Source organism: Vigna unguiculata, chromosome 2 (assembly GCF_037176805.1).
Source record: "Vigna unguiculata cultivar grain cowpea cultivar isolate G323 ecotype 2 chromosome 2, ASM3717680v1, whole genome shotgun sequence".
In the NCBI taxonomy this organism is placed as follows: Eukaryota; Viridiplantae; Streptophyta; class Magnoliopsida; order Fabales; family Fabaceae; genus Vigna; species Vigna unguiculata.
Window position 1 is genome coordinate 35,979,989 of NC_140793.1, and position 255,429 is coordinate 36,235,417.

General features: G+C 32.5%; 39 protein-coding genes, 1 long non-coding RNA gene, 1 other non-coding gene and 4 pseudogenes across 68 annotated transcripts in view; 20 read left to right on the forward strand and 25 right to left on the reverse strand.

The window, feature by feature from the left end:
• LOC114173757 (uncharacterized) overlaps positions 1-3,328 on the forward strand; it is a 5,712-nt gene extending 2,384 nt beyond the window's left edge. For both annotated transcript variants that reach the window (XM_028058341.2, XM_028058342.2), the window contains exons 6-10: positions 74-266; positions 703-1,514; positions 1,738-2,319; positions 2,424-2,489; positions 2,770-3,328. In XM_028058341.2, the coding sequence (XP_027914142.2) occupies positions 74-266; positions 703-1,514; positions 1,738-2,319; positions 2,424-2,489; positions 2,770-2,886 (1,770 nt within the window). In that variant the 3' untranslated portion in view covers positions 2,887-3,328. The remainder of the gene's footprint in view (positions 1-73; positions 267-702; positions 1,515-1,737; positions 2,320-2,423; positions 2,490-2,769) is intronic.
• Positions 3,329-4,852: 1,524 nt separating this feature from the next.
• LOC114166703 (exosome complex component RRP45A-like) lies at positions 4,853-7,735 on the reverse strand. Its single transcript, XM_028051477.2, has 5 exons — positions 7,010-7,735; positions 6,739-6,927; positions 6,372-6,628; positions 5,641-5,699; positions 4,853-5,409 (listed from the first exon to the last, which is right to left on the reverse strand). Exons 1-5 carry the CDS (start codon positions 7,646-7,648, stop codon positions 5,204-5,206), a joined length of 1,350 nt encoding a protein of 449 aa, XP_027907278.1. The 5' UTR covers positions 7,649-7,735; the 3' UTR covers positions 4,853-5,203.
• A 724-nt stretch (positions 7,736-8,459) lies between these two features.
• LOC114174202 (putative serine/threonine-protein kinase At1g54610) lies at positions 8,460-12,729 on the reverse strand. Its single transcript, XM_028058993.2, has 8 exons — positions 11,573-12,729; positions 11,199-11,483; positions 10,746-11,063; positions 10,230-10,457; positions 9,916-10,016; positions 9,585-9,699; positions 9,212-9,487; positions 8,460-8,914 (listed from the first exon to the last, which is right to left on the reverse strand). The coding sequence occupies exons 1-8, from the start codon at positions 12,023-12,025 to the stop codon at positions 8,777-8,779; spliced, it is 1,914 nt and encodes a 637-aa protein (XP_027914794.1). The 5' UTR covers positions 12,026-12,729; the 3' UTR covers positions 8,460-8,776.
• On the forward strand, positions 8,806-9,730 carry LOC146888533 (uncharacterized). The gene is made up of 2 exons (XR_014986034.1): positions 8,806-8,934; positions 9,128-9,730. It is a non-coding gene; the product is annotated as an uncharacterized LOC146888533 (long non-coding RNA).
• Positions 12,730-17,648: 4,919 nt separating the features above from the next.
• Positions 17,649-22,722, forward strand: AAE1 (acyl activating enzyme 1). 3 transcript variants are annotated; one of them, XR_014986065.1, is made up of 5 exons: positions 17,649-17,916; positions 18,081-19,560; positions 19,649-19,734; positions 20,333-20,582; positions 22,482-22,722. XR_014986065.1 is itself a non-coding variant. In XM_028059149.2 (3 exons), the coding sequence occupies exons 1-2, from the start codon at positions 17,674-17,676 to the stop codon at positions 19,533-19,535; spliced, it is 1,698 nt and encodes a 565-aa protein (XP_027914950.1). In that variant the 5' UTR covers positions 17,649-17,673; the 3' UTR covers positions 19,536-19,560; positions 19,649-19,789. The 3 variants fall into 3 exon arrangements, 2 of the variants coding, with proteins under 2 accessions (XP_027914950.1, XP_085524526.1); XM_028059149.2 differs by lacking the exons at positions 20,333-20,582; positions 22,482-22,722 and having other exon boundaries at positions 19,649-19,789; XM_085668400.1 differs by lacking the exons at positions 20,333-20,582; positions 22,482-22,722 and having other exon boundaries at positions 18,081-19,687.
• LOC114174319 (ethylene-responsive transcription factor ERF020-like) lies at positions 20,880-21,917 on the reverse strand. Its single transcript, XM_028059151.2, has one exon. It carries the CDS (start codon positions 21,721-21,723, stop codon positions 21,193-21,195), a length of 531 nt encoding a protein of 176 aa, XP_027914952.1. The 5' UTR covers positions 21,724-21,917; the 3' UTR covers positions 20,880-21,192.
• Positions 22,723-24,595: 1,873 nt separating the features above from the next.
• LOC114174318 (Rieske (2Fe-2S) domain-containing protein) lies at positions 24,596-27,822 on the reverse strand. Its single transcript, XM_028059150.2, has 3 exons — positions 27,367-27,822; positions 25,109-25,366; positions 24,596-25,008 (listed from the first exon to the last, which is right to left on the reverse strand). The coding sequence occupies exons 1-3, from the start codon at positions 27,754-27,756 to the stop codon at positions 24,820-24,822; spliced, it is 837 nt and encodes a 278-aa protein (XP_027914951.2). The 5' UTR covers positions 27,757-27,822; the 3' UTR covers positions 24,596-24,819.
• Positions 27,823-29,648: 1,826 nt separating this feature from the next.
• Positions 29,649-30,987, forward strand: LOC114173460 (uncharacterized). Its single transcript, XM_028057889.2, has 2 exons — positions 29,649-29,977; positions 30,139-30,987. Exons 1-2 carry the CDS (start codon positions 29,747-29,749, stop codon positions 30,751-30,753), a joined length of 846 nt encoding a protein of 281 aa, XP_027913690.1. The 5' UTR covers positions 29,649-29,746; the 3' UTR covers positions 30,754-30,987.
• Positions 30,988-31,476: 489 nt separating this feature from the next.
• Positions 31,477-38,237, reverse strand: DET1 (light-mediated development protein 1 / deetiolated1 (DET1)). Of its 5 annotated transcripts, none has more exons than XM_028057888.2 (13): positions 38,080-38,237; positions 37,068-37,171; positions 36,096-36,523; positions 35,949-35,979; positions 35,751-35,840; positions 34,878-35,021; positions 34,093-34,161; positions 33,954-34,010; positions 33,249-33,335; positions 32,995-33,159; positions 32,798-32,893; positions 31,958-32,057; positions 31,477-31,758 (listed from the first exon to the last, which is right to left on the reverse strand). In XM_028057888.2, the coding sequence occupies exons 2-13, from the start codon at positions 37,137-37,139 to the stop codon at positions 31,619-31,621; spliced, it is 1,479 nt and encodes a 492-aa protein (XP_027913689.1). In that variant the 5' UTR covers positions 37,140-37,171; positions 38,080-38,237; the 3' UTR covers positions 31,477-31,618. The 5 variants fall into 5 exon arrangements, with proteins under 5 accessions (XP_027913689.1, XP_027913688.1, XP_027913687.1 ...); XM_028057887.2 differs by having other exon boundaries at positions 34,878-35,051; XM_028057886.2 differs by having other exon boundaries at positions 35,751-35,979.
• A 2,038-nt stretch (positions 38,238-40,275) lies between these two features.
• LOC114170714 (uncharacterized) lies at positions 40,276-48,379 on the reverse strand. Its single transcript, XM_028056261.2, has 13 exons — positions 48,056-48,379; positions 47,613-47,747; positions 47,297-47,323; positions 46,310-46,400; positions 45,084-45,127; positions 44,619-44,717; positions 44,037-44,094; positions 43,909-43,961; positions 42,665-42,766; positions 42,042-42,107; positions 41,147-41,268; positions 40,734-40,905; positions 40,276-40,556 (listed from the first exon to the last, which is right to left on the reverse strand). Exons 1-13 carry the CDS (start codon positions 48,194-48,196, stop codon positions 40,488-40,490), a joined length of 1,179 nt encoding a protein of 392 aa, XP_027912062.1. The 5' UTR covers positions 48,197-48,379; the 3' UTR covers positions 40,276-40,487.
• Positions 48,380-49,408: 1,029 nt separating this feature from the next.
• On the forward strand, positions 49,409-52,071 carry LOC114170701 (Tetratricopeptide repeat (TPR)-like superfamily protein). Its single transcript, XM_028056237.2, has one exon. The coding sequence runs from the start codon at positions 49,714-49,716 to the stop codon at positions 51,889-51,891; it is 2,178 nt and encodes a 725-aa protein (XP_027912038.1). The 5' UTR covers positions 49,409-49,713; the 3' UTR covers positions 51,892-52,071.
• Positions 52,072-53,094: 1,023 nt separating this feature from the next.
• LOC114170728 (succinate dehydrogenase [ubiquinone] iron-sulfur subunit 2, mitochondrial-like) lies at positions 53,095-56,141 on the forward strand. The gene is made up of 2 exons (XM_028056279.2): positions 53,095-53,879; positions 55,706-56,141. The coding sequence occupies exons 1-2, from the start codon at positions 53,212-53,214 to the stop codon at positions 55,875-55,877; spliced, it is 840 nt and encodes a 279-aa protein (XP_027912080.1). The 5' UTR covers positions 53,095-53,211; the 3' UTR covers positions 55,878-56,141.
• A 1,709-nt stretch (positions 56,142-57,850) lies between these two features.
• FKBP53 (FK506 BINDING PROTEIN 53) lies at positions 57,851-62,099 on the reverse strand. Its single transcript, XM_028056249.2, has 11 exons — positions 61,969-62,099; positions 61,694-61,767; positions 61,068-61,303; positions 60,781-60,920; positions 59,827-60,184; positions 59,485-59,676; positions 58,828-59,074; positions 58,617-58,704; positions 58,495-58,536; positions 58,369-58,417; positions 57,851-58,149 (listed from the first exon to the last, which is right to left on the reverse strand). Exons 1-11 carry the CDS (start codon positions 61,979-61,981, stop codon positions 58,068-58,070), a joined length of 1,521 nt encoding a protein of 506 aa, XP_027912050.1. The 5' UTR covers positions 61,982-62,099; the 3' UTR covers positions 57,851-58,067.
• A 715-nt stretch (positions 62,100-62,814) lies between these two features.
• LOC114170738 (Nuclear transport factor 2 (NTF2) family protein) lies at positions 62,815-64,338 on the reverse strand. 2 transcript variants are annotated; one of them, XM_028056297.2, is made up of 5 exons: positions 63,809-64,338; positions 63,604-63,718; positions 63,444-63,525; positions 63,255-63,306; positions 62,815-63,074 (listed from the first exon to the last, which is right to left on the reverse strand). In XM_028056297.2, exons 1-5 carry the CDS (start codon positions 64,217-64,219, stop codon positions 63,045-63,047), a joined length of 690 nt encoding a protein of 229 aa, XP_027912098.1. In that variant the 5' UTR covers positions 64,220-64,338; the 3' UTR covers positions 62,815-63,044. The 2 variants fall into 2 exon arrangements, with proteins under 2 accessions (XP_027912098.1, XP_027912091.1); XM_028056290.2 differs by having other exon boundaries at positions 62,815-63,107.
• Positions 64,185-65,809, reverse strand: LOC114170752 (ethylene-responsive transcription factor ERF021-like). Its single transcript, XM_028056307.2, has one exon. The coding sequence runs from the start codon at positions 65,659-65,661 to the stop codon at positions 65,110-65,112; it is 552 nt and encodes a 183-aa protein (XP_027912108.1). The 5' UTR covers positions 65,662-65,809; the 3' UTR covers positions 64,185-65,109.
• A 17,969-nt stretch (positions 65,810-83,778) lies between these two features.
• On the forward strand, positions 83,779-84,767 carry LOC114173164 (ethylene-responsive transcription factor ERF021 pseudogene; annotated as a pseudogene).
• Positions 84,768-86,823: 2,056 nt separating this feature from the next.
• LOC114173682 (cytochrome c) lies at positions 86,824-89,443 on the reverse strand. Its single transcript, XM_028058205.2, has 3 exons — positions 89,220-89,443; positions 87,911-88,044; positions 86,824-87,148 (listed from the first exon to the last, which is right to left on the reverse strand). The coding sequence occupies exons 1-3, from the start codon at positions 89,329-89,331 to the stop codon at positions 87,053-87,055; spliced, it is 342 nt and encodes a 113-aa protein (XP_027914006.1). The 5' UTR covers positions 89,332-89,443; the 3' UTR covers positions 86,824-87,052.
• Positions 89,444-92,629: 3,186 nt separating this feature from the next.
• On the reverse strand, positions 92,630-98,708 carry LOC114173680 (uncharacterized). Of its 5 annotated transcripts, none has more exons than XM_028058201.2 (7): positions 98,626-98,708; positions 97,388-97,482; positions 97,180-97,230; positions 96,697-96,775; positions 95,583-95,655; positions 95,411-95,488; positions 92,630-92,953 (listed from the first exon to the last, which is right to left on the reverse strand). In XM_028058201.2, the coding sequence occupies exons 2-7, from the start codon at positions 97,404-97,406 to the stop codon at positions 92,639-92,641; spliced, it is 615 nt and encodes a 204-aa protein (XP_027914002.1). In that variant the 5' UTR covers positions 97,407-97,482; positions 98,626-98,708; the 3' UTR covers positions 92,630-92,638. The 5 variants fall into 5 exon arrangements, with proteins under 5 accessions (XP_027914002.1, XP_085524547.1, XP_085524550.1 ...); XM_085668424.1 differs by having other exon boundaries at positions 92,729-93,118; positions 95,399-95,488; XM_028058203.2 differs by having other exon boundaries at positions 92,729-93,118; positions 98,626-98,698.
• Positions 98,709-105,100: 6,392 nt separating this feature from the next.
• LOC114173803 (uncharacterized) lies at positions 105,101-114,060 on the forward strand. Of its 2 annotated transcripts, none has more exons than XM_028058415.2 (8): positions 105,101-105,456; positions 105,847-106,157; positions 106,321-106,401; positions 108,767-108,952; positions 109,046-109,147; positions 109,247-109,321; positions 110,139-110,255; positions 112,610-114,060. In XM_028058415.2, exons 1-8 carry the CDS (start codon positions 105,255-105,257, stop codon positions 113,882-113,884), a joined length of 2,349 nt encoding a protein of 782 aa, XP_027914216.1. In that variant the 5' UTR covers positions 105,101-105,254; the 3' UTR covers positions 113,885-114,060. The 2 variants fall into 2 exon arrangements, with proteins under 2 accessions (XP_027914216.1, XP_027914217.1); XM_028058416.2 differs by having other exon boundaries at positions 109,247-109,318.
• An 868-nt stretch (positions 114,061-114,928) lies between these two features.
• Positions 114,929-115,858, reverse strand: LOC114173992 (LYR family of Fe/S cluster biogenesis protein). The gene is made up of 2 exons (XM_028058710.1): positions 115,679-115,858; positions 114,929-115,472 (listed from the first exon to the last, which is right to left on the reverse strand). The coding sequence occupies exon 2, from the start codon at positions 115,423-115,425 to the stop codon at positions 115,114-115,116; it is 312 nt and encodes a 103-aa protein (XP_027914511.1). The 5' UTR covers positions 115,426-115,472; positions 115,679-115,858; the 3' UTR covers positions 114,929-115,113.
• Positions 115,859-116,441: 583 nt separating this feature from the next.
• Positions 116,442-121,779, reverse strand: EMB1270 (Pentatricopeptide repeat (PPR) superfamily protein). The gene is made up of 4 exons (XM_028058388.2): positions 117,998-121,779; positions 117,727-117,927; positions 117,530-117,620; positions 116,442-117,299 (listed from the first exon to the last, which is right to left on the reverse strand). Exons 1-4 carry the CDS (start codon positions 121,570-121,572, stop codon positions 116,712-116,714), a joined length of 4,455 nt encoding a protein of 1,484 aa, XP_027914189.1. The 5' UTR covers positions 121,573-121,779; the 3' UTR covers positions 116,442-116,711.
• A 187-nt stretch (positions 121,780-121,966) lies between these two features.
• LOC114173219 (Tetratricopeptide repeat (TPR)-like superfamily protein) lies at positions 121,967-124,837 on the forward strand. Its single transcript, XM_028057484.2, has one exon. The coding sequence runs from the start codon at positions 122,111-122,113 to the stop codon at positions 124,412-124,414; it is 2,304 nt and encodes a 767-aa protein (XP_027913285.1). The 5' UTR covers positions 121,967-122,110; the 3' UTR covers positions 124,415-124,837.
• Positions 124,838-125,692: 855 nt separating this feature from the next.
• Positions 125,693-128,773, reverse strand: LOC114169620 (PLAC8 family protein). Its single transcript, XM_028054858.2, has 4 exons — positions 128,629-128,773; positions 128,027-128,214; positions 126,461-126,687; positions 125,693-126,127 (listed from the first exon to the last, which is right to left on the reverse strand). Exons 2-4 carry the CDS (start codon positions 128,205-128,207, stop codon positions 125,957-125,959), a joined length of 579 nt encoding a protein of 192 aa, XP_027910659.1. The 5' UTR covers positions 128,208-128,214; positions 128,629-128,773; the 3' UTR covers positions 125,693-125,956.
• Positions 128,774-130,538: 1,765 nt separating this feature from the next.
• LOC114171074 (zinc finger matrin-type protein) lies at positions 130,539-132,477 on the forward strand. Its single transcript, XM_028056330.2, has 5 exons — positions 130,539-130,947; positions 131,033-131,112; positions 131,552-131,627; positions 131,858-131,983; positions 132,072-132,477. The coding sequence occupies exons 1-5, from the start codon at positions 130,630-130,632 to the stop codon at positions 132,219-132,221; spliced, it is 750 nt and encodes a 249-aa protein (XP_027912131.1). The 5' UTR covers positions 130,539-130,629; the 3' UTR covers positions 132,222-132,477.
• A 2,467-nt stretch (positions 132,478-134,944) lies between these two features.
• LOC114173384 (uncharacterized) lies at positions 134,945-138,435 on the reverse strand. 2 transcript variants are annotated; one of them, XM_028057742.2, is made up of 2 exons: positions 138,179-138,435; positions 134,945-135,510 (listed from the first exon to the last, which is right to left on the reverse strand). In XM_028057742.2, exons 1-2 carry the CDS (start codon positions 138,373-138,375, stop codon positions 135,213-135,215), a joined length of 495 nt encoding a protein of 164 aa, XP_027913543.1. In that variant the 5' UTR covers positions 138,376-138,435; the 3' UTR covers positions 134,945-135,212. The 2 variants fall into 2 exon arrangements, with proteins under 2 accessions (XP_027913543.1, XP_027913542.1); XM_028057741.2 differs by having other exon boundaries at positions 134,945-135,513; positions 138,179-138,401.
• A 7,113-nt stretch (positions 138,436-145,548) lies between these two features.
• Positions 145,549-146,995, forward strand: LOC114173188 (aspartic proteinase CDR1 pseudogene; annotated as a pseudogene).
• A 2,267-nt stretch (positions 146,996-149,262) lies between these two features.
• LOC114173291 (aspartic proteinase CDR1 pseudogene) lies at positions 149,263-150,738 on the forward strand (annotated as a pseudogene).
• A 2,552-nt stretch (positions 150,739-153,290) lies between these two features.
• On the forward strand, positions 153,291-154,843 carry LOC114174122 (aspartic proteinase CDR1 pseudogene; annotated as a pseudogene).
• Positions 154,844-155,258: 415 nt separating this feature from the next.
• On the reverse strand, positions 155,259-158,758 carry LOC114170100 (beta-1,3-n-acetylglucosaminyltransferase radical fringe protein, putative (DUF604)). Of its 3 annotated transcripts, none has more exons than XM_028055588.2 (4): positions 158,455-158,758; positions 156,360-157,446; positions 155,637-156,188; positions 155,259-155,543 (listed from the first exon to the last, which is right to left on the reverse strand). In XM_028055588.2, exons 2-4 carry the CDS (start codon positions 157,341-157,343, stop codon positions 155,442-155,444), a joined length of 1,638 nt encoding a protein of 545 aa, XP_027911389.2. In that variant the 5' UTR covers positions 157,344-157,446; positions 158,455-158,758; the 3' UTR covers positions 155,259-155,441. The 3 variants fall into 3 exon arrangements, with proteins under 3 accessions (XP_027911389.2, XP_085525392.1, XP_085525387.1); XM_085669266.1 differs by having other exon boundaries at positions 158,451-158,758; XM_085669261.1 differs by lacking the exon at positions 158,455-158,758 and adding an exon at positions 158,184-158,305.
• Positions 158,759-160,898: 2,140 nt separating this feature from the next.
• ENH1 (rubredoxin family protein) lies at positions 160,899-163,173 on the reverse strand. Its single transcript, XM_028057145.2, has 6 exons — positions 162,882-163,173; positions 162,408-162,620; positions 162,150-162,316; positions 161,929-162,013; positions 161,659-161,727; positions 160,899-161,207 (listed from the first exon to the last, which is right to left on the reverse strand). The coding sequence occupies exons 1-6, from the start codon at positions 163,002-163,004 to the stop codon at positions 161,037-161,039; spliced, it is 828 nt and encodes a 275-aa protein (XP_027912946.1). The 5' UTR covers positions 163,005-163,173; the 3' UTR covers positions 160,899-161,036.
• Positions 163,174-163,479: 306 nt separating this feature from the next.
• LOC114172970 (protein RDM16-like) lies at positions 163,480-168,609 on the forward strand. 3 transcript variants are annotated; one of them, XM_028057141.2, is made up of 8 exons: positions 163,489-163,646; positions 163,976-164,130; positions 164,600-165,299; positions 165,762-166,043; positions 166,188-166,616; positions 166,711-166,905; positions 167,003-167,163; positions 167,583-168,609. In XM_028057141.2, exons 3-8 carry the CDS (start codon positions 164,664-164,666, stop codon positions 168,466-168,468), a joined length of 2,589 nt encoding a protein of 862 aa, XP_027912942.1. In that variant the 5' UTR covers positions 163,489-163,646; positions 163,976-164,130; positions 164,600-164,663; the 3' UTR covers positions 168,469-168,609. The 3 variants fall into 3 exon arrangements, with proteins under 3 accessions (XP_027912940.1, XP_027912942.1, XP_027912943.1); XM_028057142.2 differs by having other exon boundaries at positions 163,976-164,120; XM_028057139.2 differs by lacking the exon at positions 163,976-164,130 and having other exon boundaries at positions 163,480-163,646.
• Positions 168,610-169,188: 579 nt separating this feature from the next.
• Positions 169,189-170,440, forward strand: LOC114174073 (HVA22-like protein e). The gene is made up of 5 exons (XM_028058821.2): positions 169,189-169,415; positions 169,506-169,532; positions 169,629-169,751; positions 169,869-170,064; positions 170,155-170,440. The coding sequence occupies exons 1-5, from the start codon at positions 169,369-169,371 to the stop codon at positions 170,173-170,175; spliced, it is 414 nt and encodes a 137-aa protein (XP_027914622.1). The 5' UTR covers positions 169,189-169,368; the 3' UTR covers positions 170,176-170,440.
• Positions 170,441-172,830: 2,390 nt separating this feature from the next.
• Positions 172,831-175,282, reverse strand: LOC114173510 (cell division cycle 20.1, cofactor of APC complex-like). Its single transcript, XM_028057964.2, has 5 exons — positions 174,976-175,282; positions 174,456-174,731; positions 173,985-174,254; positions 173,323-173,904; positions 172,831-173,226 (listed from the first exon to the last, which is right to left on the reverse strand). Exons 1-5 carry the CDS (start codon positions 175,072-175,074, stop codon positions 173,083-173,085), a joined length of 1,371 nt encoding a protein of 456 aa, XP_027913765.1. The 5' UTR covers positions 175,075-175,282; the 3' UTR covers positions 172,831-173,082.
• Positions 175,283-178,928: 3,646 nt separating this feature from the next.
• On the forward strand, positions 178,929-182,477 carry LOC114173509 (uncharacterized). The gene is made up of 4 exons (XM_028057963.2): positions 178,929-179,343; positions 179,691-179,884; positions 180,251-180,538; positions 180,946-182,477. Exons 1-4 carry the CDS (start codon positions 179,162-179,164, stop codon positions 182,163-182,165), a joined length of 1,884 nt encoding a protein of 627 aa, XP_027913764.1. The 5' UTR covers positions 178,929-179,161; the 3' UTR covers positions 182,166-182,477.
• A 2,419-nt stretch (positions 182,478-184,896) lies between these two features.
• LOC114167710 (P-loop containing nucleoside triphosphate hydrolases superfamily protein) lies at positions 184,897-190,151 on the forward strand. Of its 5 annotated transcripts, none has more exons than XR_014986171.1 (5): positions 184,897-185,103; positions 185,511-188,919; positions 189,296-189,404; positions 189,602-189,723; positions 189,828-190,151. XR_014986171.1 is itself a non-coding variant. In XM_028052809.2 (3 exons), the coding sequence occupies exon 2, from the start codon at positions 185,520-185,522 to the stop codon at positions 188,913-188,915; it is 3,396 nt and encodes a 1,131-aa protein (XP_027908610.2). In that variant the 5' UTR covers positions 184,897-185,103; positions 185,511-185,519; the 3' UTR covers positions 188,916-188,919; positions 189,602-190,151. The 5 variants fall into 5 exon arrangements, 1 of the variants encoding a protein (XP_027908610.2); XR_003600334.2 differs by having other exon boundaries at positions 189,602-189,684; XR_014986176.1 differs by lacking the exon at positions 189,296-189,404.
• Positions 190,152-191,317: 1,166 nt separating this feature from the next.
• Positions 191,318-193,439, forward strand: LOC114166536 (diphthamide synthesis DPH2 family protein). The gene has a single exon (XM_028051288.2). It carries the CDS (start codon positions 191,392-191,394, stop codon positions 192,772-192,774), a length of 1,383 nt encoding a protein of 460 aa, XP_027907089.1. The 5' UTR covers positions 191,318-191,391; the 3' UTR covers positions 192,775-193,439.
• Positions 193,440-194,690: 1,251 nt separating this feature from the next.
• Positions 194,691-199,063, forward strand: POP4 (ribonuclease P family protein). The gene is made up of 10 exons (XM_085668474.1): positions 194,691-194,942; positions 195,525-195,729; positions 195,996-196,031; positions 196,184-196,254; positions 196,579-196,844; positions 197,071-197,139; positions 197,287-197,345; positions 198,226-198,327; positions 198,480-198,597; positions 198,731-199,063. Exons 2-9 carry the CDS (start codon positions 195,531-195,533, stop codon positions 198,575-198,577), a joined length of 900 nt encoding a protein of 299 aa, XP_085524600.1. The 5' UTR covers positions 194,691-194,942; positions 195,525-195,530; the 3' UTR covers positions 198,578-198,597; positions 198,731-199,063.
• Positions 199,064-199,234: 171 nt separating this feature from the next.
• On the reverse strand, positions 199,235-209,627 carry LOC114173072 (uncharacterized). 5 transcript variants are annotated; one of them, XM_028057289.2, is made up of 18 exons: positions 209,145-209,627; positions 208,016-208,074; positions 207,803-207,934; positions 206,864-207,004; positions 206,312-206,368; positions 205,782-205,876; positions 205,343-205,475; positions 204,486-204,659; positions 203,735-203,925; positions 203,497-203,563; positions 202,349-202,482; positions 201,810-201,876; positions 201,645-201,707; positions 201,322-201,563; positions 201,112-201,238; positions 200,764-200,856; positions 199,848-200,033; positions 199,235-199,708 (listed from the first exon to the last, which is right to left on the reverse strand). In XM_028057289.2, the coding sequence occupies exons 1-18, from the start codon at positions 209,464-209,466 to the stop codon at positions 199,421-199,423; spliced, it is 2,571 nt and encodes an 856-aa protein (XP_027913090.1). In that variant the 5' UTR covers positions 209,467-209,627; the 3' UTR covers positions 199,235-199,420. The 5 variants fall into 5 exon arrangements, with proteins under 5 accessions (XP_027913090.1, XP_027913091.1, XP_085524590.1 ...); XM_028057290.2 differs by having other exon boundaries at positions 207,803-207,938; positions 209,145-209,376; XM_085668464.1 differs by having other exon boundaries at positions 207,756-207,938; positions 209,145-209,376.
• A 3,442-nt stretch (positions 209,628-213,069) lies between these two features.
• LOC114173959 (hypothetical protein At1g04090-like) lies at positions 213,070-216,010 on the forward strand. Of its 2 annotated transcripts, none has more exons than XM_028058668.2 (2): positions 213,070-213,550; positions 214,081-216,010. In XM_028058668.2, exons 1-2 carry the CDS (start codon positions 213,334-213,336, stop codon positions 215,661-215,663), a joined length of 1,800 nt encoding a protein of 599 aa, XP_027914469.2. In that variant the 5' UTR covers positions 213,070-213,333; the 3' UTR covers positions 215,664-216,010. The 2 variants fall into 2 exon arrangements, with proteins under 2 accessions (XP_027914469.2, XP_027914468.2); XM_028058667.2 differs by having other exon boundaries at positions 213,075-213,550; positions 214,075-216,010.
• A 333-nt stretch (positions 216,011-216,343) lies between these two features.
• On the reverse strand, positions 216,344-216,417 carry TRNAT-AGU (transfer RNA threonine (anticodon AGU)). Its single transcript has one exon. It is a non-coding gene; the product is annotated as a tRNA-Thr (tRNA).
• Positions 216,418-217,550: 1,133 nt separating this feature from the next.
• LOC114167683 (uncharacterized) lies at positions 217,551-222,099 on the reverse strand. The gene is made up of 7 exons (XM_028052807.2): positions 221,800-222,099; positions 221,612-221,702; positions 219,753-219,868; positions 219,513-219,572; positions 219,363-219,428; positions 217,893-218,089; positions 217,551-217,807 (listed from the first exon to the last, which is right to left on the reverse strand). The coding sequence occupies exons 1-6, from the start codon at positions 221,854-221,856 to the stop codon at positions 217,898-217,900; spliced, it is 582 nt and encodes a 193-aa protein (XP_027908608.1). The 5' UTR covers positions 221,857-222,099; the 3' UTR covers positions 217,551-217,807; positions 217,893-217,897.
• A 2,282-nt stretch (positions 222,100-224,381) lies between these two features.
• On the reverse strand, positions 224,382-238,667 carry LOC114173388 (protein EXPORTIN 1A-like). Its single transcript, XM_028057750.2, has 32 exons — positions 238,379-238,667; positions 237,818-237,934; positions 236,019-236,111; positions 235,827-235,898; positions 235,476-235,583; positions 235,325-235,407; positions 234,649-234,787; positions 234,505-234,573; positions 234,353-234,427; positions 234,159-234,221; positions 234,035-234,079; positions 233,653-233,760; positions 233,372-233,473; positions 232,619-232,813; positions 232,431-232,490; positions 231,868-231,978; positions 230,541-230,638; positions 230,345-230,453; positions 229,582-229,647; positions 229,399-229,497; positions 229,227-229,307; positions 229,045-229,134; positions 227,773-227,858; positions 227,563-227,643; positions 227,303-227,485; positions 227,083-227,149; positions 226,668-226,778; positions 226,287-226,394; positions 225,690-225,827; positions 225,467-225,604; positions 225,289-225,393; positions 224,382-224,956 (listed from the first exon to the last, which is right to left on the reverse strand). The coding sequence occupies exons 1-32, from the start codon at positions 238,475-238,477 to the stop codon at positions 224,834-224,836; spliced, it is 3,222 nt and encodes a 1,073-aa protein (XP_027913551.2). The 5' UTR covers positions 238,478-238,667; the 3' UTR covers positions 224,382-224,833.
• A 3,265-nt stretch (positions 238,668-241,932) lies between these two features.
• On the reverse strand, positions 241,933-243,396 carry LOC114173397 (chalcone synthase 17). The gene is made up of 2 exons (XM_028057764.2): positions 243,125-243,396; positions 241,933-243,043 (listed from the first exon to the last, which is right to left on the reverse strand). The coding sequence occupies exons 1-2, from the start codon at positions 243,300-243,302 to the stop codon at positions 242,052-242,054; spliced, it is 1,170 nt and encodes a 389-aa protein (XP_027913565.2). The 5' UTR covers positions 243,303-243,396; the 3' UTR covers positions 241,933-242,051.
• Positions 243,397-247,202: 3,806 nt separating this feature from the next.
• Positions 247,203-248,762, reverse strand: LOC114173399 (chalcone synthase 17-like). The gene is made up of 2 exons (XM_028057767.2): positions 248,460-248,762; positions 247,203-248,357 (listed from the first exon to the last, which is right to left on the reverse strand). Exons 1-2 carry the CDS (start codon positions 248,635-248,637, stop codon positions 247,366-247,368), a joined length of 1,170 nt encoding a protein of 389 aa, XP_027913568.2. The 5' UTR covers positions 248,638-248,762; the 3' UTR covers positions 247,203-247,365.
• Positions 248,763-254,565: 5,803 nt separating this feature from the next.
• CHS (chalcone synthase) overlaps positions 254,566-255,429 on the reverse strand; it is a 1,536-nt gene continuing 672 nt past the window's right edge. The window contains exon 2 of the mRNA XM_028057763.2: positions 254,566-255,429. This exon is cut by the window's right edge and continues 270 nt beyond it. Within this exon, the coding sequence (XP_027913564.2) occupies positions 254,708-255,429 (722 nt within the window). The 3' untranslated portion in view covers positions 254,566-254,707.

Sequence of the window (255,429 nt, forward strand, 5' to 3'; positions counted from 1 at the left end):
GCACATCACTTGAACACGGATAACATTGCTTTTTGATGAATTTATTCTGATCAGTCTTTGGTTGATCATGCAGGAAGGCTCTTTGGTAGAGAGAAGGTTCCATCAAAGGAAGTGGAAATGGGTAGTTCATGGAAGACCCCAAGATCAAAATTTAACATCTATTACACCAGCTCTTCAAGATGAATCAGCTGAAACATCCTCCACTTCTTTGTTCTTCACTACATCATATGGATTTGTCTTTGAATATCGAATTCCAAAACAATCAGGTTTGTCATCCCATAATGCAAAAACTGTTTTAGTTTCCATGTCTGGTTTTTTTCTCTGCTATATCAGTAGTCTCTACCTTGCTTTTACCACACATGAAGAATTTCTATTAATAATGTTTCCTTAAAAAACATAAAACAGAATCATAACGTGTAAGGAAGTGAGTGATGAAGAGAAACACAGCTTTTTTTTATTTCATACTCTGAATCATATTGAAGGTCAAATACATGAGAAAAGATAGCTCCTCACAGTCATACATGTTAAATAAAGATCATGTACAATCTACAACATTCAAAATACAAATCTGTCCAAAATCGGAGTAAATCCATAACTGAACATCATCACTGATACAACCAAACTGACTAAACATGATTAAAGTAGCAAGAACAAGAGTTTTACAGTAAATTAATTTAACATTTCCAAATCATGAATTTCCAGAAGTATGGAAAAGTCACCAGCATCCTCTCCATGCAAAAGCAGCAAGAGGTATAGCAGGTTTGCAATTGTACGTTGGCAGAATACTGTTTCCACTAGATGATGGAAGACTTGGCGAATTACATCCTTTAGGATTAGGTGGTGAAAGTTCAGGACCATCTCAGCCACAAAACATTCGAAGGAAATCACCAACCAAATATGTTTGGTCAATAGTAGATGTGCCAGAGAGTGAGGGATGGAATGCAGAATATTGCACAGAAGAACGTGGTCTCAGAAACTGTGTCACTGGCATAAAAGATGAGACAGAGGAATCAGTAGTAAGTTCAGTAACAGGTAGGAGAAAGCAAAGCCAAGCACAGAATCAGTATTTATCTGTGAGTACTTCAGGTGTTGGACTGATTCAATCTTCAGAAGAACACAATCATGTGCCAGATAACTGGATTAGTAGTAACTTTCGCTTGAGATTGGTGGATGCAGGGAAGTCATTTTTCTTAGTAACAGATGATGGTTTGATTTATGAATACATTTGCATTGAGAGTGCATGGATATGGCTGAGGCATGAGAGTTTTACACCTATGAAAGGTATATTGAGTAGCTATAATGGAAGCTTATTCATGGTTGATACACATGGGAGTCTGCTACTCAGAGAAAGAAGAGGCAAGGAGTTAGAATGGAGGAATTGCACTGCTCTGAGGAGAGGAAAAAATGTTATTGGAGGTCGACCTTGGGATGGATTAACAGGCCAAGAAAGGAAGTTTACAAATGAAGACACACTCTTCTTTGTGAGCAAAACTGGAAGATTAATGAAGTTAGTGGTAAGTAAACTCAGGATCAGAATATTGATCCTGCAGCAGTATTACATAAGTGCATAGATTTTTTCTTAAAAAGTTGTTTATGTTTAATTGAAAATTCTTGCCAATCATATTCATATGGATAGAATTACTTGGGAGTAAATTCCCGAGGCATCAGAATCAATCACAGCACCAAAACCAGATATGCAATAATTGGTGAAGGTAATACTATGCATACTTTTCCCAGGTTTCTTTGAAGAAGTTGAAATGGAAAGATTGCAGAAACCCTCCAGATGCTAAGGTTGCATGTATACTAGACCAGGAATTGTTCAGAAAAAATATAGTATTTGTGATTGGAAGAAATGGGAGACTATATCAGTATAACAAAGTGACTGATTTGTGGCATGAGCATTACCATTCTCAGCATTTGGTTCTATCACAGTCTCCTGGAACTGTTATAAGATCATCATTGAAATCACTCTCAGGTTCCCTCTTCATGGTTTCAAGAGAAGGTGGCCTTGTTGAGTATCAATGGAGCTCAATGTATGGTTGGAACTGGGTGGAACATGGAACACCCAACAGAGATGTAACACTAGTAGGTTCACCAGGTCCAAGTTTTGAAGGCAATCAATTATTTTTCATTGGTTCTGATGGAAAAGTGTATCTCAGATACATGGAAAAAAAGTCATGGAAGTGGAAGGACTGTGGTTTCCCCCATGTGGGAAAGAAACTGGTAGAAGCACATTCAGAAGGAGGATTCCAAGAAGAGAAAGTAGATTGCATTGATGAAGATTCTGCATCATACCTGAACATTAGATGTGACTCAAAGGTAAATATTGCAGTCTAAAATAATTTGTAGAATAATTGACATCGAATTGAATGCTGAAAACAACACATCATAACATGGTATTGATTGAGTCTGATACTACACAGGTGGCAGCTACAAGACCAATTCAATTTTCCAAAGGTTCTGTCATATTTCAGCTCAGAGATGGCAGGGTAAGAACTCGAATTCAGTGATGACAAATTACATTACTTAAGTCAAACTTTAATATAACTTTTTTTGGATCAATCAAATTGCTGCCAATGCTTCTAGCATTTGGTTGTATGATTTGAAGTTAACATGTATCAGTGTTCACTAAAATTGCTGAAGCTTTTCAACATAGAGCAGCAATATCAGATATAATGAACTTCTTCTGCAGATTCTATTAAAAGGCAAAGTTATTAGCCATCATCATCATCATCATCATAATATTTTTGACAATATCTATTATGACAGTTGGCAGAAATTGAATTGGTAGAGAAGAGAGAATGGGTGTGGTCCCAGATCATTGGAACTCCAGCTACTCTTTGCTCAGAGAATTATTGGACTACTGAACCGTACAAGCTTTCATGAATTTAATTCGAATGCATTATTGCTGTGAAAAAGATCTACACTGTCATTCAATTATGCATTCTTACATTATTTTAATAAAGAAGAGATTATTTTTCCAAACACAGCTTCAGTGATTCAAAGCACGAGGAAGTATCAGATATGTAATGTTATTAATGTGTCTCTCTTTCCATTGCTGCAATCAGGATTGTGATAAACAATAGCCTCAAAAGTCACTAAGGATCTGTTTGGATTATAGAGTGAATTTGAGAGTGAAAAAAAAGTAAGAAAATAAGGGAAAAAGAATGAAAAGTGAAGTCATTTAGATTGGAGGAAAATAAGTGGAATGGCAGAGAAAAAATTGTAATGGATTTGATGATGTAAGAAATTGTGCAGTATGTAACTTCACCTTTGTATCCTAGTCGAGGGAAAATGAAGGAATTACCAACCCTAATGTTTACATGCATGACTTAATTGGGTGTGTAAACTTAATTTTAGCTGTTCTTAATGAATTTTCGTAAAAATTGAGGTTAAAGTGAAGTAATTTATATAAAAAAAAAAATTCTCAAATATAAATTTAGAGCAGAAGGTAATCCTCAAGTTAATGAGAGTAAATTTAATACATTGGTAATATTTAAAAAGTGAATAAAATTAATTATTTTTATTATTGGTGTATGTGATTTTATCTAAAGTGTCTTATTTTAAAGACAGATAATATTATTTATGCCCTTTTGATTATTAGGTTTAATTGATATGATATTCATCTGCGTCATTTATCTTCTATTTAATGACTTTCATATTATTTTTTAGTAATATAAAATATATTAAAAAACAGTATATGAAAGTGTACTGTTTATACTTCCTTTTAAAAAACATCATTTTATGTTTTCTGATAATCTATTCCTCTAACTCAAGCAAGAGAAAATACACGGAATTACAGAAGTCTAAAGTTAGTTAGTTTTAATTTCATGATATTGTTAATCTAATCTTGAAAATTTTAAAGCCCAAATTGTAATTGACGTGCTAAATTAATACTGACGACATTTTGAATTTTCTTGTAATTATTATTAGGTAACTTTTTAAAGAAAACAAAAGTAATTAAGAAATTAAATCACTTAATGTAATTTAAAAAGATTTGACTCTCAAGTAAAACCAGGAAAAATTGAATGTAATTTTGAAAATAATTTTTAAAGCTCAAATTAAATTTAAACCCGTGCTATAAACTCAATGCTAAATTAATACTTAAGACATTTTTAAACTTCTTGCAATTATTATCAAATATTTTTTTTAAAAGAAAATACAAATAACTAAGAAGTTAAACCACTTTAACGTTTATGTAATTTAAAAATTATTTGATTGCTTTGAAGTGAGACAAGAACAATACTAAAAAGTTAACAATTTAAAACTATGACAAGACTAAATAATCATAGTTGTTTTGTAATTAACTATATAATTTATCTTGTAAAATGCAATGCATTCTCCTCAATTTAAAGAATCAAATTCAAGATAACGATGACATTTGAGTAAGGGTGGGCAAAATTTATTCTAAATTGAATTAGACTATAATCAACTAAACTGAATACAAAAATACCATGTTTTTTAAAAAGTTTGATCTTCAACCACTGCAGAATTTGTTCTAAATTTTGAATTAGTCCATAATCAAATTAATCTGGATAGAAAAATACTATATGCATTAAAAAAATGTTCTAATTTATTTCCATTCAGTTTACTCGTACACCCCTACATGTAGCCCAATTTTATTCAGCAAAGCTGGGCCGAATATTTTGTAAACCATTTTGCCCATCTTCTATCTCAAAGTCACGTAAACATAATTGCATTTTGCACTATAAAAATCTCATAATTCAACATGGAAATGGAATGAAAACTCATAATTCTCATAATTAAACAATCTAACACTTAAACATGATTTCAGAAACTAGAAGGAAATAACAAACTATCATGCATGCACAAAAGAGAGCAAAGAATGGAATTTCAAGTGCCAAAATGTTACAAAACCCATATATTATTATCTCAGTATTAGGAATTTCTATCACGGAAAAATAATTGAGATTCCATTGTCCATCTAATGTTTACAACGTCCTAGATCTATCACCTACAAGAAGTAACAAAAATGAAGTACAGGCTGTAAAGTTCAGGCAACTTCATGTGCATGCATATGCATGTGCATGTTCCTATTTGTAATACTAAACAGACATTTTCCCCAGAACATGAAACCCTTGCTTCTACCAAAATTGGGAACATTGGAACTCAATTCTCAATTTCAACTGGTATACAAACACATGCTTAGAAGAAGAACGGCGATAAGTCAAAAACTCATTAACTAATTTAATTCGTTATTGGATGATACTTTTTTTTTCCTCTTATGTTTGGGCTTGACGGCATCCTTCAGAGTCTTACCTTCGTTACTCTGTCCACCAGTTAGAGACTTGTCAATTGGAGAAAAATCTGTCTTAATTTCCTGTGGTGGTTCCTGGGGCTTAGTCTCACGGCTTGAATCCTTTGGTTTACTAGGAGCTACTGATGGTCCTGCATATTATAAAGCTATTCTAATAAGTGGAGACACCATTAGAACACATATACGTTGATAAATTGATAGATACCAACTTATAATATGAAATTATAATGAATCCTAATAAAAAAATGAATAGAAGAAACAGAAAAAAGAGAATGATGAATACAACAGAAAAAAGCCACCGATTCCATCATAAGCCACATAACAGCTAATTTCATAATTGAAGATGAAAGAGCAGTTATTACCCCGTGAAGCTAGAGAAGCTTTTAGAAGATCTGGATCTACAGACTCTGAGTAGGGATCCCTGAGGAAAATGAAGGAACAGTGGTGGAAAGATATAAAATGCATTTTAATTAAATTTCAAAGAACAAATATACTTATTATCTCCTTAACATAGACAAAATTCAAAATGGAAGAATATAAAATTAATAAGTTTATTATTCTAAGGAGAGAAGTCTTTAAAATTCGTGCAACTCTGAATCAGTAAGTTTGAAATAAAATATAACTATTGCCTCATTGACCCCAAATGATATTGTACCAAGACTTAAATATTTCAAAGAAATTAATTCTTTTTTATGTTTTAATAAATTTATTTATGAACCATTTATGTACTTTGATCTTATGAGCAGTGAATATCAAACTTCATCCTCGTGGTTTGCTACTTTGCTTTATCATAGGGTTGAATTATTTTTGCCAAAAGAGTAATATATATATATATATATATATATATATATATATCATTGAAACAACGTTTTAACATTGGTTTCTGTATATGATAGACTCTTACTAGTTTAGTCTAGTGGAATCCATGAAACATAAACTCTTGAATTTGACACCTTACTTTGTAAGTTGTAATAGTGATCACAAGTTTCATTTTCTTTTGTATTGATCAGTACCAAGTAGACTATACAAAAATTTCAAATCTAAAAATCAATAAAAGGAAAACTATTAGTTCTTGGACTAGCTGATATCATACCAACTTGAAGGTCCACCACTGAAATTCTTGGAGCCTCCATCCTTACTATGTTCTTGTCCTGATGGCGTGGCTTCACATTCCATAGAATTTTCCTCTTCTTTCAGCTTCAATTTGTCCAAACCGGTACCATCCTCATCACCAAGTAATTGATTTTGTTTTTCACCTATTCCAGATGGAGCATCACCTACATCCATAGCAACAGACGCAGGGTGCCGCTTAATCTTCCGCAACGCCCTTTCATTGTTGTGTACTTCAACCTAATCAGAACACGCAACAACAAGCAATTTACCAAACAGCATAAACTACACAATTGATATGACACTTAAACAAGTGTAGCAATGTTGCACGCAAGAAAAAGAGAACTCACAGCATCCTTAATCTTAGTTGTAATATCAATAGCTTTAGCATGAGCAAGTTTCAAGCAATGCATGATAAATCTCTGAGAGACACCCTCTCCACCAGCCTTCTGAATAGCACAAACGTCGCCGTTTGAATTAAGCGTCGCAGTCATGCGTCCTGTCATCACACACTCTTCTTCATTCGTCGGATCTATCACCTACACACATAAACCCTAAACCCTAACTAAAACCTCCAAAACCAAAATCAGACAAAAAAAAAAGAGAAAAAGGAATCCGTACAAGGAGATTTTCAGTGCTGAAAAATCCAAACGTAACGGCAATCGGGAGGTGATGTATACTCAACGGTATCGGATCGCGCTCTTCGGGAGGATGCACCACCACTTCCTGGCCGTCTTCCCCGGCCAGCGAGCATTCCGGCCGTCGGAACGTCAGCAGTGCAGCCAGCGCCGCGATATTGGCAGCGTCAACGAGATTTCCGGCATTGTCGAGAATGTGGATATCGACGCGAATGGCCCATACGAGTTTTCCGGAGAGTACGCAGAGCGATTCAGTGTCGATGGCACGGCTTTCGCGCAGGCCGCGGTCGACGACGCGGCCCAGCTCGACGGCTGACTCGGCCGGGCGGCCCGGTTCGAAGGAGGGGTCGGCCATGGGAGAGAACTCGGTGAAGATGGAGAGGGAGCCCTCGTTGGGCCTGTCTTTGTAGGGCCTAACGAGTTGGGCCGTGACGAAGGTGACGACGTGGGTGTGGCCCAAATGGACCTCCGCCGAGCCGTCTTGCTTGGCCAACTTGATGGTGAGCTTGCGGTGGTCGGAGGGGCGGCGGCCGTCGACACGGAGGTCCGACAGGAGCGCCGCTTCGATGAATTTGTTGTCGTTGAGAGGCATTCGCCAGCTGTTTGCTAGCCTCTGCTCCATCTCCGCTACCTCTGCTTCTGCTTCCCAATATTTGGGTTTTAGGGCAAACCTATTCTTATTACTTCACACTAACAACACTATCACTCACTCTGAGTGGAAATTAAAATCAAACTATTTTATAGTGTAAAACTATTTCAAAGTAGGCTAAATTATATGAACTTCTTTTACTTATATTTTCCACTTATTTATTTGAATTAGTCGTTTCAAATTCTAAATATTATTTAATTTACCCAAGTTTAAAAAGAAAATATACAATGCATAGGAATTATGCTACCATACACAAGTTTATATATATATATATATATATATATATATAATTTAAATATAAAGTTGTGTTATAATTTAGTTTTCATCAATACAAAGGAGTGTTTTTTTTTTTAATTATTTTATCGGAATGTAATGTCAACATAATTAATACTTTCAAAATAAAATAAAGTGAGTAAAGTTTATGAAAGATTATACATTCCTATTTTTTTTTTCTATATTTTGACTTTTATAATTTATTTTTTGACGTGCTCATTAATTTTTTTAAATAAAAAATAATAGTTTATTAATTAATAATTTACACTAAGTTATTATAGAAAATAAAATATGTGAATAAAAAAGAGTCGTATTATCGTTGTACAAAATTTATAATAAATTATTTTAAAACCTCACCTTGTAAAAGCTTAAAATTGGTAGAAAGCTATTTTAATTCAGTCGCCGATCTGTGACACTTAAAACTAAAAAGAAAAAAAAATGTCCAAGAAACTATTGCACAGTTTTCACCAAAATCAGGAATTCATTTATATTAAAAATAGAAAAAGTATAATAAGTTTCGAGTTGTGCAAAGAAGTGACACTGTGTAACGTGCTTATTAATAGAGTTTAAGTTTGTTTATGTTGTTATAGATTATTTTTGTGTGTTCTTTCTATGTAAGCCATTTCATTGGTTAAATCATTGGTTGCGCTGAAGACGCGATGGACCTGCGTGTGTAAATTATATACCTTTGCATCATCAATAATGCATCGTTAAGAATGCATGGTTAAGAATGCATGGTACATGTTTGGCTTATTGTCCTAGAAACAACCCAGTCTCTTTTCCTTAAAGATTTTACATTGCAGTCCCTTTTGAGTAGAATGGATGGTTTTACGGATTGGCCTTTTTGACGCTACGGAAAACATCTTGCATTAATTTCTCATGCTCTCGAAGCATGTCATCGAGGTTCCCACCCGGAGGCACCAATGGTCCAGAGCAGTGTATCCTATTTTTCTTTGGCATATGACCCTGAAATCACACCACAACAGGTATATAAAAAACTCTTGTGTTATGTGCCTATGTCAATTTTACTTTCTTTTAATAGCTGTGTTATGGGGTATGAAATATTCACAACCTTTATCAATGATCAGTCTCTATAGAAAAGTTCACTACTTTTTGTGTGATCTTCTTTCCTAACTTGGTTTTTAACATTCACAGTACTCTCTAACCTTAAATCTTAAGGTTGTTGTATGGTAGGTTCTGTGACTACTGACAAGGTTGCAAACCAGAAATGAGGTAATAAAGAGAAGCAAGATTGTTGTTTACCATGGTGGATTCAAGAGCAGACGAGTCTGGTTCCTTTTTGACGACAGAGGTACATAAATCTGCTGTTGCAGGATTCAAATGAGACCTCTGATTCTTCAAAGATGGTTCTACTCTCTTACAGAATATGGATGATCCTGCTACACTGCCGCGTGTCATTGTAGCAGCATGCGTGAAGCCACCGTGTACACTTACTCTGCCTCCTTCACCGTTCTCCTTGCCCTCCCTATTCTCCTGGCACGGATATTTTTGACGGCACATTATGCTATTTGGTTTCCTCTGCCAATGTTGAAGTGTTCATGGCCGTCAGAATCGAATAAAGTTGTCGATAATAATCAATCACCATGGAAATATATGTTTAGAAGCATAAACATACCAGCACTGATATATTTCCCTGAGCGTTATAATGTGGTGAACCCAGTGCCTTGGTATCTCTTGCTCCTCTTAAAACAGATGCTGGTGCACGTCCTTTAACAGCTTCCTGGTTTTTCCTGATTGAAAATAAAGGTGAAGTTCTATGAATTTGGATATGGCACTTTTAATCACACCATTAAACGGTACCAACAAAACGTTCAATGTAATCTTTAATGGGATGCAAATGTTTTAACACAGTCTTGGCTCCACTATAACATGTATCTCCATCACAGAGTTTGGCCACTGTTATCATATGTCTATGTTACTTTGTAGGGAAATAAAACTTATTATACCTTGTAGCTTCCTTTTGTCGACGCCTGGAATCAAACTCCTTGCTTGGTGAAAACTTTGGTAAACTTGAGGGATCACAAGGTAAGGGGTTTGTTGTGAAGAACTAGCAAAGGTGCAACATGAATATAATATGGTAAGTAGGATATCCAAAACAGTGGTCGTAAATAGAACATAAGTAAAATTCAAAACTTTTAATAGCTGTCACATGTTTTCATTTAATAAAGCACTAAAAGTACTTATATAACAGCATAAAAACAGAATTAATTTCCATGTAAAGTATATTTGAAAAAAAGAATAAAGGGGTTCACAGCATTACCTCACTCTCGAGTGCGGAAGTTGCTGATCCTCGACCCTCTGGTTCTATTGTCAGGAGCTTATCAACAAGAGCCAATGCCGGGGAAGAAAAATTTTTAAATGTTTCTGAAATTTGGCGGTTGTAAGGTTGTTGTGGCTTAAAACTTGTTGCATGAGGAAACTTTGTTCTCTGCCAATAGTCTTCAGATGGCGAACCACAAAGTTTAAAAATTTTGTGCATTTGTTCCACCTGCATAAATTAAATCACTCTCAAAGTTAAATTGCAACTCTTTGTCTGTGCTTAGTAGTAATAGAAATTCCATGCTTATTATGCTCTTCTGTTTACTTGGTTTGGGATATTTCTAGAGTGTAATCAGTACAGTTTTTACACTCAGATTTGACTTGAACATATAAACTAAAACACAGTAGAAATAAGCAGACAATGTTAAATCAAATGACAGAAGTAGACAGAATTTAGAAAAACTACACCATTTTTCAGTACAAGAGCTAATTATGAAGATTGGTTCATGAAACTGACCTCTGTTCTTCCAGGCATGATTGGCTTCCCCGCTAGCAATTCGGCTAGAATGCAACCAACACTCCACATGTCAATTGCTTCTCCATACTCTGTAGCACCCAGCAAAAGCTCAGGTGCCCTATACCACAGAGTCACAACACGGCTAGTCAATGGCTGCTTTTTTTTAGGATCATATATTGTTGCAAGACCAAAATCTCCTATTTTAAGATTTCCATTGTTGTCAACAAGAAGATTCGAACCCTTGATGTCACGGTGCAGCACACCACGACTGTGGCAATGTTCAAGCCCACGTAGCAGTTGCTGCATAAAACATTTTATCTGCAAAGCCAACAAGAAGATAATTGAATAACATACAGGTAAAAACCCACCACTCATTTTTCTATAGAGGTAATCATCATTAACTCCTTAGAAATTTGTTAAGTACTTTTAAGTCTCAACATGCAGGGCATGTACCTGTGGTTCAGTCAACTTCGAGCCATGTGCAGTTGCTAGCCCAGCGAGGTCATGTTCCATGTACTCAAAAACAAGGTACAAACTGGTAGACGTTCTTGAAGTGACAAGACCCTCGAGCTTCATGACATTAGGATGGTCAAGTTGACGCATAATATAGATTTCTCTTGCCATGAACCTTACACTTTCCACCTCTGCACTTGAAAACCGAACCTTCTTCAAAGCCACAACTTTACCAGTCTCAAGATCACGAGCTTTATGCACACTGCTATAAGCCCCTTGTCCAACCTGCACACACAGCATTCACTAGCATGTAAACTGGTTGAAACATTTTCAAAGAAAAGGGGTGCCATGAAGAAGTGATATTTGAAACTAACTTGGCCTAATTTTTCAAAAGAGTCTGCCCGTCGAGGCACCCACCCTTTGATGGCTTCTGCTGCCACAGAAGATAACCAAATTGGCCACCCGAAATCAACTTGTTCTCCTGCAATATGCTGCACGCTAAGTATTCTGCTCATCATCGGCATTTTGTCATCTACACCACACGTCACTGTCACGCGCCGCTGGAGCTGGCTTTTTGTGGCATCTGAGTGGTTGCTTTTATCCTCTGTCGCCACTATGACAGACCCTTTAATTGCTTGTGATGATGAGTCAACAATTCGGGGAACCGAACCATCCTTGCCTCTTGCACTGTCTGACTCTGCAGTTGAGACAGAAGGAGCAACAAGTTGCACCGAAGACTTGTTCGATTCTTTTTCTTTTTCTTTTTCTTTCTCGTACTCATCAACTCTGTCTTTGTTTGAGGAGTCTTTTGAGCAGATGCACCCCATATTCTTACAAAAGGGGTGTTGCTTTGTTTCTCCGATCAATCAATAGATCACTACCTTTTCGTGAAACTTGTTGAGCAACTGGGTATTTTCTTGGGAACCCAGAAGCTCCCACCCCACTACAAAGACGATCATGCCAGTGGAAAATCCACCAACAAAATCAATGTTGCAATGTGTCTATCAACTTACATCACACGTAACAAGAATTCATACAGAATGGATGTTAGAAATTTTGCAGTGCATTTCAAAATTCAATGCTTTACACCTCTCCCAGATTGTGCAATCTTAACAAGGACTCAAATGGCTTGATATTTTGAAAATCAAGCGCTGGAAATGAATAAAGGAATGTATAAACACGGAAGAACAACGAAAGAAGGGATTCCCCAGTCAGAGGGTTGATAATTGAATCAAAAAGGAGGTGGATGAATAGGAATGAAGGAAACGAGCTCAAATTCCTTGACCTTTGAGGGGTGAAAAGGCTAAAACCATGTGGAGAATTTGCTGCAACGGAAACAGGGCACAACAACAATAACAACAACAACAATGCAGGACAATTTTCTTGGCTTTTTCTTGAAATGGAAAGAAAAAGAAAATGTTTTTAATTGTTGTTATGTTGTGTACAGAGGAAAAGCTGGGGGTTGAAGGGAGTGAAGGACATTAAGGGAAAATTGAAAAAAGAAAAAAGAGTTTATTTGATAATGGGAAAAATGGTTGGAGGGATGAAAACAGAGACGAGAGAGTTTCGGGTTGTGTGCGAGAAATGCGAATCACCCAGCCTTCCACGTTCAACCTTGCTGGAATCTCTCCATTCTTTTCACATACACTCTTAAACCAACTTAAACATCCAATTAACGTTAATAACATATCATCTAAGTATCATCTAAGGTTTAAATATATTTATGTTTCTGTTTCTGTTTCTGTTTTTGATTGTTAGGTCATTTCAAGATAACATGTCTGTACTACTTGTTAATATTCCACAAGAAAGAGAATTTTATATTTTGTTTTTAATTTTATTCTTTAAATGTTTTTTAAATTAATTTTTTTATTAATTTTCTTTTTTTAAGTAACTTTTTTAAAAAATTTAACTATTTTCTAATTTAACTTTTTTTCTTAAATATATTTATTTTTAAATTAAAATATTTATTATTATAAACAAATTATCTAAAAATGTAAACATTACAGACATTAAAATTGTAGAAATTATTTAAATTTACTTTAATAATCAAAATAATAATAATTTCATTGTTTTTTATTATTATAATTATTTTCAAGTTTAAACAAATTTAACCATAGTTTGATTTGTGTTTTTTTATCTGAATTGATATGCAATCAAGAACTTAGACACGATATAGGGTAGTCATGATTCCCAATTATTTGGGTATCTATAAATGTTTTTATTTAATTTTTAAATAATAAAAGTATAAATAAAATGATTTGAGGATGATTTTTTTAACTTAAATATAAAAATGATATATAACTATTATATACCACTGAGCTACTGAGGAACAACGGGAAATTCGATCTCATAGAGTTCAATTCCCGTTCTCAACCCATGACCAATAGGAACTCGAAGTTTCCTTCGTAACTCGTCAAATTTCTTCACAGCGGCTCCCTTCCATGCCTCATTTCATAGGGAACCTCAAACTGGCTCTATTTCATTATATTACATCCATAAACTAATTCCATTCATTTAATATCCCTATCTTTGGTGTTATTGAGATAAGAGATGTCGTTTCTATTTCTAGTCTATCTATTTCTATAAATGGAAAATTATGCAAAATTGAAAATTGAAAAATCGTTATATAATAATCCAAAAATTGCAATAGAAAAGAAAAAGAGAGGTTTGAGATGATTTTTCAATCTTATATATAATAGTTATATATCATTTTTATATTTAAGTTAAAAAAATCATCCTCAAATCATTTTATTTATACTTTTATTATTTAAAAATTAAATAAAAACATTTATAGATATTTATTAATAAAAGTAATCAGGATTTTGTCTTTGGTTATAAAGTTCTTTCACGTTAACTTATCAAGAAAGTTTTAAAATATACAAAAGGATAAAAAAAATAGACTGTGAAACAAAGATCAAAAAACAAATAAGTTGAAGAATGATGTCTCCTGAATCAAGATCAATATCGTATTATGATTTATGGTATTTGTTACATTTATAATTCTCCTATTACGATGTTTCTATAAATTTAAGTTTTTCTTTTCAAATTAGTATAAATTATAATTATGATTTTAAAAATTTTTGTATGAAATTAGTATGGACCTTGATCATATTTTTTCCCAAATTAATATAATGGTTTAATTATGTCTTTGGTCTCCATTTTGGAGTCAATCTCAAAATGATACCCAAATTTTTAAAAGTCTCTAATTGATTCTTTTTTGTTAAAATGTCTCACGTTTGCCCTTTCTGTTAAGTCAAGGTCGACGCCGTTAGAGAGAGTGTCACTGTCAGTTCTTCGACTTTTTGAATTTTTGTTATATATATATATATATAAAATAGTTATATATCATTTTTATATTTAAGTTAAAAAAATCATCCTCAAATCATTTTATTTATACTTTTATTATTTAAAAATTAAATAAAAACATTTATAGATATTTATTAATAAAAGTAATCAGGATTTTGTCTTTGGTTATAAAGTTCTTTCACGTTAACTTATCAAGAAAGTTTTAAAATATACAAAAGGATAAAAAAAATAGACTGTGAAACAAAGATCAAAAAACAAATAAGTTGAAGAATGATGTCTCCTGAATCAAGATCAATATCGTATTATGATTTATGGTGTTTGTTACATTTATAATTCTCCTATTACGATGTTTCTATAAATTTAAGTTTTTCTTTTCAAATTAGTATAAATTATAATTATGATTTTAAAAATTTTTGTATGAAATTAGTATGGACCTTGATCATATTTTTTCCCAAATTAATATAATGGTTTAATTATGTCTTTGGTCTCCATTTTGGAGTCAATCTCAAAATGATACCCAAATTTTTAAAAGTCTCTAATTGATTCTTTTTTGTTAAAATGTCTCACGTTTGCCCTTTCTGTTAAGTCAAGGTCGACGCCGTTAGAGAGAGTGTCACTGTCAGTTCTTCGACTTTTTGAATTTTTGTTATAATTTTTTTTTAATTTTAAATTTTTTTTAATTTTAAAAAAAATCAAAAAAATTGACACGTGTCAAGCTGTCATCGTGCCACGTGGTTGTGACAAAGTGATGTGGTAGTGACAATGACACATGTAAGTATTATGCCAGGTGTCATTCTTTTAGTCTCAATTTGATCCCTTTATTTTAATTTGTTTCAATTTAGTCCCAATTTTTGTAAAAATGAACAATTTTGTCCCTCTCCAAATTGAAACAAAAATTAATTTTATATAAATGTTATACAAATATTTTTATGAAATTTGATATTTTTATTCAAATTGATGTTTTTATTATATATTTGTAACATAGCTAAGTTTATTTAAAATTGTGTTTCACATTCAACTTACTTAAAATTGTTTTCAAATTTTAAATTTATATGTGTTTTATTGTTACATGAACTAGTTAATTTATGATTTTTTTTCTATTAACATTATTTTTTATTAACAACTTTAAAACAATTTAAAATAAAGTTCAATGTAAAATATTAATTAAATGAACTTAAGTTGGTTAAAAATATTTACTTGAAATATCAATTTTGATGGAAATATTTGTGTACATTTATATAGAAATTAAATTTGATTTCAATTTGGAGAGGGACAAAATTGTTAATTTTTACAAAAATTGGGACTAAATTGAGACAAATTAAAATAAAGGGACCAAATTGAGACTAAGAAAATGACACCTGGCATAATACTAACACGTGTCACTGTTACTGTCACATCATTATGTCACTGCCACATGGCACGATGACAGCTTGACATGTGGTAATTTTTTTGATTTTTTTAAAAAAATTCAAAAAATCGAGGAACTGACACGTGATACTCCCTCTGTAACGGCGTCAACCTTGACTTAAGAGAAAGGGCAAACGTGAGGCATTTTAACAAAAAAAGATGACCAATTTAAGATTTTAAAAATTTAGATAACATTTTAAGATTTTGACTCCAAAATGACATAATTAAACCTAATATAATTCTAAATTGTGAGATATAAATATTTTGTTGTTTTGTTCCATACAGGAAAATTTGATTGATGTGTCTTGGACTACATTTATTTCGTATAATAATTTTTTTAACTAAAAATAATAATTTATATATAAAAAAATTAATTTGACATTGACAATTTTTTTTCTTTCAAATTCTATCACTGATCATGTGTTAACATAAGTAGATAAGGTTGCATGAGAGTAGTGAACAATATTGATATAGCATTTCATGAATAGTAGTTGTTTGTATTTTTATAGTTGTGTTTTTATATTCCTCTTCATGTTGTAAAAGTTTTTAAAAGACAATATTTAAAAATTAGTAAACTATAAATAAAATGTATATATTTATGTATTTATTTATACTGAGGCTAAATTGGTTGATTAAAATAATCATATGTATATATTTTTAATATTTAAGGATCAAAGTGCAGGAAAATTTAAAAGAATTTAATTTCATAACAAAACTTAAAGAATAAAATATATTTAACTTTTGTTTAATTTGTATGATCCTATTTCTTAATAACTTTTGTCGTATTGCCGCATAGAGGAAAGAACCATGGTGTTGGACGTGCATAAAAATTTGAGAAAAGATAAGAAAAACAAAAGCAACTACCTTATCCTATTCCAATTTATTTGATTACTTGATCCCACACATGACTCTTTCTATAGGCGGTGATGTTGCTCACCGAATAAAATACATTTATTTAATTATATTTATTTTACTTTCTAACTTAAAATTCTAACACACAATATTATATTATTATAATAGATCGTAAAATATAAATGAAAGAAAAAGGTAAGTATAATAAAACAAATATAATTAAATTGAGTTATTAAATGAATGTACTTTTTATCTTGTGAGTATCAAAATAAATTCATTCCACCTCCTACCTCTCCTTTTTATAACCCTTTCACATTTTAATCATAACTTCAATCCCTCCAAATGAGTGTTAATTACATGAGAAACGAATAATATTTTAAAAATAAATCATATGATATAATTATTTTAAAATAAATGGTAATATAGTTATTTAGAATTAAATAATAATTAAATGAGTTAAATATGATTTTGGTCCCTTAATTTTCAGTAGATTTTATAATTAGTTTATTTCAAAATTTTGAATCAATCTAGTCTTTCATTTTTCGAAATATGTAAATTTAATCATTTTAATCAAATTTTGTTAAGTTTATTTGATAAGTGACGCGTATTTGACTTAACATTAAAACAAAATATGTCAAATATAATAAACAACTCACATACAATCCTAAAATACATATCAAACATAAAATAAATTTAATAAAATTTGATTAAAATAACGATGATCGAATTAGTTCAAAAATTTAAAATATACTAATTTTAAAATTCATAGAAAATTAAGAAACGAAAGATATATTTAAATTATATAATTACTGGAAAAACAATAGTACTTTAGAGTGAACTGTAACTAAAAAATGAGTTATGGTGATATTACTCTTCGAATCACGTCACGACTCATAAATAAGTCTGGTAGATGGATCTTTCAATCAGCGAATCCAAAAGAAAGAGAGAGATGGAAGGAAGTATCCGCTGTTCTGCCAACTATGTTCCGCTCACTCCGATCACCTTCTTGGAACGCGCCGCCGTCGTTTACCGGCACAGACTTTCCGTCGTCTTCGGTGACGTTACCTACACGTGGCAACAGACGCACCAGCGTTGCGTCAAACTCGCTTCTTCCATTTCTCAGCTCGGTGTTGGTCTTGCTCCCCGCGATGTGGTTTGTTTCTTTCGCTCCCAACCATTTTCCTCAATTTCACCGTTTACATCGATTGGATAAAAAGTCAAACTTTTTTATTTTTTGTTATGTTTGGTTTGATTCGTTTGTTTTTAGTGGATCGTGTTGCATATCGAACTAATTTTGATTGTTTTGAGCTTGATCAGGTTGCTGTATTGGCCCCTAATGTTCCAGCTATGTATGAACTACATTTTGCTGTTCCCATGTCAGGGGCTGTTCTCTGCACCCTAAATACACGTCACGATTCTGCAATGGTTTCACTGTTGCTCAAACATTCTGAGGCTAAACTCATTTTCGTTGATTATCAATTACTCGATATTGCTCGAGGGGCACTTCAAATTCTTTCAAAAACCACCACTAACCTTCCCCAATTGGTCTTGATTTTGGAGTGTGGTGACCGATCACCTCCCCATGCTAGCAACAATTTGATATACGAGGATCTTGTAGAAAGAGGGGACCTTGGATTCGAGGTGAGGAGGCCAAAAGATGAATGGGATCCAATCTCACTCAATTACACTTCTGGGACTACATCCAAACCTAAGGGTGTGATCTATAGTCACAGAGGTGCCTATCTTAATTCTCTGGCTACTGTTCTGCTCAACGAGATGAAGTCTATGCCGGTGTATCTGTGGTGTGTTCCCATGTTTCATTGCAATGGTTGGTGCCTCCCTTGGGGAATTGCTGTTCAAGGTGGCACAAATGTCTGCCAAAGAAATGTGACTGCTGAAGGGATATTTGGCAATGTTTTTAGGCACAAGGTTACACACATGGCAGGTGCACCCACAGTTTTAAACATGATAATCAATTCACCACCTGAAGTGCGGAAGCCACTTCCTGGGAAGGTTGAAGTGATGACAGGTGCTGCACCCCCTCCGCCGGATGTGATCTTTCGGATGGAAGAGCTAGGATTTGTTGTGACTCATTCCTATGGTTTGACAGAAACTTATGGTCCATCGACAATTTGTACGTGGAAACCAGAATGGAACAATCTGTCTCGAGTTGCACAAGCAAAACTCAAAGCCCGACAAGGAGTGGCTCATGTTGGATTGGAGGATCTAGATGTTAAAGATCCCCAAACAATGAAGAGTGTGCCAGCTGATGCAAAAACAATCGGTGAGGTAATGTTCAGAGGCAACACTATCATGAATGGTTATCTGAAAGATTTGGAAGCAACACAAGAAGCATTTAAAGGTGGATGGTTTCGGAGTGGTGATTTGGGAGTGAAGCACCCTGATGGATACATTGAACTTAAGGATCGGTCAAAGGATATCATCATCTCTGGGGGAGAAAATATTAGCACAATTGAGTTAGAAGGAGTGATTTTCAGTCATCCAGCAGTTCTTGAAGCAGCTGTTGTTGGGAGACCTGATGAGTATTGGGGAGAGACACCTTGTGCATTTGTGAAACTCAAGGAGGGTTGCACTGCTACAGCAGAGGAGATAATCCAGTTTTGTCGGAATCGTTTGCCTCATTATATGGCTCCTCGAACTGTGGTGTTTGCTGATCTGCCAAAGACATCAACTGGGAAAACACAGAAATTTGTTCTGAGGGAGAAGGCAAGGGCCTTGGGAAGCTTGACTAAGAACACTAGCCGTTTATAAAGCATGATGATTCTGAAACTTGAATGTGATGTCTCTTAATTCTTGTTCTTTCAGGTTGTGATGTTTATTTATACATAAAATAAAATCTGTCTATTTGTGTGATTTATGTACAGTTGTTCAATGCTGCAACAAAGATAAGATACTTATGACAAGTCCAATGAACCACCTATCTTTCCTCAGTCAGAATACAGGTTTTAAGGTACTAAACCATATTAACATATTAAATGTATATTGTGTTTTTATTTATGTTTTTATCTGTAGGTGTGATTAAGAGATTATTGTCTTATTATTGTGTAGTTTGTAATAACTTTTTAAATAAAGATTATTAAAATTCATTTTCTATCAATAATAGAGTAAGTTAGACGATTTTTTTTTTATTGCATGACATCACATCTACCTTTTGCACAAGAACAAAACACTTATTTCTATCTCTGTTCTTAAGGAAAAAAAAAAAAACTTTAGAAGTTATGAATATAGCAATGAGATTGGAGTTCGAAACTGACCCGTCCCTTGTAAGCTCTGCATCGCTAGGTGAGACATGGCCTGGGCTCGAAGTGATTCTCATTTTTAGTTACCAATAATTGACCACTTTAAATTTAGATTTTTTTTTTAAATTATAGAATTAAAGAAAGAAAATTTATACTTGCAATCAATTCACTATTGTAAAAATTAATATTAATGCTGGCAGTTAATAAAACGAACTTGTATTTTGTTTTAAAAAATGTATATAAAACTCAATCAATTTTTAGTCTTTTACGATTGTCCTGTTCCTCACTTGCAAAAGCTTACTCGTGCAGGTGATGCTAACTCGCTTTTTTACAAGGTCAAAACTGAAGTATAAATTTAGAGAATTGTTTTTTCCGCTGATCTGCTGATTTCAAAATTCCAAAATATTATGAGCGTACTCTGACTTTTAGTGGGAGTATTTGATTTCGCTGTGCATACATGACGCGTAGCGATTCTGTCTCCGTGCTCCGTAGTTGTCTACAGTTGGTTGCTACTTTTGTGTGCCCACCAGCTATTCGACAAAAATGCCAACTAATCAAGGTAACTCTTCACTCCTTAAATACTTACATAACCAGTTTTCTCTTTTTCATAATCAGTTTGAACCATTACTTTTAACTTTTACACAAAACGTGATTTCCACCTGTTTAGTTTAATTTATATAATTTATAGGTTGAAAAATTACTGGTAACAGGAGACACTGAATGGTAATTATTCATTCTTATGAAGAAATATTTTCCGCAATGCTGAACTGTGTCTGTGGTTAAAAAACAAAAGGTAAACGCATTCAAGTCTTGATGCGTTTTCCAGGGATTATAGCAATTTGCACAAATGCAAATGTGTGTGAAAGTGTCCAGTTGACCAATTTCATTTTTCTTTGGTTTTTGAGTGGATAACCTTCCTTTTCTGGCCTTTTTAGTTTCTTTTTTCTTTGCTTCAAAAAGAAAGCTAAAATTACATCAGCTGATGTAAACACGAGGAAATGCTAAGAGAAATTACTTTTCTTTTGATTTGTGAGTTTAACTATCTAGACTATTCACATCAAAGTCAAAAACCATCACTGTAGCTCAAACCTTGACCACTTGAACATTTCTTCTTCGTCTTCTCTTTCGTTACTGACGGCTAGGGAAAAGTTTCTGCTTCATTTCTGCACCTAAAGATAGTCTTCAATGGAAATGTTCAAGCCATTCCTATCTGTACAATCTTCACCATTTCCTTTCCATGTCCCAGAATCACCACCCTCCAAACCATCCCACCAAAACTCATCACAATGATCACCACCTGCTCCAATCTCCTCCATTTTCTTCTCACTCTCCTGATTTTGTGCCACCCCACTTGAACTTCCGCCGGCGGCAATGTTTCTGGCGTCAACATCCATGCCAACGTCGGAAGCCACCTTCTGAACAGACCTCGGAGACATGTCCCTCAGCTGACCACTGTAAGAACACAAGGTTTCTGGCAAGTTCAGTTTCTCCAACGAAGAAGGCCTTCTGAGACAGTACACGGCGACGTCGTGAGCAACCGCCGCCGCCTCCGGCGTGATGTAGGTCCCCAGCCAGAGCCGCTCCTGGGTTCCCGGAACTCGAATCTCCGACACCCACTTGCCCCATTTGCGACGGCGAACACCCTTAAACTTGTTGTCCCTACTTGGACTGGTTGCATGCAGCGCTGAACTTTTACTCATTTGGGTATAACTGAGATTATGGTATCTGTATTATTGAGGTTGTTGAATCTGTGAGAGAAGAGATGGAAGATGGTGTGGTTTATATAAGGTTGAAGAATTTAAGAGTCAGAGAGATTGAAAGAGGCAACACAGTAGTAAGAGGACGGTGGAAGCATCGAAAGTCAAAATTTTCCAAGGTCAAAGTAAAACCAAAGAGCAGAAGCAAAGCAAATGCATATACTTAATTAAAGTCAACCAACTTGGAGGGACAAAGGAATACTAACAACACCGTATATATATATATATATATAACAAAATATATGTCTTAATAATTACATTTTGACAATTTATTTTATAAGTTAAAGTGTTATCTTCTAATTAATTTAAAAAATAAAAAAAATAAAAAGTGGAATAATTAAGAAAACATTGTCAAAATTTAAATGTTAATTATTTTTTCATGTAGATACCAATAGAAATTCTTATAACTCATACAATTAAGATTTTTTTTTATTAAATACACTATGATCAATGAAAAAATGATAACTTTACTTTCTTAGTTATCATGAAAAATGATCAAATCCCTGTGGGAAAGTATCGTTTATAAAATTTTTATCACAATTTTCGTAATTTTATTAAGAAAATTAATTTTTGTTGACTTGTTAATAAATTTTATTTGAACTCGTTATCAATGTTTTTGTATTCGAAATGAGTCTTCCACTTGTTGGGAATACGGTGACACGTGAATTTGATTAACTTTGCTCAGTTTTTTTCTTTGGAAGCCCACGCGCATCTCCGAGGGATGAGAATGCACACAACTACTTGGAGCCAGAAGTGTGCGCGTGAATGAGTGGGTGTGATGCTTAGCGCGTGGAGAGTAACAAGCGACGTCACGAGATAGAGTTTGGCGTAATGTCGTGTTGGACCCTTCTTTAGACCTCTTCTTCTTAAGGTATGTAGAATAAGCACGTGCCGACTTCATAATATTTAATAATAGAGATATGTTCAATGTGAACAAAATAATGTCTAACCTTGTCAAGTCACTTTATTATTAGTCACTATTTGACAAAATATAATTTTAAAAATACTTGAAAATTTATTTTTTACCAGAAAAAATTGTTTATATTATCTGTTTTATTCGATGTGTGTAACTTTTAACTAATCTTAAATTCCTAAAATATTTTTAACCGTACACGTTTTTTACATTATTTAAAAAATCATGTTTTAATTCTTTCAAATATGATTTTGATAAAATATGTATCGGTAAGGTTTTTTCTTCAAATGCACTCAATAAAGTGGTGTATCTTAGTAAAACCCTAAGACTTTAAAATTGTGTTAATCATCACAATTTCTTAAGAAAAACCGTGTTGAAAAACACTTTTTTTTTTTTAATTCATACTTAGATAACTGTATATTTATTGTTAAAACTACCCATTTTAATAATTAAAAAAAAAACTGCACGAATTTTGTGCTTTTACAAAAAGAAAAACACGATTTACATAACTGTGATTCAATGGTGGAAAGAAAAAGAAGAATTTTCATGCCAAATGCAAGTTATACATGTCCACATGTGCTATGTCATTTTGTATACAACCTATATTCCAAGAACCGATGCAAAAGTTTGGACAGAAATGTTTCATTTGTTTTACAAGGATAGTAATACCATGTTCGCTTTCTTCATTAAATAAAAGTTGCGAGAGTTAAGAAAATGATGGTGATAGATGGTGTGTGTATGATGAGAACAAGAAGTTGAAGAAAATTAGGTTTGCAAGTAGAGCCACTTGTGTTAACAAAATAGTACAAAAATGATTTGGGGTCCATTCATTCAATAAAGAACAAATATACAACAATGATATTTTGATTACTAAATTTTGAGAATTTTTTTTTATAACATGATGTGTTATCTTTTAAGTAGTTTTTGAATATTAAAAATATAAAATAATAAAAAATTACTTAGAAGATAACATCTAAGGTCGTAAGAAAAAGTTTTCAAATATTAAAAAATCATTTTTCATTTAAAAGCCTAAGTAGGAATTCAAAGTGGACATTGAAAAGTGAAAATTTGTTCTTTTCTGTTTATACCATGACATTAATGATGTTTCATTAACAACCCAGAATCGTATTGGAAACAACAGACAACCAGAGTTCATTGCGTGTTGTCTTAAACTAAATAAAAATTTGTAAAAGAGTATCTTAAAAAGTCAACCTTAATCTATATACTTAATTAATGGTTGAAGAGAATCCCTGGAACTAGAGGCATTTGTGTGAAGAGAATATTGGTTGAAGAGTTCAACCTGGGTTCCAAAATTTAATGAGAACCACATCTAACAACAAATATCTAATGCAGTAGACGCAAAAAAGTGTAAATTTATCCTTTCGTGGGTTGATTCCAATCAGCAACTTGTGTACATTTTGACAACAAAATAATTCTCCTTTCGTGGCTTAAAAAAGATTTCATAAAAATATCACCTTTCCACTTGTTGGATCAAGAAATTTAGCAATTGGTGAAGTACTTTGTTAGACAATTAAATTGTCTAATAAAACTAATTAAATTGCGTAATACATTATGTACTAATTTATTAACGATTTTGTTTTTTCTAAACGATTATTATTCCTTTACCTTAAATTCAATTAAGACTGTTCTATGTTGTGTATAGACAATGCACAGTATTGATAAAACATTGTCACCATATCTTCAATATATTTTCCCATTTGAAAAATTTGTAAAGAAAATACTGAAAGTGAAAAAGGTTGTTGGTGAATAAAAACCATAAGTTCCAAAGCTTACACAGTTGGGTCAAAACACATGAATGGGTTGAGTTATATTTTCTATACCACAAACCAAACAAGAACTTGATGATGATCAACTATCCCCAAATGCAGGGAGAAGACAACATTAAAAATGTCACTGTGAATTATGACCTTTAAAAATGTGTATGGTATACAGAGAGTAACATCAAAAACACGAAACAAAAGGTTGTACATTTACCAAGATCTAAACTCACGATATACAACACTAGATACAGAACTTACAAAATGGAAATGTGAATACTAACAGGACATATTACCCTGCTGAGGATCAGATGAATATTTTGGTAGCTGATATAACACAGATGATGTCTAATTGAAAGCATTAGAGACAGAGTATAAGAAGTCCAAGAAACCTGTTCCCTTTAAAAGACCCTTACCTGTTAAGAGCTCAAAATCCAACAACAGGAGGAAACCAATAACTGCTGCTCTCCCATTTATTATTTCATTCTTCCCAGTAAAACCAAATCCCTCTTGATCCTCATCAACAACCATTCTAACCTAATCATGTCATACAAAACTAGTGAAATAAGTCAAAAGGGCAGCTATGTAATGTAATAGCATAGGTTCAGATTGATTATCAGTTTGTTATAGTTGTTACCTCTTCAACATTGACATCAGTTGCAGTTACACCAGGTTGAGCCTTCCCACTAAAGACAATTTCTGCAGAAGCATCGGTTTTTCCACCTCTCAGGCTGATGTAGATATTTTGTTCATCTGTTTTCACAGGATAGGTAAAGAGTTTCCTCAAAGCGGGTGTGAGAACTCTCAGAACAGGATTTTTTGGATACCATTCTTTGACATCTCCTGTTCGAAGATCAAATGTGCTATCAGTTGAAGGGCAAACTATGCATCCATCCTGCATAATAATTGTAACACATTCATCATAGGATTTTCAAATATGCTAAATCATTAAACTTTTAACTCAATAGCCACTGCTTCAGCATAATGCTAAAAGTGATTTTTTATTTGAAAAATAAGAGAAAGAAAAAAAAAACACAACACACTGGAAACACAAAGAACTGTCTCACAATCTCATGTTTCATTTTACGATCATGCTACCAGGGCAGGGAATTGGTATCCCAATTTACAAGTAGCAAGTAGTGTAGGTTATAAAAGGTTAAACTATTCATTTGGTCCCTATGATTGCCATCATTTTAAGCTTTAGTTCCTGTATGAGGAAACTATAATTTTTACTCTCTGAACAATTATTTTTAGCGGGGAATTTTAGCATGAGTTTTTTCGATGTTACAGGGGAAATCGGGACTTAACTTCTATGAAGCCTGGTTACACAGATACGATAAGATACAAATATGGGGACAAATAAATTTTTTCAAATTTAAGACACAATACATCATGAATATGTGAACCAAAATATATAAAATAGATGCAAAATATTGATAAAGAGATGTTGACCTTTCACGTTAATTCATAACTATGATGATCACAATTTACAAAAAGAAATATGTGATCATAAAAAAATACAGTTTTTGTTTATATTAATCAACTATATCAATATAAATATTCATGGTAAAACTGAAAACAAGTATTGCTCTATATAATGTTAGGTTTACAGAGGAGGTTTTACTGGAAAGATATAACATCAATGAGACCTGAACCCAACCACATAAGACATTGACACTACTCTCAACCTAAAATCTTAAGACGATGGATTTATGGGCCTTGATCCTTAGATGATGCTCAACTTTCTCATTTTTACTCAATGTGGGACTTAGACTCACACTTAGATTCCTAATATATAATACCTTACCATTCAAGAGCATTGCTACATTACCATCTAACGCTAATTTTTCCTTCACGTTAGAGCATCTACAATGCAAGGGTTTTTTTCTAAGAAATTCTCAAGCAATCTTATTTTACTTTAAGTGGATCCGACCATCTCACATCACTTTTAAATAACTTTTACAAGTTTTACTCCAATGGTGAGACCTCATAACATCCACACTTATTAATTTTTTATTCCCACTTCAACTTTATACAACTTAAAAAATTAATTTACTTATTCTAGTTAAATATTAATTTAATGTTGGTTTGAAGTCACGTTCACGTTGGTATTAGTTTTTTTTTTTAACTCTTAAAAAACCCAGGTCTTAATTTTAAGCCCTGTACCATACCACATCAACGTTATACACTAAGAGCTTCTTATAAGATCTAGGTTTTAAATTTACGAGTCTTGCATTATAGATGCCTTGTTATCATCCAGAACTAAAAAAAAAACACAACTTCTAAGTTTAGTTCATCAACCAATTTAAGAAGCTCAAACCTTCATATCTCCACTAATGTTCCAAAACCTTGTCTCTCATTATTTATACAAAAATCGAAGCTTGCAGTGTCCACAAATCTAATATTCAGCCCTTTTTGAATCCATTTTGGATCTCTTCAAAGAATGAATGAAAGAGTATGTACTCCAATTTCTCTCGTGACCTACGTACGAATATGATTGTCTCATATACTATTCAAAAGTATTCAAACCATACCTTAGGAAAAAAAAAATGGAAACCTATTTGGAACTATTTGAGGAGAATCGGTATTAGAAATGGATACTACATTTCAAATTTTGAAGAATTCGGACTTCATATATTGACTTTCATTCACGTGCAAGGACTAAAACTTATAATTTTGTCATATAAAGACTAAAACTTAAATTTTTCTAGAAATATAACTAAAACAACTTAATATGGGGGGTAACTATAATAAGGACCAAGTCAATAGTTTATAACCTTGAATATGTTACATGTAAAATAGAATCTTTATTTTTTAGGGTTAATTGGTGAGTGATGCTGATTATATTTTTCCTCTTTCCCAGGAAATTTGCATAAATTAGGAAGTGAAAGTGACCTGGGTGAGCTTGGCATTGAGCAAGCCTTCAGTGTAGGCGCCTTCAGCAGGGGACCTATTCTCAATGGCAAAAACTTGATCTTTGTACCACAGCAGCAGTATGGTCTCGCCGTCCTGAAGGATCACGCGCCGCTCCCCCCTTGGCAGCGCCGCCAGTGGAACAACCGGAACCCAGTTGTCACCGGACGCCGATGACTCTTCTGCGACAGAAACTTGGGCGGCTTTACATGTGAGTGAGGGAGCGCAAGAAGGGTAACTGTAACTGTAACTGTAACCGTAACGGCGACAGATCAGAGAGTGGCGGTGGCAGAGAAGCGGCGGTTTGGGAGGGGCGGGGAGACGGAGAATGGGGGTTTTGGAGCATGAAAGGGGGAAAGGGTTTACAGCCATGGATTTTGGGTTTGGAGAGAGAAAGTGAAATGTGTTGCAGCGTCATCGTTGCATTTGCATGTGTGGATAAGAGAGGATAATGAGGTGAGTTTATTAGCCACATCTCTTTTCTCTCAACGAACTGCACCATAACTCTCTCTCCTACAACAATGATATAATTAGAATAAATATTTCAAATTTAAAAATAGCAACAAAAGTTTATCTTCTTAAATAGCTTTAATCAATCACATTAGTGTCTTTTTTTTTGGTGTGTGGATTCAATTCAACAAGATCAAAAGAAAATTTAAAAGGAAAAACTCACAAGACATAAGCTAATACAATAAGTGACTAATAACTAATTTGAGAAGAGAAACTTTCATAAATCACAAGATTATTCTCTGGGTAACAATTAATTTTAACTTGCCACCCAAGGACAAAATATATTTTAATGCTTAATCAGTCTCCACCAAAATGTTAAAAGTGCTAGAAATAATTTGTATCGGTTTGTGTAAGTTTATTGTGAGAGTTTATTTAAGAGGATATCGGAAAAATTCGGATCGTAAACAAATGTTCATGTGTAAGATTAGAATAAGATTTTAATTCAAAATTTTAAAATAATTGATTTATGGAAATTTCATTTATATACTAATTATCTTAATTATTTCTAATTAATATAAAACTTTATTAAACAAATTAACTATATTTTTTTAAAATTTATTAAAATAAACTCTATACTTTTATAAAGTCTCATCGAGATACACTAGGTTTGATGATCAACCGTAGCAGAAGAACACAAGAGTATATATATTTATGGACCAATGATAAATTTAAATCCATAAACAACTTTTTAAAAAGATAATGTTATTTTGATATTCAACAAATTTTCACACACACTTTGTATTCACTTTTTTACTCTTTAATCTATTTTTTATAAATACAAAAGTTTAGATTTTTAATAATGTTTTATTTCTAAAAGTGGATTGTAGTAGTATTAAAAAAATTCTCGTAAGGGCAATAGTTAAGATAAGAAGTTGGTAGGTACTTCAGTGATAAACTTGTTTTCTATTTTCAACAAGGCTTAAGACAAGAACGTAGGGTTGAATATTTTAAAGGAAAAAATTTATTTAACACCGATAACTACAATTTGACAACTTACTTGAAGATAAAACAATCATAATAAAAATGAACTTGTGTAAACAAATTTGGATATCAAAATATTATCGTCCTACTTCAAATGACGAATATGGCAAACGTATGTTTATTATGTTAACGTGATTTCAGAGTCCAGAAAAAGCAAAGTGGTCCTGAAATTGAGATTGATATAACAGATATTTTGGTTTATGATCGGTGGTTGATGATGATCACTTCCTACAGCTACACCACACAATTAGATATTGATGCAGAGCCCTCATTTTAATCAAAGAAAAATGTGCAAGATATTTTCTTCCCTAATTAAATACTTTTGGCCATTTGAGAGAGAAACAAACCAAGAAACAATATAGAATCATTTATATCCGAGGAAACAACCACTAAATATTTCTGGCTAATAATAGCAGTAAGGAAAAAAGATTGTCATGTATTTTTTTTTTCCTTTAATACCAAAAAAAATAAAAAGTATGGTAAAGTATACGGACACATCACTAAATGTTTGAATCATGGTGACAAAAATTATTGTGGTTATGAAAAATCTTTTGTTTGAAGAGACATTTTGCTAAATTATTGGTGGATAAGTTTGTGTTCTGAATTAGTCTTTCTCAAAAACAATGATAGGCAATTAAGCATCAATAAGAAATAGAAATTGGATGGTAACACTATAATTAACCTAACGTCATGCATGTCCATTATTTTGATGGTATGAAAGACACACGCCACATGCATTGATGTGTGCCTATAAATACGTGGAGGAGATGTTGATTTTTTTTGTAAGAAGAGCATAACTTTGTTTGTGAATTTATGATCTCTTCTTCCACCAACTTAAAAAAAAATATATTGTTCATGAATTTGTTATTGCATGGTGCACACGAATAATAAGATAGAAAGGAAAGGTGAAGTTGTTCTCTGGTTGAAGAGTGAAAGAATAAAGATGGACAGCCTAGAAGAGAGTGTGTTTATGTTCAATGATGAAGAGTATTATTCCAATGAATCAGAGCTGCATGAAGATCTATGGTGCCAAGACAACACCCATTCCGATGGCTCACCAGATAACACTTTGTATTGGGAATCTCAGGTCTCACTGCTTCAGGTACAAATACTCTTCCTTTTTCGTTTGATTTTCGTGTTCTTAGATAGGATATCTTTAAAATATATAATGGAACAATAAATTCAACATGTAAGATGAGATTTTTAAATTTGCGTGTGAACTTTGAACAGTGAATATTGATAAAATGATTTGTTGTTGTTCAGGAAACATTGGAGCGTTACCATGTAAGTGGGTCAAAATTGAGACGAGAGGTTGGTCGAATCATAGAAGAGGTGAAGGGTTCGGATTTCTGCGGCTGCTTGAAGGCAAACCCTATGGATTGCACGAGCTGTCTGAGAAGACAAGTTGTGACGGAGCTCCGAGACAGAGGATTCAGTACAAAGCTTTGCATTTCAAAATGGGGAACGACGAAAAAGTATCCAGGAGGTTGTCACGAATATATTGAAGTGATTGCAAAGACATCAACAAGGAAGAAGCAGATTCATATACTGATAGAATTGGAATTGAGAGAGCAGTTTCAGATTGCAAAAGCGGGTGAAAATTACCAGCATCTGGTGTCGTGTTTGCCTGAGTTTTATATTGGAAAAGCGGAGAACTTATGTGCGATTGTTCGAGTAATGTGCAATGCTGCAAAGAAATCAATGAAGGAGAAGAAAATGCATGTGGGTCCGTGGAGGAAGAGTAGTTTCATGCAAATGAAGTGGTCTGGGTTCAATCAAACAACATCCTTTGAAACACATACCACATATACCCCTCAACATTCAACTCGATCTTACCTCACCATTGCAGCAGCTCCTACACCTGTGGTAGTCACCTGAGTTAATTAGTAGTAGGAGGAGCAATGTGTCATTAGATCATTCCCATTTCAGTGTCCTTTACTTTAGGTCCGAGATTATGATGTAACATAATCGCCTAGCCGTAGACTATTATAATATCATATATTCTCACTGTCCTCCTGTTCTTTCATAAATACAGTTGAGGAGAAGTGTTTATTCCGCAACTCATTGGAATATATTCATCACTAATCTGAGTTTTAATTTACTTTTTGTAAATTTTATTCAATTTCAATCACATTTTTAAAATCTGTGATAATGTTAACGTGTCTAAAAATCACAATATTATTATTCCAAAATAAACTATAAAGTGTGGTCCATCTAAGAAAACGATCCACCTATAAATAGATACATTTAATATTAAGGCAATATAATCTTTTTTTAAATCATGTGTAACACGATAAGTTTCAGTGACGTATAAAGAAATCTTGTAATGCTTAGGAGTGGAGGCAACCAACCTTCTCTTGTCCATAAGTGTTTTTCAATACTCTTCAAATGATAATAAAATTTCCTGTAATCAGTTTAACATTTCTAAATAAAATCACGAGAATAATATACATTGCTGTCATCAAATAATAAATTATGAATAGTGATATCGTAGACAGGTGAAAAAGCTTTCTTGAAAATCTTAACAGGGATTGAGCGAGTGTAATGCTATTTCTGGCATCAGACAACCATTAATTAAACTTTAAAATAAAAAGACCAAAATTTAAAAGTACTATCACGGCAATCATTAGAATCTGATTGAAATACATTTTCGAAGTACCGACTGAATATACATCCTCTTGATCCAGCAGTGGAAGACAAGTAAATCTACACTCATTTTTCTTCTTAACCTATAATTCTACGCTCATCTTCGAAAGTGGATATTTACAACTGAAGGCTGCAAGAACAAAGTCTGCTGAACGGAGAGGGCAAGGGGCAAAATTGGATGAAAAAGGAACGAAGAGATCTTTTTTGCACGACCGTCCATACTACCAGCTTCAGGACCTAATTAATGAAGATCGTTGAGTTCATGTTCAGAAAGCAGGTGAAAGTTGAGTGTAAAACTTGTTGATTTCACTCTATCACGCATACTCCATATGAGAAAACCCACATCCTATCCCTTAATTTACTTTCGAAAGTGAGGGAACCTTGTCAATTTTAAGTTTAGAAAGCAATAAAATCTTGAACAAGAGAAAAAGCGCACCTGGTTTGATCTTAAATTTGAGAGAACCTGGACGCCTCCTTGAAATGAACTTGATTGGATGGTCAGTTGACTGCCTATGTCGATCAGTTGCAGATATCAGCTGCAATGACGGGCAAGAATTAAAAATACACAAGTGAAAAAACATAAATTGTGTGGACTATAAAGGAGAGATAAAAATTAATTAAACAACGGAATTTTCTCATCTATTATTTAGCAAATCTTGCAGATAGTTGCGTATGTGCGTATGCTTAATGCGTGTATACAAGCAACCTCCTATTTCATGTCAATTTTTCTTCCCCCCAAATCCCCTTTCTCACACATAAATTAACCATAGAAAATCATTCTTGAAAAACAAAAGTAATTCAGAGTAAAATCTTGCACCTTCGGTCACCCCTCCTTTTTCAATAAAATTGCAATCTCTACATCAGTAATCAGCCGCTAAATCCATATTCAAATAACAGTATCACTTTTAAGATACTAGGTGGCAATATCAGTGTTGCAAGGGTTGGCGACATCTCACCAAAACAAACTAAGCTTCAAATTTCTTTCCACACATCTAAAAGCCTTAACATTGAAAAAATGGGCATTCAACATGATACCTTACCAAACAGGATAAAAAGAAAGGCCCTAATCAATAAGTCCAACTGATGTTATAGCCTTTATCCAAAGGAGGACCTCAATGTGATCCCCCATTCCAACAAAATTATTATTTGATAATGGTCATCTAACAGCTGGAAATCCACTTTCACAAGCATATACCCAACTTTGTCCCAAATATATAAAATTTAATTAAAAATAATTTTGGTCACTGGATGGAAAATAGAAACATCTATAGTAAACCTTGTCATCAAACCGGAAAAGAGATTGATCGAAGTATGGAGAAGGACTCTGAGACTGACAGCTGAAAGGCAAAGAGGCAAGCATCTTCTTCACAAACTGCAAAACAACACACACACACATATTCAGAGCTCATTAGCATTCCTTTATCCGGGAAGGGAGAGCAGAGGGGATACATACAACCAACAAAACCTCACTACCTGTGAAGGGTTGCTTGCCTTATCTTTTATGCTCCGTAGCTGTTCCCGTGCATGGATATTGTTTGAATGAGATGATATGAAATTCATATACATTAAATTTCTTGATGTTGCATGAAAGTGGTCACAGAACTGCTCAAACAACAGATAAAGCTCATCTGCAGAATTCTGATAAAATTTAAAACCGAGTCACTAAAAACTCCAACAGACCAACACATAGAACCCAAGAAAAAAATAGAAGAAAAAAACAAACGTACCTGATAAAATGATACGATTTCAGTTGTATCCATGTTATATACAGCAACAAATGCAGGGTGGTGATCAGCATTTCGTGACACCTGAGGCTTGAAAGCATGAAAGATTAACACATTTGTCATATTACTTCGATGGAGCTTAATGATTCAACTTGAATCTCCAGGTTGAAAATTTCTGGAATGTTTAATCAGATACACCTAAACATGAGCCCTGACCCATTTTTTACTATCTGTACCACATTTGTAACATACAAAAATTCATTCTTGGAGACACTTAAACTGTAAAACGTTATAAAGTCAGTCCCTAACATGGTATGATTGCATGAGATCTCCATTACCTAGTGATAAAGAATTCCATCCTTGTTAACCAAGTCTGATAACTAAATTAAACTTTAATAGGCTGGTGAAACTATGTTTTGAGGGGGCAAGTTAAAAGAAAATTACCATTTTTGTTATCAGTGTCAAGATTTAAGCATTAATCCTTGACACATACTTTTTAACAAGATAGGTTGACCTTTACTCTACTTCAAGTAGGACGGCTGCATATGCAAGCTAAAGGAAACAACAAATGCCATATCCTTTTGATTTCATATTTGGGCTTTGGTTACTCCTCAGATTCTTAGAAGTAATTTGCTTTCTACTCAGGGAGTCTGTGAATGGTACAATAAGAATAAGGATTGCAAAGGAAAAGGCACAAAGAGAACTCACCCCTCCATCTACACTACCAAACTTGATTAGCAAATGGTGTCGGTCCAAGAATTGTACCTGCCCACGAGTTAAACAGATGTAAAGTTACATTCCTTAGTCAAATGTTCTCGAGATGATAAAGCTGTGTCAAAGTCCCTACCTTCCAGATAATCAAATCAACATAATCTTGAAAGTGGAAGTAAAACTTCTTCCTAAGCCCTTGAATCCTCTGGTAGATGGGAGGGAAATAAAAAAAATTAATTTCTAAATTATAAACAAAATTGGAAAGATACGAAGATCAAGTCATATATACACAACAGCAGCCACTGCTGCAATATGCATGCCTGGCATTTAACATTTTAGAATATTTTCTTATCCATATGCATACTCATGCTTGAAATTGTCCTAATAGTGATGGGATATGTGGAAATGCAGACAACGAAAAATTAGAGAGAAGGAATAGTGAAAGTGTTTACAGTCCAGGAATCATTAAGCATACAAGTGGTTAATAAAGTCAATAGGTTATCATTCAGTAACCACTCTTGGAACATGATTAACTGGTTGTCTGGTTAATTGTTCTTGAAATGAAAATAATTTTACCAACAATCCTTCATTGTAATTTCTCCTTTTAAAATTAATGCAAAAAGTGTGTGTATGTGTAATAATGACTGTGTCGGACAACAATTAAACAAGTGCCATGCATTCCTATTCCCACACATTTATATTCATGCGAAGACACAGAAATAGGGATGTAGAGCAACAAACAATGTTCAAATGTAAGTGACACTATATAAGATGTGAGATCTTAAAATGATTTGATATGAAGACCAAAAGGAAAGAAATTTCAGTATAAGATGGGGAGGGAGAAAACCTTCCAATATAAGCTATGAAAATTAAAGAAGGAGAATATTGTACAGCAATAAAAAGAAAATTTTGAAGACCAACCGATGTTTCATCTCTTTCTTCATTCCATAGTCCCTGGAATATGAATGAAAGCAACCGCTGTTTTATTCCACTCAGGAAAGAATTCTCTGGATTAGTCTGGCCTTGATGCATGTGATTTTCAATGTGGTTCCCAGGAAACTGGTGCTGTTTAATTTTGTCAGAAAATGCCATGCCCTGTCAGAATGATTGGTGATTGGCCTATATTTTTGTGAGTTTAGCTCTTTACATATGCCACAAAACCATCAGAATTATCAATATTGAGCTTGAATGGCTTCATAATTGATAAAGGATGATTGGGATGCAGTGACAATTAAAGATGACCACAAAATTATTAACTTGAACCACTGAAGCACAATTGAAAAACATTCCCAAGATGTTACCCATCCCAGTGATTTGAAAAAAAATCAACTGTAAAAGTATTAAAGGAAAGCCCAATGTACACGGACAAGAGTTCTCACCCAGAGCTGTGTCTAGGGAGGGTAAAAGTAGACAACCTTAACCCTACAAGCAGATATGTTGCTTCTAGGATTTGACCCCATGACCTCTAAGTAATAAGCCAGCATCCTTGTTGTCACGCCAAGTCATGCCAATGAATTGTATAAGTTTAAGTATCCTTAAAATAACTATTTTAGTTCAAGGGAGGACCCACTATTGAAGCGTAAGGGTGGCTAATGAAAGCCCCAAGAGGGAGAGGGTAAGGGAACAGAAAATGAGGTGGATTGAACTGTGAAGTTTGAACCCATGCACCCTTGTTGGATGTCCCAGTTCCACTAAATGTTACAATTTTTTTTTTCTCAAAATCCATGACGATCTATGTAATGGTCTGCTAAACAAAACGCATTAAAATAAAGTAAATGCCAAAAGCTTACTGACCTGAGCATTGGAATTGAGAAAAAGCTCATCATCTTCACGGCAGAATTCCCCAATAGCCCGTACATCAACAAGGTTACCAGCATCTCTAATCTGAAGAACATGTATAGTTTGATAGCGAAGTGATACAATTGCCAAAAGGTCATCATACAAGAAGACACCGGTATTATGGGTTAAATTAACAAAGTCGTTACAGAAGACCTTCTTGTCCAAGATCTCTCCATCTTCCAGTCTATTTCAACAGGTGAGAAATCAGGGAAACATATAAACCCAGAATGATCAGAGTATGATTGGTCTTGTTATTTTGAAGATAAAAAAAAATGAATATAAAGAATGATGAATAAGCACCTCAAGAGGTGGAAAGTTATCTTTTCAATTGAAGGAACACCATGGACAGCTCCTCCAACAGCAGGTGCATCATGAATTTGGGCCGTTGAAGTAGCAAACAGTCCAAATTGCTGGCTCTCCAAGTAAAGAAAGAAATCTTTACATATAAGCTCATTGCAAGAAGCAAGTGGTACACAATACAGTTGGGTGAAAAAACTGTCAAATCTTTTAGCTCTAGATGGCAAATCATGTTTATCACAATCTTCATCTTTGCATGAAAACGAAAGCCATCTAGGCCTATAAATGATCAGCTCCTGATAATTTCTGCTGAAACTTATAAGGTACTGTCCATCATCAGTGAATTTACGAAACGAGTGGTCTGGGCACTCAACCTCATAAATAGTGTAACTTGGCACCAAATTTTCATAGAAACACCGAGCATGGTGAACCTGCAAGAATTAAATTACACCTGCAAAAATTAAATTCGATTCAGGTTCCTTCAACAGAGGAACAAGACAACAAATTCATAAATTTCGCACTAGCATGTCCATCTGATAAAGTGAAAGCAAATTTTCCAAAATTGGCACATCATATGTATCTTTTACATTTGAAGCTTCCACTTTAAAAACATCAGGTTATACTTGACACTGCTTAACACAACTAGAATCAAATAAATTGTCCAACCTCTATAAATACAAAAAATGTAACAAAGCAAAACCTTGTTTGTGTTCCCTCACTCATGTTTTTGATAGTTCACCGGGGATGTCCACATTTCCTACAATTACAACTTACAACCCAATCATTGTACAATTTCTTCTTAACACTCCCTACCCCAAAAAAAGGAACTACAAGGAAATATCCCTGTTTCTGAAGTACTTAAAAAACTAATGTCGCTCAGCATGATAAACAAAAAAGTGGCTAAAAGAAGACAACACATGTAATAATTATCAGAAAAGACAACAATAAATACTATTGGTAGTGAGAAGAAATTACACTAGTGCCAGGAGGAGGAGTGCAAATTTGACGATTAAAAACCCTAGCCACAATATTGCTGCTTCTGTACATTAAAGCGTGTCCACAAACCGAAAAGGTTCACCCTGGAAACGAAGAAACGAATTCTTCATTGTCAGAAAAGTTATCTCTACAAAATTAATACTTCTAATACTATTTTCATAAAAGTTTTACTAAGAATAAATGGTTATGGCCGTCATATTCAAATCAAAATTAATTAACTTATATATCTGCAAATGCTTGATTAAGAAATGACAAAAATGACGAGTACGCAAGTACATAATATGAGGGGAGAGTAAAAAATATTCAGGAATTAAAAAATGAGGACCGAAATAAGATTGAAAAATAATATACAAACACTTGCAAACTTCTTGGAAAACACGTACAAAAGAAGAAATAGGAAGATAAAATCAGTCAAACTTCTACAATTAGTTGTAATCAAGTCATGCACTTCAACTTTTGAAAAATGAGCTCATTTCAAATTATGACAAGGCTATGATTTATACACGTGTTTGTTGAGAAGCTCGTCTAAAATTGGAACTGAGAAAAGCAGGAATAGAAAAGGCCAATCTAAGTCATATACAGTGTGCGAAACATGTGCTAGGAGTGCTAAAAATTATACAGGCTATAGTTTAGGGTTGAGGAACCTCAAACCGAATCCTAGAGTGTGTTGCAATCACAACTATAATTCTTTCGCTAAAAATAAATTGACGCTATCATCACCTAAATCGTAACATCAGCACACACTATTTAGTTTCAACCTCAGGTAGATCTTAACGAAATGAAACCTAGCTGTAGTTAAGAATTCAGATTCAACAGTCAACCCGTCTTAGTTCAAAAGTCGGTATTATCGTGATACAATTACATTTTCACACATTCAACAAAGAAGTTGAACGGATAAAGCGAGTTAAATCAGCGTTCGGAAAATTGAACCTAAAGCAATAATCGGAAAAAGAGAGAATTAGAGATTGCGCGCTGAGAAGAAAGAGCTTACCGGTGGCCACAGTGAGAAGCGCCGTTGACGGAAGAAAGGAGAGCAGAGTAGAATCGAGAGAGAGAATGAGGGAAATTTGCTTTGTGTTGTGTTGTGTTGTTTTTGAGGGGTTGGGGTTGGGTTTGGGTAAATAAAAAGTGAGTTTGGAGATGCCACGTCACATGCATGCCTTCATCTCTATTTATTTCCCTTCGCAACTTGCAAAAATGGATTAAGCACCACAACTATCCTTTCATTCCTTTCCTTTTTTCCTTTTCTTTCTCTGTTTTTTAGGATAAGGTGCACCACAAAATTATATCATGGGAATAATAATAATAATAGTAATTTTATTTGATAGAAAGGGAATATCATATAATGATAACAATAAAAAAAATTTATTAAATCTGGATCGACATTTTTATTTTTATTTCTGTTTATCACAAAATCATAGTAAGAAGTCAAATGCAATTATGGATCAGCCATAACTAATATTCAGAAAGGATTTTTATGAAAAAAAAAAATGTAGTGTGATAAGGAGTATTTCAAGGTATTTAGCAAGGATCCTTTTAACATGCATGCATCTATTTTATGAATATTTATACATATTATATAGAACCTTTTTCATTTTAGACTATTATTGTATTTAGTAATTGTCATGTTAAAAGAATACAAAATATCATTACACAATTTGTTAAAATTAAATCAAAGGATTGAGATTATTTTTGTCTGACGGTATACAATTATTTTTTTAGTAAATCTATCGTTAAAAAAATATAAAATCATTAGTTTCGATGATAAAAATCCTGTAGTTAGCCTTTTAAAAAAAATGTATTTTTAACAAATTTCAACCAATAATAAAGAATACATTACAAACAAGTGTATTAGATAATATCATGTTATTGGCATTGTCATTATATATAAAAATAATAATTAAAAGTGCTAACATCATTAATTGGCTGAAGGCATGAAAATTATAGTTTTCATATTGGAAAATGATTTGCACCACAGTAGAAATGGTGCTATTATTGATAGTACATAGAATGTGGCCTAGTGTTGACCTCCATGAATCGCATGATCAGTGAAAGTAGCATACAAGACGAAACTGACAATCATGGCACTGGATTTTATAAATGAGTCCTGCTTTGATAATTCAAGTGTCCTTGGATAGAAATATGAAAGTTAACCAACATAGGCAGAAGACTCAAATTTATTATTTTAAGATTTTAAATTAAAAATAGTATTAATTTTTTTATATGAGTTGGACTTAAATTTCATTGGTGTTGTATCTCTTTAATAAAGATATTTCAGAAGATCCAATAAAATTACACAGACTTTGAAAAAGCTAGTGATTTACAAATTTAAATTTTTGACTGAGTCTTTTCTTACTGTTCTTTGGTATAAAATTAGACACTCCCATGAGTGATGGGCATTGAATATTTTTGTTGATTAAGTCTAAGAATAAAAAGTCAAGTGATGTCTAAGTCTAAGGGTAAAGAAACACATTTTTCCTCCAGGCGAAACGAGGCATGGCGTGGAGGGTGACATAAAAATGAAGAAAGTCAAGAAACTATAACTCTGAGATTTTGGTTGGGAAGTTTAGGGCAATTATGATAGGAGATAGCAAAGCGTTGTTTAATTCAAATTATGAGAGGACTTGTTTATCAACGATTTGGAGCACACTCACTGTGGTGATAGGTGGCGTGGCATGGGAAAGCACCACTGACTGCAACCCCAATTGCAGTGCTCATCCTGCTAATAATTAGAGGGCCACAATGCTAATAATTAAATGGGTTGTCATGATAAGAAAAGAATTAAAAGAGACTGGGACTAAAAAAATTGTTATGAATTATGATACAGATATTCAATATCTCACTGATTTAAACAATTTTTCTGTAGTTTAGTTTTAATTTCAAATAAATATGGTTAAAGATTTCATTTACGTTACTAGCGAACGAACAGTCATCATTAGCGTAACGATCTCTTTGAATTTTACACTGTTACTTTTGAAAATCCTACCACATTTTCATTTCAAACCTTTTACTGCATCAAAGGACTACAACATTTTGAATAAAAAAATTTGCATGAAAGGACTACAACATTGTTTTAATTTTAGTGATTAAAAAGATTGTTTTATAAATTCAAAGAAAAATACTTATCTGGAATTTAAAGCCATAAAACATATTTAAGTAGTGGAGAATTACCTGCGGACAAAGCAACTAAAGCAACGACCGTGTACAATTAAACATCAACGCTGCTCTCGCAGATGACATAAAACATGGGGAGGAGATTTAATGAATAGGGTAACCATAAAAATTATTATCGTGAAAAAAATAAATAGCATGTACAAAAGGAATAACTGACAGAAAATGGGAAGAAGGAATGGCGTCAAACTTCGAAAGCAAAATCTCATCTAGTAGACATTTGCAAACTCAGGTCTTGCCTCCCTGGAAAGATGATGACAGTATCCTGAAGAGTCCGTCCGGGTTATCTGCATGCACCTGTTCATAGACAAAGTAAATCAATCCTCTTTTAAATGGTGTCACAAACAATCCAAATGCCATAGGTATTAACGTTGAAAGTATTTTTTGGACGATAGCATAGATCTCGGAAGGTGAAAGAGACACATACGGGAGGAGATCATTATATAAAAAAAAAAATTGAATGACATAACATACCCAGTGGCCAGCGTCTTCAAGGACGTGCATTTCAACTCCACCTCCTTCCTCAGCTGCAACCTCTTCAGCTGCATGGATCCGCCGAAGATCTTCAAGAGCCCATCTATGCAAACTTCTTTCTGCTTTCAAAAAGTTCATATGCACTCCACGAGGTACATCTTCAACAAGTTGCCTACGAACATAAGCACAAAGCATTATTGGTTCCACACAAGAAAGATTAAGTTCATAATTAAATGTGATTCCTTCTTCAGCAAACAGCATATTATAAAATTAACAATCATACTTATATAGGACCTGACACTGCCATTCTAATTCATAATGAAAGGAGGAAGGACCCATCTCAACCAAAGAAGTAGGACAGATAAATCAATATATCACATCTAACATTTGTCACCATAGATAACAGTATGTACCACAAATTTGTTTCTTCATAGGATTGATACATTTCTGCAATCCCCCTTAGGTCAAACACCCATGAGAAGCTAGATGATTGTGAACCACCAGAGCTGGAAGGTCGCAGGTTAGTCACAACCCACTAGACATGATAACAAAAGAAAAAAAAAAATTAATAGAGACAAAAATTGCCAAAAAAATCTATTGTTTTTATCTTTATTTATTTTAAAGTGAATTGTGTTAATTTTGTAGCATCCAACTTATTCATCAAGATAACAATCCTCTTAAAATTTTGTTTAATCAATCGTCTGGTGAACCAATTATAAATGTGTGACAAATCAGATAGGCAAGAAAACTGAACTTTCCAAAAGTAAAACCCAAGTGTTCATCTATGAAAAGTTGATACAGATATGTTCATGATTTACTGATTAGTTTTACATTTGGACTGATTTTCTAACTCAATTTACAGGTACGGGCTATGTGCAGACTTAAATTTTGTTGCAGTATGATAAACATGTCTCATCACTTGATGGCAACATTATAAACTTTTTACTTTAGAATTTATAGTGCCTTCAAGGCACCAAAATTTACCATGAATCATGCATTCTATAACTATTATGACACCATTCTAGCATAAAATGAGTTGAAGCCTGAAGGGTCAAGGAGCAAACAGGGTAGTGACCAAATACTTTACTGGGCATGAGCTTCACCAATAATGGCCTTATTTATATATCATCAGTGAATTCAGAAAAAGCATACAGTATCCAACTAAACACGAAATTTCCGACACATACTCTCAATAAACATGATATTTCTAACACTATACAATTGATACGCCAAAAATTTCTGACACTTTAAAGCAAGAATACACACAAATTGAGCAGCAACCAATATCAAAGTATACCATAGTTGTACCTGTGCCACATCATTGGAAAATCCTTGTTGAATAAGAGCTCGTACAACCTCCTGCTTTGTAGATATCTTCCTTGAGGAAATGATCATAGAAAAATAAAAGGTTAGGTCACAATATAGCACCAAAATTGAAAGCATTCTGTAAATTTATTTATACATATAAAAGAAGCTAAAGTGTAAAGGGAGATAGTTATTATGCTACTGAGATGCCAATCAAGAGGACATAAAATGTAAATAATGAAAGTAAATTTATATAGTAATTACAATAGTGGCAAGCTTTGTTTCCATAATTCCCTCTATTTTTTTCTTTTCCCCCCTCTTTATACTCTATACATTGCAGTTGAATCGCGAACCGTATCTCATATGGGAGAGTTAAATTTTGAATCGTAATGATTTTGATAGTGACGTGCCAAAGCAATTTTGAACACACGGTTGGTTGCTTTGACAATCATGTACTTGACAACAATTTTGTACTTGTGATTTTCATACATCATTATAAAAACATGAATTTTGATTAAACTCAACAACCAAATCTTAAAGTTTAGGAATTAGAACAAAATTGACACATTTAATCAAATTAACTTCTTCTATATTTGTTTCTCTCAGAAAAAAGAATAAGGATCTACCTCCTTTGGCAGTGTTCTTAGAAAGGATATAAGTTCTGGAGGATGATCTTCTCCATCTCCACCAGCTCGAACTTTTCCAGGAGTTGCATCCAGAACCCAAGCCTTCAAATAGCATAGTAACAAGTATTCAGAAGCACTCATACATATATACAGACAAACAAAACAGAAACTACAGTTAAATCCTTGTCAAGTCTGACTTTTTCACCTTGCTGATCTCTTTACGTAGTCTTATTGTTAGGTTGTTCAGCTTTTTAAAGTCCCACCTAATTAATATGTATTCAATTTTCAGGAGTTTCAGAGCGGTCCAATCTGAAAATAGATCTCACATATGAACCAATATTATTTTGAGAACCTCCTTAATGACTATATTTGAGAGACACAGTTAAGTAATGATAAGTAATGACACCTAGCCCGTTTTCTGGCATCTGCAGTCCCTGCTGAGTACCTCTGATCAGAAGAATCCCCCTCCCCCAACACTAAGACTCATCATCTCTGTCATTTGCATGCATCTCTCCTCTGCTCATTTTGCCACACAGAAGGACATGTAATGTAAGCGTGATGCTTTTTCCAACCACCATAATCTTCTAGCATCTTTTCCACTGATCCTTAATCAGATTTCCATTCTCACATACTACAGTAACAAGTTGCCACTTACTCCATCCGTGGTGTTCTCTTTATTTAGACAGAATTTTTCAGTCCACACTCCAGGAGGTTGGTTGCTGTGTATTCAATTGATGTTTAGTTTCTCTGGTAATTGAACCTCTTTAGAGTATAATTACCAACCAGTGTGGGCTGTCCACACTTAAACATCAAATGATCATCTAAATCCAATACTCATAGTAAGCATTTTATCATGCATTTTATCCTACCAGACAATTTATTATAAAAACTTTTCTATCTTAGCATCTTCATGAATAGTATAATACATAGAGACAAGACAACTTTTGGGTACAGATTCAACCACACTTATTGTCATAGCAAAAAAATATTTTATGCACAATAAAATTCTTATCATCATAGGAGTTCTCCATCTGAGCCTCATGCATATATTCTAGTGTCAACACGATTAAGGGAAACTGCTATACATCCTCCATTATCCATATTTTCATCCTTAAAGCATTGTTAAATATTACAGTGGGAATGGGATTTAAAAACCAACATGCTGCATATTTTTAACACATAAAAATAGTTGAAAGCTGATACTTCATCCAGCAAAAGCAAACACAAATGGAATTCGGACTTACTCTAACTGGCCGAGCAAGAGGCTTTGCAGCTTGGTCCACCATGCTCAAAACAACTGAAAAATGGACGAATGTGTACTGAAAAAAAGGCACTTAAAAAAAATTAACTTATCAAACAATCAGCGACTGACCTTTTCCCCCAAAACTATGACCAACTAGCACACGAGGTGTTATTCTTAGATCTCGAACCTATCCACAAGAACAAAGAGGAAGTAATTACAAGAAAGGGAAAATAAATTATATGTATACAGAACAGCAGGAATCTAATCAACAAGCAAGTTTGACCTACATTTTAAACATTCCAAGGTTTTCTATCTATAGTAAAATATTCCCCGAACTCAGAAAAAATGTTTTGATTTTAATTCCCAGAAATTGATATCATTTAGCATTTTAACATTTAAAAAGGACGACATATTGCAATTAAAATTAAGGGAACTAGAGCGGCAAAGCCAATAAACATTTGAGGAATTCATCCAAACTAGAGAGAAGAGAGAGACTGTAAATCATGAAAGACAAAGGAAGGGTCAGGGTGAGGTGCAAGTCCCCAAGGAAATCCAAATGGTTGAAAACTGGGTTTTCCATGCAGTAGAACCAAAGTTTAAATCTCATTAGGAATAGGTGGAGTGAAATTCATAGACCCTCTCCCATATTCTTTAGCAAACCTACCACATATATATGACAATGATTAAAGAAACATAATAAAGAAAGCGCACCAGTTTTAGAACGTCACTAGCAGCAGATGCTACAGTATGGGGACCTCTCTTCTTCATTGATGCTGAATCACCATGACAGCGAAGGTCTACTAAAAGGAACTGTCAATGCAAACAAAAAGAAAAAAACGGGATTCAGATTTTTGTAAATCCAAATTATTGGACCCCTACTGTCAAAACTTAGGATATCCAAAAAATAAAATATTACCTAATCAGAGTCAAATAATTTGATCCAAACTTATCACACAACAATAAACCAGAAAGTGTTGCATCCTCCATTTTAAACAAAATCTTTTTAACAAAGTTTTAAATTAGTGACTATAACTGGTTTGTTGACAGTGCAGGTATTTCCATGCTATCAGAGGACTAAAACTAATTCCATATGAATAATACCTGCTAATAACGATAAATATTAACATGTCAAACAGTACCATACACAACTCAGCATAAAAATTTAAAGTAAAATACCTGCCATGTAGGAAACTCTAGAGCCAATCTCCTAGCAAAACTTCCTGCAATATCACTCTTTCAGCAGCAAATTATGAAACTAACTAAGAATGTATTCTTTCTCGATATATTTGACTGCGAACCAAAAATACTTCTTCGCAAATATAACATATCTAACTTAAATATCAGAAACCACATGAAAACTACAACAAAAAGAAAAAATGCAAGAAAAGAAAAATAAAGATTTAGCTTCATATAATAAGAAAGCAAAGAGTAAGTGACTCGTTTATTGTTCGATTAACACACTACAGATATTTCTCCTTACCACATAAGGATACCAGCATTTAACTACCCAATGTATAAATACATCTAAATTGGCTTAGACTTCCACTCTTCCACCCAACAAGGCTTCTTGTGAAATTAAAGGTTGAATAAGTTAAATTTAGTTTATTTATATATCAAGAAAACTTGAAAAGTCTCAGAGAGAAAATAATCAACCAAGGACCAACTCTCTAATAGGCTGAATGTCCACCAACAAAGAAATCCTACAAATTGCCCTTATAGTCATAACCCACAAGAAATTCCAGAAAAAGCTTAAACTTCTTATGTTTTAGGGAACTTAATTTTTCTCATTTTAGTCTCTATAATTTCATTCAACTCAACATTAGATTTTCATGCAATACTACAATATATTTCTGATGAATGGCTGCACTAGTAACGAAAATAGACATATGTTCGCCTATCAGTTATATTCATCAGCAAGAGAAACAGTACTGAAACCAAGAATATGGAATCATACGTATTGAATTGGAAATATAAGAAACAAAATGGGTTTATGTAGAAAGTACAAATAGATGAACTTAAAAGTGTATCTAAGCCCATTTCTCAAAAAGTTACATGAAACAAAATGATAGGGATTATATCCCTTTTCATTGAAATTATCCAAGTCAAACTTATACACTTGCACATACTAATTCATAATGTCATTTCACCTGAACAAAAAAGGGCTTTGAAATTATCAGTCACGTAGTAACTAATAGCCATAAATATCCAGATCTCCAGCCTAGCTACTCTAAATTTATTGTTCAGTTCTGGGAGCATGTAAAACTGAAAAATGATTTGATCAAGGAAGACCACATTGTTGCCAAATCATAACCATGCACAATACATAAAACAATTCAGGCCATGCATAAAATTTATATTACCAAAGGCTTGCAAAAAAAAAAAATGTACACAGAATCACCCACCCCAGTTTTTCCTGCATCCTAGGATCCCATGCAGAAAAACGGCTGTAGGCGGATCAGGTAAAGATCTGTCCATAACTGAACTCCATCTCACCTGTATAGGAAATTATGCCGGCATATTAGTCTCTTATAGCTTTACACAACTTCATATTAATGAGATTCATTAACTTATGAAAATACACGAGGGTTGCAGCAATCAATCCAATGTTATATTACAAACTTTTGTCTAAATATCCTCATATAGTTTCAAATCAATTTTGTGAGGAAGCCATCAATGGATTTGTATGGTTAACAACTTTTTGTTCCATATCGGTGCTTAATACATTAAGGGTGTGTTTGTCTTATCATAATATTAGGGCTTAAGCCATAAATTTAGCCATGGAATTTATTGGAATAAGTTAAAATGAGCTTATTATGATAGAAACATAAAGAAGTTTATGGGAGTCAAACTAGATGCCCAAAAGCCATAAACTCTTCCAGACATCCCTTAAGCCAACCCCACCTTGTGGGAAAATGCTTAGTAGTGATTGCTGTTATTAGATTTAATATGATTCACTTCTAAATGAGGTAAAATCCAACAAAAAGTAAGAACCGCTTCAAGAACTGGATGACTTGAGTTCATAACTTTGGCTTTTTGAAAATAGACAGTTTAGTTTCGGCAAAATTATGTTTCCTATTGAAAAAAATAATCTTTTGCATAACAAGTAAGCTTATATAATACATGTCTGACACTCTGCCATAAATCAGCCCAACTAAAAACACGAAGTAACTTAAAGGCCAATGTGGGAGTATCTTGCATTGTCAGTAAAGAACAACTAAACAAGATTTGAATTTAAAAATGAACACAATCACTCTTTCAGGCACATAAATATTCTAATGGATTGAATGGAAGACTCTGAATCTAGAAAGTAAAAAGGTTAATTCTTACAAGTTTGAATCTGAAAACTAAATCCCGTTAGATGAAATGGCGAGGCAATAAATAATACTTACAAGTTCCCCCTGAATCAAATCATATGCCTGCAGACAAGGACGCACAAAAATCTCAGTTATAATAAACAGGGATAAATTAGGTAATACTTCTTTATAGAGGAAAGCATTAGATGCATTTTGCAATTAGAATTTAGAACTTGTCTCTATTTTTTATTATCTGTTCACTAAACGCACTAAACAAACTTCATAGTTGACTGACTTTGCAACTAAGAAAATACAACAAACGTCTCTACTCTTTTTAGAGTGCCAAGTGTAAACACACGATGGAAACAAATTAATTAACCAAAAAAACACATGAAATGAACATTCAGATTACCAAGATGCTAGAGGAGGTGGCCACCTCCCCCTTTTCTCCAACAGTGTTGCCCACTAATGCCATTGCTATGGTCTGGCCTTTAACTGCCCGCCTAGAGTGGCAAAGAGCTAACCGAGAAACGTTGAATTTGTCATTCTACACAAAAAAAATAACCCATACAGAACGTGAGAGTACGCCGTCTCAACGACTCAACGCAATGAACGTACCACGGTACAGACAGTTAACAATTGCACAACTAAATACAAAGCTCAAACGGCAACATTAGCATCAACGTATTTGCTTCTAAGTTCATACAAGTTCCAATCAAATTCAGCAGTAAAAGAGCGACTGCGCCGCTCAAGCATTGAAAGATTCGAAGCCTAAGTGCGATTATGACATATGACGTATGCTAAATTTGCAACGCATTGAAATTATCGAAGAAACTATGAAGCCAAGAAATGCACCTCAGAGAGACGAAGAACTGGAGATGTGAACTTGCAATTCCTCAATGCAGGTGAGACGAATTTCGTCTTCCGGTCCGACGACTTAACTGCCGCCACCGCCGCGGCGGTACAGCAGGGCGATGACTGAGAGAAAAGCGGCATCTAAAGAGAATGGCAAATACAGAAATGCAGATCGGAGAAAGAGTGGAAGAAGAAAGAAAGGAGCGGAGGTAGACAGCGCACAATGTTGTGGCGCCTTGGCGGAGAAAGAAAGAAAGAGAGAGGGGCGCCAATATCTCTCTTTCTCTCTCACGGTCGGTTACCAAAAAAAGGAAAAAATAAATGCGCGATTACTTTATTTAAAGAATTATTAAAAAAATATTCAAGATTTCATATTTCCTATCTCTAATTATTATTCTTACATCTTACTTGTTTATATATGATTAATGGAAAATAACAAATGATATGTTTGATGATTATATATCAGTAGTGTTGTTCGCCCGCTTTTGTGTTTAGCCTTTTTATATACTACTTTTAATTTTTAAATTTTTTTATAAATTTATTCCATATTTTATAATACCAATTATACCATTTAATATATAATTATTTATTAAATTTTTTAAAATTAACGATTATTTTTACTTATTTTTTATAAAATTGTTTATTTTTTTTATTCATCAATAAATTTTTTTATTCATTTCACTTTATTTTTAATAAATATAAATTTATTTTATATATTAACTTAATAACATTACATTGTTATCACCTACTAACATACTATCATTCTTATTTAAAAAATACGTATACAAGTTCGATAGCGCCTGTGTCTAAGCTAGTTATGTGTATATATATTTGTTTATATAATATAAAAAACTTAATTATTTTTAATTTTTAAATATAAAAATAAAAAAAAGAAAAGAAAAAACATATTGACGAGTCATGGTGGACTGACTTGTCTTTGGACAGTTTAGTAGATTAGGCAAATCAGACCACAAGAGATTGACGGGTTGAAAATTTCGGTTAATAAAAAAAATTAAATGCGCTCAATTTTCTCCCCTCTTTATTTACTTATATATATATATATATATATATATATATATATATATATATATATATATATATATATATATATATATAACTTCAGATATGATTACAAAAGATTAAAATATTTTTTAACCCTAAATTACACTTCGGATAAATTTTGCAATATAAATTTCAAAATAATTGATCTTTGTGAAAAAAGTAATTCTTATCTTATTGCTAGAAATTTGGTGCTTTCACATTATTCTTAAAATTGTATTTTCTGAAAAAAAAAATTAAAATTTAAAACCTAGCCGAAACAATAATTTGTTGGAAATAATGTGTATTAAAAAAACTCAGGGTGAGCGATTTGAGAGTGTAGTAGAGGTAATTTGGGAGGAGTTCGATTCAATTCAATCGGATTTTCTTATCTTATGTTTATACTGGGATGCTGAAGTAATGTGAATCAAGATATATTCGTTTGGCCGCAGCTTCTCCACCATTCATTTCTTAATTCACTGTCGTAGAAACCCACGTTGTCTGCAATGTCTTGATGTTGGAGAAGTTACCAAATCAAACCCTAGGAATTTTGGCGAAGAAGACATGTGGTTGCTTCTTCTCGTTTGCCATGATCATAACCCACACATCGCTATTAGTTTATGCCATATTCCCCATTCTCTTCTATCCCCACACACCTCTTTTTGTCTCGTATTCAAAAGTGCATCCCAAAACCATGGAAACAAACCCCGCAAAAACCACTGTTCAATCCCATCTTCTGTAGCAATGCATCCATGGTTGGTGTTCTCATTGCTTCCCTCAAGGACTTTGTGACCAATGGCCACCTACCAAATGCTTTCAAAACCTTCCTTCAAATCCAGCACCATGCTTCTTCTTCACACCTTCTTTTGCACCCCATTAGCTCTCTTCTCTTTGCTTGCGCGGAATTTAAGTCATTGTCACAGGGTAAGCAGCTTCATGCTCATATCATCTCACTGGGTCTTCATCAAAATCCTATCTTGGTTGCAAGGCTTATTGGTTTTTACACAAATGTTAATCTCATTGGCGATGCCCAATTTGTCACTGAGAGCTCTTGTACTGTGGATCCTTTGCATTGGAATATGCTTATATCGTCGTACGTTAGAAATGGGCTCTGTGGGGAGGCTCTTTCTGTGTATAAGAAAATGTTGAGTAAGCAGATTGAACCGGATGAATATACTTATCCTTCTGTTCTCAAGGCTTGTGGTGAATCGTTGGATATCAATACTGGGGTGGAGGTTCACAGGTCTATTGAGGCTAGCTCCATGAAGTGGTGTTTGTTTGTGCACAATGCTTTGGTCTCCATGTATGGTAGGTTTGGGAATCTGGAAGTTGCGCGTCACTTGTTTGACAATATGCCAGTTAGAGATGCTGTTTCGTGGAACACTATAATCAGCTGTTATGCCTCTAGGGGTATGTGGGAGGAAGCGTTTCAGCTGTTTGGAACTATGCAGGATGAGGGTGTTGAAAGGAATGTGATTATATGGAACACCATTGCCGGAGGGTGCTTGCATTTGGGCAATTTCGGAGTGGCACTTAAGCTGATTTCCCAGATGAGAACATTCATTCATCTGGACGCAGTTGCATTGGTCATTGGATTAAATGCGTGTTCCCACATTGGAGCCCTTAAATTGGGAAAGGAGATGCACGGTCATGCTGTGCGAACTTGCTTTGACGTGTTTGAGAATGTGAAAAATGCATTGATTACGATGTATTCCAGGTGTAGAGATCTTGGGCATGCATTTATGGTGTTTCATAGAATAGAAGAGAAAGGTTTGATATCATGGAATGCCATTCTTTCTGGATATGCACATGTGGATCGAACCGAGGAAGTATCGTTTCTTTTCAGAGAGATGTTACAGAAGGGTGTTGAACCTAATTATGTGACCATTGCAAGCGTTCTTCCCCTATGTGCTCGCATAGCGAACCTGCAGCATGGCAGAGAGTTTCACTGCTACATTATGAAGCGTGAACAGTTTAAGGACTATTTATTACTGTGGAATGCCCTGGTGGACATGTATGCAAGGTCTGGCAAGGTTTTAGAAGCCAGAAAAGTGTTCGATTCATTGAGCACAAGAGATGAAGTTACATACACTTCCATGATTTTGGGATATGGTATGAAGGGTGATGGAGGAACAGCTCTAAAACTGTTTGAACAGATGTGTGAGTTGGAGATTAAGCCAGATATAGTAACTATGGTTGCAGTTCTCACAGCTTGTAGCCATTCTGGTCTAGTAGCACAGGGGCAGTTTCTGTTTAAAAGGATGATAGATGTTTATGGGATAGTTCCACGCCTTGAGCACTATGCGTGCATGGCTGATCTCTATGGGAGGGCTGGTCTTCTGAACAAAGCGAAGGAGGTTATCACAGGGATGCCATACAAAGCAACATCGTCAATGTGGGCTACTCTGATAGGGGCTTGTCGAATTCATGGAAACACAGTGATGGGGGAATGGGCAGCAGGAAAATTGCTAGAGATGAAACCTGATCATTCAGGTTATTATGTGTTGATTGCCAACATGTACGCTGCTGCTGGTTGTTGGAGCAAACTAGCAGAGGTGAGGACTTATATGAGGAATTTGGGTGTGAGAAAGACTCCTGGTTGTGCTTGGGTTGATGTTGGCACTGAGTTCTCTCCCTTTTTGGTGGGGGACACTTCTAACCCTCATTCATATGAGATTTACCCTTTGATGGGTGGATTGAATCAGCTAATGAAAGATGCTGGTTATGTCCCCAGAGAGGAGTTTGTTTCATCCGAGGAAGAATTTGAGGAAATGAATATAGTAGGGAATGTATACTAAGTAGAAGTTAGAATATGTTTTATTTATACATGGATACTGCAGTTTCAACCTGGAGCAGAAACTTGCTTGATGAAGCAGAAAAAAAATTGAACTCTGCAAAATTTTTGTTCCAAGAGATATTTCACACATCAGTTAGAGTTTGCAAGATAAATAAAATCAGAAAGCTGATCGGTGCTTGAACTCTCACAGTCGGTTACCAAAAAAGACAGAAATGAATGCGTTCTTTATTTAAAGAATTATGAAAAAAATATTCAAGATTTTATATTTCTTACTTTAATTATTATTCAGTGTTATATATGATTAATGGAAAATAACAAATGATATGTTCGAATAAGAAGAAGATTATGTTTTTAGAGGTTTTCGTCGTAATTAATTGATAGTCTCTTATATTAGTTAAGATGGCTTCAATGAATTTATTTATTATTTTATATCAATTTTAAATTTTTTTATATTTATAAAATTTCATATGTATTAATTTAAATACATAGTCTAAAATAAAATTTATATTTTGATATAAATATTTGTGCACGTTTATATAGAAATTAAATTTGATTTCAATTTGGAAAGGGACAAAATTGTACCATTTTTATAAAAATTAAGGCTAAATTAAAATAAAAATTAAAATACTAGGATTAGAGGTAGAAAAAGACAAGATGTCACATTATAGTAACACGTGGCACTATCACATGACAAGATGTCAACTTGACATGTGATAATTTTTTTTAAATAAATAAAAATTCAGGAATCAACACCCTATTTAATGTAGTTATTACACCATTAACGAAAATGATTTGATTGTATCAAATTTTCCAAATTAAAAATCAAATTAAGATAAAAAATATTGAAGGACAAATTAATATTTTGCTAAAAAAATAAAAATCAAAGTATAATTTAACCTAATATTTAATAATATTTAATACAGGGTACTATACTGGATAAATTTAACTGTGTAATATGGTATGGTGTTGAGTAAAACATAACATATAATGCCCGATTTTGAGCAATAAAGTAAACATTAAAAATGACAGTACAACAAGCAAATAAATTACAATTCCCCACCCAATGCACGAATTAGAAAAGAGTAATAAGTGTCTAAATACGTTATCAGATAAAACGTCCCTAATAACTTGATATCAATTAATTAATTTACATATTATAAGTCATAAATTAACAAAATATATATAAGGGCAAGAAATTCATCCCAATGCATTTCCAACAAAACAGCGCATTAGCATAAACAAAAACAACAAAGCAATAACATCGGAAGAACAACAACGCTCCACGCATCACATTCTCCTCACTTCCAACCTTCTCCTTTCGATGGCGGCGACGGGGTTGCTGAAGAGAGCAGCGCAGCGGGCGCCGTCTTCGCCGGCGTTCAAGCTGGCATTCATCCGAGCCCACGCGTCGGAGGCCCAGGCCCAGCAGGCGGAGCCGAAGGCCCGCGACACAACCTCCCTGAAAACCTTCCAAATCTACCGGTGGAACCCTGAGAACCCGTCGAAACCGGAGCTGAAGGACTACCAGATCAACCTGAAGGAGTGCGGGCCCATGGTCTTGGACGCGCTCATCAAGATCAAAAACGAGATCGATCCCACCCTCACCTTCCGCCGCTCCTGCCGCGAGGGGATCTGCGGCTCCTGCGCCATGAACATTGACGGCTGCAACGGTCTTGCTTGCCTCACCGAGATTCCGTCCGCGTCGACGGCCTCCACCATAACGCCGTTGCCGCACATGTTCGTGATCAAGGACCTGGTCGTGGACATGACCAACTTCTACAACCAGTACAAGAGCATCGAGCCCTGGCTCAAGCGGAAGAACCCTCCGCCAGTGCCAGGGAAGGAGATCCTGCAGAGCAAGAAGGACCGCGAAAAGCTCGACGGGATGTACGAGTGCATTCTGTGCGCCTGCTGTAGCACATCCTGCCCTAGCTACTGGTGGAACCCCGAGTCATATCTCGGACCCGCTGCCTTGCTCCACGCCAACAGGTAACTCGGTTTCATAGGCTTACATAAAGAAAAAAATCAATCAATTTAGGTTTTTGAGGTGAATTTATAATCTTGATCAGAGGATAGTAGTCAAGGACTGTGAAGAACTGTAACTGAGTTATATTGTTGTCTTGTTGTCGTGACTGGTACATGCTGTTGGGTTCTGTGCATTTTTGTTAATTGGAATTGAGTTTGGGAATTATTTTTGGAACTGGTTTTGTGGTTTGGGAGTGCTGTGTAATACAATGACCACAGTGGAAGCTTTTTTTTTTTTTTCTACATGTGGTTGGTTACCTAAATCGGAAGATGTCTTGAAAACTTGATGACTGTCTGTTGAGTTCTTGTGAAACTCTGAAAATCAGGTGTTGATATTTTTTTATTGTGAAACTGTAAAAGCCATTTTGTTTGCCTGGGTAGGGCGTCCTTCAGTCACTGTTTTGTTTGACTTTTAACTGAAGAAGGAGAGACTACATCACGAAGGACTCTTGCGATTTGCATTTATAATTCACAATGATTTCAAGTTACAAGAGAAGACTATTTATGGATAGCTTCTCTTGTACTCTATCTTAAAATGAAACTCAAATGCTAATCTAAGCTAAATTGCATACAAATGAAGCTAGAGTATTCTAGACTTCTACCACTAAGAGCTTTTTGTAATATTTGAGGTGCTTTTGTTGAGCCTCTTATATACTTTTCCTCCTCTCTTACATACTTGAAGTGTAGTCTATTCCAGCTGACTCTTAACTACCATATACTAACTTTATGAAATTTCTAGTATTTTCTAACCTTCTCTGGAGCATGAGTCCAACCAAGTATGAATGTGTTTACATTGATTTATTGGTTGAAGTTGAGGGTATTGGTTGAAATTGAGGGTACGAGAGGAGATTGATTAGGAGTATGTGAGCATGCGTGTGTTTTTGTTTTGTTGTTTTTGTCGGTTGGTTTATGGTTATACTTTGGGTGGGTTCTATGATTTTGCTGTATTGATTTTAAGCTTGGGTTGAGAAAGGTTTATAATACGCCTGCCATGAAATATGCATGATGCTTTATGGATTTTCTTAAGTTAATATTAGGATAATATGCTGCCTCATGGTGTACTTATGCTAAATAGAATCTTCAAGAGATGGGGCATAGTTTGCCTGTTTCTGTTTCACTGAATTGATTTATTATTATTTGTTTGGTTCTTTTTAGGTTTTATTTTGAATGCTTGGGGATCTATTACAAGTATAACAATCTGTCCATTGTTGTGTATGTGACTTATTTTGGTTGATTCGAGATTCTTCTACTAAGAATGTGACAAATGAATGATATCTGTATTGTTTTTGAAACTGCAATACCCCGCATTCTTAGGGTGACTCTTTTAACCAACATAGCTGATATTTACCGAACTATAGAAGGAAGGCAATAATTACTTCAAATCTTTTCGTCCATAAATACTACCATTTTTTGGAGTTATTCTTTTGTTATGACTAAGTATTCACTCACTGTTCTTCTTGCCTCATATTAACTTCCTTTTATATTAGACATTAACTTTCAACTTCTTTTCTTGACCGTAAGCTATATTTGTCGGTGGTACAGTTTTAAATAATGAGTTAATTAGAGGAGCCTACGTTGATCTTAGTTCGTCTTGGTCAAGAATAGGAAAGAACGAGTTCATCTCCACGTTAGAAGATACTTTCATTTTTATTAAACTCATTGCTTATGATCTAGTGCACCGTGTCTCTGTTATAGGTGGAGATTTTTTTGATCGGCTGTTATAGATAGAGATTACCTTGGCAGTTGGGTTATTCTCAAAGCTGGGATATTGTTTGTGATGATATTTGCAGGTGGATAAGTGACAGTCGTGATGAGTACACTAAAGAGAGATTGGATGCCATTAATGACGAATTCAAGCTCTATCGTTGTCACACCATATTGAACTGTGCTCGTGCCTGCCCAAAGGGGTTGAACCCAGGAAAGCAAATCTCACATATCAAGTCGCTTCAGCCTAAAGCCTAAAATTCTATTAGAAGCATGATGGTGTTTGCATTTGATCCTTTATGTTGTCATTTTTGTATTTTCTTTAAAGTTGGGGATGATTTAGCTACATTCTTGATAAAAACCTGAGCCCCTTTTTGTGAAACTTGGGCTTTTAGTATCTATTGACTTGTGTTCCTGAAATAAATGTTAATAGCAAACAGAACCCCGTCTCATAAATTGGCTGTAACTATATTGGATTATTCTCCAAGGGATTTTTAACTAAAAGATAGTTTACACTTTTAACTGGTTCTTTTGTCTAAAATAAAAATTCCAAAGGTTTCCTTGTGAGATGACTGTCTCTTGAGGTGACTTTATGCTTGTTAAATGTATAGGGCACTTTAACCTTTTGCTTCTCTCCAATCTTGTTAAATTCTTGGTCAAGGTGATGATCAATATCATGATTTTTATTCTTATGTTAGGAGTATAGTAGTTGAGTGCATATTCAAATGTATTTCCAGAGTAGGAAATGTTTTTTTATATATAAACTAATAATGCAGAGTTAAATAGGCTGACTGAATAATGAAAATCAATACAAAAATTTAATATTTAATTAATCTATATATATTATTCTAAATAATACTTCTTATCTTATTATTCATGTCTAAATATAGCCTTAAGAATTAAAATCAAACGAAATGATGATTACAGAATTTTAAAACGCAATGCTTTGGTCTCCATGTATAGTAGGTTTGGGAATCTGGAAGTTGCGCATCACTTGTTTGACAATATGACAGTTAGAGATGCTGTTTCGTGGAACACTGTAATAATACTGTAATCAGCTGTTATGTGTGTCATGCCTCTACGAGTAGGTGGAAGGAAGCGTCTAGGAGGGTGTTGAAAAGGAATGTGTAATATATTTTACAGCTATCAAATTAAAATCAGCCTTTTGATGATTTAAAATAAGTTTTAAATTATATTTTCACTTTTTTTTAATTTAAAATTTTAATTTTATTAAAATAGATTTCAGTGATTAAATTATTGATTTTAATAATAATTATTTTAAAGCTAACTTTTTATCATCTAAATTACTTTTTAGCCAATAATTATATCCGTACTAATTACAGTAATTAATAACTACCTCTTTAAAAAATAAATATAAATTTAAATAGTTATTTGATGTTTTGGTTTAGTTTTTTCAATTTGGTTTTACTTTTAAATTTTTTTTCAATTTGATCTTAAATATTGAAAATATAATTCAATTAAGTCTTTTTACTTAAAATTGATAACAAAACGGTGTACACATGTCACTCTTTCAATGACATGATGTACTGTACAGTGACGTGACCGTTTCTTTAATGTGACTTGTATCCTGACGTTTAATTGAATGCGATCTAATAATTGAAACTGAATAAAGATTTCCTAGTAGAAGAAAAATTGGATAGGATTTGCTATTATTCATTCCAAAAGATGACCTAAAAATCTTAGAAAAATGATTTGCAAAAGAGTTCCTAAATGACTTATAGTTAAATAAAAGAACTTAATTGAATAATATTTTTGAAATTTAGAACCAAATTGAACAAAAATTATAAAATGAGATCAAATTGAATAAAAATACTAAAATATGATCAAATTGAAAAAAATAATTAAAATTAAGACCAAATGCTAATTTAAGCCTAAATATAATTATTTTTTATTAAAAAAAACAAAACTGCATAAATACTCTGAAATGATTTTGGAAACAATCATTTAAGTGTTTAAAGTTTATTGAATTCGAATTGTCACTTTAACTTAATTTTTTCATTAAATTTTAAAACTCCCGCTACATCTTACGGAAACTTAGAATTTTGAAAAAATTAATATAAGCTGATGGTCTAAATGTTTAGATTCACAAAATTTTAAATCGATTTAATTTACTGAAAAATGGAATGAAAGAGAAGAATTTAATAGCTACGGATAAAATATAATGTTTTAAACAGACAGTTATCTAAAAAAAATTATAAAAAAAAACAACATAACACATAATTTCTTGTTCCGTTATAAAATGTAATAATAAAATTGTACACTCATCTGTGTGATTCCTTCATACAATCCAAAATTTCCTACAAAACTTGGCTTCTATCTTAAGATGACCCAACCAAAGAATGGTAAATGTGTTAACATTTCCCGAGACAAACAATGAGAAAAAAGATGCAAGAACATTTGGACCGGAACAGTTGCAACAGTTGCAAATTAGCGATCAACATCAACCAACTCAACATCAAATACAAGCCACGAATTTGGTGGTATAGTCCCAACGCGCTTGTCTGCATATCTGCACAACAAAACAAACACTTGTGGCATAAACAACAGAGCTCCCACATAACTGTAATAAAAAAGCAAAATATGCAAATGCTTCTACTGAAATTTACGATTTTTTTTTTTAATTTCAAAACAAAGGGAAAATATATTTTACTTCACGACACGAGCTACACACGATCAATGTAGAGAAAACGAATTCAACAAATAAAAGATAAAACTGGGAAATTCATACCCCATAGATGGTGGAATTGTGATTCTTCTTTTGTCCCCGATCCTCATCCCTGTCGAAAACACAAGAAAACTTTAATTGGTATAAAGAATTAACCAGTAGAGAGCTTAAAATCTTATTATATATTACCATTGATCCCAACCTCCCACCCTTTGATGACTTGTCCTACACCTGCAAATACAACATGAAATAGTGAAACATACACAAAAAGGAAAATCACAGCAAATTCAACACATCAGCAGATTACATACCCAGGCGAAATTTAAAGGGTGCTCTTCCCACATTTGAGTCAAATATTTTCCCACCCTTTTGCAGCTTGCCAATATATTTAACACTGACCTGTAATCAAACAATAAGTTCCTGTTAAAATAAAGTAGTATATAAAAACATTGGTTGAAGACAGATATCCTTCAGTGAACTACGCCAATGCAACCATCAGAAAATTTGTGGGTGATGTGTAACCTTTTTTCCAGGAGCAGCTCTTTTGCCATCAGGTTTACCCATAAGGACCTCCTCTATAACCAATCCGTTCGGAAAAGTTCTCACTTGAGATGCCTTCGTCTCAGTTTGTTTCTTCCCCTTTTTTTCTGAGGTGATAAGCAAATTCTGCTTTTCGGCACTTGAAGTAATTTGATCTACAGCAGCTGCCCCTTCCGGCTCTTTGGTCTTTTTCTTCTTCTTTTTCTTGTTTTTTTTCTCAGCACTGACCCTGGGAACAAATATCACAAACAAATAATTAGAAAACCGTACATAACCTTAAAAGTGAAAAAGGGGGCAAAGAAACCCACACCCCCTTAATTTCCAATCTTCAATATCTCAAGGATAGAAAAGGTTATTAGAAATGACTCCACAGGAGCAAAGTTCACCACAAACTCAAGCAAGACCCAACAATTACACATCTTATATAGTTGATATCCAATTGTGGTATTTCCAGTACAATTTTTTAGTTTGGTACCAGATATTCTGAGGATTTAGTCAAAGAAAAAATTTGTGATAGTAAAATCAATTGAAAAGATAGAAAGTTAAATATGTATGTACTATTTAAATAGAAAATCACTGCCAGTAACAACAAAAACCTAGTAGAGTGAAACTGATTCTAGTTAGTTTGACAGTTCTTACTCATTATTGACCAACTTTCCCTCATTTTCATCCTTTGCATGAGAAACATCACTCTGGCTTGTTGTAGTTTTGACAGCCTCAGGATGCTTTTCATCTGGGGCAGTAACATTTGTCTCATTGCTATTGCCAGATGCATCAGCATTTTCCCCTTTAATATGTTCCTTTAACTTATTTCTTTTCTTCTTCTTTTTCCTGAACAATTTATCATTGTCAGAAATGATTTAGCACAAAACATCTAGCTCAATATAGATTAAAAGTATTTCGAAAAGAATCGGATGGGCAAAACAAATATCAGATGGAAATTGCTTCTCGGGAGTAATTAAACTGGAAAATCTTTCTCACCCATCCTGTGGCACATCTTCATCAGTACTATCAACCTTCCGTTTAACTCCAGCAGAATGATCGACATCTTTTCCCTTCTTGTTGGCATTCTCAATTTTCTTAAGTGCGTGTTCTTTCATTTCTGCATCTGCCTTCTGAGATACAGAGACATCTTTCCCAGCAGTGGAAATTGGAAAACCATCTTCATCTTCATCATCACTCTCCACAAGATCAGTCTCACCCTTAGCAACAATTGCAGACTCGAAATTTTTGCTGTCTGTTGGTTTCAACTTAGCTACCTGTTTCTTTTTCTTTAATTGCTTATTTTGATCATCTCCATTTGTAGGTTTTTCATCATCCAATATTTCTTCAATTATAACTGAAACAAAAGGGGAAATGAAAACACAAGTCATTAATTTACTTTTTCAGTTTCTTTCCTACACTCACAATGTTAACAAATTGCAGATTGCGGAAAAGGGCAGAAAGCCAACAATATGCTATAGAAGATAGCATCCCCAACAATCTGCTATAGCAGATAGCATCCCAGGCTTATCACACAACAGTTGAAATATGATGTATATCAATTATATATGGCACAAGAATTGTCAAATGACGAGAATGCAGGACACATGCCAGACAGTTGAAATATGATGTATATCAATTATATATGGCAGAAGAATCGTCAAATGACGAGAATGCAGAACACGTGCCAGAAACAATGTATATGGATGTACACAATAACAATCATACACAAATTTTCTTCGACAGTTTGTTATTTTTCACAAAAAATATAGTGGTAGAATGTGAGTATTTCATGACATTTCATATTCTATTTTACTATAAATTGGACATTTCTATACACATGTGAACATCAATAAGAAAACTACAAAATTAAAAGAAAAATAGACACGAGAGAAAAAAATGAGTATAATTGTTTCATGACCTCAAGAAAATTTTATAATAGAATGAAAATACCTCCACTATTTGGGACTGGTGAAGACTGGTACATGTCAACATCACTATCAACAATAAAGCCATCATCATAGTCATCTTCACTATCATATTCAGATGATTCATCTGTGTCAGTTCCTTCAATATCTTCTCCCCATGAATCACTTTCACAATACCGTAGTAAGAAAATCAAGAAGATAAAGAATTTGCACCAAGAATCATGTCTTAGTGACAACTATACAAAATAAATAAATAAAAACTTAAATTGAAATGCAAATAAGTCAACAAATGAAAGTTTTCCAGAAGGATACTATTCATAGTCATCCTTAAGCTCATCTCCATCATCAGCCGCGAAAAAACCAGAAAGGTGGATGCTTCGTGAACCAATCACTGAGAACGCAACTAAGTCATCAATGTCAAACTTAAGATTCAAAGGGCATGACTCAATTCTATTTGGTATCAGTGAACACAAGAAAACTGGACTTTTATGTCCAGAAGCGCACTGAAGAATGCTTTTATCCTTTGATGAGCCAATGCCTAGAGTAGCCTGAAATTTTAGGGCAACAATGAAATAGTTCATACATAATACCATGACATTTTATATCCAACTGAAAAATTATTAACAGACTTTGGACTCCCTGAGTGTCATTACATTCACACCGCCTATATAATTGCATTTAAATGCATATATAATTACATTTAAATGCAATGCATATGTTATATCGACCCAAAGAACTATACCGATCAAGCATTACAAGGTCAAGCAAATTTATCAAGAGTCCAAGCTTAAAACCCCACAATGAAATTACATTCCAAACTTTAATATCAAAGAAAACAAGAGCAACAGTTATTTGCATAAGACAAACCCAATACAAGAAAAAAAATCTTGGAATCGCAGGGATGTTGGAAAGAAAAAGTTGAGTCATGAATGAAGAACCTGAGTAACGTGCAGCTTCCCTCGCACATTGTCAGAGTGATAAGGACACGGTTTGCCAGGTTTAACTTCAATCCCTGAGTTCACAAAGAAAATGAAAACGCAAAATAGAAAAAACACATAGAAGAGTTCAAAACGAATGAAAAAGAAGAAACAGATTATTAGAAGCTAAAAAGAAAATTTCAGAATAAGAAGTGAAAGAGTTGATTGCTTGTGCATTTAGAACTACGTCGAAGGTCGAAGGAGAAAGAAGAGAAAGGAGAATGAAGATCACTAACCCCAAAACCCCATTGTCAAGTTCTGAATTGAAAATGAAATCCACGTCACCTTTGTATAAATATACAAAAACCCTAAAAGGCGAGTGTCGTTTTGGTTACGGAGCTGCCGTTTACAGACAAACGAACCCTAGAAACCTAGATTGGTGTCTTTTTAATATCTCGGATTTCGCTAACTGGTCCAATTTCATTCTTGGGCATTTTCTTGGTGGACTCCCAAATTTTCTTCCTTCACTCCCATAATCATCAAAAGTAATTGTTAGAATTTAAATAACTTAAATTTTAACATTTCACAACGTTGATTTCTTTTCACACTCTCATAAAAGTACTATTTTGAAATAGTTTTTTAACGTGTTTCGGTAGTTTCACACTTCCAAAAAATATTTTCTACGGTGTTCATTTACTTGACATTTTGGTAGTGAACTTTTTGAAAGTGAATTTTTTTATCAATGTATTTTGCTTAAACTTTTAAAACTCTATTTTATTTTCTTTCATCACTTTTTTTTTCCAAATTATAACTTTTCTTGCGTAACTTTTTTCAATTATATTTAACTGGGCTACAACACGTTTATTTCAATATTTATTCTCATGTGTAATTTACGAAGAAACATAGCATTAATGATATATAAGTTAATTTATACAAGAGGTTAACACTAATTTTATTGTGATACTATATTTAACTTTTTTATTTATATAATACTTAGATCCATATTTGTATTCCAACACAAAATAAAAAATAAACATTTAAAAACCGTTATAATAAAAACACAAACATAGCTTTACATTCACAAGATAAAGCTAAATTTTTCACTCAACTTAAAAATGCAATACAAAAAGGTGAGTGAGTGATTCCAAAAGAAAAAGATAATAAAAATATATCTCTAGAAATTAACTATTCCAAAACCTCAAACTTACAAAAGTACACCATCGAACTTCTTAGTTTGGATCCTAAGATGCTATACATACATACATACATATATATATATATATATATATATATATATATATATATATATATATATATATATCAATTGTGAAAGGAGAACATTTGCAGTTCCAAAACAGTGCAGAAATTTTGACTAAAACCGATTTGCCAACTGAGGAAATTGCTGCAGAAGCCATGTCACAGTCCTTATCAGTGTCTGCATATAAATTGTATTTCAAAAGAATCAAACTAAGTCAATAGATAAAAACACTCATCCACACAAATTCTTTTCTGGTTTTCCATTTTCTCTTTGTTCATACTTTTTTTTTTTATCCATTCCGATGATAGAGTCAAATTCACGTACCAATGTTGCATCCCCAGGTTTGATTGCAGGTTCAACACAGTCTCGCCCATATCTGTTTTCACAAAATGTAAGATTTATCTGTGAATTTTGGTACTGTAGAAAAGAAAATTAAACAACTTTGTAATAAGCATTAGCCAATCAAAGATGAAAATGTTGCAAGCTATTACGAAAGACACTATCATCACTCACGTTATTTGTCTTCTGCCATTGATCACCTCCAGACGATAAAAACTGCAACCTTTGCTAAAGGGAAAAGGTTTTCCCTTCCATTCTGAAAACATTTTCAAATGTTTAATTTAATCTCAAAAGACATCGAAAAATAAAGAACAACAGAATCTGTGTAATGCACCTAAATGCCATATCACCCCAACGGATGAGGGGTCCTTGGTAGACAAATCATCAATAACAAACTGCAGATCTTTGCTGGTAGAATTGGTGAATTTTTTGAAGAACTCAAGAATTTCCTGCATAATATAGTGAACCCTAAAATAAAACTAATGACTTATCTTGTCTTAACTACTACAATTGATTTCTGATGTAAATATGTAAGTTACCTTACGACCCACAAAGGGTTGGGGAAAGACAAGATCCTCGTACACACAATTCTCTGCGATAAGGTACTCAACAGAATCCACGTCATGCGCGTTGATTCCTCCATAGAAATTCCTCACCACAGCTGAAGCTGAATCAACACCGTTATCATCATCATCATCATCATCACTTCCATCAATTGCTACAGTAACGGATTGCTTCTCGCCACTTCCATCAATTGCTCCCCATTTTCTTCTTCTTCTTCTTCTTTTGCTTCCAATTTTTTCTGGAACAGCAAACGGGGCGTCAACTATGTTCAAAAGCTTCAAGCTTTTAACGATTTTGATGGAGGAATATGGAGAAGATAGAGACAAAGGTGAAACTGAGTTAGAAAACAACCAAGTGGGAGTGGAATTTGAAGTGATGATAAACATTTTCCAGAGACACTTCACTCTACAATACAAGCACAATCAATCGCTCTTCTTCACACTTTCTCCATTTTTTTTCTATTAACTGACATAACACGAACACCAACTACCACTGATTATGCAGAGAGGTTATCTGATACAGCAAACCTTTCATGTCTTTTTTTGCTTCGGTTTGGGTCAACCCATGTACATAAAAAAAAAAGCCCAACCCATTGGCCCAAAAGTTAAAAAGCCTGTGAAAAGAAAATAAAAGGTGGTGTCTTTTTTTTGGATGAAAAACAAAGCAAAGAAGTGGATAAATCTCAGAAGAAATCATTATATTAATGGAGTTCCAATACATCATTATTTACTAAAATAGAATAAAAGCACACCACACTCTTCCACAGCCTATAAAACACAGCCAATAAACAGAGTTCGTGGCTTATCTGGTACACAGAACAAATCCCACCCACTATACTAAATCAAAAATCTTTGATTAAACAAATCTCTCCCACAACAAATAGTTACACTAATCTCTACTGGGACCCTCCAAAGTGTGATCTTTTCTTGCTAATTCATCTCCATAAGCTATAGTCTAGGTACTTCCAAATGATCCATGGAGGAAAGAACAAAAAGAAAAAGGAAGCAATGGCATGTTCGCATGTTCCTCCACGCCTCTTATTTTCAAAACCTAGGACTGGTCAAATGCAGAGAGACATGGCGTCAGTGTCACCGTTCTTGTCACCTCACCTTAATTAATTCATTAGTCATAATGTAACGAAACGTAACGTAACCACAATAAACTAATAGCAATACTGGTATATGGTATATGTGGTGTATTCGTATTCTTCTTCACTGTTGGTATACCGTGTGAATGTACGTATGTATAATGTATATGTATGTATGTATATGTGTATCTAAGGATCCCAGAGAGAATCATTCTGCATATGCTCCCACTCGTTGTCTTCAAAGGCATAACCATTTGCGAACATCATGGATTGATCGTGCATCATGAAAGTGTCCGGCATTTGCATCCACGTCTGAGGCGAGTCCATGGGGGAGTCATTGATGGCCTGAATCTGAGTGGGGGAGAGTCTCACCGTCAGCGGCGCCGCCGTGGGGGAAATGCCTCCTCCGGTCTCCGGCGGGGCGGGGTTGGTCCGGAGCCGCAGGGCCGCCTCGTGCGCCGCCATGCGTATGTGGTCGGCATTGTTGCTGACGGGGCGCGGCAGCGTGCTTGCGAGCTCGGGGAAGTTCAGTCTGGCGTCGCGGCCACGGAAATGCAACGCCGCCACGTCGTAGGCGGCGGCGGCCATCTCCGGCGTCTCGAAACTGCCGAGCCAAATCCGGGTCTTGGTTCCGGGCTCGCGGATTTCGGAGACCCACTTGCCCCATTTTCTCTTGCGCACTCCTCTGTACGCAGAAGACGCAGCGCCAACATGGGTTGAACTCGAAGACGGCATGTCCATGCAAAATCAGCGTCCAAGCTTTGAAATTTGAGTAACGTTATACACTTGAATTATAAAATGTTTTTTGCAGTGTTGTGAATTGTAATAGCTAACGTTGTTGTTGTTGATGCTGTTGTTGTTGTAGCGGTAGTGATGTGCGGAACATTGTCGTTGGTATTTATAGATGTGGATGCGAAACGTGGGAGCATCAGCAACATCTTGATTTTGGTGACCTTCCTCGTAGGTGCTTCCTTTGCCCTTTGTTTTCCAACAAGTTTTCCAACAAAATCTATGTCTATGTTTTTTTTTTGTTATTGTTCTTGTTATTTTTATTTTGGTTTTGATTGGGTGATACTTTTTGCTTTATGAACAATAATGTTTTTTGTAAGTGTTGGTGATGTTGTAGTTATTAAATATTGAAGATTTTTTGTGAGTATTTGTTTTTGTTAAGATTGGGAAGTGAAGGGTTATGGAGGTGGTGCCATGTGTTTGTGCAAACTTTTTGAGGTTGAAAATTTGGGGATTAGATTAAGTGAAAAAGAGTGACTGTTTAGGACGCGTTTTGAAAACTTAGGTGGCAATGGTTTTTCCAATCACAATTCCAAATTCGTAGAATCTAATATAAGGTTTTGGATATGTTAGATCAGCATGGGCATGTACATGTTTATTTAAATGTTTTGTTTTGTATTTTTTTTTGTTAATGAGGTTTTAGTTTATTCAGGAGTGTCTACATCTTGTAGCGGATAAAAACTTTATAGTTCACATACATCGAGTTTAATTAGTTGGATGGTAACTACTTTTGTTTAGATGTGTCAGATTGATATCCGATTTTAAAAATGTATCAATATAGTCTTAATTTTTGAAATAATATCTTAATCAAGTCTCTTTCAGACAAAAATTATTAAAGTCATTAACTTAATTCATGATTTTTACCACTAAATTTAATACAAATATTAATACTTAATTTTATAAGTCATTTTAAATATCAATACCGTTAACGGTGTTAATATTTTTTATTGAAAATGACCTAATTGAGACATCTTGTCACTCGATTGACACATTTTTAAAAATGATTGTCAAATTGATACATCTAAATAAAAGTGAATATCATCCTATTAATTAAATTTATTAAACTCATAAATTGTTATTGTTTTACTGTCCTTATTAGTTAAGGTTTTGTTTGGCTATTTTTCTCACATATTTAAATTATATTTCATTTCGTTGACATCGTTTTTCTTTGTCAATAATATGTCATAATTGTTTGTCTTTCTAATATTGATGGAGAGATTTTATGACAAACATTAACTAAGAACATTTTTTTTTGTCAATGTCACATTGTAATTTTTTCCGGTCAACACTAATAAAGAGTTGACAAAAAAAAATATAGTTTAAACATATTAATTTTGTGAATATAGTCTTAATTGATGTCGGCTTAAATAATGAGATATACGTCAATTAAAAATAATCTTCTCTAATATAAATTAAAAAAATCAATTTATTTAAAAAAATCTGAATGAACTTTTATTAAAGATTAACATCAATCAAAATCAACTAAAAGAATCCCCAATATCAATATTCTTGAATTTTTAATTATTGCTTTTATTTTACAACAATTAACATTGTTTATTTAAATTAGAAATAAAAATGTAACAAATCTAAATTGTTTTATATGTACAAAATATTTCAAAAATAATAAGATGAATTAAATTAATATGCTAAATATTTTACAAAATATAAAGTACTCTTTCCAGATCCATTGAAGATATCCTAAAAGTCATTTAAGTGATAAAACATGCAACAAACAAACATAATAAAATAAATAAATTGCCATTTGTTTATAACAATATAAAAGTTCTCAACACAGTCTGTATTTCCCTTGAGATAAGTGATTCCTAAAAGAACCAAACAGAAAATATATATATTTTTTAAAAGAGAAAAAGAATATACCACTCATACAACTTGATTGTTTTAAAGAAAAAAAAAACAGATAGTACTGAATTCAGATTTCACAATAAGAATAATTAAACAATGAATTTATATGAGAAATTTTGGTTGGTATTTAAGAAAAAAAAATCTATTTCCCTCACTTTTTCTTTTTCCAAATACAAAATTTTTAGCTCAAGGTTAAATATGTTTTTGATACTTAAGTTTAGTGAATTTTAGAATTAGTACCTCTTCGAAATTTTATGTCAATTTAGTCATTCATCTTTAGAAATGCGTGAATTTAATCCTTCTTACCAGAATTTCTTAAGTTTATTTGACATTTTAAATATATTTTATGATAAGATTTGAGTTAACATTGAAGCTAAAATGTGTCAAACGATATAAACAATTCAAAAACTATCATGAAATGCATTTGAAACATCAGATAAACTTAACAAAATTTGGATAAAATAACTAAATTCACACATTTTTAAATATGAAAAACTAAATTGGTCAAAAATTTTAAAGAGATACTAATTTTCATTAAATCGATACTTCATATATTATAAAAACAAAAAATCAAATGCAAGTTTTAGTTCATAAATAATGTTACAAATAAATGACCATAGAATCAAAATTGTATAAATGAGAATGATCGTGGATGAAAAGGTGGAAGTTACTATTTTGTACCTTTTTTTTTTTTTTTATTTATATGGCGTGCTTTTATTGCTTGGCAGCTAGACAATAACACGCATTCTCATATTAAACACCACTCTTAATGTCTAAATTGACCTAGTATAATCTACTATTTTAGACAACCTCATTTCATGTTTTTTTTTATTATTAAACTAACTTTTTATCCCTAAACTTCACCTAATCAGGGTTTGCTAAAGATTAGGTCAAGATGAATGGAGTCTTAAAAAAAGGGTTAAATTTTGATGTTATTCGTGGTTAAATTATTTTTGTTTTTAAAATAATAATAATAATAAAGTAAAATATGAATAAATGTTGGTCATCATCATCATAAAAAGGATGGGTTCTACCCAATATGTATCCCACGTGAAACCAGGAAAACTAAAAGAAAACACTCATGGCCATAGAATAGGATGCACGTAGGGACAAGGACTTTAAAAAAAAAAAAAACTATTAATTTTATAATAATGATAATTATTTTTTAATACATATATGAGATTGACTCATTCAAAGTCCAAATGACCATTATAACAACCAAACACTTTCCCTTCTACTGGATAGTGACTTCTTCACTTTTGGATTCGGTTGAGTTTGGATAATAAATGGAATAACAATGATATTTTAACTACTAAATTTTGACAACTTTCTCTTACAATATGATGTGTTATTTTTTGAGTGGTTTTAAAATATTGAAAATGAGAAAATAAAATAAAAAACTACTTAAAAGATGTCACATAAAATTGTAAGAGAAAGTTGTCAAAATTTAATAGTCAAAAAAATATTTTCTTAAATGGAAATGGGTAAGTGAAAAAAAAAATATAAAATAAAGGAAAGAGAAAGAAGTTGAAGGTAGAAGAGTCTTTGAATTAAGGAAAGAAATAAAAAAGATAAAAAGATAAAAAAATGAAGAAAAAGTTAAGAGTGATTTGATTATGTATGATATAATAAAAAATGTAATTGATATATGGCTTAAATACCTTTTTCGTCCATTTTTTTAGTGTTTGTTGCGAATGGTCCTCATTTTGATAGAATGTTTAAAATGATCCTCATTTTTACCGAACGTTTAAAATGGTCATCATTTTCGCAATTCGTGTTTTATTTGGTCCTTTTTTGTGATGCCGTTTAAATCAGTAATGGAACACTGTACAGGTGGCACTGTTTGTATTAAATTGCATTGGGGTGTACTATGTGTACTTACAAATGGCTACTTAACGTTAACTTTTCAATCTGGGAAAAATTTTGCAATTCGGGCTTGAGTTGGATTGCAGTCGCACTCTTCATCGTTGGAGGCGATTTCTTCATCTTTGTCTTTCTTGATCTCGTATTTGTAGAGAAAGCAGCTAATACTTGTCATTTCATTGTTGGATTGGAGTCGCATTCTTCATTTCAAATTTTCAGTTAATCATCATCAACGAGGTAAGTGGATTTAGGGTTTTTTGGGTTGTATTTGCTCGTGGATTAAGGTTTTCGTAATTCTATTTTGAGGTTTGTTTGTGCTTTGATTGTTGTGATATTCTGCATGGTTTCTAAATTACCACATTTGTACAGTACACGTAACACACCCCAATGCAACGTAATACAAACAGTGTCACCTGTACAGTGCTCCTTTACTGATTTAAACAACATCACAAAATAAAACACGAATTACGAAAATGAGAACCATTTTAAACATTCTGTCAAAATGAGGACCATATGCAACAAACATTACGAAAATAAAGACGAAAAAGGTATTTAAGTCTTGATATATTTATAAAACAATTATCTCACTCATATATTAAAATACATTGGGTTGAATATTGGTGAAATTATATTCTATTACACATAATCATATTTTACATTTTTCAATTCTTCGTTCTTCTTTTTTCAAATATAAACAATAGCTAAACACTGCTTACATGTTTTATTCATGCAATGATGGTTAATTTTAAAAATTTATAAATGTCTTGAATATTTTAGAAATTAAAATGCAAACTTAAGTATAGAGTATACTTTGCATGTATGTATATTTTGTTAATATTATTAATCCCAAGACATTTTATGGGTGTAGCGTTTCAAAGTACTAAAGATGTAGGTGTAATTAAGATGGACAAGAAAGAAGTATTCTTGTACGTCTCATATATATATATATATATATATATATATATATATATATATATATATATATATATATATATATATATAATAAAATAAAAAATTATTGAAGATATCATACGACTTGCAAATAAAAATAATTTAGAGTATATAAATAAATAAAAATTTTATCTCATAAATCAATTTTATAGTGTTAAATTTAATTCAAATTTCATCTTTTTATATGGTATAAAAATTCTATTATGTGTAAAACCAATATATATATATATATATATATATATATATATATATATATATATATATATATATATATATATATATATATATATCAAATAACACTATAACTATAACATTAGATATAAGAAAATATATATAAACTCATTAGTAATATCAAAGTCTGAAAAAGTTGATGGTTTAGGATGAGATTGATCGAATATTACACGTGATGGTGATCAAGTAATATAACAATACTTTCATTCATGTAGTGAAATTGAAATTATTTCAAAATATCACATAATCAATCCTTTCATAAATTTTCAATTTTATCAATTCACTATTGTCACCTACTTCAATAAGCAACTGTTTTAATGTGATTTTATCAATTTTTTAAAATATTTGTAATAAGTTTCAATTAATTATTGCAACCAGCTTTTCCTTTTCCAGCAAACTTATCAAGATTTTTTTATATCCAAAGTTATCCATAAACTAAAGAAGAAAATGTGAAAAAATCTTATATGAAATTGATTATGGTATAGCATTGGTGTTATCCATTAAGGATTGTCTGAACACACGTAACTAAAATTCACATACGTTAATGTGAAGCATTGTTGTGAGAAAGAAGCGCGTTAGATTTTGTGGCTCCTTGTCCATACAAAGTGGAGGGAGCATGCACACACTCTCTTCCACGCATTTACATATGTATCAATTTTATTTGAAAAAGAAAAAAAAAAACACAACACCTAACCTCAAAATAACCTAAGAAAGTACTTTCAATAATTAATAATGTGTGCTTCAAATGATGAACACAACTAAAATAGCCTATGCTGTTGGTTTCTAATAGTGTCAACTTTTAAGATTGTGGATACTATGATAGAAGTGAAACCAAAGTGAATAAACCCACTCAATTTAGTGGACTACAACAAATTACCATGTTCCGTTATGCCAGCGCATGCACTTAACTCATCGTATAATTTATAAATATCAAAATTTCAGTCCAAATGTATATTTCATATACAATTATGTTATTGATAAAAAAAAATGTTTGCTTAATTTATCATGAATAATATTCATGTCAGAATTTAATAAATAATAATAGAGACTCTTTTTCCTAATTACGTCTTATCACATAATGCTTATAGATTTTTCTAGAGTTGTCAAGACGGATAATCCGATCTGACCCGACTTGACCCATCACGGATTGGTCACTTAGTGAGTCAATCTAACTCGACTTACTTATTAGCGAGTCAAAACAATTCAAACCCGACCCGACTCACCACGATTTGGTAGGTTAAACGGGTTGGCTCATTGACTCACTTAATTAAAAAAAAATACAATTTTTTCTTCAATCTCAAAAAACTAAATTATAATTCTGATTAAAATCTAAATAAACTTCAATCAAATCTAAATGTAATCCAAAAATATGTTAAATTTCAACTACAAACTAAAATCACAAGTATACCAATGTGTTGGCTAAAAACAGAACATAACCCGACCCAAATGCAAAGTTCAACATAATAAAAAACACTTATGTGACCTTTTATTTCCGGTTTGTGAGTCAACCTGATTCATCATAGATTCAACTCGGACAAGTCAGGTTCTAAGTAGATCAAGTCAAAAATTAACCTGTATTAAAATTTGTAAGAAAATTTTAATCCAATCCAATCCTAACCCGTGGTCGGCCAGGTTGGCTTAAGGATTCCAATCTATTTTAATGTCTCTACATTTTTTTTTTTTTTTTATATTGATTAAAGACTTCTTGTAGTTAGTGACAAGAAATATTTGGCATGGAAGTAATAAGTGTATAAATTACCGTAAGTATTAATTATATATTTCACAATTAACTGTAATTTTTGTTAGTTGTTACGATAATAGAGATGCTAACAATTGAATTACTCGCTCCGCACGTTTTTTAAACGCTTCATAAGGTTCTTTATGGAAACCAAAAGAATTTCTTATGACTAATAAATATTTTGATTTTTTTTTTTTAGAAAACGTAGCAGATAAAAAGACAGAGAAAATAAATATTAACGGTGGACATAAATGGTTTACTTTGAAAGACTAAACTGCAAAAAATAATAATAGTAAAGAGATAAAAAACGAAGAAAACCAACAAATTTGATAAGTAAATCATTAATTATACCAAAATTTTATTTTTATGTAAATGAATCTTCCAAAAATCATCTCACCATATAAGTTATTGTAAAATAAATTCAAAAGTTTGTTTGTAATAAGTATCAAATACAAAAAAAAAAGTATACGAACTTAAATTAATTTGTAAGGATACAAACAGCATACACCTCACTTACATTTCGAAAAATTTGAAATACGAAACCATTATTGCTCGTCCACTTTGTGAGAACAAATAAACTATCACTAGTGGTGACGCTTCTTAGCCCATTGCAAATAATTTTTGTGTGTGTCTATTTTCGTGTTTTTTTGTTAATATTGGAATGTTCTTCTTTTAACATAAAAACAAATTAGTACTAATGAGTGTTTAAATAATGATTGTAAATAATTGGTTATCAAAATTAATTTTCATTTTTGTCCACTTCTTTAAATGATTTTATATAAATATGTAAAATGTGTTGGTAAATTATTATATACCATGAGCAATGATTATATATACTCAATCCAAAATGCACATACTTAGTCCAAATAAATCCAAATGTACTGGATGTAAATTGTGAAAATATTCAGAATTAACTATATTTCAAATGATATTACTTGATCAAAGTTCTATAGGACAATTTCATATTATATAAATAAAGTGCAAATCTCACCTTATAAGTCGATTTTGTGAGATTAAATTAGGTTTAAACTTCACTTCTAACATGGTATCAGAGCCTGGTTAAAAAGTATATCCTAGTGAGTTTTCTTGGACATTCTGTTCTACCCGCTATCGGGCCGCCCTGCCCATTAATTTATAGTCCCACGCACAAGATATATAGACACTGGCGTGAGAGGGTGTGTTGGAAGGTCCACATTAACTAGAAATAAGATAATTTTATAGGATATAAATGAAGTGCAAATGTCACTTTACAAGTTAATTTTATAGGATTGAGTTAGACTTAAAGTTCTATGTTTAAAATATTTACATCTACTGATCCAAAAAGCTATAAACAAATCCATACACTATTATTATACTATACAATATTCTATACGGCTTGAATGTTAAGAATTTTTTTTTACGAGTGAATCTCCTTTTTGTTTCTCTTTAAAATTCATTTTTTTCCATGAGAGATATCGTTTTGATTCTTAAAAACTTTATACTGCCCCTCGAAAATACTTTTTCCAAATTCAATAAAAACAGCGAGAATTAATAAATAGAAATATTATACATTACAATTCATAATCAAAGTAAGTCAAACTAACATAAATTAATCAGTCTTAATTGACATTTCATAAAAATGTTCAGAAGCAGTTAATATTTAGCGACTTAAATATTTTTTTCGTCCTCACTTTTGTAGTGTTTGTTGCGGATGGTTCTCATTTTGACATAATGTTTTAAATGGTTCTCATTTTCACTAAATGTTTAAAATGGTTCTCATTTTCGCAATTCGTGTTTTATTTGGTCATCTTCTGTGACGCCGTTTAAATTAGTAACAAAACACTGTACAGGTGACACTTTTTGGTATTATGTTGTATTGGGGTGTGTTACGTGTACTGTATAGTATTCCGTTACTATTTAAACAGCGTCACAGAAGAGGACCAAATAAAACACGAATTCCGAAAATGAGGATCATTTTAAACATTCCATAAAAATGAGAATCATTTTAAACATTCTGTCAAAATGAGGACCATCCGCAACAAACACTACGAAAATGAGGACGAAAAAAGTATTTAAGCCAACAAAAATTAAGTGGATATTTATATCTTTAATAAATGTATAATTAGACAAAAGTAGTAGTTTATACATATGATTAGAAGTCCAGATTCTATATTGATTTGTTAGTGTTGTCATCTATTCTGTTGTACCTTCGAAATATATCGGTGTTTTTACTTTAAAGAACTTTTTAATAGATAAAACATAAAAAAAAAATGTTCATCGATGTATTTAAAATGTACGACAAAAAAATTAGTACATATAAATATAACAGAGAATCTAAATTTTATGATTAGTGGTATGTTTATGCGTAAACAACCAAATGAATAGCAAGAAGAAGATGGTGGCTGCAACAACAAGAGTTTGGGAACAGCTGGATCATGCTAAGATTCACCATCTTCTTCAATAAATTAATACACACTTCATTTTCAGCACTATCCACACACATAAAAATCGTATACTATTCTTCTACATATACACTAACATCATATACGATCTCCGCGTTAAATTTCTTACCCCTTTTTTTTTTTTTTTCATTCCTAATTCTCTATTTAGTCAACTCAATAATTAATACACTTTGGATCCATATGTTTTAACCGGAAAGGACTTGTTTTTTTTTTTTAAGGGATTCGCCAATCTTATGTGTTGGATTCACTTTTTGTTTTTTATGTAAAATTTTTTATTCTTTTAAATCTAATTTAACGTGATATATGTATTCATTTATATACTTAATTTGATTTTATCTTTAATTTATCATAAATTTATAACTCATTCTCTCACACTTATAATTTATACGGGATCATTCTAAAAGAAGTTTGTCGGAGAAATTCACCACTAATATAAATTATCAGTCAATGTATATGAAAGACTTTTAAAAAGTTATAAGTATAAAAAGTAAATAAATAACATTTTAACCATTATTTATATTCCTAACAATATAGTTAATTAGTACATCATAATATTGTTTTAAAATTTGAAGTGGATAAAGGAAGAATCTTAGGTTCCACCGACAGTGTTTGCTTTACGATTAACAATAGTAAATGATGAATTAACTTTAACCAAAGATTCTTAAACATTCCTTAATATTTTTCGAAATATTTTATAAACCTAAGGGAAAAATCCAGTGCCCCACCAGAAGTAACATCGGTTCTACATGGAATCTGGAATATTCAATTCAAAGCAAATATTTGCCTCACAATAAAGAAATAAAATAAATTCAACAAACCATATTATTATAATAATCTCACCTACATCATCCCAGAGTTTTTTCAAAATATTTTAGGATATAAAGCCATCGATTTCATCATCTATATCTTTGACAAATTTCTAGAGCACCTTCGTTTCTATAAATATAATACTCACAATGTATTGTTAAATGTGAATCGGAGCGAGTGTTTTTACATTGAAAAAACATTTGAGAACCGAAATCCATTTTGATTTTGCAATGAACAGATATGAAATATAAAAAAAAAAAAAGAAAAGAATGATAGCGGTTGAAACAAAATGTTTAAGAAATATTATTAAGATAAATTTTTGAAGTCATGTCTCAGATATCATGTTAGGAATGAACTTTAAACCTAATTAAACTTCACAAAATCACTTTGTAAAGTGAAATTTACACTCACTTATATATTATGAAATTGTTTTATCTTTAGTTGATGTGAAACTTCCGATCATGAACTTTTTTAAGAAAGAGAGATTAATACTTAAAAAATCGTTCACATTCCATACAATTTCACTTTAAAAGTTGTCATCAATCTTAACAACTTCATCCCTTTTATTAAAAATTCCATGACTATCCTTATGAAATAGTGGAAGAAATACGAATTTGGATTCTTTGCTGGTTTTTTGTGTTATTCCTTTACTGTGCCTTCATAATACACTGATTACCACTAATTTTGACGTTTTAAAATATATTAAAAAGATATTTAAAATATTAATATAATATATTTTTAATGCTCAGTAAAGGACAACATCAAAAAAACGTAATAAAAAATCTAGACTCAAGAAATACATGTAGTCTTGATTTGATTAAAGAAAATGAAGAAAGAGAGAAGAGAAGAAGACGAAAGGAGAGAGGGAAACAGCTGCAATGCAACAAACATAAGTTAAGAAAATGAGGAACATTGACTAAGAATTAATGAGAGTGTGATTTGTTGTAATAAATGGAATGAAAAAAAGAAAAAGTGAGTAAAAGAGATAATATAAGTATTGACGAAATTTGATTGGGCAAAAGAAGGAGTCGACGGTGGTAATTGAGAGGATCTTGTGGGACCCAATGCTGGAAATGGCGGTGTTGGGATCAAACATTGTCTTCTTCTCTCAACTATTTGACTATTTGACTATTTGACCAGACACAGGCAATGCCCAAACTTTAATTTTTCATGAATGGTCAAATCTTCTTCTTTCTCTTTTTCCCGCTTCTTCCTCTTAATCACCACACAAACACCAACCTCGTATCCGTAAATTCAGCTCCTTAAATAATGGACAATGTAAATTTCAACATTTTCACAACATCTTCAATTTAGATTATACATATTTTATATATATATATATATATATATATATATATATATATATATATATATATAAGAAAAGACACCGATGCATCAGAGAATAAAGGAAGAAAGTCATAATATTATTTTCCTTCAATAAATCAACTTCTCTAAACTAGAGTTATATGTTAAAACGGGTTGTAATACGCGAGCTAACCTGGTTTACCACGAATTTTATTTTAGACCTGGCTCACCTAGAACCCAACTCACCTACGTTGAACCCGTGGTGAGCCGAGTTGGTGAGCCAACTCGCAAATAAAGGATTATAAAGTATTTTTAATTAAGTTGGACTTTGCATTTGGGTTACGTTAGGTTATTCTTTTTAGCTAACACATAGAGAATTTATATTTTTGTGATTTTTGTTTATATTTGGATTGTATTGAAGTTTATTTAGATTTTAATTAAAATTATAATTTAGTTTTGACCAAAAAAATAAATAAAAAAATTGTATTTTTTTTTAATTAAGTGAGTCTGTGAATCAACTTGTTTAACCCACCAACCCGTGATGTGTCGGACCGGATTTAAATTTTTTTGACTCGCTAATAAATGAGTCGAGTTTAATTGATTCACCAAATGATAAATTTGTGGTGAATCAAACCGGATCAAATCAGATTACCTGTTTTGATAACTCTATTCTAAACATGTATATTTAAAGCGTGAAATTAAATACTAAAATAAGTTTATAAGTTTTGAGTGATTGTAATATAAAAATTATCAGAGGAGTTACATATTTCAAAGATAAATAAACAATTCTGAAAACCATTTACACATAATCAGTGACATGCAACTTTTTCTTACTGCGCGTCCAAGCCATTGACGTTGTGATGATAATAAGCATTGTTTCAACTTCCATTTATTTCCCCATATAACTGAAGACAGCTTGCTTGGTACGTATGTTGGTACTATATAAACTTTTCTACTTTCAACATTTCTAATCATTTTTCTGCCATCATTTTATAAAGTTCAACCAATTTATTGAGTTCATCAAACTTTTACTCCATCCATTCAAATATCTTCAAAAGTCAATTGTGATAATAAATAATGCATAAAAAAAAAAACAGACACTAGTGCAGAATTGCATTTCTACCTTACCTTATAGATCTCAGTTGGCAAGAAATCGAAGCCTATATTAACGCGGTGGCAATTTTACAATTACAGGCAACTTTTATGCCTCGGTTCACATAAAACCCGAAGCCAAAAGCAGTTATAGGTCTCGGTTATAAAAAAACCGATGTCAAAAGGGGTGTTAGGCCTCGGTTAAGAAGGTCCGAAGCCAAAAAAGTTGTCCAAAATTTCAAAAATACCATTCTCGTTTTGACTTATAGACTTCGGTTGAAAAAAAACCGGTATCAAAAGGGGTGTTAGGCCTCGGGTGTTAAGGAACCGAGACTAAAAGGGGTTATATGGCTCGGTTCTAAATTGAACCGAGACCATATAGTTTAATTAGTTTATTTCCCCATTCTAGAATTTTCAAATTTTGAATTATCTTAGATTGCAGACAGAATCTTATGTATTAGATAAATAACTTAGTGTAATTAAGGGGTCCTACATTTTCGATTTGAAAATCTATTTTAAAAATTGATGTTTTCTTTTTTTGTGTGTTACTGTTTCTTTATGTTGTTCTTGTGGTTGACATATGAAGTCAAAAGAGATTTGAGCAAATTGACTTTCATATTTTGTCTGATGAAACAATAAGTGTTGCAGGACAAAAAGAAGACAAAAAGGTTAAGCTTTTAGGATTCTAGGCAGAGTTATATAAACCCCCATTGCACATGATGTACCATGCATTTCCAAGCAGTTTCAAAACTAAGAAATATTTATGAAAATGATAATGTTGTTGAATTAACGTTTTGTTTCAACAACAAATTTAGAAGTACTTGAATCTCATATTAGGAGTAAATTTTAAGCTTAACTTAATTCTACAAAATCAGTTTGTAAAGTGAGGATTGCATTCATTTATATGTTGTGAATTGACCTTATCTTTAGTGAATATGAGACTTTCAACCGTTTTCAAATAAAAAATTATATGATGTTAAAAATGTTTGGTTTTAAGTAAATTTGAGTCTTACAACACTATATAAGATAAAAAAAACTATAAACTCATTATTTAAAGATTCTAAAATGAAAATAATCAATACCTTATACGATTTAACTTAAATCTCATTAATTTTGCATCTTTTCAATAAATTATCCTCTTAATAAACTCATATTATAAAAACCAAAGTCTTCATGGCAAGATATAACTTATTGATACTACATCGAGAAAAAGTTTTAAAACAATTGATTATAGAATTTTCATCATTACATATTACTCAATTTTTTTTTCTATTTTTATATATTATAAGATTTAGACTAATATTTGAATTCTCAATAAATAATTATATAAAAATATGATAAAAAAATATCCACTCGTGCTCTTATAATATGTATTAAGTCCTAAAAAAGGTAAAATGTAAGGTAATAATATGCTTACAAAATAAAATAAAAGAAACCAATGAGATAAAGGAACAGTTTTTTGGTAAAGTGAAAAAGGTAATGTTTACTCATTTTATAACCTTGTAAATTAGTTTGACTAAAATAAAAATGTTTAAGTACTACTTGAATATAGTTTATTATGTGAACTTGTGATTTATAAGTTGTAAATTACTTTAACTAACTTCGAATATGTAGTTTATCTGATTTACTTCCATTACTTCTGTTATTTTTCTTTTTTGCGTATTATTAGTTGTTTCAATTTGATAGAGACAATATATTGAGCTGAATTTTAATTTTTTATACAGCTCAAATAAAGAAAGATTTAACAATATAGATTAAATTAAAGTAATAAATACATTATTATACGATACAATGTTAAATATATATTGTTAATTTCATTAGTAGAATCACTTTTGAAGAGTATTTATTAATTGAATTACTGGTTAAATTTATAGATCAAAATTGAATAATAGGAATCATTATGGAAACATGCATTGTAAAATAACTAATCAACTTCATTCAGTGTTAAAGCCTCTTTTTTCTCATGTGTGATTAAGTTGACTTGAATTTTTGTTCAACCATTTATTTTTTGTTCGAGAAAATATTGTGTAGTAGTGTGTTTTATTAATGTTAGAACGTTATAAATTTAAAATAAGTAGTTCATTCTTGGGCCGGTTTGGGCCTATCAATTCAACCATTTTGGGCTTTCAAAATGTTATAAAACTACTGCTCCTTCCTACACCTCCATAAATTTTCCCCGGCACCTCTACATAAATGAAATTATCTTTTTATTCTTTTTAAATTATACAATCTAAAATTTATTTCTGAAAATAAAATATTTTTGAATTATACAATTCAAAAGTTAAAAATCTTTTAGACCGTATAATCAGGAATCCAAAATAAACTCTGAATTAGAGTTGTCAAAATGGGTTGAGACCCGCGAGCTAACCCGGCTCGTCAGGGTTCGGACCGGGTTGAGTTGAAATTTTTTTATAAATTTCAATACACGTTGATTTTTGACCCGGCTCATCCGGGTCGAACCTGTGGTGAGCCGGGTTGGCTCACCAACTCACATAAATAAGTTGGACTTTACATTTGAGTCATGTTAGATTGTTTTTTTATCCAATACATAAATAATTTATATATATTTTTACTTTGATTTGTATTTTGATTGTATTAAATTTTATTTAGATTTTAATTAAAATTACAATTTAGTATTGACTGAAAAAAAAAGTAGAAAAATATTTTTTTTTTAATTAAGTGAACTCGTGAGCCAACCCGTTTAACTCGTCAACCCGTGGTGGGCCGGGCCGGATTCGAATTTTTTTGACTCGCTAAAAAGTGAGCCGGGTTGGGTTGGCTCACTAAATCATTAACCCATAGTAGGTCGAGCCGGATTACCCGTTTTGGCAACTCTACTCTGAATCGTGAAATATGGAACCTAAATGATAATTCAAAAGTTATTTTTTTATCCTTCGTCATCTTTTTGAAGTCATTTTTAATTTACGTATTGTACATATTTAACTTTTAATGGTGCAATTCGAAAACCATTTTAAAGAGAAAATTATTTTTAAATTGAGCAGTGTGAAAAAGAGTAAAATTAGTTTTTTTTTAGATATTAATATATTTTTAGTTTCTAAATTTTGATCTAAAATTAGAGTTTGTCTCTCTCAATTTTGATACATTTTTGTTTCTAAACTTTAGAAAATGAATTAATATAGTTATAATGACTATGTTAAACACATTTTAAAATAATGTTTGAGTTCTTTAAATTTGACACGATTTAGTTCAAATATAAACTTGAAACACCGTTTTACTTCACAAATTCAAAAAAATTAATATCATTAGTTAAGAAAATTATATCTGTTCCTTTTGAAAGTTGGAGACTAAAATATATCAAAATTTCGACTAAAAACGAATTTTAATGTCACGTTAAAGTTTAGAAACTAAAATGATGTTTTTTTAAATATAAAACAGTAAATTTATTTATTTATTTATAAGAGTACAAAGAAAGAAAAATTTATGGTAAAACGACTACGGATTGAACAAACTCTAACTTTGAACAATGTATGAAATTAACCAGAAGACATGGAAATTGCCTTCGGTTGTAGCTGTTAGAAGTCTATTAAAGAAAACAAAACGTAAACCCTAAGTTGAATATTACAACATTTTATTCTTTAATTAACACGTGATTGAATGACACTGAAAATTGAAAGTTTAGTGTAATATGAACATCATGTTTTGAAAAAGGGTAACAGCTGGAAGTAGATGGAACCATGCACACTTCCATTTTCATACTTTCAAAGCAAACTTTTTATTTCTATTGCAAACAAACTTAGATATCATATCATATAATAAAATAACACAACCCTACGCGCACACACCGTCACTTCAATTCACTATTTTCTTCACTTATCTAAAAAAAAATCTCAAACTAATAATCTTGGTTAATATTACCCATGTTTACATCGAGAAAAATAGACTAAATATGTTTTTTGTCTCTTAATTTTCAGTAAATTTTAAAATTAGGTTATTTTGAAACTTTAAACCAATTTAGTCATTCATCTTTCGAAATATGTGAATTTAGTCTATTTTGTTAGATTTATTTGATGTTTCGTACGTATTTCAGGATTGTATTTGAGTTGTTTATACTGTTTGACATATTTTTACTTTAATGTTAAGTCAAATACTATTATAAAACTCGCTTGAAATGTTAAATAAACTTAATAAAATTTAATTAAAAGAACTAAATCCACATATTTTGAAAGATAGAAAACTAAATTGATCCAAAATTTTAAAATAGACTAATTCTAAAATTCACTTAAAAGTTAAAAAATAAAAACATATTTAAACCATGAAAAGTCATACAAAAAGATGAAAACTTTAATTTTTTGTTCACATGCCAATTGTTTAATTTGGAAATTGTGTAGTTTTTTTTTTTTCCTTATTGAAGCTTTTTATTTTAATTTTCATAGTTTATGACACAAACGCGTGTTTGAATGAGGTACTGTACTCTTCAACAAAGCCAGTCCCTGTCTTTGTCTCATTCTTTTTATCCTTTGCCTTATCTTTCTAATAATTTTGGACCCACCTTTATATTCATTTTTTCTTCATTATCCAACGAGTATTTTTCTTTTCTTATATTCCAAGTGAAAAACAAAAATCTAACATAAACAAAAACATGTACAAGTCCTTGAAAACGAGTTTTAATTAACAGCTGTTATTATTACTGTTGGAAGTGAATGATTCTCTACAAATATACTAATTCAGCAATTAACTATGGCAGTGAAAAAAAAAATTGTATATTGATTCTAGAAGAAGAAATTAAAGCATAAGCATAACCACCCTGCATGTGGGTTGGTGGTAGGTAAAATAAGTACACCACCAGGCACCGCCATTTTACTTTAGTAACAAACATAATCATTTTTCTTATTTTATTTTCTATCCCTTGTATATAGATATAATAGTTCCGAAATTTTTTAAAATAAAAATATTAGTTTCAGACCAAAGAAAAATGCGAGCAAAGATTCTTTTTCTTTTATGCCAACTTCATTTACACTCACCAACAAGTTTGAACTACAAGATGTCCTTCATTTATAACTAGGCAGATATTGATAGAAATAATCACCGTGTTTCAGAGATATTTTCATTTTAGAGCGTTGTTATTGTCTGAAAACAATTAACCGATTTGAATTTGAGAATTATTATGGATTAATTGTTGATAGAATGGAAAGAATTAGGGAAAGAGGATGCTCGAATAATGAAAACGAATGAAAAGATCGAAAAGTTGAAAGAAGAAATAATTTTTTGGTTCAATGTATAGAATTAGTTAAGCATTTTATACGAACAAATACAGAACCAGAATAGATAGTTTTATGTCTCTTACGGGTTTTTCCTCCCAAATTGAGACCAATTATTCAAATAGATGAGAGTAAATTAATGAGGTCAGATAGTTCCGTCACGATTTTGTTTTTAAAAAACATGTCAAAGGGCGAAGGAAAGAAGAAATATTTAAACTACGCTTGACCTTGATTCTTATTCAATGTAAGATTTATTAGGTGTACCGAAACAAATTTAAAACTATTTTTTAACGAAATTTTGGATTTTGAAAGAATGAGATTTTCTTTGGTTAATTAGTGGCATAAATTAATCCAAGTGTTTGTTGTGACATCACATAGATTGAATAATAATGCAAAAAGAAAGCATGGTAGAGTAAGTAGTAGTAGTAGTAAACGTGCCCCATTGCTCTCTCACTGACAGCATGTTCTCCACTTACGTGTAACTACGAAGAAACTCACCTCTTTCTCATCTCATTTCAGCCTTATATAATAACATCACATCACAACCATATAAATTCACTCTCAAAACTCTCACCAATAAGATCACATCAAACACTATATACTACAAACAACAAAGCAAAAAAAAAAAACTCTCCTTTTCATTTCATGGATCAGGAACCAAAAACAAGCACCATGCAACAATGTGGAACAGCCCCGACAACAACATCATCATCGTATCGTGGTGTTCGACAACGAAAATGGGGCAAATGGGTGTCGGAAATCCGCGAGCCGGGGAAGAAGAGCAGAATATGGTTGGGGAGCTATGAGTCGCCGGAGATGGCAGCAGCAGCTTATGACGTGGCGGCGTTGCACCTCAGAGGACGCGCCGCCAGACTCAATTTTCCTGAACTGGCGGAGACACTGCCACGTCCCGCCAGCTCCAAAGCCGAGGATGTACAGGTGGCAGCACAACAAGCGGCGTTGAGGTTCACTAGGTCACCAACAATGTCACATGATCAGATATGTGTCAGTGAAACTAGTGACAGTAACAGTAACAGGAACAAGAACAGGAACAGTGTGGTTCCTCTGCAAGTGGGGCTTTCGGCTACACAGATTCAAGCTATAAATGAGTCTCCATTGGAGTCACCGAAGATGTGGATGATGCAAATGGCAGAGACACTTAGGTTTGGGTTTGGTGATGAGTACTCTATGATGATGGTGTCTTGTGATGGTGATGGTGATGATGATTATGCCATGGAGTTGAGTGGATGGGAAGAAATGCATCATGAATCCTTATGGGACTCTCCTGAATATATGTGATTGATATATTCAATTAATGCACCCTTGATTTAGGGCATTCTATTTATTAATGAATGATTAAAGAATCATGTGGTTTTAGTGAGACTGATTCAATGAAGCAATAGGATTATTTAATGTTGTCAATTTCGAATTTCATCACCACCCATTTTTGTTTCTCCTATATTGATTCAATTGTATTTTGGTTTATAGTTTTAATTATCCATCTAAGTTCCTGAATAAATCGACGTGTTGGTCATCTTATTTATTTAATTTTTATGTAATGTGAGTAAATAAAGAGTGTTGTCTATGTACAAAAATGGAGATAAAGAAAAGAAGAATGAATGAATATAGGACCTGATATGACACCATTTGACACTAGTAAATATTATATTTTACCTCAAAATATCATTTATATTTATTTGTATTCATTAAATATAATATTTTATTAATAAAAATAAGAGTGGGAAGCAAGAGAAAACTTTAGTGTCAAAATACAATTTTCGATGAATATAATAATATGGCAATCATAATCGTAAGCAGGACAAATCTATTATGACCTAGTCGGCATGACTTTCGTGTTAGGAATTTAACATTCACATTTGACCTTCACAAACAACATTTCTATTTTCCATGTTCTAACCAACACCACTTTTGAAATTAAAGAAAGGTGTTTTTTTTTTCTCTTTGGAATAATTAATAAGATTAACTACCTCTGTGTGGCTAGAGTGTGCCATCTGAACGCATAACACAACTTTTATGAAATATTTACAAATTAATAATAAAGTAATTCATGCAGAATTGTACTACTACTTATACGAGATTTTATATTTTAATTTGTGAATGTTTTGGGATTAAACATGTAAGTTTTTTTCCCACTTTTTTTTGGGAGAAATTAGTTGCTTGTTAGGGATCACATCCTAAAATATCGGCCCCATAGAAAAACTAGGAGTTCGTGAATGAGTATAGAACTTTTCAGATAATATTTAAATATAGTTATATTGAGATGTTAAACGGTTTTTAATTAAAAAATTATTATATAATTTAAAAGAAAAACATATGTAAAATTGGTCTAACACGATAAAATCTTAAAGTCACTAAAATATGAACAGTTATTAATTGAACATAGATATTTAGTTTTGGTCATTCCTATATTGGAAATAAGATAAAATCTTAAAGTCGCTAAAATCTGAAGAGTTATTGATTGAACATAGATATTTAATCTTGGTCATTCCTACATTGGGAATAAGACGACATAGACACCTTGCTTACTTAGGATTCAAATCTCTTATAGGATTCAAATCTTAATGTACTCACAAATGATAGCTAATCATAAGAAGTGTTGTGTCTAGCAGAATTTTATTTATGTGTACAATGTTTATTTGACAAGAGCCATGATCTATAAATAAAAAGAGTATATATTAATCGTTTTTAAGTCTATAAGTATACCTTTACATCCATCATTAATATATATATATATATATATATATATATATATATATATATATAATACTTTTAGTTTATTATTGGTATTATTTGTAGGTTGCATAATTATTCTATAATGAAAAAGGTCATACAACACGCTAAAGTTGCACAACATTTAAAATACTGTGACACCTAACTATTTGCCCAAAAAAAAAAAAATATTAAACGGTTAAAGACTACCTCTTGTTTGGTGAGAAGTTTCATTATTACTTCATCACTATAATGGTTTGAATAAATTTGTAAACAATGTATATTTAAACTTAATTACATGCCCATCAAAAAGCTCACCATCACACATTTGTGGACATTCCTTCACACAGATCTTCTCTGTCTTGCAAGTATCAAACCTAAGCATTGGTCGGGGTACCAATTGCAGTGTCTCTACTAAAATATCAACATTCAAACGATGCTCTTCTTTGAAAGAGGTGCCTGTTCAGAAGATTACAGGGAATCAAATATCAGGGCCTGGGCCAGTAGTAGGAGACAGCTGATGAATCTTATAACCATTTCCTAACTCATTACTTACTTATAAGGGAGAGAAGGGAAAAATATTTAAACAGTAGTTTCTTACTTATATTCCAGATCCAGTTCAATCAAACTATGCGGCATATCCAACTTCTTGCAGTTGAAAATATAAAATTTAAGAATGTGAGGAAGATTAAATGTATGCAAAATGATTCAGTCGAAAACTCTCCAAGACAGCTTATTCTTAAGATAGAATCTCATTATGTTTTGCTTGAACTTTAGCTTACCCTCCCCGCTCTTGGAACCGTAATCAGCTAAGCAAATCAAGGCACAACGTTAAAAGAACTAATGAATTCAGCGAAGCACAAAGCTCATAAAATGCTGAAGAAAAGAATGTTTAAATTTTCAAGAGATAATTTGTTACATCAGCCAATGCTCGGCTGCTTTTCTAAAAGCAATGCGAAATGAACAAAATAGCATTGCAGACCAATGTAGCCTACATTATTTGCCGAAGGAAACGGCACTTCCTGCAAAAACTAAACGTCCGAAAATTACACCTCCAGCACTTTGAAAACACACTGCAAAATTGAATGAACGAAAACCTATAATCACTGTGCAGTGGCTTCTTTCAGATATGCAATAAGATCAGCACGTTCCTGGGGCTTCTTGAGACCAGGAAATACCATCTTAGTCCCTGGAATATACTGCACAAGAACCAACACAACAAGGGGTGTCAGTGACATAATTGGATGGGGACAAGACTTTTCAATGTCACTGTGCAATATTAGTTTATTACAGAACTAATTCAACACGATAGAAGATATTAAATCCCATAATGAAAACTATGTAGTCTGTACGTGATTGCTATTTACAATTTATTCAGAGAAAGGGATCCAATATATAAATGAGGGAAGGACAGAAATTATAAGTAACTTCTACCATCCATCATCAATTTCTCAATGCACACAATGCCCTGTGCATATATCTTTAAATTTAGATATAATATAATTTTAAAACGAATAAACTGAAAAATATATTAAAGAAAAATAGCGCATTGCCAAATAATTAATAAATAACACAGTACAATAGAAAATACCCATTGTAATAATTTTGATTTTATTTCATATATACGAATCAAAGATACTAAAACTTTGAAATTAAGAATTGAATTACAGAAATAATTTGTTCGAAACAACTATTTAAAAGATACGCTGTGTCAAAAATCATTGCATATTTATAAAGGTAAAAAGTTTGAATCAACGTAATATAGTCTGTAATTTTAAATAAAAAATAAAATTTATACACTTGATTTTAAACGAGATATCTATTGAGGGAGTCAGAGTTCACCCTTGCCCACCACTCTATCCATCCAGTTCAAGGAGAACGTTGGTGAAGCATATCTCACATATGGATGATCAGTAACTAATAGCCGTTCATATATAAAAATACTATAGTTTTTGTTTTACCTTTTTGGGGTTAAGTAAATAATCGTATAGTGTCTTTTCTTCCCAAGTTACGGCCATGTTCTTATTAGCTGCAGAATAGGAATATCCGGGAGTAGTGCCTGATTGCCTTCCAAACAACCCATTCAGATTGGGACCTGAGATTGTCCGAAAGGGAAAATATTAGCATAAATAACAGTATTCCAAAGTGTGACCAAAGCAACAAAAAAAATAGTTAAAAAACCGGTAACAGATTGTTATGAGATGAGTGCCAAGGAAGCAATGCTTAAATCAGTGACAATAATCAGATTTTTAAAAAAGAGAATTCACAAGTACTGAAACTAGAAAGCAATAAATGTATCAACAATTTTGTCCCTGCAAGTGATTTTCGTTCTCCTTTTTGTTTTAAAAACTACGTGAGCATATCACCTACAGGTCCTAGGCCACCCATTGAAATGAAATTTGGTGAAAAGCCACATCATGAACGAGGGAAACCAAATTTTTTGAGTGGGAAGTTTCCTCGTTAGGCATGGAAAACATACTTGGACATGTGTAAAGTCGTAAGAAATATTCGCATGTTTAACATAGCCCACAGCCCATCTAATAAATCTCTCAAACCAAAATACACGTTGTCTTAGTAGCAGTAAATAAAAAAAGAAATCAATGTTAAATGTCTCAATTACTTGCTCTAATCGCCGTTAAATTCATAGATCGACAAGATTGTCTCATAAATAACAAGTAAAAAACAATAGGAGGACTCATCTTCGATTCCTAAGCTTCGGACACAGGCATTTCCCTCATATTTCTACAACAACAAGGACGAATAATACATTCATTCCATGTAAAAATCCACTAAATCCATGAGAATCAACAAGCATTCCACCATTAGCTTAAATCAAATAGGAATAATTACTTTTTCAATCGGGGAATCCAATACAATTATACAACATTCTTGGTTATTATCGCTACTCGCCAACGAGCAGTAAATTGCCTCTGCGCGGTTTCCACCAAGGTGTCCACAAGGCAACAGGCAGAATCAGGTCGAATATTTACACGCATGATTGATTCATACGAAACAGAGTATACGTACATCCACAAGGCACGACAACAATTACAGAGTACTACACAAGTCACATAACGTGTGAAAAGATATGAATCAACCAGCAAAATAAATACACACCTTGATTTCTAGATCTACGCCTTATTACGCTCACACTAAACATAACAGACATAGATCGAAACAATAATAACACGTAAACGAAGAAATCCATGGCGCGTTTGAAAAAAAAAAAGGCATTAATAAGGAGAAATAATAATAACAAAGAGCGCTAACCTTGCTTGTGACCGGCACCTTTTTCGGCGGTGTGACACTGAGCGCACTTCATCTTGAAGATTTTCTCGCCGGACTTGACATCGCCGGGAGGAGCCTCATCGAAGGACGCCATTCGGAGAGGAAGGCGAAGGCGAATAGGTTTGGCGGAATCGAAGAGAAAACGAGAATTGCGCGGAAAAGTAGAGAGGAATGAACTATTCTGAAGACATGCAATGCGTAATGCATGACTCTATTTATATATATAAGAGACAGAGGCGGCAAGGTGGCAAATGTGGAACGCGGTCGCCACGGGACACTTTGGCCAGCCCTAACATTTTTCGTTGACGTGGACAATTTACAGCGCTCCGTTTTTTTTTTTCTTTTTTTTTTTTTATATCACTGGTAGCGTTAGCTTGAGGCCAAAGTCAAGTTTGGCATATGATTTGCGTGGTCAAACTTACTACTTCACTAAAGTGGTAAAAGTTTGAATAATTTATGAGATATTAGGTTTACATCCAAACTTTATATTACTTTCTCAACTTTAAATTAATTTTTTGAGTTGAAAAAACTAACATTTTTGTGTTTTTTTTTTCTATTGTGTTAAGCACATATAATCATGTTTCTCTGTGTGTATTCAAAATTTTCCCAATCTTCAGACAAAGACAAATTTCGTTTAAAACAATCACCGAGGATTATTATTTTCAATGGTTAAAACAATAATTGAAAATTAAATTTTTATCAACCTTTTTTTCTCTGATATAGGAACTGAAAAAAAGAAAAGAACATATTAAGATTGTAATGGGATTTTTACGTTAATATTTTAATAGAAAGAGCTTTTTTGGGTAAAGTTTAAGTATTGTTTGATTAGTTTGACGATGATCGTTAAAGGAAAAAATTATCTGACACCGCTATTTACAAATAACTTCCACTTTAACACCAGTTTTTTTAATAAAATATTATTATTTAAATAAAATATTAATTTATTTAAATATCAAAAGGAAGTAACGATGGTCAAACTATCGCATTTCCTTCCATTGTTAAAAGGTTTAATTGGTGGCTTTAAAGTTTCAATACACAACACAGTCCAAAATTTTGGAAAATGCATATGTCAGTTAAATGGGAGGTGAAAATTCTGTAAAATTTTTAGCAACTTCAAATATTTGTGTGAGCATGACCAAAAAGATTAAAAGAACACTTTGGGTGTTAAGTTTACCACTTTAATTTCACCTTCATAAGGTTTTGTTTGTTTCTTAACTTATCCGGCAACCAAAAGAAATTTGTTCCACAATTAAATTAACATAGCATAGGAAAGATAGACACGACATAAGTACATTAAATTTAATACATTATAAGAACAGATAAGAAAAAAAAAACTTATCATACATTCCCTATATGTAGAGTTGGACAAAATAAATCAAATTGCACTACACTACCAAAAATTGTACTGAATTAAAAAATTGTTCGCATGAACTGCACTGAACTGAAAAACAATTCAGATGAACTGAACTGTTATTATTAAAAATAAACTGGACTGAACTGCACTGCACTGAACTGCACTGCACTATAATATAAACTGAACTGAACTATTACAAACTGAACTGTTTTATGAACTGCACTACGTCAGAATTGAACTACATTATTTTTGGATTGAACTGCACTAATTTTTAACTTAACTACACTGTTTTTGAACCGTTTTTGAACTGAATTGCACTGATTTTGAATAAACTTCACTCTTTTTGAACTGAATTGTACTATTTTTGAACCGGATTGCATTGATTTTGAATTGAATTACATTATTTTTGAACTAAATTACACTATTTTGAATCGAATTGCACTAATTACATATGATTGTACTACACAATAATAATTTAAAGTTTATAATTTGAAAGTGCTTAGAAAATAATACTTGAAATATGCATCATACTTTAATACACCAATTAACATTTTTATAATTTTTTTTATTTATATTAAAGTTTTCCGTACCTTAAAATGTAATTAAAATATTAAAATTAATATAATAAATATAAATATCGGTATTAAATTATTTTTTATATTTTAAAATCTTATGTAATATTACTTTTTACTTTTACAATGTTTATTATGTTGCGTAAAATTTTTTAAAAGAATTTATTTTAGAAAATTCTCAAAATTAATATTTTTTTTAACATTTGTATTCATTAATATTTGTGTGAAAAATGTTATAAAAATTTTATGAAGTTCAAAAATTAATATTTTAAGAATTTTTTAAAATAAATTCTCTTCAAAAAAATTGATGCCACATAGTAAATATTTTAAAACTAAAAAATAATATTACATAAGATTTAAAAAAAATACGTTAGTATCAATATTTAAATTTATTATACTAATTTCAATATTTAAGTTACAAAAAACTTTAATATAAATAAAAAATTATAAAAATGTTAGCTGTCATAAAATTTAATTTTTAAAAATAACTTCTGTAAAATCATAACAGAAAAATAACATTACATAGTAAAATTCATTCAAAATAAAATAAGATATTGAATTAATTTATAATTTTTTTTAATAAATTAATTATAAATATTTTATATTTTTCTCAAAGAAAAAGTAAAGAAAAAAATTAAGACAAAATAAAATAAATATTTCAATATGAAAGAGAAAGAATAGAATGTAAGACATAAAACACATAAGTCCAATTCTTATCCTAATACCAATACTTTATTTGAGGTATTTTGCTATTTCAATCTACTATAGTTCAATAGTTAACTTAGTTAACTTATGTTTAGTTTCTTAAAACTGAACTATTTTATAGTACAGTTCAATTATTATTATGAATAGTTTAGCATACTTTAGTTTAATACAGTACAATTAACTATAGTTTAGTATAGTTTAGTAAATTATATCCAACCCTACCTATATGTCCTTTCATAGTATGTAAATGAAGTTCACACTTGAGGTTTAGTAATTATTATGTACTGCAATTGTTTTATAAATAATAAAATAGGTTATAATATTACATGAAAATAATATATATATATATATATATATATATATATATATATATTTAAAGACATAAGAAGAATATAATTTATATATATAATTTTATAAAAGCTGTTATTTTGAAGTAAATAAGTTCTTAGTTATTTTTTTTGAAGTTGAAAAAAAGTTGTTAATTAGTTATTTTATTAAAGGTATAAAATTTTTTTTAATTAAAAAACAAATTTACCTCATCACAGTAAATGAAGTTAGAAAAAATATATTTTTTTATATAATGGTATAAATAATAATACTAATAAATTATAGATATAGTGGGAACGTAGTAACAGTATGTCTAATTTTTTATGATAAAAATATAAAAAAGAATACTTATTAAAATTTAGATTGAAAATATGAACAATAATTAATAACAATAATCATAAACAGAAAAAATGAATAATTGTGACAATGTTAGAATCACGTATTCAACGCAGTTGTAATTTTTGGCTGAAATAACTACTCCTTGTTTTGTTAGTAAGTTGATTGTTTTTATAAGATAAAAACAGGTAAAAAGGTTGTAAAATAAACTGATACATTATAATATGAGAACTAAATCTAAAATCACACTGCATCAACATTTCTTCCTCGTATTCGTAAAATTCACTAAGGATAGTACCGATGACCATACTAACTTCGCTTAGCTGAGTGCGTAAATCTATGCCCTTCCTCATCTTCCCCCTACAGCTCATTACATTTGAAAATAATCTGAGATGTATAATCGTTTCACCTATCCTCCTCCCCTATCAACATAAATATTGTATCCATAATTATATATCCAAAGTAAAGGAATAAAAAAAGTAAGAAATCCATGATCATCGTCATCTTGCAGAGTGGTCATTCTCGGGTTACTTAAGCACCAGCCAGATTCAAGGTTTTGAAAAGGCTGGCTTGAGAAGGCCAGGTATCTGCAAAATAATTTTATCAAGAATCATACAAACCAAATCCTAAGTATTCTGACAATCAAATGAAATCTAAACTATGTATAATTTATTTAAAGGTAAAGTGCATGGCACATTGAATTTTAATTTCTACTTTCATCTAAATTACTGATAAAAGCATTTAAATGAATTGCAAAGCATTTAAATTATTCATCAAAACTAAGAGATCTCAGGTGCACAGAAAGGAGTACAGCACATTGTCAAAGATCCATTGATTACAACTAAATCCGTTTTCAAATACGGACAGGTAGTTTGTGTTGAATCAAACAATGGGAGGACCTGAACTGAAGGATACCTAACTTTCTACCAGATAAGGCTTTGAGAAATTATTGGGGTAGAGGAGACAGCCCAAAACTCCTCTGTTCGGATGTTGCCAAAACATTTGCACATAACTTGTGAGCACCTAATAGCTTCTAGTGTTCGGATTTGTTGATTAGCATCCCATACAGTTTGGGATTCAGAATAATTTACCTCTCGTTATATTTATGGCTCTCTTGCAAATTAAAAATGGAAGGATCTTTTTACAGTCACAACTCATGCAAACAGCTGTTATGTGAAAGGTTTCATGAAAAAACAAACGTTACCTCCAATTACATTGATACCATCCAATGTGAAAGTGAGACTGAAACTAATATAATTTTGAGAAATAGCATAAGGACTGATGTAAAATGACCAGATGAGGTTTCTTGAGGTAATCCTACCGAATCTAGTTGTCAAGCTGCTGAGGGATGAAACTGGGCAGTGGCTGCTAGGATTTACTCATCATATTATCCATAAGATGGCTCTTTTAGTTGAACTTGGGTATTTCAGGGGTAATCATGTGCACAATAAAATCATTGAGTGACTAAAAAGTTGCTTTTTCTTTGACCAATCAGTTGTCCTTGAGCACCCTAGGACTGAATACTCATAAGAATCATACACTAAAGAAACAAAGATTGGGAGTTGAGGTTCGTCCATACCCTCTAACAAGGCAGCCACTGCACACATACTAGTTGCCAAATTAGACACTGTATCATGACTCCCGACCACATTAATGGATATATCTTTGCTTTAGATTTCTGAAATTTCAATGGCCTATGTGCCCAATGACTCTTGTATCAACTTAGTTTTAATTCATTTTCCCTCCAATATACCCCAACAGCCCACCTACCCCAATGAGTGCATGAATGAGTAAAAAGAAAATTAGCAACAACATAACATATCTACAAGAAGCATGACAAGACAAGTTGCTCTTGCTCAATAAAACATTTTTTCTTTATTTTGTATCCTTTGGGACTTGTAATATGCAAGATTTAATACTTGTATTTTAAGGTATAATTAGTAAGAACAGGTTTAGGTGGGCCTTTTCAAACCCAATTAATGATCATAATCAAGGCCAAGGAAGGCTCAACAAAAGCACGTTCCAAAGAGGCATGGCAAACAAGGGAAGAGTGTCTCTATTTCCAACCAACTCCCAAGATTGCCTTTGATTTTATTTTCAAATCTCTCCCTCCCATTTTGTATTTGAATTTTGACCTGGGTTAAGCTTTTCCAATCTCCTTCCCATTTCATTGGACGACAATTAGGATGAGAATTTATAATGGTATTAGGCAATAAATAGCCATTTACTCCTATTGTAATCACTTAGAATTTAAGAGAATTTGAGTTATGAGACCACTTGTGAGAGATTACTTACTTAGGATCTTATCTTGGACTCCTAGGAGACAAGTGGCGGTTCTTTTTTGGGCTTATCATAAAAATGAAGTTCTCTCCATCTTCAAGTGACACTCTTGTTCCTTCTCTACAACTCTCTCCATCCTTTTCTTGTTTCTTTGCTTGCTGTCTTGTTTCAATTCTAGTTCATGTTCTTGTCTACTTCTGCAATTCTTCTTCCTATTTCAATTCAGTTCTTGTGTTAAGTTGTTTCTTTCAATCTGAATTAGATGTATCTTGTCCTTTTTAAATTTCTCTTGGTGTTAGGATCCTTGATTCACACCTTCTAGTGCCATATAAATGCACTTAAGAAAGTAATGATGACATTCAACTCAATTACTTCTTATTTTTCAATTGCTCCAAAACACATACTTGATCCTTACCATATCCCAACCCTCTTGGGACCAAAAACCAATACTTTCAACCAAGTTGAGGTTGATGATCCCAACTGAAGTACTCATAATAAAAATAAAAACATTCTTATTATGACGGAAAAACCCTCTCATAAATGTCACAGTAATATTAGTACGATCGGGACAGTTGTAAAGAAATCACCATGAGAAATACCTCAACTCCATGAGGGCCTATTCGGTTCCGAGAAATGAAGTTGACAATCAGAGTTGCAAATTCATCAGGTACATCTTCCTAAAAATATTGGGAACCAAGTTATTAAATTACAAATTGTAAGAGAAAACCAGAAACAGCATAATGAATGCAGAAAGACACGGCTAGTACAAACCTGAATAGCGTGCCCTGTATGCCTTACAACTACCATTTGAAACTTCCCTTGCATCTGGCCAATTGTGAGAGACCTGTCACAGGAATAATTCCGAGAAAATATCAGAACTCCACTTCAACAATTCTGTTTTCTCACAACTGAGAAAGAATAATAGAAACAGAATTACACAGTATACAATGCTATTTAATTCAACTTTATTTGTTCACATAAAAAGTTCACATTAGTATCACAAACATATATTATCACCCTCGTATTAGGATCATATAAATCCTTCTTATAAATCTAAAATAAATATGTTACAATCTATATAGTGGTGCATACCAAGATGGCCTAAATTTAATTTCAAAAAACATAGAACATATTTACTTGTTGTCGTGAATTTTAATATGAATCAGGATTGCGCTTCTAAATGCTGCTAGACAACTAAATTTACCTTATTATGAATTTCAGTTATATCTATTAATGAACCAACAACAACAAAGTTTTACCCCACAAATTGAGGTCAGCTACACAAGACACACAACTCCGTTCCACTCAGTTGAAGACCAAATCTTTAGAGATATTATTCACCATGAGATCCCTCTTAACAACTCACCCGGTGTTGTTCTTAGTCCCTCTCTCTCCCTTTTCTTAGAGCAAAAAACCATGAAATCTCCTTTCCTCACAATTGCTTTCAGTGACCATTGAACATGTTCATATCACATTAAACAATTTTAATGTTATATTTTCCCAATCGGTTTCCCACCAATATCTTCTCATATGGTACCCTTTCTTTGGAGACCACATATCCAACTTAACATTATCATTCTTGCTACTCCCACCTTTTCCCCATTGTCTCTTAAAAGCTCAATGTTCACTAACCTAGAGTATAGTTAGAGATGTATAACTATGAAAGAAAGAAACTTAAGAATTGAGCTAATCTCGGATCATAACCTGCCATGGTACTTCAAACATATAGTAGTAACACATAAAGTTGGAATGAGATTTGCATCCAACTGTTTCAAATTCTATTTCAACCATTGAAATTGGCAAGCTATAAAAGATGTTTTCACTGAAAACCAACAAATAAATTTTACGGTACCACCAAAAGTTAAAATAATTCAAAAAGAGTAACCTGTCCAATCTATCTGTTCCTGCTAATAACAACAACTTTGGAACTGGAGATGACAAAAATTTATCAGAGTCCTTCATACCTGTAAGAAAAAATATTAACTCCTTAAAGGGATAGTAAGATACCATAAGAGCTTTTGACGAAAACTTAGCCTAGTTTCGTTGTTTTAGAATCAAGTAATCATGCTCTGCATTACAAGGAAGTATATATCATAAAATTCTTCAAGAAAAAAGTGAAGAAAATTTGTGGAAAGAAAGGACCCAACGGTCATTGTTTTTACACGTTCCTCTCTGCGTAAAGACTCAACCAAAATCTACACAAGAACAATATATGAAGCAATTACCCAACAACAATCAAAAGTGAACCCCACACAATCCACCTCTTACTTAGAAGTTAGAAAACATAGAAAGTAATTGGTTTCATTCACATATACACAATTTGCAACTACTGTGAACATCTGGCATGAAAGTTAAGATAAAAACATACCAGCCTTTCCAATATTGTTCAGTCTTTTCCAGCTCAGTCCGGTAAAGATAACTGCAACAAATCAGCTTCATACTAATCAAGCATAAAACTAAAAACAAAAGGATATGTAACCAGATGTTTAGAATGCATATAGGAACTGGTGAACAACATTATATTTTGAATTATTCTATCAATGTAATGGAAAGTTAAGAGAAGCATTACTACTCACCATTTCTTTGACTCATCATATTTTAATGTGGGAGGGATGGATACACGAGCAAAATCAATATTTCTTACAGACCCCGCCCTGACACTCCATTCAATCTGAACAGAAGCAATTTCAACTGACGTCAAATTCACCAGAATAAATGAAACAACAGTGAGCCTTCACTTAAACCTAGAGCTTCTGCAGGTTTTATAACATAGCCACATGATATGACATGGAAAAAAAATGCCTCCAAAGGAAAATCTCAATTGATGTTTTAGTACTGATGGTGCCATTGGCCGGTGAATGACAGAGGCAGATCAATTAAATTAAAAGTTTAAATACGATTTTGATCCCTCTATTTTGTTCAAGTTTCAATTTAAGTCCTCCCATTTTTAAATAGATATTTAGTCCCCCTCTTTTAAAAAAAAAAATCCACAATTGTAGACCAATCTTCAATTTTGTCTACACTTATTTTTTGTATTTCTTAATTTTAATTAGTTAAATATTTTTTTGGACCTTAAATGAATATGTTAGGTCTAGGATTCAATCGGACCATAATAAAAGAAATCAAACACAAACAAAATTGTGGACTGAACCAAAATTCTGGATTTCCTAAAATAGGACCAAATCTCAATTTTAAAATGGAAAACGGGAGAGGCTGAAAGTGAAGATTAAACAAAATAGGGGGGTCAAAATTATATTTAAGCCCAAAACAAAAATAAACCACTTGGCATGTACAAATATAATAATGTATGTTAGCAAACTTAAGCTATGGCTTATAACAATCGAAAGGTACTCATTCTATGTTTCCATACATTATTTTTTTTTTCACGTTCAAGACCTCCCTCGATTAAATACTTTTAGTGTTCTTGGTTCTTGGCTCCACGAACTTTGTGCACTAACAAATAATTTCTCGTGCCATGAAGCTTGTAAATTAGTGGGTCGGTTTAGAGGTTGATAATTTGCACTAGTGCCTCTTATTCAAAAACAATGATTACGTTATAACTTTGTTAGATATTTCAACAAAAAAAATAAATCAGTTTTAAAAACCAATTTCAAGTGCATTTCTAACCAAAACTCAATATTCAAGAGGAATATGATAAACTGGGATTGGGATGACATTCAAAAATAATTTTTAAAGACCGCTTTAATAATGACAACAAAAAGAAAATAAAAAAGATCAAAATCAGAAACAGTAGACACAACAGATAACACAAAACTTGAAACACAAATGAAAGAAGGTATAGAGCAGGGCTCACAGCTTTTTCAATGCTTGAAAAATGTTGCATCCTGTTTGATAGAATTTTCTGCATATGAATGAGTGAAGCCATAGTTGTTCCCTGAAATTGTTGAGACAATCAACATTTTTGTTCCAATGACGAAAAAAGTAATCACAAAAGTAATGCGGCAACTAACTACAGAAACCAACCTCTACAACATCTACGACAACCAACCCAGCCAAGGTGGACAATGATTTTCTTACAGCAACATGCACGGCAATTGATCCTCCCATGCTTTAATAATGAAACAAATTTAATAACTGGTAATAACAATAATATACAACGAAGTTAAATGTAATTTATATAAGTGGAAAATTGGTCATGCTCAGTACACCAAACATATTCATAGGAATAAAATTCAGAAAAGAAAATAAGTGAAAAATAAAGACAAGTGGTGCAGACACAGACAAAAATAGAAAAAGAAACACAAATATCTGCAAGAGTAAATGCAGATGTGAAATTAAAGCGGTAATACATAACAATTAGGTCCCTGATAAATTTAAAAACTTTGCAAATAGGTCCCTGATAAATTTAAAAACTGTGCAGGTAGGTCCCTGATAAATTTAAAAAGTTTTCAAATAGATCCCTGATTAAAATTTTTGAAATTAGGTCCTAGTTAAATCTATAAACTTTCCAATTAGGTCTCAAAAAAATTTAGAAACTTTGCAATTAGGTCCCTAACAAATTTAAAAACTTTGCAATTAGGTCCCTAATAATTTTAGAAACTTTGTTGGTAGGTCCCTGATAAATTTAGGAACTTTGCAGGTAAATTCCTAATAAAATACAAATTTTGCAGGTGGGTCTCTCATAACTTTAAACATGATAAATTTAAACAATTTGTTGATGATTCTTTTTTAATTTAAAAACTTTGCAGGTGGGTTCTTGATAAATTAAAAATTTTGCAGGTATATCCCTAAGAAATTTAAAAAATCTGCAAGTAGGTCCCTAATAAATTTAAAATGTTGCAGGTAGGTTCCTGATAAATTTAACAAGTTTGAAAATAGATCCGTGATTAAAAAATTTGAAATTTGTTCCTAGATAAATTTATAAACTTTCCAATTAGGTCCCAAGTAAATTTAGAAACTTTGCAATTAGGTCCCCAACGAATTTAGAAACTTTGCAATTAGGTCTCTAATAAATTTAGAAACTTTGCAGGTTAGTTGTTGATAAATTTAAGAACTTTACAGGTATGTCCCTAACTAATTTAAAAATTTTGTAGGTGGATCCCTCATAACTTTAAACTTTAAAAATTTTGCAGATGGTCCCTCGTAACTCTAAGAACTTTGCAGGTAAGTTTATGATAAATTTAAACAATTGGCAGATAAGTCCTTACTAAATTTAAAAACTTTGCAGGTAGGTCCTTGATAAATTAAAAAAATTTGAAGGTAAATCCCTAAGAAATTTAAAAAATTTTCAAGTAGGTCCCTGGTAAATTTAAAAACTTTGCAGGTAAGTTCCTATAAATTTAGGAACATTGCAGGTAAGTCCCTAATAAATTTAAAAATTTTGCAGATGGGTCTCTCAAAACATTAAAAATGATAAATTTAAATAATTTGTTGATGGGTCTTTGCTAAATTTAAAAACTTTGCAGGTAGGTCCTTGATAAATTAAAAAAATTTGCAGGTAGATCCCTAAAAAAGTTTAAAAATTTGCAAGTAGGTCCCTAATAAATTTAAAAACTTTGCAAGTAGGTCCCTGATAAATTTCAAATCTTTGTGGATAGGTCCCTGATTAAAAATTTTGAAATTAGGTCCAAGATAAATCTATAAACTTTCCAATTAGGTCCCATATAAATTTAGAAACTTTGCAATTAGGTCCCTGACAAATTTAGAAACTTTGCAATTAGATCCTTGATAAATGTAGAAACTTTGCAGGCCGGTTCCTGATAAATTTAATAACATTGCAAGTAAGTCCCTAATAAATTTAAAATTTTTACAGGTGGATACCTTATAACTTTAAACTTTGAAAACTTTGCAAGTGGTCTCTCATAACTCTAAGAACTTTGTAGTTAAGTCCATGATAAATTTAAACAATTTGTAGATAGGTCCTTGCGAAATTAAAAAACTTTGTAAGTAGGTCGTTGATAAATTAAAAAATTCTGCAGGTAGATCACTAAGAAATTTAAAAAATTTGCAAGTAGGTCCCTGATAAATTTAAAAACTTTGTAGGTAGGTCCATGATAAATTTAAAAAGTTTGCAGATAGGTCCCTGATTAAAATTTTTGAAATCAGGTCCAAATAAATATATAAACTTTCCAATTAGGTCCCAAATAAATTTAGAAACTTTGCAATTAGGTCCCTGATAAAGTTAGAAACTTTACAGGTAGGTCCCTGATAAACTGAAGAACTTTGCAGGTAAGTCCCTAATAAATTTAAAAATTTTGCAGGTGGGTCTCTCATAACTTTAAACATGATAAATTTAGACAATTTGTTGATGGGTCTTTTCTAAATTTAAAAACTTTGTAGGTAGGTTCTTGATAAATTAAAAAAATCTGCAGGTAGATCCCTAAGAAATTTAAAAAATTTGCAAGAAGGTCCCTATTAAATTTAAAAACTCTGCAAGTAAGTCTCTGATAAATTTAAAAAATTTGCAACTAGATTCCTGATTAAAAAATTTGAAATTAGTTCCTAGATAAATTTATAAACTTTCCAATTAGGTCCCAGATAAATTTAGAAACTTTGCAATTAGGTCCTTGACAAATTTAGAAACTTTGCAATTAGGTCCCTGATAAATTTAGAAACTTTGCAGGTAAGTCCCTGATAAATTTAAGAACTTTGCATGTATGTCCCTAATTAATTTAAAAAAATTTCAGGTGGATCCTTCATAACTTTAAACTTTGAAAACTTTGCAGGTGGTCCCTCATAACTCTAAGAACTTTGCAGGTAAGTTCATAATAAATTTAAATAATTTGCCGATACGTGCTTACTAAATTTAAAAACTTTACAGGTTGGTCGTTGATATATTAAAAACATTTGTAGGTAAAACTCTGAGAAATTTAAAAAATGTACAAGTAGGTCCCTATAAATTTAAAAAGTTTGCGAATAGGTCCCTGATTAAAAATTTTGAAATTAGGTCCCAGATAAATCTTTAAACTTTCTAATTAGGTCTCAGATAAATTTAGAAACTTTATAATTAGGTCCGTGATAAATTTAGAAACTTTGCAATTAAATCCTTGATAAATTTAGAAACTTCGTAGATAGGTCCCTATTAAATTTAAGAACTTTGAAGGTAAGTCCCTAATAAATTAAAAAATTTGCAGGTGGGTCCCTCATAACTTAAAAAACTTTGTAGATAGTCCCTCAAAACTTTAAGAACTTTGCAGGTAAGTCCCTGTTAAATTTAAACATTTTGCAGGTAGGTTATTGATAAATTTAAAAACTTTGCAGGTAGGTCCTTGATAAATTAAAAAAATTTGCAGGTAGATCCCTAAAAAATTTTAAAAATTTGAAAAGTAGGTCCCTAATAAATTTAAAAACTTTGTAAGTAGGTCCTTCATAAATTTCAAATCTTTGTGGATAGGTCCCTGATTAAAAATTTTGAAATTAGGTACAAGATAAATCTATAAACTTTCCAATTAGGTTCGAGATAAATTTAAAAACTTTGCAATTAGGTCCCTGACAAATTTAGAAACTTTGCAATTAGATCCTTGATAAATGTAGAAACTTTGCAGGCCGGTTCCTGATAAATTTGATAACATTGCAAGTAAGTCCTTACTAAATTTAAAATTTTTACAGGTGGATCCCTTATAACTTTAAACTTTGAAAACTTTGCAAGTGGTCTCTCATAACTCTAAGAACTATGCAGTTAAGTCCATGATAAATTTAAACAATTTGTAGATAGGTCCTTGCGAAATTAAAAAACTTTGTACGTAGGTCGTTGATAAATTAAAAAATTTTGCAGGTAGATCACTAAGAAATTTAAAAAATTTGCAAGTAGGTCCCTGATAAATTTAAAAACTTTGTAGGTAGGTCCATGATAAATTTAAAAAGTTTGCAGATAGGTCCCTGATTAAAATTTTTGAAATTAAGTCCTAGATAAATCTATAAACTTTCCAATTAGGTCCCAACTAAATTTAGAAACTTTGCAATTAGGTCCCTGATAAAGTTAGAAACTTTGCAGGCAGGTCCCTGATAAATTTAAGAACTTTGCAGGTAAGTCCCTAATAAATTTAAAAATTTTGCAGGTGGGTCTCTCATAACTTTAAACATGATAAATTTAGACAATTTGTTGATGGGTCTTTTCGAAATTTAAAAACTTTGTTGGTAGGTCCTTGATAAATTAAAAAAATCTGCAGGTAGATCCCTAAGAAATTTAAAAAATTTGCAAGTAGGTCCCTATTAAATTTAAAAACTCTGCAAGTAGGTCTCTGATAAATTTAAAAAATTTGCAAATAGATTCCTGATTAAAAAATTTGAAATTAGTTCCTAGATAAATTTATAAACTTTCCAATTAGGTCCCAGATAAATTTAGAAACTTTGCAATTAGGTCTTGACAAATGTAGAAACTTTGCAATTAGGTCCCTGATAAATTTAGAAGCTTTACAGGTTGGTCCCTCATCAATTTAAGAATTTTGCATGTATGTCCATAATTAATTTAAAATTTTTTCAGGTGGATCCTTCATAACTTTAAACTTTGGAAACTTTGCAGGTGGTCCCTCATAACTCTAAGAACTTTGCAGGTAAGTTCATGATAAATTTAAATAATTTGCCGATAGGTCCTTACTAAATTTAAAAACTTTACAGGTTGGTCCTTGATATATTAAAAACATTTCCAGGTAAAACTCTAAGAAATTTAAAAAATGTACAAGTAGGTCCGTGAAAAATTTAAAAACTTTGCAGGTAAGTCCCTATAAATTTAAAAAGTTCGCGAATAGGTCCCTGATTAAAAATTTGGAAATTAGGTCCCAGATAAATCTTTAAACTTTCTAATTAGGTCTCAGATAAATTTAGAAACTTTATAATTATGTTCGTGATAAATTTAGAAACTTTGCAATTAAATCCTTGATAAATTTAGAAACTTCGTAGATAGGTCCCTAATAAATTTAAGAACTTTGAAGGTAAGTCCCTAATAAATTAAAAAAAATTTCAGGTGGGTCCCTCATAACTTAAAAAACTTTGTAGATAGTCCCTTGAAACTTTAAGAACTTTGCAGGTAAGTCCCTGTTAAATTTAAACATTTTGCAGGTAGGTTCTTGATAAATTTAAAAACTTTGCATATAGGTCCCTGATAAATTAAAACATTTTGTGGGTAGATCCCTAATAAATTTAAAATTTTTTAAAATAGATCGCTGTTAAATTTAAAAACTTTGCATGTAGGTCCTTGATAAATTTAAAAGATTTGCGGATAGGTCCCTGATTAGAAATTTTGAAATTAGGTCCAAGATAAATCTATAAACTTTCCAAATAGGTCCGAGATAAATTTAGAAACTTTTGCAATTAGGTCCTTGATAAATTTAGAAACTTTGCAATAGGTCCATGATAAATTTAGAAATTTTGCAGGTAGGTCCCTAATAAATTCAAGAACTTTGCAGGTAAGTCCCTGATAAATTTAAAAAATTTGCATGTAGGTCCCTCGTAACTTTAAAAACTTTGCATATAGTCCTTCATAACTTTAAGAACTTTGCAGATAAGTCCCTAATAAATTTAAACATTTTGCAGGTAGGTCCTTAATAAATTTAAAAACTTTGTAGGTAGGTCCCTCATTAATTAAAAAAAAAATTGCAAGTAGATCCCTAATAAATTTAAAAGATTTGAAAGTAGATCCTTGATAAATTTAAAAACTTTGCAGGTAGGTCCTTGATAAATTTAAAAAGTTTGCGGATAGGTCCCTAATTAGAAATTTTGAAATTAGGTCCAAGATAAATCTATAAACTTTCCAATTAGGTTTCAGATAAATTTAGAAACTTTGCAATTAGGTCCCTGATAAATTTAGAAACTTTGCAAGTAGATTCTTGATAAATTTAGAAAGTTTGCAGGTAGGTCCTTGATGAATTTAAGAACTTTGCAGATAAGTCTCTGATAAATTTAAAAATTTGCAAGTAGGTCCCTCATAACTTTTGAAACTTTGCAAATAGTCCTTCATAACTTTAAAAACTTTGCAGATAAATCTCTGATAAATTGAAACATTTTGCAGGTAAATCCTTGATAAATTTAAAAACTTTGCAGGTAGGTCCCTGATAAATTTAAAAAATTTGCGAATAGATCCCACGACACTCTTAAAATCTCCTATTTTGGTAATAGAAAAACAGATGCTTGTTGTGATTGTTTGAATATTTTGCACTTTGTGCTAATGGTATTATAAATAGATTCTCAAAAGGATAATATTGGTACTGTGAAGGGCATGGGGTGCAGGAAGAATTTGCCTTCAGGAAGAAAGAGCCCATTAACAGTAGTAAAAGCCCAACGGCCCGCGAGAAACAGGTAGGTACCAGTTGTACTAAAAGCCTAGGGTGTGACTGGCATGGGTGCGTAGGTCGTAACCCTAAAATCAGAACCAGCGAGTGGCAGTGACACAATAAATATCCATTCCTCTCGAACCACCTCATTTCCCTCCACCCCTCTCTCTCTTTCACCACACACTCCCGCTCGCACGTTTATCTTTCACAGCTCATGGCGGAGGAAGAAGTTGCGGCACCTGCTGGCAGCCCCGTTCCCTCCGATCACAAGCGCAAACTCGAAGATCTGCAGCCCGAAACCACCGAATCTAATGCCATCTCCAACTCCAACCTCGACGGCGAAACGGCCGATGCGGCGGTTCCCGGAGAGACCGAGAACAAGCGTCCTCGCCTCGACGACCAGCGGGATGTCCCCGGTACTGTAATCGTCAATTTGTTTTCCAATTCAATTATTCGTGTCTTGCAATGGCGGTAATGATTTTTTCTGTTCGTTAGAATATTGTTAGTGAAATAATCCTCGAGAATGATATATATTAGGTCTGAAAGAGAGAAAGAGGAGAAATGATTTATATTAAATGCTAGCGCCACAGCAGTTAAATTGCATTATCGGCTTAATTTACTGGGTATCATGGAATTACGTGGGTTACACTCTCTTTAATGAATCTTGCTCGCATTTTATGACTCTGAATACATTCCAGCGTGTAATAGGGTGTGGTTTAGAAAGAGTGTGGTTCTATCACTCCCCATGGTACTTTTCTTGTGAGGACCTTTTTGTGTAAATCTTACTCCGGTTTTGGTGTCAACAGCTGATACAAACGGGCATCAAGATGAGCAAGATGCTGATCAAGGGAATGAAACCGAGGAAAGATCGGCTTTGGAGGATGTTACTCCCGAGCCTGATCAATCTACTGCCAAAGATCCGTCTGAGGCAACTGTTGTTCAACAAACATCCGGTGAGAATAGCGAGCAAGCTGATGCCAGAGAATCTCCTGTCGAGAACGCTGGACATGAAAGTGCCGAGGAGCCTTCTAAAGAAACTCAACAAGAGTCTAAGGACGCAACTGAGCAAGATACTTCTGGAGACAACCAACCCAGTGTGGAGGTTCCGTATGATAAGGTGTATATTATGTAGCTTAGATTTTTATGTTATATTAAGTGCGCTTGTGAAAATATTTTATTTTGGATTCCTGTATATTTGAACACCGTAGTTGTTCTTACCTATTTGTATTTTGCTTTAAAATATTATTTATATTCTATGAATTTACTGTACTTGATTTCAGCAAGACGCTTCTTCTGAACACAAGCAATCCGCGTCCGAGGCTGAGGTAACAACACGGAGAATTGAGGTTCCTAACAACAAGGTATTTCGATTCTCTTGGATGCATGTTATGGGGCTCTATTATATTACATGTTTGTGTCGGTGTTAGATTTTGTGGGTACTGATCATTTACTTTGAAGCACACAATGCAATTGAGAAATTTTCTCTCTGTCATGGTTTGTAGTTTTGCTTCTTTTTGGTATTCTGCAATTAACAGTTCTGTTGCACATGTGTTTGCATCTTGTATGGGCTCTAATGTATTGTTAGAATTGGGACTCAGTTTGAAAATATTAGTCAAAATATGCATCTGTGTTTGAGCACTAACAGTTGATTTTTGTTGTAGTTGAAGTAGTCATGTTTGTGTTTGTCTGACTGTATTTTTACTCATGAATTGCCAGTGACAATCGACATGATTGGTTTGGGACTAAAGAGGAAACGGGGGAATCATAGGGTGGATCTAGTTGAGCTAGTTTATCGGTTTAGTTAGGTTTAATCCATATTATATTATGAAAAACTCACTTGCGTAGTTTATTTATATGACTTAATTAACATTTTAATGGTCACAATAGAGGATGTTTTGATTTTAGTTCCTATTTAGTTTTTTGTTTAGTTTTCCTCTCTTTTTTTTTTGCTTTTAGTTCCTGCCTTTAGCGTTATTTGTAAATTTAGTGATGACATCACATGGAATGTCAACAAAATAGCCAACTGAGCAATGGTGACATCATCAAAAAGAGTCTTGTTAACATAAATCAAGGACTAAAATGTGGTACATTTATAGGGACTAAAATAAAACAAGTACATTATTTGATATTTTTTAAGGAACTAAAATTAAATAATAAAATATTTCCGGGGACTTAGAGGAGAAATATCGTATTTGTAAGGACTAAAAACCAAAGCTAATGTTTTTACACGGGAGTTAAATATTAAGTGACATATTTTACTAATTCTTTCGTCATATTCAACAACCATAATGGTTATTATCATTTGAAATTCACAGTAATAAACTAAATATAATAATTCCTCCACTTAACAAAAATATAAATTTTTTTTATTGCGTTGCTGCAACTTCCTTGTTTTTTATTTTGGGGTTACGACCTATGCATCCATGCCTGTCACACCCTTTACGTCCTTCTACAAGTACCTTCCTCTGTATCACGGGTGCGGGCTTCTCCTATTGTCAATGTGGTTTTGATACTGCAACTAGTCATTATACATTAGTCATCGGGAACCAGTCATTATCGAAATCTCACAGTAGTAGTCAAAATATACTTTTTTCTCTGCTTAAAATATATCATTTTTCTATTTTAATCCCCACACATAAGATACATTTTTTAATAGGGAATTTATAATTGATTTAAGAAGCTTCACCTGCTTTTGCTTGGTTTGCTTGTATTATTGCTGCTTAGGCTGTACCCTGTCTTCATTGCCACTGATCATTAAATTGTAACCTTACTACACACCTTTTCATTTAAATGGAGTGAAGAATGATGCAGTAGTTGTCCATTTCCTCCTCGGACTACCATGTTCCTTCTTTGAAACAATGAAAAGTAAAGAACGATCCTTTGTTCAACTTGTTTTGGTTCTGGGGTTTCTCTGTTATGGTTCTTGGTTCTATATCATATTTATTGACTGGTCAGAGTCTATTACCAAATAATAATCACTCTTGATTGGTTTAGTACAAGTTGTTATCATTTGTTATTTTCATTCCTGAAGATCAGAAACCCTAAACATATTAGCTTGAGAAAAACGGTCATGGAGATCCTATCATACCTCTGAAGCTTGATCAATCCGGAGAATGGATTGCATAACAGAATCATCAATGGGTCTATGAATCATCACTCCCATGCCTATCTGTTGCTGACGGAGGAAGAGTGCTGCCATCTACAAGCTTCAACTTATTCTTGGAGGGGAGGGCGAGCGGTGAGACTACTGCTTGTGAGGGATTGGTGAGGTAATCACCATAAGTGGAGCTCTGATTAGCCATCTACAAGAAGAGAGCAACAAATATTCGTATCAGTGTTTTGACCACCGTAGTCCCCAAAGGAGCTTTGATACCATCTCAGAATGAATATCTCATTGACCTCATCATTCTCCCGTCAATACAGTAAAGGCTCTAGCCATTTATACAAGGATGAAGGAATTATATGTACATAACAAACTTGACACGTGTAATGCTATGTATAAAACTGTACAGGAGTGAAATATAGAAACTTGTACTGAACCAATCAAGAGTTATTATTTTTAAATTTGTTCTATTTTGCTATGCTTTCTTTAATCCTTTTAGGTACCAACAATGAAGTTAGTTGCACGCGCATTTGTTACATTCTCACTTGAAGCTGTCTTATTTTCTAATTAATTGAACATCTGTCTTGGATTTGTTTTCTAATGATTTACTTTTTTATGCACAGGTTGGTGTACTTATTGGGAAGGCTGGGGATACTATACGATACCTACAATATAATTCAGGTGCCAAGATTCAGATCACTAGGGATGCTGATGCTGATCCCCACTGTGCAACAAGGTCTGTGGAATTGATAGGAAGTTTGGAAAGTATTGATAAGGCAGAAAAACTAATGAATGCCGTGATTGCAGAGGTTTGATATCATATCCGTTTTTCATCTTGCTCTTGTTTGTCTACTTTTTTCTTGTCTTTATTCTTATGCTTGTTTCATTTTCATATTTGGCAGGCTGATGCTGGGGGATCTCCTTCACTTGTAGCACGCGGCCTCTCCCCTGCTCAAGCTACTGTTGGATCTGAACAAATTCAGATACAAGTTCCAAATGAAAAGGTGATAGACTAATAATCTATAAATTTGTTTTATTTGAAAAAATCATTATTCGTTCTTTTTATTATTGTATCTTAAGAGTGTTGTGTTTCTTTTATACAGGTTGGATTAATCATTGGGAGAGGTGGAGAAACAATTAAAAGCCTGCAGACCAAATCTGGGGCACGGATCCAGGTAGTTGTTATCGTTAACCTTGAACCTTTTTGTATTAAATCTGTGTAGTCAATATTGTATCCAAATTTGTAAAGGATTAAACTGCTAATAATGAGCTCTATATCAAAGCTTAAAAATTTAACTGTAATACTTTGATTCTGAATGCACGGTAAAGAATAATATAATGGAGTGCATCCTGATTTGTCATGTTTCTTGAAATCATTCTGATTTTTGAAATACATCTCATTGTAAATTAATGAATAGATCTATGAAATGTGAATTTGTTGCATATTTTATGTAAACTAACCAGTGGTGACCAACTCATTGTCAAACCAATGTGTCTTAGTTATCTCTTATGAGTTAAATTCAGTTATTCAATGCTAGTTTATTTCTTAGTTATATGAAAGTTTTGTACTTGAGTGCAGTTTTAGTTTTTTCCTGCCGAGATCGTTATGGTCCTTGCCTGAACATTGATCATCATTATGAAGGGATGTGTGTCCTAAAGCTAAATGTCATCTAAATGCATACTGCTGAATCTGATAAGAAGGATGTTTCTTGTATATTGAGTTTATTTTAGGCTTGGAGACTTAAACATATTTCATGATGTTTGTTGTTACTTGTGTGTTTAGCTGAACACTCACATTTGAGTGTTAATTATAGTTGTCTTTGATCTTGAAATAATATTTTCATATCTTTTAGTCTTCATGTATATGTATACTGAATTATTTAACTTGAAATTGAAATCTTTGGTATATTTAACTCACAATTTTATAATCTCTTCATTCTCCTTTTTCGATTTTACCTTGTGAATTTTGATTAAATTCTTTTTTTCACGTTTTAGTTGATTCCTCAACATCTTCCAGAAGGGGATGATTCTAAAGAAAGAACTGTTCAAGTTACTGGTGATAAGAGGCAAATTGAAATTGCACAAGAATTGATAAAAGAAGTTATGAATCAGGTGTGTGTGACTATACATGGCTTATGTTGCGGAAGTTTACAATTTTAATATTCGGATATTATTGGTGCCTGTTTATCTTAGTATAGTCTTTACATTAATGATCATTATTCTGCATTGGTGTTGATTTATTGACAAATTTTATGTATAGTGATTTTATGTTAATATCCATGTGTTGAATTTGGCTGAACAAATTGCAGTAATTTTTAATGATTGTGGGTGGTATGGTTATTGTGTAATCTGTGTCCATAACCATGTTTGTTATTGGGGTAATGCCACCAAATATTGCTTGTTAATTTTGGATGCACTGATGTTGAATTTCCCATTGTAATCACGAGTTTTATTTATTACTTCATTAAAAATTTTATGCAAAAATGAAACAAAAAAAATACCAAAAGTTATTAGTTGTATATAGCTATCATTGTAAATCGGAATCTAGACATTTTCCATGTAGTGTGCATGTATAGAATACAGATCTAGACAATCCTCATATATCTGTGCTTGTTTTATTTGGGTTTGATTGCTACCCTACAATTGTATTGTGAAAGCAATAGAAATCTTGATTGTGTTCAAGGAAGTATCCCATGTATTCAATGCCTGTATGAACCATTTATGGAAGTATTGTATCTATTGCTGCCATAGAAGTGAGATTGATAACCTGAAACCGTGTTCATGAGTTTGGGAAATGAACAATTATCCATGCCAAGGTCAATTAAATCTTCTTAGAAGATCGTATATGTAAACCAAGATGTCAGTTGCAATGATTTATTTTTCTTGAAGGTGCCAATTTCGAATTGGTTGGCTTTAAAAATGCAGATTTGGCTATTGTCTTTTCCCTGGGGTCAGCATTGCTTTCTTGATGTAGCGTAGACAACATATTCACTTTCATCCACTGAAGAGAGGTGGCTGGCATTAAAACCTCAGATTGCAGGATGTTTAATGGTTGGTAAGATTGCTTCAAGACTTAAAAATCATGATTCAGTAAGAATATGTTGTGCTGGCCTTGGTGCTCAAATAGAGCTGCTGTGTGATTTGCATGAGACCTTTTGGAAGGAAAGTCATACCTGGTGAAGTAATGGAGTCTGATGATTTTAACTATGTTAGGGTTGTGTTTTCTTTATCTAGTTCAATACTCAAATATTTAATAAGTAATTCATATCATATGGTGTGTATTGAGGTTGGGGATGTTAAAATTAACGTAAATCATATGACCAGGTGTCAATCCCAGTATAACGTGTTCATTATCATGCTGTCTATCATATATTGAACCTAATGATAGTTGTGGTTTAAAGTACTAGCATAGCATGCTGTTAGATGAGTGTTCAATTGGTGTTGTGAATACACAAGGGCAAGGACACCTACTTGATCATGTTTGTTGATGAAAACATGGATTTGAATATTGAAAACTTAAGTCTGCTTTTGTGAATATTCATAACATAGTGGAAGTCTTTTGTGTTCGGTCCTCAGCATACAAACATGCATTCTCATTGCCTTTTGCCTGTAAAATGTTAACCTTTCATCACCGATTAGTGGTTATGAGCAACATTGACATATTCAATATATTTATTGTTCCCTTTAATATCAACCTAGTATTTATTGCTTTTAGTTTTCACTGTAATCTTTTGAGCATTTTTTAGAACACATTTATACGTTTGTTTAAAGATGTTAAACTTCAATGTGCCATCACTTGTAAGATTATCCACTCGTTGAATTGATAGATTGAATTTAGCTCATAGAGCATTATGAGTTTTGCTTTGTCATTGTCCGGCTCCTTCCTTTTCCTGAGGTGAGATCTTTTATCCCCGTGATAACATCAAGCATTTGGTTTGATTTTATTTATGTAGTGTATTATACTGGATTACCTACTGTAGTCAAGCATCTGATGATTGACATACTACGTATATACATTATTTTTACATCTGCTGCATACTAATGTTACAACCCATCCAGATTTGGTCATACTATAAATTCTATTAACATAGTCTGCGTGCCTTTTTTTGAGCGCATGATGATATGACATGCTATGGATATTACATTATATTTATAACCTGCTACATACTATTCTGTTGGCTCCCATGCAGTTTCAGTATATCCTTATCAAATTCTGATGACTTAGTCTGCGTGCCATTTATATAATTATGCGATGATATAGATGTAACTCCAACTTTCCGACGAAAACTTTTTTTGGGTGGCACATCCATTAACATTGAATTTGACTACTACTACTCATGAATTTTAAATGTCTTATCAAAATATGGGTGTTGAAAGCTGCTTTTGGTCTAGCTCTGCGTACGATATTGTTCTGATTAAGAGAATTTTCTTGTTTACTTACTTCATCTTGTGTTTTGGTTGAATAGCCCATCAGGCCATCATCTGGTGGCTTTGGTCAGCAGGCCTATCGCCCACCACGTGGATCTGGTGGCCCACCCCAATGGGGTCAGAGGGGTTCTCATTTCGGCCACCCCTCAGCATATGATTACCAGCATCGTGGGCCATATCCTTCTCATAATCAACCGTATGCCCCTCCATATGGAAATTACCCTCAACATATGGCTCCAAGAAGCAGCTATGGTTCTGGTTGGGAACAAAGGCCTCACCACAGCTTTCAAGCTCCACCCCCACACAATGGTGGTTATGATTATTATGGAGGACAAGGGGGTCATTTATCAGATGCTCCACCATCCACACAGCTTCCTAGTTCAGCCCCACCACATGGTACTGGTCCTTCCCCTCTACCATCTATGGGTCCAGCCCCGACTCAGGTGAATTACAACTATGGACAGTCACAAGGTCAGGATTATGGTCATCAAGCAGCTTATTCTCAGGCAGGACTTCCTCAACAAGGTTATGGACAGGGATACGAGGATTCCAAGTATGAAAATCGTGCTCCTACTCAACATCCGTATGCAGGACATGTAAATTCTCAAACGACATACCCTCAGACTGGTGCTCAGCCTAATTACCCTGCACCTCAGCAATACGGCAAGCCTCCACTGTATGGCATGCCATCACAGGGACAGCCACAACAATCATATGGTCATCCTAGAGCTACTCAACCAGGAGAAATGCCGTATCAGGGTTCTGCTCCTGCCCAGTCATATGGGACCAATGTGCCTACCCAACAACCATACCCATATGCTGTATCTGGGCCATCACAAACAGCATATCCTGGTTATGGGTCTGCACCAGCTGCAGATGGCTACAGTCATCCGCAACCTGCATCGGGTGCACCTTATACCCAGCCACAACCCAGTTATGGTCAGCCAGCTGCCCAACCTGCTGCCAGTTATGCACAGGTCGGGCCCACTGGTTATGCATCATACCCATCTTCACAGCCAGGTTACCCTGAGCAGCAGGCTCCCAACAATGCAGTTTATGGCTACCAAGCACCCCAAGATCCTGCTTATAGCAGTGCTGCCGCACCAGCATATAGTACAGCCCAACCAAGTGGGCAACCAGCTTATGTTCAACCCACTCAAGCTCAAACTGGTTATGAACAATCCAACACACAATCCGCAGCTTATGGGGCTGTACCGGCCACTGCTCCGGCTGCGTATGGCAAGACATTGTCACCACAGCCTGCTGCTTACCCCCAATATGACTCCACCCAGGTTTATGGTGCTCCTCGATGATGTTTTCTATGTTAACAACCAAATTCTAGTATTAGCATGTTCTAATTTTATGGCTCCTATTGGTGTATCCTGCTCTGGAATTGCCTGTAATATGTACTGTTTTACATTATGAACGTGGAACATGAAAATATAATTTTAATAGGCCCCTGTGCTCTCATGTTACAAATTCTTAAAAATCTAAGTTGCCTACGGCTGTTGTTTCTTCTTCGAAGGATTTATAAGGAAGTTAGTCGAGATTGTTGCATCTCTCCTATTTCTGTTCTGCTGAATACATTTAACGCCACTCAGACTCTTTAGTACTTCAGTGCTTCCCGCCGAATATTCCCCGGTTAGTTTCATGAATCCTGTGTAAACATGGTTTTCAATTTCATAAATTAGCGTGCGTTATTTGTTAAATTAAGCATAATTTTTTGTTAAAAGGGGTTGAAGAATTCATTAACTTGCACCATCTATTTTACCCTTAGTAACATGCTACCCTTAATAACATCATAACATGTTAGACGAGATGTGGATCGCGTTAAATGTCCAAAGTAGGTTAAGTTCGGGACTAGACATTTATTTGTAGAATTGATTTTAAATTTACCTTCTTTAACAAAGTTGATTCAAAATAAAATGTGGGTGTAGTGTCACGTGATTTTCCGTTTAGAAAATAGATGTTAGAAAATTAATTTGGATACATAGTGATGTTTTAAAACTAGTAATCAAAGTTGAATTTTGGACGAGAAATTAACACGTACTTTCTTGTTAATCTTTTTTTTAGTTTTTTTTTTTTTTATATATATATTTTGATTGAGTTGATAGTACGCGTAGTGGATACACAAGAAAAAGTGATTTCTATTCTTGACGGACCATGAACAGAACAAAAATTAAATCATGAAACTTACAAAAGTAGCTTCAATGAAGCTTAAGTCTAAAACATGAAATCATGCTTTCAACACAATTTAATTGTTTTCTATAGAAATAGTTCACTAAAATGTATAGAATAAAAATACCTTCAACAGTGCATTTTCTAACGCATTATTAAAATAAAGATGCTTTGCATGATTTGATTGAAATTTTGAATTTATTGAATGTTCATGATTTGAACAGTTTGGCAGGCTTAACCAGCAAGCATTTGTTAATGAATCATAGTCATAGACGAGAAACATGACCCAAACATAAATGAATTCGTTGGGTTTCTTGTAGGCAATTATAGAACCCTAAATCTAATGGTAAAAATACAAACATTTTCAACCCTTAATACTTGAATGGGCATTGGAATCAGTTTTGGAGAAATGAAGTTGCAATGAAGATAAGCCAGTGATACCAGGGTTCCTTAGTTGTTCAAGCTGTTTGTTGCCACGACGAAGCAAGTACTCAATGTAGAGAAAATTTTTCCGATCTACACTCTTTGCATTACGCCGAAACTCTTGCGATACAATTGACTCTATTTTGCGTCGCTCTTCCTCCGATTTGGAACGTGCTGCACGCAGAAACCCTCTGAAAAGACTGAGTACTTGTTTCTGCATCCCAGAAAACCTTTTCACGTTGGAGCTTCCCATCGCATCTTGTTTTCTCCAAATCTATACAAGTTTTCGGGGCACAGATTCTGCACATAAAGAACAACGATGCTGGTGAGTTCGTTCGTTCACACTTTATTGCATCAGATTGGAACGTTGTGAAAACAATAAGCAATATAAAAATCTCAATCCTTTGGAATATCAGAATCAGCCACCTAAAAACCCTACTAAGGATTCAAATCCATGTTAGGCATTTTATCAAATAGTTCGTAAGCAAATATCCGAAACGAATTACCTCAAACTCGAACAGGACAAAACAATTATCCGAAACAAATTTGTTCAGATCGAAATTTAAGCGGTGCAATCAAACCCATCTGTTGTCGATGTTCTGTCTTGGAAAGAGGAAGTTTGCTAAGGTAGGTCTGAGCTAACTATTATTCCAAGTTCAGAATCCATTTGGATTATTAGGGTCCAACTGAAACTATAAAAGCCTACTACTACACACACGTTTCTCTAACACATTATTTTCAATACACACTTTATTTTTTGTTAATAAAATTTATTAAAAACTATGAAGATTTAAAAACTTATTAAACAAGAAATAAATTTTACCAAGATTTCTAATTCCAATAAATTTCAGCTATAAATCAACCTAAACCAACAATTTATCATTTTTCTCATTTTGATTTGTTTATATTTATTTCTCAACCAATGTCAAGCACAACTGACCGAATTTTGAATTTAGTTCTTATATATATATATATATATATATATATATATATATATATATTTATTTTTTTTTTAATTTTTGTGAATTTAGAATTCTTATAAAAAATATATTTCCGTTTTATTCATTGTAAAATATTTTTTATTTTCAGTTTTCTAAAATTTGAATTCATTTATTTAGAGATGTCATGTCTTTACATTTATCCATTCTATAAATAATCCCCATAAAATAAAGTAAAATTCATTTTCGTTTAAGAAATTAAAAATATATTTAAGTCTATTAATATTATTATTTATTAGGATATTAAGTTGAGAATGATAAGAATTGAGCCTAGAACAAAAAGAAAGATAGACTTGGTAGTAAAATTAGAAGGAAAAATGATAGAGTTCATGGATTCAACTCTTCCCATTAACACTTAAGCTTATTTGGTGAAGGAGTGAATTCTTCTGACATATGAGCTTTGAATGAACATTTGGGTAATGGAATGGAAATAACATTTAACTTTTTTTTTTTCTTTTTTTGTCAACATTTCATGTTTGTATAAGGTAGAGCGCTATCTGTACAACGTAAGCTTGCAAAATGCAGAGTTTGTGGCATTACATTATGACAGTCGTTCGGTACCAAGTGGTTTGAAAGTCCTCTGTTTCCCAATTGCATTTGGAATCGATGCTTCCCGAAAATATTTCCTTCTTTTAATGCTTCTGATCTTCATGATCCTCTTCAGCCTTCTGGGGTCAACAATTTTCTTCATTTTTTCCATTTTCTCTTTCCTCCCTTCAGTATAAGCTTCAATGGTCTTACTTCTCTGATCATCAGGTAACAAAGCCAATTTGGAAAATTTCTTGGGACTCACTATTTCCAGTTTCTCAGTAATCTCCTTGAATGCTGGAACAAGGCCACGTCTTATCAAGCATCCTTCAATAAGCCGCGTTGAATTTGAGTTTGGGAGATTTGGGGCATCTTTTAACTCCAGATCCAAGCAAAATGGTGATTCTTTTAACCACATTCTGAGGGAGTGAGCCTTTGCTACAAGAACACCTTGTCGTGTTTTGCAAGGAAGAAAAGGCGACCCCATTTCCCAAAGGTATGCCTTCATTGTGCTGTCAAGGGATACCATGTTATACTCTGCTGTTCCTGTTATCAGTACAACTGATTTTGGTGACTCTGGATAGCCCTGCAAAGAGGCATCCTGCATTCAAACCAACATTCCAATGTTAAGGTCAAACATAGAAGCTAGAATACTTGAACAGTCAACATTGTATTTGTCAGGAGAAAAGTTGAACCGACAACCTCTTCCACCGTTCTATCCAAACCAAACCAACCTTAAATCTCTACTTTACCCCACTAAGTCAACCTTATAATTTGGTAAAATATAACGTAAGCAATTTTGAAAGCACTTGAAAGGGAAAGAGAAGTCACCTGCATGTGGTCAAGCCATAACGTAAGACCAACAAGAGCTGAACCAGCAGATAGTTTTCTAAAATCAGCTCCCCAGTCCTTATCAGCAACTCTGCAATTGATTGATATAAGCAATAAGGAACTTTAATTGTGACAAGAGATACACAATGTGTACTGCAGCTAAGAATTATGCAGAAGTACCTATAATGAATACCTACCTAAAAATATCATGGCGGTAGATGCTTCTCTTGATGGCCAATTGGAAAATCCATGATGCAGTGGCTCGTAGTTCAAATGCCCACAAGAGATCCAACAATGCATTGACAATGTTAAAGGCTGCATTATCTTCCACAGGTTCTAGTCTCTCCAGACACTGGTCAACTTCTGAAACTAGTGACTCAGATTTTTCTTTAAGAAGCCTGTAGAACAATTAGTATATATTATTAACTGGACAAATATGAAAGAGTAAATTCTTTAACTAATCAGTACCTGATTGGTAGATCAAATCCAGAACCTTGGAGTGCATTTAAAAGAATGATGGCTTCATCTGCTCGCTCAGACAAGCTTGCAGCTCTGATAAAGCAAGTCCATATTCGATGGTCCGGTTCTATGCCTGCTTCTTTCATCTCTGTGAGTTTTTCAATGCCAGCACTAAAATTCCCTTTTTTGAGATATGCATCAATAACAGAACTATAAGGTAGAGTATCCAGAACCACTCCAGTTGTTTTCAGGTTTTTAAGGACATTCTCAGCTTCCTCAGGGTGCCCAGATTCACCGTAAGAAACCATAAGCAAATGCATAGTGGAAGTCGTGGGCTCTATCCCTGATTCTTTCATCATGGCCAGTAGATTTTCAGCTTTCAGATGATCACCAGAAGTTCTATACATTTTCATCATTAAATGATAAAAAGCACGGTCCAGTTTATAACCATCTGATCTAAGCTCTTCAAAAAGTTCCTCTGCCTGTTCATACATGCGTTGCTTACCGAATGCAGTGATCAAGCTTCTGTATGTGTCCAGCTTAGGTTCCAGACCAAGGCTTCTCATCTTATTCATCAATGAGAAACCTTCTTCTGGTCTACAGTCTCTGCAGTACATTATAATTAATGTATTATAAGTTTCTTCATCTGGTTTGAGATCAGCATCTTTAATCTTCTGGTAAATCACACCCATGCTCTTAAAATCATTAATACTTAAATACAATTTCAGAATGGAATTGCAAATCTGAAGATCAGGCTTAAAACCTGCCTCTTCCATTTCACATAACATGGTTTCTACATCCCGTACTCTTTTGCATTTGCACAGCAATCTAAGCATTATTCTATAGAGATGCATGGTAGGAAAATAACCAGCAGCTTTCATCCCATTGTATATTTTCTGTACCTCAAATACGCTTCCTGCCTGAGCAAATGCTTCAAGTGTCAAAAGAATAGAACTTTTACTAATCTTTAATCCCATGTCTTGCAGTTCCTGGATTACCACATAAAGCTCATTCAGCCTCCCATCAACAATCAAAGCCTGTAATAAACCATTTACAGAATCTACAGTCGGAGAAGGGCCATCTCTCATCATTGTGTTAAAAATAGCTCTAGCTCTTTCGTAACAACCACTGAATGCATAAGCATGTATTAGAGCATTCCACACTTTCCTATCCACTTTTGAACATCTTTGCTTGAGACCCCCTACCAAGCTTTCTGCTTTTTGCCATATCTTTAACTTCCCATACGTTTCAACGATATCAATGTAAACAGACACATTATTATCAAGTATAATACCGTTTTTCTCTGCATGATACAACAACTGGTGGGCTGTCTCAGGTAAACCCATTCTACAGTAGACAGACACCATAGCTTGATACAGACATTCAGATGGCTCAACACCATTGAATCTCATGTCAGAGAAAATCTGAGAAGCTACGTCAAAGAGTTCATTCTGTATAGATTCCTGAATAAGAGATTCATACACGGTACAACTTCTAAATGAACCAAGTCCTCCTTTACTTCTGTATTCCTCCAAGGCTGCATCGAACTTTTTAGCCTTGCAAAGTATAATGATGAGTGCTTCTGTGATCATTTGAATATCATCTGGAGCACGTTCTCTCAAGAATTCAAGAAGTTCACATGCTTCTGAATATCTAGCAGATGAGCTATACGAACTCATGATAGACAAAAATATTTCATGATCCAATTCAAAGCCATTGCTGATGGCAACTCTCAACATTTTAGCAGCATGATCATAACACCCCCCTTTAACGAGTACAGATGAAATAATTTGTGGATTCATGCCTCTCAGTTTTTCCATATCTTCAATAATTCTGTCAATAACATCCCACATGTTTTCCTTCACAAGTGCATTCACCATGACCTCATAGAGACCATTATCTGGTGCAAAACCTTCGCGAATCATTTCATGATACATCCCCATAGCCTTTTTCATCTCATTGAATCTCAGAAAGAAATCCAACATGACTGAATAAGCTAGATTATCAGGTTTGATCCCTGACCTACGCATGCAATTGAATGTCTCTTCAGCCTCTTCTCGCCTACCAGCCTTGGTATAAGCACAAATCAAAGCACTATACGTGTGCAAAGTAGGTTTAACTCCCGCATCCAGCATTTCAGACATCACATTTGCAGCTTCCTCGACCTTACTCGCTTTCCCAAGTGAATCTATCAAAACAGTATAAGTAACCGCATCAGGATTCCTACCAAAAGACTTCATGTCTCTATAAAGCTGCAGTGCTTGATCATGCCGGCCTTGCTTCCCATACATGTGTATGATAGTATTGTATGTCATCTCGTCCTTGCCAAATCCCTTGTTCACCATCTCTTCACAAATTTCCCTCACCTTTTCTATATTCCCTTCTCTGGAAAAAGCATACAACAAGGAATTATAAGTCACAGCATCTGGGAGAAATCCTTTAGACTCTAACTCTTTGAACAGTTCCTCAGCTTTCCTGGGACGCCCGCATCTACCACACACCGAAATCATAGCATTGTAAGTCCACAGGTCAGGTTGACACCGGTGAGACTCCATGTCGCTGAAAACCGCCATGGCTTCCTCCAAATTAGATTCCCTTGAACAAGCACTTATGAGGGTATTGTATGTTATTATATCAGGCCTAATTCCTGACCTTCTCACTTCATTCAAAAGCTGAAGAGCCAAATTAGGCTCCATTGCACCACTCTTCATCCTTGCATTGATCAGAGTATTGAAACTCACAAGATCAGGCACACATCCTCTCTCACGCATTAAATCAAGCAGCTCCTTTACCTTTTCGAAGCGACCACTGCGCGCATACACACCCATCATAGAATTGTACACTTGAACCGTGTCCCCTACACTTGACTCGGCCCTCGTGAAGATTTCAACAGCAAGTGCTTCTTGATTGGCCTTTCCCAACACACCCAAAATGGTTGCAACCATTCTCGCATTGGGAGCATACCAGTGCCGCAAATTCAAGCACTCGTAGAGTTCAAGCGCGCGTTGCCAGTTCTGCTGACCCACCCACTTCACCACAAAGCAGAAATCGGTTGGTGTCATCTGAACTCTGCGTTCTTCCAACACACCGGCCACAAACTCCTCCGACTTCAACGCCAGAATCGTGTCTGTCAAGTACTTCACTCTCTCCCTCCAATTTTTGTCCCTTTTCAGCGCCAACTTGTTCATCTTTTTCACCCTCGTCCTGCTGCGTCTCCCCAAGGCTTCTTGGGCCTCGTCGTCGTTCACAACAATGCGACCCGGTTTTGGGGGTTCCTCTGGGGTGTCGAAAGGTTGAGTTCTGGCGGGGAAAATATCGTCTGGGGGCAATTGGGTGTGCGTGGAAGAGTAGGTTTCGGAAAGTTTGAGGTGGGGCCATCTGATTGAAGGAGAAGCTCTGGCGTAGACGAACTTGACGGCCTTAACGGCGTTGGGTTCTGAAGAGGAATCGGTTTCAGTGTCACGGGAAGCAGTAGAAGGTGAAGAAGAGGAAGGAAGTGCAGCAGGTTTGGGCGGAGGGTTCGAATGTGGTCGTGGAATTGAGGGAAAACTTAGAACTTGAGAACCTGAGACTGAGACAGACATGTTTGTCTCACTGTGTCTGTTGCAAGAGCAACTTACTCAGGTCATGTATGACACACTGTACATTCATTCGGGTTTCGTAAAATGCAACATTTATGGTTTGAGTTGTTATGAGAAATGCGAAAGATTGGAGAATAGCAGAAAATGTGTTGAAGAACTGAATCACAGTTTTAGAACCACTTCTTCACTGTTTGTTATCCAGGAAAAAAGATATTTTGATATTTGTGAAGTTAATGGCTGAGTTTAATAAAAAAGGTTAGTCTTTTACTTCATGACAAACTGAAATTTAAATCTCCTTTAGAAAAGGTTTTTCACATGTTTAGTATTTGGCATTTAAAAATATGTATAGATTACAACAATTAATCAAATAAAAAATCTAAATATTATGAAAAAATGTTCATTAGTTATTTGCTAATTGAATTTCGGAACTATTATCATTTACAATAGATTGAAGATGAGTTCTAACCCAAAAAAATGAAATTGATAGGAATTCACCAAAAAGATTATTAGAAAAACAACTAACAATGCAACACTAAGCACGATGGTCTTTGTTGGTGCCAGCAACCTCTCTGCATTGATGTTATGCTCCAGAAAGGTCGTGCGTTATTTGTTTTTCAAACGTTGTCTGTTGCGGAATCTTTGTACTTCAAATGCAGAACCAGAAATCTTACCCAGTAAAATTGATGCAAAGATACGTGCTCTTACCACACAAGGCAACATTGAAGAAGCTCTTTCACTTCTTTACACACACAGTTCTCTGTCCCTTCAAACCTATGCCTCTCTGTTACATGCTTGTGCTCAGAAGAAGTGCCTCCAACATGGCATGGCTCTGCACCATTACATGCTGCAGAAATACCCCACAATTCAAAATGACCTTTTTCTCACCAATCACATCCTAAACATGTACTGCAAGTGTGGCCACTTATCCTATGCCCGCTACGTGTTTGACCAAATGTCTCGCAGAAACATTGTTTCCTGGACTGTTCTCATTTCCGGGTATGCCCAATCTGGCCTAATCAGAGAGTGTTTCTCTCTCTTCTCTGGTTTGCTGGCTCACTTTCGCCCCAACGAATTTGCTTTTGCAAGTTTGCTTAGCGCCTGTGAGGAGCGTAACATTGAATATGGCACACAGGTACATGCAGTTGCTTTGAAAATTTCTTTGGATGCCAATGTATATGTTGCAAATGCTCTTATTGCAATGTATAGCAAGCACTCTGGCTCCACCGCAGGTTATGATGGGAGAGCGGATGATGCGTGGACCATGTTCAAGTCAATGGAATTCCGAAATCTTATATCTTGGAATTCAATGATTGCAGGTTTTCAACTTCGTGGACTTGGGGACAAAGCCATTCGCCTGTTTACACACATGTACTGCAATGGAATTGGGTTTGATCGTGCCACGCTGCTCAGTGTCTTTTCTTCACTGAATCAATGTGGTGCTTTTGACAACATTAACGTGAATCTCAGGAAATGTTTTCAATTGCACTGTCTGGCTGTTAAAAGCGGTCTCATTACAGAAATTGAAGTGATAACTGCATTGATAAAATCCTATGCAAATCTTGGAGGTCCCATTTCTGACTGTTATAGGATCTTCAATGATACAAGTACCCAACTGGATATTGTGTCATGGACTGCACTTATTTCTGTGTTTGCAGAACGTGATCCTGAGCAGGCTTTCCTTCTTTTTTGTCAGCTTCATCGTAAAAATTATTTTCCAGACTGGTATACATTCTCCATTGCCTTAAAAGCTTGTGCATATTTTGTTACAGAACAACATGCCATGTCCGTTCACTCACAAATAATTAAAAAAGGGTTTCAGGAAGATACTGTCCTTTGTAATGCCTTGATACATGCTTATGCGAGGTGTGGCTCGTTAGCTTTGTCTGAACAAGTATTTGATGAAATGGGCTACCGTGATTTGGTTTCTTGGAATTCAATGCTCAAGTCTTATGCCATACATGGGAAAGCTAAAGATGCATTGGAGCTCTTCCAGCAAATGGATGTCTGTCCTGATTCAGCTACCTTCGTTGCCCTTCTCTCAGCTTGTAGTCACGTTGGACTGGTTGATGAAGGAGTGACATTGTTTAACTCTATGTCTGTTGATCACTGTGTTGCTCCTCAACTAGATCACTATTCCTGCATGGTTGACCTTTATGGAAGAGCTGGAAAGATAATTGAGGCTGAGGAGTTGATACGTAAAATGCCAATGAAACCTGATTCTGTGATTTGGAGTTCATTACTTGGATCTTGCCGGAAGCATGGTGAGACTCTCTTAGCCAAATTAGCAGCTGAGAAATTTCAAGAGTTGGAACCAAACAATTCAATGGGGTATGTGCAAATGTCAAACGTATATTCCTCTGCCGGTAGTTTTACAGAAGCTTGTTTGATTAGGAAGGAAATGAGTAACTATAAAGTAAGAAAAGAACCAGGATTAAGTTGGGTTGAGATTGGGAAGCAGGTTCATGAATTTGGCTCTGGTGCTCAATACCATCCGCATAAAGGGGCCATATTAAGCCAGCTTGAGATATTGATTGGAAAAATGAAAGAGATGGGTTATGTGCCGGAGCTTAGCTTAGCCTTATATGACACCGAAGTTGAGCACAAAGAAAACCAGTTGCTTCATCACAGTGAGAAGATGGCATTGGTATTTGCCATAATGAATGAAGGAAGTTTGCCTTGTGGTGGGAATGTCATTAAGATAATGAAGAATATTCGTATTTGTGTTGACTGCCACAACTTCATGAAATTAGCATCACATCTATTTCAGAAGGAGATTGTTGTTAGAGATTCAAACCGATTTCACCACTTCAAATATGCAACATGTTCTTGCAATGACTATTGGTAAAATACGGCCTGCATTTTCCCAATGACTGATATAACTATTTGTAGCTCAATACCTGCATTTTTCAGCTAGATCCAACTGTGTCTGAATGGTGGAAACTTTGGGTCTAGTTTCTTTAGTTGAGGAAGCAATCAATGCAATTGTATGGAGAACATCGAAAAACAGTTCTTCATTCCTCATATTTATCAGAACGGAGTAATTACATAAGGTGATTATTCTGAGTTTTTAATCGAATAATGTCATAAATATCTTAATAGAGTGATGTTTTGTTGTGTATTTATTAGAACATTATTGATCTCAGCAGCATATGGGCAAAACGTGCCTATTTGCTGCTTTCTGATTTTCAATTGTAGATATTGTAATAATAAATATAAAACAAATGTAAATTGTTTAAATTGCTAACACGCAGACTTTTTACGTGTTGTACATTTCTGGGGTATAACCATCTATTTAACTTTATTGATTACTTTTTAATGATTGTTTGTTGAACCTTAATTGCTAGTGTAGTGAGTACTGCAATCAAAACACTATCAAAATATAAATTTTATTTGAATGATCACACGCACAACTTTGTGCGAGAAATCAAAACCAACACACATGAGCAAGAACGAAATGTAGAAAAATCTTGAAAATAAGTGGAAAAATCAGTAAAAAAAATTCAAATGAGTAGAAAATTTAAACAGACAAATAAATATTAAAATGGATGGAAACATAGAGTAAAAAATGAGTTAAAAAAAAAGAGAAAACATGTAAAATGAAAATATTCGGGAAAAATCATGCAAATGATTGAGAAAAATGGACAAAGAACAAATTGTTAATTATCTCTCCCTTTAAGTGTATAGAAAATACTAAAATTTTCTTATAAATAGTGAAATTTTATTTATTATTAATTTTAAACTTTTCATCTCGTATACATAACGTTATAATATCATTTACTATTTATTGTTAAACTATACCTTTTTGTTTTATTAGTATTACATTATAATACTAACAATAAATATTGTAGATAGAGAGGGAAAAAATAGTTTAGAAAAATAATTTTATGTCTAACTTTTTTTTCCACCGCAATCTTGACGGATAACATCTTTCAATGCATGTTTACTAACTAAACCAAAGAAATATTGGTGCGGTGAATGCATTCTAACACAAACTATGGTTTGGGGTTTCTTGAATCCCAACTAGAAAACAAATTGTATAGCAGCAATCATCATTAACTTACCCACAAAAAGACATAGCAATTATGAATAACGTAAATCAAAACCACAAATCAAGATCCAGAAGGGTACAAATTAAAACACACTCCATTGTAAGTAAGAATGATTACAATATTGACAAATAAGGTAATGCCATGGCATATGTTGTTTCACTGGTCTTTCAATGTGTAAAAAGGGTACATATGACACAAAAAGAGTAATGTAACTAAGCATCACAAGCACTCAATTTTTATATACAAATGGCTATATGCTATTGTTCTAGTTTTTTTTTTTTTCCAGAAGAGAACTAAGAAGGTAAAACTGAGAAGAAACACGATAGTGTATAACTTCATCACTGTTTGGAATCAGGTTGCATTGTCTGGATTGGTGGAGCTGTAACTACAGCTAGCTTCAAGTTTGTGGATTCACTATTCCCAGATCTTTCGCATATCTCACGATACTCTTGACAAATGGCACAGGGATGACAGCAAAAATGGGTAACAAAATCACCACATGGTGCTTCCTGCACAAGGCAAGAACATCATTATAGCATATACAATCATCACTGCCATTAGTTTTATGAGACAACCAAATGTTCAATCATCAGTCTCTTCAAAAAGTGTTAAAAAGTAAATTTTAAACCTAATTCAATAACTCAATTCTATAAAATCAACTTTTAAGGTAAGATTTGCGACCACCGGTGAGATTTGCAACCGCTGCCTGATCTCTAGTTAATATAGTTAAATACAAATTCCAGGCCAGAGGTTGCAGAGAATTGTCAAAAGTTTCAAACACTAACAACAATGGGAGAAAATGTAATAAGAATTCATGTAAAGCACAGTTGTAATAGCATTACCGGTAAATTATACTTTGATCTTAAGGCCTTGCGATAGCCACAGGCATAACACGAAACAAGGCATCCCGGTAAACCCAAAAACAAGCCATCAGTTAATAAGCAGCAGGCTGTATTAACCACACTCCATAATATACAGTGCGTAACACATGATCCCAGGAAAGTTCCAGAACCCAGAATTTCAGCATTCTTCCCAAAGAGAAAGCAAGGACAAAGACAACCTATACAACCTGCACAGATGATAAATGTTTGCAGCCAATCAATTTAGATGATAAATAGCATTATCATGAATGTACAAAAAAGTTCATGAAGAGCAAGACAACACTAAAAGTTCACATAATTATGATGTTTAGTGTGGGCAAGACAACAAACACAATATAAAGGTTAACATTGTGCTACAAACAAAAAAAATTAAGAGCTTTTTCATCATGATCCTCATTGTTTCCTGTGTGCTGTTCTTAATTTCTCAGTTGGATGCTAAGATTTCATTGACATAATCCCTCATCCTGGTTAGAACCATCATCACAAGCAGCAACAATAGTATTAACCTTCTATCATTGACAATACACTAACAAAAATTAAGATCATGTGTCATAATTTCATAAACCAACCGTAACTGATCTCATTATTGTATCCTAATACGACCTTCAACCTCCTTCAATATTCCTTTTATGTTTTCTACCTTTAGTCAAAATTTTCAACAGTTAAGCTGTTATACATTTATAGTAGTTTAACTGAACACCTACAAAAATAACATGAAAATAATCCAATAAAGATAGAAAATAAAAGCTTAATAATGTAGCCTAAAATAATCCTCTCAGGGTTTTGAAGAAAGAATACTATCCAGCTATACAGAAAATGATTTTATCACAGAATAAAGAGAAATTTCCATATTCAGAGAACATATACAGAGTAAAACAAAGGGAGGGTGTAATAAAATGAATATGATACAAAGTTAAAACCCAAAACCAGCATTTTGAAACTAGAAGATAGATGTCTTTTATACATTATCAACAAATCATTGTAGACAACATCTTCAAATATTAAGTTTTGTTATTTATTATCCATGTTGTGATAATAAAATTGTTCATTCATTGCAAAAAGTACAATATAGATTTTATAATTACTAAATTAGTTCTAATTTCCATATCAATCAACATTTACTTAATATTTTCCTAAAAAATCCTGTGTATTGCATGGGTCAAAATACTAGTATGATACAAAGTTAAAACCCAAAACCAGCATTTTGAAATTAGAACTATGTAACAGAACAGCTGTGATCCTTTTATTTGTCATAGAGAACAACAGAAACATGATGTTGTGAAGTTCATGCTATGTGCTAGTTACAGAAAGCAGCCTTATGTGGTATTAACTACACAACTCCATTTTAATTTTATGGTTAAGATACGCAAAAAATAGTCTCCACCTAATGAACTCTCTAATATTTAAAATAAATGATACTTATCATGATTACGATCAAAGGAACACAGACACAACCAAATTTCCTCAAAACATAGTCAAGAGGCACCTTTGTATTAAATGAGGTCACAGGGTAAGGAAGTAGCATACAACTCTGCGTATCATCGAAACAAGCACAGATTCCAGAAGACCACTGAGGCTGCATTTGGTTTGATCCATTGCTATCAGGATGTTGTTCATCACGCTGAAGCGGAGAGACATGAACTACCTCTGAATCTGACTGCCCCAAAGGTATGTAAGCAGGTGGCACATAACCGTGCTGGTTCTTCATATTGCTTCTATAAAAATCAACAAATCAATCAAATTTCTTCCAATAATTCTCTAAAAGCATTTTATCAACATAAATTAGGTAAGACAGCGTGAAACCGATAAACCCCAGCTCGATCGCATCCAACCCAGGACGAAAAGCTCCAAAATTTGATTAAAAAGACAAATTTAGCATCAACCCAGTTGAAATTCAAATTATCTTCGATAAAAGATTAAAAAATGCGCCCCGTTAGTTCTCATTGCAGATTTATAGCACCTCAACAATGAACAAACACTGTAAGCTGAGTTTTCATTGTGATTTTAAAGCAAAGGCATAAAATTGGGCGAAATCAGATCTGACCCAAATGTTCGTTCTTACAAAACACAGACATCGGTAATCTAAGGAAGGGTGAATCGTTGACGAAGAAAAAAAGAAATAGGTTTACCTTGGAAGGTTGAGAAAGAGAAGCAATCGAGTAGAACTAAAATAGTGAGTTTTTCTTGCAGGGATGATAAAACCCAAATCTTTCTGTCTTTTCTTCACACCCGCATGGTTTTTTTTTTCTTTTCTTTGTATATAAAACAAACTATCATTAAAAGAAGTACCAGGAAAGTGTAATTGACGTAAATGTCTAATTTAGGTTTTTATTGTAATAATAGATATATCAATTTTTTAATTACATTACTATTTTTTATCATCATAAAAAGTGTACTTACACATGCAAAATCTCATTCATTATAAAGTTATTTTTTTCTAGTTCTCTTATACAAAATGTTAATTTTTGGTAGAGCTCCCAAAATGGTTTAGAATTTGATAGTCAATTTAGCTCATCATGCATTCAGATCTGGTTGGGTTGAAACTTTTTTACAAATTTAAATATGGGTTGATTTTTGACCCGACCCACCTAGAACTCGATTCACCCGGATTGAACTCGTGGTGAGCTTTATTGGTTCACCAATCCGCAAATAAAGGATCACACAAATATTTTTTTTTTTAAATTAGACTCTGCACTTGTGTCAGATTAGGTTGTTTTTTTTAACCAACATATAGATAATTTGTATTTTTGTAATTTTAGTTTGTATTTGGATTGTATTAAAATTTATTTTGATTTTAATTATAATTATATTTTAGTTTTGACCAAAAAAATAAAAAAAATGTATTTTTTTAATTAAGTGAACACGTGAGCCAACTCGTTTAATTCACCAATCTGTGGTAAACCAGATCGGATTCAAATTTTGTTGGCTCGTTAATAAATAAGCCAAGTTGAATTAACTTCCTAAGTGATAACTCCTGAGGAATCGAGCCAAGTCGGGGGTCGAAATATCCATTTTTACGGTTCTAATTTGTAGAGATTTAACAAACAGTTGGTGAAGTAAGCTTGAGTGAATTGCGCGACCAAATCAGAATAAGCGCACTAACGCTCTGTTCGCTTCTAAAGACTTACTATAGACGCAGATGGGAGAGCGAGTGATACTCATATTCGTTTCTACAGATTATTGTTCATATGTTGCGATGGATTTGGGAGAGATACCCAAATCTTCATCCTCCTAGTTGAATAGATTTGAATATAAACATCTTGCAGTTACTAAATTAACCTTTACTCTTTTATTTTTACATACCTTGCTTTACTGTGTATTGGCAGTACAAAAGATTACGGAATTCAGAGGGAGAATGTTTGAAGACTACTTTGGTGTATTGCAAATCTAATAGTCCATGAGGTACATACCATTAGAAGGGATCAAATCCCATATTTATTGGATCGACTCTGTGTAAAGTAAAGAGGGATTCGATCCTATTTTTACGAAAATTTGATCCTCATTGTTTTCAAACATTATTAAAAAATAATATCAAAAAATATTATTTTATTAATTTATATAATTAAATTTTTCAATCTTAATGGTAAAAAATAACAAAATAATTATAACTTATACAAATATCAATTTATATTATTTATTATACAAAGGACAATATAATAATTTATCTATTACTTGTATTAAAACATTCTTTTTAATTTATCGCATCAATCAAATTACTCACAAACTTTACAATTAAATCTACTCACTATCACCTCTAAATATCTTAAAAAAAAAAAACAATACAAAATTCACTCTCAAATCTATTCAAATTCATCTACTCTTTCTCTCTCAAATCCATCTATTTAACTAAACACAGCCTAAATCTATCGATTTAATCCTGATTGATAATCAGAATTAATTTTAATTATTCCATTAACATATTTTTATTTATGGCGTTGATAGTTAATAGGTATAATACATTTCTATAAATAATCATGAATTATAAATAAATAGTATCATTTAGTTCTATAAATCTTCCTCAAATCAATATATTTTCGGATTTTATTCATTCACTGTAATCGCTAAAGTTATGTAGTTCTTCTACTTTTATTCCTTTGTTCTACCTGCATCATTTTGAATCATCCATCACCATGATTTCTTCCACCATTCTTCACTCATACCCCTCTTTCAAATTTCACCCTTTTCTCAAACACCCTTCTCACGCAATTCCCCTCAAACCCTACCCACCCATTTCCAATTTCAGGAACACCAACCACACCTGCAAGGCGCTCTTCACCGACGATGCCCCCTTCGCCGCCGCAATCGGCGCCTGCATGTTCACCTCTCTGCTTCTTCCCGTCGCTGCTTCCCCGGAAGATGACGAAGACGCCGACTCCGCCGCCACCACAACCGACGCAAGGCTCGCCGTCATGGGGATTCTAAGTTTCATCCCTTATTTCAATTGGCTCGTATGCACTCTTCTTTCTTCTTTCTCAATTCTTCCATTTTTCGTTATCAGTGATACTGTCATCACAATCTTCACTTTTTTTGCAGAGTTGGGTTTTCGCGTGGCTCGATACTGGCAAACGACGTTATGCTGTCTACGCACTTGTTTATATGATTCCTTATCTCAGGTTCCTTTCTCATTTCTTGTAACTTGTATTTCTTTCTCTTACACTGCGCGTACTCTGTTCTTTACAATTGCTATCAAATGCTAATTAGAACTTTTAACCATTTACTCTATGGTTCTGTGTGGATTAACTTCTCTTTTATTAAAGAAGAAAAATAACAAGGTAAAATGAAATTGAGTTTCTCTTTCAAATTTAAATTATTTAAATTATGTTAAACAATTGAGATGATAAGTTTATTCGGGTTATGCAAGAAGTTAAATTCATTTTTATCTTGTTTTTTTCTCTTCTTATCCGAACAGGATATTTGTATTATTCACTTGATGCATGGCCAGAGAACAATTAGTATCCCCAAAGAGCATTTGATTAGTAGTGTTACTTTGATTTGTAGTGTTACTTCTATGCGAGGTTTTGATTTTACTTGATAATGGTTGTAATTCATCAGGTCAAACCTATCACTGTCGCCTGAAGAAAGTTGGTTGCCTATTGCTAGCATTTTATTCTGCATCGTTCACATTCAGGTTCGAGCTCATCATCATGCTTTTATTTTATGTACATTTCCCACGCCATGCCAGTTACAAGTCTTGGATTTCTCGACTGAAATTTGATTTCACAATTGAAATTTTGGCCGCAAAAATTTGTTTTAGAACTTGACTAGACTTGAAAATATCTAGTGCTAAAACTCTGGCTTATACCAACCATGTTGTAGCTCATGTTGTTTTCATATTGATTAGAATAATTAACATTGCAGCTGGAAGCAAGCATTAGAAATGGAGATATTCAGGGGTTTCAGCTATTCAGGAATGTCGCAGATCAGCTATCATCAAATAATAGGAAAAAAAGTCATGTGAATCAGCATCAAGAAATGACTGAGGAGGTGCTCTTTTTCTGTGTTAACATAGTAACTTTTTGCAAATAAGTTGTGTATTTTTCACTGACATTGATTGCAATTGTTCTGAATTAAGGGAAGCAAGAAGGAAAAGAAGAACCTGCCACATACCCAAGAACGATCAAGAGATATTGGAGGTTGGGAAGATTCACAGATACCTTTGCAACCCCGTCAGCACTTGAATGAAGACTTGGACGATGATGACAAAGAAAGAAGCAAGCACTGAACTTGGAAAATTCAGTCAAGTATCAAGCCAAGTTCTGGTACCCCTGAGCTGTTTGTTTAGTTTTTTGAGGCGTTTCAATGAAACTATAGCATTGTCTTAATTTATGTTGCTCAGTTTTCATGTTGGCATCATGAGATGAATTCTTTCATGGCTGGTTTTACTGGATGATATTGAAGGTGCCATATATAGACAACAAGAATATTGTATACTTATTCTTCTTCCACCTCACTTTTTCTCAAAAATTTTTCCTTTCTTTCGTCTCATTAATTCGGTGATGTCTTTTACAGTTTTCTTTTTGTAGAATTTATTGTGATGAACAGTTGAATTTATTGTGATGACTACATAATACTATGTCAGAGATTATGCATTGGAAAAGCCGTGTACTTTTCTTCTACTGCAACTATATCCTATATCCAGCTGTTATAATTGCGGTTTCCATTGGTTTGTATCAATCTGTCAGAGCAAGAAAATCCGATTGAAACTAAGTAGTTGATTTCATTTGGTTTAATATTTGGGGTCCAGATCTAAACTAAATAAATCTAAATTTTATTAATCTTGCTATAGCTCAAGAGTTTACTAAGTGTGAACATTGGATGTGTAATGTGTTTGACTTTAGTTAGTTGTAGATTATGTTATAATATTATAGATTATTATTAGTATTGTTATATTTAAAAATATTTGAAAAATTAGAAAAATAGACTCATGATGGATTGTGTCAATTTCGTAATTGAGTGTAAAGTTATTTTACAAAAAACCACCAGACAAATTTTGGCTTCATTCTCATTTTTCAATCCTTTCATCTCGTATTTGCATGAAAATTAATCTAGCGTGAAAAGTAATCTAGCATGAAAATATCTTGACTGTTTAAGATAGTGTTAATAATTGTTTCCATATAAATAATTATAATAATATGATTGAAAAAAGTTTGTTAAAAATTACAGTAGAAAGAATAGAAAGTGAGAATAAACGTATTTTATTCTTACAAAACAAATGTAAATCAAGATATCTAAACTTCTTAAAACAAAGGTAAATCGATCGAATCTTATCGATAAGTTTAAAATTAAATTAAAATAAATTTTTAATGACTTTTATATTATATTAAAAATTAAATTTAAATTTAAATCATTCATTCATTAGTTTAATGATTTTTTTTATCTAAAATAAAAATATTATGTCCAATAAAAAATCACCATATTTAATTTACGTACAGAATAAGAAATTGGGAATGAATTTGAATGAGACAATTGGCATGACAGCACCATTGATAGCAATTGATAAATTAAATTGTTGATGACGACGTAGTGCTACTTCCCAGACCAACCTTCAAAATTAGATTTATATTTCCTTTTTGCTAAGGGCATAAAATGTCATTGAAACCAATTTTTGTCTTTAACATAAGAACTTAGTCTAATATTTTTTCTTTTTATAAAAAATGATTTAATGAATAAAGAACTTATTTTTTACAAGCTAAAAGAGAATTAGCTGAGTCTATATATAAGATGCCCTAATTAAGAGTGTCTTGGTCAATGCTTTGATGAAAACCAGAAGTAAATATATTTAACCAAAAACTGAGTTGAATATATTCTTATTAAAGTGAAATAGAAGGTGTTCCCTTGAAACCTTCTTGAAGATGTTTTCATTAAAATTGGAGTGAAGTAACTCTAAATAAGACCTTGCAAAAAAAATTAAACAAAGTTGAACATACTTTAACCAATATTGATTATCTAAACTAAGTTAAAAAATATTTTAGAGATAAATTTAATAAAAAGCATTTTTCAAATAATTTTATTCTTCACATTTTATGGACTAAAAGTCCTAGAACTATTACAGTGGCTAACTGAAGTTATAGGATTTAAGGTAAAAATGGAACCTAGGCTTGTTTACAGCCATTAATTATAATTATAGCAAGCATGCAGTAGTTATATCTTGACTATTTTAACCACTATATATCCCAAGAAATTATATTAATACTATACTAATAAATGACATAATTTGACAAAAAAAATACATACTATAAAAAAAAAAAAAAACAAATTGAGAACCTATAAAATAATAGGACAAAATTGAAAAGAAAATAGTATAAGAGTAAGAAATAAATGCATAATCAATATACAAATTGAAACATTAACTAATTTCATTAAAGTTTGCTGCTGGTCCCTATATTTTCTTTTTCTAAACTGTCATTGTCGAAAAATGTTGTAACCAAAGGTCAAAGATTAGTTAAAATTGGGCTACTTTAGAAAAATTATTACATAAAATAAAAAGTAGTTAAAATTTACTTACAAACATATTTTTTGTTTGTTTAATGGGGACACTGGAGAGTAATAATATTATGTTGATGTTTTTCTATTCGGTCCTTGGGATTCGACTTCTCAACTCCATTTATTATAATGATAACCGAGAAAGTTACAGGTAACTCTAATGCAAAATGTGATAACCAACAAAAACCGATAACGTTGACCTTTTATGGTTTTAAATGATACCTAGATTTTCAACAAAATCTTTAAATGCTTCCTCTTCCAAACTTTTATTTCAACTCGGTACATACAACATTGATTATTACATTTATAAACTAAAATTTTCTCATATAACAATTTTATAAAGTGTATTATTTAGCTAAAAAAAGAAAAAGTTACAGGTTCGAAGAAGCATAATTCATGTTATCTTTGATGTGGAAAAAAATATATATATTGTAAAAGAAGAAGAGGAAATGAGACGATATATTTATGAGTAAAAGCATAGGCATAAGTGTGATATATAAAGTAGCATGAAAACAGAGAGAAGAAACATACATGATTATGCATAAGGTGGTTCATGGGTAGCTAGATAGAAGGTAGTGGGTAAATTTACAAAACCAACCACTTACTCACTCACTCACACAACCTTGACAAGTGTTGTGTTGTGTCTGTCTTTTATTTATTTTGTATTACTAATAATATAATGTCTTAAACAAAGGTTTTGGTTGGTTGGTCGGTTGAGTGCAGTTGGTGTTCAAGGAAGAGTGTGAGGCTTCTCCAAGTCCTCCAGACTGGTGGGGCGGAACCAGGCCTTCTCCTCCAGCACATCAGAGTGGAAGGGGCGTTCTCCGCCGCCGGTGGTGGAGGTCGGAGGAGTAGCAAGGTGGTCGCCGGGAGGCCCAAATACCCCAGTTTGTGGGTGTGGGGCCCAGTACTTGCCGGATTGAGTGGCGTGGATCACATCGTCTGGAACAGGTCCAGACTGGATCTGATCATCAGGGTTTTTGTCGTATAGTGAGCTGCTGCTGTATGCTGCTCCTCCACCTGCTTTCCTGCTTCCATGCATTACAATATACAAATTACGTAAATTACGTTATTTAGTATCAAATGATTTTTTTTATAATATTTTTTAAAATAATGAATGATAAATGTGACTAAATTTATAAAACAAATACAGTTTTGAAACATAGCAGCGTAGTAAATGTACATTAAGTACATTAGGCAGCACGTGGCAGTAATGGTATGTAGACGATGGTTAGGTGTCGAAACAAAAAGGTGGAGAAGCACGTGATGGGTATATATGAGCCTATCAAGATTTGGACCACCAACCGACCCGATTAAAGTATTCACCACGCATTTTCCACGCCTTCTTCTTCAAGACCCATTCTAAACTTTTATCATAATTGTAATGTAGGACATGACTCGTAAATTTAAACAAAAAAAATAATATAAAAAATGCATGATAAGTAAAATAAATTTTACATGCTGGTAGGTGAATAAAGAAAAAATAGATATTAAAAAAACACGCTTCGAATTATAGATCATTCAACCCGAAGGTAAGAGTTGGACAGGTTGATACAGATAATAGTAACACCATCAAAAATGTTTTTTTTAGCAGGCAGTACAATGGCATCATATAAAAATAAAAAACATAAAATTATTGAAGCATGGAACTCGCGTCTGATGTGTACGTGGAAACTACAGCTAAGCTGCTCTTACAGCTAAATAATTCAAAAATTAATTAATTACGAATTTGTGTTTAAACCAATCTCTAATGAAGAAAGGGAAAAGAAAAAGAGAAAAAGTTCAAAGTTCTTTTAGATAGTGGTTGTATATCAGAATAAGTATCACTTTTAGATAGCAAATATTACCCATTGAATTAAAAGACCAAACATAAAAATTGAGCTTGTGTGTCAAAATATGCGTGCATAAATAACAGTGGCAGACAGTGTAGACATACCAATACCTAAGGTACAAATACAACAGACATTACTTAGTGGAAAAGGCCCCGAATATAAAAGAAAATGAAAGTTGCAAAAATATAGAACCATAAGTAATAACGACAAAAATATTTAGAGCTATTTTAATTTTTTTAGTCGCACGAATACAAAACTTTGAAGTGTGTGTTTGTTTAAATAAAATACACATCACAAAGTTCAAATTAATTGAAAGTTACCCTCACTATGTACTGAGATTCCAAAGCTCCATCTAATCAGAAAACTACTCCCCCTAATTAAGAATTGACGTTCAGATTGTTAAAAAACAGGTTTTGCAATCTTAAGGGCATACTTAAAAATACTAATAAGTAGTACGAATAGAACGGCCTTTTACACAAAAGATAAAAAAGTTCCTGGCCAGATAGAAACAACCCAGGTCCCCTTTTCTAATTTTCCATCATCAATTAATAATAATTAAAAAATCAGACCCCACAGAGGCTAACCTTATCTTATCTTATATATTTTCCACGTCGATATATTTTCCATTCAAGTTAAATTAAAACCATGATAGACCAAAATGTCTATCTCAACAACAATTATCATATGGGTATGACTTAGTTAGGATAGGCCCTTCATTAAACCAATTGCAAGTCATAGTTTTTTTGAAAGCTAAAGGTAGATAATTTAGAAAAGTTCATATAATGTAGATTTAATAAAAATAATTAATATATACTTACAACATAAATAATAATAATAATAATAATTAAAAAAAAAAAAAACGTTGGCAAAATGTTGAAAAGTGAAAAGAAGCAATCAAGTTGATAGTTTCCCAGGGTACAAACACTCACGGAAAGGGACATGGTGGGGGGATTGAGGGGGATGAGTTGGAAAACAATTATCCTCATCCACTTTTCTTTGCTTTGTCTTTGGCCTCCATGGACTTGATATTTTCCGTTGTCAAATCATACGTTTCGTACACATCCAGAAAGATAAAAGATAATAGCGACCATGGATGAAGATGCCTTTCACTTTTGTTCCTTTCATATTATGCTGAATGCCACAGAAGGGGGAACGTAAAAAAAAAAAATTATGAACAAGGGGAAGGAAGATAGATCATCTCAGTACAGGACAACCCAAGATGGAAGGAGATATAGACATTCCACTAAAAATATTATAATAATAATAATAATAAAAATAATAATAATAATAATAATATTATTATTATTATTATATAGAAATTGGCAGCACACAAACCCAGAAGGCTAGATATGATGTCACCCAAAAAAAGTTTGGGAAGGAACCAGATAAGGAATGGGAAAGATTATGAACAGAACAATGAAAAAGTGAAAACCAGTGATAGGGATCAAGAAAAAGCAATTCTAGACGTAGGGGTAAGACAGTAACAGTTTCCAAACGGAACTCTTCTTTGCACGGTCGCCTACAAAAAAATCTTCCACCAAAAGGGGGAAATTATATACACGGAGTACAAAATAGGCGTTTCATCCAGAGATTTCCAGAATAATATACTACTAATTTTTTACTCCAAAAACATGAGAATATTAGAAAATGACACAGCGATCTCCAAAAGATTCACGGATTACTCAACACAGTAAAAACACTACCAACTGCAAATCAATAATCACCAGCATCCACAACTCAGATCACAAAATTTTCTCATAATCACCGTTTGAGGTTTAATTTGTACTTAATTAAGCATCATAATCTAAATAATGAGAGCAATTCAGCATGGAAAAAAGAGAGAAAAATTTAAAAAAAAAAGTACCTGGAAGATGGAGGAGGTGAAGGGGATTTTGAGGTCCAGATCCTGTTGGCGACGCGCTTCCCCAAGGCGGTGATCCCTCGGCTACTCGAATTGGCGGCCATACAATGAGAAGAACAGAGAGAAAAAACGAAAGAGAAAGAGAAAGGGTGTGTGCAGTAGTAGCTTGAGCTTGGTTTGTGTGGTAGTTGAGGATGCATATATTTATACACAAAAATTAAATTAAATAATAATAATAACGAGAAGGTAGACACACACAACACAAGAAAGATGGTGCCAATGCCGCTTCAACTTTTCGTACCTAACACGTACGCACAACGTAACAGTGTTCCTTAATCCCGTTCATTTCCTCGCCCACGCCGTTACTATTTTAGATACCATTCACGCCGTTATTCACATCGTATAAACATAATAAACTATTCTTCACCATCATTTTTAATTTTATTAAAACAATTTTTTATTTTATAAAAACATAATTATACAATTGTGATATAATTCCCTCTCTTAAAATAACTAAAATATTTTTAGGTTATTTTTTTAGTTGAATTAAAAAAAATGTTCGCATACGTCACACCATACTTGTAATTATTATAATAATAATAGTAGTCGTACTTAACCACATCTTATTTTATTACCTCTTCAGTACAACTTCTAAAATGCATAGCTTTACACGAATAATTTAATTGTAGTGGCATGACTGATTTAAAGACGAGATAAAAAATGAATTAAAGTGGAATAACTTTATAATCATTTTATAAATATTATGTAATAAAATTATTGAACTATTTTAATAGGAGAAGGAATATATACAGGTAATATTTTAGTATATACCAAATAAAATATACTCATTTCACATCACAAAATAATGATATTTTAATTATATTTAATTTTAATTTTTAATTAAAAGTTTAATGCGCATTATTATATTATTACAGTCAGTTGTAAGGCGGGTAGGTTTTTTTTGAAGCATATCAAAGTATTATTTTGCATATGTATTGTGACATTCCTCACATAAAATCTCATAAATAGTTTAAAGAGTGTCTTTTGCAATCATGAAAGATAAATAATGCTCAAAATTTTCCCTTATATTCTCAACAAATTATTATGCACAAACTCTCCCCATGAATTACAATAATTTCACAAACTTTAAGTTTTTATAAGTAAAACATCATTCATTGTAACATACGATGCACATATACGATATGATACGTATATAATACGTTAATATGTTTATGTCTAAAATAATAAGATACAATATGTGATAAATACGTTATATATGAATATTAAATAATATACAATAATTATTTAAAAAATATAATTATTATATAATTGTTATTGTGTAAATCTAAATTTTCTTATTAGAGACCAATTATTTTGATAACCAAAACCTGATATTTAATGTTAGTCACCATTTTAGAAACCAATTCGTAATTGAAACTATTTTAATTATCAATTTAGAGACCAATTATAATTTTTTGAAACTATTTTAGTTGTTAATTTGGTCACTGTATAATGACCAATTTTTTTTGTCACTAAAATTGGTCATTATTCAAATATTTTCTTGTAGTGTATTATGACTTTATAAATTAGATACTTCATTTATAAGTATCGATAAAATATCTTAAACTATCAAACACACTACGTGTCAGACACAGATACGTGATCCAAGTTGAAGTATCGGTGCATCATAAATTGTAGTAATTTAGGATCGTAAACATCAACTAAATAGATTTGGATAAATTTAAAGTATATTCTTATATTTTATTCCAAATTTGTTATGTAAAAATCACACACACAAAAAGTAAAACAATAACCATTGAAGCATATAATTTAGTGATTTCTACATATAACTAACATATACATTTGCTAAAGTGACTCATACTATAAATTCAATTAACAATTCAGACAAAACTTGTTATATTAACACATTGACACTTAGATGTAACTACCTTTCTACGCATTTTAAAAAGTAATTTCATTTTGATATAACTATTCATTTCAAATATGGAAACGATCATGCCTAAACCTCAAGTTAAAACAAATTAAGGCATTAATTTAGGCAAAAGAAGAAACTCTAATTCTATAAGCAATTAACATGATCACAAAGAATATTAAACACACACACAACTGTTATCTCGAATTTGCATCTTCAATTTTCTAAGCATTGATGTTATTTAGTTCTATCAAGTAGCTCTAAAACATTATATTTTCATCAATTTTCTAACCTTAAATGCAAACAAACAAGATTTTTACATAGAATATTCTATTTTAAAAAGGTTAACTAAAACTGATAAATTTTATTACCTAAACTTTTACTCTTATCGGAAAAGTTTGGGTTCATTACGTAAATTATTTTCTATTTAAAACTTTATTAGTGTCCCACAATAAGAACTATCATTAATCCTCAATTAGTATAATAAACAACCAAATTATAAAAAAGAAAAAGATTAAATTAATAAAAACTCAAAAAATATTGACAATAGAAACAAAATTGAGTTATATATATGAATTTTTAAAACGAATATTCCCAACCATAATTGAAACTCAAACCCTAATTAAGCAATTCAAGTGTGTTAAACTCTGAGTCAACTTTTATTGCATGTGTTGATTTTATTTATTTTTTAATGGATCGTGCATGTGAATAATAACAAATTAAAATGTTCTTTATGCATGATAAAATAATACTTTCAACTGTTAAAAAAAAAAAATCCAAAAAGCAGATGACTATTTTTGGAACTCATGAAAAATTACTTGTAATTATTACCCGTGTACATTTTTATGAAAAGTAAAATGAAACACCTATAATAAATGCATTCCAATTAAAGTGGTGTTTTTGGTTAAATTTAAGAGGTTTCAGTCAAATTAAGTTATTGTTTTAAAATTAAATAAATATAATGTGTTGAAATAGTTATAGATTGAATCTAACATTGTTTCATTAATTGGTATTACTAAGGTGTAACTTTCTTTTGTCAAACAGTGTTAAATACATATAAAACAATTAACATAAATTGTTAGTAATAATTTACATATATATGCACGTTTTACTCGTTGACATTTATTTTATTTGTCAAGTGGTCCAAAATAACTACTTTTGTTGCTTTTGCAGTTCCATGTTTGATGAAAATATAATATTATTACTGGATCAAGAAATACATTATTAAAAATACGTATAATATTGTAACTTTTAGATTTGATCCCAAATTTTATAAATAATGAATTCAACAAATAAAAACTACATTATCTCTATGGAAAAAATATAAGAATTTAATTAAATTCAAAGAAAGAAATATAAAAAATAAAATACTAATTACTTCTTTTTATTATATTGAAATGTTCAAACTTTCAAATCATTGATAGAAATAAAAAAATAAATATGAAGACAAAATCGAATCAAATTATTAATTAAGTCCTAAAATTAATATAATAACATGAATCAAAGAAAAAAAATATATATATAAAAGGACATAGGGAAAAATAAGACACCCTATCCAAGATCGAACATCATTTTCATCTTCAATACAAGACAAAAGAAGAAAAAAGTTCTCAAATGTCTTAAAAGTTCTCAAAGTTTATATAAAACTGAAAATTGAATTACAAAATAAAGAATTGAAGGTAAGTTATTAGAAATTTCAAATTAAATTTACGAAACATAATAAATCTTAAATGAAATGTACGTCTCGATTGTAAACTATATTTAGCCAAAATTTCAAAATAGATAAAAAGAATAATTTTTAAAATAAAATGTATTCTTCAAAAGGTGGAAGTCATGTTCATGTTTTCATTATCTTTGAAAATCATGTTTTTCATGTCTCCTTTTGACTTATTTTTTATCTAATATACCTATTGTTTGTGTTTGCACTTGAATTATAATCCTCGTTCATTTTTTGTCGGTGAGTCTTACTTTCATAGCTTCAAAAAATTCAATTCAATCCTACAATTATTATTTACACCTAACATTGTGAAGAAAATAAATTCTAAAAATTAAAAGAAGACTCTTCTATTAAGTAATATCATGTATAAATAGTTACTATATATTATAAGAATGTTTTTCTCTTTTTATTTTTTCTTATTCATAACTTGTCAATGAATTATTTAAGTATTTTATCATGTAAGAAAAATCATGTATAGATCACTTGGTATACTGTTATATTGAAAATTTCATTTAAATGATTTTAATATTATTAGAAGTATAGATTAAAAATTTCACATCAAGTAAATATAATAAAATTTAAACAAAAAAAAAACTCACAAATATCAATTACTATATGATATTAAAATAGTGTCAAATTTTTTTACATGAACAATTTATATATTTCAAATATTTAGGACATTAATTTTTTACCATAACAAAATAAAAAAATTATAACAAACACAACGTAAAATTCGATTTTAATTAAAATATGCTAATGGCAAGTTAACAAATTATGATTAAATTAGGAATTATCATGCAATTGATAACTGCTCACTCTTATAATAAATAATTTTAAAATTTTTATTTAAGATACTTTCATTTTCATCTGATTGATTTTGTAAAGTCAATATTTAAAATTAAAATCATAAAATGTGTAAATTATCGTTCAAGTGATGTTTCTTTTAATTCAAATCTGTGAATGTTAAGTTTTTATTGATTTTATATGTTTTATTTAAAAAATAATAACTTTGCCAACTAAATTAATTAGATTTATCTATAATGTTAAGTGAATTATTTTTTACTATAATAAGCAGTATTATTAGAAAAGAATAACGCGTATCAGACACGGACCGTTGAAAGGAATAATGGAATATCCTTTCGCATTTCTTTTCCTCATTAGTGTCTTCTTTCTCTTTCTCTATTATTTGTTTTAAACTTTAAAAAAATAAATTCTAACACAACTTTGTAATTAAAATTAAATTTTCAAAATTTCACGTGTGTTTGATTCGAGTTTTTCCTGCCACGTGTAAGTACGAACGTACGGTACGTGTGAGAGAGAGATAAAGACCGTTGAACATTCATTCCCAAACGGAATCAAAGAAAATAAAAACACGTTTCGCGAATTTGTACTCCGTGAATTAGTTATCGGTTAATAAAAAAGAGTGCATAACTGTTAGACGCTACCATTATTCAGAATTTATTCAATAATATTTATTAGAAAAATTATATAATTATCTCTTATAGAGTAATTAAAAACTATGTTAAATCAAACTGTAACACTTATCAAAATTTGACGGCGATATATATGTTTTTTTCTCGTAATATCAAGTAAATTTTAAAATTAATCTATTTTAAAATTTTGAATGAATTTAATTATTTATTTTTTAAAAACGTGGATTTAGTATTTTTAATCAAATTTTGTTATGTTTATTCAATATTTTAAATACGTTTCATAATAGTATTTGACTTAACATTAAAGCGAAAATGTGTCAAATCGTATAAATAACTCAAATAAAATCTTGAAATAAGTCCGAAACATCAAATAAATATAACAAAATTTGATTAAAATGATTAAATTTACGTATTTTAAAAAATAAATTACTAATTTAGTTCAAAATTTCAAAATTGACTAATTTCAAAATTCACAAAAACAAAAAAGATATTTAACCTAAATTTTAAGGAACGTTGTAGAAGAACAATAACGCAAGATTTAAAAAGTGCAATGAAAAGTGCGTTTGCACCAAACAGACCATCATTTTTCAGTTTCAGCGTTGAGGCTAAGCAAATTGAGGCAGTTTTGCATTAATATATTTGAGCAAATAAATGTCAAGATTTTTTTTAAAAAAAAGAAAAAGTATTGTAAGTCCCTTTCTTCATGACTTCATCTCCTTCTATATTTGTGAGTTAAATGCAAAAGTATATATTAATTGATTCAAAATGTTTGAAAGGAATTAATTATTAAGACTTGTTTGGAATTCAAAGAGGATAACAGAAAGTCACACAAAATTCTCTGTTTTTCCGTTTTGTTCACTCAAACTAATCTTCATAGGATAATGCTTTTTTATTTTATTTTTATGATTAATTATTAATGAATATAGGAGAATGTGCTATTTCCACAACTTGACTTTCCAACTACCAACCACCAACTAAGGAGTTGGATGGAGAAGCCATACGAAATAAAAATGAAATTTTCTGATATTTGTTTCTCCTACACATGAAAATAAAAATCTCCTCCAACCTTTTTCATTTTAAATTAAACATTTAGAAATGTATTTTACATTGTAAAATACTAATTTAAGAAAAAAAAATGTAATATATATATATATATATATATATATATATATATATATATATAATTTTTTGTATGAACAACTTATAACGATGGCAAAAGCCACGCTATTTGAACCTTGAAGCGTCGAAAAATATCCAATGGGCTTTTTACTTCCTGCAACCACACAATTTCTTCGTGCGTGTCCTAAACTTTTTAAAATAACCATTTTATTTTTGTGAAGGTGACTTCTGGAATATAAAAACTTTTCTTGAATAATTTTCAGATCGATCCAATGTCGTTAATTGGGCCAAAAGCTTAGAAAGAGGTAGTATTTAAGACCACCAAGTAAGTTTGAACCTTAAAAAGTGAGTTAACCAATTAAAAAAAAAGCAATTTCATTTAATTTGATAGAAAATTTCTTAACAAGAGAGAGGAAAAAAAAAAGTAAATATACATTTGAATAACTATTAATATTTACGGCTGTCAAAATGGGTTGGAACCCACGAGCCAACCCAGTTCACCACGGGTTCGAGTCGGATTGAGTTGAAATTTTTTTACAAATTTCAATACGGGTTGATTTTTGACCCGGCTCATCCGGGTTGAACCCGTAGTGAACCGAGTTAGCTCACCAACCCGCAGATAAAAAGGTCATACAAGTGTTCTTATTTTTTTTATTAAGTTAGGTTTTATATTTGAGTCACGTTAAGTTCTTTTTTATCCAATATATAACTAATTTGTATTTTTTTTTATTTTGATTTGTATTTGGATCGTATTAAAGTTTATTTAGATTTTTATTAAAATTACAATTTAGTTTTGATTGAAAAATAAATAAAAAATAATATTTTTTAATTAAATAAATCCGTGAGCCAACTCGTTTAATCCGTGGTAAACCAGACTGGATTTGAATTTTTTTTGTTCGCTAGAAAATAAGCCGGGTTAAATTTGCTTACTAAATCATCAACGGTGTTGGATCTAACTTTTTACAGTAATATTATTAAGTATACATTTATAATTTTATTACATTAAAAACTAATACAAAAGTGGAATGAATAACATATGAATGATTAATCATATTAGGTCATCAACACTAAGACACAGATACACCTAACCAACGATAAACATAGACCAGCTAACACTTGTATAAATTAGCACCAATCCTTCACAAGGATTCTTCATCAAACATTGATCCAATGGCTTCATTTTATTCAATCATTGTAGTTATTAACATCTTCCATATTTTTCTTCTTTTATACGTCTCATCCATCCAAGGCAACACCGATGTGGGATTCAGCATTAACCTTATTCGAAAAACCTTCCCTCAACGTTCAAGAGGTTTATCAGCCATGTCAGAAACTCCACAATCCCCAGTGGGTGCTAACCTTGGCCACTATCTCATGGAGCTCTCCATCGGAACTCCACCATTCAAAATCTATGGTATTGCAGACACGGGCAGTGATCTCACATGGACACAATGTGTGCCATGCAACAACTGCTACAACCAACTTAACCCCATGTTTGATCCTACAAAATCCTCCTCGTACACAACCATATCATGCGACTCAAACCTGTGTCATCTACTTGAAACCGGCGTGTGTTCTCCTCAGAAGCAATGCAACTACACCTACGCCTACGCATCTGCCTCCATAACACAAGGAGTTTTGGCACAGGAAACAGTGACACTGTCCTCAACCGCAGGGACAAGTGTTCTCCTTAAAGGTGTCGTGTTTGGTTGTGGACACGACAACAAAGGTGGTTTCAACGACCATGAGATGGGTATCATAGGCCTAGGAGGAGGACCAGCGTCGTTCGTTTCTCAAATGGGTCACTCCTTTGGAGGCAAAAGGTTTTCACAGTGCTTGGTCCCTTTCCACACTGATGTGAGCGTTTATAGCAGAATGAGTTTTGGCAAAGGGAGTGAGGTATCAGGGGAAGGAGTGGTTTCAACGCCTTTGGTTGCAAAAGATGACAAAACACCTTATTTCGTGACCTTACTAGGTATCAGTGTGGGAAACACGTATTTGCACTATAATGGTTCTTCGGACAATGTTGTCGAGAAAGGTAACATGTTCCTTGATTCGGGAACACCTCCAACGATCTTACCGACACAGTTGTATGATCGAGTGGTGGCTGAGGTGAAGAACCAGGTTGCGATGGAACCTACTGTGGATGACCCTGATCTGGGTTCCCAACTCTGCTATGGAACAAAGCACAATCTTCGTGGTCCTATGCTAATTTTTCATTTTGAAGGTGCAAATGTAACATTGGAACCGATTCAAACGTTGATTTCAGCAAAAGATGGTGTTTTCTGCTTGGGGTTCACCAACACCAGTAGTGATGTGGGGATTTATGGTAACTTTGCTCAGTCAAATTACTTGATTGGGTTTGATCTAGAAGCACAAGTGGTCTCTTTCAAGCCACTAGATTGTACCAAAAACGCGTAGATTTTGCTTGATCAATGTGTGTGGATTTTGCTTAAAGAAAAGGTTTTCAAAAGTTCTAAGATATGTATTTGCTTTACTATACCTAAACAAACAAATAGCAACTGAAAAAAAAAAAAAGTCTTTGTTTCATTAGGAAGTGAGTATTTCAAAGGAATATACATTCAAGATCAAAATTTTGTGAATGATTTCTTTTGGAAATAAAATTGTCTGAAAAAAGGAGAAAGGAAATACATTTATGATTGAAAAAAAATAAAAAAATAAAAAATATATATATACACACACACGATTTTTAACATTCTTTTTAAATGCAAATTTTATTTGTAATTGTTATTTTGAACTTTGTCGGAGACAGGTTTTCTAACCATGAAACTCATTATGAGTTATTGTTCATAATATTTTTAATATAATTATACTCTATTTGAACCTTAGTTTTTGAGGATTTCTTTTATTTATAACTAACTAATGCAAACACATGTCCATAGTCACATGTGTATTCAATTTTTCAAAGATAAAAATAAAATTAATTTTTATCAATATTGTTGAAGAAATAAATAATTTTATAATTTTATAATAAGTAGTTAATTAACTTTTTAAAAATAATTATAAAATTTAAAGAATAAAATGATTTATATTAATAAAGGTAAATAATGAAATATAAACACCACAACAAAAATTTACACTCTTTATTAATATTAGAAAAAACATTATCACTGTGTATTTTCAGTCTATCTACGGAGGTGAGGAAGAAATTAAGGAGGTACAAAAAGAAATGCCCTGATAAAATTTTAGAAGCCCAATAAAATCACACGGACTTTCTTTTGGGGTTTCAACACCCAAATCATTAGTAAAGATTAAACTATTTACCTAAATACAAATTTGTTGGTCAAACTCGATTGTTCCCACCTCAAAAGTGTAGTTTAACAACACAACATTATCTTAATCATCTTTAAAACTTAGATATAATTAAGACAAACCCAGTTTTTTTAAAATATAAAATTCTAATGAAATAAAAAAAAATCAACTTCTATCTATTTGTATATTTTATAATTTACATTATGTAAAAGTATATAATGTATTAACTAATAAGCAATTGATTTGGGTTACCTAAATTTAATCTTTTTAAAAATTAGTCACTCAAAGTATTAACACTATAACAAAATATCTAATTAATGACTAATATTAGTGATAAAAAATAATTAGTCACTATAATGATCAATTTAAATACCAATTTATAAATTAAAAATGATTGATAACTAAAATAGTTTCTAAATTGATCATATAGTGAAACAATGTTTAAATTTTCCAATTAATGTTTAAATTTGCTAGTAACATTAACTATGAAAGTTTAAAAAAAAATAAAATTAGATACTAAATTTGCTCCATTAATAATCAATTTAAATACAAATTTAGTCAAATATATATATAGACAAGGGGTGGACCTTAGAGCACCGGCCCCATCCCCAATTTGTTTTCTTTATATATATATATATATATATATATATATATATATATATATATATATATATATATATATATATATATATATATTCAATTTTAATGTATTTTATGCATTTGATATCTTCAAAAGTTTTATATATTTATTTTGCATTTGTTCATATTAAAAATTTAAATAAATTTTTGTTTCCAAATTTAAAAAATAAATGAATGTAGTCTTTTTAACCCAAATATGTTTTTAAAGTGTCAAACACATTTCATGCTATCATTTGAATTGTTTACAATCTAACACATTCTTGTCTTACTATTTGCTAAAAAACGTATTTAACACATCACACATCACAACAATTTTACGTAATTGAGTTAAATAGGTAATTTAGAGGATTATAACTATTTATTTGTAAAGTTCATAGATTAAATGTAGTAAGTTTAGGATAATAACAAATCCTAATCTGACATCGAAATTGAATGATTAAAAACATACTTAACCCTTACTCTTGTGATGTAAATGTGTAATTTAATGTTAATTTTGTTCATGTATTTGTATTAATTACAATTGTTTTTATTTACATAAATTTCTTAAATTATTCAATAAATATAGAATTTATTGAATAAACCCAGCCTTGAAATATTTAAAGCTAATAAATATAAAAGTTAATGTTATAGAAAAAAAAAACATTAATTACACTCTCTAAAATATCATTTTACTTAACTGTTCTTTTCAAAATTTAATATCACATTAATTACTTAATTTCTTGACTCACTCGTAACTGAATTCCTGAATTAATTTTTCTAACCCATCACAATCACAACTTCTTAAACCCACCACTATGAACACAACCTAAAAACATTCAGAACTAACTTTTTTACTTCTATTTAACACTAATTTTCTACACATTAATTTCACTTTCTTCATCTTTTATAAATACAAAAATTTATCTTTTTTTTATAACCATTCTAAAACGTTGTCAATCATCCTTTTTTTTTTCCTATAAATTAAGCATATATTCACCCTTTACAAAAACACTCCATCAATAATAACTCTAACAATGGCTTCTTATTATCTCACCATTTGTGTGCTGTTTCTTCTTCCTCTACATTTCTCACTCATCCATGGCAACACAGAAGAAGGTTTCACCATTAACCTAATTCGAAAAACCTCTCTCCAACCCTCATTCCCTCAAGGTTTCTCAGCCATGTCAACGATTCCACAATCCCCAGTGAGTGCTTACCTCGGCGAATATCTCATGGAACTCTCCATCGGAACTCCACCGTTCAAAATCTACGCCATTGCAGACACGGGCAGCGACCTCATGTGGACCCAGTGTGTCCCATGCAACGACTGCTACAAACAAATCAACCCCATGTTCGATCCCACAAAATCCTCCTCGTACACAAACGTACCATGCAGCTCAAACCTGTGCCATCTTCTCGACACGGGTGTGTGTTCTCCCCAGAAGGAATGCAACTACACCTACGCCTACGGAGACGGGTCCATGACGCAAGGAGTGTTGGCGCAAGAAACAGTGACATTCACCTCAACCACAGGGGCAAGCGTCCCCCTTAAAGGCATCGTCTTTGGCTGCGGACACAACGACTCAAAAAACGGTTTCAACGACCACGAGATGGGTCTCATAGGCCTAGGAGGAGGACCGGCATCATTGATTTCTCAGATGGGTTCATCGTTTGGTGGCAAAATGTTTTCGCAGTGTTTGGTCCCTTTCCACACCGACGAGAGAGTTTCCAGCAAAATGAGTTTTGGCAGAGGGAGCAAGGTATCTGGGAGTGGAGTGGTTTCGACACCGTTGGTTACAAAGGAAGACAAAACACCGTATTTTGTGACGCTACTAGGTATCAGTGTCGGAAACAAGTATTTGCCCTATAGTGGTGGTTCTTCACAGAACGTTGCGAAGGGTAACGTGTTTCTTGATTCAGGAACACCTCCAACGATCTTGCCGACAGAGTTTTACGATCGAGTGGTGGCGGAAGTGAAGAACCAGGTTCCGATGAAACCTGTGGTGGATGATCCTTCTTTGGGAACCCAACTTTGCTATCGAACGAAGAACAATCTTGGTGGTCCTGTTTTAACTGCACATTTTGAAGGTGCAGATGTGAAACTGGAACCGATTCAGACCTTTATTCCACCAAAAGATGGTGTTTTCTGCTTGGGGTTCACCAACACCAGCAGCGATGTGGGGATTTATGGGAACTTTGTTCAGTCAAATTATTTGATTGGGTTCGATCTTGAAGCAAAAATGGTCTCTTTCAAGGCAAGAGATTGTACCAAAAACACATAGAATCTCAAACAGAAGTTTCAGTTTGCTTCTTTGTATACAAATTACAGTGAAGAAAATAAATTTTTGTGTTCGTTTTCTGTAGAAAGCGAAATTGTAAAACTGGATTGCTGTTTCCTAAGTCAACGACAGAGTCAACCCTTGTTTGGTCAGCGATATCAATGAAACTCTTTAGGAGTTATTATTTAGTATTTTTAAATTGTTTCTAGTAGTTTGTTTTAATAGCTAAGCTGAATTAATTTTAAATGACCGTTTTAAAACCATAAGTCAACAGTAAAAAAGAAAAAAAAATATGAAAAACATACCAGGACTTTTTAGAAAAAAAATTATTTATATTATCTATAAATAATATGTCATATATATATATAATTATTTTTCTTAATTCATAAAATATAGGTAATTTACATATATGTAAAGTTATTATTCAGTATTAGAAGGAATTAAAGTATTTATTTTAAAATAGTAACAATTTATTAAAAAGGTTTGTGAGATGTGAATAAAAAAATATGAGAAAAAATTTGCAAAATGAATGAAGGAAAATTGTTTTATATGTTTCTTCATGGTAATGAACTTTCTATTTTCCTATGTAATATAATTTTTTATTTTTATAATTGTTACATATGTCAATGAAAATTTCATCTTTTCAACTCTTCTATATTTTTTTGAAAAATTATATATATATATATATATATATATATATATATATATCAATTAGGCAAGTAGAAAAAAAATATTAAATTGCAATATATACCCTTGATGATACACATATTTAAGGAATGTTATTTATTTCATAAAAGAGAAAATTAAATACATTTCATTATTATTAATTAATTTGAAATTAAATAAGAGGTTCAGAATAGGTGATCTCATCCTGCTCAAAAAATAAGTATAAAACAGAATAATACTCATTGTAATTAATAAAGAGGTCTAATTAATTTTTACAATAAGCGAGATTAATTATAACATTAAAGTTAATTAAAGACTGCAATAAATATTTATCTTCCAAAAACTAAATACAGCACTATATGAAGTTTTTTTTTTTTTTTTTGACTCAATGAAATCAAAATTAAATGATGCGTCGTAACAATAAAAAACCGTGATTTTCACTATTTATCATTTTTAGTGTGATATTTACCCTTCCGTTATTGGTGTGTAAAAAATAAGACCGATAGGGTTGACTTACCTAGTAAAACGGATTGAAAATTTTCACCCGTTTTGTTAATGAATAATGAATGGACCAGTTCATTACTTTTTTTCTTATTTTCTTTAAATTTATATATATATATATATATATATATATATATATATATATATATATATATATTTTATCATATAAATATTTTATATATTTTTAATAGATTAATTAATATTTTTAATTGAATAAACTAAAATAATTATTACTTTTACATCTTAAATTATTTTATTATGATTAATAATTAAAATTTAATTTGTAAATATTTAATAATTTAAATTACAATATTATTATATATAAAAGGTAATCTGTTAAATTATTTTTTATTTTAATTTTTAATTTAAGAGAATAAAACAAAATAAAATGGTGGATTTAAAACTTCAACTCAATCCATCGAATTTTGATGGATAATAGGTTATAGCATGTGAATCATAACCTATGGATAATAGGTTATAGCATGTGAATCATAACCCACTTTTATATCTTAATCTAAAGAGAAGTATTTTGTATTTATTTTTATTTAAGAACTAAAGTGAAGGTGTATAAATTTGAATATCATGTTAATGTATTTCTATGCCAAAGAATTTGTTTTGGGAGATGATTATCATAAACATCATTCCAAATTAGATTAATAACATTTTAAAAATGATATCATATTAAAGTAGGTACTTAATATGCATGTTCATAATAAAACTTTAATTGCTAATTAATAAGTAAATAAATGATAATTCATCTATTCTTTTTTATTTCTCTCAACTTTGAAAAGATTATTCCTTTTCATATGTTTTTTTTTTTAATTTCAATAACATGTTTATTATTATTATTATTTTCATTAAAATAATTTTCAAGTGTTAGATGAAAAGAAAAACGTGTGAAATAGGAAATTACACCTCTATTTTATTATAATAAAAACATATTTCTTAATTCCTACCTACCGAATAATCTTAAAAGACTCAAAATATAAAAACTCAAATAGTTTAGAATTTAACAAAAAAATAAAATCATTCAACCTAATTCTATGATTTATAATAAATTAGTATATCACTAAATCATTTAGTTAGGTTCAATATCTCAATTAGATAAATTGATTTGGATTAATTGACGGTTGATTATTTTATTTTCATTTTTGATTATTTATGAAAATAATATTATTATTACTACTTTTTACAATATCTTTAAAAATAAATTGCAAGGCGTCTACAAATTTATTATTGTTGACATTTCTTATTACAGTAATTCTATTATCTCAATTAATTAATAAATCAAATGTTTTGAGTTAAATACTTGTTTATTTGAATTTTTTCCATAAATTAATTAAAAACATATTTTTTCAATGTATACATATAAATTATATATTTATGCATAAACTTATACTATTTTAACATAATTCATTAAAATCAATCCATTGAAATAAATATGTGTGCGGAGACAATTGAATTTTTCGAGATTTTGTTGAATTTTATCTCTTTACATTAAATCAAATCATTTATACATTAGTGACTCACGGACCATTCTAGAACTCGTCACAGAAATCACTCACATGCTGCTACTATCCATTTCTTGTGACTAACCCTCACCAACTTTCTCATTCACATGAATGTTACACTTATAAATGCATTTCATATATATATATATATATATATGAAATGAATTCATCTACTTTTCACATGATTTTGTCTCTTGCTAAAAGCTTCATTCATGGCCAACATTCTATGCTTTTTTGTACTGTATACATTCTTATGTCAAACATTAACAGGAGCTTACAACTCTGGGTTCAGTGTTCAACTAATCCGCCACAACTCACCAAATCAGAAGAGTGTGATTCATATGCATAAACATGGCTCATTTTACCAAGTTCCGAAGAAATCATATACCCCAAATGGTCCCTTCACTAGAGTCACATCCAACAATGGTGACTATCTCATGAAGCTCACATTGGGAACACCACCAGTGGATGTATATGGTTTGGTTGACACAGGCAGCGACCTCGTGTGGGCACAATGTACACCTTGCCGAGGATGTTATAAGCAAAAAAGTCCAATGTTTGAACCTCTAAGGTCCAAAACATACACCCCTGTTCCATGCAATTCAGAAGAGTGTAATTCACTCTTTGGTCATTCGTGCTCTCCTAAAAAACTGTGTGCATATAGCTATGGTTATGCTGATTCTTCAGTAACAAAAGGGGTTCTTGCAAGGGAAACCATCACATTCAGTTCCACCGATGAAGAACCGGTTGTTGTTGGAGACATTGTATTTGGGTGTGGACACAGTAACTCTGGAATTTTCAATGAAAACGACATGGGGATCATTGGTCTAGGTGGGGGGCCTTTGTCACTCGTGTCACAGATTGGTAGCATTTATGGGAGTAGAAGGTTTTCTCAGTGTCTGGTTCCTTTTCATGCAGATCCTCTGACTTCTGGTACCATTAGTTTTGGTGATGCCAGTGATGTTTCTGGTGAAGGAGTAGTGACAACTCCTTTGGTATCTGAGGAAGGTGAGTCCTCTTATCTGGTCACACTTGAAGGCATAAGTGTTGGAGACACATTTATGCCCTTTAATTCCTCAGAAATGCTTGCCAAGGGAAATATAATGATTGATTCAGGTACACCAGCAACATATTTACCACAAGAACTTTATGACAGTCTAGTGGGGGAATTGAAGGTGCAGAGTGACATGTTACCCATTGATGATGACCCAGACTTGGACACACAACTTTGCTATAGAAGTGAGACAAACTTAAAAGGGCCAACCTTGATCGCTCATTTTCAAGGGGCAGATGTGCCATTGATGCCAATACAAACCTTCATCCCACCAAAAGATGGAGTATTTTGCTTTGCAATGGCTGCCACTACCGACGGAGAATATATATTTGGCAACTTTGCTCAATCAAACATTTTGATTGGATTTGATTTAGATAAGAAGTTAGTCTCTTTTAAACCAACTGATTGCGCTAATCAGTAGACCATCATCTCATCTTATTGTAATTCTGATATTTATATGTGATTTGAAGTGTGATGTAAGGTTAGAGTAAGAACATATCAGTTAGACTATTAGTATGCGTGTAATATTGAATCTGCAATGTTATGTACTATTTTCATTCAATATTCTTTTTTCTTGCTTGGTTAGCAAGTATCAATATGAAACTTACTTGTGCAGGGAGTCTTTTCTAGGTTAGGCTTTCATACAAGATGCACACAAGAATGATCAAATAAAATTCACTCTCCACATAATTACCCTTAATATTTTGATGTATAAGGGATGATCAACATTCAAAATTTGTTAATGATCACATACTTCAAAGAATCACGTATTTTCTTTTTCAGTGAATCCTAGTTATCCAAGAGTGATTTGATGGTATATACTTTTTGTTTTAGTTTATCATGACAACAAGAATTTCTATTTACTTTTTTTTTTCTATTTGTATGTATGTGTATATGGATTTATTAACGTACATTCATTATATTTTAGAAAATGCAATTTAACAATTTATAACTTCCATCTCAAAATACACTCAGTACCTACCTTGTTAAAAATACTATCTATAAAAAAAAATTGCATGTTGTTCGGAATCTTTTCTCTACCATATGCAGTTCAAGTGTCTACTGAGTAAAAAAAAGGTTCAAGAAAGCTCAATTCATGGGATAAAAAATGCCGCATGGAATTAGCTATTCGCTGAAAGGCTAAATCATGTACAAACCATAATCAGTAGACAGAAGTAAAAGCTCCCTTCCCACACTCTCCAACTGAGATTTGGAGTATTTCTTTGCCAGCTTGACTTTGCCGGCAACAGAGACGTCGTGGAACCTAAGACAAGAAAACAGTGGAATCAAGAAATGACATTAACATTGAAAATCGGTAATATCATCATATACAATGCTTAAGTGATGTATAACATACCAGATGCCAATTCTTGCTCAAAGGTTGCACAGCTACCTGGATCTCTCCCACATTGCGCATAGGAGGTACGTGAGGAAAGCATAAAATTCTCTTTTTGAAATCGTCTTTATCTCTACCCCGAACATATGAACCCCAAGAAGCATTACCCTCTCTTCTAGTATCTTTCAAGAAGAATAAAGTGGAACCTTTACAAAGAGATTTATACGGTTCCCTAGCATCAAAATCAAATTCCTTCGCGTCACTATTACCATTCCAAGCAGAGTAAGTTCTCTCCGAGCGCTCCAGTTCACGGGGAGAAACAATGTTAGGCAGGACTTGAACAACATAGCCAAGTGACACCGAAAATGTTAGATGTTGTGTATGATCGTAACATATAGAACGCTGCAAAAAGCTTTTGGGATTGGTTTTCATGGCTTTTGTAAAAAGTTTCAGGCTGTCCAAAGAGCTCAGGCCCGGATAAAAGGGATTTACAGCTTCAACATGATGAATTGACACAAATGGTGCTATTGGGTGAGAGGATAGAAGACCATGAGCGTTACCTCTTATATCCCACTGAAATAAATGAAAAACTAATCCTGATCATTTACGAATTCGAATGAAAAAAATGGCTGGATGATAATTATACTGTACATATGACAATTTTCCTTTCTCTTAGAATCTAAAGAAAGTATAAATTAAAAGCAATAAAAGATGTGACCAAAATAAAAAGGATTAACAGAATACCTGGTGAAAACCACGCTCCCATGCCAGTGGGATGCCAAGTTCAGAGATACAGGCATGCAGTCGATCATCACTACCATAAAGCTTTGGATACCTGTCAATGCATTCGTCAAGCATCTCAGAGAGAGCCTTTGCAAGTGGCTGACTTATTGCAATCCCACCACCCCCAAAGGCCATCGAGTGACTGAAATAGGAATTTGCTGAATGACTCTCCGAGGGGCTACCTATATAAATCATTTCAGAAGAATTGTACTTGCTGAGAACATCAACTAAGTTATTCACATTGAAGATGGTATCATCATCACAGAGGACAAACCAACGCACATCAGAGAGGCCGAGGCGAAAGCTCTCTTTGACGATGCGAGAAATCCGGAGGCCAGAAGGGTGACCAGTGGGATTAGTATAGCGAAAATATGAGATGTCTTCAGAAATCATGATAGGAGGCAATAAATCATCTCCAGGTTCTTCAAGCACTTGTTCATCTAACCACACATGGCCACGCATGTCATTAGGACGCCACCACAGTTTGACATATTCCCTCCTTCGTTTCCAAAGTTGAGATGATCCTGCTATGCCAAAAACAATATGTTTAAGTGACAAGCCTTCCTGTTCAGCAACACTGCTACCATTATGAAGATGATCTTTCATGGTTCCAAATTGGAGAGAAGGAGGGGGCGTGACTTTCGTATGACAATGAGAAACATACTTCTTCCAGTTGAAAAAGTGGGGTCTACTTTCTCGATCCTTTAAACTGTGAAAGCAACATGTAGTTGCATCAAAGAACACAAGGGAAAGCCAAGCAGTAGTAGATATGAGAAGCGCTGCAATGGCTATGGCCAAGGTTCCAATGCGGCTTTGGCGCCACTGACGGCTTCTGGGTGGACTGATAGGCAATGGACATAGTTGGGAATTCTTGTCAAAGTCATGATAGGATGATACAATGGTCTTCAAAGTTTGAGTCATCATCACCATCATTCCAATTTGCATGTCTGCCTCCCACTTCCAGGAGAGACACAGTGAAAAGGCCAAAGGAAAACTACATAAAAGTATTTCAGCAGCAGCACACGCCCAAACCAAAACTTGTAACACCCTACAAAAAGAGAAAATAAGCAGGAAAAGTTCCAATTAAGTGCATCATTAAGAATCTATTTGTTTTTGTCAAAAATGGCAATTTTTAGAAGCTTTTTCCAGAAAAATAAATTACACCTACACCCTACAGAACAATGTTAATTGCATAATTTTAGGATTCATTTGTTTGGGTGGAAAATTATAATTTTTTAGAAGATTTTCTAGGAAATGAAACCTTTTTTTCATCTCAATTCACCCTCTTCACCCCCCCAAAAAAACATGTATAGATCAAATGTGCTTCCATTAACACAAGAATCCACATCCACATCAGGCAGAAAGCATGTAACCCCAAATAATTACTCTGGGCCATTAATAAAGAAAGATGTAACTAGATGATCCTAAGGTTCAATTGTTACAGGGATGTCCATTAAGAAAATATATTACATGGTATTTGCACTATTTTAAAACAAACTAAAAATATGGAAAGTAAGTGTTGAAACAGGATTTGTAAGCAGATCCGGAAGAAGAGCAAGCATAATAACATCACCGACTAGTTATACAGTCAGTAATGATTTTTATATAGAATAGTACGTGACCTAGTTAACTCGCCTCAAGCATAGCTTCCCAATCAAAAGGGAAAGGGGGAAATCGAAGAGCATAAGGAGACAATCTATTTTGAGCTATACATACAGCCTTAGTTTTCATGATCATGGTATTAATATTGCTGTTTATTTTATACTATTCATATATACTTTTTACCTTAATACCTACGAACTGCCATCAACCTATTCCTAAGCAGAACAAAGCCAGTAGAGCATAATGAAGGTGCAGCAAGAGACAGAATCCTCAAGACAATGTGGGTTTTTTACATTGGGGAATTTCTTCAAACAGGTAAGGATCGGCAAAACAAGGACATGAAGTAAAAAAATAAAAGGTCAAAAAAGCCAAAAAGTTTGTAAGTTATAAAAAAAATAAAAAAAAATCAAAGAAATTGCAAAGGGAATTGCAAAAGCGAGAGCCATTAACTCACTGAGAAACTGTGGAGTGTGGAGGGTTCCTGTTCCTGCTCCTAGTGGATTTCAGAAATGGTGAAAGTGCAGTGATGGTGTTGAAAACAAGGAAGCGGTTAAGTAACAATTTGATTTGCTACATTTGCATTCCTCATATTTTCATCATCGTGTAATTTCAGAAACGGAGATCAGATTCAGAAGATGCAACCACCAAATCATGCCAAAATCAATAATTGAAGTGTTATGCTCCAGAGTTTTTGAACTCTGAGGAAAATTCAAGCGTAATCATCACCAACACTACTATACGTTCACTTTAATTTGAAAATTTTCAAATACCTTTGCCTTCTGCATTTTATTCATGTGCATTGATGGCTAGGGATTCATCTTTTTTTTTTTTTTCAAATATCATTTCTGTTATTTCAGTTTCACAGTTTTTTCTTTTGCCATTCTTCATGGTTGCTTAAATTTCACTGATAATAGCTTTTTGACTGTTTTCACTGTATCTAATCAATTTTATCCAGTTAATTTAAATTATTTTATTATTTTATCTTTAGATATTTTAATTTAATTAATTATTTCTAATAAATTGTAAAAATTATTTACTTTTTAATTAATATATTTTTATAATAAAAAGTATATACACTTAGCTAACACAGATATGTTTTCATTTATTTATTTATTTATATATATATATATATATATATATATATATATAAATTTATAAGAAAAAAACTAAATATAATTTATAAGAGAATAATTAGTTTTAAATATAATTAAATTATAAATATTTTAGAAAATTTTGTACTTTTTCATATACTGAGTATTAAAAATTTTATAATTTTTAACCGAGTTATTTTCATTTAATTTTAGTTTTTATGTTAACTCAGTAACTTAGCTCTAATATTTTTTTCGTCACTACCTGATTTGTCTCAACTTATTAAAATGAAATGAAAGACTTCATAATTAATATAATAATAAATGATACGTGGTTAATGTAAAATTATTAATGAATTTTATATTGGAAATAGGAACAGATGAATTTATCTTTCTAAAGATATTATTTGAACTCATCCGTATTTTAATGAAGAAATCCGAAATTAATAGATAACAATGATCGATCATATATATATATATATATATATATATATATATATATATATATATATATATATATTCCTACTCACGTTTTACCGTTTCCTTGTCTTTATATATATATATATATATATATATATATATATATATATATATATATATATATATATATATATATATATATATTTTTTAAATATTTAACTTGTTCTATTCTTACAAAATTCACATGTACTTTTAAAGTATTTTCTTTTTTATCACAATATTAAATACATTTTTTTTATGTTAAAATGATATATTATCAATTTTAGTTAATAAAATAAAATTTAAGTTTTATATTTAACTTTTTTAATACTTTTATTTATTGTTTATTATTTTTATATAAAAAGGTTTTATTCTTAATTTCAAATGTTTAATTATATAAATATTTTATTTACTAAATAATATAATTTTTTATTATTATATTTGATTCTTAACTTTTTATTTTACTAAAATAATTTTCATTATCTTTTGAACAATTTCAATTATTCTTTATATTTGAAGCAAAAATGTCTTTAAAAATGTATTTTTTATTTTATCAACATTTTTATTTTTCTTTGAACAATTTTAGTAAATAGTGTATCAAATTATCTGATAATTTTTATTTTTTAAATATTTAATTTGTAGTTTATTTTTATTATATAAAATACTAGTTTTTATTATTTTTTATATAATTATTTTTATAAATGTAATTTTACTATCGCAAAGATTTCTCATTTACTGTAATAAAATAATTAAATATTGTTGTCTTGAATCTTGTTAATATGATTTTGTTTATGTTATTGAAGTTCAAAAGATAAATTATTTATTTCTAAATTTTAACTATTATTAGGTAGGTTATTACGTTTTCTTCATGTGATTTCATTTAATATAATATTTATATGTCTACAAGAAAATAAATTAGTAAAAAGCATTTAAAATATTTTGAACTTGAATATTTAACCTCTTTTTATAGTATTTTTCAAAATATATTTTAATTTTATCAATTTTGTTTCGTTAATTTTTGACAACTTTATACATACTTAATTGTTATGAAATTTTATTTATATATAATTGTGAAATATTTAATATAATTCTTTTATTTTTATTTAATTATTATTTAATATTCTGATTTAAAAATTATACTTTCTAAATGATACTAAATATATGAAATATGTCTTTCTAATAATATTAATTTTCCTATTATGTGATTATTATTTTTTTTTATAAAAATAATTAATTGATAATTAAATAATAAAAAAAGGGCATGCAGCTGAGATGACAATGCATACTTCACATGCAGCTCGTCAAATAGGTAATGCCCCCTCCAAAAAAAAAAAAAAACTAAAACAAAGCATTTTGAAACTCATTAGAAACTTCATTCAACTTTGACAAGAATATCCAAGGAGTTTCAGAGACACAGAGGCTGCAAAATTGGACAGCTTTTGAGGACAGAAAATGAAGAAAATAAAGAAACATGTGATGGAATAAAGTGTTACTGAAGACCATAAAGAAGCAAAGCTCCCACAGCACCTACACCAGCCACAAGTCCAACAATAACTCCAATAGGAGGCAAGCCTCCACCAATAGCTCTTCCAGTATTAGCATCATATTTAGCAAACCTCTTCTTTGGTGCCTGACACTGAGGACATACATATGTGTCCGCCTGCACAAAATAAAATAAGATCAGAATTACAAAAACACTGATATAACTCAATCCTACAAAACCGGTTCGGTTCAGTAAAGTGAAATTTGTTTTCACTTATATATTTTAACACGGTCTATCTCTAGTTGATGAAGAATCTCCAATTCAATTTCATCAAATATCATTCAATGACTATCATGAAATCACTCAGTATAATAGCACATAAGAAAATTGCTAATGCTGACACCAATACTACATCAAGAACAGTAAGTATTTCCCATTAGATGATGTTAACCACATAGATCATGTGAGATTGTTGAGTTTGGTCAAAAAAACAAAGTATGAGGAATATTAATATAATGAAATCCCTTTTAACAACCACCATGAAAATTGCTGATACCAATACCATAATAAGTTACACAGAACTGAGAGAGGATGAGCTTAGAAGCAAAATTTTATGTGCTGTACTTACCTGCTCATCAAAAGGTTTCTGTAAAAAGTATATGTATCCACAATCAAGGCAAATGTGTGTAGCTCTTGCCTGCATGCAAGTTTACTTGATCAACAATTGAATTGAATGTAATCATCTTTAGCCTAGCCTAAACAATTGTTCTGACCAAAAGTAAAAATTCGATCAACAAAACAAATAACTGGTTGATCGAATTTTTACTTTTTTGACTAGAACAACAACAACAAATAATCATGAGGAAGAAGAATAATGTAACTTCAAACTGATTCTTGCCTTTTGAGCATCATTCAGTTTTCTTCCAAAGCGAGGAGGAGCAGGTCGCTTTGAGAGCTTTTTAACATCTACATCGCCACCACCTCTTAAGAACAAAACATGGAGAATTTAAGATGTTAAGTCATTGCAGCTGTTAGGTAAATGGTAGAATCAAGAACATGACATGATCACATGAAGAAGATTAGAAAGACTGCAATATGCATCTTATGTCTATCATGAACCTGCTGACAACAAAGTAGACAGAATCAGGCTTTGCTTGGATTGCGGTTTTGGTGAATCCAAGCTTATCTGCAGGCCACAATTCATCTCCAAAGAAACTGCTAGTGTAAAGAACTTGGTCCCCTGACTTTAGCCCTGCTTTTGCTGCATTCCCACCACCATCAACAGCCTATAGAAAACAAAAAAGCATCCATGAACAAATCCTCATTCACAAATTGGAACCATTTCATTGTCATTGTGAAAGGGAGCAAGATACTAACAGTGATGACAACACCCCCACCAGACTTTTGGCCTAAGGTGAGGCCTAGAGGCTTGTCAACCTCCACCTCAATTGTCTTTGAAGCCCCAGCAGTTTTTGCTGCGATCTCAAGTCTCCTCCTAGTGATGGAGGAACCGTTCTTTTTCTCACCAAGGAAGGATTCTGAAACACCCCTTTTGGCTTCATGAAGTGTGAGACCTTGTAAAGATGTTTTCTGCAGATACAGGAGCAAAATCATTTCGATTTGTTAATCTGCAAGCTAGAAAGAACTACACGTGTTTGTCTACCACATATCCATGATTCTGACCAATTTCTTCCACACAGCGAGTTTTTGAGATTATCATTTTACAAAATATAGTTAAGTACACTCAATTGCTTGTGCTGTGTGGAAATTGGTATGAGAATCAGACCATTGTAATTTTGAATCATGTGATAGTTTATTGTAAAAGAAAAGAAAAAATAGCAGTAGCAGTACCTGGCATTGAGGAGGAGCGAGTGTCTTGGGGTGTGTGAGGTGAGAGTTTTTTGAGGAGGAGCTCCTCCTGGTGGTGAAGGTGGCTGAGAATGAAGTGGAGGAACCGGCAACCACCGCAGACATGTTTCCGGTGAGATATGTGGATAGGAATTCACCACCAAACAAACACACACGTTTGCCCTGAATAATAAAAATGTATAGATGAAAAAGTTTCTCCTTTTCTTTGTATTTTCTTATAGTGTTCAAGGAGTTTTGCTTTTATTTTATTCTGAGAATAGATAATACTTAACTGGTGGTGGAAATGATGACACCAAACAACTTCACTGTATGGTCTCAAAGCCATTCAAGGACTGTAAAGTGTTGATGCTAACTGTGCATTCTCTTACTTCCTATGGGAATAGTAATGTTATCCAACCAAATCACATATTTTTCAGTACCAAAAAAATATTTTTTTTTTCTGTACCAAGAAAAACAGACACTTATGTTAAAAAAAAAAAATCTTTTTCGCAAAAGAAAACTAAAATTGAATGGGTTTTTTTAGTAAATAGGAGGAAAATAGGCCCTTTTTGGCAAATAGTTAAAAGGAGAACTTTGAAGTAAAACCCTAGATCTGGTGGTGCCATGAGTGAGAAATTGTAGCAAAGGGAATAGGAAGGAAGCGGGAAAAAACATAGCGCACCAAATTGACGCTCTTAGGTTTGGACCCGAAAGGGTTAAGAGTAGCTCTGTGGCTTCCCACACTCAATTCAATTTGCCCACGAATATGTAATCACTTTCTCTCAACTTCCTGTGTTATATTTTTTTTTTTTAATTATTTCACTGTAAGGTATTCTAAATTTTCTGGCGAGAATCTTGATGGGCACAACATCAGCATTTGTAGTTATTTTCCCTTTTCGTTAGGACTGTTTTTGTGATTTGAAAGAAATTAAAACTTGATCATGATGAAACTGGTTATTTTGTTCAAATTGTTTTGGTGTCAAATTCCGGTCTACCCTTTAAATATTTGGCTTTAATCTGTTGTTTTAGGCGAGAAGTACAAATTTTGTGATGAAAAGGGAACGTATGATCAATTTTATCTGAACTGTTTTTCGCAGAAGATGGACCTTGACAAGTAAATAATATTTCGGTATTAATACTCCCCTCTGTATTTCGAATGATCTGGGTTCCTCGCGAACTGTTTTGAAACTAGCTTAGACTTCAAGTCGGTGGCATTGTGGCATGGGTTCTCCTTCCTATATGGTAGTATTTGGTAGTATTTCTTGACCTAGCTACATTCGTGTGATAAAAATTTGAGGAACATGCATTGACATACATAGGATATAGGAAATCTCACATGGGGATATGTACTAAAAACATGTACCATGAATACGAAAAGGGTTATTAACATGTAAATAGGAGTAGTTCTGGTTCACATCTTTTTGTGGTTAAGTTGCCAGTACTTGTGTTCCAAATCTTCTGTTCTGTTCTGGTTCATTTTAATGTCTCTTACTTGTTTAGGTATAATTGCAAAAGAAATCTGATTATCATTAGGAGTTTCATAAAAGTATGTATAGACTGACAAGAGTTCACTGAAATACACGATGTTGAAGATTTGTTCGTTCTAGGAGAATACCGTTTATTTGCTTCCTGATTATTATTATTTGATTTAAATTTAAATTGTACAATAACCTGATTTGGTTCTGAAGAGGAACATTAATTCATATTTAATATTTTTCAAGGTGAGGAGCTAAGGTGAAGTGATCCCCAAATTACAAAGCTTGGAAGTTTCTCCCAAATCCTATAATGGACAATAGAGCGAAATCTGAAAAAAGAAGTAAAGATCGACACCTGGAACGTGATGACAAATACCATCGTGATTCCAAAGACCACCACAATCATCGATCAGATTCGAATCACAAGCGTGACCACAAATCCAGGGATAACGATAGGGATAGGAATTATGAAAGAGATGGAAACAAGGACAGGGGTAGGACTTATGATAGAGAAGGAAGCAAGGATAGGGGTAAGACTTATGACAGAGAAGGAAGCAGGGATAGGGATAGGGTTCATGACAGTGAAGGAAGCAAGGATAAGGACAAGGCTTACGAAAGAGAGAGTGGCAAAGATAGGTCAAAGGTGAAGCGTGATGATGGTAGGGAAGATTTGGTGGAGTCACGATACTCCTCACATTCTCATAAGCGGAAAGAGAGGGAGCACAGTGAGGACAGAGACTTTGAGGACAAGAAAATTAAGGTTTCTGAGGAGAGGAAGGAAGGAAAGAGGGAACGGAGGAAATTTGGTGATAAAGTCAAGAAGGAGGAAGAAGAAGATGGTGATGATAATAATATTAGAGGCATTCATGAGGCCAAGGTTAAGGAGGAAGACACTGAAGGTGCCCATGGTTCAGCTTCTTCCAAAGACACTGTATTTGTCCAAAACGTGAGTTTCTTTCTTTCTGTTAATGTTTTTCTTTTAACATTTTGATGATGCTCAGTGTTTGATTTAACTTTTCTTGGTTATAATTGAATTATAATATGTGTGCTTTCGTAGTCTTCCCAATACACAGGGCCGGTTTAGACATCGTGTCAAATTGTAGGTTTTATTTTCAGTTATTGGCTTCCTGCTTCATGAACTAGAATTCTGTTGCCAATTTACTTGTGACTATGAGATAAATCCTGTGGTCCATCTATCAATATGTAGTTTGATTGACTCTCTAAACCTTATTGATAATTCGGTTTGCAATAGAGATAGTTTGTGATGTTATGCTTCCAGCATTGTGATTTTTGTTTGTGTTCAGCTTATACATGCTCACTTCTCTCAGTTCTGTTTCCTAGTTTCTTCTCTTTTATTGTTCCTCTAGACGGACACACATTCACTAACATTTTATCCTTGCACTTTCAGGGTGCCTTGGGATCACTTGCTGTGGCGCCCATGAGTGTGTTTGAGACATCTTTAGCTCCTCCTCCTCCATTTCCTATCAAGGTATCTTTGAATTCTACCACAAATGAAAATAAGGGCGTTAGTATTACCAGGTCTCATGAGGTTACTGGAAAATCTAGTACAGATGGGTCATCTTCAACTGCTGGAAAAGCTGGAAGCCTGTCGATTGATGCTTTAGCTAAGGCTAAGAAAGCCTTACAAATGCAGAAAGAGTTGTCAGAAAAGCTGAAGAAAATTCCTCAGGTAAATTGATCATTATTTCTATGAATAAGTACTTACTGTCAGCTGGACATTTCTCTTAAATATCTAACTGATGATGCTGATTTGATTTTTTTATAACTCTACATATTCCTCTGAATGCATTAACCACTGCTTTTGGCTGTGTAGTTGAACAAGAGTTCTACCCAAAATTCACATGGAAGCTCAAACTTGGGTTCAAACAGTGAATCTGCCTCTGCAGTCATGCCAAAAGGTTCCAGCTCAGCTTCTTTTGGCCATGTTGCAAATATGTCAATTTTCCCCTCTGCTACTCCTCCAGCAAGTGGCACTAGTGCTGCTGGTATTGCAAATGCAACTCTTCCCAACTTGGAAGCTGTCAGGCGGGCTCAGGAGCTTGCTGCAAGGATGGGATTTCGTCAAGATCCACAATTTGCTCCTCTGATAAATATGTTTCCTGGTCAGATGGTAACAGATGTTGCTATTCTGCAAAAACCAACAAAGGCCCCTGTTCTTCGACTTGATGCTCAAGGGAGGGAAATAGATGAACATGGAAATGTTATTAGTGTGACCAAGCCCGTCAACCTTAGCACATTAAAGGTGTGCTGCTTTCTTATTTGTCTCTTTCTATTAGTTTTCTCTTTTCTGTTTGGCATTCCTGTCTAAGGCTGGAATCTTTGTCTGAACATTGCAGGTCAACATTAACAAACAAAAGAAGGAAGCATTTGAAATACTGCAACCTGTGTTGGATGTTGATCCTGAATCAAATCCTTATTTTGATGAAAGTATGGGTATCAACAAAACAAAGATCCTGCGACCCAAGAGGATGAGTTTCCAATTTGTGGAGGAAGGAAAATGGTCAAGAGATGCTGAAACAATAAAATTGAAGGTATACCCTTCTCCCATTTTCTAGTGCGTTTACCTTTGACGTAGTTCTTTTCAATTGTCTTGTGTGTTATCTGTTATTTTTATTTTGACTCGTGCAGAGTAAATTTGGAGAAGCTCAAGCAAAAGAGCACAAGGCCAAACAAGCACAGTTGGCAAAGGCAAAGGCTGCTCCTGATATCAATCCCAACTTAATAGAAATAACAGAGAGAGTTGTAATTAAAGAAAAACCCAAGGACCAAATTCCAGACATCGAGTGGTGGTAAGCTTATGCTTAACTGAACCACTGCTTTCTATATATGTTTGTTTTTGTTCAAGTTTGCGGATTATTGAAGGGTGTTATTCAAATGTCACTAATTTTGCAGTCAAAATTTAGCAGGTACACTGCATATACCTGTTTCAGTACTTCTCATCTTATGTTCTTCTGTTTTTGTTGTTTATAAAGATACTTATAGTAGTCACGTTAGAAATTATACAAATTGACAAACTGGAATAAACTACCCTGGCTGCTTTATAGGACTGCTAAGTACTAGTTGAATATAAAATATGAAAATAAATACCATTTATAGTTGGTAAAGTGTACCTTACAATGAACAATTTGACATGAGTATCTTTTTTATTCTGTTCCATTCTGGGGGTTGTATGTAAACATTTATTGAGTTAACTATTTGAATTTATCAGGGACCTGCCTCTTGTGCATTCTGGAAACTATGGAGACATTGATAACGAAACCATAGCTGAGGATAAGGTGAAAATAGAAAATATCACTTTCCTTGTGCATCATCCGCGTCCTATTGAACCACCTGCCGAACCCACTCCTCCACCACCTCAACCGCTGAAACTAACCAAGCAAGAGCAGAAGAAACTCCGGACACAAAGGCGAATAGCGAAGGAGAAAGATCGACAAGAGATGATAAGACAGGGTGTGATAGAACCACCAAAACCAAAGGTCAAGATTAGCAATTTAATGAAAGTACTTGGCTCTGAAGCAACTCAAGATCCTACCCGGCTGGAAAAGGAGGTACGCAGTGCAGCCGCCGAGCGTGAGCAGGCTCACATAGATAGGAACATTGCACGCAAGCTTACTCCGGCGGAGCTCCGGGAAAAGAAGGAGAGAAAGCTGTTTGATGACCCAAATACAGTGGAGACAATTGTGTCTCTCTACAGAATCAATGACCTCTCACATCCAAAGGCCCGTTTCAGAGTTGATGTTAATGCTCAAGAGAACCGTTTGAGTGGACGTGCTGTGATTTGTGATGGTATCAGTGTTGTTGTTGTTGAAGGTGGAAGCAAGTCGATTAAGAGGTATGGGAAACTTATGCTTAGACGCATTAATTGGAGTGATTTTTCAAAAGAGAAAGAAGAAAATGAAGATTCAGAAGATGATGAAAAGCCTGCCAACAAGTGTGTTCTGGTGTGGCAAGGAAGTGTTGCAAAACCCAACTTCAATAGGTTCAGTGTTCATGATTGCATCACTGAAGCAGCTGCCAGAAAAGTTTTTGTGGATGCCGGTGTTCCTCATTATTGGGACCAAGCCATCAACTACGTAGAAGATGAAGCTGTTTGATTTTTGTCTTCTAGTGCTTTTGTTCTTTGTTATTGGCCTTCCTTGACTAAAACGTTTTGATAGATTCTATAGTTTTGATACATTCTTTAGTGGTGTATGCGAAATACAGTATTTGGTTAAAATTCGAGCCTTTTGTCTAAATTATCTAAATTACTTTTATAATTATAATAATAATTTTATTATTTTTGTTATTATAAAACAAAAATAATCACACATGCTAATACATACATATTTTTCACTAACCTGTACTATATAGGACTATTTTTTTCGTGTTCACATTTCCAAAAACTAAACTTTAATATATATATTCTTTAGAAAAATGAAATAAACTAACATTTTATCTTTAAATTACTATCTTTACTATGTTTAGATCCTACATTATTTTAAAAGAAAGTTTGTCACTTTGCCATTAATAAGGACGGTGCTAATGAGATTCAATTCAATCCATAATGACTAATAAAATATTTGTAAACTTCAGCAGTACTAATAATAATAAACCAACCAACAGAAAGCACGTGACAGGTGCGTGCAACTCCTTTATCCACGGTTCCTCCACCGTCATCTAAACCTCAACACAATCTACGATTAAAAAACAAAAAGAAGTGCGTGCAGTGGACACGTGTCACTAAGCCGCATTAAAAAGCGAGCCCACGTGGCTTGTGTTTTGGGCAAAGAACCTTGGCAAAAATTTAGGCCATTAACACCATCGGATTAGATGCAATGTTTTCCATTTGGACGGCGGAAGATTAAGCATCACACGTTTAAGGCAGAACCCAATACTTGTCCCCTCTCTCTTCATCATCATCACATTTTATAATCCTCCTTCTCTCGTTTTCTCACTCCATTGTTTCACCCTATCTTTCTTCTTGTTCTTCACTCACAATCTCACAGGTCAAAAACATGGGCAAGTTGTGGACCTTGATCACACAGCTTCATTCTATTGCTGGGTATTTTTTTTGCTATATTTCTTTACTCGTCATTCTTCCATCTATATTTCAACCACTATTCATAATTTTTTGTGTTTTTTTTGTTTTCAGACCGGTTGTGACGTTGTTATACCCTTTGTAAGTATCAATACCAATTCAGCACCTTCTGTAATTACTTTCCTTTGTTTACAAACATTATTATTCTTCTGGTAATTGTTACTGTGTATGATATAGGTATGCATCAGTGGTAGCAATAGAGAGCCAGTCCAAGTTGGATGACGAACAATGGCTAGCTTACTGGATCATTTATTCCTTCCTCAGCCTTGCGGAAATGGTTTTTCAACCTGTTCTAGACTGGTGAGTTTATGCTTAATTAAGTGTCTCTTAATATATTTTTAAAAACTATTTTTAAAAACTATCGTGTAAATTAGTAAAGAGTGTTTTAATGTTTGTCTGTAAAATGGAGAATGGCAGGATACCAATTTGGTACGATGTGAAGTTATTGACGGTCGCATGGCTGGTGTTGCCACAGTTCGAAGGAGCTTCGTATTTGTACGAAAGGTTCGTGAGAGAGCATATAAGGAAATACATAACGGAGAGGGAACATCTCCAATATCACCCTCAACAGAGTAAAAAGAAGAAGTTCGTAGAATTCGTCACGCCCAAGAAAGTGAGTTGTTACTCTTTTCGTTTCATCACATTAAATCATTGAAAACTCAATCAAACACTTAATGTTGTGATTTTTGGGTCACCGGAACAGGGGGATCAGGAGGCGTATTAAGTTGACATGACAAAACGACGGTGCTGAGAAGTGTGTTGGGTTTTTTCAGCTGATTTGAATCAACTTTCCTTTCAATTTGGCTATATTTGCTTTTTATTTATGTTTTAATTATGTGTATATATATGTACGTGGATATCATCATTATCATTGTATCTCATATTGTACTTGTGTGTAAAGTGATCTCTTTCGTGAGTCTTGTTGCACATGCATGGATGGTATTCTTAGTCTAATACGAAAGTAAAACCTTTCAGTTTTTTTTTTCTTACGAGACTGTTTCTGAGCTATGGTAGAAGTGAAGAATTTTGCTTTTTTCTGTTTGAGAATAAAGTAAAACTAAAAAGAATATGTCACAATGGTAATCTAGATTTCAAATTGTTGATACTTTAAAAGGTTATACATATTAATAGAAAACTTTAAAACAAATGAAAGGTGCAGTGGTGGAGGAAGTAAACTTTATAAACATTTCATATGCAAATACGAATAAGATAATTATATGCATTTCAATAATATTTTCTAAAAAAAACTACTTCCAAAATTTGTATAACAAATTGATGGCTAAAAAATATTATATTAATTTTTCAAAGGTCGTCACCATAACAAAAGCAGAGATGATGTTATAGGTTTTTTTAACTAATTTGATATAAATTAGATAGAGACTATTTTTCTGATAAAAAAAAAAAAACTATTAAAACACTACAATAGTGAAAGGTTAAACTTGAAAGTCTTTTGAAAGACTAATATAATATTTACCTGTAACGTTAAAAAAGTAACTAGAAAGTTTGCTACAAAAATTATATAATGAAAAGAAAGACAGAGCTCGCAATAACCCAAAAAGAAAATAAATAGAACTACCTTATTTGGCATGACCAACAAAGAGTCTCTCTCACGAACAGAACCAGATTCAACTCTGCCCATAACAACCGTTCCCTTGAATCTTAATTGTTTCCTAAACAAAACAAAAAAAGAAAATACATAGGTGTTCGCTCCATGTACTAGGTTCAAAATCGTCCTTTTAGAACTTAATACCTGGGATCTCAAACCTTCTCAACATTTCAAGCAAACAAAAAATCAGGAATTTTCAAATTGTCCCAAGGTCCAGCAGTTATTATGCAAGACATAACTCTATAGAAGTGAATATGACAATCAGTTTCCTCTCCCATCAAATTTTTAATTATATAAAGCATGTTCTCCATGTAAAAGCTACACAACCCACCCATTATAAATCTCACATTCACATCCACACCGGCATCCAACAATTAAAAAGCAGATAAATTAAAACAAAAGGAAACAGAATTTTCAACATTTTCTCAAACAAAAGAATAAAGGCAGCTTACCTTTCTTTACATTGTATCCAGATTGCTATAGAAATGGAACCATCTTTGACTCAATTTCATCATACCTAGTGGTATACCAGCAGACTCTAATAATAATTACATATAAACATAGAAAGGATGCGTGTGAATGCAGCAAAAGAGTGAATAAAACCTTTTTGACCACTGCACTGTAGGTTCGTCCATTTTATTAACAAAACCAAGCAGCTTAGCCACACCCAGCTTTTTTGCATGCAAGCTGGACATGCTCACGAGTTGCCTCCAAGTCAATATAAGTGACCATCTTTTCGTTTCCTCTTAGGCCATTGCCAATCTTCCTCAACATCCATTTTTTCTAAGATTTTATCCCCACTGTATTGCTTACAAGAACTGTATTGCAAAATCCTTTTCAGAAGGAATCACAGACAACGTTTTCTCTTCTTTGACAGAAATATCAGAATCAATTTTTGTTTCCATCACATTGCTGCTTGCACTTCTTCCCATGGCTTCCGGAGATTTTGACTCTTTTGCATGGTCCCTGTTCAGGCACACTAGCTTCCTGCATAAAGCAAGAACGCCTTTCAACACTGAGAAGATTGGCATCAATAATAACAACTACTCTTCACAAAATGGTTTTTTAAATAGTGATCTCAAGGTATTGCAATTCACAGCATAGCTTACAAGCAAAAGGATTGATTATAGACCAACAACAGGGGAATTATGCATTAAGCGAGAGCTTCTTTCAACTAACTGAGAAGATTGGGATCAATAACAACTAATACTCACAAAATGGTTGTCTAAACATCTTAAGGTAATTACAATTTACAATTCAGGATGTGGGACATATAACGGGATTTCCTCCTGACATACACACAAAGAAATATTTTTATCACAGCTGCCATGCTTTTGCCATTCAACACAACATCCACTATATCTTTTGGACTTATTCTGACTTGCTTCCATACGCCAATAACCGCATTTCTTAAAAATACATAGTATGTTGAAGGACAACAACCAGATCATATGTGATCATCACACATGCATTCAAGTAGGATTTTATCAATTTTAAAACAAACCTTTCGGTCTATCAGATATGTATTTAAGGATAAAAGCACATTACCAGGGACGAATCAGTTGAGATCTTCTCTTGACACAAGAGAGTCGTGCTAGTTGGACCCATCTAGTTTCTCTGTATTTACTTGTTAAGTTATCTATTCATATTATTATTATAAGTCATCTGTTGTATTTATATTACTATCAGATATGTATTATTATCTTTATTGTTCAGTTACTATTTTTATTTATTATTACACACAACAAGAAGAACAGAGCATGAAGAACGATATACGTGGTTCGTCACGTGTTTGTGACTACGTCCACGGGGAAAAGTAGTGTTTTTTCCACTGATTGTATGTTACAATAATGTACATATGGAAACCCCAAACACTCACTCTCTTCATTATTGTCTCTCCCCTAAAGTAATTGCCTGACACTGTTTATTCACTCTCTTAGATACAACAAACTATTCCAGATGCCAGCAATTACGTAACAAAATTTAGGAGGTATGTACATAAGTGCAATTAATTCCGTCAAGTGCTTATCGTATGCGATTCACATTTGAAAATGGCTCAGCTCTGACTTTGGGTGCGGCCTTAGATGCTGCTTCTGGTGCTCCAAACACATTCCAGAATCTCAATGTTTCATCAGCAGCTGCGGATGCTACTGTACAGCCATCTGGACTCTGATATTAGTAGACACAACAGTAATTAGCAATAGCCTAAAAAACAACAATGTAATCAAATTTATGCTCAACAAAACCAAAAATAAATCAATTTACCTGGGCCATGAAAAGAACTCGGGAAGTATGACCATTGAGCTCAGCCATCTTGACCATTGAGGGGTATTTCCAAAGGGTTAGCTGATTCTGGGTGAAACCATGAGAGCTGAGTAACTCCCTCTCGTTCTTGTTCCACAGCAGGGAGCATACCTGAGACCCAGTGTCAACTGAGTTCAAGCATGCACCTGTGTGGGTATTCCAAAACTTGATGCACCGATCACCACTGCCTCCACCTGTAGCTAAGAGATTCCCTTGGAAGGGACACCAAGCAAGGGCTTTTACAGCAGATGTATGATCATCAAGCCTGTGAAGCCACTGTGTTGTGGAATTAGACGATGCAGTGGCTCTATCCCAGATGTAAAGTAAATTATCATTCCCCCCACTGGCTAATTGTGAACCTGAACCAGACCACTTCAACCCACAAACCTCTTGCTCATGCCCAGCATAGGTTTCAACAATATGTGATCTGATTCTTACATCATTGTTAATAATTCTACCATCCATGCCACCAGTTGTGAGTACGTGGTTATTCCATGCCAAAGATCCAACTCTTTGTCTGTGTCCACCTCTCAAAGTTCTCAACTGCAAAAAGTGAATAACACACTATTAGTAAAGTATAAATGAACAGTTTATTATAGAGCTCTTATAAGCTCAAGATATACCTGTCTATTTGAAGTTGTATCCCATAGTTGCACTTCAGAATTGTTCAAACCAACTGCAATATGTCTCCCATCCGGAGCCCAGCTAACAGATGTTACAGGGCCGTCTTCGTCTTCAACTGTTACAAGTTCCGAAGTAGAACCAGTTGTTGCATCCCACAAGTACACTGTGCTTCCCAGTGCTATGGCAAGCACATTGCCGCTACCCCAGTCCAGCAAATTGAGATAATAGTCATCCACAAGATCCGGAGCATCCAAAGTTCTCTCAGAAGTCTGATGAAGATCAACAAATTTTATAATTAACACAAATTTTGAAATAAAATCCCACATGGATCCAGTTAATTGAAGGGTTTTGCACATAATTAGTAAATAAGGGACCACAACTTGAGATTACAACTCCACTTGGATCAAAATCCTTGCTTTTACAAACTGAGGAATAAATAAAATTATAAATTGAGGAATTTAGTAGTGCACCTGAGGAATAAATCTCCGGGGCTTGATTGATCTATTATTATCCTGGACAAGATTGGATAGCTCGTGGGGAATTAAGTCAACTGGTGCAGGTGGCTTATTCTTGAAGGCGAGAATTCGCGTCCGATTCATGTTTAAGGATTCTGCAAGCTGCTTCCTGTAGGCTTCTCGAGATGGAGAACTCCCAACTGGATTTTCCTTACCTTTATTCCCCTCTGTAAGCATATAGTGAGCATAATCAAAGTCCATTGCCGACCGATTTGGTATGAATCTGTCCAACTGATGATCAAAACAAAAACACAATCAAATTGGTTTCTTCCATAAACAAATTCAAAGTGAGATATAAAGATTTATCATCTTTAGTTTACCCATTCAAAATTTTTGAAAATATTAAAACTAATTTCAAGTTTAGAACTTCTAATTACTTAGATTTGAAACCCTAATCTAAAATGTTGCCCCGACAATCATGCAAACTATACACAAATTACAATCAGGGAGAAAAATCTTGCAATAATTTCCTTACATTTTCTTTGGAACTCTTTCTTTGAATAAATTGTTCTTGAAGAGGATAGCGTGATCGGGTCTTGAGGGTTCCAGAAGAACTCAAAGATCCTGCATCCATGGTTAGGAGAAGAAAACAAGAACAAAAACCGAAAAGAATAGGAAACAGTATAAAGAACAGCGCAAATCAATACAAAGTAAAGCACAGAGCAAAATCCTGCAGAAACAGATTATTAGACGAAGGAAATGAGATAGCAGTGATTAAACAAAATGACAGAGAGAGCCAAAGTTCCAGTGCTGGCAAATGAACAGAGAGAGAGAGAGAGAGAGAAAAAGAAATTTGAGTGGGAAACTATCTGAAGTGAGGTTGTATTTATAGTACTGAAAATTTGAAAATTAGGGTTTTGGAGATTAGACAGCAACGGCTATTTTGATTTGTTTTAGGAAACGACCGTTATAAACTATGTTGACCAAAATGTCCATTTATTTTGGGGATAATAATCAGATTTCAATTGAAAAATTAAAATAATATCTATAAACGTTTACAAAATATAAATAATCATAATATATATAATAATATAAATAAATATTTTCATCAAATAATTATATTATTTATTTCTTAATCAAGGCATTAAATATAAAAAAATACTGAATAATAATTTTTTTTTTATTTTTTAATCAGAATATTAAATATAAATATATAAAAAAATTCCATGCATGCACCAACTAGTTAGTATACATAGCCAGATTGAAAATAAATAATAATATAAAATACAGTAAATTTTAAATTCAATGAAAAAATTTATTGTCATAAAAAAAAATAATTTATATAATAATAATAATAATAATAATAATAATCTATAAAAATTATTTTCTTAATAAAAAATGGATGTAAATTACCACCATAAAGTATGATAGTACTAATTACAACAATTTCAATACAACATAATTATTAATTGTTATGAGATGAACATTTTATATATATGACTAATGGTTATCTAGCTATTTTTAAGAAAATTATAAAATAATTTTATTAATATAAATAATATTACGTGAATTTGTAAGTTTTTCGATATTTATTATAAAATATACATATTTTGCGAAAAACTATATCATACATTTTTAAATAAAGTCATCTTAGTTAACATTATAGATAAATTTTGATAAATTATATAGTACTGAAAAATGAAAATTAGGGTTTTGGAGATTAGGCTGCAACAGCTATTTTGATTTGTTTTAGGAAACGACAGTTATAAACTATATTGACCAAATTATCTTTTTATTTGGCGATAATAATCAGATTTCAATTGAAAAATTAAAATAATACCTGTATAAGTTTACAAGATATAAATAATCATAATATATATATTAATATAAATAAATATTTTCATCAAACTTAAAAATAATTATATTATTTATTTCTTAATCAAATATTAAATATAAAAAAAGACTAAATAATAATTTTATTCTTTTATTTTTTTAATCAGAATATTAAATATATATATATAAAAAATGCTATGAATGATTAATATACATCACGTGTACAGATTGAAAATAAATAATGATATAAAATACAGAAAATTTTAAATTCAATACAAAAAAAATCATTGTCATTAAAAAAGACAATTTATATAATAATAATAATAATCTATACAAATTATTTTTTTATAAAAAATGAATATAAATTTGTATGTGTTCGAGAATTTATCAATTTAATGTTTCCCATGTTATGGTATTATTACATGTCTATAATGGAAATATGACTTATTTGATTTGTATGTATAAATTATTTGTTCATTTTTTTTCTTGTCTGTGTTTGGGTTTGTGAGACTACAAAAATTTAGAATTTGAATAATTGAGTAAATTGGTATGAGTTTTTGTGTTTAAAATTGTTTTGAACCATTTCAACGTGAGATAAATACCAATCTGAGTAATCGATCAGGTTCAAGTTCACTTAGAATTACAAAATCCATTTGTTGTCAGCTGATGTGGCGCTGAGCGAGAGTTCTTATCGTTGAGCGCCACTTTTTGTGAGCTAATTGGCATTAGTCACTACATTGTTTTGGTCTTAGGCACGAAGAAGATTTATGTGGTTGAGTGATAATCCCTTGAGGTTGGCTCTGTAGAAAACCATCAGATGTGCACACCTCCTACGAATTCTATATCAATGACATGTATCTGGATGATTGAGTCAATGTTAAATGTTTGTGTGTATATATGTATTCTTGTATGTTAACCATGCTTTGGAGTAGTTAATAATATGGTTTACATGTGTAGGATAACTCTTTTGTACACTACCTTACCCTTTTGTGTGTTTTTGTGTTTTCTGGTGTGGTTTGTTTATTTATTTCTTTTGCGATGATCACCTATTCGGTAGGAGTAGATGAAGTTGCAGGTTTAGAGACACCTTTACAGGATGAAGAGTTATCAGTTCGAATGTCTCAAAGTGTTTAGTTTTAGTTAATTTTGTTCAGAGCTTGTTGATTTAGTTTGAGTATATAAATTATATACATATATTTATAGTACTATCCGTTGTATGACTTTATCAATATATTTTATACACTAAATTATTTAAATATCATCATGAAGTGTCCTATTTCATCAGTTTTAAGATGATAAAATAAGATCCTACAAAAATCATACTCATGAAATTTGTTTATATAATATGCAAAGTCATATATTACGACTACATTATTATTATTTATGATAAAGTGGTATTTGAGATGTACAACTTAAAACTTTTTAATTTTTTATATTAACAAGTTATTTATTTTATTTCACGTAAACAAAATTTTATTTTAATAATTTTGAAAAAGTCGTCAAATTTAGAATTTTAATAACTTTTTTGTATTGTCAAACAATTGCACGATTTCAATATAATTTATTTTTTGGAATGTCATTTAACTTGTACAATTTTAGAAGCTTGTTTTTGCTTTTGGAATAAGTTGTTGAATACATAAATGATTTTAGCTTAAGTATAAATCGTTCAAATTTTCCACAACTTTGATTAAGTGTATAATTAATATTTAATCTTAATGGAAGTTGTCTTTCATCCTTACGACTTTAAAGTTACACAAAAGTCGTTGTTTGCTTCGAGGACTTTAACCGTAAGGGGTAGTAATGACTTATTCATAACGAAGGTGTGACAATAAGACACGACTTAGTCTTGAATGTCTTACTTTTAAAATCAACCCAAAAACATAATTTCAAAAGTAAATTATATTTTGAAATTCTTCTGATTTTGACATATAACTTTCCAAAGTAAAAAAAATTTGGTGACAAACCTAAGTTTTGATATATAATACTTTCAACCGTAAATTAAAGAAAATCACATTAAATAATTTTTACAAAAAATAAAAACTCAATGTAAAAAAAATCCATCAAACAAAATGAATTAAAGATAAACATTGAAACTAAACTACCATTTAAATATTCTTACAAATATAAGTATATCCATATAATAGTATAATAAAGTAGTTATTTAACTGTTATATTTAGTTAAAATAAAAGATGTAAATTAAATGATTAAATTGTAATTTTAACATTTTATAGAGTAATATTAATATTTTTTTAGAGTTTAATGAGTATTTAGTAAAAACACAATCTAATATAGTTATATAAATCACTAGGCCATTTTTAAACACTCAAGTAAAATAATTATGTTTAAAGTTTTTAAATATTAGTTTCTTATTTTTTTTCAATAGTTTACATTCATTTAACACTAACAAAATACCTGTTTTAATTAATTAAGAATAAAAAAAATCCTTTTAATTATCTAAATTCACATGAAAATATTGTGCCACATTTACATTTACAAAGTAAATTAATCAAAGTCACGATTGATTTGTGAAAATTCAAAACATTGCACCAGCACTATCCACACGTCATTATGTGGCTAACCAAATCCTATTATGAAAACCAAATGCTTCTAGAAGATTCAAACATTTGTTTGGGCGTGGAATTTTAATTAATCAAAGTCAAAATTGAAAACCCTAAAAAAGAAATTTCCCAAATCTGATTGGAATCCTGTGCCCTAACTCACATCGCACTTATCGGACTATCACTCACGACGGTTCTGGAGTCCTCCGTTCATCGTGTCTCTTCGCCGGCGGCTGAGCCTCCGCATTGAGTCTGATCGAGAGCGAAAGTAAAAGAGAGAAAAACTGGGGAAGCGAAAGAAAGCGAAAGGTAAAGGGAGAGTTCGAGTGATGGAGACTTCGGGATTGGGTGCTGTGGATTGCGACGTTGGATCGATTGTGTGGGTTAGAAGAAGGAACGGTTCGTGGTGGCCGGGTCAAATACTTGGTTCCGATCACCTTTCTGCTTCTCATCTCACATCGCCTCGTTCAGGAACTCCCGTTAAGCTTCTCGGAAGGGAAGATGCTAGCGTGTAATAGTCCTTTTTATTTTGTCATGTTGTTATAGTCTTATTTATTGAAATTCGAAAGTTTATAACTGGTTTCATTTTTCTCCATGTTTTTATTGATTATGGTGCTGCTTAGTTTAGTTTAGACACTGACAATTAAGTCAATATCGGTTGAGTAAAACTGTTCTGTTGAAGTATATCTGGTTGTGAGGATATGTATGCATATACTATGGTCGTTGAATGGTTTGAATGAGTGAGAAAGTTATCCACATATGTTTTTATGACATCTAATGTGCTTGTGTCAATTGTCATTGGTATTTTCGTTTTATTTTTCTGATTTTTCTTCTGTGGGTTGGTGTTGTTTTAAACAGAGATTGGTACAATTTGGAGAAATCCAAGCGTGTCAAGACATTCCGGTGCGGTGAATTTGATGGATGTATTGAAAGGGCAGAGTCTGCCCAGGGTATGCCCTTAAAGAAAAGAGAGAAATATGCTCGCAGAGAAGATGCTATTCTTCATGCTCTTGAACTCGAGAGGCAAATGTTAAAGAAGCAAGAAAAAATAGGTGTTGCTTCTTATCTTACTAGACTGCATTTAGATTATATGATATACTACTGTTAAGAAAGGCATAGTCATGTATCCATAACCAGTAACATTAAGAAATGAGAATGAAAAAACAAAGTCACATGCTACATCCTATGAAGATGATTGAGCTCAAAATTTCCTTTGAGAGGTCAGCTCTCATCCTCTGATGACATAATGTTGATTGTAAACTAATAGCTGATTGTAGCACCCTGAGGCTAACCAGTGATGGGTCTTTGCATAGGAAGTTCAGTTCAGGCCAATGGTAAAACTATTTAGACAAAATAAAAAGTAGATGTTGGATGGAGCGAGAGATATGTAATATAAGTGGGTATTGCTTTGTTTTCAGGACTGGAGCAAGTAGGTGTAGCACACCGATCAAAGAGGAGCAAGTTTATTTATTTTCCTACCGAATCTAGTGATTCTCTGGAGTACAAGGAGATTCCTGCCAATGTTGCAATGTCAGCTTCCCAACTTGGAGGGGATTATGCTTATTGCAGTTCTTTGGCTGATGAGAGTGAATCTGCTTTTATGGATGTTGTTGAATCTGATTCTTTTGAAACTGGTTCTGCTAATGCTGATTCAGATTCCTCTGAAATGGAACTTGACAAAGATGACGAGATGATTACACTTTCAGGTATGTTTAGATATCCCCATCTTTTCTTCTTCAAGTTAACCAGCCGGTGAAGATGCTCTGTTTGGCAAATTTCTATTCTCTTCCATTCTTAAATCAAGAAAAAAAGGATTATAGATACAGAAACAAAGTATGTAGCTGGAAGCATACCATAAAGCAATATAATACAAACACATAAGCTCAATCAAGCAATCCAGTCCTTAAATAAACTGACATTATTTATTGTGGATTATGTATTAAAGCTAACCCAATTATACATGTCAGATTGGAAGTCAACATGGTTTCTGTTATGTTGTGGCACTACCTACCTTTTTCACACACACACACACACAGAATGAGAGAAAGAGGATAACTTTTTTAAGTTGTTTCAAATATTCTTTTTCACTGTTCTGATGTTATTGTAACCACAGAAACTTTTCATGACACTGAAGAACAAGAAAGCACTAGTTGCGAGGAACTTGATGAGTTGACAACTTCTCGCAACATTCCTCACATCTATCCTCGTGAGCATATATCAGGTAGCGAAGCAGTATCCAAATGGAAATTAAAAAGAAAAAGGAATAATCGTAATCTTGTGAAGAGGTCTGTTGGTACTCCTGATGGGAGAGGTGTTGTTTTTTATGGAGCAGATGTTGAAGGACCGAGAAGTGGTTTAAATCACAGGAGATTGGATCCGAGTTTGCATTACTATGTGAATGGTATTAGTGATGTTTTTGATGACACAGATCAGAAGTTTGGGTTTGAAGACGAATATTCTCCAACTTCCAAAGCACTAGGAAAAGGTAAAAATAAAATTGGTCATGGTGTTGAATGGGATGAATGGGCTTGGGAAGATCAGGCTGCTCTTAAAGGATATTGGGAAAGTAAAGGGTCTGGTCCGTTAAATGGTGATCGTTATAATTTTGATGGAAGGAGGTCGATGCTGGTTGATGTAGACTTGAAGGTTCAAGCAAGCTATAGGAAAGCGCCTGTCCCCATTGTTTCTATCACAAGTGAGCTAGATGGGAAGTCAATAATAGGGCACCCAATCCAAATTGAGACCCTTAAGGATGGTTCATCCGATAGTCTTTTTTCTGTAATTGATGACTTTAGCAGCGAGGGGATTGGCTTTGAGGGAAGTAGTGTACTTCCACCCGCTTGGAGAACTGCAAGGAGAACAGCAAATTTTCGGGTTCCTCGCCCCCATGTATTGTCATCTTATGATGTTGAGAGTGATGCAGATTTTTCCATAGATCAAGAAAGAAATGTTGAATATAAGAAATTAAACGATGGAAGTTCCAGTCATAAGGCAAACCTTTCCAGGAAGAGTGGCCTCAACGGTCCTGCACTCTCGGTAGATAAGAAGTCCACAAAAAAGATGCCAAAGAAAGTGAGCTTGTCATCATCAAGTCAGAAAACTAGAACTCTGTCCTCATTATCTGTTGAAAGTAATCTTGGTAAAAATCAATTACATGATAGAAGTTTTTATCAAACAAATAGGTTGATTAAACCAGAGGTTCCTGAGCTCACTACTGTGGCTTGCATACCAGTCAAATTAGTATTTAGTAGATTACTTGAGAAGATTAATAGGCCACCTTTAAAAGCAGCTAGTAATGCGGCTTTGTCAAATACTGGCGTGGAGAGAAAATAATAGGTTACATGTACATTGTTTATATATGAGAACAATAATTTTAGCTGTGGCGCAGCACTTTGTTGGGTATGTCTTCTTTCTAACAAAAGAGAAATCTCGTGAGATTTATTGTTAGCTTTTTTTGATGAATTTGTAGCATAGACCCCAATTCATCATGTAACTAGATAAAATATAGGGCGCATGAAGTGCATGCTTGAACCATTGTATTTTAGGTATATCTGTTTTCTCGACCCTAACATTACATTTGGAAACAATATTTTTTGTCTACTAAACATTCCCTAAAAGTTGGTATATAGGTTTTTTTATGAGTTTGATCGAGTTAGTTCAGGTTTTCTCACTTCACTTTTTTGCATGTGTATTGCAGACACTTATTGTATGTTTAGATAAAGTTTTATATGATTACTTCTAACAGAGAAAAATATGAAAAAAGGTCAACTCTTTAATAAATTAAAAGTAGATTTTACATAAATTAAAAATATAGATTTAGAAAAACCGTATAAAATAATTTTACAAATTAATTTATACAAAAATTAGTTTTAACACGTGGGGAACTTAATTTTTCTTAATAGAGAAATTTGTTCAATATCAAAACTGAATAAGATTTCATCGGATAGAACATTTAGTAATGTATATACTCAAATTTTTTTACAATACAGAGAAATTTGTCTAAAAGCAAAAACTGAATAAGATTTCATTGTACAGAAAATATAGTTTTTAAGGGTTGCATTAATTTAGAAAACATTGTTTTGATTTAATTTTCAGTTCTATAGTTCAAAATAATATTATTTTTTGTCATTTATAATTTTACACTTTATCTAACTTTAATAAGTTATTTAATTAAGTTACATATATACATTATTGCGATATAAAAGTAAAAAATCTTATAAATATTTTTATAATATGAATGAAAAATTATTGTATTTATTGGTATACTCAGACAAAAATGCAGTGAGTATGTTTTTAGTAAAAAACATTTGCTTAATGTAAATTTGTTACGATTGAAATTAATTTAAATACACATCTAAATGAATTGTATACCAATTGTGCCAAAATTAATTATATTCAGCTTTGAAATAAATGGGATCTGAAGTTTGAACTACCATCCTTTTCTTTGCCATTCATGATCATAGGGTACAGTATCATCATGGGATGATGCACTTTAAAAATCCCATTAAAAATTAAAAATTAAAAATATGAAACAAATAGTCATTTTACACTTTGAGAACTGCTGTGAAGGTACACTTTGCATTGATATTTATTCAAAAATTGTTTTCTCAATCAATGATTTTTTAGCCAAGTATACTGTCGATATGGTTATTATCACCTACAAAATAGTAATAATAATAATAATAATAATAATAATAATAATAATAATAATAATAATAATAATAATAATAATAATAATAATAATAATAATAATAATAATAATAATAATAATAATAATAATAATAAGGTTTAATTAGTCGGATGATATTCATTTTCATCTAAATGTGTCAGTTTGATACCCGTTTTTATAAAGGTGTCAATTGAGTGCCAATTTTTTGAAAAGATATTTCAAGTAGGTCAATTTAAGTAAAAAATTATTAACACATTTAAGGATATTGATATCTAAAATAACTTATAAAATTAAGTACTGATATTTATATGAAAATTTAGTGATAAAAGTCATGAATTCAGTTAACGGCTTTATAATTTTTGTCTGAAAGGGACCTGATTAAGACACTTTTTTAAAAGTTGAGACTAGATTGACACATTTTTAAACACGGATATAAAATTGATACATTTGATCGAGATAACTAATTAAACCTAATAATAATAATAATAATAATAATAATAATAATAATAATAATAATAATAATCTATAACAATAATAAAGATGATTCTTTCTTTTGTGTCCACATTTCATAATACCAATTTTACCCTTTATAATATAATTATTCCTTATTTTTTTAAATTAATGGTTATTTTTACCTATTTTCTATAAAATTGTTTATCTTATTTTTTTTATTCATCAACAATTAACTTTTATATTCATTTCACTTTATTTTTATCATTTCACTTCATTTTTAACTTAATAATATTATATTATTATCACCTATTAAAATGCGTATACAATAAGTGCGAACATTTCCTTATCACAAGCCATACCTCAAATTCCAAAAATGCTCCTATAGTCCCGAGCTTGGTAAATAAGGCCGTGGGAAAGAAAAACTTTCTTCCGGCCGCCTTTAAGTGATAGGAGGGAGTCACTCTTGCCTTCTCTCTCAGGTGGGTCAGTCTCGCTCTCTCTTGTCGGTAAGTATATCTGTTGTGGTATTGCTGTCGTGCCATGCCCTTCCAGTAGTATTTGTAAATGAGTAGTTTTGAGAGGAGAGCGCCTGTGTTTACGCTAGTAATAATAATAATAATTCGTACGAATACATTTATATATTTAGTTTTGAATAATTTAAAATATCCCTGTTAAATTTCTCTAACTGATAATGTCGTTTAATTTTGATATTTTTAAATAAATACTTTTTTCATACTAATGTAAAGATGAAAACTAAATCTAAATGTATAAGGAACGTAGTCATCATATTCATCTATTAACCATACATAATTTTTTATTTTTGAAGACTACTATCGAAAAAAAAAACGTGTACAGTTTTCTATTCTGTGCCACAAATAAAACGAAAATGGGTATTTTCTGTTTAAAAACATTTATAAAATATATGCTATGAAAATATTTAATTGTATTAGCTGCAAAAATGAATTTTGTTTCTGAGATGTTGTTATATTGTTTGTTATTTGTATTGCGACACTGAAAACACTTCCGTTTTGGTCTGTTTGTTGCCGCAGCGAGGGAGTGCCCTGCCCTAGTTCTCGAGCTTGCCTTCTAAGCGACTGAGAAATTCATTTGTTTCTCTCTGCTGTTCCGATTTTGAAACCCGGTCGGAAGGTTCGCACTTCTCTCTATCTTTTCAATACTATGCTTTTTGTTTCTCTTGCTCTGTTGATTTGCATTTCGATTGAAATTCGTTTTAGAGTTCTGCCGTGCTCGACTCTATCACGTGAATTCGAATCCCCAGTTTGCGGTTCAAAATTCTTGATATGCTCTGTTTCCGCTTGATGCCACACCGTGTTTTTTCAATTCCTGATTTGCATTGATGCGACGAAATATTCTCTGTGTATATGCTTTACCTTTCTTGTGAATTTTTGTTGCTGTGGTAATTGCTTTGAAACACTCTGTCCTTACATTTGAGTATGCGTCAGCGTGCTTCCTGAACGGATTTCGCTCCTAGGGTTTAGGAATACTGCGTGTTTGTAGTGTGTTACCATTACTAACGTATAGGTGTGAATTTATAGGAGGAAGCAATGGATGAGGGAAAGCATAAATCGAGGAAAGAAATTCACGAGGTGAAAGATGGGGATTCTAAGAGGAGTCACCGCGACCGTGACCGTGATAGAACTGGAGAAAGGGGTAAGGATAAAAACGATGGGAGGCACAGGGATAGGGAGAAGAGGGATCGTGAGTCCCGAAGACATGAACGAGAGAGGAGTACTGATTCTGAAGACAAGTATGATAGAGAGAGGGAGAAGCGAAAAGATAAAGACAAGGATGTGGATAGGGAAAGAGGTCGAGAGAAGAAAAGGGAAAGGGACAGGGACAGGGATGACAGGGAGAGGACAGACAGAGTAAGGGAAAAGGAGAAAGAGAGGGAAAGAAAAGAGGATAAGGAGAGGATCCGAGAGAGGGAAAGGGAAAGGAGGGATCATGAGAGAGAGAAGGAAAAGGAAAGAGAAAGGGTGAGGAGAGCACGAGAGAGGGAGAAGCGTAGAGAAGTTGATAGTGATTACAGTGATGGTGAATCTAGGGAGAGGGATAGAAAGCGGCACAAGAAAGAAGATGGTGATTACAAGAAGAGGGAGAGGGAAAGGAGCGTCAGCAAGCCAAGCAGGCAATCAGAGGAACGTGAAGGAAGCCCAAGAAAAAAGACTGTCGGAGATGACTCAGATACCAAAGATGGAGAGAAAAAACCTACCCGTGAAGAGGAGATGGAAAATGAACAAAAGAGGTTGGATGAAGAAATGGAAAAGCGGAGGAGGAGAGTTCAAGAGTGGCAAGAGCTAAGAAGGAAGAAAGAAGAAGCAGAAAGAGAAAAGCATGGCGAAGTAAGTACTAATGAACCCGAGTCTGGAAAGACCTGGACGCTAGAAGGGGAATCTGATGATGAAGAAGGACCGGGTACTGAGAAGCATGATACAGGTATGGATGTAGATGAAGATGACAAACCTGCTGATATGGAACCTAAAGATGTGATGGTGGTAGACACTGATAATGGGACAATTACATCTGATTTACAGGAGGGAACTGCTGGTACACCTGATGATGAGGAAATAGATCCATTGGATGCTTTCATGAATTCTATGGTTCTACCCGAAGTTGAAAAGCTGAACAATGCTGTGACATCAGTAATTTCTGATAAAGCCATCGACATAAAAGCCAAAGATAAAGGGAATGAGCAAAGTCGAGGTGCACAGTCAAGGAAAGGTTCAAATAAGTCTATTGGCAGAATAATTCCTGGTGAAGAGTCTGACTCAGATTATGCTGATGATGAAGTTGAGAGGGATCCATTGGATGAAGATGATGACGAGTTCATGAAAAGAGTGAAGAAAACAAAAGCCGAGAAGCTTTCTCTAGTTGACCACTCAAAGATTGACTATGAACCATTCAAGAAAACTTTTTATATTGAGGTGAAGGAGATCTCGAAGATTGCTCCAGAAGAAGCTGCAGCATACCGGAAACAGTTGGAATTGAAGATACACGGGAAGGATGTGCCAAAGCCTATAAAATCATGGCACCAGACTGGACTTGCTAGCAAAATTTTGGAGACAATAAAGAAGATGAACTTTGACAAGCCTATGCCTATTCAAGCTCAGGCACTCCCTGTAATCATGAGCGGTCGAGATTGCATAGGGATTGCTAAAACTGGGTCAGGCAAAACACTTGCATTTGTTCTGCCTATGCTGAGGCATATCAAGGATCAGCCACCGGTTGTAGCCGGAGATGGACCTATTGGGCTTATTATGGCCCCTACGAGGGAACTTGTTCAACAGATTCACAGTGATATAAAAAAATTTGCTAAGGTGCTTGGTCTCAGGTGTGTGCCTGTGTATGGAGGCTCTGGTGTTGCTCAACAAATTAGTGAGTTGAAACGAGGTGCTGAGATAGTTGTTTGTACTCCAGGTAGGATGATTGACATATTATGCACCAGTAGCGGAAAAATAACTAACTTGCGGAGAGTCACTTATCTGGTCATGGATGAGGCTGATCGAATGTTTGACATGGGCTTTGAACCTCAAATTACACGAATTGTTCAGAATATTCGTCCAGATCGTCAAACAGTTCTTTTCTCTGCTACATTCCCTCGTCAAGTTGAAATTCTGGCTCGTAAGGTTTTGAATAAACCTGTTGAAATACAAGTTGGCGGGAGGAGTGTAGTGAACAAAGACATATTACAGCTAGTTGAGGTGAGACCAGATAATGAAAGGTTCCTTCGACTCTTAGAAATATTAGGGGAATGGTACGAGAAAGGGAAGATCCTGATATTTGTTCACTCCCAGGAGAAATGTGATAGTTTGTTCAAGGATCTGCTCAGGCATGGTTATCCATGCCTTTCTCTTCATGGGGCTAAGGACCAGACAGATCGAGAATCCACAATATCTGACTTTAAAAGCAATGTCTGCAATTTGTTGGTTGCAACAAGTATTGCTGCCAGGGGATTAGATGTTAAGGAGCTAGAATTGGTGATCAATTTTGATGTTCCTAACCACTATGAAGATTATGTACACCGTGTTGGACGCACTGGACGAGCTGGCCGCAAGGGTTGTGCCATTACATTTATATCTGAGGAAGAGGCAAGATATGCACCTGATCTGCTGAAAGCCTTGGAATTATCTGAGCAGACTGTTCCCAATGATCTGAAAACTCTTGCTGATAGCTTTATGGCAAAGGTGAACCAAGGACTGGAACAAGCCCATGGGACTGGTTATGGAGGAAGTGGTTTTAAATTTAATGAAGAGGAAGATGAGGTAAGGAGAGCAGCAAAGAAAGCACAAGCCAAGGAGTATGGGTTTGAAGAAGACAAGTCAGATTCTGAAGATGAAGATGAAGGTATTCGGAAGGCAGGAGGTGATATCTCACAGCATCCTGCTCTTGCACAGATTCTTGCTGCCACTAAAGTTAATGCTCCTGCATTGCCTACTCCCATCTCTGCTGCTCAACTGATTTCGAATGGTGGACTGCCTGTTTCTTTTCCGTCTGTTCTTGGTCTCCAAACCCCAACAGTTTTGCCTGGGACTGGGCTACCCCTTTCTGCAAATGATGGGGCAGCTCGAGCAGCACTAGCTGCGATGAACCTGCATCGCAACATAGAAAAAATACAATCAGAAGCATTACCAGAGCATTATGAGGCCGAGTTAGAAATAAATGATTTCCCCCAGAATGCTCGGTGGAAAGTTACTCATAAGGAAACATTAGGCCCCATATCTGATTGGACAGGAGCTGCCATTACCACCAGGGGACAGTTCTTCCCACCTGGAAAGATCCCAGGACCTGGAGAACGCAAACTCTACTTGTTCATTGAAGGTCCTACTGAGCAGTCTGTTAAGACAGCTAAAGCACAGTTGAAACGTGTTTTGGAAGACATCACAAATCAGGCTTTGCAACTTCCTGGTGGAAATCAACCGGGCAAATACTCTGTTGTGTAAAAGGGTAAGATCCCATTCTAATTTGATCCTAGTGTTGCTATTTTTTTTCTAATGGCTGTTTATTTATAGACTTTATGCTTGGTACATAACCTATGAAGGGATGTCCATCTTTGAAATTATTGTTTTTTCTGTGATCTGTTTTATTTTTTATTATAGCCAGTAGATGTATAATTATCCCTGGTTGGATGATTTGATTATATTTAAGTGGTTTTCTCCTCTCTCCCCTTTGGGTAGACATTCTTTTGGTTCAGAAATGATATAGATACTGTTTCTCCGGGTTTAAATTGGAAAACAAACTTGATTTATTTGTTTAGTGATGCTTTTGTTTAGTTATTATTTTTTAAAAGGTTCTGGTACCTAAGTAAATCTACTTTTGGTAGTCAACGTGAAGGCGTAGTGGGACTCTGTTAAACACTCTTGTGTCGCGCCCCCAATCTGGGATGAGTTGCACCTATTGTCTGCCTTTCTTGTCCATTCGTTGTCATACAGGTATGGATATTATTGTAGAAAGTCCGAGCCGTCGTTTTTTTCCCTCTCCGTGTGTTTCCATGCATGAAACTTCAATCATCTATTCTTTTTCGTATCAGCTAATGTCAAGCGAGATTATTATTATTATTTTAATTTTAGTTGTGCAAAAGGTTTATTCTTTTGATTGTTACCTTGTTGATCATTCACTGTTGGTGCAGGTGGTCTTTGAACCTATGCTTGCATGCTCGCTATTGTTCCATCTATCGCGCTTGCATCGTGACTCTCTAAAGAGCTGATCGTGGTGCGACTTTTATTTTATCTTGGTTCTGTTTGATTTGAGGCAACCATTCTCTAAACTCAGAATTTTTTTTGTCCTGTTATCTCATGTACCAGTTGTAGAATTGATGATGCTTATTTGTCTGATCATACGCATGTATCTTTCAGGTTTTGATTCGGTGTCCTTTTGTAAGGGAAACAGGATTAGATGGAGAGTCAGTTATTAATTCATTTGCCTTACCATCAGCACATGTACCATAATAGAATATATATCTTTCTAGCTAGTTCACTATATATGCTACATAACACCCATAAAATCTTTGGAATTGCATTGCTTGTGAAACTCATCAATTCTATTTTCTATTGTAATTCTTGGGAATATTGACGGAAAGCTCCCAACTATTGAATTACTGTACATTTATCTATACTCTGGAGCAATATTTATATGTACTCACGGTACGGTTCTGATTTAAGTGTTTTTTATTTTTGGAAGTGCAGTGTTTTTTAGAAGATATCCGATCTTGTTATTCCTTTATGCATTTGTATAAACTAAGGATTTTTTTTTCTTTTTAAACTGTTAGACTGTTATGAAAGTGACTAAATATTTTAATACTTGGACATAATATTTATTTTTAGAAACTTTTTTTCTCTTCAGTTTTTACCATCTTTCTCTTGCTCTAAATAATTTTGCTTTCACTTCTGACTCTTAAATTCACTCATTTCAACTATTTCAAATCCAAACACAAGCTTGATGTGACTTGAAGACGAATTTAATGGTCAAAATGTTAATTGACTATTTTATTATTAATTTTAAATTTCAATAAACAATTAGTATTGGAAAACATTTTCATTAAAACATATAGTATGTATTAATTATTAATGAAAGGATAAATTAACTTCTTAGTCTCCCCATTCAGAATGTCTAGTTCTTCTCGAATATGAAGTCGCCTAGTTAAACAAAATCTTTCTATTGTTATTTATGTCCGTTTCTATGTAATAAACAAGAGACTAATTTGTTTTGATAAAGCAAAGTAAGTTTAATTAACATTCAATATTAATACATTTAAAACTTGAAAATCTATAATTCAATAGCTTACTTGTAATATAGAGTGTAATTTAAACCATTCAATAAATTTTATTTATTTTTGCAATGAATTCATATAAATAAAAATTAAATACAAATAAAATACAAATTAATATTGCTTTGAACTGTACAAATGAGTATTTATTTTTTTCAAAAATAAAGAAAACCGAGGAAGTAAATGTTATTTACAATACGGCATCTATTTCACGAAGAAATATAAAAACATTTTTATACCTAAAGTAAATTAGAATTATTTTATATATATATATTTATATCTTTTGATTTATTAATCCATACTTATATTTAAATTAAAATAGTAGTAATTATTTTTCTTAAATCTTTATAATACAGTCTAGCCAAACATATTTTAGTTAAATTTCTTATGGTTGATTCACCGTTAATAAAAATAGTAGATATAACGACTCAATTAAAAAATAAATAAACAAAGTTTATAAATCTTAATTGAAAAAAATATAGTGTAATTTAGTGAAATAATTAAGGAATAATTTATCCAGAACTGAAATTCGTAATTAAGTTTAATCCTAGATCAGTGTAGAATAGAATAATTTCATATTTAAAAAATTTGGTGTGAGAAGAAAGCAAGAAAATAGAGAGAAAGAAGAAGGGGTTTTGCAGAGAAGAATTGCAATGGAGTCAGAGCAAGGCAAAGCAGAAGCAGAGATGCTCCTTCTTCCCCATTCATCATCTTCTCACCAACCCAACAATGCTACAAAGCCAAGGCCAAAGCGTTTCATCAAAAATCAAATTCCAGATTCAATACTCAACGACCCGCTTCTCAACGCCGCCATCTCCGTCCTCCCCTCCAACTACAACTTCGAGATTCACAAGTCCGTTTGGCGCGTGCTCTCCACGGGCGCCAAGCGCGTCGCCCTCCAGTTTCCCGAGGGCCTCCTTATGTACTCTCTTTCCCTCTCCGACATCTTCACCACCTTCGCCGCCGTCACCCATTGCTACATCCTCGGCGACGTAACCTACGGCGCCTGCTGCGTCGACGACTTCGCCGCCGCCGCCCTCGGTGCCGACCTCCTCATCCACTACGGACACAGCTGCCTCGTCCCCATCGACGCCACCACGATCCCCTGCCTCTACGTTTTCGTCGACATCAAAATCGACGTCCCTCACTTCGTCGACACCGTCAGGTTGAACCTCGAATCCCGTCCCCGAACCCTCGTTGTCGCCGGGACAATCCAATTCGCCTCAGCGATTCGCGCTGCGAAGCCCCAATTGGAGGAGTTAGGGTTTAGGGTTTTGGTTCCTCAGTCGAAGCCGCTCTCCGCGGGTGAGGTTCTGGGTTGCACCGCGCCCAGGGTGTCGTCGAATTCGCTTGGTTGTGACGTTGGTGAAAGCGTTTTGGTGTTTGTGGCGGACGGAAGGTTTCATTTGGAGGCGTTCATGATTGCGAATCCGGGGATTAGGGCATTCAGGTATGACCCTTACATGGGGAAGTTGTTTCTGGAGGAATACGATCACGTGGGTATGAAGCGGTCGAGGAAAAATGCGATTTTGAAAGCGAGGGAGGCTCGGAGTTGGGGTGTGGTTTTGGGGACTCTTGGGAGACAAGGGAATCCGAGGATTTTGGAGAGGTTGGAGAAGAAGATGAAGGAGAGAGGGTTAGATTACACTGTGGTTTTGATGTCGGAGTTAAGTCCTGGGAGGGTTGCTCTGTTTGAGGATTCTGTGGATGCTTGGATTCAGATTGCGTGTCCGAGGTTGTCCATTGACTGGGGTGAGGCGTTTGTGAAACCGGTGCTTACATCTTTTGAAGCAGAGGTTGCTCTGGGAGTGATACCTGGGTGGTGGGAGAAGAACGAGGTTTGTGAAGATGGTGTGGGTTGTTGTCAGAGGAGTGGTTCTTGCTGTGAGGGGAATGCAAAACGAAGTGAAGATTTTGGTGGAGATTATCCAATGGATTACTATGCTCAAGATGGTGGCGAGTGGAATTCATCTTATGTGAAGAAATCTACTCGTCCTGCCAGAAGAGTTTCCGTCTCCTCTGTTGCTGCTTCTTAGATTTCGCAACAGTTCAAGGTTTTAAATTTAAAACACAGTTAGAACTGTGAGTAGTCAAGGTTTCTGCAGTTTTTCTGACAGCACAAAACAACCACAGCTACGGCAGCATTGACTGTGTTTGATCATATTTTTTTGGAATATCAAAGATGCAGCGACAACCATAATTTAACACTTAGGTTATAACAATTTGCTTTGAAAGGGTAGCGTCAATATAGTCTATTGTTTTCTTTTGTGTTTAGCTTTTGTCTTTGTCTTATTTAGGATAATTTTTGTTGGATGAATGTTTGGGGGAGGAGAGGAAAACATGCTGCAGTTCTTTTCTTTGGTCTGATATGAGATTGAAGAAGATAAGAATGTGATAAGCTCGGTCTTAAATTACCTGGTTGGGAAACTTGTGAGGCTTCATATTTTGAAAGTTTTTGCAGTTAGGAATTTTTGAATGAGAATGTAGGAGTACACGGGGAGTTGAAAGTATGGTTTTTGCTTTAGGTGATTATTTTGTACATAGCAAATCATACTAATTGGGGTTAAGTTCGGGATATCAGATAACAGATATCAGTCTGTAATGACATATTTTGCAACTTTTTAGGGCATTTTTTACTCTATCTGCCCAGGATTATTAAGTTTCAATTCATGTTTAAGCTTAAGAGTCTTTGCTTGCACAAGGGCGCCCAGTCTTATATGTAACAACCCAATTTTTTTCTTACTAGAATCAATAATTAAGGGTATCTTCTTATCACTTATCTTATTGTCTAACAATAATATATCATAATATCTAACATTATTTTTAATTTGTAATCACATAACAATATCTAAAAATATAAACTAACAATATTTGTAACTATTCATTAAATCTTATTTTTTAGATTTTTTTTAAATAAAATAAATTCTTTAAATTATAACCAACAAACTATTTTATCTATTACTTTAAATATTTAATCGTATTTATATTTTCTTTTAATTATTATTATGCTTGAGTTGATTTGAAATGCATATTAATTTTAGCCTTCTAATTTTTACTACTATAAACTCTTGAATTTGACCGATAATAATTGAGGTGAAAGTTGAAAAGGACTAGTAGGGGTGATAAACTCTTCCTGATCTAAGCTAATTATTCACTAACATTCGTGTGACTTAAAAAACTCAGAAGGGATAAAGTTATAACATTCAATACCATCAACTCTCCTTTTTATTAGCCTTTTTATTTTATTAGCCTTTTTATCATATCGATTGTCCTTTTTATTAGCCTTTTTATTAGAACTATCAAAATGAGTTAAAATTCGCGAATCAATTAAATTTGTCACAGATTCAATTTGAGTGAATCGGATTAATTCATCAATCTATTAATAAAGGTCATATAAGTATATATTTTTTATTAAATTAAACTTTACATTTAAATCAGGTTAAGTTGGTTTTTTTAGTTAACAAATAAATAATTTATATTTTTGTAATTTTAATTTATATTTGAATTGTATTGAAGTTTATTTAGATTTTAATTAGAATTAGAATTTAATTTTTATTTTTTTAATTATGTGAATTTATGAACCAATCTGTTTAATCACCGTCCGTAACGAGCTAGACCAAATTCAACCGTGGATCAAGTAAAATCGGGTTAGGTTATTCATTTATCTTGATCTACTTTTTACCATACAACTAAATTTTTTTTACTTGAAAACTTAGTGAAAAGTTTAGTGTTTTCATCTACTAAATCTCTGAAATGCAAATTATTTCTATAAACGAAAAGAAATAAAAAAAATGAGAAAATATAATAAAAATATCAAATTTATATTGTTGATTGAAAGGATAAAAATTAATTTGAGAGAATCACCAAATCATACTTTCCTACCAAATCCTATATAAGGTAAAGAAATCGATTCTTGTTTTGTTTTTTCTCTTTCATATAAAAGGTATTCTCAGCTGCAAAGAATTATTTTCTGCTTTGTTCGTTTAAATCCTCGCTCACGCTTTTTGTTAAATCACCTGGTACAGAGAGTGTCGCTCCCTTTTTTGGCTACAAAAACACCGAGAAATCTTGAAACAGACACGGGCCTAGGGTTCTCCGCGGCGGTTCTGAGCAGCGGTGTTTCTCTTTCAATCTGATCGAATTTTCGCGGCGAAGAAGCTCTTTTAGTCGAAATTTGAATTTCGTGGGACCTTCTCTGTTTCCGGTATGCGTTCGAAGCTTTGATGATTTATATGATTTCCATTTGAAACCTCCATGGCTTATTTCTCTTATTGCTACTACTTTTAGTCATAGTTTTATAATACTTCCCGAAAACTTCAAAATATCACTAATTATTTCATGCTATATCTACGGTTTCATGTTTTTAATTGATTAGTGGCAAATGCCTTTGTTCTGTTTGATAAATTGTCTGAAAAATAAACACTGTAAATTTGTCGATTTCTTTACTTAATTATCCTTTTTTACTGCGCTACATTGCTTCTGAATGAAATGGTTTAGACTACGTGCAGCAGCTAACTATGATTGCTACGGCAGAAGAGCACAACAAAAAAAGCCTTATTTGATGTTTTTTAACTTTAGGAAACTTATTCTCTTTGGAATTTTAGATTTTATTCTGCATGTGTGTTTTTTCTCAGAAATTTTATGGCAGCCTAAGAATCCTCTTTATTCTGCAGTTTTCCATTTTCATGTTTGAGAACATATTAATTTGATGATTCTTTTGCGGTATTATATTTTGGCCGTTTGTCACCTTTTCTCTCTTCTTTTTTATCATATTGTGGCTGGGTAGGTGTCTATGGATTCGGATTCAAGGAAACGCACATTGGAGGCTTTGGAGAGAAGAATAGCTTTTGCTAAAGCTGAGGTTCTCCAAAAAGAAAAGAAAAACAAAAAGAGTATAAATGAAGATGGCAAACCACTTGTTCCTACGGATTCTACTTCTGAAGATCCTTCTCCGCACTTGTTGCATTCATCATCAGTCACACCCAAGAAAGGTAATTCATCTTTTACTGTTGTTGATAGTTCTTATTTCCTTCTTTCTCCACAGCCGGTAGTAAGTTAATACATTGTAGAATGTTTCACTTGCACTTGTTTTTCTTTACTAGTATCATAAGAACTTATAATCTACATTTGGAAGTATTTTGTCCTGTGTCTTGGTTTTTGTAGTTAATCTGTGAATTCTGCATTATGATACTGATGCAAATATCTGTAAATATCTTGTTTGACATTTAGCTGATAATTTCCATTTCCCCCCTTTTAGGAAATTTCAGCTTTTCCGGTCATACCAATTCACGAGGTACTGGAAACTCAATGTCATACTATCCTTTGATATATAATTTCTTTATTTTATATTTTCATCTTTTTTTATTTTGAGGGTTTTATGCGAAGTATATTTTAAACTTATCACTTAAATATATATGGACAAATGATGTTACTATTTATTTGCAGAAAATGAAGATGGTCTTGTATATGCCCAACTTTCTGTGCCTGTAAATGGCAATCTGCTCCCAAATAGTGAGGTAATTCTGGAACTCATGTCCTGGATGAGAGTATTAAAAACAATCTAATCAAAGCATTTGCTGATAAAATTTTCCATTATAAATCCGTAATAATTAATCTCCTCTAACGTCTTAACTCTAAAACAAACACGCATGCATGGAATAATTCCACAGATATTAAAAGCCACCTTTTAACCAATTAACAACTGTCTTTGCTCCCAATCTAACCAGAATGCGGAAGTTTCTTTATCTTCAAGTTTGAAGTTTGAAAGATGCAGTTTTTTCCATTACCAATGATAAATTGGTGGAAATTTGTATTTGTCACCTTTGACATTTATTTTGCAGTTTTCTTCTGAAAGAAGAGGTTCGATTGATGGCATATTGCATGAGCTTCTTCTAAAGGGAGATGCTGCACAAAAGTACATGCAAGGATCTAGAAACATGAAAATTGACAACTCGATCCTTCTTGATAATTTTGTACAAAGACGGGCGCTTTCTTCTGGTTCTCAAACCAGAGCTTTGCAAATCCATTCAAAACGCTCTAAGAAACACATGTCTATGAGACAGCAGAAAAAGTATGGATCATTATATCTTCCTCAGGAGTTCCAAAAGTAAGTTAAAAATACACTTCCTGACAATATGTTGATCCTTAATGTTAATTTTAAGTGCTGCAATTGTTATAATGTATATTGTTCTGAGGAATCTTTTATTTCAGCATTTTGTTTGGGAATTTTAGTTTTATGCTATGTACAAATAATGTTTTGTACATGTTTTATTGGTCACACTTTTTCTAAAATGAAGTTTCTTTTGTTCCCTAATAGTTTACTCTGCTTGCAGATTCGATATTTTCAAGCCAATGCATGAAATGTGGAAAGATTACGTAACGTCGCTTCTTAAATCCACTGGGTACATCTTGTTTAATTATTGTCGAGTTGAAAATAATCTGTTTCTTGTCTTCAGATTCTCCAGCAACTGGGGAGGGTAATTCGTGATCATTTTTATGCTGCTTTCCTCTTGAGGCTTTTATGACTATTAACTTGTTTAATATTGCAGGAAGAATCAACTGACTCAATGTCTCCTAGGTGCAGATCTACATGGTGCTTTCATTTTAGGTTTGAGCACATTCTTTTTTACTTTCTAATGGGTTAAAAACACCTACGATAATCTTATATTAAAAAGGAAAAAGTTGCATACCTAGACAATCATTGGCCATAAGGACAATTATTTTCCTTTTTTTTTCCTCAAAAGATGAATATGTTTTAATGTGTAATTCTTTTATGTACGTTGAAAAGTGTGTTAAAATTGCTGTTACCTCTGTACTAGAATTGTCAGAGCTTATTTTTGATGTTCATGGAAAGAGTTAATGATTTTGATTAGTAGACACAAAGCTCATATTACAATCTGCTTGTGATGTTGAGTGTATGCGTGTATACATAAATATATATATATATATATATATATATATATATATATATTACAATTTGTTCATATCTTCATCTTAAGCATGGAACTACATATTTGTGAATGGTTTGATAACAATTCGATAACAGTTTACAAAGCAGGACCAACAGATCTCATCAAGACCATTGAACGTGAATTTTAAATCTATTTTAACATTACAAAAGTAGCTTGTAAGGTTGGATTTACACTTACTTATATATTATAATTTGGTCATATCTCTGATTGATATAAGATTTTCTGCATGATCATGTTTTAAATTATGGCAATGAGTTCAATAGTAGCGTAACCTGCCGGTTGGTTTAGGGTGCAAACCAAGTGTTTGCTTTTCTTGTCCAAGAAAGCATTCCCTGATGAGTACTTTTCCTTGCCTTTGAAATCCCCTCTTTCCTGCATAACCCTTTTCACAGTCCATCAGAAGAAAAAGAGTTGGGCTTTTGATATGTGTCTATGTGAAAAAATTAGTTGTTTTAGCCTCTATTTCCTATATCTAGTTGTTATCACTGACTATACCTAGTCCATCTGCTTTTGCAGTTGTGGAGTGTAAAATAACTTATTTTACAGGAATTCATGGCATCATGATTCGTGAAACTGCAGAAGCATTTGGGATAATTACTGAAGATGATAAATTTCGAGGTAATAGAGACTGGCGTTGCATGATCAAAGTTGTTATTCCTGTAAGCTTGTATGAAGTTGAAGTTGTGATGTCTTGGGATCCATCTGTCTTTAGTTTATTCGTTTCAAACTTGTGATGACCAAATACTTACTATCTATTTGGTATCACGCAGTTGTTCCCAAAAAGGGTTCTGTATTTGTATTCCAAGTTGATTGCTGGAAAGTCACTCTGCATGGAGATAAACTTGGTTCAAGAAAGGTTGGATTGTGATAATGATCCTTCAACTGCAGGTAACAACATCTTGGCCCTTTTGTATCAGTTTTTGATGATGGTACTTCATCTTTTTTGAGTGAACCTTGTTAGTGTCATGTGTTTTTCTTTCTATTCTATGTATTTTATAATGTTTTTCTTACTTTAAGACAGAATATCCGTAAACCCCTGTGCATTTTGAAAGTCTTGAGCTATGGGACACATGCAAGTGTTTGAATGCTCTGATTGGATTGTAGCAGTGGAGAAGTTGGAGATTGCTTAAGGGTTAGTTGCTGGAAAGAAGGTGAATGACAATGACTTTGACTTATTAGTGGACACTCATGCTAGTCTTTTGATGCTGGTTTGAACTTCTCTCGTTTTCTACTACAATGATACCATAGATAAGTCGTTGTAGATTTTGGTCCTTGCTTTAAGGCAGTCAAGTAAATGTTCCATGCAACTGTAACTATTATTAGTAATAAAAAAATCACAGCCTTTCCCCTGGTATTTGCTCATCTTTACCAAAGATTTTTGACACAATCATTGCAGCTTTAAAAAATTTTAAAGTCCAGTGGTTTATTGCTTAGTTCCTAATACCGAATACCGTGAATAACCATAGTTCCAAAAATAGGAATAACCACACACAAAAAAAAAGTAATTGTATGATAGCACATGTGGTTATCAAACATATTCTTGGAATCTAGTCTAAAGCACCACATTTGAATTTTTAAGAGTTATTCCACCAAGAATTCCCATATCCACAAATAAAATAAAATGAGATAAAATAAAAATTATTTCTATCCCATCCACTTTAAACCCACACGACCCATAAAGAATTATTTACAATTTTAAAGAAAGAATAATTTAAATTCTTACTTCAACTACATCTCCATCTTTGAGTTTTGTGTTGGGCAGTACTAACTGTCCATTAATCAAAACCAGCTTTCCTTCCAAACCAACTCTTTGAGCAGCATCAGTAGCAGTGCTACCAGCTTTTAACCTCAAAATTTCACCATGAGGCCAACAAATAATTACCACTTCCGCAAGAGAACTGTGAAGATCATAAAGCTTTGAGTCGTATTTTGTTTGCTTGACACTTACTTCAGATCGCAATTGCTCTTCCCAGGAAAGCATTGTTCTCAAAAGCTTCACCTAAAGGACGAATTACATACACAATCACCGAAACATTCATTCACATTTCACAAATCTACTGGAATAGCGGGGTGAAAATAAAATATCAACTTTCGATTTGCACAATCTGTGTAAGAGAGGTAAGATGGTTGCCAGATACCTTGTTATTGATGCCGGCTTCTGCAGAAGTTGATGCAACCAAGTCAAATTTTGAGTGAGATGTTATCCAGTTAACTTGTCTGCCCTCAAACACAGCCGACACAACAGCCCAATATTCAGATTCTTCTTGCTCAGTAAAATTGATAACTTGGATGAATGTTGGGAGTAGTCTCCCAAATTGGTCTTGCTGCGAATGATGCAAATGATGCAAATAATAATATAAAGTTCATCAGTACAGCAGTCCGAGTTTGCAAACCCATTGTAGTTCTAAGAAAATCAGTAATGAAAGAAATCAACATTATTTAAATATATTGTTTTTTATGATGCAATATTAAAAAGTTTTACATCACAAATGCAAACTAAATTCTAAATTATCCATCACGTGGCATTCGAAACATCATAGAGACTAAATAACATGAACCATTATCTTTAAAACTAGAAATATGATATAGAATAACATAAATGATGAAAAATTAAAAAATGTGACCGACTAATATGGATACAGAGGAATAACAAAAAAATTCAGAACGGTACTACTCTATTATTTATGTTCCAGAATATAATGCTAGTTAGTTGTATAACTCATTTGATTTTAATATTTTTCTTCATTGCCTGAGGACATGATGTTTCCTAAATTGAAGTATTTCCTTATATTTTATCGAGCATTTAGTCAACGCAGGAGAATGAGCTCTACACAAATTTGCTGGATTACTGAGAACTTAGTCAATAGTAATTACTGAGCACCTTCAAGTATTGATTCGCAAAAGGCTCCCAACAGATACATTTACAGCTCATGTGGGAGATTATGAACTATAACACGGCCAGTACGTAAAGGATGGGTTTTCATACCCAAAACACAATTTGAGGTCAAAATAAGATAAATTGTAGTGTTAGTTTATATTCTTAGAAAAACATACCTTGTGATACATTCCATCTCGACATAGTATGTACTTCTCTAGACAAGTACACCAATCCCCATGTCCTGGTTCAAACCACCATTCATCAGATACCTGAAGCATATCAATAGTAAGCAAGTTGACCCAGGTAGTGTAAAACTAAAAATACTATACAAAGGAAAAAATGACAGAACAGCAGGTTCTGGTCATGGAGAGAGCAATACAGCATGTAGCAAGCTAGTCAATAAGCTTAACTGTCACATATAGTGATCCATCTTCTCAGAAGGTGTTACTAGTCAATGCGTCCTTTCCACAAACCATTTATCATGAGCCATCGCTTAATTAAAAATGTTAATTTAAGTATCAAACCTTTTTGAATAGTCGTGCATAGGCTTCCCATCGCTTGACATGGAAAGATCTTCTGTCAGCAACTGCTTCAGAAGCAGCTAGTCCAAAGCTCACAGCAACAAGTAATTCTCTTTCATCATTTTCTACACTGAAGAGATAATGAACACGAGTGACAATTAGTATGGATAGCTTTTTATAATTTAACATCCGTTTGAAATGAAAGTCATGCACCTGATGATAACAGCAGCAAGTAAATGACTTCCTTCTACTCTGAGGACTGGATGTCCAGCCTTGAATGACTTATATTTACTTAATAAAATATCTGATGAATTCCCTCCCTCTAAATCTTTGGAGAAATAGGAGGATGCTTCTGTTTCAGGTTCATCCATTCTGTCTATGGACAAAAATGGATTTCCGGTTTCCTTGTAAAGCCAATGTGCGGCAAGTCCATGTTCAGCACACTCATGCATCCTCTATCATGCAACATGATAAATGAAAATATGAACTAAAATACAAACAAGTAACTCTACACCATATGCGAAATAATTTAGCACCTGTGTTCTTATTTGTACTTCTAAAGGTGAGCTGTCAGGACCTTGAACTGCAGTGTGCAAGGACTGCAATATTAACAAGTTAATACAATCATGAGCACAATTCTCACGACTAAAAGAAAAATATCATTCAGTTTAGTTCATGAAAAATGAACATGAAAGCCTAACCTGATAACCACTAGGCTTTGGATTAATGATGTAGTCATCAAATTCACCATCTATTGGAGTCCAAAGCCTGTATAATAAAAGATAAAATATACACATCAATTTAGAGCCATTTTCAAGGGACAATGGGGTCGATGGATTAAAAAAGATCCATAAAATCTATACTTCTAACCTTCTACTCTTAAAGAACAGACAATAAGGACACAAGTTCATACCCACCTCACAGATAGTCCACAAAAGAACTGAAAAGGAAAAAATGATGGAAATGTAGAAGAGAATAATTTAGTTGATGTGTTTTTCATGGTTTTATCTCTAGGAGAATATTTTATCCTCCTCTGCTTCTTTGCTGCATCTTTAATTCTATTATGGATTTCTTTCTTAGTTAAGCAAAAAAAAATATATATATAAAAAACCTACCACCATGTTGCATGTAAAAAAGGTCAAAATTAACTTTATGCCTATCTTTACACAGTGATTGCATTTAATGACTTATGTATAGGTTGTTGAATTAAAAATAGTCTGAAATTTGATCTTTTTCTTACCTGTGTACAATGTCAAGAAGACTATAGCAACATTGAACTGCAGAACCATGTAAAGTTCCATTCTTGTCTCCCACAACTACTCTTAATGCACGTGCATCATATACCTTATCAATGCTTGTATCCTTTCGTTTCATCTACACAAGACACAATACAATCATGACTTTTACCATTCAATTAGTTATTACCAAGTCATCTCAACAAAATTTAAGATCCCTACTGCAATCATTCCACAGTAGGAAAGAAAAACATTTAACGCTGTGGCATATTATAAAACGAATGATGGCGAATGTATTAGTATTAAAATAAAATGAATATTGAAACTCAGCATTAGAAACCTCAGCAAATTCATTTCCATACACTTGTATGGCTTCCATTTATTTCAATGTCTATACATACTTGAGACAATATTTGAAAACATGGGCCAAGGAATAACATTGTTCTTGATGTCTACTAGAGATCTTCCCAAACTCATGGTAACCGCAGATAACCAACCTACCTCCGACAACCCAAACTCGGGGATCTGGATTCCTATCTTATCCTTATAACAAAAATACTTCTGCACTTACCCTTTTATCTAAGATGTTACTTTATTTGAACAAGGTGCACCACTGTGAGGGGATTTCAATCATCAAATCCTATTCATTCTTATGCACAAGCAAAACTCCTTGTTCGCTTAGGTATAAAAGTGTATTTGCTAACACCCCGCACAAGAAACACTTTTGATTGATTCTTCATTAACTAAATCTAAGTACATCAAGAATAATCATTAATAAATGTAACACTATTTAAAATTGGAAGGATTCCAAATATCAAAGTGAACTAAAGAAAAAAGAGATAAAACATTTTTATTAAGATTATCAAGAAAAGACTGTAAATGTGTTTTTCTAAATGACATTATTCACAATTCAAACTAGACAAAATTTCCTATAATAATAAAGATAAGGTATGATAATAAATAAAAATGTTCTTAAAAATACATACATAATCTATATATTCTTGGTTATATAAGACATGCTCCTTGTTTCTAGTATTATAACGCTAACCATACATATGATGCCAGAATTCTATACAATTGCACACTGGGTATAGCAAAAATACACATGGAATTGTATTTTTATTTCAAAGGTAAAACATGAATTTGTCAATACCTTGCTGTATAAACTATACAGGCTTTTTAACCGGCTGGATAAGGTAATTTCCATTCCCGGAACATAACTGCAAATACAGACGGAATCCTTTAAGAACTAAAAAATCGTTTATACCATGGCACTGTAGTCAGCAATAGATAATGCTTCATAAAACACAAAAATATGGTTCATCATTCATTTGCCAAGTACGATATTAAAATGTAAAAGTGGTAAATGACAATGGTAAACAAGAACATACGAAGCTGATATAATCATTTCTCGCTCAAGTGCTTCCTCACAAATTACCAATGATGCCAATGCTAACCCAGCATCTTGTACAACCTTTGGTTTTGTGCATGTTCCAAGATTACTCCCAATACTATTGAGATAGTTAGCCCTTTTTCTCCGATCCAACAATATATCAAATGGTACTACAGCTTCCAAAAGATCCTGAAAAGTAAAATTAAAAACAAAGCGATGCAATTACAATAAAAATTAAGCGACGCAATTCACTTCATATAGCCACCTTACAGTTATCTTTAGGATGCAACCATAATATACTTTGAATAAAATATATTCGATATAAGGGACCGAAAGAAAGTTTTACAGGCTTCTTCTAACTTCAAATATACTTTTTTTATTGAGCAACATACGGGGTATTAAGAACAACTGAAGGTAACAATACTTCATAGTTCACATGCTTTTCAGCCTCACTTCCTCTCCTCATTCATTTTTCTATATAATAATAGTAGAAAACAAGTAGAACTTGTAAAATAACAGAAATATATATAAGCAAACAGTATAATCATTGAATTATTTTTACTCCTTCATATTTCATGGCCAAGACAAAACTAGCCTTTTTGTGTAAATTGTTACAGCGGCAATAAGCACCAGCACAACCAGAAAGCGACCACAAAGAGAAGCATACACCAAAATTTATTCAAATCTCATGATCATAAATACAAACAAGTAGAATGAAGTAGTCAACCCTTGCACTTAAAAACTGTTACCTTCATACTCACATCCCCATTGAATGTCAAGGATCCATCGTAGAAAGAAGTTGAATTGTTCTCATTTAAATGTATCAAACTGCCTTTTACAGAGAATCTTCTCAGGTTTCCTGTTCTGCTAGTAGGACTCCACATGGAAGCCAGATCAGCTCGCATCTTTTGAAATATTTGTGGCTGGTATCGTGGAACAAATACAAACATAGTCATGCCAATGTCAGTGTCAATAAATTATAATAGTGCACTAGCCTTGATAATGCTAATATTTTGTTGTTTACCTTAAAACTTGAGTTTGGGATCAATTTAATCATATAAAACTGGTTCATAAGGTAAAAGTAGTTCCTCACTCATATAGACTTTAATTTAGTCATCTCACTAGTTGATGTGAGATTTATAGCACGCCTCTCACATCAATGACTAAACATCTTGATGAAATTTGCAAGACTTGACATGTAAGCCGATGGTTGGTGGGCCAATAACAATTGCTGGAACAGACTATGGTATCATCTTACAATATGAGTTTGAATTTAATACAATCTCATAAAACTGACTTGTAGGATGAGGGTTGTCCCATGCTTATATTTTGTAATTTGGTAGTTAATGTGGAATCTACAACTACTTACATCCAGAAATTTAAATAGTGTAACTCTACGATAATCCACTTCTGGTTTAAAAATATGTAAAAGTTAATAAAGGTCCAGCAAAAGCTTAAGCGGGGTGAGCAGATTTTCATAGGGAATGAAGACCTTCATTGTTTCTGTATTTTTGTCTGTATGCTCTGTGTCTAAGGTTCTTGCAACATTACATTAATATAATTGAGCACTCTCAAAGCAAAAGAAACATATTTACTAATAGAAGACCTGTAGAACAGCAAAGCATAAATCTTCCAGTTCAGCTTTCAAGGCCCACAGACCCAATCTTGAAGCAAGTGAACACCAAATGATTAAGGTCTCCTCAGCAACAGCTTGAGCTTTTTGCAATGGTAGAGCATGACTGCAAAGAGAGATAGTGTCACAATAAAAATGACCTATGAAACATAACTTATAATCTGTTTATCAAAAAAGTCAAAGGGCCCCATGTGGCTTAAGTTTGCTGGTTGAAGATGACTACTGTGGCAAGGAAGTAAAAATTCACTACTAAAAGCCATGACGAATTGAGAAGGCTATAGTACTAAAATAACTTTTATTTCATCTTCAAATAATAATAGATCTGAAATAAAGGGCCAGAAAAGGGAAAATAAAAAAGACCAACAATAAGTGGGTATAAAAGAAAAGAAGTTAAGAAACCCAGAGTAAGTACATTGTTCTCATGTTGTGAAGACGATCTGCAAGCTTGATGAGCACAACTCGTGGATCATCAACCATTCCCAAAAGCATTACTCGTAAATTACTTGCCTAGCAGATTTTGAATGTAACATATCAGAAAAGTATGCTGCTAATTCCACCACCCACTACCACGTTTTACAAATTTCAGAATGCGTATAGTTTCAGTATTGTCTTGACCAACCACCAGATGCATTATATTGATAGATACAAAAGATGTTGCATTGACCTGTATTTTGGAAGCTTAGTATCGTAAAGTGAAATGGATTGTGCACAAAATTGGCCAACCTCAAGCTTCTATAGGAATAAGTATTAAATACATAATATAAAGAAAGAGGATGATATGATACATTTTTCTCTTCACAATTAATCCTTGTATTGTTTAAAAACCATCTCAGGCATCCATTGTTTTCAGTATATTTTCATATTGATGATTAACATGATACCAAAGTAAACTTGAAAGTCTCAGGGGCTAGTGGAAACACACGTCAAAGGCAGATTATGTACCTCTTCTTGGCCAAGCACACCCTGGTTTACACTTACCCTCCTATGTCTGCGTAATAGCTGCAAAAGATAATGCAGTTATTCCTTATGGTAATAAATGAAAACAGAAACAATCTCCAGATTTGTTAGGAGAATTGAGCTTCAAGCATCTAATCTACAAATACAATGAAAATTTCTTAACTCTTTGGGTATTGCACCATATATCTGGATTAGTTATGAGATAGCTGTTAGAGATTAAGATTTCTAAAAACTTGAGATATTAGGTGCATTGAAAATGGTTTACAGGTTCATAGTAACTTGCAATGAAACTTGTTTCAATTACGAAAAATGGGGCAGCTGATAGAGACATTAATACCATGTCCAAGACCAATTATAGCCAAAAGCTTTGGAATAAGTCTGTAAGATGAATGCATAAGAAGACTTCTATATATATATATATATATTTCAATCAAGTTGTGTAGCAAATTGAATTGTAAAATCTAGCAAGATAACTATTATGTGCCTCCCACCTCCTTCAAGATACAAAACAATTACAAAAGACATTCTTTATGGTACCTGATTAATATAGCTTAACCTTGAAACACTAGCTACCAACTTGACCACATCATCCCCAAACTCTGCCTGAATGTCCTGCAGACTTTGGCAAGTGTCATCGACCACATCATGTAAAATCCCAGCCACGACAGTGTCAACAGCCTGAAATAGAGGATTACTATCTCAAACTAAGGAACAATTGAATACAAACATGTTTTCGACCTGCAGTGCATTAAGCTGAAAAATGCAAAAGATAACAGTAACATAAATGTTAAAGCAGTCCAAAAGTAGTAAAGATTCAGTGTAGCTGTCTCAGTGACGTCATAGGCTAAATCTGACAAAAAGAAAATCAATATTTTCAAGTAGCTTTTCAATCAATCAAGAAATTGAGATATGCAGGAAAACATATCGGAGCTCCAGTGGAAGCTGCAGACGTTTCAAAATAATTCCCCAGAAAAAATTATATCATACATTATCTATAGTTTAAATATTAATGCTAAAAATTATGGATAAATAAGATAAATGATATTGATATGAATCAGTGTAATTAATAATACTTCGTCAACTTTAGTATTCCACTAATATGTTTCTTCAGAATTGTTGTAACATCATAAAAGAAGACCATCCCCTGTATGTTTATCGAAATTTATGGTGTATTAAAATATATATATATATATATATATATATATATATATATATATATATATATATATGGTGTATTAAAAATATTTATATGCCTGGTTAAATGATGATGGCATCATGATCAAATTTATCAAATTATAATTGGGTCTGCCAATTTAGTTGTTCCATAATGGTATGGGTTCTCCTGAGTACGTTGGATGATGAAGGGGCAATGAGGAGGAAAGGAAGTCAGCCAATGCATTCTTTGTTTTCCAGAAAGTAAAATAAATACCCTAACAAATCTAGTCACTGTTACTAGCTGTTCATTGGAGATCATACTCGTTTACCACTTGACGGAACCAATGCAGCCAACACTCTTCCTGTGTGGATACAATGTGTTAAATAAGGGTCCCCAGTCTTTCGCATTTGTCCACGGTGTGCTTTTCTTGCAAATGCTATAGCCTTCTGTACCTGCCTTCACACATAAGGTGTTTTAATGATGTAACAAGATAACATATAAGTCATAGTACAACCCTAGTGCAGATAGTAAACCTTTGCATCGTTAAATATTGGGTAACCAGTGACATCTACTCCATCCAGCGTCACTGTACCTGCATGTTATAAATTTAGCTAATAAGAAACCTTACGAATAGACCAACCCTATCATGTGGTGACAGAAACGGCAACAGAAACTTTATGTGTCATGCAAGGAGCTATGAATTGCATATCTCAGCACTATTTAGAGACATGCCTTGATGCTCCCCCTCGAGCATTTCAGTTATGATATGACACTTGAAAAGATTATATAGGATATGATAAATGTAGACTACATATTTAGATGTATAATAAAAAAAAATCATAAAACATAATAAATATATGATTGTAATTTCAAATTAATAATATAATTCCCGTGCATTGGTAATGTTGGAGACCCCATGTTGAGAAGGAATAAGGTAAGATTATAATATATATATATATAAGCATGTCGATCCTTCTGATACACACTGATTTTATGCAGTTGTGTTAGACATAAACCCACTTACTAAAATGTTATCAAAGTCATTAGGATTCTATACTAGTCAAGTTTGAGACTATTATGCTACCGTTGTTTGGCTCCTAGTGTAATAGAGTTTTGTCTTGTAGATTTCACATTTACTAAAAATAAAATTATATTGTATATTATAATATATAAGTGAGATACGTGAGATTGAGATGGGCACAAATTCCCTTACAAAAAACTAATAACATTATAATTTTTACTCTTTGCCCCCATAAATCACTTCCTAATTTCTAGAAAAGTATTGATCTTATCCTTTCTTAAACTTCAACCATGAAGGGGATTAGTTTCCGTTTTTGGTTCATCCGAGAACAGTGCTTCTATTTTCTATCTTATTCAAGTTTCTGTGTCTCGAACGTAATCTGTAATACTATATTTTCATAAACTGTCTAAACTTGGATATATTTGAAGTACTGTCAGAATTGAATACACGAAGTAAATATAAGTATCCGTGCACGAGCTTCATATCTACAGCAAATCATAAGCGCTAAAGCGACGCTTTAATTTGGCATCAGAAATCATGTCAGCATATTAGCACCTATCATATTCAAACGCAATTGTGCAGGAGAATTTAAGAATAAAATAAAGAGAGAAAAGCAGCAGAAGCAGAAGAAGATGCGCAACCTGGTTGCTCCTGCAGTTTTGGCCATAGGAAATCGACCTTAGTGGAAAGACAAGCGCCAGAGGCAATTGCAACGGCGGTGACCGCAACCTGTGTGATGGCTGAAGAAACGGCGCTATGGACGGAGGCAGCTTTGGCAGCGGCGGCGATTACGTTATCGGAATTAAGAACAGGAGTGAGGGACGTTGGAACAGCGATTTGGTCAAGCAAACATCGAAATCTGGAACGGTGAGGTTTGAAGGATCGGAATCTGCGAAGAAATGGAGATTTGTTCTGAGCTGTTAACATTTTGGAGCGTTGGCATGAGAGCACGCTCATGCTCATAGTTGTTTAATAGTGAAGTAAATAGTGATGATGGAAGATACGGTTATTTTCCCAGAAAAATGGTGCCAGAGAGAAAACGAGTGGTTGAAAAAAGGGGAAAAGGGAATCTATGGCTGACGGTTGCTGATTTTGTCATTGAAATCTCGTTTTGTATTTTAGTGCGACGCAACTCTTCTTCACCACTTGCTTTACAACACTTCCTATTCTACAGAGGATAGGACTCGGCCTGTACAAGTACAACAAAAGAGCGATGCTCATCAAAATGGCATGAATTTAATTATTTGAAAGTAATTTTGATAAGTTTATTTAATGTTTAAAATATATTTTATTAATATTTGAGATGTTTATATTATTTGACATCTTTTATTTTAATATTAATTAAAAAGTTATTATAAAATATATTTAAAATATTAAATAAATTTAATAAAATTTGGTTAAAATGATTAAATTTCATAATTTTAAAATTAAAAAATTAAATTAAATTAAAGTTTCAAAAAGAAATTAATAAAAAAAATATTTAACTTTATATTTAATTTAGTTTTTAAAAATAGAAAATAAAGAAAGAGGATAATCACCGTAAAATAGTTTTACAATGTGCTTTTTACATCATAGTCATATTAATTATTAATAATAAATTTTCACATTATTACATATAATTAATATATTTATTATACAATTAAATAACATTATATCCTAAATTTTCATCATGACATCTTTCTTCTTTTTCTTTTCTATAAGATAATAATACTTCCAAATAATATCAAATAATATCACAGAGAAAATAATAAATTAAACATGATTTTAGCGAAAATTTTATGTAATATATATATATATATATATAGTATTACACAAAAAATTTAGTTTAATCGTTATGACATGGTCGTTCTTTGAATAACTTTCGTCATTAAATAAACCGACATAGTTAAAGAAAACACTAAAGATTTGTTAATATAACAAAACGTTTGCGAACATAAATTCACGTGCTAACGTTGGATACATGTGTATTAACAACTGAGCACATACTATGTGGTAACGCTGTTAACACATCGACAAATCTGTAATCATCAAAATTTTATTTATTTATTAATAAAGTTTGAGATAAAAAATATTAAATAATTTTAACTTGATTAGCAAAAACTATTCTACACATATTATATATATATATATATATATATATATATATATATATATATATTCAATTTTGCCCATAAAATAAAAAACATAAATTGAAAGATGTTGTTATCAATTACTTAAACATAAAATACAAATAAAGATGCAGGTATCTAAAATGTTATTTTATTTTCTTGTAATATTATATGTTTCTTAACTTATTTCTATTGTTTTATAACATTATACAATTTAAATAATTATACTACATTTAAAATTTTATAAGATCATTTAAATATTTACAATATTAATGTAAACAATTATTCATGATTAACTTACAATACATACTTTATAATCGGTAGAAACATATTCATTATTCTTTTCTAATAAATATTACTATTTTACATATATGTATAGTACTTGTTATTTTTGTTTAATTTTTAACCAATATTTAAGATATTTTAATTTAAATTAAGTTGGTTATAACAAATTTTGATAATTATTTTGAAAATAATAGTGTGCTGTTATATATTTAAAATGTAAAAAAATTATCATTATCTTTATAAGTTCAATATATTTTTAGTTTGTTATCTTTCATTCAAATTAAATTTCGTCAGTGTTTTAAATTTTAATTTATTGTTATTCTAAAATTTTAATAACAGATGGATGTGTGATTAAATAATATTAATTATTATGTTGACGTAATAAATAATCTTACCATATGTGAGCATTATGTCGGCATGATTATGAGTGTCAACACATAAATATACATACAACAATTTCATTTATCACATTAGCAAATTTTATATATCATTTCATTAAAATTAAATTTATTCATTAATAAAATGTGAAGATAAAAAAATTTAAAGTGATAAAATTTAATTTTACATGAAAATTAAAAGACTAAAAACTCGTATAACATTTTTATAAACCAAATCACAATATTTACAAAGTTAAAATAATTTAGAGATCTTTTTGTATTATTTCTTTGTTTTTTTATTTGCAAAATAAGTTAATTTTAATTTATGAATTAATCATTCTTATTTTTAATTTTTTTAATAGTTTTTTTAGAAGACCTTTAGAATAATTGTTATTCATGAAAATGATTTTAAATAAAGTGATTTGGGAGGAAAATTGATTTTAAAAATTTACTGAAAATAAATTTTAAACGAATGGTAATATGAAAAAAATATATAATTTATTACTTTTGATTTATTGTACGTCTTTATATAAAAAAAAAAAAGTTTTCTCAACATACATTTATCGAAAACAAATTCACATAAATAGTTGTTTCTATCAATAATCATTGGTCCTTCAATAGTTCACATGCTATCAATTTAGCATTTAAAAAAATATATATTTTTCCTAAGTCTGCAAAACTACAAAATAGTTTGTAAATATGATAATTTAATAACAAAACATATTGGAAGTCCACATAAATAATAGGTAAGATAATTTTATAACATATAAATAGACATACATTTTATCTTACAAATTAATTTTATAAATTAAATTAAATTATGATAAAAATTATATTTTTTAAAATATAATTCCATTATTGAATCATATTAATGGAACTTTATTTATATAAATAATAGGTAAGATAATTTTATAACATATAAATAGACATACATTTTATCTTACAAATTAATTTTATAAATTAAATTAAATTACAATAAAAATTATATTTTTTAAAATATAATTCCATTATTGAATCATATTAATGGAACTTTATTTATATATATATATATATATATATATATATATATATATATATATATATATATATATATATATATATGGAAAAAGTAACATGCACCTCCGCATTTAGTCATGTATCAGCTTAGAGCATGGAGCAAAACGAGCCACGTGATCCTCATTTCGCGATACAATTCCAGAGGGTCCATTTTAGTGCTTATTATATTTAAATATTCAATTTAATTACGTCTTATAAGAACCGACTGATGATATAGATATTTTATATTATTATTTAATTAATTTATTATATTGAAAAACTGTTTACTTAAGAAATAATTTCCGAGTAATTGATAAGTAAAACATTGTTTACAGTAATAACACGTTAAATACTTTTGAAATTATTAATTGTAACATATTTATGACAAAATTATTATGGCAACAATTTTTAATTTTTAATTTTTTAACAATGAAAATATCAATTTTATAAAAGAGATAAACTTTAAAATAGTTTAGGCCAATATAAATTTAGTTTTTTTTTTTCATTGTATTTATGTGTATAATACGTTCATAAATTAGACCCGTGTATTGCACATATGCACGTGTTAGTAGCTCTTTTAAAACTAATACCAAACATGTTAACTGTTATTTTCACCTTGTATTGTCGGGGAATGTTTCTCTTATCTCCTAAATCTTAAGGAATAATAAACTTAAACTATTTTAGCAAGTTAATTAGTTTTGTTCATTCTCTTTACAATTGTAGAATCAAATGTTGTGTTATTTAAGATTTCTTAAATGTTTGAAGAACAATAAAAAAATAGTTGAACAGAAGGGAAGACACGTGTACTGGAACAGAAAACAGGAAAAAGTTGAATGAAACATGGCGAAGAGAAGAATCAATGATTAAGAAAACAACAACACGCAGGATGGTATGAGAGACTGGGAACAAGTTCTTTCTCTGCGTGTTCTGTGGAAGAGAGAGAGTGGCAGAGAGGGGTCCCACAAATTGATCATCCTCTGGAAGGAAAATGACTGTGCAAAACCCTGATTTTTAAGCAATTGATAATGATGGGTTCTGCGCGATCTAATCTGAACATGAATACAAAGCAGCGATTGTTGAAATTTCTGTTCTATTTGATGTATCTGTTTCAGCAACTATCATTGCATCTCCTCCAAATGTTTCGCTTCAAATTCAACTGCTTTCGGAGAGGGATAAACAACACTCTCATGACTCTACCCCAGGCCTTTTCACTTTCCTCTCCGCTTCCCCAATGGCCTCAAGGTGATTATTCCCCATCGAACCCTTCATAAATCTTTAACTCTAAATTTGCTATTTCATATATTATATATATATACTTTTAATCATACCATTGTCTTTCCATAAATCCGCATCTTTTAGGAAATTGAGTGCTTATGATATATTTTGGAATCAAAACTTGGATGAAGTTTGTTAAGTGATTTCAGTGTTTAGGAAATTGAGTGCTTATGATATATTTTGGAGTCAAAACTTGGATGAAGTTTGTTAAGTGATTTCAGTGTTTAGGAAATTGAGTGCTTATGATATATTTTGGAGTCAAAACTTGGATGAAGTGTTAAGTGATTTCAGTGTTGTGCTTTGATCAGAATTGAATCACCTCGGGAACTTGTACTCTGAACTTTTCATGGACTGTGTGAGAAAACTTCTATTCTAATTAGAGAATAGTATGTACTGTATATAAAAACCATACTAAGATAAGATTTGTGATGTTTTAGTTACTTGTGTCTCTAGATTAGTGATTAATCCGTGCTGTGATTTTGTGTATGTAGTCACAGGACAAGATTTTGCTTCTGGGATTGTAAACCTTGGTGAAATAGAAGTGCGCAAGGTCACTGCGTTTGAGTTTGTTTGGAACAGCAACATTGGAAAGCCTGTTGCATTCTATAAGCCTGTGGGAATACCAGATGGGTTCCATATCCTTGGTCACTATTGTCAGCCAAGCGACAAGCCGTTATGGGGTTTTGTGCTTGTTGTTAGGGAAGTGGAAACTGGCTCATCTGAAAGAACCAACAATGAGAAGTTCCCGGCTTTGAAGAATCCCCTTGATTATATGTTGGTATGGTGTTCCAATGCAGGAAGAAGGGAATTGACAATAGGTTCTGCATACTTTTGGATGCCTCAGCCTCCTGAAGGATACTGTGCCCTTGGCTACTTGGTTACTAACAGGCCTGAGAAACCCAATTTGGATGAAATGATTTGTGTTCGTGCTGACCTCACTGATAGATGTCAACCTTACAGGCTCTTGCTTGGTGCTACTTCTGTGAATCCTCAGTTTCCATTTCAGGTGTGGAGTCTGAGACCTTGTGACCGTGGCATGCTGGGAAAAGGAGTTTCAGTGGGGGCTTTTTTCTGCACTAGTTGTTGGAACAAGGGAGAAGAGCTACCTGTTGTGTGCTTAAAGAACATGAATCCTATGCTACCTGCAATGCCACGCCTCCACCAAATACACGCACTTATACAGCACTATGGTCCTACTGTTTTCTTTCATCCTGAGGAAGTTTACTTGCCTTCTTCTGTTGATTGGTTTTTCAACAACGGAGCCTTGTTGTGCACAAAGGGTGTGTGTGCAGGAGAGGCCATTGATGCAGGTGGCTCAAATATACCAGGTGGGGGAACAAATGATGGGGAGTTTTGGATAGATTTGCCGAGTGATGATAGAAGGGATTTTGTCAAACACGGAGACTTGAATAGTGCTAAGCTTTATGTTCATGTGAAGCCTGCTCTTGGTGGAACTTTTACTGATATTGCTATGTGGGTGTTTTGCCCTTTCAATGGACCCTCCACCCTGAAAATTGGAATGACAAGTAGGGCTTTTAGCAGGGTTGGGGAGCATGTTTGTGACTGGGAGCATTTTACACTTCGTATATGCAACTTCTCTGGAGAGTTGTGGAGTATATATTTCTCACAGCACAGTGGTGGTAAATGGGTGGATGCATGTGAACTGGAGTATATTAATGGCAATAAAGCTATTGTCTACGCATCAAAAAATGGACATGCATGTTACCCCCACCCGGGAACATATATCCAAGGGTCTTCAAAAATTGGGGTTGGTATTAGGAATGATGCTGCTCGTAGTAATTTGTACGTGGATTCCAGTGTTCAGTACGAGATTGTTGCAGCTGAGTATCTAGGAGATGCTGTCACAGAACCTCAGTGGTTGCAGTTTATGAGACAGTGGGGTCCTAAAATTGTTTATGATTCAAAAACTGAGTTTGATAAGATGTTAAACACTCTTCCTCGGGGCCTTCGAAATCCATTTGGGTATCTGATTAAAAAGCTTCCAGTGGAGCTGTATGGTCAGGAAGGTCCTACAGGGCCAAAGGAGAAAAATAACTGGATAGGAGATGAAAGATGGTGAACTTATATGAAGCTCAATATATACATGAAACGAATTGGTCACATCGGCAAGTTCTTTTTTTCTGGGCCATAATGTTGTAACTATATGTTGTTGTACATTCATATATATATATATATATATATATATAGAGAGAGAGAGAGAGAGAGAGAGAGAGAGAGAGAGGTGTTATGTACTTGTGCTATAGTTTTGGGAGGAACTTCTGTTATTATTATTGGATTTGGAGACGATAGAAAGTTCAAAATTGGGATTTCTTGTCTGGGCTTGTGTTATTACATGAGTTGTACTGAGAGTGCCTGATATGTTCTCCAGTGATATGTATATTAATACCTAAAAATAGTTTGGCATGAGTGTAAATGATTCAATGAAAATTACTTGTTTTTCATGCATGCCAAATAAAAATAGATAAGTAAATAGCACAACGATTAAGTCTAGACTAAAATATTGCTTAATAAAAATTGATGCTGTGAATGGTTTCAGAAGCCAAGTAACCAAGAAAAGTTTTTTATTGTAATGATAATGAAAAATGCTCTTAATTGAAGTCAAACTCGTGACCACTCATTGGTGGTAAGCAAATATAACCAATGAGGTACGACACTGGAAACTTGAAAATTATAAATCATTTCAATATATAACAGGTAGTTACGTAGGCTAAATAATTAAATAAAATTTTTAAAAGTTTTTGCTCTCGTTGAGAGTCGAACTCAAGACCTCCCGCTTACTAAACGGGTGCTCTAACCAACTGAGCTACGAGAGCTGCTTACTTATTTAGCTAAATGTTTCAAATTTCTTCTATGTACGTTTAGATAAGAAACAACTTTTTTGGGAAAAATAAGTAAATTATGATTTATGATGCTTAATATTTATTTGTTGATTTATTACAATCAATCTTGTTCAATTTAAGAACAATATTGATTAGGTGTATGTTACCTGTTACTCGTATCTAACTTCGGCCTTCTATATATTATCCTATAATGTTAATACATTAAAATTCCCTGTTTCTAAATGACATTTTGAATTTAATTTTAATACACGGTTTTAAAAATATAAAAAAAAGGGCACTATTTCTGAATTTTATCTCACATTGTTAACACTGATTATATCATATTATTAGATCAATCTTTTAATTCTCAGCCGAATACCAACGCTTTTTGTTAGTGTTGAATATGGATGCAACACAATTATGAAGGGAAGTAAACCATAATGCTATTGAATTCTTCCTCTATTTTCAAGGCAACTTAAAGCACCAAAGAAGGAAAGATTTGGCATCAATAAAAATGTGTTCCATCTGATTAGAGAACGAAAGTATAGGTTTATTTTAAATAGATATCAAGACAAAATATTCTCGTTTTTATTACATATCTTTATTTGAAACTTTATATAATCTTATATAATATATTCTCCTTAACTTTCACCTTTATACAGCAAACTACAAAAATTCATCTTAATTTATAAGCTTCTATTTATTTTTGTTTATTTTCTTGATAAATCAAACATAACTTTAATTTAAAAGTCAAGTTCGACATGGCTTGAATTATTGTCATAAGAAATTGGAAAGTCAGTACATGTATTATATCTTAACCCTTCAAAACCAGAACAATATGAAGCAGACCATGAAACTAATGTATTACATTATCAGTAAATATTTGCATAAGAACGCAAATTGTAGGAAAAATCGAAGAAATAGCATACCATTAGATAATTTCACAAGCTTAATATTTTAGATAATCTGTTGATATTTTGAGTAATCCTTGATTTATTAGGGATGTAGATTTAACTCACTTCAGAGATGCCAAATCTTAATACGTCAATGACAACCAGTTTTCAGCCACACAACAAAGGGAAAAAAGGGATTGAATAGGGTAAATCATGCGAAAATGAACCAAAAGATACATGTCAACCACAAACAGGGGCATCAATATGACAATAGAATTCGTGAGATTCAAATTAGTTTTCATTTGACATGCTCAAACTTCTATACACTGTGCAAAGTCTTCTCTAAGCACCTTCAAAGTCAAAGCATCTATCTACTTCATCAGGAATAGATAGAGGTAACCTAATGCAGCCCAAAAAATTTGATTACTTTTTTACAACATTCTTGAATGAAACTGACCCTACATGTTGCTCAATGGCAAAGGCTAATATACCTGCAGTATACAATACCCATAATGATGGAATGGTAAAAAGGAAGGTAACTTATTTATGAACATTGAACAGATAGATAGTTCAAACCTAGATTAGAAGGATGAGGCTCCTATTGAAGAGAACCCAGTAGCTTTTCTTTCCTTCAGAGTTGAAGCCAACCAGTCCAGGCCCTCATAAAGACCATCTCCTTTAAGTGCACAAGTGCCTTGTATGTGCCATTTTCTATTCTTTAGATCAAAGAGACCTAGGCCTTCACATACTTCCATTGGCGTCATCGCTCCTCTCTACAAAAGAAAAAAAAAATATTAAGGAAAAACTCACATTGTTTGACCAGAGTACTTTGTTCAAGAATAGAAGTCTGCTATTTTACAGGATATCAAAGATTAATAATTATATATAGCATATAATAACCACAGAGAACAAAACAATTCCAACATTTCAGTTTTCCCACCTTCTTGGTCTAGATTTCTAGCAAAAACATTTTATCAATACCACAAATTAATTTCAGCTATCAGCTTGGTACATATCTAGCAAAATGTTTTCAACCCGTTTATAACCCCATCAAACAGTCAATCTGCGCAGGGTTAAACACAGGCCTGAAATTGGCATGAATTGTAGCATTATCCCGTGCTAATAGCGGAAGAAGTAAAAACAAATATTACTCCACATATTATAGTAAAAAGATGAGTTGAATTTTATACCAAGATGAAACTAAAGTTGTTAGTGATTTTTTTATCGTCCGGGCAGGGTATCTGGAGTATGGATAGCTCAAAGACCAAATGTTATACTTCTGGTTATCTTTAGAGCTGTTGTATTATGTCTCTACCTGATCCAGTTCTACCATTTGCTGAAATTTAATCACGAGAAACAGGGCCAGCTGGGACCGTATTTCTAACCATCTTCGCAGAAAGGCTCTAATACCCCACCCCAGAAGTTATATGAGCACAAACGACTTATATGCTCTAATTTGAGGAAGAGTGTTATAAGTACAAAAATAAGGCTCAAATATTTAATCAGGAATATAGAAATCATATATGTATTATTAGGAACATTTTTACTTATTCCCGTATCATATCTCTTCATTAATAGGGGATGTTAAATTTCCTCTATTTATTGTATTGATTTCATTTTCTCAATATAAATGAAACACTTGTACTGCCTCAAAAACCATATCGTTTCAATTAATGTCTCTCTATTTCCTAAAGTTTAACACCCGAAAAGTTTTATTATATTCACCTAGTGGGACAAGACTTTTTTGTTGTTGTTATTGCTGTTATACACAAGATTTAAGATAGCAGTAACATTTCAGAAACATCCTAACTAATATCATGTGATTGTAATTGTTTCAATGAATTGATTAATGCAAAGCTTAACAGAAATGTATCAGTACATTCTAAACAAACTAAAATAGTAGAAATTCTGATATCCTCTTGGTGTATTAAGTAAACAATGTCAACCAATTACGAGTTTTTGCCACTGTACGATCTCCAGTTACAGAGATAACCTTAATGTCATGACGTGCAACTAAAAATAAATAAAAGGGTAACAAAGAAATACCAGGTCCTGCTTGTTGGCAAACACCAAGATGACACTATTGAGCATAAATGGGTCATTTATGATTGTCTGCAAGTAATCCATGAATCAATTCAAAGTTTGATCAGAATGACATATAAAGACACTAATAAAAGTGAAATTTCATTTTATCACCTGAAATTCCTGCTTTGCTCTACCAATTCTCTCACGGTCCAGACTATCAACAACATAGATCTGCATATATGATCACACCAACAAAGGTATCAACCTTGCCACCATATGCCCATATAAACACATTTCTTTCCAGACTTACTGGACTGATTAATGATGTAGAAAGAAGGAATTTTTCACAAAACAACCAGCTTAACATAACTCTACTTTCACTGAGATAAAATCATGAAAATTAATCCTCACCAGGCCATCTGTGTTGTTAAAATAGTGCCTCCAAAGGGGCCTTAGTTTCTCTTGTCCCCCAACATCCCAAACTGTGAAAATAACATTCTTATACTGAACTTTCTCCACATTGAAACCTGCAAGACAATATAAATTATAAACATAGAGAAACAATATATAGATCTATTTTCTAGCTGCAATTAACAAGCCATGTCAATACCATACAGACATTTAACAACTGTCACTAACAAACTATTAACATGTCAATCTTCAGAGTTTGACAAAAACTATTACTATGCAACTACTGAAATCATATACCACTATAGCTAGACAATTTATACAAAGTAAATATTGAGAAGAGACAGAAGGAAGGTTAGAAGAATGATTGTTGACAATAACTGCCAGAGTATGTCAACTCTTCGTACCTGCAATTTAAATCAAATTTGTTGGAAAGTTGCATTAAATGCGATCATCTCTAGCCTTGCCTACGGTAGTTGAAGCCTGTTTGGGGTTTTTCTTAATTAAAATTTGAAGGGTGAATATAACTAAAATAGAATATAGAAGTAGGATCCTAACCTTGTAAGATGTTTAGTAAGGTTGAGTGAGACTCTAAATTTAATGTCTAGGTAAATTTTTTGAAGAACTTTAGTTTGTTGTTCCCAACCCCTATTTTAGTAGAATGAGAACTACTGTACCAACAAACCATCTTCAAGAAAACAGAGAAGGGCTTTTCCAAGTATAGTGGAACAATCGAAGGTCCCAAATCCAGTGTTATGAAAACCGGTCTAGTTATTGACCCGGTTGAGATACTAGGTTAATGGTCGGACCTTTGGGTCACTTAATTAAATCGATTGACCCAATCTACAATAAAAGATAAATAATATAATATACATGTCTAACATAATTTGACAGATCCAACCCGCATTTAAATTTTTTATTATAATAAAGTATTAATACATTAAATAACGAATAAAGCTCAAGATAACGTGATCTCATAGTTTAAATTTCAAAATATTATCATAGTAAAGTAATTAGCCAAAATAAATTTCTTAATAATAACATAAACCCATAAATAAAAGTAAACAAACAGAACTCCATAAATAAGTGTAAAGGGCAAATACATACATACATACACACATATATATAAAGCAAAAAATAAAAATAAAAAAAATAAAAAAAGATAAACTTGGACCAGGTCACCAGGTTTAGCTATCAAACAGAATTACATTAGCTCTAAGATTACATCTTGCAGATAATTTGGCCCCATATTAAACCTATCCATTCTTATTAATTAATCAGCAAAATCCTTTTTATTTCATGTATTTTTTTTTTCCACTTTAAGGATATCGGCAATAGAATATTTTCATTGACAGCACTTTTATAATCATGCAGTCATTGATTAGAAAAAGGTTTGTTGTTTCAATCTCAAAACCAATACTAACTCCTAACGAAATATGAAAGTGCGCAGCAATATGTGAGTTTTACCGTGTCAGAAAAGAAAAAACCACAGCAATTTATTTCCAGCTTTAACTTTTGTTCCACTAAATTAATTGAAACTCCAAACACGGTTGCATGCACTTCACTTGTACCCATTGCTAGTAGATATTTTTTCCTGACAATCAAGAGGGGGAATCCTCTTTTATCCCAACAAACTTATTCTTACAAAATCTGGCTTTATTGTTAAAAAGTTTCGCCAGTCAATACAAAGTCAATGGAGCAAATATACTACTCTGCTAAAACTCAAAATTTACGCAATCAAAGAACAAAAACAAAGCAGATAACCAAGCAAGAACGATTTAAGGAAGAACAAATATGCGTTGAAATCTAACATAAAAAAAAACAATAAAAATTATAAAACTAGACCCGATCAATCCACCCACCAATTGTAGGAACAGTGGATAAAACTTCTCCAATGTGAAGCTTGTAAAGTATGGTTGTTTTGCCAGCAGCATCAAGACCAAGCATCACAACCTGAACAACCAGATCAGTGAAACAATAAATAATTGAGTTCAGAAATTAACATCTAACAAACACAAAAGAATAAACAAGTAGGGTTGTTAGAAATTACCCTCATATCGGTGTTGCCGAAGAAGGAGTCGAAGAGCTTCCGAAAAGCTTGACCCATGCCGGTGCTTATACGTGAGTATCTATCAGATTGCTAAAGCTCAGAGATTTCAATTTGGGTTTTGATCGATTTTGCAAATTGAGCTGAGAATGAAAGAGAGTTTCTGTCAACTTTGAACAATCAAACCAATTTTTCTGCCTTTGGCTTTTTCCTCCCTTCCAAGAATTTTCTCCCTATGTAAGCACCAACAAACAACACAAACTCATTTTGAATTGCGATTGAAATTGAAATTTGAAACAAAACAAATTCAGCACACTGTTTTCTTTATATTTTAAAGTTTTTTTTTTCATGAATTGTAATAACATTCATTATTAATTTATAATAATAACATAAAAAAATAAAATACAATTTTTTTTTAAATGTAAACAACATGTTTAAAATTAAAATTATTATTTAACAATTGAGCTTTTACAGAGATGGTGATGCTGTGAATATTCTTATTCAGGACTTCTTCGTCCATAATAATTGAATAGTCTTTTCACAACTTATAAATATACGTGTTTGACCAATGTCTTAACCTAATGGGTTATTTAACTATTGAGTTTGAAACATATAGAAAATGATCTATTTAATAGATACTATTGGCATGGGTTTCCAATTTTATTTTATGTTAATAAAAAATAAAAAATAATTACTATTAATATCAATGTTACTAAAATAAAAAATAAAAAATGTAACTAAATTTATAAAAAATATATTTATAAAAGGTAATCATAAAAGAAATAATTGTTTTAATTTTATCATGCACAATTTCTTATTAGAAATAGTTAATCGTACTAAAAAAACAGTTACAAAAGTTAAACATAAAATGATAAGAATAAAAGTAATAATAAATTAAATTAAATTAAAAAATAAATATATTTTCAAGAAAGTAAGTTTTTTGTGATAAAATATCTTTTGATTCTTTTTTTCCTATCCGATATCTTCTCTTTCTTTCTTCTTTTCTCACTAAATTCCTTTCTCCTCACTTTATTATCCTTTTCCTCTATTAATCTTATCTCTGTTCTCTTTCTTTACTTTCTTCTTTGTTTATGATTTCCAATCATTAAGTACTTCTATTTCTAATTATTAAATACTTAAAGTTTTGACAAAATAAAACTAAAATAATAAACTAACTTGTATGTATTGTATTGTTTCATGTAAATATGTATTATTTTGACTACAATTATAAACACTTACAAAAATAAGTTTATATCATTAATCATTAATTATGATAAAGTGTTTAAAAGGTAATCCTTTTAGTTATTAGAAACATTTGTTGGCTAATTAAACATTATAAAATATTTACGAGTTTCATATATAGTAATGGTAATTTTAGAGTATGAATATCAATGTGATTGGTATTTGATAAATTAAAATTTTGGGAGTTAGTCATTTCTTCCTAATAAAACAAAATGGTTATATTAACTTAGATATCACTCCAACATCGACTCAACCAAACCACACATTCAGGTAATTTATAATGATAAAAAGTATAGCTGTCAAAATAGGTTGAAACCCGCAAGTCAATCTAGCTCATTACGAATTTGGATCGAGTTAGGTTAAACTTTTTTACAAATTTTAATATAGGTTAATTTTTGACCCGACTCATTTAAAACCCAGCTCACATGAGTTGAACCGTTATAAGCCGGATTGACTCACAAACATGCAGATAAAAGGATCGCATTTAAGTTGAATTTTACATTTAAGTCATGTTAGGTTGCTTTTTTATCCAACATATAAATAATTTGTATTTTTTTTATTTTGGTTTGTTTTTGAACTGTATTAAAATTTATTTAGATTTTAATTAGAATTACAATTTAATTTTGACAGAAAAAAAAATATTTTTTTAATTAAATGAACTCGTTAACCAACCCATTTAACACATTAACCCATAGTAGGCCAGACCAAGTTCAAATTTTTTTAACTCGCTAAAAAGTGAATTAGGTTGGATTGACTCGATGAATCGAGCCGAATAAAGTCGAATTACCCATTTTGACAACTATAATGAAAATGATAGTAAGTGATGTGCAATATAGTTAATAGTTAATTACTTACAATGTAGAATATGCACCACAATGTAAATGAGAATAATGTAATGAATCATGTATATGATATAAGATTATATTTAAAACAAGATACGCTGTGGTGAAATGTTAAAAGGTTTTACATCTAATTTAATGACATGAATAAATCACTTGCTACGATAACCTTGTGAAACAAGTACATTAAAGCAAATATTTTATTAGATTGTCGACTAATTAAACCAAAATTTTTTAAAGCCGTACAATCTGATCAGATGACTGGTGGTGGCGCTCAGCAAATGCCACTAACAATGGCTGTACAGAAAATGACACACGACTCTCACAACTAAAGGTGTAACAAAACAAACATGATCCTCATCTCTACATGCGAAACTATTGAAACCACCCTATTCCCCAACAATTCAAGTCACAAGCAAAGACTAGACATTGGAGGTACACTAAGTTTTTCGTTCAATTTGAAGGACGGGGTCAAGTGATCTATAATAATAATAAGAATAAGAATAACACCAGGAAAATGAAAACCATATATTAATGCAATCATGGTTACATCAATTCCCCTAAACTAATAGGTGGAAAAGAAAACAAAATATCCAACCACAAGGACTGTTCTGCACAAATAGTCAGAGGTTACGTGACACCTAAGGAGTGATCATTACTAAAAAAAAAATTGACTCATCCATCCTGCGATTCTACGGAAAGCTGCCTTGATAAATCCCTCCCGTATGACTACTATATATCCTAAATTAGCAACTGCATACTCTAACACTTACCCAGACAGGGAAGTAGCCAAACCTCTGAAACCAGGAACCAGTCCCAACACGATGCATTGGGAAAAGCAGAGAACAAGATTTTTGAGAGCAAAATGCTACATGTGTTCTCAAACCGTCCGGTATTTGATTGAATCAAGGCGAATGCCGGTGTGATGTGTTAACTTCTATATTGTATATAACCTACTACGAGTCAACCATTTCATCTTGCAACTCGCTCGGGGCAACAAGTCCTGGAATAGAAAGCATTCTTTGTCGTTCCCTATGTCTCTGAGCTGCAGCCTCTTCAGCATAGAGATCTTTGTTATCCTGCGGTAGAGAGAACAATTAACAAACCTGACCAGTTGCACAAATACACTAAGAACATAAGTCTAACACAAAACGATACACTTGTAGCGTCCAATAATCTAAGTGAAGCAAACCAAAACATCAACCAGCCAGGATACATAGAACTACATTAAGGAATTAGAATACCAGGCATGTTACGAAATCAATGGAATTACGTATTTAAGAGACTGGACCGACTTCGTTTAGCAAAAAAATGATGCAGTAGTCAATATTATATTGGCAAAAGTTCAAACTTCCCAATTGTGGCGATGGTGAAATGAGGCAAAAACATACAGTACTGTATAAAGAATTACCTGAGCTGAAAATTCTTTTGACTGTACAAGAAAATCTCGAATGTGAGTTTTAAATATCGCAAGGTCATTTGTTGACTCAAAAAGTCCATTAACAAATTGAGTAACCTGCAAATTTCCAGCAATTAGTCTTCTATTCGCAAATGGGTTTGTTTATAACATTAGTTTTCTCCTCGATTACCTCTGAAGCAGTCATGTTCCGAAATGAAGTGCTTAAAAGTTTTATTGTGAACTCACGTACAAAAGCTGCATTACTTGGGTAAGGATAGGCATTTGTAGAAGCATCCCAAAGAGGCTCAGTTAAGGAGCCAGAGTCAGCCTGATAAATGCCAACTCTTTCATTATAGCAAATTTTCACTGACTAATGAAACAAAAATAAAAAAAGATATGATTTGAAACTGTACCAGACAGAACAAATGTTGAAGCACCAAGACATGTAATTTGAACCCAGGCTTATGAAAAGTGTCTGTCAAGACAGCAAATATCTCTTGCTCAATTGTCAAAAAGTACGTCCGATAAAACTGATTACAGAACTCTGATGCCTGTTTAATAGAGAAAAACGAGGGAAATCTTGAGGGAGGATCAGAATCATCCAGAACAGGAAAGTGATAGACAATAACAAACAAGAAAAACTATGGAAAATAAAAGGCCGGGTTGTTTGTGCTCATTTAGAACAGTGTTTCTTTATTAAAATATGTAAGGTTCTACTTCTTTAGGTCCAATTTATTTAATGAACAGTTTTCAGGCTTTCTTAACAAGGAAATTTGGGCCAGTTTGTTTAGCTTAAAACAAGCAGGAGTTTGCCTATTTCATTAAACATACACTAACTTTTATTTATTTTTTTAAAATAAGCACTACGAAACAGCCCTTCATCTTCTTCTGAAATAAGTTATTTTCCTTAAAATTGCTTATTGTAGAAATCTGTATTTAAAGTATAAATAAATTGTTTCACAGCTTTGGAAATGAAGTGAGATATGGATTAAATAATATACAAAGATCACCTGAAACTTCTTCAGCATCTCAAACAACAGGTTTAGCCCAGTCTCAGCAATATTCCTTTCTGTATGCCGAAATGCCCATATTATTGAATCCATAACAAGCCTCAGTTGCTGAAACAAATTACAAACATCAGACTACAAAAAATAAATTAGGAAAAACAGTTACTGTCAACTTTAGATAAAATCAAATAATCCGCCACACAATTTTTAGCATAGACAAAGTGCTTTGAAAGAAACACAACAAGCATCAGTTGCTGAAACAGATTACAAATATTAGACTACAAAAATAAATTAGGAAGAACAGTCACTGTCTACATGGACAAAACCAAATAAACTGCCACACAATTGTTTGGCGTAAGCAAAGTGCTAGGTAAGAAACACCACCTGACTAGACAAGCAGAACAAAGCAGGGAAGCAGTGAGTAGCTATGGCACGCAGTAATGAGAAGAACTTTAGCCGATGCTCTGGGTAGTCTTCAAAATTCTTTGTAATCATCTGTGTACCAGAATAAAAGAATAATTGCAAATATTGATATTTAGGTGCAGATATCCAATAATTATACACCATCATAATTGATAGAATATAACAGATAATGAATAAAAACAGAACTTCTAAGCAATGTCAAACCAGTTTCATCAAATGTAAGCATAGGTTATCAACAACCACATACCAGAAAAAAGGCCATTCAACTAGGGAAAATAAATGTTGGTTGGCCATGCTGGAAGTCAATTTAAGGGCATTATGATAAACTATTGGAGTGTACAATGCAGTTACCTAGACAAATAACCTAGACAATTACCTCCAGTGTGCACTGGAAAACAGCTTCAAATATGCGAGGGACATCTTCAACCATTGCAGCTTTATATCTGCAGAGAATACGAGCAATCTTAGCTTATTCTCCTTCTACAAGCTTATTTTGGTTGAGGTGAACACTATTAGATAATAAAAGAATATAAACGTAGAATTTTGAGTGTTCACGCTCAATTAATTAACAAATAAAGAGAGAAGAATTGACACACTTGTTTACAATCGTGGCAAAAAGTGACAAGACCTCTGATTCCCTTGCATCAGGCACATTCCTAGCATAATCTCCAAGAACAGGATCCATCATTGGTGGTACAAAATGTTTTGCAATTTGTGGTTGATCCTCAGCCTTGTCCAAGAATGTATCAACCAGTTTAAGTGTTTCTCTCTTAACCGAACTGCATCAATAACAACACTATCAAGGTTAACAGCAATCTGGTTACTACAAAATCAATGTTATATTAACCAAACCCACCGTAGAAGTTTCACATAGGATGTTCTAGAAGCAAAAGGTCCACCCTCTGCAATACTTTTCGATATAAGCTCGCTATACATTCTGTTGCAGGTAAAAAATATATTAGTCATTATTAATGGGAGGATAAAAGAATATAATCTGTATATTTGTAGCATAAAACAAAAATCCATGTCAAAATAATATAAAGACATTTCAGTCAACAGAACATACCGGTACACGTTCAACATGTCCAAAAAAATCAATGTGATCTGTGGTAGGAAATATGTTCCTAGAGAAGATGCAACACTTGTATTTGTCTGCAATTAGAAGAAGCGTAAAGCACAAGGAGAAAACTAAACAAACGCTACAAACCATGACACAGATATTAATGGTTAGATATGTAATATATAACCATGCACGTGTCTTTGCCTAACAGGTTGAGCCATTTGGAATAATTGGTTCATGATACGACATTGGAAGTCTACAATACACCACCAAGTGGTCAAGAGTTCGTTCCTTGCATCCCCATTCTTGAAATAAAAAATTTAATTTTAACAAAAGGTAAGAAAGTCAGTGCATTGGCCACGCTCAAATGATAAGACCCAAAAGGCTTATGCTTTTATGAAGTACATATATGTATGTTAGAGAAGTAACATAAACCATTACTGGTTCATGATACGATATTTGAAGTCTACATTACACTACCAAGTGGTCAAGAGTTTATTCCTTGCATCCCCATATATGAAGTAAAAAAATTGAATTTTAACAGAAGGTAAGAAAGCACGTGTGCATTGACCACGGTCAAATAATAAGACCGGAAATGCTTATGCTTTTATGAACGTACAAGCATGTTAGAGAAGTAACATAAACCATTGATGTGGATCCACCAAACAGCTATATGTCTAACAATTACACATCAACCCTTGGTAGAAACTTAAGAAAAGATAAGGTGTTAAAACCCTGGCTAATTATCAAATAACTAGCAAGGTACAACATTATATTATAATGACTCCTATCATATGCTCAGTACCAAAGTCATTAGATGTATTTTGTTATGAAAGTTTATTCAGAAGGAAGGTTTCCCTATTTCCAGGTAAGGTTAATCCACAAGTTTCACCAAAGGCTTATGGCTGTACTTCTAATAAGCTATTCATGAAGGTCCACCAGCAGCAGGAATTAAACCAAAATTCTTATGTTCAACTGCCAATAATGCACACATGAAGAGTACAGAATACAAAAATTTCTATTAAGATCATTTACTAATAATGGAATAAACAAAATGTACGATACGAAGAAATAATTCATCCCTCAACAAAGAACAAAGACTTGTGTAGGAAATTCTAAATTTGGAAATAAAAGATCAAACAATAAATTAATCAAAGAACTTATTTTCAGATGACTAGAAAGAACAAATTAATTTCCACTTCAAAAGCCATCAAGTATGCGATGTGAAATTCTCAGGAAATATAAAGTAGAATAAACAAAATTACCACATAGTTATACCTGTAATATATTAAGAACATTTCGGATCACATCTTGATCCTTCAGAAAATCAACATTTTGGTGTGCCTTCCCAATAATCTCCATCCACCTCTGCCGAAGAATGAGTAGGATGAGAATTCGTGCATGTAAATAACATTAAAAAGATAAAGGAAATAATGTGGCTTCTTAATCAAACAGATAACCTGATTCGGTAGCACCATCAACTTTTGAAGATATTCATCTCTCTTCTGGACATCAGACTCTGCTTGAATCATGTAAGCAACCTACAACATTTAATATCAATTAAAAATATACACATGAAAATATAAGCATATCACTTAAGATTATCAGTCAACTTAAGAGAAAAATGGATACAGATTCATAGAACGAGTGTATTTGATGGGGTTCAAGATCCGCAATTGTATTTGGAAGAGTAGTAAGAAGTTCAGAAACAAAGGGCCCATTTTCTCCAACCTGACATAACAACAAACATGATTATTAGTATTATTATTATATGTAGAAATGGAATATACTTGCTTTTGGGAGATAAAATGTTACCTGGGTGGTAACAAATTTACGCTTGCACTTCTGAACTATTTTCAAAAATGTATCGCAGGCCATATCCTAAAATAAGTTAAACATGAACAAAATTATGCAAAATGAATTTTGAACGGAAAAAATAATATACATGTAAAATAATGTTTTAATCATTGAAGAATGCCACAGTATTTAAATTAAATTTTAGTACTCCATTGGAATAAACTACTAGTTCAAAAGAAAAATGAAATAAGTTAGCTGTAGGTAAAAACACAAACAAGACATATAAGATCAGAATAATCAAATCACACATCGAGTTAAATACACCACTAATATAATCAAATTTTAAAAGAAAAAAGAGAATAGGAACTAAATTGGAATATTAAAACTAAAGAATCTAATACTGATTTTTTAAGAAAACATACAATTTATTCTTGGATGGTTTATATAGGTTACTGACTGTAGTGTTAAGAGTTTAGGATAGACTTTTAGGGGCATCATATTAAAGTATTAATATTAAATATGTTTGTAATAGGGGTTTATGACTCTGTAAAGCAAATTCTGTTTTATTGTAATCTGTGTGATTTAATATTTCTCTTCTTCCGACTCCAAGACATCAATTGATGTATAAATTTCAATTTTAAGTTATTTGACATAAACAAAGCTCCTAACATAAGAAAGACAAGCACAACCAAGGTTTATTCCAAACAAGTCATGCAAATATCATCAGAGACGACAGTCATCTGACATCTGACAGAAAACATAGAAAAACGAAAATCAAAACCTGAACTCCAGGATGTGTCTCATGCATAAACTCAAATAACTTATTAACAACAGTTTTAAGAAACTTCCAATGAGCTCTTAAAAACCGTGGATACTGCCCAACTACATACCTGTCAGAAGAAGAAACTGCATATTATTCAACAAAGGAAATGCATCATTAAAAACAAAGAGCAAATGAATATACAAAAATCACTTACATGATATTACTAGCAATAACGGCTTTGTTATCTTTTCCTTTTGTGATTTCACATAGGTTTAATAAATCACGAATGACCATAACCAAAAATCTGTTTTCCTGCCACAGAACCAAGATGTGAGTTTTAACTTATTTTTTCTAGAAATAACACAACCAATAAAAGAGTCCACAAGAAAAAACAAAGATATTTGCTATGATACATAGTAATCTAGCCTATTGGGCCTGCGCATTGTAATGGTCAGAGTACCTGCGCAGGAGCCAATTCTCCTAGACTAGAAAATTCAGCTGGCTGCTAGCCTAATCAGCAAGATACAAGTACTAGGACTCAGTTGAGTTTTAGTTAGCTGTCACATCTGTTTGCAACTGTACTGTAAATATCAATATCTGTAATTTTCTAATTTCATATCAGAATAAAAACGATAATCTAGGAATTATTTCTCAGTCAAATTATTCACACCATGAATACAACTAACATTACTCGGTTGGAAAATCCTGTTATACATGCATCAATTAAAAAAATAAAAATAAAAGAACAAAGTAAAGCAACATTGAGGATGAAAATATATTTATAATTAGGATATAGCAGTTTAGATTTGATGTTGATATGTACCAACAATTGGGCTTAAATGGCTCTAGCCCTGTAACCATGTTTGTTAAACTCATAAACTCGAGTGAAGAAGCAAGCCAGCAAGTTGAACTCAATTGTAATTTCCTTGCCTCCAATGACCTTATTACAACAAAGATTTACCATGACTCAAATGATTTGAAGAAATTAACTCCTTTTTTAAATGTTTTAACTTAAATATCTTGCTTTCATGAATTTATAAATAATTGGGTTATAATTGTAGTTTTACGTTTAATTAGTTTAGTTATTGTGATTTGCTATTTTAGTACATTGTTTGAATTATTGTTGTGTTAAGTATCATGTTAAGCCTATATGTATGTCATCAACAAGTTTTTAAGTAATATTCTTTTTCGATTATGTAAGAAAACTCCCAAGAATTTCCACGCAAACTTCGCTAGACAAATTTAGGAAAGCTACACAAGTTTGTGTAAACGCTATAGGGTTGTAGTCATCAACATTGACTTGGGGCTCTGCCATGCATCTTTGCCAGCATTGCATTTCACCCAGAACCCTTTCTCCCAGTCCCACATCTCTGTTTCCTCTCTATGAAGAGCAGTTCTGGTCTCATTATGTGCCCTATTTCTCATGCTTACCATATTTATAAAATAAATATTAAAAATTTGAACTGAATTTATTAATATATTAGTAGGATCACATCTTAACAACAGTCGGCAGAACAATGTTATTGGGTTGTTCACAATACCTGCTCTTCCATCATGGAACCAGATATAGATCCTATCGCCCAGCACAGTGTGTTCAAATTGTTCCACGTCCAGTCCTCACCACTAAGTTGTTTACTTAACTTCCTCAACATCTGCACATGATTATATAAAAGTCCACTACATCAAGTTCTGATATTTGTATAGGGACAAAAATGCATCAATTTCTCAATTGCAAGTCAGTATATGAAAATAACATATCCATACAACATTGATAAATCCTTGGGTTAATGAAGCACAGCTTTTTTTGCGCATGTACAATCGCATCATCAAAGTTTAAATCTAACACCTCATGCAAACTGCCCAAACCCCCACAACTAGGGCGACCTTAATGGGTTTTAAAGTTGAACTTATTAATATTATCTTTGAACAAACACCAAATATAAATTGCATCCTAGTTTCTACCCCTGGATGAAAAGAAAAACCAGTTCATATTTGGAAATTACAAAAAAATACAAACTTCCCAATAATAAATTTGAAATAAAAGCCCAAGATTGATTTTTTATCTCCCTTCAAAACCAAGATCACCGAATTGTAATTCACATACCTGCTTTTCAGTATCATCATGGTCAAGATGTGACAAGTAAATAAGAGTCTCCCTCATAATCTGTATAATTGATTGAACTTTGACTAATCAGAATATGATGACAGAAATCTCTCAAATTTATTCTTTAATCATCCAATAAAGTACAATATTCATTCGTAAACAGCTTCAGACATTTTCAGTATTATTACCTTGTATTGGACAAGAACAGCATTGTCTTTCATTGTTTCCCGCACTATATTCCCATTTTCATCTTCAACTATGAGAACCTCCTCTGGTTTCGCCATACGACAGATCATAAGCATTCTTAACTTTGACATGGGACCAGCATAAAGTTGCCGGCGCTGAAGAAGCTGTGAACCAATGCCGTCAACCATACCAGGCACCTGCTTGCCATTGAGAAAAATATAATCATGACCTTAGCCATTCTTAGAATGATGAAAACAGTATATATGATCAATGATAGGCATATGGAAAATAATGGAAATTTAAAGTTGAACAAAAATACACATTTGAAAATGTTATAAAGATTGACAACATATTAATTGAAAACCATTTCAGACAATGTATATTCCAAAATAATGATTTTTAGGGTTAAACCAACTGATCCAAACTATATCTTGTAAATAAATATCTTAGATCTCAGAACACAAACTATTAATAGGAATACCCTATGTTAGTGCACTGAAGAAAAAACACAAACAATAACTGAAGAAAGAGAAAGTAAGGAGAAAATTTTCCATAGTTATTTATTACACCTAAGTTTACCAGATTTGATTTTATTCATTAGATTGCAATTACAGCATTGTACTTTATTAGCTCATTAACAAGTTATATATATATATATATATTGAAGTACCAAACACAACAAACATATTTTAAAAATGCCAGCTCTTGTTTCGAACAATCAAGATCAAGGTATGAGAAAAATTAAGAGACAACACCTGAAGTCCAATCATGCTTGCTGCTGTTGCTGCAGAGTTCTCCAAACCATGGTGTGGCTCAAATAATTCTGCAACCAAGACATTCCAGTAGTCCAGACAGACCTGATATTTTTTGGAAAACAAGTACACATAAAATAAAATTCTTGTACATTTCAGAACACTAAGTTAGGACACTTCCAATGGTGGGGACCAAAAGTGGTGTATAAGGTTGAGAACGAAAAAAAAATTGAGCAATCACAACATAATCATTCATAGTGAAGACATAAATGTTATCATCATACCTTAAAAACCTCAGTATCATCCACATATGAGATATTGATGAGATATTCAAGACCCAAAAGCAAAGCAGATATATTCTCTTGAGTGGACTCCAGAATTCGAATATGAACCTGCATAAGCAGAAGGGTATCACCACACAACTATTCTTGTTAATAAAGACCTGAACACTCATCAAACAAACAAAAAATCAATAAGTGAAATATACATAGAAAGAAAAAATAGGAGGAAGAGTTGACATACAAAAGCAAAAAGAAAAACAAAGAAAACTTTGGCACAACAGTTCATGATACCGTAGTACATTCTTTCACCGGGTCACATTACATTTCATTAATATAAACCTTCCTTGTAATCAAAGAAAACATAAAACTGAAAAAATAAACTTGCCTTGAAAAATGATGTGAAGAACAGTGCCACATTTTGTATAAATGCCTAAACAGAGGAGAAACTTGTCAGATAGATGCTTCACAAGTAATTTAGTAGTAAATCAGGCTAGCTTACGGAGACTTACTTGCTCTTCACTTGAACCATGTGCATATGCCTCAGGTATATTAGTAGTGGGCGGAAGTATGCTCTGCATGAAACAAAACAATATCCCAGAATCAACCAAAGAAACTATCACATGATCAACAAAATAGATACAGGAATATGATGAAGCAAATAGGCAAATAAAACGTGAAACAGAAAATTATTATTTAAACACACCTGCAACTGAACCATGAATATGTTGTACATCTTAATATGAGCATCAAAGTAATTCCGAAACTGAAGGGCTGCAACCTGTGAATATTAAAAGATAGTGATTTCATCTTGAAAGTTCCAGTTACAATGTTATACACATAGAGGATGGAGCATACCTCGGTTAAGCATTGCAATGTCAGGTTCTGATAAGCAGGAATTGGGAAAAATTTTAGCAGTTTCTCAAGCTGTAATGAACAAACAACCAAGAGATTTCAGAATTACTCAATTGCAGTGCTACTTAAGCAGAAAACTGCACCTACCAATGGTGATTCAAATATATAGCCCAAAGGAATCCATGATAAGAAGGCATGCAATGTAGACAGTGTTGCACATATGAGCTCAGTTCTTTGGGACGCTGATAACACATATAAGCACAACTCATGTATGAGCTGAAATTCACTGCAAACAGCACGTATAATTCTTAGCATTATGTAAGTACTCCTTCCTTAATAACTAAAATGAGCTGGAGCCAGAAAATCAAGAGTGTAAAAAAATAGATAATCAATGTCCAGCATTGAGAAATTAGTTCCACCAATAATCTAACACAAAAGAGAATGCCATCCCCTGTTACCTTTCCTGATAAATGTATTTGTGCAATTTATTCTTCATAGTTTACCTCTCAGTATGTCAGTTATAATTTTGTAACTATAAGACAACTACACTCTATAATGTAAGCTTTGGCTCTATATATATTTTCAGCAACAGAAGCTTATCTCTCTACACATTTCAATAAAAATTTCACTTTATTTTGTATTTTCTAAGCATTTCAATTCAGAATTCTCTATTTTAATTAATTTATTATCCCTTCTGTTTGACAGGGCCTATCAGAGAACAAGAAAAAATGCTATATCACCAAAGTACAAGAAAGAGAAATGTAATAGAAAAAAAAAAAGTCGTGGTGTAAGATTTCCTATAAACAAAGTCAATCACTATTACCTATTCAATGATTGTTTAAGCTCTTTTATCTTCTGCTGAGTCATCTCTCCTCTTGAAAAATCAAAAACCTCTTCACTCAAGAGCTGAAAGAACATTTTGCAGTGTTACTCATTGACTAAAGGAACATTCTTTATGAGAAAAGTGAACATACCTTCAATATTGCCATACAATTCTCGCAAATTGTTTCACTTGTTTTAGCTGCTGAAACAAGGTCCGGAATGAAGCTTCTCCATCTCACTGGCCATTCATGCTTCAAAATCTGTGCATGTAGGATTTATTTGAGAAAAACATTCATATGTAGTTAATCAATCAGAAAAAGAATTTAATCAAACATTGCAACAGAATTATTAAGTGAAAGGTAAAAGAAACCAACACATCCATTAGAAAAACAGAGGAAAACTATAGAAAATGAATAAATTTTATCTAGAAAAATAAACTGTGCAGAGTATAACTGGATGAGAATAACATAAATGACCAATTGAGCAATATGACATAGGTATACCTGAACTAAAATAATATTGAGTTTGTTGACATACAATCGCTCTGTTCGAAATGACACTTCATTGCGAGATAGCTAAACAAAAAAGGGTCAGTAAAGAAGAGAAAAGATACAAAAAGAGACTAAAAGCATACAAATCAACACAACAAGTGTCACTAGCTATGGTCTCTGCATTTTACAAGATGTCGCTCATACCTGTACAATAACATCAGAGATAAAATTTTTCATTCCGTCTCGCTGCTCAGCAGGCAATGCATTCCATCTATATTTAATTACACCTTCTAGAACCTGTATATACAATAGAACTATAGTAACAAAGTGGAGAATCTGTTTGATAACTAATAATGTTGCTTCCATGAAACTTAACTCTATAAACCAGTTGAGTGCAGAAGTCAGGGAAAATAAACAGTGTAAAAATACACACATAATACACAAGTAAAAGAGTCAATAATTCCATCAACAAAACAACACCAAAATTGTATGGGGTTAACATTTCAGCAAATATAGTAATTAGACCTCTAGGAAAGTAATTTTGGCTTGAAATACTTCCACTCAAATATTAATTAGCTATGACTGAAACAAAACAATTATGTCCTTTAAAATAAGCATACTTCCAACTTCGATTATCACTAATAAAGATTCAATCTAGCACATACACCTTGATCCATACAAGAAAACATTATCTTCCTTACAGACTATAATTGATGGTAAAGGGCCTAGTTAAAAGTTACATGTATAATTGATAGTCGTAGGTTTTTAGCACGGGTTCCAGAATGGCATTTGAAGCTAAAGCTATAAATCCCAAAGGGTGGAATGGAAGGGCTGACCCTAAAATGCCGTTACATTAAAGATTATAGAAAGATAAGTAATTTCTTATATATAAATAAATGTATAAAAAAGGTCCAAAACTAGAGATATATAAAGAACCCACAGTCATAAATCATAATTCACAAACACAATCACCATAAATCTAAGGACTAACTAACTAGGCAATAGCAACGGAAGTCAAAGAAGTCAAGGGGTTTAACATTTTGACACATAAGTTGATGGAATCAATTGAAAAATAAAAAGGGGAAGATGATGCCATTACAGAAGAAAACATAGAGGGGTTGTGAATTTTGAAAAGCTCAAGAAAAGGGACAAAAAGAGGTAATGGGAGATGTAAACTGTGAAGGTATGTGTACAAACTACACCAAAAAAAACAAAAAGAACAGAGGCGTGAATGTACTTAATTGAGAACAGTCTGAAGGGTGACTGAAAACAATGGTTAAGAATACTAGCAGCCAACAAAGAACAATTTTGAAACAGTGTCTCAGAATATGCCAAACTTGGCCAGAAACTACACCAGCAAGTAGGTTTGGGTCAAAGTTCAGAGCAGACTTAACATAGATAAACTTTTCAAGTGTTTTTGCACGAATCATCAAAACAAAGTTTCTCAACCCATATTGCCAAAGGAAATCTCCAACTGTCAACAAAAAATGGAGTTGCTTAACTCCTTTTTGCTGGACCATATTATGCCATGACAACATTAAAAATTTTAATAACTTTTCACTTCAACCCAACAACTATTAAAAACGAGGCATGGGGTTTTTTAGGAGTCTGAGAGTTGTCTTTGGAATGTTATGCAGAAAATATTTACAAATTTAAATGAAAGAAAAGCTAATGAAATATTAAGTTCAATGAACAACATTGTCCCTGCATGTAACTTTTTAAGCAACATTAATTCTAGATGTTTTAATCAAGTATGCCAGTGTATCGGATACCTCAATTACACAAATGTAGTAAGTCCTGAACATTCATTTGGGCATTGTGGTATAATTTAAGGTACTGTCTCCTGGAATTTAATTGCAGAACAACTCCGCCAACTCCATGAAATTGTATAATGATCTAAAAGTATGATTCGCTGTACAGGACAAACAGTTTTACGTCTTACAAATGAAAAATAAACAACATTAGCTATTTACCCCACATTACCGATCATCAAACAAACTAACCTGTAAGGCAAAGAACTTTGTATTTAGGCTTTGAGTGTTCTGTAAAATATGCATCACTTGGAGCCACGTATCAGGATTATTTTGCAAATCCCGCAAAATCTGGTCAGCAGCAGTTCTCTGCATTATTATAAAGAATCATTACTCAATAATCCAAAAAGTAGGTATAAACAAGCAGAAAAAAAAAATGACAAGTTTCAAAAATTGACAATGCTACCAAGAATTCTATTCCCGAAGTCCACCTTAGTGAACCAAGTCAGTGCCTCGAAAAAGAGTATTTACGAGATGCCAAAGCAATTTAATAGTGAATGATTAAAAATAATAACTCCGTCTAAAAATAAACCCTAAACGCGTAAGCGAGTTCTGTACGGCAACACTGTTCTCACTCATTGGGAGACACGGAGAGACAATGAAAACTAAAAGTATGGAGAAGCCAAACTGTGAGTGAAGATGAGAAGAGAATGTCACAGTGAAGCAAGAAAGAGGCAAATTAGAGAAAATGTTGAATACTGGAGACGCAAGGGAAAGAGAAAGAGTGACGAAAAGAAAGAAGAAGCCTGTGACCTGTTCCTTGGATCCGGTGCCATAGAAGGCAGCGACAGTGGCATCGAGTAAAGGCACATCAATAGGTTGGGACAAATCCCTGAGCTTCTCCGCGGCCATGGAGTGTGAGCGATAAACCCTAGAATCTATACGAGAAGGAAGAGGAAGAAGAGAGAAAATATTGCTGTAAAAGATTTGATTTGAGGAAGGAAAAAGAGGGAGTTAGGGAGGGAGAGGGAATTTGGACTTGGTACGTTATATATTGAGAGAGAACTCATATGACAGCTTGAATTTGAAGCAGAGTTGGAAATTTGGGGAATTTTTTTATTATTAATTATTATCTTTCTGTCGTCTTCTGTTACTGTATTTAGTTGCCACCTGTTTTTTTTTTATTATTATTAAGATAAATATAAGTTTTGTTGCGAACTTCCATTTAATGGAACTTTAAATAATGTCATTTTATATTATTCTTAAATATTAATAAAGTTTTAACTTTTTCTAAATTATAAAATTTAAACAAAAATTAAATTACATAACAATTTATTTTTTTTTTTCAAATTAGCACGACACCGTCTTCGAAATGTCTTATATTTGTATTTATTTATATGTATAAGATGAAAAAAAAATTGATATAGATAATTATTTTAGTTATTGTTTTATTAAATTAAATATTATTGAAGTATATAATATTTAATTATGTTATGTTAAAAATATTCATTTTATTTTAAGTACAAATGCATGAGTGATGAATGATAAATAACTTATTATTATATGATAATTTAATAACAATAATAATAGACATATTTCTTATAACAAATTAAAACTATTATTAAAAATTTACATAAAATATCTTATTTTAACATTAACAAAAGAATTTATATATAGTTACTTATCTAGTTATGTTATACAAATTTACGGTGGCTATTTTTAACAAATTATTAATGATATATATTAATTATGCAAAAATTACAAATTACAATTTGTAATTAAAATGATTATTAATTTCAAATAGTACAAAAGTGTGCTATTTAAAGATGTGAATTATTTTTGTGACATCTTTTAAAATAGAATAAATATTCTGAAATTAAATATTACATAATTATAATATAAAATAAAACATCAGACCAAAAAGTATGAAAATGCATTATTGATATACTTATCCATAAGTATATTAAGGGGAAATTTAGACACAACACGATGTCATCAAAACAAAATTAAAATGGAATCAGGGGTGAGTTACTGCTACTCTTGCTTAGGCGAGAGTTAGAGTTACTCACTTGAGCGAGATCGGTAGGTTTTTCACCTGTTCGCACATGCAACGCCTGTTCAACTAGAAATACTCAACCATACAACCATACTAATTCATGCAACCATCCACATCAATCAAGCACCAGAAACACAAAAATAGCTTAAAAGTCCTAAACCTAGCTTCTCTTACCTGGAAAAGAGGACCAAAGAGAAAGAGAGTCCTAACAGAAACTCACCACAGCTCAACGACAGCTTAAGAAGCTGAAACAAATACATACAAGTACGAAAAGAACTTAGACTTGGTGGAGATTAGGGCATGGCTAGAGCATAAGAGCTGAAAACAAAAGGAAACAAGGGAAAGGATCAACTTACATGGGAAAATGAGCTCAGACAGCTCCGAACAAGGATGATTTGCTAACTCAGGGAGGCAAAAGTTGTGCCCTAGCAGAGTTGCTGCTCAAGAATTTGAGGGAGGGGAGGGATTTATTTTTAGAAAAAGAGACAAGTGAGAGTTTGGTAAGGCTGGAAAGGGTTTTAGGGGTCCCATAATGAGCTGACCCTGGGCCCTGTAAGAAGTCAGGCCCAAGCTCTCTCTTAAAACATAATTTAAATAAAAAGGGTATCACAATTTTCTCATACAAAACTTACCAAAATTTTACAATTTTATCTTTAAAATTACAAAAAAAAAAAACAACTTCAAATATACATAATGATTTAAACTCTAAATAATAATATGCATATAAATAATATTGTTAGAATTGACTATATATAAGAAAGGTTGATTAATGAATATAAAAGAAAATGAAAGGGTATTCATCAACAAAAAAAATTATAAAATTCATTTTTTGTTGTTAATTGCTTCTGTATAGTTTTAGACAATTAATATATTTATCATTACATGTTAAACAAGTAATCATTATATTGCTTCTTCAATCCTATTAAAATCAATCATATTTCATCCGAAATTTTAAGAATGAAGCAAACACAAGCAATTATATTGAGATAAAATTCGGTGTGTTAAAATAAAAGATTAGATTTTTTTTCTTAAATTTTAATATAAAATTAAAATTTGTCAATTGTTCAAAATTTTAAAATATTTTAATCTACAAACTTTACAAATAAATAAATAAATATAATAATTTAACTCGATTTTGTAAAATTCTCTTAATGTGTTAAACGCGTTTTCGTCTATATTACAACAGAAAAGTACTAGAGTGTACAAACATAAGGTTGATATCAAAATGGTCGAAATAGGACAGGAGTTATCAGCAATACAATGGCGACAAATTAAAAATTGCGACATGTTATAACTGTCTGACATTAATGCTCTACAGAAGATTTACCTACCTATGCAAATTTGTGTTTGTATTAATGTATTAATTCATTATATTACACAATTAATTACTGTCATGTCATGTCATATCAATCAAATTAATTATATAGCTTTTATTTATTTTCTTTTACTTTTTCACTCACATCTTCCAATTTAAAAATGTAGGAGGTGCAGAAGAAAATATGGAGTGTAGAATATAATTGAAAAGATAATAATTGGTAGGATGCATGTGCTGGACTTGAGCCAATTCTCTTAAGGCTTTTTCTTTTTGCATCTTCTTTATTACTATCTGCACCTTTATACTATTACAAAAATAGTAAATGTTTTTCTTGTTGCTTTCATTATCGTCGTGGTGCTGTAACTGTAGAGTGCAACTTTAACAGTTCCAAATACTTTTTTTTTTTGTCAATTTTATTATTAAGTGTGTTCCTCAGAAACTTGTGCTAAACAATTCATTATGGAGCTTAAAAAATAATTTAATAATAATCAAATAAAAAATATTCATTATCTTTTGGAAACCTTAAACTTACTCAAGAATTGGGTAGATAGATAGTTAGTATAATAACTACCGGTACCATTCATTTTTAGTGAAATAAGAAAATAATCTTAATATAACAATTTTAATTATACTATTTTCTTTTAATTCTATCTAATAAAAGATAAAATATTAATGCATATTTAATTAATTTTGAAGGAACATGCTTTTAAATTTAGTAAGTAAAAAACAAATGATAAGAAATTATTTTCAATTACACTTTCCTACTAACATTAATTTTTTTAACAAATATACATCTGAACAAGTCAAAACGCGAAAGAAATAACTTTCAACAAAATTACTATATTTAAAATTTAAAATTTAAAATTGTAATTTATTCTACTATATTAAAAAAAAAATGTGAGTACACTTGTTACGTTCTATAACTATTCATTCTTAATAAAAGTTATTTAAATATTATAAGTCAAGAAAAAAATAATAATCACAATGTATCATAAGTTATTAATTAGTCTCAAAAGCCCCGAACCATGTATTACTTTGATGTAAAATGCAACCTTCGAAAATTAATACATAATAATAATAATAATAACAACAATAAAATAATAGTTGGGACAATGTTATATTGCGACACTGTGAAGAACAACCGTCTCAATGGTAAGTCCAGGTCCAAAACCAAACAATACTCCCCATTCAAGTCCTTCACCTGTGGTTTTGAGTCCATTTTCAGCGGATTTCCTTCTCATCTCATCCAAGATAAAAAGCACACATGCACTTGACATGTTCCCGTAGTCACTAAGCACATCTCTAGTGGCCTTCATCTTTTCAGGTTTGAGACCCAACTTTTGCTCAACTTGGTCAAGAATTGCAGGCCCACCAGGGTGTGCAATCCAGAAGATGGAGTTGTAATCAGAGATGTTCAGTGGATCGAAGGCTTCAGAAAGTGCCTTCCCAATGTTCTTTGAAACAATCCCAGGAACATCTTTAAGGAGGTGAAAGGTAAGTCCAACTTCACGAAGGTGACCATCAATGGCACCATCACTGTCCGGTGCAATGGTCTGTGCAGTCCAAACAAGCTCAAACAATGGCTTCTCAATCTGTGGAATTGGGTCAGAACCAACAATAACTGCAGCTGCTCCATCGCCAAATAGTGCTTGTCCCACAAGACTATCTAGGTGGGTGTCACTTGGGCCCCGAAAGGTGACTGCAGTGATCTCAGAACACACGACAAGCACACGAGCACCCTTGTTGTTCTCAGCCAAATCCTTGGCCAATCGAAGAACCGTGCCTCCTGCAAAACACCCCTGTTGATACATCATGTACCTCTTGACATAGGGGCGAAGTCCGAGAAGTTTAGTGAGCTGGTAATCAGCACCAGGCATGTCGACACCACTGGTGGTGCAAAAGATCAAGTGTGTAATCTTTGATTTCGGTTGCCCCCACTCTTTTATGGCCTTCACTGCAGCCTCTTTCCCTAACTTTGGTACCTCTACCACGACTATGTCTTGCCTCGCATCCAAAGAAGGTGCCATGTAAGCACACATGTTGGGATTTTCCTTCAGGACCTCCTCCGTCACGTGCATGTATCTCTTCTTGATCATCGACTTGTCGCCTGGAACATCGTAAACCAATTATTAGCTTGATTCAACAACAAACATAACATAATAATCATGTGATTGATTCAAGAACTTACACATGCGTTGAAACTTCTCCTTAAGATCGGTCATATGCTCACTGTTTGTGATTCTAAAGTAATAGTCCGGATAAGTGCTTTGATCAACACAATTCGGTGGAGTTGCAGTTCCAATAGCAAGGATGGTTGCAGGGCCTTCCGCCTTTTGAGCCTGACGAATCTCAGACACACTCACCATCTTCCTTTTCGTTTAGAACTGATAATAGAAGTGGTTGATGATGTTGATGATGCTACTCAAACTTGGTTGCTGAAGTTGTGTGTTTGAAGATGTGAGAGGAGTTAGGTTTTTATATGTATGCAAGGGTGGATAGGAAGTGGGTAGATGAGCACCACGTGCCATCTTACGTCGCAAACATATATTTTCCACACTGTCTACCCTGTCTGCGTGATATAGTTTGAGGTATGAGTTTGGTGGCATATTTTTGAAGACCATCTCTACCCACATTTAACTCATTCATTCATTCTTAAATTTACTAACATGCATCTCTACCCTATCAAATTATTTTATTCATCTTTTTTGCGAGTTTCTAACTATTTGAGTCAAGCTTGGAAGCGTAGCAAAATAGTCTGCCACTTGCATTGGTAGGTGGAATGTTAAGTCGTATCAACGGCCACAACCAAATGAAATTAATATCTACGAGCAGCATTGCGCCACGTCAATTGGCATGTGTATCCAGTTTTTTTTTATTGCACACCACAGTCATATATTTTATTGTATATTTTCTACTTGGTTACATCGTTGGTCATGGTCAAGCATAATTGAGTTGTATAAAGTCATAGAAATTTTGATCACTAAATATTTTAATTAAATTTAAAAGGTAGGGTTGATTATGGACGGTCAAGGTAACGGAGCTACCTACCCTTTTTTTTGTACTAAAAAAGCATTTTTAGTTTGCTTCATGCTCCTTAATTTTTATAATACATTTTAGGTTAAAATGTTTTTTTAATTCTCTATTTTTTATAAAAAATTTAATTAGATTTTTAATTTTTATTTGGTTCAATTTAATCTTCTAATTTTATAAAATGATCTAATTAAATTTTTTTCGTTAGATTAATGTTATATTTTCATTAAAATTAATTATTCAATCACTTTACCTAAAAGTCTTAAATTTCAAATTAATTTAATTTGTAGGTGGAATAATTTATATAAAAATTATAAAGGAATTTTAACGTTAAGAATAAAAACTTAATTGAATTATTTTAAAAAATTAAATGATTAAATTAAACCAAATAAAAATAAAGAATGTAATCGAATTTTTTATGAAAATTAAAAAATCAAATTAGGATTTTAACTTAAGTTTTGCGTAACATTTTTGTATATATTTATTCATGTTACTAAAGTACATTAGTATCTCCCTTTTATCTAAATAAATAAGAACCATATTAGCGAGAAGTAACTTTATCATGCAGGCGATGATTAAAGCGGCAGATAGTGTGTTTGGGAGGATATTGATTTTGGAAAAAACGATTATCGGGACGCAGAAGCTAAAGTATTAGCTTCTCTTTGAATTTGAATTTTTTAGTTTAAAATCAAACATAACATAATTTTACGTTTAAAAAATAATTACATGTCAATCGGACGTGAAACCAAACACGTTAGAAGTTAAGTCCAAACACATTAGAAGTTAAATATTGTAGTGGTTCAACATTCTATCATTACTATCGATAATAATAAAAGTTAACTTTTTATTATTAAAATATATGAATATGTAGAATTACTTTTGAAAATTATTTAGTTATATTATTATAATTGTTGGATTATACTTACAAATTGAAACAAATTAGTTTTTTCCCGAATTTAGATTAAATTAGGTTTTTTATTATGTTTTGTCTTGCTTTGACGGTACCAAGTTTTGCTTGATTATCTTGAAAGATGCATGGAAAGATTTAATAATGTTTTTGGTTATAATGTCATAAGTTGCTAGAGTTGTCTAGTTGATTCATGTCTATGAGTCACTTCTATCTCATTTTAAAAAAAAATTATATTTTAGAGGAAGTCAAAGCAAAATATTGCAGTTCTAAAAGTTTCCTTTCAAGTGGGTTACAGTCACGGTTAGAAATGTCTCAAAAAATTTGTAGTTACACATAAAACCTGCAATGAGTAGAAAATATATATTATATAAATGGATACCTGCAGATAATGAGTATGAATATTTATATTTGTATCTTAACAGGACGGATACAAATATTATAGTATTTGTAAGCGTGGAAACTTGTACCCACTATATTCTAATCTATTTTTTTTAAATGGTTAAAATATTAACACATTAATTTTGAATGAATTATTTTTTATCAATTGATCTTAAAAAATCTCTATTTATTTGTAAACTGTCATTCAATATTATTTAGATTGATTATTTGGACTTTGTTTAAAATTTATGAATATTGTATATTATATTTTATTTAAATTTATGGTTAAAATATATCATTAAATATTTTTTTTATAAATATTCGCACGAATATGTAGATATTAAAAAAATATATAAGTACCCGTACAATGGATGCATGCATTTTCAAACTTCTAAAACTTCTAGAACTAAAATAAGGTATGAATTTAATCATTAGAAACTTATGAATTTTTTCATTACAAACTTATGAATTTTTTCATTATACACTTCATCACTCACCAAATTTTGTTGTATTATTTTGTCTTCAAAATGTTATTTTCAATATTTTATATTAATTTTTTTTATCTTATTTATTATACTCATGCTTCTATCTTTATATACAATTATACTCAAAAACTATATAAAAAAGTTATTATTATTTATTCATGAAAAAAATACTTGATATTTCTATATATTTAAAATAACAATAATAAAAAAAATTATTTGAATAGTTTATTTTTATTTTTTAATTTAAGTTGTTATTCATTCCCTTATCATTTACCCTTCCAATTTTGTATAATATTTTATTTATGAAAGAAAAACGTGATTTAACATGATATATTATGAAGAAGAGAAAGATAGTCTGGACAGATGTCCATATTGTGTCAAAATGAGCTTCTATATAACAAACATTCCCAGTAATAGTTGAAAGAAAAAGATATAGAGCAAATAGATGCACAATGTATCAGAAATACATGTCTCAGACATACATTTCGCTATCGGTAAAAATCTCAGCAAAGATTCATGACAGAGGAGTCGCTCACAAGAGTCTAAGTTGGAACTGTTTTTGGTTGCGGCACATCGAATTTCAAAATTGCATTTACAATGTATTACATAATTGTCTGCTCATATATGATTAAGACTTTGTGTATCTCTCACCAAACCCCTATTAACTTTTGTAATATATCCAATATTTAATAAAAGTTATTTTTGTATTTAATTTTATTTACATTATTTTAAAATTTTAAAATAAAGATATAATATCTGTTGGGCTTAACAGAAGACACAAAATTCATATATTTAAACACTTGAGCAAACACAGACAAATGGATTTAAATACTCATTCCAAAAATTTTATTTTGCTTTTGATGATAGGATAACTCTTGTTGATCTTAGTACGGTTAAAAACTTAATCAATATCTAGAGTAGATGGGAAGGAAAAAAGATAGAAGATACATAGTCGATTTAACACAATAAACATCGACATATTTTCATTTGTAATATAACGAGTAAAAAATACTATAATTTTAATATAAAATGAGTAAAAAATATTATAATTTTGATTGAACTCTAATGGTTAGGTGATTAATCAGATGTTTAGTGTTTAATAAATGACACATGCCTATTTAGTAAGAAAATTAATGTTGAATAACCTTTTAAAGAAAACTTTCATCTTCTTATCTTATAAATTTAAAAATTATTCGTTTTTCTACTTTAATAATTGTATATCAAGCTTAATTTTCTCTTGAATAAACATACATGATAATTAGATGAAACAAATGTCTAATTATATTAATTATTAGCCAAGTTTATACAAAATTAACATAATTGTTGTTTTAAGGGTATAACTTTTTTATTGTAGTAAAAACACAATATATCTACTTGTTCTATTATAAATGCATTTGTCGATCAACTAATTAGATGGTCATCGGTAGAAAGTAGTTGAAGGTGTTGTTACACAAGAAAAACAATTAACAACAAAATAACAAATTCATGATATAAATTTTCATGAAAGATAATTTTTTCAAATGGTTCTTATTAATTTGGCAAAAAGGCTCCAAAGCATGTATCATGAATTACAAGTTTGAAATTTGGTACATAATAAAAACAAAACAATTGAGTTGGGAGACGAAGTTATATTGGGACACTGTGAAGAACAACAGTCTCAATGGTAAGTCCAGGTCCAAAACCAAACAAGACACCCCATTCAAGTCCTTCACCTGTGGTTTTGAGTCCATTTTCAGCAGATTTCCTTCTCATTTCATCTAAAATGAAAAGCACACATGCACTTGACATATTTCCATAGTCACTCAGAACATCTCTAGTGGCCTTCATCTTTTCAGGTTTGAGACCCAACTTTTGCTCAACTTGGTCAAGAATTGCAGGGCCACCAGGATGTGCAATCCAAAAGATGGAGTTGTAATCAGAGATGTTCAATGGATCAAAGGCCTCGGAAAGTGCCTTTCCAATGTTCTTTGAGACAATCCCAGGAACATCCTTAAGAAGGTGAAAGGTGAGTCCAACTTCTCGAAGGTGGCCATCAATAGCCCCTTCACTATCTGGAGCAATGGTCTGTGCAGTCCAAACAAGTTCAAACAATGGCTTTTCAATATGTGCAATTGGGTCAGAACCGACAATGACTGCAGCTGCTCCATCTCCAAATAGGGCCTGTCCCACCAAACTGTCTAGGTGGGTTTCACTTGGGCCACGGAAGGTGACTGCAGTGATCTCAGAACACACGACAAGCACACGAGCACCCTTGTTGTTCTCAGCCAAATCCTTGGCCAATCGAAGAACCGTGCCTCCTGCAAAGCACCCCTGTTGGTACATCATGTACCTCTTGACATAGGGGCGAAGTCCGAGGAGTTTGGTGAGCTGGTAATCAGCACCAGGCATGTCGACGCCACTTGTGGTGCAAAAGATCAAGTGTGTAATCTTTGACTTTGGCTGTCCCCACTCCTTAATAGCCTTCACTGCAGCCTCTTTCCCTAATTTTGGTACCTCTACCACCACTATGTCTTGCCTCGCATCCAAAGAAGGTGCCATGTAAGCACACATGTTCGGATTCTCCTTCAAGATCTCCTCCGTCACATGCATGTATCTCTTCTTGATCATAGACTTATCGCCTGGAACATCATAAACCAATTATTAGCTTCATTCAACAACATAGATCATCAAACATAATGTGAAAGTTAAATGACTATACATATATTGATTCAAGAACTTACACATGCGCTGAAACTTCTCCTTGAGATCGGTCATGTGTTCACTATTTGTGATTCTGAAATAGTAGTCAGGATAGGTGCTCTGATCAACACAGTTCGATGGAGTTGCAGTTCCAATTGCAAGAATTGTTGCTGGGCCTTCTGCCCTTTGAGTTTGGCGGATCTCCGACACACTCACCATCTTCCTTTTCTTTGATGTATGGAACTAATAATAGAAACGACCAGTGATGTTGAATATGGTATGTTTGGTCACCAAGTCACAACACTTTAATTACTTGTTTGCTGAAGTTGTGTGTTTGAAGATGCAGGAGGAGTTAACCTTTTATATGCATGCAAGGGTAGGTGAGCATCACGTGCATCAGCAATAGACAGCCATCAGAAACAAAATGCTAAGTTTGGTGGCATGTTTTAGAAGACCATCATCTTTGTCCCCCATCTAAGTCATTGGTTCATTTATTTTTCTTTTTTTAGCCAATTATTGCTGATATTAATTTATGGCCCTCAACCCAATTAGATTATTCCGTTACAGCTACGTTTTGGGAATGTGTGTTTATAAGTTTCAGTCAACCTTGGTAGGTAGCATTTTAAATTACCTTTTCCCTTATTTTATTGTATGTTTTCTACTTGGTTACTTTGTAAAGTCAAGGTCCCATAAATAAATTTGGGCATTAAATATTGTAAATTAAATTTCAGAGAGAGAGAATATGATTCTTGAACGGTCAAGGTTGAGTAGCTATTTTTCACCAAAAAAGCTTTTGTTTATACTTGATGATCTTTTGTTTACAATATAAGTTTTAGATAACATTGTTGCGTATGTTTGTTGATGTTAGAAACGTGCTTTTAAAAAAATTAAAAAAAATTAGTTAGGGAAAAAAATTTCATATACCAGTAACAGATAGTGCATAACTATTTCCTTATTTATTAATCAGTCGTATCCAATTATCGTATATATTCATTATCCAACTCTGTTAGGTTTATAGAGAGGATTTCACTAGGGAGAATAACACTAATGAGATCTGAGCCTAACCACATAAGACACTGACACTAGAGATGGCAAATAAACCCGTGCCCGTGGGTATCACCCGAACCCGTCCCCGTTTTGACGGGGAATCCCCGCTTTGACTGGATATGGGTATGGGTATGGGTAATACCCGAAATTTTCAACTGGGGATGGGGATGGGGATGGGGATATATATATACCCGCCCAAATACCCGTACCCGCTTAAATTACTAAACTATTTATAATTTATTAAATAATCTAAAAGATATATATAAATAAATAATATATTTACACATAAAATATAATATAATATAATATAATATAATATAATATAGTATATATACATATAAATAAAATATACTTTTATATATATATATATATATATATATATATATTTACACATATACATGTAATATAATATAATATAATATAATATATATACATAATAATATAATATAATATATATAATATATACGTATAAAACAAATTAATCATTTAACTAGTGAGATCTTTTATAAACAAATTTATAACATTACAAATTTATAAAAATTTAAAAGAAATATATATATATATATATAAAAGCATAAAATATCTACGCATATACATATTATATATACATAATAATATAATATATATTATTATATTTATATTATTATATAATATAATATAATATATACTTAAAATAAATATATATCTATAAATATATATATATATATATATATATATATATATATATATATATATATATATATAAACATAAGATATCCACACATATAATATATATACATAGTAATAATAATATAATATATAATATAATATAATATATATATAAATAATTATATATATATATAAACATAAGATATCCACACATATAATATATATATACATAGTAATATAATATATAATATAATATAATATAATATAATATATATATATATATATATATAACATATTTCTCATTCTCTTTGTTTTTTGTTATACACTTTGTTTACTCTCTCAATTGTCTGGTTTGTTTTTCAAGATTTAATTTTGAAGGTAATTTTTCTTCTTCTTATTACATAATTTTTACTCTCTGTACATGGTTATGTTCAAATAGGTGTTCCTCAATTTCATTCTATGAAATAATTTTTAGGTTACACATTTGATTATCTTTATTTATTTATTTATTTTCATGAAAATGTTTGACTCTTATTTTGTAGCTCTTCTTTTTGTTACTTTGGTTATACACTTTTTTACTCTCTTTTAATTGTTTGGCTTGTTCTTTAAGGTTTAAGCAGATCTTCAAGGTACTTTTCCTTTTATCATAATCTTAATTATACATTTTTTTTTCGTTATGTTATGTTCAAATGGATATTCTCAAATTTGGGTCACACATTTAATTATCTTTACTCCTTTATGATAATATGATAATGAATCTGATGAAGAAGGTACATTATATTCTAGTAATTAAAATTTTCAATTTCAATTATTATATCATATCTAATTTTTCATTTTTTTTCTATGTGTAGGTGGATCGAATGCAAATGAAACCACTGATCATTTGTAAAATTAATAAATATTTTGGTTATTATAAAATTTTAGTAATGTGTAATTTTTTAGCTTTTATATAATTATTTGAATTTTATTTAGTTGTTATTTGATACTTTAATTTGAGATTTATACTATTATAATATTTTTCTTAATATTTGACATCATGAAAATCAAAAAGAGTATGTTATTTTAATATTGAATATTTTGATAGTATCATGATTACGTTGGTGTGATTTTTAAATTTTTTTTATAAAAAATATTTAATTGATATATGGAACAATAAAAAAATGGGTATGGGTATAAGAAAATACCCGTTACCCGGTGGGGATGGGTCAAAAGTTGTATACCCGTTGGGTTTGGGGATGGGGATGGGGATGAATTTTTATTATGGGGATGGGGATGAGATCATGATACCCGTACCCGCCCCGCCCCGTTGCCATCCCTAACTGACACCACTCTCAATCCAAAACTTTAAGTCTTTATTCTTATATAGTGCTCTACTTCTCATTTCTGTTCAATGTGGAACTTAGCCTCACACTTGGATTCCTACTATTGTATATATTCATTATCCAACTCTTCTTAGTAAGTTATTATTTTCATAACTCTTTGTTATGATGTATTCTTTGTCATGTTGCAATTCTGAAATATCTAATGTATCTTATTATTTTTTAAGATTAAATAAATTTTTTTTTTTTAAATCACATGCTGTTTGCTAATTCACTAAACTTTAAAGAAAATAAGGTTTATTTTGAATAATGACTTTATATGATCACATATTTTATTAAAATTGATATGTTTTGTCTTGCTTTTGAGGGTAAAAGAAAAAAAATGCTAACTTTTGTTTTTATTTTTGAGAAATAGATGGAATTCTTAATAATGTTTTGCTTCAAATCTTATTTATGTTATTATGGTTGAAAATTGTAACACTAATTTATAGTATATAAGTGATGATAATTCTCATTTTATATAAGTCATTTGATACATGATATTAGAATCTATTATATAACATATTGTGTAAACCATTATAGATATTGTTATCAAACCATTACAGATATTAATTTTTAAGTATGAGATTTATATGTTTTAGCATGAAACTATGTTATGAATCTCCCATCAACTAGAAAAATGAAATCATTTATTTTCTTGATTTAACTATCTTTTTAATTAAAAATTATCTACAAAATAAAAAAAAGTATTTAAAATAATAACATTAATAATCATTTTATTATTATAAAGAAAAGTAAAAATACATGTGTCTAATATACAGGTGTTTGCACTAATGTTTATAATGTGATTTATTCAAGTTTAAAGTTATATATTTTGTAGTACATTTAGTTTTTATGAATAATTTGTTGCACTTTATGGTAAATTAACTTATAATAGTTTCCTTTGGCTTCTTTAGTCAATATATTTGAATACGAAAATTGATAAATTATTCTTACATTTAATATTGTAATCACAATTACTTTTGATATAATATACTGTGTATATTTAAATTTTAAATACTAACTTAAACACAGATGCAAAACGTATGTGTTACTTATTTTTTAAATACACATAATATTATATTTTTATATGTAATAATATTATAGTATTATTAAGTTAATATATAAAATAAATTTATATTTATTTTAAAAAATTAAAATAAATGAAGAAAAGATGAAAAATAATCATTAATAAATAATAAAAAATAAAAAGAAAATAAAAAGTTTTATAAAAAATATATAATAAAAATAATCATTAATTTTTAAAATTTAATAAATAATTATATTATAAGAATAAAATTAAAATTATGAAAGGTAAATCCAAAGAAGAATTCTTATTTATATATTATAGATAATAAATTTTGTCACATTTAAACTTAATGAACACACAACCACAAATTTTACAATACAAAAAAAAAAAATAATAATAAACAACTGATATTTAGTTTGTTTTTTTATTTATATGAATTAGAATCACAGGCTAAATGAAACGAAGTTAAATAGTTGGTAAGTTACTTCTTACCTATGCTTCAATCTGACAAAAATGGATTCTTACATTTATTTTAGTCCTGAACCCATAGAAGATAATATTATACACTACTTGCAGAAGTCTATAAAGTATGAATTTAGTCATTAAAAACTTGTGATTTTTTCTATTATAGACTCATATCACTCCTCAGATTTTGTTGTATTATTTTGTCTTCAAAAAATGTCATTTTCAATATTTTGTGTTATTTCTTATCCTGTTTATTATACTTATGACTTTATCTTTATATACAATATATTCAAAACTATATAAATAAATTATTATTATTATTATTTAGTCAGCAGACCTTTATTTTTGTATGCTGAAACAAATTACAAAGAACATTTCTATCAAAGATATATGGGTTATGTAAAGAAAGGATCCTTCTAAACTCAATTTTATTTTATGAAATAAAATTCCAAAACATAAATAGAAAGAGAGGGAGCAAATATAAGAGAAATAGAAACACAAATAAAATCACATTCACATATCCTTTATTTAACTTCTGACTTTTTAATTTACCTTTATATGATTACAATTCCTCAATGTTTTAGCTTATAGATTATTTAAGGTGATCCTATCAATTAAATATGATCACTTGGTAATACGTTCAATATATTAAACTTTCATTTTATTTCATCGGTCAATACTTATATGATTTACTTGTAAAAATTGTTTGTCATTGTATAATTGTTTTTGATAAAATTGTAAAGTTTTTCATATGAACAAAATTCTAAATCCTTCCTTAACACATACTTACATAAGTATCTTGTACACTTGATATTCCATGAATTGTCATATCATGTCTTAAAATTTAATAGTATTTTTTTATTTTTTCTTCTTCTTTCTATTATTCAATGTGTAATAACAACATAAAGATTCAATAAATATTATAATTGTTTGAGAAGAAAATTACTTCTTTTTTGAAGTAGGTATCTTTTAAATCATACAATTATTTAAGAAATTTGATGTACATAAACTAAACATATATTAGATATATAAATCCATTTAACCAAGCTAGCCTACCAACAAAGTTTAAACATTTAGAAGGAAATTGTTTTAAAGAGAAAAAAAAATCTCAAAAGTCGGATAGATTCTTCTTAAAATTAAGTATTAAATTAGCTTTCTTCTCCCCAATTGTCAATAAGAGAAAAAAATTAATTAATTTTAATACCATACTTCAAGAATATCATGGTATGGATTTGATGAAATTGAAATATTGATGACCTTCAATTGTTTTAATTGCTCCCAATTTGTATCCAAAATGACCTCCATAGAACGGGGAAGGTGAACTAATGAGCTTCACAATGATAAATAAGAGAAAAAAAAATCCATTCATTTTATTTCTAAAAAATACAAGTATTACTCAAGGTTATCAATCACATGTGTATAGATTTGAATAATAGAATTTTGTAACTAAAATAAACAGATTATATTTGTAAGTTAGTAATATGAAATAAAATAGTCATTTTGACACTACCGTGAATAAATCATCTCACCAGTTACTGCTCACATCTTTTTGGACAAAGTTACAAACTTTTTTAGTCTAGCAGACAATAACACAAGTACTTTTGGAATCAATAAAAGTCCAAATACTTTTTCATTATTTTCAACATTATAAATACAATTATTGATTTGATAAAAAAAGTTAAATGTAAAATCTCGTACAAGCCAAGTACTCTAACAAGGAAACAATAATGTTGGGAGGATGTTATATGGCAACACTGTGAAGAACAACAGTTTCAATGGTAAGTCCAGGTCCAAAACCAAACAAGACACCCCATTCAAGTCCTTCACCTGTGGTTTTGAGTCCATTTTCAACAGATTTCCTCCTCATTTCATCCAAGATGAAAAGCACACATGCACTTGACATATTTCCATAATCACTCAAAACATCTCTGGTGGCCTTCATCTTTTCAGGTTTTAGACCCAACTTTTGCTCAACTTGGTCAAGAATTGCAGGCCCACCAGGATGTGCAATCCAGAAGATGGAGTTGTAATCAGAGATGTTCAATGGATTGAAGGCCTCAGAAAGTGCCTTCCCAATGTTCTTCGAAACAATCCCAGGAACATCCTTAAGGAGGTGAAAAGTGAGTCCAACTTCACGAAGATGCCCATCAATGGCACCTTCACTGTCTGGAGCAATGGTCTGTGCAGTCCAAACAAGTTCAAACAATGGCTTTTCAATCTGTGGAATTGGGTCAGAACCAACAATCACTGCAGCTGCTCCATCTCCAAACAGTGCTTGACCCACAAGACTGTCTAAGTGGGTGTCACTTGGGCCACGAAAGGTGACTGCAGTGATCTCAGAACACACGATAAGCACACGGGCACCCTTGTTGTTCTCAGCCAAATCCTTGGCCAATCGAAGAACCGTGCCTCCAGCAAAGCATCCCTGTTGGTACATCATGTACCTCTTAACATAGGGGCGAA

Excerpts from the sequence above, each read along its gene's own strand:
- LOC114166703 (XM_028051477.2), bottom strand. The coding sequence starts at position 7,648 with ATGGAGCAGAGGCTAGCAAACAGCTGGCGAATGCCTCTCAACGACAAC. Across the intron at positions 6,928-7,009 it reads TCAGCACTGAAAATCTCCTT|GTGATAGATCCGACGAATGA; the intron begins GTACGGATTCCT and ends TTATGTGTGTAG. Across the intron at positions 5,410-5,640 it reads AGCTTCTCTAGCTTCACGGG|GACCATCAGTAGCTCCTAGT; the intron begins GTAATAACTGCT and ends TATAATATGCAG.
- LOC114174202 (XM_028058993.2), bottom strand. The coding sequence starts at position 12,025 with ATGGGGTGCATCTGCTCAAAAGACTCCTCAAACAAAGACAGAGTTGAT. Across the intron at positions 10,458-10,745 it reads TCATGCCTGGAAGAACAGAG|GTGGAACAAATGCACAAAAT; the intron begins GTCAGTTTCATG and ends TAATTTATGCAG. Across the intron at positions 10,017-10,229 it reads CTTCCGCACTCGAGAGTGAG|TTCTTCACAACAAACCCCTT; the intron begins GTAATGCTGTGA and ends CACCTTTGCTAG.
- AAE1 (XM_028059149.2), top strand. The coding sequence starts at position 17,674 with ATGGATCTTTCAATCAGCGAATCCAAAAGAAAGAGAGAGATGGAAGGA. Across the intron at positions 17,917-18,080 it reads GTCTTGCTCCCCGCGATGTG|GTTGCTGTATTGGCCCCTAA; the intron begins GTTTGTTTCTTT and ends GAGCTTGATCAG.
- LOC114174319 (XM_028059151.2), bottom strand. The coding sequence starts at position 21,723 with ATGAGTAAAAGTTCAGCGCTGCATGCAACCAGTCCAAGTAGGGACAAC.
- LOC114174318 (XM_028059150.2), bottom strand. The coding sequence starts at position 27,756 with ATGGCTGTAAACCCTTTCCCCCTTTCATGCTCCAAAACCCCCATTCTC. Across the intron at positions 25,367-27,366 it reads TCAATGCCAAGCTCACCCAG|GATGGATGCATAGTTTGCCC; the intron begins GTCACTTTCACT and ends ATTATTATGCAG. Across the intron at positions 25,009-25,108 it reads CTGATGTCAATGTTGAAGAG|GTTAGAATGGTTGTTGATGA; the intron begins GTAACAACTATA and ends TGACATGATTAG.
- LOC114173460 (XM_028057889.2), top strand. The coding sequence starts at position 29,747 with ATGGTGCACACGAATAATAAGATAGAAAGGAAAGGTGAAGTTGTTCTC. Across the intron at positions 29,978-30,138 it reads CTCAGGTCTCACTGCTTCAG|GAAACATTGGAGCGTTACCA; the intron begins GTACAAATACTC and ends GTTGTTGTTCAG.
- DET1 (XM_028057884.2), bottom strand. The coding sequence starts at position 37,139 with ATGTACAGAAGCAGCAATATTGTGGCTAGGGTTTTTAATCGTCAAATT. Across the intron at positions 36,524-37,067 it reads CTCCTCCTCCTGGCACTAGT|GTTCACCATGCTCGGTGTTT; the intron begins GTAATTTCTTCT and ends TAATTCTTGCAG. Across the intron at positions 31,759-31,957 it reads CAAATTTAAGATCAAACCAG|GTCCTGAAGCTGGTAGTATG; the intron begins GTGCGCTTTTTC and ends TTCATTAATTAG.
- LOC114170714 (XM_028056261.2), bottom strand. The coding sequence starts at position 48,196 with ATGCCGCTTTTCTCTCAGTCATCGCCCTGCTGTACCGCCGCGGCGGTG. Across the intron at positions 41,269-42,041 it reads TTTCCAATGATGTGGCACAG|TGGGTTGTGACTAACCTGCG; the intron begins GTACAACTATGG and ends TATCATGTCTAG. Across the intron at positions 40,557-40,733 it reads TTGAAGACGCTGGCCACTGG|GTGCATGCAGATAACCCGGA; the intron begins GTATGTTATGTC and ends GTCTATGAACAG.
- LOC114170701 (XM_028056237.2), top strand. The coding sequence starts at position 49,714 with ATGCCATATTCCCCATTCTCTTCTATCCCCACACACCTCTTTTTGTCT.
- LOC114170728 (XM_028056279.2), top strand. The coding sequence starts at position 53,212 with ATGGCGGCGACGGGGTTGCTGAAGAGAGCAGCGCAGCGGGCGCCGTCT. Across the intron at positions 53,880-55,705 it reads GCCTTGCTCCACGCCAACAG|GTGGATAAGTGACAGTCGTG; the intron begins GTAACTCGGTTT and ends TGATATTTGCAG.
- FKBP53 (XM_028056249.2), bottom strand. Across the intron at positions 61,304-61,693 it reads GGAAGCTGCACGTTACTCAG|GCTACTCTAGGCATTGGCTC; the intron begins GTTCTTCATTCA and ends CTAAAATTTCAG. Across the intron at positions 58,418-58,494 it reads GTGGGAGGTTGGGATCAATG|GGATGAGGATCGGGGACAAA; the intron begins GTAATATATAAT and ends TGTTTTCGACAG.
- LOC114170738 (XM_028056290.2), bottom strand. The coding sequence starts at position 64,219 with ATGTTTATCATCACTTCAAATTCCACTCCCACTTGGTTGTTTTCTAAC. Across the intron at positions 63,307-63,443 it reads AATGGCAGAAGACAAATAAC|ATATGGGCGAGACTGTGTTG; the intron begins GTGAGTGATGAT and ends TTGTGAAAACAG. Across the intron at positions 63,108-63,254 it reads AACCTGGGGATGCAACATTG|ACACTGATAAGGACTGTGAC; the intron begins GTACGTGAATTT and ends ATTTATATGCAG.
- LOC114170752 (XM_028056307.2), bottom strand. The coding sequence starts at position 65,661 with ATGGACATGCCGTCTTCGAGTTCAACCCATGTTGGCGCTGCGTCTTCT.
- LOC114173682 (XM_028058205.2), bottom strand. The coding sequence starts at position 89,331 with ATGGCGTCCTTCGATGAGGCTCCTCCCGGCGATGTCAAGTCCGGCGAG. Across the intron at positions 88,045-89,219 it reads AGGTGCCGGTCACAAGCAAG|GTCCCAATCTGAATGGGTTG; the intron begins GTTAGCGCTCTT and ends GGACAATCTCAG. Across the intron at positions 87,149-87,910 it reads ATTTACTTAACCCCAAAAAG|TATATTCCAGGGACTAAGAT; the intron begins GTAAAACAAAAA and ends GTTCTTGTGCAG.
- LOC114173680 (XM_028058201.2), bottom strand. Across the intron at positions 96,776-97,179 it reads GAACAATATTGGAAAGGCTG|GTATGAAGGACTCTGATAAA; the intron begins GTATGTTTTTAT and ends TTTTTCTTACAG. Across the intron at positions 92,954-95,410 it reads TAGGCCCTCATGGAGTTGAG|GGGAGGAGGATAGGTGAAAC; the intron begins GTATTTCTCATG and ends TTATGTTGATAG.
- LOC114173803 (XM_028058415.2), top strand. The coding sequence starts at position 105,255 with ATGGCGGAGGAAGAAGTTGCGGCACCTGCTGGCAGCCCCGTTCCCTCC. Across the intron at positions 106,158-106,320 it reads TGGAGGTTCCGTATGATAAG|CAAGACGCTTCTTCTGAACA; the intron begins GTGTATATTATG and ends ACTTGATTTCAG. Across the intron at positions 106,402-108,766 it reads TTGAGGTTCCTAACAACAAG|GTTGGTGTACTTATTGGGAA; the intron begins GTATTTCGATTC and ends TTTTATGCACAG.
- LOC114173992 (XM_028058710.1), bottom strand. The coding sequence starts at position 115,425 with ATGGGAAGCTCCAACGTGAAAAGGTTTTCTGGGATGCAGAAACAAGTA.
- EMB1270 (XM_028058388.2), bottom strand. The coding sequence starts at position 121,572 with ATGTCTGTCTCAGTCTCAGGTTCTCAAGTTCTAAGTTTTCCCTCAATT. Across the intron at positions 117,621-117,726 it reads TACCGCCATGATATTTTTAG|AGTTGCTGATAAGGACTGGG; the intron begins GTAGGTATTCAT and ends AATCAATTGCAG. Across the intron at positions 117,300-117,529 it reads TATGGCTTGACCACATGCAG|GATGCCTCTTTGCAGGGCTA; the intron begins GTGACTTCTCTT and ends GTTTGAATGCAG.
- LOC114173219 (XM_028057484.2), top strand. The coding sequence starts at position 122,111 with ATGGTCTTTGTTGGTGCCAGCAACCTCTCTGCATTGATGTTATGCTCC.
- LOC114169620 (XM_028054858.2), bottom strand. The coding sequence starts at position 128,207 with ATGAAGAACCAGCACGGTTATGTGCCACCTGCTTACATACCTTTGGGG. Across the intron at positions 126,688-128,026 it reads TTTCGATGATACGCAGAGTT|GTTGTATAGGTTGTCTTTGT; the intron begins GTATGCTACTTC and ends TCATCTGTGCAG. Across the intron at positions 126,128-126,460 it reads GATCAAAGTATAATTTACCG|GAAGCACCATGTGGTGATTT; the intron begins GTAATGCTATTA and ends TGCCTTGTGCAG.
- LOC114171074 (XM_028056330.2), top strand. The coding sequence starts at position 130,630 with ATGATTTCTTCCACCATTCTTCACTCATACCCCTCTTTCAAATTTCAC. Across the intron at positions 131,113-131,551 it reads TATATGATTCCTTATCTCAG|GTCAAACCTATCACTGTCGC; the intron begins GTTCCTTTCTCA and ends GTAATTCATCAG. Across the intron at positions 131,628-131,857 it reads TCTGCATCGTTCACATTCAG|CTGGAAGCAAGCATTAGAAA; the intron begins GTTCGAGCTCAT and ends TTAACATTGCAG.
- LOC114173384 (XM_028057741.2), bottom strand. The coding sequence starts at position 138,375 with ATGCATCCTCAACTACCACACAAACCAAGCTCAAGCTACTACTGCACA. Across the intron at positions 135,514-138,178 it reads TCACCTCCTCCATCTTCCAG|CAGGAAAGCAGGTGGAGGAG; the intron begins GTACTTTTTTTT and ends AATGCATGGAAG.
- LOC114170100 (XM_028055588.2), bottom strand. The coding sequence starts at position 157,343 with ATGCAAATTGGAATGATGGTGATGATGACTCAAACTTTGAAGACCATT. Across the intron at positions 156,189-156,359 it reads GGGAGCGTGGTTTTCACCAG|TGGGATATAAGAGGTAACGC; the intron begins GTATTCTGTTAA and ends CATTTATTTCAG. Across the intron at positions 155,544-155,636 it reads TGAGCAAGAATTGGCATCTG|GTTCCACGACGTCTCTGTTG; the intron begins GTATGTTATACA and ends TTCTTGTCTTAG.
- ENH1 (XM_028057145.2), bottom strand. The coding sequence starts at position 163,004 with ATGTCTGCGGTGGTTGCCGGTTCCTCCACTTCATTCTCAGCCACCTTC. Across the intron at positions 162,621-162,881 it reads TCGCTCCTCCTCAATGCCAG|AAAACATCTTTACAAGGTCT; the intron begins GTACTGCTACTG and ends CTGTATCTGCAG. Across the intron at positions 161,728-161,928 it reads AACTGAATGATGCTCAAAAG|GCAAGAGCTACACACATTTG; the intron begins GCAAGAATCAGT and ends ACTTGCATGCAG.
- LOC114172970 (XM_028057139.2), top strand. The coding sequence starts at position 164,664 with ATGGACAATAGAGCGAAATCTGAAAAAAGAAGTAAAGATCGACACCTG. Across the intron at positions 166,617-166,710 it reads TCAACCTTAGCACATTAAAG|GTCAACATTAACAAACAAAA; the intron begins GTGTGCTGCTTT and ends TGAACATTGCAG. Across the intron at positions 167,164-167,582 it reads ATTCCAGACATCGAGTGGTG|GGACCTGCCTCTTGTGCATT; the intron begins GTAAGCTTATGC and ends TGAATTTATCAG.
- LOC114174073 (XM_028058821.2), top strand. The coding sequence starts at position 169,369 with ATGGGCAAGTTGTGGACCTTGATCACACAGCTTCATTCTATTGCTGG. Across the intron at positions 169,533-169,628 it reads GTGACGTTGTTATACCCTTT|GTATGCATCAGTGGTAGCAA; the intron begins GTAAGTATCAAT and ends TGTATGATATAG. Across the intron at positions 169,752-169,868 it reads TTTCAACCTGTTCTAGACTG|GATACCAATTTGGTACGATG; the intron begins GTGAGTTTATGC and ends GGAGAATGGCAG.
- LOC114173510 (XM_028057964.2), bottom strand. The coding sequence starts at position 175,074 with ATGGATGCAGGATCTTTGAGTTCTTCTGGAACCCTCAAGACCCGATCA. Across the intron at positions 173,905-173,984 it reads ATACAACTTCAAATAGACAG|TTGAGAACTTTGAGAGGTGG; the intron begins GTATATCTTGAG and ends CACTTTTTGCAG. Across the intron at positions 173,227-173,322 it reads GAGTTCTTTTCATGGCCCAG|AGTCCAGATGGCTGTACAGT; the intron begins GTAAATTGATTT and ends TACTAATATCAG.
- LOC114173509 (XM_028057963.2), top strand. The coding sequence starts at position 179,162 with ATGGAGACTTCGGGATTGGGTGCTGTGGATTGCGACGTTGGATCGATT. Across the intron at positions 179,885-180,250 it reads AAAGAAGCAAGAAAAAATAG|GACTGGAGCAAGTAGGTGTA; the intron begins GTGTTGCTTCTT and ends CTTTGTTTTCAG. Across the intron at positions 180,539-180,945 it reads CGAGATGATTACACTTTCAG|AAACTTTTCATGACACTGAA; the intron begins GTATGTTTAGAT and ends TTGTAACCACAG.
- LOC114167710 (XM_028052809.2), top strand. The coding sequence starts at position 185,520 with ATGGATGAGGGAAAGCATAAATCGAGGAAAGAAATTCACGAGGTGAAA.
- LOC114166536 (XM_028051288.2), top strand. The coding sequence starts at position 191,392 with ATGGAGTCAGAGCAAGGCAAAGCAGAAGCAGAGATGCTCCTTCTTCCC.
- POP4 (XM_085668474.1), top strand. The coding sequence starts at position 195,531 with ATGGATTCGGATTCAAGGAAACGCACATTGGAGGCTTTGGAGAGAAGA. Across the intron at positions 195,730-195,995 it reads ATCAGTCACACCCAAGAAAG|GAAATTTCAGCTTTTCCGGT; the intron begins GTAATTCATCTT and ends CCCCCCTTTTAG. Across the intron at positions 196,032-196,183 it reads CGGTCATACCAATTCACGAG|AAAATGAAGATGGTCTTGTA; the intron begins GTACTGGAAACT and ends ATTTATTTGCAG.
- LOC114173072 (XM_028057289.2), bottom strand. The coding sequence starts at position 209,466 with ATGAGCATGAGCGTGCTCTCATGCCAACGCTCCAAAATGTTAACAGCT. Across the intron at positions 202,483-203,496 it reads TGTATAGTTTATACAGCAAG|ATGAAACGAAAGGATACAAG; the intron begins GTATTGACAAAT and ends TGTCTTGTGTAG. Across the intron at positions 200,857-201,111 it reads ATGCACGACTATTCAAAAAG|GTATCTGATGAATGGTGGTT; the intron begins GTTTGATACTTA and ends GATATGCTTCAG.
- LOC114173959 (XM_028058667.2), top strand. The coding sequence starts at position 213,334 with ATGATGGGTTCTGCGCGATCTAATCTGAACATGAATACAAAGCAGCGA. Across the intron at positions 213,551-214,074 it reads GCTTCCCCAATGGCCTCAAG|TCACAGGACAAGATTTTGCT; the intron begins GTGATTATTCCC and ends TTGTGTATGTAG.
- LOC114167683 (XM_028052807.2), bottom strand. The coding sequence starts at position 221,856 with ATGGGTCAAGCTTTTCGGAAGCTCTTCGACTCCTTCTTCGGCAACACC. Across the intron at positions 221,703-221,799 it reads TCGGCAACACCGATATGAGG|GTTGTGATGCTTGGTCTTGA; the intron begins GTAATTTCTAAC and ends CTGGTTGTTCAG. Across the intron at positions 219,429-219,512 it reads GAGCAAAGCAGGAATTTCAG|ACAATCATAAATGACCCATT; the intron begins GTGATAAAATGA and ends GATTACTTGCAG.
- LOC114173388 (XM_028057750.2), bottom strand. The coding sequence starts at position 238,477 with ATGGCCGCGGAGAAGCTCAGGGATTTGTCCCAACCTATTGATGTGCCT. Across the intron at positions 234,080-234,158 it reads ATGGTTCAAGTGAAGAGCAA|GCATTTATACAAAATGTGGC; the intron begins GTAAGTCTCCGT and ends TCCTCTGTTTAG. Across the intron at positions 225,394-225,466 it reads GGAACATGACTGCTTCAGAG|GTTACTCAATTTGTTAATGG; the intron begins GTAATCGAGGAG and ends GGAAATTTGCAG.
- LOC114173397 (XM_028057764.2), bottom strand. The coding sequence starts at position 243,302 with ATGGTGAGTGTGTCTGAGATTCGTCAGGCTCAAAAGGCGGAAGGCCCT. Across the intron at positions 243,044-243,124 it reads GGAGAAGTTTCAACGCATGT|GCGACAAGTCGATGATCAAG; the intron begins GTAAGTTCTTGA and ends ACGATGTTCCAG.
- LOC114173399 (XM_028057767.2), bottom strand. The coding sequence starts at position 248,637 with ATGGTGAGTGTGTCGGAGATCCGCCAAACTCAAAGGGCAGAAGGCCCA. Across the intron at positions 248,358-248,459 it reads GGAGAAGTTTCAGCGCATGT|GCGATAAGTCTATGATCAAG; the intron begins GTAAGTTCTTGA and ends ATGATGTTCCAG.